This window comes from Hermetia illucens, chromosome 1 (assembly GCF_905115235.1).
Source record: "Hermetia illucens chromosome 1, iHerIll2.2.curated.20191125, whole genome shotgun sequence".
In the NCBI taxonomy this organism is placed as follows: domain Eukaryota; kingdom Metazoa; phylum Arthropoda; class Insecta; order Diptera; family Stratiomyidae; genus Hermetia; species Hermetia illucens.
In genome coordinates this window covers 57,671,602-57,959,959 of record NC_051849.1, presented here as the reverse complement: position 1 = coordinate 57,959,959, position 288,358 = coordinate 57,671,602, and the positions used below count along the sequence as shown (strand labels likewise).

The following is a 288,358-nucleotide window of genomic DNA, read 5'->3' as shown; positions in this document are numbered from 1 at the left end:
ACATGTGGTCTTAATAAAAAGCAGAAGCGAACATTTTGAGCGACTGCGTAAGGAAGCTGACACGGACCACTGGGGTGGCGCCTATAAGACAGAGAGAGATTGAAAGTCAAAAGCAGAGGTGACGCACCAATCGTTTGCCCTACTATGCTTAATGGGATAGTAATGGATATTTTTCCGCAGAATGTGAGCACCGCTAACCTATTGAGAAAAACACCGCCGAAATTCCCATGGTAAGTGAAAAGGAGGTGCTCAAAGCTGCGGAAAAAATAGTTGGAAATAAAGCACCTGGCTTGGATAGCATCCCCAATAAAGTTCTCAAGGCAGCAGTGAAAATAGCTCCAAATATGTTTGCCCTATGACTCCACCGTCCCGACACGCAGCATCGGTTGTCTACACTCCCAGGGATCTTGAAACGTGCAACTAGGATGGATGACTCTCGGAGGCCGCTGCAACCACTAGACGAGGGCCCCTTTAGAGTGCTAGAACGAGGTGAGCACTCGTTCAAGCTAGACGTTTGAGGCAGACCCAAGTGGGTCTCCCCATCAAGGTTGAAGTGCTTCGTCGAACCGGCGACCGTTGTGAAAAAATTCTCCCGGTGACTCCTATTGGCGGGATCACGCGGATGGCTTGCTTCGCTGAAACCGCGCGGTTTCAGCTGGGGGCGAAGTGATGCCGTGGGGCATCGGAACCTGGACGCCATTGTGGATTCGCCTCCACCGCTGCATCCAATGGCCGCGGAAAACAGCTGACGCCCTGGCATAGACAGGAGGAGCGAAGTCAGAACCCTCTCAAAGTAATAAAAAAAACTATGTTTTTGATTTTGTAGTTTTGTATTATTATTATCACTAATGGTGTATTTAAATTGAATAAAATACAATGCATAGCGAATTAACAGTTTTTTTTAGGATCATAATATCATGTTGGTTAGATCGATCCCGACGAAATTAATAAGGCTCACTAGGCTGACCCTGACCAATGTGCGAGGCCAGATAAAAGCAGCAGGATCACTCTCAAGACCATTCGACATCAACAACAGTCTACAACAAGGGAATGCCCTATCATACGATATCGACATCATGGGAAGAATGACCCGAGACGTACAAACGGCCTTCATCCATATCAAGCGGGCGGCGCGAGATCTTGGGCTGCACATCAATGAAGGCAGGACGAAATATATGGTGGCAACGTCAGCACCGAAAATGAACCAACCAACAACATCAAACCGCACTGGTCAAATAAGAAAAATAACGATAGGAGAATACAAGTTTTAGACCGTTGATAATTTTTCCTATCTAGGATCGAAAATCACAACCGGTAACAGCTACAATGATGAAATTCGCGGACGGTTGTTGTCAGCCAACAGAGCTTATTTCAGCTTACAAAAACTGTTCCACTCGAAACGTCTCACCATAGGATCCAAGCTCTTACTGTACAAGACTACGATCTTGCCAGTCCTTGGGTTCTTAGCAAGAAAAATTGCGAACTCTTGACCGCGTTCGAGAGAAGAATCCTCCGAAGAATTTTTGGCCCCCTACATGAGGATGGACGATTCTGTAGCCTACATAACGACGAAATCTATGAGCGATACCATGACCGTCCGGTTGTGGATAAAATCCGGCTAAATAGGTTACGGTGGGCGGATCACTTAATCCGTATGGATGAGGATGATCTCACCCGGAAAGTCTATAAGGGCAATATTTATGGTTGAAAAAGAAGACGAGGCAGACCCTACCTAAGATGGAGCGATGGCGTAGGTCAGGACGCCAGACAGCTTTTAGGTATATCGAATTGGTGGATCTTGGCGCAAAATCGGGATGCCTGGAGTTCCTTATTAAGGCAGGCTTAGACCGGATACCGGTTGTTGCACCGTTGATGATTATGATGATAGATCGATTTTATCTCTCCTTTTCATGGAATCTGCTTTGTTTACAACGATACGATTTTTTCTATTTTGGCGACTCCTTTGAATTTTCGACACCAGACTTTGTACACTATCCTTCGAGCTTCTCTCCCTCCAAAAGCAGCAACCACGAATTTCGTCCCTTTACCAAGAATTTCGTTTAGCTACAGAGATGCGTGGAGTTTCGGTTTTCAATTTTTTTAATTTTTGGAGTTTTTTCGATTTTTTCGGTCTTTTTGTTCAGACACCCTATATCTTACATTTTGGTCCTTTTTCCTAAAACCAGTGGTAACCGATTTAGCTCCTTTTCGAATTTGGTTTATTCAGTTCTTTTATATGATTTGCGAAACTTTCGTAATTTCTTTCGATCTTACGTTGGCTTCGTGAAATCATTGATTACTAATTTTGCTCCATCTTTCTAAAACCAACTTGTTTATGGCCACTTTTTATCCAAAATTTTTCACATAAATTTTGGACTGTTGCCACCATGCTCCCCATACCCCACAGCGTTTAAAGTTATTTCAAATTATTTCCAAAATTTTCCTACTTTTTCCACACAATATTTATATTTTTTCTGCTCTACGGCTATCTATAATTTTTAGAATTGTCCAAGCTTTTTTCCATATACGATGTCGATTTTTAACCCTGTTTCCTTCCATTTAAATTTCTAAATCCTAAAAAATTTTCCACCACTACTGTTTGAGGGAATGAGACAATGCAAATACTTGTAATTTGAAAGTTATTCTCAAAAGGAGTTATATCTATACTCATCTTCCTTCTGGAAAAGCGCCTTGGAAAAAAATAGGAAGGAGAGGCGCAGTTTTGAAGAATGAACTCAGGGTGGATATGGGAGTGGCTTCAGCGAAACATGAACTTCCGACAAAATAGTGTTTTATGTCGGTCGGACATGAGTAGAAGCTGGACAAAAGTGGACGTTCAACCAGAAACGATTCTAATATAGAGCAGTAGCTTGACACAGCAGTGTCAGTTAAGTTTTCAATATAGAATCATAAATTTTGAGTTCATGCAAATGCAAACTTTAAAAATATTTCATAAGATCGGGTCCACTGCAATTTGTATTAATCATCACTTTAACTTTGAGCGGTTACATTCCAATGATCTATTTTGACCAAGAGTGTAAAAGTGCATACATCACTATCGAGCACCCTACATGACCGCATACTTTATTCAACAATGCGAATAATATCACATCGCTTCATTCCCATGAAAATTTCTTGAAAACCCATTAAAAATTGCGTAGAGGTGTGCCTTGATAACTCGTATATCGATTACTACATCGAATCAGCTGAATTGAATAAGGACCAACGCATCATAATCTATTTTCAAGCTAGGCACTGAACTGAACCTAATGATACGTCGATGACCGAATTGTTTTGATTTAATTGTAGGTTTTGTAAGACTTATCAGTTATAACCAAAATTTCCGAATACCTTTAAGATATTTAGTAACAAAGCAGTATCTTCCATTTCCAGAAAGAAAGAGTTTCGGTGATTGTAGGTTCAATGACTTGCAGAGCGCTGGTGATATAGTTTGCAATCTCCAATACAATTAGTGAGTTAATTAACATTGCATCATGGGCGGAATGCATGGGAAAAGATAATTGCAGATGGTTCAATGCTGTGGATAATTTATTGTTGCCGTACATGAAGTTTTTGGTCTGGTTTTTCTTATAAGTAAGTAATCCAATTCAATGGATTTGGTTGTACAACTAAAGAAAATGACATAAGACAAGGAAGTTGTGAAGAATTCGTTTCAGAGCAAACTTTGTTAGTTCCGTGGCCCTCTTCGAAGTTTTCAGGTAAATATCTATATTTAACTGGGTTAAAGTTGGAAGTTTGAGTAAAAGTGAGTAACTATTGAATAACATTTTTTCACGCCTAAATTTTTCAGATCCGAAGTTTTTGACAAAGAAACGTATTGAAATTAAACTTTCCAGCAAAGCCTATTCTCAGTGTAGATAGGAAATCAACGACAAACCATTTCGAAAGAGGCAACCGCAGACAATCATCTGATTCTCTTTTTAACGTCACGGTTTTCTCAATATCATAACGCTTTTTGAGTAAGATAGGACATTTGCATGAATTAGGTGATCTTTGCCTTTAAATGTTGAACAATATATGCAATGCTTAATTTATGCTTTCTGTGCATAGCTGACTGATCTTCTTCGTGTGTTTCTTCTAAAATTATCCATTGAGGAGCCTGTTTGACGACCACGGGAAAACACGTCAGCAAATTTGAGACTATACGCTGAAAATTACAGAGTCTAATACTCAATACTTCTGTAGATACCAAGCCAAAAGTAGTTTAATGAGCTTATGAAAATAGGAGGATCAGACGATCATCCTAAGTAGCTGAAACGACCTAGAGGGCAGAGTTTTTCCAGAAACCTAAAAAAAGTTAGCGAAATTGACCGTGAAGATCCGCCAGCAGGTTCTTGCACGCCTCTGTGGTACCCAGGGGGGGTCCTTTAAGCGCTTTGATCCCACACCTGTCATTATTACAAAATTAATGTATCTTTTCCGATGCGTGGATTTCAAAAAGACAATAAATGAAGGAATTCGCCACGGCCTAACAAATAAAAAGCAGAACGCGACCTAAAATTGAAAAATAAAAAAAACGGCTCGACCGCGTGATTGGAGCCGTAAGTCTCTGGACCCGAGCGCCGCGATCAAGAGGGAGGATCCACGACGGATCGCAATCCCGATCATCGTTTCCTTTGCCTCAGATCGTGATTGAGGCACGGCCCCCATGGTTCCCTCCCTTCCTTGGCATCCTCAGGCCATTATTTCAGAGGATGTCCCTAATAAACGTTTTGCGGGATCAAGGAGGAAGAGAGAGGGAGGAAGTCCTTTAATCAATCAAAATTATTTAAAAGAAATTCATTGTATATTATTCACCCCAAAAATAACCAAATATAAAAAAAATAGAAGACTAATTGAAAAGAATAATATATACCAACTACCAAATGAAATAAAAAAAAAAATTAATGAAAATAAAAAAAAAATAGAAGGAAAAGAAATTAACTTTAAAGAAAAGCAAAATTAAAACTTACACTTGAATCACTCCGAGCTCGGCGTGTTCTGTGGATTTGATGCTGTTGATTTTGGTTAGTGGCTAAAAGAAAATTTATCCAACATTACTATGGGAATTGCAAAAATTTACAATTTACAATTTTAGTTTTCCTTTTTCAATAAAAAAAAACTGTTTTTGAGTTCGCGGTTGTGAAAACGACCTTTTTGATTTGCATTGTGATATCACCGGAATAACAACGGTCTTCACATCAACTTAATATGGATCTGAAATTAATTTTCGAGGAAGGACAATATCCATAATTGAAACACCGGAGAGACGACGAGGATAATTCTTTCCTTTGGATTTTAGAATTTCTGTGGCAATTGATACACATGAGTTCACAATATTTGTAATAACTACGAATAAAGTCTTTGAACAATTGTCCACAATGGCAGAAGTCAAAACTATGCGTATCTCCGAAAGCGTAAAATATGAATAAATCCATTAAAAACAATAACGAATGGCTTTCATTAGTCTGGGGTTTATCGTCCGAAAAGCAGAATTAGCACCAACCGCTCGACCAATCGATGGTTTGGGGTTTCAATTAACACCAACTTCTGGACGAGAGTGACAACCTCCAAAAAAAACGCCAAAAATCACAAGCTCGGAAGGCATCCAGGAAACAAGGATATTCACGAGATGTTATATCACTGAGAAACTTCCCTTTTTATCACCTCTGAAAACCGCATCCACCTTCGAAGAATTCAATAAAAACCGGACTCACGCTAATTCTTAGAAAGTTCAACACGTGAATTTCTTCACAGTTGGTGGAAGTATTTCACAAGTACTCGAGAAATCGCACTAATTCGCACTGCACGCTGCTCCCGTCTTGGTTTCCTCCTTCAACTCCGCTTTCTTCCAAGGTCAGAACGATCTCGTCTTCTTTGTCCTCCGTCAGTCCAGCTGTTCTTTCTCCTCCCAGTTCCAAAGAAACTTTCTCCTCTCGACCTCCGTCGGTCCAGCAGTTCCTCTCGCCACCGTACAGCTGCCGCCCATGCCGCTACTTTCGCCTTGAACTCTTTTGAGGTAACGAATGTTAAACACAGTAGGAAAGTTTGACTATTATATAGATTGGGAATAGCTGATTAACGAATAACCCCTGAAAGTTCGAAAAACGATAGTTTTTCCTATCGAACGTTTTGAAGCTCGTTTTTGAGACTTTTGATTTTCGTGAATGACGGGTGTAATTGGAAAAAAAACGAATAAGCACTGTGGCATAGATTGTAGCTTATTGTCTTGAGTAGTAAAATATTTTCTATTTAACCTAAACCAATTGTTGAAAAAAAAAATATTTTACCATTTCTTTTCCAACTCTAAGTACATTTTTTTCTAAAAACAGCATGTTTCCTTTCATACCTCCAAAAAGTTAAAATTTTTGGATTTTTTCTGGTTTTTCTAGTTCACGCAGAAGAAAAAACATGTGATAACGAAAAATCTACTCCTTTTTTTCGTTTCACAGTAAAATTGCGAGCCGCACGCTTCACGCCACTAGGAAAGTACAGCGAGGCGATTTTCTACCAATTTCCATGCCAACAAACTGTTATGAGCTATTTTAACTAACAAAAAAAAAACAAATAGATATGGTATATGGTAAAACACAAAAAAAAAAAATTGCTGAGCTTAATTAATTTTGTTCCTCCGAATGACCCATCTCCTTAAAGTTAGCGAAGAAAATGTTTTTCAATCAAGTTTCTGGCTTGAATCTTTTGTTTGTTCAAAGGAAATCTACCAATTGGCTTGATACGCAAGTCTATGATTTGAAAAGCTCTCAACTGCAGCTGCGACCAAGAGGAATGACGAACTACATGCAGATAAGCAGACTTTGCTTTCGAACGGGGCAAAGAATAAAAATTAAGAAAATTATATGTCCAGTAGCAATCAAATAATAAATATCAAATATTCAACATTCAACATTCAACATGAAAAACAAAAGCTTATATACTCTTCAGCTTAATTTGAATCATTACCAGGCAACACAGGACCTTATTTCTCAAAGTGTCCTCGAAAATAAAATTGATGTTGTTGATATACATATGTGAACATTACAAAGATTTCTGTTGTGCTCTTGAGGTATCAAATAAAAGGAGCAAAGTGGCAATATGAACCTGCGGAAACCGAGCCATCGAAAACACAATCAACACTCCACCTGCTATTTTGTGCTGAGTTTTGCACTAGCATTTACGGTAGAAAACTAGTTTCCGGAACAAGTCACCCAATGATAATAGCTGACGACTTCAACGCTTGGGCTGAAGATTGGAGAGATTGGAAACTCCCCACCCCCGTATTTTAGTTTCACTATCGTAATACTTAAGGCTGGCGCTCAATCATCTCGACAACTGCACCCATGAAATGTTAAATGGCATCGGTGAACTATTGGAGCCAGCCATCTATACTATCGGCTTATCCCGAACGTAAAAAAGAAGTTGGTCTTTCCGATGTGAAGTTCGGATTCCAAAAGTCGGCAGTACTCTAGCGAAAACTCCAGAGATAGCAATAATGAACAATAAATCTTGTGGAGTGATTACTTCTGATATGATGATTTCCTTCGATTTCACCAGATGAAGTAAAATAGCCAAATTAAGAACTCTTTGCACAATTTCTTCTGAAGAGACTGTACTGATACGAAAGGGGTCACCGTTATTGGTTTTACAGAGGAGATCCTCATAAACGAAGAAGTTTGAGAAAGTATAAAACTGAAATAGATTTAACTCTATACCCGCCCCTCTTAATCCCGTCCCTCGGGCACTTAGTGTCCCCGATGTTTTTTACATGGAAAATCACAATTTTCACCCCTTTTCTGGTAATTATTACTTAATCCCGTCCTTCGGGCACTCAGGGCTCTTATGAGTTTTTGTGCATATAGCATTTTTAAGGTTTTTGTTCAAAACAAAACCTTATTCAAATCGGTTGACTGTCTGTCTGTTTGTCCGTCTATCTGTCTGTAACACGCTTTTCCCTCGTAGATGGCTATTGCGACTGAAATTTGATGAGAACTGGGAAATTCGCATACTGTGAGTTACAACCTTCCACGTCGAATTTAAGGCGATGGGCTCCCTATACATGAAAGACGGGCTGTGAGTTTTGTTTTAACCAAATATAATGATGTGGGCTGTCAAATGAAAGGTCTCGGTTACTAATTTCCAAAACCGGTCAAAGTTTTAATATTTGATGGAAAGGTGGGGCGTGTGGAGGGTTAAAATTGCTAATTTCTTTAACGGACCCATTCTCACCCACTCTACCCAACCTAAAAATCTGAAAAGAAATCAACAGGCTGACCCTAAATGGTACCTAGGCTCCGAAATGCTCTCTATACCGACACCTGTTCAAATAAAGTTAATTATAGAATATAACTATACTTTTGGTTATAAAACCTCCCTTAAGTTCATCCTAGAGCCACAAAATTTTGCAGCATAGGTAGAGCATAGTCCTATCAAGTTTAGTGGAAATCGCACTACTGTTAGCAAGATCATAATAGGTCAAATCTTTCGTTTCTTAGCAAGTTCAAGACTTTGAAAGTCAATGTCACGTTAAAGTGGATATTCACACACAATATATACATATATTACGTGCTAGGTGCTAATAAAACAAATGCACACTCAAGTGTTTTTAGAAAAAAAATACACACTTCCGGTTCCCCGACTTGTTATTTACAGCCTTTGAGGAACGTGTAGTGGCCGCAGCTTCGTGACGGGAGCAGCATTTTCTTTGCCTTTTTCGGGATTAGTTTGATCAAATAATGTATTCTATAGTGTGCAATTCCCCTTAATTCTGCCGCATATTGCACATTATTGAATGCATTCGGGCGAATTGATCGTGACAGAGCGGAATAATCTGCCGCATCTGTCAACGCTGCTGCGTATGTTGCTCGCAAAATAAAGTTGAGAAATTCAATGCCAAATTTAGCGAGACCGGCTAATCTTGAGAAACCTAAAACAAAATAATTCTTTGCGACTCCGTTCATATGAACTAACTTCGTTGTGGTATTCACGAATTGATATGAAATGATGATGTCATACAGGTTGTAGAATGCACGAAATTCACAAAAAAATGGCAAAGTTTCACCCTCTATAGCTTTAATAATAGTTGGATTTTCTTTAAACTTGACCAAATTATGCACTATGTTACCCCTTACACCCCTGTACTTCCGGGGTGGACATAAGGTTGTTCTAAATTGTGGAAATACGCTGCTATTAACTTTATTTGTGCAGATATCGCAACCGAATGTATTTTCAGGTCTAGATTTTGTAGAGATACACCACTGTGATTTTTTTCAGATTTTTCGGTTGGATAGGTTCGGAGAACGAGACCTGTCACACTTTTTGATGGTCATATTTTGAGCCCTCACCCCCCTGTGTTTCACCCGATATCAAATATTCCAATTTCGAAAAGTACTCATTGAGCCCTTTCGTTTGATACCCCGCATGGCTACATTTTAGGATTTTGCACCCTCTATTCACATGTATGGGGTTTTCTTTCACACGAAACCTTAAAAATGGCTGCCACTAGCAAACATATTTAAAACCCTAAGAAAATTAGACGTTATGATACAGTGTTGGGAGCCCCACCCTTGCTCACACCACTGTACCTAACTAATCATGAGATGCCCGTTGGTAGATGGCGAAGGATTGATTACACAAAATCGCTCACGAGGTTCCAAAAGAGATTAAGTTATTTTCAAAATGTGCTTAGTAATTAACGTAAGTTCCTCGATGTCCACTATTTCATTTGAGAAGATGAATGCAGATAATTTAGTGCTAAGTAGATACGCAATAATCCTAACGTATTCCTGTGAATGAAGGTCTGACTGAGGAAGAGGAATAGTAAAACCCATGTTCGGATGAATAGAGGAGAAGAGAAAAGAGGACGATTGAGCCAACTTCCTAAAAAGCAGAGTAAGTACAAGTACTTTGTTATACCGAAAATTCAATCTGAAAATTTAGTAGAAAATAGTTACAGGGAGCAGGACAAATTGGGAATGCAGACCTGAGAACGTATGTATAGCTCAGAAAATTCATTCATTCATTCAACAAAATAGTAGTAAAGAAGATACATAATAATTTCCGCACATCTTGTAATATGACGTTTATGGATAAAAACTGTGTTGAATAGGACGCGTGATATTTACCACTATAACAACCATTCAATCATATTAATCATGAATATACATACTTGAATCCGTTACGTTGTTCACTTACCAAATATTTGAGCAGCTTACATCCAATGAAAGAAAAGAACAAAAAATACTAAACTAGTAAACACACAAAAAGCCGTTAAAGGTTAATTTTCAATAATGATCCATTACAAGCGATTTTTCTCATTCCCATCAACAATAGAACTTACATAACACCAAAACAAGATACTTAACTATAATAGTATCTTATTTGTTCTTATTGATCGATTATTAACTATTCAATACCGTAAAATACCTACATAGATAATGGTACCTTATTGACCCAGCGACCATTAGAAGCGTTGCCCTTGCAACCTTCCACTAGAAGATTGAAAGCAAATGTAGGTGGCACACTAGAAATGTGCAGCAAAAATCTATAATGAAGCAAATTTCCTGATATCATAGATCAATGAATTCAGCGTCCGCAAAATGTTAAGTGCTTGACCATAGAGGTAAGCAGGAATGGACGATGCAAGGTAACTATTGCACGTTATCTATTTTCGTGTTCCACTATCTGCTCCAAGTGGAGGAGTATCCACACTTGATAATGTATGTATATACAAGAGTTACGTTTCTGCCAATAGAAAAGGAACATATTTGCAAGTTTAAATTAGTAATACAAATCTCACCTATCATCGATTCTCGCAAGAAACTGGTCATTCCTGGAAATTATTATTTTCATATAAACATTGGAACTATTTTACTTTGTCGGCACGTGTACGGAGTTAAGTAATTTTCTTACGGTGATCAGTTACTAGCACTTTATTAGGTCAATTGGTCAAAAATGTTAACCATTGTTGAGTTCGTTTTGTAGATGTTCGTTTTTTGCATTTGGTGGGATTTTTTTGTAAGATCTCAGTGATAGAAATAAAATTCATATTTCTTACTCACACGTTCCCTGAAACTACCGCAATTTCTGTGAATATACAATAAATTAAAAGTCATGCTTGCTGTATCCGAATTAGACTCATTTAAGTGATGATAACTAATTACAAATGCGTATCTTCCGTCAATGATTGAGAATGAAGATACACTCGATGCTCCATATGAAGCAGGACATAATTTACCCATGCCCCTCTTCCACATCACGTTTGAACGCTAAACTTCTTTATATTGAAACTGATTTAATATTTGTCTGGGTATCATCATTAACTTGTTTTGACTTACTGACATGAAAATAATTGCGTATGTTAAAAGGTTCGACGCTTATATAGGTTTTGTGTTTGTGTTTCCAAATCCAAATTTCGAACTTCTTCAATTTCAGATTTTTTCAAGTCACTTTTAGAATACTCCATTTCAAATTCAGACTTTTCCATTTCAAAGTCAGAATTTTCCATTTCAAATTCAGAATTCTTTCACTGCTCTACTATAAGGTTTTATATCAACATTTGATCACTGGATAAAGATGGAGATTCTAGGAGAGAGGTCTTCACAGCTCATAATTTTTTCATATCATAATTTTTTTTTAAATAGATAAATATATTTATTTAAATTTGCCTTCAAGCTTACATTTTATGATACATATTTGAAATAAAAATTTAACTTCACTAACTGAAGTTATTCCTTATCTACTTACAAAAAAAATAAAAATTATAGGCTGTGCAGACTCTCTCTAATCTCCGTTCTTATCCAGTGATAAAATATTGGTATGAAACCTTACAATGGAACATTGAAAAAATTCTGAATTTGAAGTGGAAAAATCTGATTTTGAAATAGAAAATTCTGAATTTGAAATGAAAAATTCTGAAATCTGAAATTGTTTGGAAAATTCGGAATTTGATTTGGAAAATTCTAACCAGATTTCCAAAACGTATATAAAATTTAGACCTCACAATGCCTCCATTCCGACATCTAGTCAAAAAGATCATAATAATATTTTTGATATTCAACGCCCTCTTAGCTTCATCCTAGAGTTGTGCAACCATACATAATGCATACACATATGTCGCGGTACTGGAAATTTGGTGCACATAAAACTATTGCTAACAATGTTGCAGTAGACCAAATTCATCCTTCTATGAATTGCCTACGGACGCCGTATATACTACGGGCTGAAATTTTCGTCTCAGACGTTGACTCCGTATATGCTACGGCGCATACTCGGTGTATTCCCATGCACTTCTTGGTGGATAAAGAACGCCTACTTCACAATGGACATTTGCATTTTTGCTATAACATGGTAGGATTGCTGACCACATTGCCTCCTAGTGTACCGTAACGGTCTTGAATGAAGTGCTCTAACACACTTCAAGGCCCCGATCCAACATGGATTGTAGCGCCAACGATTATTATTATTATGGTAGGATTTTGCAAAATTACAAAGCAGCTAACAAATTAGAATTTCGAAACTAGTCGTTCCCTTCGTTAATGAAGGAAAAGTCATTTCTACGAAATGACGCCAGCTTGGACCAAAACTTCGCCGTGCTATTAACATTGTATGCTGGTCCCAAACCCAGGTAAAGGAGGAGGGTACTTTGTACTATCCTTCGTAAAACAAAAATAAAATAGAGTATAGTTGGAGTTATTCTACTATGCTAAATTCTACCTGATCTCTCGTGGTGACAGATCCCTCGACAAGCCGACCAAGAAAATGCATACAAGGTCGTTACAAACATGATGATTGGATTGAGCCACAAGCCTCGGACGAGCCGACCCCGCTTGTGAAAGGAACAAAGGCTGAAGAAAAAGAAGAAGACGCCAGCTTGGACCAAGAAAGAAAAAATTCTTCAGGGAAATGTTTGGTCAAATTGCTCCGGCATAATGGAATTGAAACAAGTCGGGAAACCAGAAGCTGGACACTTCAGGAATAAAAGGTTTTGTGTATTTCTCATACAAATATATTTGAATGAACATTTGTCCCATCTGTGCCTAGTTCATAATGAATATGCATATATTATGTCAGACAATTCATTTTAGCGTGAAGTCTGAGATCGTTGTAAATTTGCACAAAAGCGACAAAATTGAACTATTATAAGGATTGCTTCAAGTGACACTATGATGAGGCAGATTCCGACTCAGGCAAAAGTACATACAAGCCAGTTATGTCGACTATAAAAGGTAAAAGGTCCCCTCGTATTACGCGCCCTAGTTTGCTGGGTCAGACATGTGTAGTTTCGGCATTGTTTCCCAAACATCCTGAAGCTACCTTCCCAACCGCAGACGAAGTTACCGACGCAGTTATAATAGTCCGGGATAACGCAGCCCCCAGTACTGATGGAATTCCCAACAAGGTGCTGAAACTGTAATGAGAATGGTACCAAACGTATTCGCTCAGACTGCCTAGAGGAAGGGTCCTTCCTCGTAGAATATAGATAGCCAATAGGTCAACCAACACTTAGTATACCTATCTGTCTTCGGTATACTACAGGTTAGGTTCCCGAGCGGATAATCTATAACCGGCTATACCTAATAATTGATAGAGGCGGTTATTTATCAGACAGGCAGGCTTCCGGAAGGCTCAGCCAGTAGTTAATGATAGTAAAGTGGTTATTAAGCTAGCTATTAAAGCGTTCAGTTCTACCAGATAGAACCGTACCATCGAAGCGCTCATCGCGACACAAACGCCAAAATATATATTATGTATAATTTTCGACTGCTTCCGGCTGTGCAAATTACTTAAGGGGGGCGGTATAACGGCACCAATTTCACAGGGGTCTCTTCTGGGTTCTCTGCTATGGAACATTATGAATGAGGACGTTCCATGGCTCCCAATACCAAAGCAAGCCGTTGCCGTCGGATTTGCAAATGCCGTCGGAGTGGCCACAACATCCAATAGGCCCGGCGAAGTAGAAATCTATGCGCGATTATTTAGATGATAAAGTCTTGGCTTGAAAATTTCGGGCTGAAGCTTACCGAACAGAAGACGGTTTTTTACAAGGCGGCACAAACAAAAACTGTTCAGATTTGCATCGGGTCACATATGTTTTGCTCTCAGCTATCACTGAAATGCTTGGGTATAAGTTTCGACTCCAAACTGCGCTTTCAACCCCATTTAAAGCTTGCTGGGCAGAGAAAATCGACCATCAGCTCAGCATTAGAAAGGGTGCTTCTAAATATAGGCGCACCATCAACGATGAAAATCGCAGACAACTTCAATCTGTATACCAGCTATGAGCTCTCCGAACATGTTGCACTTATCGGACAACATCTTATGAGGCAGCTTGCATAATTGCTGTGATGATCCCAGTGGGTATTTTAACCAATGAGAGAAGTCGTACGAGAAGCAGGGTGCGAACCTAAGCGAGCAAACTGAGCGAATGAGATCATTAGTTGGATGGCAAGCAGTAAGAGACCAGGCGAAGAATGGCTGCTGAACAGGCAGTTTTATCTCAAGCAAAAGTATATGGAAAACGCGAAACATCGGTGAGACAAGTCATGATTTAGCTCAATTGTTAACCCGACATGTTGGGTACAGGAAGTTCGGTGCCAATGAATCGCCCGATTGTCCTACGTGTAAAGGTGCAGCCGAGGATACACGTTTTCTACCAGAACATTGATCCCGAGGGTAAAGTATGGAGAAAATATGGGAGGTTTCCGCCGGTAAGAGTCCTGCATGCACGTCCTCGATTTCAGGTGCGTATCCATGATATATTACTGCGTTTCATGATTCTAGGATTAACTTAAGGGAGGTTTTGCAGTCAATTGCTAAGGATTATAGTAGTATACAATTATTAACTTTGTTTGAACAGATGACGGGAGAAGGAAGAGGTATTTCGGAGCCTAGGCACATTATAGTAGCGGCTTCGTGATTTTTTTTCAGATTTTTCGGTTGCATAAGTTCTGAGAATGAGTCCGTGAAAAAAATGACCACTTTACAGCACCCGCACGCATCAGAACTGAGACTAGCTTCGAAAAGCGCTAATCGAAACTTCCATTTGATACCCTACATGACCATTTTCAGTGGAGAAGTATTTTGCAACCTCTTTTGCATGTATTCCAAGTAGACCGGTGTAACTCATTGCATGTGTGGGCGTTCAATGTTCCCACCTTTCTATGAAATTTGGTGTCAATTAGTATAATCTTTTTTGAGAAAAATGCCTGTGACAGACAGACAGACGTGGAGACACACAGTAAACCGATTTTAATGAGATTTTGTTTTACATAAAAGCTTAATAAGTGTTGCTGCCTCACCTCTGCCATGAATGTGACGGCGAGATTATAGGGGCTAGAAGAAGCAATTCCAAAAGGAAACTACTAAAGGTGGAAGTTCGCCAGATATTATATGTATGAATCAAAATCATGGTAGAGTACCGCGTTCACCTCTTCAGCTGCTCATCATCGTGAATATGAAGTCTACCTTTGACGTCTCTCATCGGATTACCGAAAAGCTTACACTCGATCCTTCTGTTAATAAATGTAACAGCGACAGGCAACCGGAGGTAAACGACCCCCAGATGATGGTTCTTCTCGAGGCCAATGCGAGAACCCTTTTTGCTACGCACATTCATAAGACAACTCGAAAATCGCTGATCTCGATATGGTTGACCTGATCGGATGTTCGTTTTCAACTGACTTTCTAGGAAGTCCTGTTTTCGAACAGTGTTCCACCGATGACGCGACGGTGAAAGCTGCAGAAATTTCCACTTCTATTATCGTTTTGGCTATTGTTATCTAGATTATGTTTCCCCATAGCATGTCCGAATAAGGTGCTGTCACAGTCTACTCAAGCTTTCAGATTATCCAAAATGATCACAATGTCACCTTTAAGAGGTTTCTCCTAACCAACGTTATTTGCAATGCTCTTTAACCCGAACCGCAATCTCGCAATCAGGATCCTGTGAGCGACCGGCACTCAAGTTAAGAGAGCGCACCTCGCTTAGCCTTCCATAAGTTTGATATTGGGTTCACGTCTGGCTTTCCAAAGAACAAAAGGGGAGTGTTGTAATAGGAAGAATATTCTCAAGAGTCTCATTATCTCATTTCGAAATCTATATCGCCAGACTTCTCAAACAAGCTGGAGTTCTTCGATACCGTTGTCGCAGACGCCTTCGAGGGGTTGTTGATGTTTCGGTTGCAAGGAAATTTCCGAATTTGTGGCTGCTACCTTCCAAGTTTCTATCGTTTTAATGGCAAATAAGGAGTACATTCATAAATGCTCGCTTAATGGCCTCAACCCAATAAATTAAATCTATTTTGAGGAAAAGACTGGCTTTATTCCTTCCAGACTGCCTTACATGAAGGTACTAGAAAGTTTTCGTACGTGAAGTTAGACTATTAGAGTTATAGATTGCAGGAGTTCAAAGCTCAGAAAGCTTACAATCTGAAACAAGTACCTACATCAAAAAGTGAATAACATTCTCTATTGGGTTGTACCGAATGTAATATGTTTGCTTCCACTTCAGGATGGTTACAAAATTACAATGTATTAACAAGCCGGAAATAATTTAATTTTACAGTTTTGGAAATCGATGAATTATAGTTTGCATCCTACTTTACAGTTTAAACGATAATTATAATAGATAATTGTGTGTATCTTCTTATTCCAAATTTAAATAACTTTTTGAGTATCGCAATGATAATGTAATCCATACATTTGGTGATATGGCTAATGCAGGATGGATCAATCTGTAATGATTGTTGAGAAATGGAGGCATACGCCTCGTAAACTCAGTGATCATATTTGGGGCACAAGCGGAAGTAATTATATATCTTTCTTAATCAGTTGAACGAGGTAGTATCTCTTCGGCCACTTAAAAATCGGGACAATTTCCTCTTCATCCTCAGATAATTCAAATCGAAAATGGTCAAATTAAAAAGATAATTGCACCTTTGGCCGCAGATACATCCAGAATTTAAATACCTGAATTTTGGTTTACACCAAAAAGAGAATTAGAAGCCACATAATTCGAACTTTCTCGATTTCAATATTTCCCTTATAATTTTGCATTTTGTAGCTTTTCAGAAGATTCAGTGAATTGCATATTTTTATTCACCGACAGAATTACAAGAAATCATTCAAATTAACCGACGAAGCATTGAATAGAAGCAGGCCATATTGTTCGTCAGCATTAGCCGCACTTGCAAATCATTTCCATCATCGATACCCAAATCGTCTAGAAATACTTTAATCCTCTGTTGTGGCCTTTGCAGAAATTCATATGAATCTTTACACTAGGGAAACTACCTAGAAATTGAGTGAAGCTAAATATTTTTACTAATGTTTAAAAATGCAGTAAAATGTAGTAAAATGCAGAAAGTTCAGAGTGAAAAGAAAGTGAAGACCAAGAAAAGTAGATGCATTGCCTACGAGATTTGGAGGAAATTTAATTCGATACGATCAAATTTAAAGTCTGAAACATGTTGAATTTTTATATCTCGACCTGCTTTCCTTTGTGAAAAGTTATTTTCATTTCAAAGTTACATGAATCTTTCAAGGAATTCTTTGTATATCTTTACGTCATTTGGATTCTCTTGTGTTTCCAATATCGGCTCTATTTATTCTTACTTATCTCGCAATCCAAGTGCTTCCAAGAATTATCTGTTATTTCAAGGAGATGCTATGATGAACGTCTCTCAACACATCTTCGATGCGTTGTACTATTAAAAAATCGTCAGGTCATTCACAAAGTTGATTACCGATTTTCTAACAGAAAGAATTTATTATGTTCTTCAAATACGTTTCAGTTACGAAACCTTTAGGAATTCCTGGAATAGCAATAAATTGCCTTGGGCCTTCATACGCCCCATTTCCAATATCTACATCCGAGAGATCAACAATTTTCTTTTGTTTGGGGATAGAGCGGTCCATCACCCTGGCGTCCTGACCTATGCCATCGCCCCATCTCAGGCAGTGTCTGCCCCGTCTTCTTTTTCTACCATAGATATTGCCCTTATAGATTTTTCGGGCTTGATCATCATCGTCCATACGAATTAAGTGACCCGCCCACCGTAACCTATTGAGCCGGATTTTATCCACAACCGGACGGTCATGGTATTGCTCATAGATTTCGTCGTTATGAAGGCTACGGGCCAAAAATCCTCGGAGGATTCTTCTCTCGAACGCAGCCTAGAGTTCGCAATTTTTCTTGCTAAGAGCCCAAGTCTCCGAGAAATAAATGAGGACTGGCAAGGTCACAGTCTTGTAGAGTAACAGCTTTGACCTTATGGTGAGACGTTTCGAGTGGAACAGTTTTTGTAAGCTGAAATAGGCGCTGTTGGCAGCCAACAACCGTGCGCGGATTTCATCGTCGTAGCTATTGTCGATTGTGATTTTCGCCCCTATATAGGAGAAATTATCAACGCTCTCAAAGTTGAAGTCTCCTATCCTTATTCTTCCTGTTTGACCAGTGCGGTTTGATGTTGTCCGTTGCTTGGTTTTTGGTGCTGACGTTGTCACCATATATTTTGTCTTGCCTTAATTGATGTGTAGCCCAAGATCTCGCGCCGCCTGCTCGATCTCGTCAGCATAGGCCAGTAGTTGGGTTAATTTAAAGAGGATCGTACCTCTTGCATTAACATCAGGATCACGGATCATTTTCTCGAGGGCCAGGTTAAAGAGGACGCATGATAGGGATCCCCTTCTCGTAGACCGTTGTTGATGTCGAATGGTCTTGAGAGTGATCCTGCTGCTTTTATCTGGCCTCGTACATTGGTCAGGGTCAACCTAATCAGTCTTATCAATTTCGTCAGGATACCGCATTCTCTCATGGCCGTGTACAGTTTTACCCTGGCTATGCTATCATAGGCGGCTTTAAAGTCGGTGAACAGATGGTGTAACTGTTGTCCATATTCCAACAGTTTTTCCATCGCTTGCCGCAGAGAGAAAATCTGATCTGTTGCTGATTTGCTTAGAGTGAAGCCTCTTTGGTATGGGCCAATGATGTTCTGGACATATGGGGCTATCCGGCCTAGCAAAATAGAGGAGAATATCTTATAGATGGTACTCAGCAATGTGATACCTCTATAATTGCTGCACTGTGTGATATCTCCCTTTTTATGTATGAGACAGATAATGCCTCGTTGCCAATCGTCAGGCATTGATTCGCTGTTCCATACCTTGAACACAAGTTGATGAACCACTTGGTGTATTTGGTTGCCTCTATATTTAACCAATTTGGCTGTGACTCCATCGGCTCCTGGCGACTTATGATTTTTAAGCTGATGAATTGCACGGACTGCTTCTTCTGTACTTGGTGGTGGCAGTATTTGTCCGTTGTCTTCAGTTGGCGGGACATGGGAGCGATCCATAGTTCGCCCTTATTTACTCCACACTACTTTGGATGAATGCCCAAAAAGAACTAGACATTGCTTTGTTTGATGGGTACCTTTCAGATAACAGAGCTAAGCAACTAAACTACTTTAATTCAGTATCAATTGGCTGAAATAAAAAAATGTTGTCATTCATCATTACTGCGCAACACTCTGCAGAGGCACATATCCCAAGCTAGATCCAGGACCCTTTGTAAGGGATCTGCGGTTTTAAGGATTTCGGTAGTAAAAGTAAATTTTATGTCATTAGGCGCAATCGTTTCTGAGAGTAAGCCGTGTGACTGAGAGACAAACGGATAGACAGACAAATGAGCACAAAAAGTTTTAAAAATAACAAAAAATCATCATATCTTAAATGTATAATAAAAAATTCTATAGCCTCATCAACGTCCACAAGTCCAGTAACCATTTATTTTTATTTTAAATTGAAGAAAAAAATTCTCCTCTTTAAACGACAGTCTTTCACAGAAAACCCCTAGGTTTCAGCTGGGGGCGGAGTGATGTGGTGGAGCGATATCGAGTGCAAACTGCCACGAGGCCGATTAGAAGCAGGCCTTGCCGGCTCAGTTGACAATTTTGGAAATTGAAAACAAGTCGGGAGACCGAAAGCTGGACGAAATCTACGAAATGTTTTGTGTATTTCTTCTATAAAAATATTTGTCTGTGCATTTGTCCCATTAGTACGTAGCACGTAATATGTGCATATATTATGTGAGAGTATCCACTTTCGGGTGATATTGACATTCATAGTCTTCGATTTGTAAAGAAGGGACAACTTTGACCTATTATAACTTTGTTAGTAATACTGCGATTTCCACCCAACTTGGTAAGATCATGCTCTATGTTGTAGCCTACATCATCTTTGTGGGTGCTAAGATGCCAATTTTTTTGCAGTCAATTATTAAAAATTTTGGATAATAATATTATTAACTTTATTTGAACAGATATCGGTATGGAAGGTATTTCGGAGTCTAAGCACCATTTAGTGGCAACCTTGTGATTTTTTCAGATTTTACGGTTGGGTCGTTTCTGAGAATTGGTTCGTTAAAGAAATGAAGAAAAAATCACTTTCGACACCCCGCACTCCCGCACACGCCAAATGTCAAAACTAAGACCGGCTTCGGAAAGCGCTAATCAATACTTTTCAATACCCCACATGACTATATTTAGTGAAAAAAAAATGTACACCCCGCTTTTGCATGTATGGGGACCTCCCCTTAAATTCGGCATAAAAGGATGCAACTCACTGTATGGGTGAGCATTCACAGTTCAAACCTTTCCACCAAATTTGGTGTTAATCACTACAACAGTGGGTCAAGCAGTGTACTGCAGGATAGACTGATGCGGAACATAGCTCCCTGAGGCCAACCTATCTTTCTCTAAGGATGAGTTGTCTCTCCTCTGGGACGGTGTGTGCCTTTTCAGGGGCCAAGCCTCTCGTCTACCAAGACCGTTAGTGAGTGGTGATAGCCACACCCTGTACGAGGTGACCCTACTATTAACAAAACGCTACGGATCTAGACTGGGGAGTCGAAAAACACCTCCCCCAATCCAGGGTGTCATGCGAACCGTGCCCATTGGATAGTTTGCAGTCGGGGGTAACTGACTGTATTCGAACGGAGCCTCACTGATACCTGGTCGCCTCAGTGAGTAAGTTAGATCTTACCGTGCTACGGGGGGCTATGGCACGGCGGACCTCTTAACCCCCATACTCGTGGGAATCAAATGAGTACTAAATTGGAAAAAAAAAACAAAAACCAAAAAAGCGGGGCCCCGTACCGCACCAAAACTGGTTAATCAGGTGGAGGCACGTCTCCGAATTACTGAAAGCCAGGTGACTACACCCAAGAAGGGAGAAGTTGGGACGTCAAGCAGTGGATCCAAGGTGAGCATTGGTATACTGCATGGACTACAGCCAACAAACACCACTGCTCAAAGAGCAGGGACCAGCAAAAGCACGTCTGAGATAAATATAACAGACGTCAGGAAGGAGACAGGTCTCAGTGGCGCCGGGGTTAAATGGTACCTGCGCTATCTGAAGGAAGGCCTGAAACCAGAAGAGGCCCTTAAGAAGGCTCAGGACAGACCTAAGCCATCTCTACCGGAGCCGAGAAAGCGGGGAGCAGCAGAGATCAGCCCGCATGAAGGGAATGCCCCCAAAAAACCCAGACCTGAACCCACGGGAGGAGAAAACCCGGGCAGGTCAGGAGTGAAGGCAGGACCCAGGAAGCCCGGCATTAGCTATACTAGTGCGGTCAAGGGCATTCGACTGGCCATACTGCCAAAAAGGTTTCCCGAGCAAATACTCACTCGGGAGGAACAGGAAACCATTGAAGAACTTGTCGTCAAGCAGATGATCAAGGGATGGACGTCGAAACTGGTGTTCACCGGGATACGCTTTCGACCAGGCCTTATACTGGTGGACTGCGCGACGGAAGGTACTGCAGAATGGGTCAGAACCATAATTCCTAGATTGCCAGGCTGGGAAGGGGTGGAACTGTCAACATGTGCTGGAGATGATATACCAGGAGCCCACATGGTGACAGTTTTTCTCCCAAAGGCCGCGGCAATAGTAACAGAAGACCTCATGAGACTCCTAATTGCTCAGAACGAAGATCTCCATACTCGACTATGGAGAGTCTTCAGAAGCAAGGTGGAGGGCAAGGGTAAACTCCTCACGATCGGGGTAGATGACCGATCCCTGGAGGCAATTGAACGTCGGAGTTGTCATATCAACTACCGATTTGGCAACATACCCGTGCATGTGCATAAGGAAAAGCCAAGGAAAGAGACCTCGGAGGAGGCATCGGGTGAAAAACTTACCGAGGTCCCTGAAGAAGTCGCGGAAGCCATTGAGGCGGAAAGAACTGGATCAACCAGGGAAATAGACCTGCTGCCCAGTGAAGAGCAGAAGCTGGACGACCTAAACCTAGAACTCCTAGGGCTCGGAGTGGACAGCGACGCGCAGGAAAACGCCATGTCGGAGGAGGAGGGTGACATTCCGACAGTGGAGAAGAGCTCCGAACAATAACGGAGCCAATGGCCAGCACTAAGATAGCCCAGATAAACCTCCACCATGCGAGAGCTGCATCTGCAGTGATTGCAAGGGCAAATTCCAAGGAGAACATTGGAATAGTGCTGGCTCAGGAGCCCTGGGTATACCGGGGACAAATTCGCGGTCTGCAAGGAGGAAGCATGCAGGTAATTTGGGACTCCTCTTGTGAAAAACCAAGAGCTTGCATAATTCTCAAACGTAATTTAAAATACATATGTCTTTCAGAGTTCTTAACCGGGGTCCTTCTGGCTATCCAAGTCTCATTGGAAGCCGGGAGAAGCACTCGAGAGGCAGTTGTAGCATCGGGATACTTCCCAGGAGACGAGAGCCGGGCTCCACCGGAACAAGTCGCAAAGCTGACGAAGTATTGCGAGGAGAGGGTGTTACCACTTCTTCCCGGATGCAATGCCAACGCCCACCACGAAGTCTGGGGAAGCAGTAGAGGTGCGTACCTCCTCGAATTTATTCTTAGCGATAAGTTAGAAATATACAACGTAGGGAACACTCCAACATTTGTGACCAGCACCAGACAAGAGGTACTAGATATAACTCTAGGAAATACCCTAATGAACGGGATGGTCAGGAATTGGAGGGTGTCGGATGAACCCTCAATGTCTGATCACAGGATAATCAGATTCGACATTGAGGGTAACTCCGAAATAAAAAGAATAATAAGGAATCCCAAGAGAACGGATTGGGAATCCTACACAATGCACCTGAGCAACAACATTGCCCACCTTCAAGGGAGCGGGGACATCAGGAGCGAATTAGAATTAGAAACGGTGGTGGAAGACCTCAACACAATCGTCATTGACGCATATGAGGCCAGCTGTCCGGCCAAGACAGTCAAGTCATCAAGGGATGTACCATGGTGGAACAGAAACTTAGCCAGAATGAGAACGGAGGTACGAAAACTCTTTAACCGGGCAAAACGAACCGGGGACTGGCGGAGGTATAAAAATGCACTGACTGCGTATAGCAACGCGATCAGGGAAGCGAAACGGAACAGCTTTAGGGAATTCTGTGAAGGGATTGAACAGATCACAGAAGCAACCAGGCTGTACAAGGCTGTAGCCAAAGACGGGAGAATATCCTCTGTCTGCTTGAAAAAGGAAGATGGGACATTCACCGAGAATGAGGAGGACAGGGTACACCTGCTTCTCAGAACTCATTTCCCGGGGTCCTACCCCTCGGTGGCAGGCGACAATAATCTGCCTGACACCCCCACAACGAATAAAAGGGGAAGGAAAGAGAGCTGGAAACTAGCAAAAGAGGTATGCTCAGAAGCTAGGCTAAGATGGGCAGTGGGAACCTTTCAACCAATGAAATCTCCCGGAGCAGATGGCATTTTCCCTGCACTTATCCAGAGAGGCCTAGGAATTATCCTAGAGTCTCTTCTGAGGGTGGTAAGGGGGAGCATAGCACTGGGTTACATACCAAGGGCATGGAGACGGGCAAAAGTGGTCTTTATTCCGAAGGCGGGTAAAAAGGATCCTTTTCACCCTAAATCTTTCAGACCAATCTGCCTAACATCGTTCGTACTCAAAACGGTGGAGAAGGTCATAGACAACTATATTAGAACTAACGTTCTAAAGCGTAATCCCTTACATCACTGTCAACACGCTTACCTGGCAGGAAGGTCAACTGAAACTGCTCTGTATCAGCTGACAGAGGTACTACGGGACGCCATTGAAACAAAAGAAATTGCACTGTGCGCGTTTTTGGATATCGAAGGAGCATTCGACAACACATCGCACACAGGGATACAGGATGCCCTGAGCCGCAAAGGAGTGGGAAACACCCTGGCACTCTGGATGGGCAAAATGCTAGAAAGCAGACAAATAGAGGTACAAACAGGTACAAATTCTATTATCATGAACACCACTCAAGGCTGTCCACAGGGCGGAGTACTATCGCCGCTGATGTGGAGTATGGTAGTGGATGAACTCCTGGACGTATTAACTAATACTGGAATACAAGTCCAGGGCTACGCGGACGACATTGTTCTAATCTTTAGGGGCAAATATGAAGATACCCTATGCGATAGAATCCAAACTGGATTAAGGGTTACTAGTGCCTGGTGCAGGAAGGTGGGACTGCGGATCAACCCAACCAAAACCACCATAGTACCATTCACTAGGAAGCGTAAGCTGGATCACCTGAAAGCCATAACATTACATGATATGGAGGTGAAACGAGAAACCGAGGTCAAATACTTGGGAATCACGCTAGACCAAAAATTACTCTGGAAGACACATGTCGGAAACACTTGTCGGAAAGCCACGAGGGCTCTGATGACTTGCAGATCCATAGCAGGAAAAAAATGGGGGTGTAACCCGAAGATACTACTTTGGATATATACTGCAATAGTAAGACCAATGATTACCTATGGAGCGGTAATCTGGGCAGAAAGAACCCAACTCAGCACACAAGCCAGGGAATTACATAAGCTCCAAAGGCTGGCTTGCGTGTGTATCAGTGGGGCAATGAGGACATGCCCAACGGCATCCCTGGAGGTCCTTCTGGGATTAACCCCTCTCCATCTGCACATACAGATGCAGGCAAGGAGATCAATATTCAGGATGGCCGGTAGCATGAGTGAGGCGGGGAGCTGCCTAAATCGAAGGAAGATTGATATCCTTTCTAGGCGGTATCCCGAATTACTGATACCGAGGGACAACATGACAACGAGGTTTCACTTCGATAAGAAGTTTGAAACACGTTGGAGTAACAAGACAAACTGGGAAAGCGTGGCTGCGACATACGGCTTAAACCAGCAACTGATTACTTGGTACACTGACGGATCCCTCACAGCAGAGGGAGCGGGTGCCGGTGTCATTGGTCCAAGGAAAATGTACTTTGAGCCAATGGGCAGGTACACTAGCATATTCCAGGCGGAAATTTACGCCATAGACAAATGTGCCTCCTTTAATCTGCAAAGGAACTACAGGGGGCAGAACATAGCTATTCTCACCGATAGCCAAGCAGCGATCAAGGCACTTAGGTCCAACCAGGTGAACTCTAAACTGGTATGGGAATGCCTTGAGAGACTGAATACACTCGGCTCGTCCAACAAGGTCTGGATACTTTGGGTTCCAGGCCATGCTGGGCTGGAAGGCAATGAGGCAGCGGATGAACTAGCCAAGAAGGGAGCAGGGATGCCTTTATACGGGCCAGAACCCTTCTGTGGAATCGGAAACGGTTTCATGGCTATGAATCTAAGAAACGAAGAAAAACGGTTGAGGGAACTATATTGGGCGGGCCTACCAGGGATGGAGCAGTCCAGGGTGCTTATTGGGGGATACGAACCCATGCGCACAAAGGATTGCTTAAACCTCACCAAAAAGAACCTCCGAATCATAGTGGGAATTCTCACTGGTCATTGTCGGCTGAACTACCACCTAGGGAAGCTAGGGATATCTACGGACACTGCCTGCAGGTTCTGTGAGGAGGAGGACGAAACCTCTATGCACGTCCTGGGACAGTGTCCAGCACTTGTGCAAAGTAGGTCGATACATCTGGGAGAACACTTAATACCAGATGCAAAGCTGAAACTTCTGGAAGTGGGGAACATACTAAAGTTCCTAACGGCTACTGGCCTGCTTGAGATACTATGATCAACAGGTACACTATAACCAGTAAAAGGGGCACAATAGTTCTTCAAGGACGCGGTGCGACTTTCCCTTAACAAAATAATAATAATACTGCAGTTTCCGAGGAAAATGCGTGTGACGGGCAATCAGACAGACAGCAGACTGACCAGACAGACAGTAAACCGATTTTAATAAGGTTTTGTTTTACACAAAACCTTAAAAAAAGGAATTTTTAGCTTGTCATTCGAGGAATGTAGACTCCTCCCTCTTAAATCGCTTTTAATAAAATTTTCTTTTCACTGATTTGACATGTTTCCAAAAAAGGTTTTTCATTTGTTAAGAACAATGATAATAAATAAGTTATCATAAAACAAAATAACAAAACAAAAACCATCACCAGCGCCTCCTTTAGTTTTTACGTAGGTAGGATCTGCCGAGCCTAAATGCTTGGCACTTCGTGCTAGTCTTCTTCTTTTTCTTTAGCTTTTGTCCCGTTCACAAGCTAGTATTAGGTAAAATCCGGCATCTGCTGAGATTGTGACAACAAATAAAAGCTAATTAAGTTTTACTATTTTCAAGCTGTTTTTGTTATTGTTTTCGCCATTAACCTGATCATGCTACATATTGTTAAATGCATTTCTAGCGTTTGTTTCGGACTAAAGCGAGAAGTTATGCAATTTGTATTTGGAAACAGGCCGATTTGATGAAGGACAATTCATTTCACAATATAAAAAAAATCAAAATAGCTTTTTTGTTGTGATTAATGATTGATTTTTGATTCATTGTCTGGACCGAAAATTTACCGGAGCATTGGGCAGCTGTGCGAGGTTGTACCGATAAGTCAGTTGATCGGAATTCTTGATTTGTGTCTATTGCTGGAGTAGCCTTGTCTTTATGATTGCTCGGTTTTTACAGTCTTCAACGAAAGTAGATTAAGTGGTTTTGGTCTGAAATTTGCTTTGAAATGAATTTGGAATAGACTAAAATCCTAGCGATCCTAGTGGTCCTAGATCTATGGCATTTCTCAAGAATTTGTTACTTTGGAATCAACACGCTACCTGGCTTGGTTGAAGTCGACGAAATGAAAGATCCTGCATTCAGTTTAACTGAAAGTATGTGGTGCTTTTTCCGTTCGTTCCGGAGCCTAAATTTTTTAGGAATGCATCATTGTAACTTCTTTCGGATTTTTTGATTGGGTAGATTTGAGAGAACAAAACCTGTTCCACTTTCGGAGCACACATTTTGAACCCTCACTCCCCTTTGTTTCACTCAATATCAGAAACGTCATTTTCAAAAAGAGCTAATCGAGCCTTTTCATTTGACACCTCACAAAAAATGTAACACCCCCCTTTCGCATGTATGGGGAGCCCCCCTCAAACTCAACACAAATGCGCCAATATGTCAAAGAAATTCCAGACCAGCCCTTCTCATCAAATCAAATCAAAAATCAAATCGAGTGTAACAAACAGACATTGAATCGATTTTAGTGAGATTTTGTTTCACATAAAACCTTAAAAACTCAGCTTTTCTTTCAAAAAATATCAGGAGCCTAGTTTAATTATTAGTAGGCGCATTTTAATAATAATAATAATGTCAGAGCACTTCATTTATGACCTAAACGTAAATTACAGTACACTATTTAACTCTCAAGTACTGGTCAACAAATCCCTCTGTCATCAGTGAGATTTGAACCACGACTTTCCCGCTGCATGCTACAAATTAAAATAGACCGAAATCATGTGTACTCAAAAGTGCGCAGGTGTCGGCGATTTTCAGCGGAATTCGTTGATTTTCTGAAAAAAGAAGAAAGCAGTGAAGCCACATCTTCTATTTTTGAGCCCTGAGGATTTCAAGGCAGTGCAGTGTGTTCCTCCGTGTTGGTGGTGAGAAGACAGAGTGGCAATAAGCTTTTCCAGAAGGCGAAGGCATGTTACCTGATGCGATTACGACCCTGTAGGCCCCTCCACAAGAGTTTAAATCGGCATGACCTAGTTCTTTTTATTCCTCAAAATGGCATCTTGTAAGCAACCCCGCAGATGTCTGCACATCTCCTTTCAATCGTCGCTACTGGGTTCTCCTCTTAGCTTTCAGTAAAGCTTTCTTAAACCCCCCCCCCCCCCCAAATGCAATTTCATTGTTTCATCAGAAGTCTTATCTTCTGAGAAACAATTGTCTCAGGGCCATAGTAGCATTGTATATTTCATAAGACCTATTAGGTAATCGGGGTGTCGTTTTCTCTGACCGTACCATCCGGACTTGAACGCTGTCGAAAACCTGTCCTTCGACCCAAATGTCAGCACTGTGATTTCGATATGACTCACTAATTACAGCCACTTCGATGTATCCTTACCCTTTTCCGTTCCACAATAAGCAATTTGGGTCAGTTCCACGACACAAAACCCAGGTTATTCTTACTCCCACTGCTATCTCTGTAAGCTTATGATGCGGTTTCTGTTTCACCGAAAACCAGTGCTTTCATCACTGACACCTGTAGTCCGAAAGGATCAAACTCTTTTTCCAAGACCTCACGAATCCCCTTGTTAATGGTGATCTCATATATATCCTTGCAGACTGAAATGATCCCCAATCTGATAGCCCTTATGTCGGCTCCCCTCAGGACTTTCCAGTTTGCCTGAAAAATTTATCTGCGGTTATATCCTTGGATTTCTTGAGCTTCAACATAATGTCTCCTTTTTGGGACCGCCTAATGCTGCTAACACTATCTCCCAAATTTATGAGTCTGGGGTCTCTCTTTAGTCTCCTGAGAATCTAAGCGGATGACCCTACAGTTTCGAGATGACGAGATCCCCTGGCTTTGCCTTAATCCGATCTCTCCTTTTCCAAAGTACAATCTTTCCTCAGACTTCTACATCCTCCTTGTGAGGTCAACTATCTTTTCCCCGAATTGTAGTAACATGAGTTTCTCCAGCAGTTTCAATGGCCTTCCTCCTTTCTCTGCTTCTTTGTGAGTTTGTTGACCTGTTAATTCGGTCGAGAGTTAACGGACTCTTTTCCGAAAATTCTCTCTTGTGTGTTGAATGAGCGTCACTTATGTCGCTCGGATGACTTTTTCCACAACGCCTTTCACTCCTCTTTCATCCATTGTTGGCCAATGTGATAATGGCGGCTCCTGTTTGGTCTCTGCATCTTACTTCCCTCGGGTAGTCTGGAGTCAAAGCTTCTTCCGTCACATGTCTTCCCGCTGCATACTCCCCACTGAAGTATCGCTTTCAATCGTGAGAGCTTGCCGTATGAAAAATCGAGCATATTCTTAACGGGTCCGTAGGTAGAACCAGTCCTAGTCCCTCTCATTCACTGGTAATATTAAATGCCACAGTGGCCATGGTTCCCACTACTGGGTACTTCGGGCGTTGAATATTGACGGCCGACTTTTTCCTCTCAAAAACCGCCGATACTTAATTTCCGAAACTCTTCACTGTTGTTTTATTTTTCCTCTGTTGATCCATGTGTGGTCTTATTTCTGGGTATACGCTGAGCATTTCTTTATCCGCACGAAAGGACGCGCCTAGTGGGAGATTTGGCAACTCCATACAGAACTCAGTAATATCTACAAATCCATTGATTACTAGTTTTGTTAATGCAACGTAAATTCTATAACTTCACTTGGCATTAACAAATAATTTTTCTTAAGTTATTTTCTTCGAATGCGGAGTAAATTACAATTTTTCTTATCGATCCGCTCAAGATTTCGTTGACAATTTTCTTTTACTATTATTTACACTGCGAATGCAATACACACGCAAGGTCTATCACAAGTATTTCCATTAACACATAATTATTGAATCTACCTTAGGAATTAACATTTACATTTTCATTGACTATATTAAAATCGGGTTTCTCGCTTAAATCTTTTGTTCTAGGGAAATGATTGGACGAAAAGGAATCAGCATTACGGGTAGAGAAATAGTATTTAATTCAAGTGAACTAAAAATAGCGAAAGCAATTTACGCTTAAGAATAATGGATACCAATTTATTGCAGTATGGTAAGTGCTTCGCAATTTGAGAAAAGCCTCAAACGAAGCACGCGAAACATTTTCAACTGTGCTTAGGACATATAAAATATGTACGTAGGCAACCAAAAATGTTCAACAATGCCATCTTAATATTATGAAGTTCCACCTTTGAAACGTCTAAAGTAAGTCGGGTTGGGAAGTACAAAAAAATCGTTTTAGTATTCGTAATAATTTCTTCCCTTATGAGGTAATGCCTATGATTCGCTAATATCATAAATGTTGTTAAACCATTGAAACGTCGGAGCATGAAATCGCCAAATCTCGACCATCTTCTTGTCGCAACTTTTCAACACCCACTGGAAATTGCATTCAATTGTTTCAATTTCCTAATGTCCACCATGAACAATAGTTATTCTGTTTAAAATTCGGTTCATCACCTTGTTATGACATTTTATGTGAACTAACTTCCATGTACCCAACCCATTTCGTTGTTACATAACGGAATGTTTAGGCACTCGAATATTAAATTCAATTTAGTGTTTATCCTCAAATAATTTTCGAGATAGCATCAAAAGCAAAAAGTAAAAGTGAATCGCAATTGAATGCTTGTACCTGACCCAAGCGTAGGACCAGAGGAAATATTCGCTTTCCAATTGAAAGAATCTTTTTTACAACGTTGCGAAAGTGAATTTAATGTGAGAACTTTGATCTTATTAAATTTTCAAAGCATTCCGTGCCACCAAAAGCGTGCTACGGTGAGAATTTTATGCTGCTCCATCCCATCATCGCCATCACTTTGCAGGAAATGAATGGTCAAATTAAAAATTCACTTTTACCCAAAAATAATTTTGGACCAGAGACGAAATTTATTATGATGAAATGCTCATAATTGGACCTAATCATGAATCTACTTTATTGCCGCCATTTGCACGAGTTCCTTTATTACAGTTTGACATCGTGTTAAGTTTTATTTGATTACAAACAAATGCTCAGTCGCGGGTTTGTGCCACTCGGGCAAGAGGTGTTGCTTATTCCACGTATAAATGTAAAACATCAAATTAAAGTCAGCGTATATCATTCGCAAGATTAAGCTTAGATTTTCACGCAATAGTGATTGCGATAATTTTAAAAATTTCTCTGGACTTTGAGGATTGTTAATTAATTTTCAGAGCGGGGTTAATGAGTTTTTGTCTTTTATCTTTTCAGAGAGATTACTATTTAGGTGGGCTGAAATGTAATAAACAAAATTATAATGGAACTAAGTCTTATTACAAAATTGTGGGAGGATATGTCAGTCTGTGGGAACATTGAGATTGCATTTGTTGATCTTTCAAAATACCTAGGAAATTTAAATTCAATATTCATTGCAGGCAAGACAATACTTGCGCTGGCTAATGAAACAAGTGTCCCTCATAATTATTTTAGCAACAACTTCTGAATTGCCTTGATACCATAGACGTCTTCTTAAAAACTTATTTTTTGAAATTTGTTTTTACGCACGTGGCGTTTGCTTTTGAATATTTACAGAACTAACTGACAGAATAATTTTACTTGCTTTGCTTTCTTGAATGGAAAAATATCTGTATCTATTTTACCTGACCAGGATTCGTTCATACGATTCTCTGAGCGCTTCGATCCCTCACATGTCATTGTATAAAATTGACATATCTATAAATGAAAATAGTCAACCATACAGGAGGAGTCGCGCAAGCCTAACGAGACAAAGCAATACGCGAGCTAAAACCTGAAAATAAAAGTAAAAAGACTGCTCAGCCACGCAGGTGAACCCGTGAATCTACGGAGCCTACGGATCCACGACACACCACAGTCTTAATCCTTGTTTCTTCTGCCTCGGATGTTAGGTGAAGCGCGGCCCCTGAGGTTCCCACATCTTGAAATTCCTAGGCCATTATTTCGGAGGGTGTCCCTAATTTTGTTTGAGTTTTGGAGGGTTAAGAAGGAGTAGAAAAGAAGGAAGTCCTTAAATCGACGAGAGAGTTAATTCATAATAACAGTTGTATTCATGAGAAACAAATTAACAAAAATGAACAATCATGCAAATTAAGTAGCAAATCAACTATGTAAAAGAACCAGGAAGGGTACATCCAAATATAAACAGCTTACTTGGCGAATTTTTCGGAGTCCCTTCGCCGTACCCATTTCAAGTGACTGAACGGTGCCCGGCAGACAAATTCCCAAAAGCGCCAATTTGTCTCTATTTGCATCAAATTGACCTACAAATTGTTGCTCTCAACTGAATTTCACTTCTGGCATTGAGTCGCTGCCTCCGCCAGCCCGTTTGCCAGAGGCGACACTTTTATATTCTCGATTTTCACTTCAAGTTCCCTTCGTTGGCGAAAATCCAATAGCAGCGAACAAGGCACCTTTTCATCTGTGTCGACTGGATACCAATTGTGTCAAAAAAGTGAAGCGATGGCGGCTTAACGGTTTCTTACCAGGGCAGAGGCAAATCGTCAGACGCTGTCTCTGCCCTGGTAAGAAACCGTAAAGCCGCCATCGCTTCACTTTTTTGAAAAGTTTGGGTGCAAGCCCTAAGCGAGGGGTCCGTGGACCAGGAAAGAGGGAGTAAGTTGCTTCCCATTTGGTCCGGTCCAGCATTAAGTTGATGCGGACTTAGGACCCCATCATTCTCAAGACCAATTGTGTATTTGTTTCCTTCTAAGTCTTAAATTCGTACATACTCCGCAATATTCGAAACTTTTGATGCAAGAATCTCTATTGTTCCGTTTTTGCCAGACTAGGTGATTGTGTTCCTTGTTTTCGGAAAACTGTTTACAGCTGGTTCACCTCAAGCCGTTACTCACGGGGATCTTTCCACTTTTGCTATTTTTCCTCGTTTATAGCAGAAAAAAGTTATTCTGTATCCTTGAAGTGTGTTAGAGCACTTCATTCAAGACCGTAACGGTACACTAGGAGGCAATGTGGTCAGCATTGCGCTCGACCGAGATTATTACCCTGATTTGGCTCAAGTACTCATTCACAGCTGAGTCGACTGGTATCCGACGTCAAATCGCGATACAAATTCCACTGCCACCAGCTAGACTTGAACCGCGACCTTCCGTACGATAGCCTTGTGCTCTAACCACTCAGCTATCCGGACAGCTATCCGGATAAAAGACGGCGAATGAAATGCCGCTCTAATCATTGAGCCGCCGCCACTACAAATTCATAACAAAAATGTCACCCAAAAGTAATTAGATCATTTTATATAGTACAAACCAATAGTTCTGTGGCGCGGCAGGATCTGCAGCATTCGAAATTTATTTCGAATGTTGCGGATGCGGACGGGTAGATGGCGCGAGATAGCTGTTTTAACGGCCAGCGTGGCCGAGATGCGGGCGACGTTGGACGCTCAGCGTTCGAGTGCCAGATCGCGAGCTCGCTCACGATCTGCCACACGAAAAGGGCGTTCGGGTAGCAGGTCGTCAAGACAGCCTGCGGACAAAGGTATTTGCTGGTACCATCTGAGATTCGGAGATAAAGCGACAAGATGTACGCTACCTTGTAAATTCGCGTCTACCGCAAAAAACTAGGCCCGCGGGGGGTCTTGGCGACGGCCACCCAGAGCGCAGCGCCACGTCGCCTAACTATTTTCGACCCCCTCAGCAGGCACAACTACCTCGTCGACACGGGTGCGGAGGTTTCGGTTCTTCCCCCCCTCAAACTGGCGGCAGCAAATTCCTCCCGCATCAATACATACGGGTACAGGCAAGTGGACGTGAGTCTTGGCTTGCGTAGGACGTTTTCGTGGCGTTTCATCCTGGCGGATGTCAGCTTCCCCATATTAGGCGCAGACTTCTTGTGTCACTATGGGTTGCTGGTGGACTTGCAAAATAAGTCCCTTATAGACCCCACAACCAACCTTAATTCGTCGGGCCAAATGGTATCTCACGCTGACAATAACCTTTCCGTTCTTTTGGAAGACATCACTGACTCTCGTGTTCGGACACTCCTCCAAAAGTTCAGCCAGATTACTACCGAGTGTAGTCTCTCGAAACCAGTGAAGCACAATGTGCAGCACCACATTAATACTACTGGTTCCCCGATTTTCTCGAAGGTGCGTCCTCTACCACCCAGAAACTGGCTATTGCGCGGAAAGAATTTGAACAACTTGTTCAACAGGGTATCTGCAGGCCCTCAAACAGCTGTTGGTCCTCCCCATTGCATATGGTCCCTAAGCCAAATGGCGAATGGCGTCCCTGTGGGGATTACAGAAGGCTAAACGCACAGACTGTTCCTGACCGATATCCGATTCCACTCATCCACGACTTTGCGCATCACCTCGCGAATTGCCGCATCTTTTCGCCCTTGGACTTAGCCAAGGCATACCACCAAATCCCAGTAGCTCCTGAAGACATTCCAAAGACGGCAATATGCACACCCTTTGGACTATTCGAGTTCACCCGAATGACTTTCGGATTGTACAATGCGGCGCAAACCTTTCAAAGGTTCACTCACTCAGTCCTGCGAAACCTCGATTTCTGTTTCGTCTATTTGGATGATGTTTTGGTCGCTTCTTCCACTGAGTCTGAGCACTTGCATTTTTCAACGTCTCCTTGAGGCCGGTTTAGTCCTAAACGTTGAGAAATGCAAATTTCTTCAACAACAGGTGAGATTCCTCGGCCACTCCATTTCCTCTGAAGGAATACAGCCCGACCCAGACAAGGTGCAAGCAATTACAAGCTTCCCGCGTCCGAAAACAGTGAGGGAGTTGAGGAGGTTCTTGGGCATGCTAAACTTCTACCGTCGTTTCCTGCCCAAGGCCGCCCATCACCAGTCCGTTTTGAACGCGTACTTGTCTGGCCCCAAAACAAAAGACACACGAGAGATTGTGTGGTCTGAAGAGGCTGTCCGCGCGTTCGATAAATCCCGACAGCAACTGGCTGATGCTACACTCTTGGCATTTCCTCTACAAGATGCACCCCTAGCCGTTTTTGTTGATGCCTCTGACATCGCAGTAGGTGCTGCCCTTCACCATAAGGTGGATCAAGTTTGGCAGCCGTTGAGCTTCTTCTCGAAACAGTTGAATCCCGCTCAACGGAACTACAGTACTTACGATCGCGAACTGCTCGTCGCGTACTTGAGCATCAAATACTTCCGTTTCTCCCTAGAAGGCAGGCCGTTCACAGTGTTCACGGACCATAAGCCTCTCACGTATGCTTTGAAACAAAAGCCCGACAAAGCGTCCCCTCGTCAGCTTCGACACCTGAGCTTCATAAGCCAGTTTACGTCAGACATCCAGCACGTGTCCGGCAAGGACAACATAGTTGTTGACGCTTTGTCTCGTGTCTCCGAGGTTTACATCCCCGCCTCACTCGTTTTCTCGGCTATTGCCAAGGCGCAGGAGGATGACGCAGCACTTCAGAGCCTCAAGTCCAACCCCAAATACAAATTTCGGGAGTTGCCAATCTTCGGCCCAAACCTCTCGCTCTGCTGCGAAGACTCGGAAAAGGGACCTCGGCCATACATTCCGGCCACATTTCGCAAGGAAGTGTTCCACACAGTTCACGACTTGGCGCATCCCGGCATCAGGACAACAAACCGGTTAGTCACCGGAAAATACTTCTGGCCCTCCATGAACAAGGATATCAATTCCTGGACCAGAGAGTGCATCGCATGCCAGAAGTGTAAAGTCTCCAGGCATGTAAGGAAAGAAGTGGGCTCATTCCCCCGCACTACCAAGCGTTTCCACACGATACACCTCGACATAATAGGGCCTTTGCGAGACTCGCACGGCTACAAGTATTGCCTCACAATCATCGACAGGTTCACGCGGTGGCCTGAGGCAATACCTCTGAAAGACATTACGGCGCAATCTTGTGCCGAAGCCCTCTGCCAAGAGTGGATACCTCGCTTTGGCGTCCCTGCAGTGGTCATCACTGACCAGGGAATGCAATTTGAATCCACCCTTTTCTCGGAGTTAGGCAAACTCCTGGGTTTTAAACGCCAGCGGACTACTGCATACCACCCGCAATCCAATGGGATGCTGGAACGTTGGCACCGGACGCTGAAAGCCGCCATTATGGCATGCGACGACCCGTCCTGGACTCAAGTCTTGCCTCTCGTCCTACTCGGCCTACGTACAACCCGCCGAGAGGAATTTGCTGCCAGCCCCGCGGAGCTGGTTTACGGGGAGAACCCAAGACTCCCAAGCGATCCGGTCTTCGACAAGAGATCGGGTCTCACGGAGTCGGGGTTGGTGCGTCTGCTGAGGGACAATCTCCGACGCTTCAAAGCGCCACCACCCACTCGACACTCGCCCATACCTGCTTGTTCGCCCAAGGAACTGGACACATGCACGCACGTGCCGACCAGGACGGATGCCGTCCGGAAGCCGCTGCAGCCTCCATATGAGGGCCCGTACCGCGTTCTCGAGAGGGGAGAACATTTCTTCCAGCTCGAGATCGGTGGACACAGGAAGGCGGTCTCTTTGTCCAGGCTGAAACCCCTGTGCGCCCCGAAGCAGCGTCGTGTCCGCTTTGTGGATTAACGGGGAACGAAGTTCCGGGATCCGTCGCCGAAACCCCCTAGGTTTCGTCTGGGGGCGGAGTGATGTGGCGCGGCAGGATCTGCAGCTTTCGAAATTTATTTCGAATGTTGCGGATGCGGACGGGTAGATGGCGCGGAACTCTCCAGAGCGCACCAAGGGAGTGGAGAATTAGTGGTGGAAAAATGCCGTTGGTTGGGACAGTAAGGACCGCATGGAAATAAGCCGGTCTCTGGAGTTTCCAACCGCGGTGGTGAACACAACAATTTGAAACGTTTTATTATTATTATATTTGCTTTATTTGGCAATTTGACTTTTCATCGAGATTAAGAGTTTTTCGTGCTAATTGATAAGCGGATAATTATTCATATAAAATTGTACAAAAACTAAACATATAAATATTTGCAATGTATAATAATCGTTGGCGCAACAATCCATATTGGATCAGGGCCTTGAAGTGTGTTAGAGCACTTCATTCAAGACCGTAACGGTACACTGCAGGAGGAAATGTGGTGAGCATTGCGCTCGCCCGAGATTATTACCCTGATTTGACTTAGGTACTCATTCACAGCTGAGTCGACTGGTATCCGACGTCAAATCACGATGCAAATTCCACTGCCACCAGTGAGATTTGAACCGCGACCTTCCGTATGACAGCCTGGTGCTCTAACCACTGAGCTATCCGGACATGCAATGTATAGTTTCTTTTTAATTATGTTCGTAAGTTGATAAAGATTTGCGAGTTGTGTTAAAGTTCTTCGCCGACGCAGTGCAACTTTCCTTAACAGGATTTTTTTTATTTATGCATATATACTATAATTCACTAAAAACACCCCCAAGAAAAATAAGCTTATTTTTGAGGCTAAAGGACAGAAAAATTCCAAACCTTCGCAGTACAAACAAGAAGGGAAAAAGAGGCAATCAAATTAAAAAAAAAACGGAAAAAAAGATTTCAAAAGTAAGGTCGAATGGGCGCCATTTCATTCTGTTTCCCTTGTGACGAGTCCTTTTCTCCTACTTACATTCCTTCAACACTAGCTAGCTTTCAATTTCCTATCTCCCATTTCAACATCCACTTATTTTAAAATATTAACTGTAAAATGATAATTTTTATTTTCACTTCCCACTTTCTCACCTTTTAATTTCACACAAAAGCCTAAAATTCCTTGAAATATTTCAAGGTTAGTACTAAACATTTTAAAAGCATTCATTAACCTTTTTTGTTGTTGTTTGCACATAAATTTTATCATACTACATATTACGAAACGCACTACTAATGCTTGCTTCTGGCTAAAGCGAACGCTGGGATCTAGCAGGATCGCTTTTGGGTAGATGTCGGCTCGAGGAAGAACGATTGAGCCGGTGCTGGGCATTTAAGTACGAAAAGTTGCATCGTTAGTGCGAATTGGTCGCACTTTATCCAGTTTTCTTTGCGAGAACTTTTGGTGCTAGACATGTATTTACGTCATCTTTAGGAAAATTGAATTAATATATTATACTTCCAGTGTTCGCCATGCGTGCGCTCTACGGTTTATTTTGCTTGAGTATTCACCGTTTTAATCGTGAAATTCCGCCTGCCGAGGAATTTATTGCTGCAACCCTGAGTGGTTCCAAACAGATTGCATGGTCCCGCAAGTGGGAGTTTCGAGTCAAACACAGGCCAGGGTAGAAAAGGGTTTATGCGGGGCGATTCCCCTAATCATCTTCGATGATACGAACCACCCGAGTGTTACGAGCCCTAAAGATTGGCCGGAACTGTTTCGTTATTGTCGAAGGCAGTGGTTAAAGTAATTTTCGCCCGGCGGTTTTCCTGAATTTGAAATTTGGTGTTCTAACTAGGCGTTGTAGCCTACTTCGGTTTTTGAACGCTCCTCGTAGAACCTCGTAGAATTTAAACACATTTAATATAAAAAAATTCGCTCTTTTGTAATAATCGGACCCCCCAAATTTTAGCACAGAACCGATTAATCAAATAGTTTTTCATAAACCTTGGACAGGGACAGCACTTAACTGTAGAAAAAAAACAATTCGCTACTGTTTGTGTGACCCTCCTTTCAGAGCTCTAAAGAAGGCAGCGGCATTTTATTTGTGTATTTTTTTTAAATTCATTTTTCCATATTGGTGATTTTTAAATTTTTAATTTAATTTTTAGTCTGACGATTACTTATCTTCTCATCTTACTTTTATTTTTAATTTATTTTTATTTAGTTAATTACTTTTTCCTTTTATTTATTATTTATTTCCTTCTGTTATGTTGCCTCCGACTAAATTATTAGATTATAGATTTAGGCAGGTGAATTAGGTTTTTCTTTTATTTGAGGATTCCCTCTTCTATTCCTTCTCTCTAACCCGCAAAGCTCAAAGTAACAGAAAGGGCACCATCCACAATAATGGCCCGAGTATGCCAAGGCAGGGTGGAAACCATAAAGTGGATCTTCTCAATCGCGGCACTCGGATCCTCAGTTTTACGATTCCACCGACGCGGTCGAGAGGCTACTTTTTATGTTATTAAAATTGGCTTATTGTCTATCTGTCTGTCACACCTATTTCCTTAGAAAGGATTACTACCATTGATACGAAAGTTGTTTCGAGGTTCGTTCTATGTTGAGTTCAAAGGGGGATCCTCATACATGTAAAAAGGGGATGCAAACATTTTTTCCCAATATGGCCATGTGGGGTATCAAATGAAAGGTCGCGATTAGTAATTTTCGAAGTATTTGACATTGGTTGCAAAAGGGAAAGAGTGTAGTGTTCGAAAAGGGTCATTTATTTGAAAAACTCATTTTCTGAAACTACCCAAACTAAAAATCTAAAAGAAAATCATTGTTGTCCATGCAGATAATATCTAATATATAATATAATATCTTCAGTCACGGTACTGGCCCACGGATCGGTTTAAGGACACGTAAAGTTTTGTAAAATGATACGTGAAGGACTGCAGTTTCCCACATTCGACCATTCTGAACTTCACCCGTCTCGGATAGAGAATGCTCATCCTCATATTCAGCACAGTCTGAAGTTCCTTATTGACGCAGGCCTAGACTGGATACCAGTTGTAGTGCCGTTGATGATGATGATGATAGTCAGCATAACGGCGCCACTTCACATGGTCAGAATTAGTATTTGTTACTCTGGGACCTTCTTCATGGGCACTGGCTTTTACAGCATCATATCACCCATTTTCCTTCACTTTTGTCACCCAGAAACTAACTAGCTAACTTTCTACCTGCAAAGAATTGGGCTCTCCTTATAGCGAGATTACTCACCTCTTAGAAGCTTTCCATCTTTCGTCACTTGTTATACCGCAAATTTCTTTTTCTGAAATTTCTGCATATGTTTCCTTCCTTGGCTCCGTCTCTGGCCTCTCTCCTATTAAAACGTTGGACGCGAAGTTCTTCCAACAACTAGCAAATGTTGGAGTTGCCCCTCTGGCGCACACCAAAGAGTATCTCGAACGGCGTTGTTAATGGCTCGCTGAAAACTGACTGAAAACGATTGAAATTGCAAGTAGAAGAAGGAGCTGCCTCAGACTTCAGCGGATTGCTCAGCGTGCAAAAGGCCAAGATGAGAGAAACCTTAGACTCGCAGAAGACAAAGGAGCGACATCAACAGGTAAAAAGCACACTGCTGGCAAGAGCTAATCAGCGATGATAGAAGCGAGTACAAGAAACAAAAAACTCGGTGGCTATGGACCCAGATGGAAGAGGAAGGAAATTTGCGGACTAGCAATTTGCAAATTTTTAAACTTTATTGCTGCCAAAATGCCAACAACGCTTCGGATAGAGACTCACCTCATACCAAAGACCTTTGGCTTGACTTTGGTGGGTTTCTGGAGTGTGCGCACGCCCCACGACAATGGTAGCAGGGGTCCTACGAATGTTCGCTTTCCTCAACTTGAGTGGGGATTCCAACGATATAAACTGGACACGCCTAAGTGATGTCAGACGATAAGAATCTGGATAGTACCCGTCTCTCGCAAACCTGGTGTCTTGCTGCTTCTGACAGCTACAGCAAGGCGTGCACTCTTAACCAAGGGAATCGATTTCTGACAGACCTCTAACTGCAACATTCCGGTCTAGGTTAAGAAGCATCATAATTGTACAATCCTACGCACCAACGAAGACTTACGATAAAATGGAAAAGGATACTTTCTACGAGCAATTAAACGCATTTCAGAAGAGGTAACATGGTAACATTGTGATAGTGATGGGTGATCTCAATGCCAAGGTGGGATCTGACAACACCTTGCTTCGACATGTGATGGGGAAATTTGTATATTTCTGCAACTTTCACCGCCTCATCATTGGTGGTATATTGTCTGAGCACAGAGCCTGCCAAAAGGTCAGTTGGGTTTCAACTGGTCGAAGCCGTATGGGCCGTCAGATTTACCATTTCGCGATCAGGAGTAGATTTAAGAGTTGTCTTCTACATGTGCGGCCTCGAAAGAGATCACCATCTGATGGTCGCTTATGTGTTGCGTCCGTCGCAGGGTTGGGGAGCTGCGATCCCCTTAGTTCAACTTCAATCGCTTGTACGACCCAGTTGTCGCTCCACGTGGGAGAGCTGTCTTGCTGATCGAGCGTCAGATCTACTGAGTAACGCGCCTGACAATATCGATGAGAATTGGGCTGCCATCAAAAATGCGTCGGCCACATCCCGAATAGACGTCACAAAATATCACTGCGGAATCTTGGAAGCGGATCAATGAATGGAGGGGATGGGATGGTCTATTGATCGGTGCGAGTGACTGCGGACGTGAGGGGCCCGAAGTCCAATACCGAGCAAAATTGCGAGAAGTTACGCATAGTGTATGCCGTGATAAGAGAGAATTCGCTATTGTGCTGGTCAGGAAAGCGGGAGATGCTGCAGATCGCAGTGATTTCAGAAATGTTTACCCCTCACCAAAGAGCTCGCATATTTTGGCAAATCTTCCGATGATCCTGGGATGGACGTTAACGGTCGACTTCTTATCCACGATGATGAACAACTGATGGAAAGAATACTTCACCATGGTAACCGGTAATTGATAACTGTATCACAGCGGTGAAGTTCTTCCTCGTGTGGATGAAATGACTAGTCACTGTAACATGCGAATGCGGATTGCTCCGCTAGGCAGAAGAGAAATCATTTCGGCCATCAATACACTAAAAACGGAGTAGAGTCGTCGGGCTTGACCGTCTCGCCGCAGAGTTATTTATCGCTGCAACTATAATTACTGCAGATTTGAAGCTTCCATTCATCTTGGAAATCCGGGGCCTTCCAAAGAAGGCGAGGAGGAGGAGTATCTGCGTACTCCCTTCCGTCGCAAAGATAATAACCAAAATAATCCTGGAGTGCATTGAATAATATCTCGAAAGCTTGATCAACAGAGAGCACGCTCATTTCCGTGCCAGATCCTCCTGCATTGACCACATCAACCCTTCGGATCATTTTGAAACAGCGTGGAGTTTAGATCTTCGCGGCACCTGCTCTTCATCGATGCCGAGAAAGCTTTCGATAGCGTCAACAAAGAGTGTATCTGACGTGCAGACGAGAGGCATTTCGGAGAAAAAATATCTATTATCATTATTAAATTATTATATGGCGGCGCAAAATGTCACGTGCTGTACCGAGAAAAAATCTCGGAGGATTTTGAGGTCCAAAGTGGAGTCCGCCAGAGTTGCATCCTGTCTCGGATATTATTTCTTCTTGTTATCGATGACGTTCTTATGATAATTCTACTCTATCTGGAGAATGTAGAAGAATTCAATAGGCGATGACATCTTTCTTCAAACACCTCGATCACGCTGATGACATCTGTTTGCTCTTTTACCGGATCATGGACGTTGGCCCAATGTCTCTGGATTTGAAAAGAGAGGCAAGTAGATTTCGACTGAAGATAAACATCAACAAACCTCACGGTCTCGGTCTGACTGGTCATCAGTTAATGGGCGAGCAGATTTTGCTGCCCTGTCTAATATCTGTAAATGTAGTTATCTCAACACCAAGATCGAGTTGCAAATGGTCTGGGCTAGCGTTCTCCTTTTAGGTCTGGTACTGGCACGCGATGTGATCGGAAGACAGAAGTGGCGGTGGATAGGTCACACATTAAGGATGGGCGACACTTGGCGCAGAGGACGAGTGCGGGCGTCTCGAGAAGTGGCGGGAGGAACTGAAGTGTATTTCAAGTAATCGCGAACAATGGCGCCTTGGTGTGGTTGAAACACTATACTTCACCTAGAAGTGAGGAAAGAAATAAGGCTTGTGCTGATAAGCAAGAGCAAAGGCGACCCCGAGGCACCGCTAGTGTACCGTTCTCTCAGTATGCCGAGCATAGCGAGGAAGCTGCTGGAGAAACAAAACTGACAGTCGAAATACATACTACAGGAGACTATTCACCAAAACAATAGGGTCGGCCAATACAGAATTATTGCGATCGAATGAGCGGTTCAAGTGTTGAGACTGGCTGAGGCACACTGCGGCATTGTCGACGAATGGTGCTTCTTGTGGCATTAGATGCCACATGCTACAGCCATTGGAAAATTGTTTCCATATTCCAGGCTACATTTTGCTTATATTGAAGAACTATTTAAAAAACCGCGTCCTGCTTTATGAGACTCAGGCAGGACTACGCAAAATTAAGGTCATATCGGGGCGTCTTAGGCATCTATACTGCGTTAAAACCTTTCGAACGCCTTAAACGACTGTCTGCTACTACTTTAGATTGCTGGTGATTCACTTCTAATCGGATACGCGGATGATGTTGTGGCAGTGGTTACCGCAATGACGACTCAACAAGACAAAGGTCCTGTGGGATTGGTGATTTGACGATTCAGCAAATGGTTGAATGAGCATGGATTTTCCTTTCAATCGGAAGCACGCTGGGGTGGACTTTATCTAACCATTCTTTTCTGCGCGCAATTGGGAAATCATGGTTGAATGAGCATGGATTTTCCTTTCAATCGGAAGCACGCTGGGGTGGACTTTATCTAACCATTCTTTTCTGCGCGCAATTGGGAAATCACAGTCACCCGACTGCATTTGCTGAAAGGAATGCCTGCCACACCTTTTTCTTTCGCAGAAGGTGAGAGCGTCATCGCTTATCGACGGAAGGGTGTCACATGTCTCCAGGTACCTTAATTGAGGCCATGCTGCAGCGAGAACATGTGGAATAGAGTGACATGTTACACTCAAGGCATTCTTGAGGCGGAAAAAAGGCAGATTGATAGGAAAGACGGCAGAGTAAATAAGGTCTCCTACACTGATTAAGTCTGACAGGATGTACCGTGTCGACCTTTCTCAATTTAGTATCCCACGCAACAGAAAGCGTTTTAGCCGATAGTCTGGCCTTATAACCCTCAAATATTTATTCTCGGACGGAAGTTTAACATTTTATAAAATTAGTGGGTGACTCCACCTTGCGTGTGACATTAAACATCTAGTTACCTTAATACAGCATCCTCACTTGATACCCTTTCTATTTTTCATATAATTGAAGTCTAAACTAAGAGCTGCGATTTCAAGACGGCGATCTACTATGTAAACCTGAAAAGTCTAAAGTTTCATGGTTTTGTAGTGTCTGTTCTCTCTATTCGAATGTCCACGCTTAACACCCCAAACTCATTGGTTTATTACATGTGTAGGTGAGAACATGAACCCCTTTTAAAGACAGTTAGAGTTTAGGATAAAAAATCATCTTACTTGCTTGATCTATGCTAGATCAGATATTAGGACGGGGTTAATTTTAAGGGACTAAGCCCATCTCTATCATTTCCATGATACTCTCTAAGTCTTGAGCTATTTGATTGAAGAGGAGGAGAGTATTGAACCCTTTCCACTTCCACTTAATCAACATTATCTACTATACTACTACCTAGGGTACAGTTTTTTTCATCCTCAAGAGCTACATAGCTAAAAAGAATGTTTCCGATTCCCACCGCTCCTTGCAAATGCCAACTTGTGACTTTTATGAGTAGAAAATAAAAACCCAGAGGCATTATACCGGACCTCGCGAAACCTAAGTCGGTTTCCAGGCAGTCACTGCTACCAATCCATTACGTATAACCAAACTAATCGATCAACCAAAAATATTTTTAGCTAATGATGTCTTCCAGCTTCAGAAACGAACTTTGTTGGTTTTGAAAAAATACGAAAGCGCGGACAGAGCGATGAAAAGGTATTGACGCTCTCCTGGAAGAAATTGAATGAGTGATATGTTACTTTTGCATGGTCTGACTCTTCACATATTTCTTCAATTTTCAACAAGTCCATTGTTGAACCATTCAAACGTTGAACCGAAGCAACCGAACCTAAACCTATATGATTTATAATTTGAAAAGATTTTACGTTCGTTTTTACAATCGCGCTCAAGTTCCCATACTCTTACAATAGTACGAGGTGCATGCTAATAAGCTAATAAGCTCAAGAGATTATCTAACTTTGCAGTCCATTATGTTCCATTTGTTTGGTTTTCCGACGTTGCGAAAAGCGCTCGCCCGGAGACTGCAAAGTAGCCAGCTAAGTAAATCGAGGAGCATCATTCATCTTATTCAAAAGACAACGAGCCCAGACAGCAAGAAACCACATTAAATTGCGCTGAGGATGATCTTTCCAGTAAACTTGGGAACTTCAGAGTCATTTGAACTCTTGTGCTTGAAGAGGATGTTTTGAGTATGGAAATAGCGTATGTTTCGCCAAGTGGGTAGAAGGTTGCTCTTTTCACTTTCACTTGAACTCATTATCAAATTAGCCACACACAGTCCCATATTTTCACAATGCGGTAAGGGAAAAGTTCTTGATGGGTGAATGTTGGATAAACAGCGAATTATTTATGAAGTCATGCTATTTGGTTGCATAATCAGCTGCGATTATGATGTCTGAGATAATTCCGAAGCACTTAAATCTCAAATATAATGACCACCAATTTCAGTACTCCATTCAACTTCGGCAGGGATTGATAGATTCAAATGTTTCGATTATTGTTATCGGTGTTAACACTTTCTAAAAGTTGATGGCAAAATTGATTTATTTGTGCCTCAAAACAATATTGAAAGAATTATGGCTGCTAGGCGTGTAATTGTTGTTCGGCGAATGGAAGGTTTCGTTAGGGAGCCCCGTAAGACCGTAAATGAGTCTTCATGTTATTAACCGATAATGACAACTTCGCAATAAAACCATTCAGATTTTAATTAAAAAAATATATTATCTAATCTATTATTTAATCCAGTTTTCTCACAAGAAGACGTTTTCAATTATTTACTACTGAAAATGAAATTGGAGAGTGTCTCAAACGCAAATACTTTCTATAATACTTGATATCTGATGATTCCAAATCAAGGAACGAAATGAAATATCTACCAGTTTCTTTGTTTCGAGAAAGTAATCGAGTAGGGATTATTATTGATGTAGTCGATTGCAATCAAAAAGCGTAATTCATTATTAATTCGATCCTTACACATGTGCCATACAAATGCATGGATTGATTTCAATCTCATAATTTTTTCCCATCGACACCGCAATGATCTACGATCTGGAGTTGGAATATTTTACCAGAAAATCAGATTGATGTTGCAAATTCTTAGCTACATTTGAGCCACTGCTTTATGTCACCCATATTTTCCAAATTGATTTTTTCCCCAGCAGGAGGTCCAAACTTGGTCCCAGCGTACGGTCTGGTGCTTTTTCAAGCTTGTTTTCCTCAACAGACGTGAAAGTAGGTACTGCTAGTTTCATGATTCTAAGCACTTTCTTTCCAGATTCTCCTTTTTTTACATTCTGCTCTTTTGCTTCCTTTCCTGTTGCGATCACCTTCTACCCGCTCTTTCATAATTCGGAGTTACCGGGGGATCCTTTGACCTCCACTTTTTGCCTCTTTTGTCATTGGGATGGATCAAAGTGTTATGGCGTTTTTCCTAAACGAGTCTGCCCGAACTCCTACTACATTTCCCATTCTGGGGCGATTATTGTTACCTCAACATACCATCATCATCAACGGCGCAACAACCGGTATCCGGTCTAAGCCCGCCTTATTAAGGAACTCCAGACATCTCGGTTTTGCGCCGAGGTCCACCAATTCGATATCCCCAAAAGCTGCCTGGCGTCCTACTTACGCCATATCTCCATCTCAGGCAGGGTCTGCTTCGTGTTCTTTTTCTACCATAGATATTGCCCTTACAGACGTTTCGGACTGAATCATCCTCATACTCGCCCACCGCAACCTATTTAGCCGGATTTCATCAATAATCTGGCGGTCATGGTATCGCTCATAGATTTCGTCGTTATGTAGGCTACGGAATCGTCCATCCTCAAGTAGGGGGCCAAAAATTCTTTGGAGGATTCTTCTCTCGAACGCGGCCAAGAGTTCGCAATTTTTCTTGCTAAGAACCCAAGTCTCCGAGGAATACATGAGGACTGGCAAGATCATTGTCTTGTACAGTAAGAACTTTGACCCTATGGTGAGACGTTTCGAGCGGAACAGTTTTTGTAAGCTGAAATAGGTTATGTTGGCTGACAACAACCGTGCGCGGATTTCATCATCGTAGCTGTTATCGGTTGTGATTTTTGACCCTAGATAGGAGATTTTATCAACGGTCTCAAAGTTGTAGTCTACTAGCTTCATTCTTCCCGTTTGATCAGTGCGGTTTTATGTTGTTCATTGGTTAGTTTTTGGTGCTGAGGTTGCCACCATATATCTTGTCTTGCCTTAATTGATATGCAGTCCAAGATCTCGCGCCGCCTGCTCGATCTGGATGAAGGCCGTTTGTAAGTCTGAGGTCGTTCTTTTCATGATGTCGATATCGTCAGCATAGCATTAGTTGGCGGGACCCCCAGAACATCGGCGAGTTCTGGTTGTTCAGTAGTTCATCAAAGTACTCAACCCATCGCTCCAATATGCCCATTCTGTCGAAAATCAGATTTCCCTCTTTGTCTCGGCAGGATGTGGATCGAGGTGTATAAGGCTTCATCCTGCTAACTTGTTGGTAAAACTTGCGCGCCTGGTGTGGTTGCTGTACTTTTCTAGTTCACAGACTTGTTGGTTCTCGCGGGCTCCCTTTTTCCATCCGTTAAGTCGCTTCTCCGCTCGACGGAGTTCGAGATAAGCCTCCGCGCGTGCCCGCGTTCTTCGAGAATACAACATTACTCGATATGCGGCATTCTTCCGTTCCGTTGCTAGCTTACATTCATTTTCAAACCGGCCGTTTCAACTCCTTTTGTGGGTGGGGCCAAATATGTTTGTAGCCGTATTTTTGATAACGTTCTTCAGGTGATTATGAAGATCATTTGTTGATGCTTCATCTCCAGGTCCTCTGTTGACTGCGGTTCCCTGTTATAGGCCGCGGAGGGCTGTATTGTGGATGGCGTCAGTGTTAACCAGGTATTTCCAACAACCATTTTGTGTGACACTGCTAATTGAATAATCCGCAGTCCCTTATCGTTTGTATTTTGATGTAAGCTATGGGGGTCAACGTATCACCTGAATACGGGTTCCTTGCCTACTTGGCTGTTAGAATCCCCAAGTATGATTTTGACATCATACCTGAGGCAGGCTTCGAGGGTCCGCTCAACTGCCTCGTAAAAGGTATCCATTTCCGACTCTGAAGTCATCTCTAGGAGCGTGAACGTTAATGAGGCTTATATTTCTAAATTTACCTCGCAAGCGCAGAGTGCATAGCCGTTCGCTTATGTTTTCAAAGCCGATAACAGCAGGTTTAATTTTTTGGCTGACTAAGAAACCTATCCCGAGTACATGGTTTACTGGTCACTGTATTATATGGTGTAATCATTCTTCTCCAGGAGACCGGTCCCTGTCCAACGCACCTCCTGCAACGCTCAGCCCCATACTGGAGCAGGGTATCGTCTAGCTGCTTGACAACTCCATTTCTGTATAGGGAGCGCATGTTCCATGAAAAAATGCGCAAATCGTTATTCCGTTGTCGTTGCCGGGTTCGTCGTTGTAACATCCAGCCATTCCGAGGCTCCTGCTGTGGCTTCGTAACATGTTCTTTTCCATGTATGGTTCTCAGCCTCACCCAACGCCCAACCTGGAGGACCAGTTAGTACAATTTGTTCCGTTTTTAGGCGCGGGAGGCTCGCCTTCATCCTTCTCCGTCAGCAGCTTTTCGTTAAAAACGAGCTTCCAGCGATCACCACGTGGAGGTGGAGAAAGAGTTTAGTAGTGGAGCTGTTGGTGTTCTTTCAGCAGGCGTTTCCCAGGTTTTATGCTCTATCGTGGGTACCAATCCACATTTCGCCCTGGGACCTATACTACCCTTTGGCCACCGACCGAAGTATTGATACCAAAGGATAACATGAAAACGAGGTTTCATTTCGATAAGAAGTTTGAAACTCGGAGTAACAGGGCCAATTTGGAGAGCGTGGCTGTGACATATGGCTTAAACCAGCAACTAATTACTTGGTACACTGACTGATCCCTCACTGCAGAAGAAACGGGATCCGGGGTCGTTGATGCAAGGAAAATGGACTTAGAACAAAATGGTAAGCACACTATCATATTCCAGGTGGAAATATACGCTATAGACAGATGTGCCTCCTTTAATCTAAAAAGGAACTATAGGAGCAGTACGTTGTTGTTCTGACTGCCAGCTAAGGGGTGATCAAGGTACTTAGGTCCAAGTAGGTGAACTTTAAACTGATATGCATTGAGAGACTGAATACGCTCGGCTTGCACAATACGGTCTGGATACTCTGGGTTCCAGGCCATGTTGGGTAGGAAGGCAATGAGACAGCGGACGAACTGGCCAAGAAAGGAGCAGGGACGTCCTTCTGTGCAATCGAAACGAATTCGTAGCTATGACATTGAAAAATGAAGAGGAACGTCTGAGGGAACTATACTGGGCGAGTCTACCAGAAATGAAGCCGTCCAGGGTGCTTATTGGGAGATACGAACCCAAGCGCACAAATAACTGTTTAATCCAAGAAGAACTTCAGAATCATAGTTCTGACTGGAAGCTATGGGCACTGCCTGCAGGCTCTGGGACAGTGTACGGTACTTGTGCGAAGTAGGTCGAGGTACTAGGAGAAGGAGGATATGAAGTTGAAAGATTTGGAAGTGGGAAATATACCAAAATTCCTGGCGGTTATAGGCTTGCTTGACATACTATAGGTACACTGTAACCAGTAAAAGGAGCACAATAGTTCTGTAAGGACGCAATGCAATTTTCCCTAACAGAATAATAAAAAAAATTATCAGATAATTTTGCCCAAGCAAACTCACCCCAACAACTACTTGGCTTTAATTTTATGGTCCATTTTATCGAACATACTTTCTAATCATACCATTTTTTCCCCCGGTACATTTTTAAATTTTTATTGTAAGGTATGACATTACTTCTTTGTTTTAACAGCAAAGCTTCGAATTGAAGTTGGCAGCCACTTACATTGAACATGAGCTACATCCCATCGCATATAATTTGCAATAAAAAGTTCAACACAAAAAGATGTTTGCCGAAGAGAAATTAACGTTTGGAACCAAAGTACAAGTACCTGAGTACTTCTAATATTAAATTTTCAAGGCTTTTCCGCTTGTGAATGAGTGGAATCTAATATTTCCGGAAGAAACCTGGTAGCTTATATTTGACAATGTATGTAACTTGTCTATAGGCGCAACATTGCGTGGGCGATAAAAGGAACTAATTAAACATATTTTTGTTGTACTATTTTGCGCATTTCCGAACATAAAAAGTGTGCTTATCGTAGAGTGTTATATGAATGAATGTAATTGACCGAAAACATGCATGTATACGGAAACATGTTCATAAATTTTCCTACTGAGGTGGTATATACATATATACATGTAACCATAGATTGATGGAATGCGAATCTGCGAAGCATGAATTTCTTTTAGAGGCCTCCAAAGGCACATTGCAAGTTGATTTCGAATAGAACAATATCCTTGGCATACGAATCAGGAAATATCATTTGTAAGACAACGAATAGAATTATATTTATGCATATTAAGGTAAAATTAGTTTCGTTTCAAAAAAATTTCAAAAATTTCCTAGGTTGTTATTACAGTACCCTGCATGGGAGCAAGACTTTTGCACTTTGAGCCAATTAGTTATGCAAATTTGACTAACAATAAAATGGCTTAATTTTAGTTATTCACAAATAAGATAAGATTTAGTTATTTACCAAATTCCCTAGAGCCAAGTTAGAAATCTGAAAAGTACAATAAAAACCATCTAAAATGTTGTGGCCGACGGCAAACATAAAAGTTGTAACGGATGATGACTCCTCAAAAGCTAATATCATCAAGTCGACCCAATGTTTGCACCTTAGCGTCACCTTATGAAATTTCCGTCTTAATAGCTGGCATCAATTTCCTCAAGCGCAAGATATGATAAAAGTCAAAGTGGTGTCATTAGGTCTCACCCTAGACAAAAATTCTCTCCAATTTAACTTTCACTGGGTCACCGCCAGCAACAGTATTGTATCATTTCTACCTGTCGCAATAACCGACTAACAATGCTGAACAAATTTGTTTTTACCAAATGCCAAGTGTCGGAGGTGAAAGTGGTAATTATTGAATTTGTTCTTTGTCCAAATATTTACTTTCAGAATGACGCTAAAAGTTCTCCGTTTGCTTTGCCACAATAGTCAAGTAAGTCAATTTTATGTTTACTTTCTTTGCCACACTGTAAAAGACGTTGGAACCCACAAAGATAGTAGCTGAAGACACATATGCGCTTATTCGATGGTTTAATAGATATTACCTAAAGGAAAATTCGTGAAAGTTGTGTATCATTCGCGAGAGCTAGAGTATTGTTTATTAGTTTTCCATTGCTTTGGTATGAAGGCATGAATCATATTGTTGTTGTTTATGTTTGAAGATGACTGGATTGTGGGAACATACGAACACGATTTGAGTATCATAAGTTAAATGAGTCCAGCATTTCTTGGAAAACAATTAAAACAACTAATGCCACCTAACACGCTGACTAACCCTGAAGTGAATCTCTGAACGCCATCGTTCAAAAAGTGCCTTTTCAGGCTTCCAGATGAACATGATAGCACTGAGGCTCTAGAACAACTTGGAGGCCAGAGTAGCCTCAACACCTTCACCTCATTGTGGCTAGGCAGCTAATAAGAACCGGATATTAAGGAGGTTTGGGAAGAAACGGGCTGGCGGCTCTACTATGGCTTGGGACCATCGCGTTACAAGTGTCAGCTCCTAAGACTAGTACAGGGGTATCTTCGTCTAAAGCGTAGAAGAAGTGTAATATTTTTCAAATAAATTTTACGTTAATGCCCATCACTTCGCTTAGGGAGTTCTGACATCAACACGAGAGAATAGAGACTACTAGAATATCTAGTAGGAATCAAACAGCAGATTCTCTCCTTGGATTGTAAACCAACTTCCTTCAATGCCTTCAGGCTCTCGCCTGTCATCGGCCTCACGGTGCCATTCCCTGACATGATGGCTTTTGTCAGAGAGTGATAAATAGCAAACGATATCACGCTCTCAGACCACAATTCCATTGATTTAGAAATAGGCTTGTTTTCACTTCCAACTACTCCATTTCAGAATCCGCGGCAAATGATTTGGCCGTCATACAGAACAGAATTGAGCACCCGAACTATGACCCCTGCAAGATGCGTCAAAACAATTGCTGTACAGAGCAAGTGATGAGAAAGCCACTCACATCATCACAATTAGCATGAGAGAAGTTTTTGAAGAGAGCTGTATACTCAACACGAAAAAGAAAGATAAAACACATGGATGAACTCGGATTTGGCAAAACAGAGGAAAAAGATAAGAGCACTCCTCAACCGAGCCCTAAAATCTGGTTCAGCCATTGGCTGGAATTGTTACAAAGAGGTTCAGAAATAATAAATGCATAATAATAATAACTGTTGCATGCAACAATCCATCTTGGATCAGGGCCTTGAAGTGCGTTAGAGCACTTCATTCAAGACCGTAACGGTACACTACAGTAGACTGTAGGAGGCATTGTGGTCAGCATTGCGCTCGCCCGAGATTTTTACCCTACTTTAACTCAGGTACTCAGTCACAGCTGAGTCGATTGTTTTTAGGACTTAAAACTCAACACCGTCTCCGTCGTTAATAGCAACTTTTTATTCGTCAGAGACGGTGTTGAGGTTCAGAAAGCTCTTAAAAAAAACCATCCAAAATTTCAGTTCAGAACCCACAGATGCATACAGCCCTCAATCGAGAGATTAGATTGTTGGAAGAAAAGTAGTATCACTTGAGCGAGTAAAATGGACATTGAACTCGTTCCATAGATAAAAGCCTGTTGCTCGGATGGCATCATCTCTGCTTTATTAATAGGGAGAATGGATGTGCTCGGTCTACATATTCGGAATATATACCGTGCATGGTTGGGACATGCTTCTAGTCCAGTCATGTTGCAAAAGGCTTCCGACTAACCAGTGTAACTACCAAAAGAACTGGAAAGAATAGTAGATGGGTTGATAAGGTGGCCACTTCACAACACGCCTACCAGAAAGGCAAATCAGCGGAATAGAATGGGATCACGGTATAAAGTGACATCCGAAAAGGAATATGCCTTAGAAGCATTCCCGCACATCGAAAGTGCCTTCAATCATGCCTCACTCGAGGCAATTTGTGACGCGACAAGGCGTCTGTTAACGCAGGATGTTTTAGAGCTGACCACAGGGAGGAATTATAACTCTTGTGTTTAAGCTCTTGATAATGGACACCTTGCTATAGCTCAAATCAAAGTTCTTCACGCAACCATTATAAAGCAATAATAATTATCGGCAAGTTTGCGGACACAGAATTGAGGGGTTCACCTAGACTCGAAGATAGCGTGGAAGCACCACATGCACCAACAATATCAGAAATCTTGCAAATTGCTCTGGTGCTGTAGAGCTGCGATAGGTAAAACCTGGGGACTTTCAACACATCGGATTCATTTCGTCGTTTGAATGCATCGTTTGGTGGTGGTGAAAGAATCTAAACTTGCTAAACTTTGCGCAGATTCAAAGGTGGGGTTACCTGAGTATTACTAGAGCAATGAGTACTACGCCGCCCGCGGCACTCGAAGCTATCCTAAATTTACCTCACCCATATCGAAGTGAATAGAAAGAAATATTGGCGTGTGGGAAAGCTACCAATCATACGGCCATGAGTCCATCTGAAATCCCTTCTATTCCGACATCTGGGCAGCGTTCATTGAATAACAACAATATATCAAGCCAATTGGGGTGTAGTTTTCCATCAGTTGGCCGTTTGAAAGAAGCATTCCATGGATGCCAGAAGGAGATGGTTCTACACGTCATATGCAACTTTTCGGCCTCTGAGGAGGCTCAATACTTCAATACTCTCTGCTTCTGGCAAGTTGGCGCAGGCCGTAAGCCGGAGACCATTGTATAGGCGATTTTAGAGGTTGCATAATGGGCTTAACATTGGGTCTGACTGATGCAAATATTATTTCAACAATTTTCCAAGTGAGTACCGAGAGAGAAAATCTGATCTGCTGATAATCGGTGGGAAATCAGACTTCCTCCTTTGGCAGTATTTTTCCACCCTCTTCAGTCGGCGGGTAATCGAACGCCGATGCTCTAAATGTCCAAATATGCTAGTACGGTCGGAAATCTAATTCTTTTTTTGCGTCTGCAGAAAACTTCCATGCCTGTTGAAACTGCTCCCCATAATTATCGAATTCACAAACTTATTGATTTTAGCAGGGTTCTGCCTATCAGATTGTTTCTTTTGCACAACGGAGTTTGAGATACGTCTCTGTGCATGTTCACATTCCTTGAAATTGCTGCTTTGCCAGCAGCAATCATCATTATGTTCCGACTTTTTTGGCCGCATCAATAATAAATTCCCTCAGAACGTTGTGAAGACCACTTGTTATCGCTTCGTCTCCAGGGCATAGAATAATTGCGATTATTGCGATTATGATTGTCAGAGGGGATTTTTTATAGTCTCGTCATTCGGGGTAGAAGCCATCCAGAGAGTGATCCGATCCTGCACTGGCCCCCTATATGGTCTAATATTCATCGATTTAAAAGCCGTCAATTTGGTTTAAAGTGTTCCCATCTGAAGAGACCCAGTTTTGTTATTCGACCTTTTTACCCAAATCAGATACTTCCAAAGACCATTTACTGTGATACCGCTAATTGGATTTTCCCCAGACCGATATAACTGATACCATAAAAGGTGCTGAAATGACCATAAACCTAATGGCCAAAGCCAAAGTGGAACAACTTAAGCTGAACACTACGTGGACAAAGGAGCTCTTGGTCTTTAATACTCCGCATATCCTAGGCATTTTCAGTTTCACTACAAATTAATCAGACCGATGAAAGAGATTGGCAGTCAAAGGGTAGTATAGGTCCCAAGGCGAAACATGGATTAGTACCCACGATGAAACATAAAACCTGGGAAACGCCTGCTGAACCAACACCAACAGCTCTACTACCAAACCCCATCTCCATCTCCACGTGGTGATCGGTGGGAGTTCTTTCGTCATGAAAAACTGCAGACGGAGAAAGATGAAGGCGAGTCTCCCGCACCTAAAACCGGGACCAAATGCACCAACTGGTCCTCCGGGTTGGGGGTTCTGTAGAACTGACAACCCTACACGGAAAACCGATGTTACGAAACCACAACAGGAGCGTCAGACAGAATGGATTTCAAAACCACGAACTCGGCAACGATAATGGATTAACGATTTGCGCATTTTTTCATGGAACGTGCGCTCCCTGTGCAGACCGAATACTGCTGAGCAGCCAGCCGATACCCTGTCCCAATATAAGACTGATGTAACAGTGTGACAGGAGATGCGTTGGACAGGGATTGGTTTCCTGGAGAAGAGCCGGAGAAGCCTTTCACAATAAAGCCCTGCGCAACACCTATAAGGGCGAAATGAATGCCGCAATAACCGCAGTCAACTGAGATCCTGGAGATGAAGCATCAACAAATGATTTTCACAATCACCTGAAGAATGTTATCATTGATACGGTCACAAAGATACTTGGCCCCAGTCGCAAGAAAAGTCGGAACGGCTGGTTTGACGACAAATGTAAGCTAGGAACGGAACGGATGAATGCTGCATAGCCAGTAATGCTGCATTCTCAAAGAACGCGGGCACGCGCAACTTCAGAGACGAATAAAGGAAACCTGGGAGAACCAATAAGTCTGTGAACTAGAAAAGGACAGGGAGCAACCGCACCAGGTGCGCAAGTTTTACCAACAAGTCATCAGGGTGAAGCCTTATACACCTTGTTGCTCATCCAGCCGAGACAAAGAGGGAGATCTGATTTCCAACAGAATGGGTATGTTGAAGCGATGGGTTGAGTGTTTTGATGAACTTGTCAGCAACCAAAATATCGGCGAGTTGGAGGTCCCGCCAACTAAAGACCACGGACAAAGGGACCACCAAGCATAAAAGAAACAGTCAGTACAATTCATCGGCTTAAAAGCCATAAGCGCCGGGATCCGATAGGATTACAGCCGAATTAGTTAAATATGTAGGCGACAAATTACACCAAGCGGTTCATCAACTGATGCTCAAAGTATGGGACAGCGTTCTGTGAAGCAGTCAAGGCACTTCTGGGAGAAAAAGCTTTGGTTTCCAGTCTGGAACCCACGTATTCTCTGGAAATCTGAGACCTTGACTGCCTCACAGAAAAGAACGAGGTAGAAAAAGCCATCAAATGCGAATGTCCGGAGGTAATCAATGCCCGCATTGGTATCACCTCTCCGAACTCCCGGGGCAAAAAAATCGCTGTGGTGGAGGTTGCTGAGCAATACGCAAGGAAGCTTCTAAACAGCAGGAAAATAAAAATTGGTTGGGTAGTGTGTAGGAAACGAATCCGGGCCGCCCCAACCAAATGTTACAGATGTTTGGATTATAGGTAGACATCTGCAACCTGTCGGGGACCTGACAGAAGGGCAACATGCCGTAAATGCGATCAGGCAGGCCATAAAACGAACACCTGCAATGAAAAGGAAATCTGCGTCCTATGGACCGTGGAGCGGCTGATGAGAACGTTGCGCACATTGCGGGCGAGGGGTGGTGTCCAATCTTCAGAGTAGAATTGGAAAGAGCTAGGGCGCGGTCAACTTGATTCGGATCCTACAAATTAATATGCATCGGAGTGCAACCGCTCACGAGTTGCTAGCGCAGTTCGCTGCGGAAACCAAAGCTGATTTAGTACTCATCAGTGAGCAGTACCAAAAAAAGGACCCAGTTTTATGGCACCCTGATATATCAGGTACCGCTGCCATCTGGGTTTGGGACGGCACCCTCCTTAGAGTTCTTACCCAAGGCCAAGGAGACGGCTCTTTCTGGATTCGGTGTTCACAACGATCTATTGCAAGTGTATTAAATGTTTTCCTTCATTAGTATGGGTTTGCAGTAACCGTATAATGTTGAATACCAATTTTTCTAACCACTCTTCTACCCAAAGAATCCTTATAAAAAGGTATAAGTGTACATATTAAAATAATATCAAGATTTGCAGATAGAATATTGAAATTTTATACAAGTATCGTGGGGAAATGTTGTTCTAGATTTGGATATTAAGGTCTCCTGTGCAACATATAACACCAGATATATATCGTTGTGTTTCAATCGATCAATATTAAGAAATAAATCAATTAAACACGTTTCCTTCACTAATATGATATTTTTTGGCACAATTGTGAATATATTGGGACCCTTCCTTAGAACAGCACGTCCTCGTTACAATGAAATTGTAACAACTATGTCCGAGCTATAAGTTCCATCTAAATTATAACCGTTTTGATTCTGTTTGTGAAATGAACTTCTAATTCTAGCGAACTCGTGTGTTACACGTAGATAGTACTTAGTCCAAATAAGCTGATTCAAAATCGAGTTTCTGGCTTAAATCTTTTGTTTCGCTTGTTAATTCGATAATTGATGAAAATTGGAATAAAATTTATGTAGTAAGCTTAGTTTTTATTTTACCCAATTAATAAACAGTGAAAAAGTAATGAAGAAGAAACTACTAAATTACCTAATTAAGTTGTAAGAATATGCAGCAAATATTGATGGACAACTGACTAGAAAATGCTCATTCATGAAAATAAGATATATTTATCTAATCTAATCTTCTATCCGCGAACATTGTGGATACAAACAATTTTTGTAGGCCGTAGTTCGTACAGAATTTATTCAATTTAATTCCGAAACAAAATTAATCTAAAAATACTAACTACACGCCGGTTTTCATTGTATTGGCCTATCCAATCCCTTGAAAATTAATTTTACCTGGTTTCAAAAAATTGAAATAAATTAAAAGAAAGCGAATCGTAGAACATATTGGTATTGAAATTTTATCTGCTTAATTTACATTGACACCATTACGTGGCCGTTTTAGTGCTTCCAAATACCTCCGCTGAAACGTACCAGGTACTTCCACTTGCTCATATTGTTCTCATTAATTTTATATAGCTCGTTAGAGAATCATTATACGTTTAAAGTGAGAGCTCCATTACATATTCAATTATCTGGAACAATGTGAACAATTTGGAAGAAGAAAGGTTCGAACGGCGCGTTGGAATTCATTACCGCGAAGAATTCATTCATCGACATCATAAGCGAAGCCTTTTTCCTCACATTTTAATTTTAACACCTTAACTGCCTAGAGAAACATGTTTACGATTGATATGAAAAAGATTAATAAATAAATATAAATGAATAAGGAATAGAAAAAAGCCTAGCAGAAGGTGATGAGATTTTCGTAGGGTCAGAATACTCGTACATCAATAGCTGCTTCCTGATATGATATTATACAAAACACCCGATTTCCAGTGGCTGCTCAAGTTTTAAAAATTCGCTGGTTTATCTAAAATATTTAACGCTGCAAGTCGAAGGGCAATTTAGAAATCCATGTCATATATTTACAACACTTTAACATGAACATTTGTGTCATTATTCTATTAGTCAAGCATTGGATGAAGAAGAGCTCTCAGTCACAGCAAAGCGAAAAAGCCAGAAGGTATCATGATCCATCCATGCCACTCAAGTCAGTTAAGGAAACCATTTCAGACGGTAATTTGCCAACAAATTACGAAGAAAGTAAAGTCTTTGAAGATAATGGTACAATGATATGTACTCGCATATGTGAAAATATTCAACTTGAAGGCACATACCTATATGAAACATGAATGCACTTCTCTAATTCTCATATGTCATATGATGGAAATACAGATGTATGTGCATAGATGAATCTTATAGTTTGTTAGTTAAATAAATAAGCGAAGAACTATAACTTTTTAATTTTCCGCTCTATTCCCCGAATTATAGCGTGTGTCATTCGATATGGCAGGGTTGAAAAAAATAAGTGAAAATTACAGTGATTGCCATTTGTTCCATTTAGTTAATACAAATAAACTGAGGTAATCAGAGTAGAATAATTCAGAATAATAAATGCAAAATTAAAAGCACTCATGCTATAATTTTTATGACACCTCTATATCCCGAGTGCTTCGAGATGAATTAAAACGGAAAGATACGCTTAAGAATCTTGTCAATATTTGTAATTATGGGCTTCGAAAAAAATGACCACCCATCCTACGTGTTAGTTTTCGGCGAATTTACGCTCTCCAAATTCAACTAAAATTGTAAACCAATAATTTAAGTGTCGACATTTTAATTTTCTCCCTTCTCATTTTTTTTGTAGTTTCTTTCAATTATTAATCAAGAATTATTGGTATTATCTTATTACTCCAATCTGAACAAATAAGGGAAATTGCGTTTACGCTTTCATCTTCAGCATCGAGTTTAAACCGATCCTTAGTTGATACACTGTCAGATGCATACTATGGGTGGTTAATAATGATATCAGATCTAATACCACGGATATCATTAGCTAATATTGTAGGTGCGGACGAACTTGACATTTCAGCGCCATCGTCATCATCATCAACGGCGCAACAATCAATCGGATTTCATCGTCCTAGCTGTTACCGGTTGTGATTTTCGGCCCTAAATAGGAAAAATTATCAACGGTCTCAAAGTTGTATTCTCCTATCTTTATTCTTCTCGTTTGACCAGTGCGGTTTGATGCTGTTGGTTGGCTGATTTTCGGTGCTGACGTTGCCACCATATATTTTGCCGTGTCTTCATTGATATGCAGCCCAAGATCTGGGTGAAGGCAGTTTGTTCGTCTCGGGCCGTTCTTCCTATGATGTCCATATCGTGGACTTAAAGAGGAGCGTACCTCTTGCATTTACCTCAGCATCACGGACCACTTTCTTGAGGGCCAGGTTAAAGAGGACGCATGATATGGCATCCCCTTTTCGTAGACCGTATTAGTATTATATGTATTAGTTTTCGTCTACTTCTATTATATGTATTAGTTTTCGTCTACAATCCTTTAATCTCTAAGAAAGACAACTTCCGTATAAATCCCTTCTTCTTTTTCTTCAGCCCGTTCTTCCCGTTCACAAACGGGGTCGGCTCATCGCGATCAGTTTCGCCATTTGCCTCTATTGAATGCCTGATCTGAGTGCAATCTCGAGGCTTCTAAATCTCTATCCAGCGTATCAAGCCACCGTTGTTTCGGCCTGCCTTTTGGTCGTTTACCATGGACTTCGATGTGCAGACCAATCTTGGCAAGTGAATTCTCGTTAGCACAAATTGCGTAACCATACCATCGAAGACGTCTCTCTCGCAATTTTTCCACGATCGGTTCAACCCCATAACGATCGCGAATATCCTCATTCCGGATGTGATCAAAACGTGTCAAGCCACTAGTCCAACGCAATATCTTCGTCTTCGTTAACGCAAGACCCCGTTAATTGTCTTTTATAGTCGGCCAACATTCAGAACTATAGAGGGCAACAGGACGGACTACATTGCGGTAAATTTTAGATTTGCGACGTTCGTTGATACGTCGATCGTAAAGAACATCAGTTGTGGAACGCCACTTCATCCAGATTGCGTTAATGCGTGAAGCAATTTCATGGGGATCGGTCGTCAAAAATTCAGTTTTGTTTAGATTCAATCTGAGACCGTGTTGCATGAGGCGATCATTCCATTTTTGGACAAGTTGCTCGTGGTAATTTTTGCTATCTGATGCTAGGAAAACATCATCTGCATAAAGCAGTGTGTAGGGCGTTGGACGTTCGATACCCCGTCTGACGGTGTCAATAACAAGAACTAAGAGGAGTGGTGAGAGGGCGGTTCCTTGATGAACACCAACGAAAGGATGAAAACCAAGAAGCAATTTTGATACACCCGCCGTATTTCAAACTTTACTTTTCGGATCGTGGTAAAGCAATTGAACCCAGCGAGTTCTTTTGGCACTAAGTGTTGTCGTAAAGCATACCGGATGAGTTCGTGTGGCACACGGTCAAACGCTTTCTGTAGATCCAGAAATTCAATGTAAAGAGGGCGATGCTTCTCACGGTATTTATCCATCAGTAACTGCGCAACACGTATTGCGTCAGTAGTTCCGCAGTTTTTGACAAATCCGGTTTGATTTACGGTTATTTTAACGATTTCGCGAATACGGTTGTTAAGAATCCGTTCAAAAATCTTCAGGGTATGGGAAAGTAACCAGATCAGACGGTAATTTGAACATTCTGCTGGACGACTACCTTTCTTTTTCCATATTTTAAAGTGGTACTTTCTTGACAGTCAGATGGTGTTTTTCCTGAATTCACTGAGCCACAGTGTTGGGTCCCAGCTGTTCGCTTTCCAGAGCTCAGATGCGATGTCGTCAGGTCCCGTGGCTTTCCCCGATTTCATTCGTTTTATTTCCTCCTCGACTTCAGTTGCGCTGGCAGTTAAGTCCTTGAAGGTTTTACGTGAGCACCTGTCTTGCAACTTAATCCCACGGTCTTCTTAAGACACGGATTGATTTTGTGACCACAATCAGAGCCCCGCTGAGACAAGCAGCAACGGTACCAATCTATACCAAGTGCATGGCTTAGCATTCATACTAGTGGATGCAAGAATTACCTAAATCTCTACCGAACTAAGGAGTACGGCACCCGTGTTGAAACGCAACACCACGCCGAGGCCCGAAGGTCTCTTCTCGCTTGAGCACAACCACAACCACCATGAAACTCCCACTAGGGGGCCTACCGCAAATAACCGAGCTGTAGCCACATACAGCGGGAGTTCACCCGAAGTATGAGAGTCCAGGAGCTATGCCGGTTCCCATGGTATCAGTATACCCCTGGTAAGGTTTCGTGGCCGAAGCCACTTCAGATGAGTCCCCGTGCAGACTCGGGTCTGATCGCCCTTATTAAGCCTTGGAGCATTCGCTTACTGCATCACGGCCGGCAAGCCAATGCGATGCAGCGTTTCCCGGTGCCACCACGTGGAGCTTCTCCTCGGCCACTTGGTTTTGGTTCAGCCGGCAGGGTTGCTGCCCCGCCTTCCTCCCCCCACCTTAGAGCACCTGTTGCGCTGACATGAGAGTTCTGGGGGGTTTAACGTGAGTACCTGCCGTTAAGGCTTAATCCCACGGTCCTCTTCGGACGCGGATTGATTTTGTGACCACAATCAGAGCCCCGCCATGCAAGCACAGCGGTCCTGGTTTATACTGAGTGCAGACTCAGCATTCATACCAGTGGATGCGAGGCCTATCTAACACCTCTGCCGCAACTAAGGGGTGCGGCGCCCAAGTTGTACAGCGCAACTCCACGCTTGAGCTCCGAGGAGCTCTGCCCGCGATGTAGGCATAACCACAACCACCATGAAACTCCCACTAGGGGGCCAACCGCAAATAACCGGGCCAGGAACACATCCTCCAGAAATTCTCCCGGAGCATATGCTCTCAGAGTGCCATCGCGGTTCCCATGATACCAGATAACCTCCGGTGAGGCTTCGTGGCAGAGCCACTTCAGATGAGTTCCTTGCAGATTCGGGTCTGATCACCCTCCTCGAGTACGTGGGTGTTGCGCTGACAGGTGAAACTGGTCCAAATGTTCGCAGAGATTGTGGAAGTAAAGGATGGGCAGATTCTTCAGTAGAAATTTGTTGGAAGTATTCTCGCCATCTATCCGTTGCGGGACGACGGTTGGTAAACAAAGTACTGTTCTTGTCAATTATGCAATAGAATCTTGTGATATCTTGTGTACGTTACCGCTTTTAGCAAGTTGATACAAATCTCTCTTGCCATCCCAAGTGTCCAGTTTATCGTAAAGATTTTAGTAATGGGCCACTCGGGTGGCAGCGATCGCTTTCTTGGCTTCCCGTTTGGCATTCTTATAAATTTGCCAATCGGCCAGCGTTTTATCATCGAGAAACTTGTGATAGAGGCGTTTCTTTTCACGGACCTTCATTTCATCGTCATTCCAAAACCAAGTATCTCGGTTGATGTACCGCTTACATGGCTTAGCGACCTCGAGGGTTGCAGAGGTCGTTTTGTGGATCGTGTCTTTCATTTGGTTACACGATTCTTTCACATTCGTAATGGTCGGTATTCGTGTGAGTGAGATCATTTCTTCTTGCTTGTTCCTCACGCTGTTTTATCGGTGGCTTAATTCTCAGGACGGTAATCAATGGCCGATGTTGAGGTGCCATGGTCACATAGGGAACGGTTTTGCAATCAGTGACAGTGGTAAAATGTTGGCGTCTTATGAGAATATAGTCGATTTGCGTTTTACTGTTCCCACTATAAAATGTAGGAAGATGAGACAATCGTTTGATGAACCATGTATTCATTAGTACAAGGTCATGGGTGTCCGCAAAATCGATTATACGCTGTTCACCTCTCATTGTGCGCTCCGAACCCCTTTCCCCCGTGGCACCTGTTACCGTCTACCTTCTCACCCACATGACCATTAAGGTCGCCGGCCATGAGTGTTAGCCCATGGACCAGAAAAGTAGGAGAGGGAGTCTCTCCAATTATTCTAGTTCACCATCTAGTGGATAGCGGATCCAGGAAAGTAGCTGTAGCTTTAACTTGCCGATGCACAATAGAATCTTTAGCGCAGCCCTTAAGTTTTTACGTAAGAAAATCGCAAACCACTAACCTTCCTAAACTACCCAGCAGGCAATCGTGTCACGAGTGGTGGTTTGTTGGAGCTTCTGGTAAGTGCTGGCACTTACGAACGGCTAAATTCCTCATTTTTTCCATTAGTTAGATAACTTTGCTAGCTCAGCCTCTTGTTTGCCAATAGTCAACTTGGATGTACATTCTCTGCATTCACTACTTAATAGATCATTCATTATAGGGATTATTTTTCTAACAAAAGTATTCATATCTACTTAGAGGCCAGAGTAATAATCTTGTGGTTGTCTTTCGATTTACCATCGACTTTTATAACCAGATGTGTATAGACTGAATAACTTCAAGCAGTGACACTAATGGATGGTACATATGAGCACCATTTCCGCCACTAGTGTTTTCAGATATATTAATATTGTCTTTATTATTATCTACGATTCCCAACCGAAATGCCACAACTATTATTGCATAAGTTATAACACATCTGCCAGACAACCCAGATAAGTTTAACCGTAAAAGTAAAGTGAATGCAATGCCGATTATCGTTACAAGTATTACACTTCCGAGATCAGTATCTCAAAATTTCGGCAATTTCAAGTTGTTTTCGGAGAAAAATTATAAATTGCGATTGTACGAACACGAGTACGAGTACATTATTGATTCTTTCACTTTCAACCGCATATTACCGCGCTCTCCGCCATGACAAATTCGTTTGATGCTGCATGCAATCCTCAAAAACTCATTACTCGGAAGATTTCACTTTTACCCAAACACAAGACATCTGGCCACCTCAAATTGGGATCTATGTTTCCTGACTTGTTTTTAAATATTTTTTTGCAGGAGCTTGATTGCCATTCTCATGCATCCACGTTTATCTGATGAAGTGTTTTTATCTCCCTCAAATTTTAGTCATTTTCGGTTGCTAATGAGCGTACGATTACACGCCTAATTTTGATTTTATTAAGATTACTCGGCAAGAGAAGGCAATTTCTAATCAAAGTTTACAGGTTTTTCGGGGGCCAGGTCTCATTTCTTTTCCCATGAAGCGGATCAATGCCCACGTAAATCTGCTGCCGCGCCTGATTTTCACACACCGCAGTCATACAGTTATTCATAACAGAAACGTAGTAATGCAAAACCCGCAAACGAAAGTGACAACAACCGACAACTAATTTATTTTTCTGCGAACAATGGCTTCGAGTAAAAGTGTGCTAGGGTTTCGCTTGCTCTGAGAAAAACATAAATAAGTAGAAGAATTGGCTATTGCCAGCCGATGAAGCACAAGAAGCAGAACTGCCGGTAATTGGAAGTTAACAAGTTAATTATTCGCAAAGTATTCGTGTCGCCGCAGTTTGCTCTCGTGGAATGCCGGAGGCATTTCAAACAGCTTCTTGCTGGCACTTTTTGGGTTGGTCTCAATGGTATTCCGTTCTTTTTGTTTAGCCCGCTATTGATCGCGGCATTTTCAGGATTGTCAGGTCGAATTATGTGAGCTTTCTTCGGTTCAGACGATGTATATTGTCTGATATTTGTTTGGCTTTGCATGTGTAATAAGCAAAAAAGAAAGAATGGAAATGGAATTTTGAAAAGGAAATCCCTCGGAAGGCCATAAATAGTGTATCAGATTAACTTTCCCCGGACCTTACTTTTAGTCAATTTGGAAAGAAAATCTTTAAACTAACCTACCTTGAACTTGCAGTGGTCTAAAACTGCCAACGACAGGACTATAAGGGACTTTGTTCTCAAAAACGCCGATCCTGTTCATCTCGTTTCAAAGACCACGTTTTCCAATTCCATATATCTTCGAACTATGCACAGTCAGCACAGACTCAGCCCCACCGTCACTTCCAAGGTTTTTCAATCCTTTGGGAAACACTAAATGTTACTTCGTGATTTGTATCAGATTTTTCGTTTGTCTAGTTTCTGAAATTCGTTAATAATAATATTGTCTTAAAATAACTATTGTGCTTCTTTACTGGTTGTAGTATACCAATAAACCAATAGCCGACAGAAACTTTATTATGTTTCCTACTTCAAAGTGTTTCAACCTTTCATTGGTATCAAATATTCTCCCAGGTGTCTGAACCTACTTTACAGAACTGCCGAACACTGTCCCATTACATGTTTGGTAGTTTCATCCTTCTCCTCCTCACAGAATCTACAGACAGTGTCCGTAGATATCCCTATCTTCCTCAGGTGATAGCTAAGCCTACAGTGACCACTGGGTATTCCGGAAGCTCTTCTTAGTGAGATTTAAACATTCTTTCGAACGTTTGAGTTCGTACCCCCATGTGTACCCTGTTCTGTTCCTGGTAATTTCACCCAGTAGAGTTTCCTCAGTCGCTCCTATACCTCGTTCATTTCCGACTCCACAAAATAGCTCTGGTCCGAATAGCGGCATCGCTGCTCCTTTCTTGGCCAGTTCGTCCACTGCCTCATTGCCTTCTAACCCAATGTGGCTTGGAACTCAGAGAATCCAGACTTTATTGAACGAGCCGAGCATGTTCAGTTTGTTAAGGCATTCCCATACCAGTTTGGAATTTACCTGGTAGGAGCTAAGTGACTGAATAACCTTTCCTTTCGATGTTGAAGGAAGCACATCTGTCTATGGCGTATATTTCTGCCTAAAATATGCTAATGTGCTCACCCAATGGTTCAAAGTGCGTTTTCTGAACCAATGATGCCGGCACCTGCTCCCTCTGCTGTAAGTTGTTGGTTTAAGCCGTACGTAAATGCCACGCTATCTATCCCATTCCATGTTATCCCTTGGTATCAGTAATTCGTGACACCGCCTAGAAACAATATCAATTTTCTTTCGATTGAGCCAATTCTCCGCCTCATTGGTACTCCCGGCCATTCGGCCTTGCCTGCCTTGACCTCTAGGAGCGCCGTTGGGCAAGTTCTCATTGCCTCACTGATACACATACAAACCAGTCTTTAAAGTATGTGTAACTCTCTGACTGTTGTGCTGAATTTCTTTCTGTCTACCCATATTACCACCCCATAGTTAATCATTGCACCCCCATTTTTTCTCTGCTATGAACCTGCAAGTCATTAGAACCCTTGTAACTTTTCAACATATGTTTTCAACATGTGTCTTTCAGAGTAGATACATTACACATAGCTGCACTAATTCAACCCATCCCCCTCCCATTCTTCTCTCCATCGAAACTGTGGCCGGCATTTTAAAGTAATAATCAAGGCCGTTTATATGATACCCCCCTACTATATTTGGTGGAAAAAAAGAAACACCTCCTTGAAACTCAAAGTAGTGTGATGCCTCTTATACGTAACTTCCAGAATTTTTATCTAATTTCGTGTCAGGAGGTGCAATTATTTTTGAATAAAATGGCAGTCAGACGGACAGACAAACAGATGGACGGATTTGTGCGGGGTTATCAGATCTCAGGCATGTTCCTTTGTGCGGATAAGGGAATGATATGCGAATGCGTATGAATACGCACTTTTTCTTTTTCAAAACTGTAACTTTTTTGTATTGAAGGTACAATTAATCACGATTTCTTCAAATTTTAATAAATTTAATTGCGGAGCTCAGAGATCTGGGTTTTCTTCTCCACCTTTCCCTTGACTTTCTAATTGTCAAAATTATTTTTTCTTTTTTAGAAGTCATGGCTCTCTCCCACTGCCACAACAGTCCATTCCCTGCAGAAATCAAAAGAGTTTCAGCGGGGAACCAAACGGATGGCCTCCTCAGCCCGCTTATTGCAAGTTAAAATGAACCCATCGCGCGTTCCTCCTACCGACTGCATTTTTTCCCAGGAAGAAAGGTTTTATCCTAGCAAGGGAGGACCTCTTGAGTATGCCTCCAAGGTTGAGGCTAAAATGGTGTGGGCGTCGCTCGAGGACCACAAACGGTCCCTCGTAAGATGGCTGCAGCTGCCTCCGGGGGTTTTTGACGTGGTTGGCGGGTGACTTCAGTCTCTGCACTTGAGCGGCCGTCAAATTCTGTTGCTGTTAAGGCCCGACCTAATGCCGCGTAAAGGGTCGCTGGGAAGTCAGTCTCAGGTTCTCCGCGTATGCCAACTCCGCGGGACAACAAATTCTTCGCGATTGACTGTCCGGAGGCCAAGTAGAAGGATTGGCACGCCTTCAGCGTACTGCGCTATTTTTCAAGTATCCCAAGTATGAGAATAAGGAGAACTCGAAATATAGTGCCGGTGGGCGATGATAATCGCGCCGCACCGAATCCGCACACGACACAAGATTGTGAAGAAGTATCTTTCGAATGTCTGACTTCAGACCACCTCGTGATTGTGAGACAATTCCTGAAACTGTACGAGTCTCGCAACGGGCCAATTAAGTCGAGATAGATTGTGTGGGAGCACTTGGAGGAGCAAGAAAACACACCTACCTTTTTTCTCACGTTTTCAGTAGTTTTGCACTTCTGGTACGCGATACGTTTGGCCCAAAAGTTAATGTCCTTGTTCATGGACCGCCAAAAACACTTTGCGGTGACTAACCGATTCATTGTCCGGATGCTGATTGCGCTAGATCGTGAACGGCGTGAAATACGTCATTATGGAAATCGGCCTGAATATATGGCATTGATCCTTTGTCTTAGATTTCACAGTATATACTTGACCGTTGACCGAAATAGGAAACTCCTTAAATATATATTTGTAGTTGGTCGTAGTTGCTGTCGTTCTGGTGGGCGGGCTACAGTTGCTTGGACAAGACTCAACAGCTGCCGGATGTCACCTTTTGGAGGAGGGCAGCACCTACAGCAATGTTTGAAGTATCGACGAATAAAACTAGGGGTGCATCTTGAAGAGAGAAGGCAAGAAGTCTGGTTTTCACCAGGTGGTGGTCTCAAACACCTAGACAGCCTTTGGGGGTCACGCAATCAGGCGGAAGTCTTTGGTTTTCGACTCAAACGATCAATTTATGTTAGGCGCCTTAATGAACTCGAAGAGTATAAAAGGTGTTTATAATGCTGTTTTCTGAATATCTTCGAAAGCAACAGAGTTTTAGAAATTTGCAAAGTCGTAGATTAGTGGACTGGAGCATCGGTCTGGAATCGTCTAGACATTTAAACGCTTGTAATCGCCACAAGGTCTCCATTGCCATTGAGTTTAGGGACCACGTGAAGTAACAAAGACCAACAGTTGTCTGAAAGTCTGGAAATATTCTGCCTAAGAAGTACTTAGATCTGTTGAGCAGACCAATAATAAACCATAGTGATGCAGGTCGTTTGGGCCTACCATATACGTTATAATAAAGCACCAAGAAAACGCTCATAGAAGTCCTAGACTGGTGTCTACCTGCCTGTAGCCATGCGTGCTTATGACCAAGGAATTCACCGCTACAAGTTTGCGGTGTTAGTCTATGCTCCTGTATTGATGAGATAGTGGCCAAGCCCAGGAAGTTTAATTTGAAAAGCATAGAGGCTGGTGGCGGCTGAAGAGGTGGAGGGAACATTTCTCTACGATTCAACCGTACCAAATCCGATGAAGTCCCGCCTTTTGTGGATGAAATGGCTAGTTAGCGTAACATACGGATGTGGACTGTTCCTACCAGTAGAAGAGAAATTATCTCAGTTTCCCCGCAAAGTTATTCATTTTACGAACCCTGGGAATCGGAAACCTTTCCTAAAAATTGAAAGAAGGGGTGATTTCAAAAAGGACTCCCATCTTGAGTGCGACAATTAGGTGATATTTGTGTGCCTTCCGCCTAAAATAATCCTGGAATACAATAAGAAACATCTCGAAAGATTTATCGTCAGGGAAGAGTTGCGCTCTGCTTCCTCCTGAATGGACCACATTAACATACTTCGGATCTGATTGGAACAGTTCATTTCGTTTGCTCTCCATCGATTTCGAGAAGGCCTTCATCAGCGTTAGTAGGGATGTGTATCTGGAGTACTCTACGCGAGAGAAGCATTCAGGAGAAACTAATAGCTATTATCAGAACTACATATGATGACGCAAAATGTCCGGTGTTGCACCGAGGTAAAATTTAAGAGGATTTCCAGATCCAAAGCAGAGTCCACCAGGGTTACTGATATTATTTTTTCTTGTCATCACTGACACTCTTCATGCCGCCTTGTTCGTCGGACGCATAGAAATTCAATAAAACATGACATCTTTCCTCAAACACCTCGACTACGTTGATCATATCTGCTTCTCCTTCACCGGGTCATGGACCTTGGCCAAATGGCTCTGGATTTGGAATGAGAGCCAGGTAGAGTTGAACTAATGATAAAACCCAACAAAATCAAGGTTGTAGTCTAATGAGTCGTCGCACGCTCCCTAGCTGCATTAATGGCAGAGCATTGAAGGCGTCGATCAATTTGTGTGTCTAGGAAGCATTATTTTTGCCGACGAATTGGATGTCGCCCAGTATTCACTGTTTTGTCTAAAATAAAAAAACACGATTATCTCAACCCCAAGATGAAGCTGACACTATTCTATGCTGCATGCATTTGAAGGCATGCGTGCATGGGCATGTTTATGTGCAGATCTGGCAGGTGGGAAGAAAAAATATGAGAAGGGCACTTCCAAAAACAAATCAACATGGGAGAAAAAGGATATTGAAACCTACAATATAGGGGCTCTGAACCCATCCAGCCCGAAATGCTAGTGCCTAGTTACATTTAACACTGCAGGTAGTCTGGAGGAATAGGAGCCTCCAAGAAGTACATCACTCCAGAGAACACCCTTGCAAGGACACGCGAAAACTTCCCACGGCTAGGCATTCGTCAGCTCATAGTAGAGAAACTGTTTCTTATCGGGAGATATCTCATGAACGAATTCTGAGCCAATTCAGGAGAAACTCCACGATTCTGCGATCTTCTTCAGCGCTAAAGCCAGTAAAAGGTGAAAATCAAGGAGGATTTTGGAGAGGTATAAAATACAGAGATGCCCAAATAGAAAACAAAGCAGAAAAGGAGTATACAAATAGAGGTAAGTTATATTTCGCTCTGCTCAGAAAGGAAATAATAGAGTTGTCCGAATTCATAAAAGAAAAATACAATTTGCATTAGATAAGAAATAGGAGGTGTAACAGTATCACGATCGGAAAAATGCTATGAAAAAAAACAACCGTCAGTCAATAGCCACAGGTGAAGCCCCCTAAACAACCAAAGAGCGGAAAGTTCGAGAAGAGGGGTAGAGAGGGAACAAAGTATTCTTTTGGAAATGCCTTTCAATGAAAAAGAGAAAACCGAACGAAATTGTCAAAATCATGGAGGCAACACCGAATGCTAGCCGATACCCTGTCCCAATATAAGGCTGATGTAACAACGTTCAAGAGATGCGCTGTACAGAGACCGGTTTTCTGGAGAATATATTATAGCGGTCTTCCAGTAAACCCTCTGCTCGGAGTAGTCAGGTGAAAAACGCAACAGGCTGTTATCGGCTTTGAAGGCATAAGCAAAATGTTAAGAACTCTGCTTTTGCGATGCAAATTTCGAAATATAAGCCTGATTAACGTTCATGTCCTTACAGAGAAGACTGCAGAATCAGAGAAAGATACCTTCTACGAGGCAGTAGACAGAAATCGTAGTTGAAGAATTTGACAGCCAAGTAGGGAGGGAGCCCGTATTCAGACGATACGTCGGCTCCCATAGCTTACATGAACGTGAACACCAATGATAGACTGCGTATTTTCCAGTTAGCAGTATTGCACGAAATGGTTGTCGGAAGTACGTGGTATGCGCAGAAACCGGCCCACAAACAAACGTGGGCCTCGCCAGACCACTTTCAACCAAATTGACTATGTGCTAATCGAACGCCGCCCCCTCTCAGTCCTAATGGATTTGAGAACATATAGAGGTTTTAACATAAACTTGGGTCACTATCTCGTTGGAATAGTGCTCCGGGCTTAAATTACAAAATCGCCTAGAATCCACTCTAACAATCAGGTGAGAGTAAAAACTGAAACAAAAAAAAACTCCATAACACCTATAAGGGGATATATTATAGATACCGCAATCCTAGAAATGAAGCAACGACAAATGATCTTCCCAACCGCCTGAAGAACATCATCATTAATACGGTGACAGACATACTTGGTCCCAGTCGCAAACAAAGTTGGAATGACTACACTCTCAAAGAGCGCGTGCACGCGCAGAGGCCTATCACGAACTCTATGAACTCGAGAAGTACAGGTAGAAACCGCATCAGGCGCAGTAGTTTTACCAATAAGTCAGCAGCACCGCGATGCTCATCCTGGATCTTATTTCCGACCGAATGGGAGCAATTATAGAGGTATCACGTTGCTGAGTACCACCTACAATATATTCCCCGCTATCTTGCTAGGTCGGATAGCCCGATACGCCCAGAACATCATATGCCCATACCAAAAACGCTTCACTACAGGCAAATCAGCAACCAATTATATTTTCTCTTCACGGCAAACGATTGAAAAACTGCTGGAATATGGACATCAGTTGCACCATCTTTTTATCGACTTCAAAGCCGCCTATGATAGCATAGCCAGGATAAAACTGTACGCGGCCTTAAGAGAATTCAGTATACCGTCGAAATTGGCAAGGCTAACTAGGCTGACCCTGTCCAATATGCGAGGCCAGATAAAAGCAGCTGGGTCGTTCTCGAGACCATTCAATATCAACAACGGTCTAAGACAAGGAAATGCCCTATCATTCATCCTTTTTAACCTGATCCTGCAAAAAGTGATCCGTGATGTTGAGGTCAATGCGACAGGCACAATCCTCTTTGAGTCCACCCAGCTGCTGACCTATGCTGCTGATAATGACATCATGGGAAAAACAATGCGAGACACAAACTGCCTTCATCCGGATCGAGTAAACGGCGCGAGATCTTGGGCTGCACATCAATAAAGGCAAGGCGAAATATATGCTGGTAAGTCAGCACCAAACACCAAAGAACTAATAACATCAAATCGCACTGGTCAAACGAGAACAATAAAGAAGAATACACCTTTGAAACCGTTGACATTATGTATGCCCTATCTAGGATCGAAAATCACAACCAATAACAGTTATGACCACGAAATCCGTGCACGGTTATTGTCTGCCAACAGAGCCTATTTCAGCTTACAAAAACTAGGCCGCTCGAAACGTCTCATCTTAGGATCAAAGCTCTTACTGTACAGGGCAATGATCTCGCTTTGGGTTTTTAGCAAGAAAAATTGCGAATCCTTGGCCGCGTTCGAGAGAAGAATCATCCGAAATTTTTTTAGCCCCCTACATGAGGATGGACGATTCCGTAGCATACATAGCGACGACGTCTGGTTGTGGATAAAACCCGGCTCTAAAGGTTGCGATGAACGGGTCACTTAATCCGTATGGATAAGGACGATCCAGCCCGGAAAGTCTATGAGCGCAATACCTATGGTAGAAAAAAAACGAGCTGGATCGATGGCATAGGCCAGGACGCCAGACAGTTTTTAAGGGTAACGAATTTGTGGACGTCGGCGCAAAACCGGGAGGTCTGGAGTTCCTTACTAAGGCAGGTCAGCACCGGATACAATACAGTACAGTACAATATTAGCAAGCAGAATGGTGTGGTGAGCACTATACCAGTGACGATTAAGCAATTTTCCGCCAGATCAAAAATGAACCAAACGGCCGATACGATACGATACGTACTCACGAAAGCGGAGCTGGAAATCATGGTTGGTCCATGAGTTCATTTATATCGATGCTACTGGGATGATATGATCTCGTTGGTGCAACACATATAACTGGACGCATAACGAGAATATGCCATGCTGCTACGCCGAGGTGGAGAAGTCGTCAAACTATTGGTGGAGCAATAAAATCCGGGAGGTTGCGCGGTTTTAAACAGTAAGACTCTGCCAGCAATTCAGGGAGGCCTGGACTTCCGCGAGTAACAGGAAACCTAGATGTAAGCTGAAGCGGGCTATACGTACTAGCAAGCTGGAATACTTTAAACTTATTTTTTCAGAGGCAGACGTCAACTCCTGGGAAACAGCGTACCGGTTTGATATGAGGACGTTGTAGAGGCGAACATGAAACTTACCTTCCCGCATTTTCTCTTGGAAATGGTGACAGCTAAAAGTAGAAACAAATGCTGGAAGTGTTCAGCATACCAGCATTAACTGAGGAGGAACCTTTGGAGATATGTCGGATTATCTCCAATAGAGCCCTTAAGCTCGCTGTTAAGACCAGATTCGGCCCAGATTTGACAGAAACTAATTTTGCTACCGAAGGCTAATAACCAATCGAGAGACCCATCATTATCCCGCCCGACTTGCTTTATAGACCCCATAGGCAAGATGCTTGAAAGTTTTGTTTGGTTTTGAAGCTGGCTCGCGAAAAGACCGTACATCTTTAGAGCTAGGCTCAGTGCAGAGCCTTCGCCTGTGGAACGTAATTTACAATGCGTTCCTTTCTATGCCAAGGGCTAATTGAATTTGCCAGTGGTTTTCTTTGCGAAACAACCTAGGAAGCATATCATGTTTTACTTAGAGAGACAGGCGCTTGAATGACTCGCTGAAAGTCAACCTAGGCTTGCTAAATATTATCAGGAAAATGCTGAAGTCAGAGGAAAACTGGAGCACAGTGAATAATCGTGCTGAATGTAGTGGGCTCCGTAAACTAAAATAAGCTTAAGCTTTGGATTTTTCCATGTAATTTGATTACATAAGCCATTTATTCTTCCAGCAAACTCTAATTCCGCATGATTCACTTCAAAACACCATTACATGATCTCAACGTCCACATGTGGGTCATAATTGCGATCGCAGGCTTCTTGAAAAACCGAAACACCAATTTCTTTTCCATGTAAACTCTCCATTTCAATGACTCAGTTGAAGTGGAATGCAGGTGAAATTTCGCCAAGTAGGTGTCAATTGATCATTTGCGAAGAATCGCAAACACTCATTCCAGAGTGTCATCTTCTCGCCTCCCCTGACTTCAATGGCCTCACATTGTTTTTGTTTACCATTTGCATTGCCGGAACAAGTATGGGTCTATCTTGATACTTTGTTGCGGCTGCTTTTCATGATAAATCGGAAAGAGTTCAAAAGTAATACATTCCCTTTCTGTGTGACAGCATCGGAAGACGCTGAGTTGTAGATTCAATGATCAAGCACTCCCCGATTCCAAAGTTGTGTGGTGAATTTATGTGAGTCAATTTGCATCCAATTAAAGATACTTTACAGCATGTTGATTCGAGCTTGCGGTTCAATGTCTGCAAGATATTCAAAACAAAACTAAAGTCGAAAGAGAATCGAAAGCATTGCATCCAGTCCACAATTTTTCATTTCTGTCACGGAAATGCTCCTAATAGCTGGTCAAATGTGGATCAATGGGTAAGGTAACAGACACACGGAGCGAAGAATTTAACCCACGTACTAACCTGAATTCAAATTCGGAATCGATTCGTACGTAATTGGCCAACGCCTGGTAAAACGAGCCAACAAATCCATACAAGTATTTTTAATTAGCACAAATTCTCTTTATTATTCGGTTGTTAGCTGTAAGTTATCTGGTCACCATGCCGCCGGCCGTATTAAAGGTGGCCTCATGTAGCAAGTGCATTTTTCAAGGTGAAACTTTCACAACCCAAAAGATTACGATTACGTTTGTTGTATTTTAATTTCGAACCGATGTTCTGAGTGTAACGAAATCAGCGCGAGGTTTCGCTTGATTCCCAGTTAACCGTTTGAAAGCAATGAGGGATTGTACGAAATATGGGAGCGCATTCATAAAATGTTTTGATTCAGGAACATTTAGTTGAATATTTATTGGAAACACCTCCCTCCACGCCTGATTTATGTCATTATTTTTTACTGTTTTAACATTAAAATATTATTACTGTTGCACAGGTTTAATGAAGTTACTGGCTTGAATCTTTCGTTTCGTGATAAGTGAGGTTGAGAAATTCCTTTCTAGAAATGCGTACGACCAGCTTCACTAATGTTTCTGTCGACAATTTCCTGCCATTGAAGAAAATATAATGGAAGTATCTAAGAAGCTGTTGGAAATGGCTCTAGCCATTGGAGACAGAAATGAGAGACTAAATTCCTGCAGAGTTGCAGCGGACGGTTGGACTCTAAATAAACGGAAAAATGTGGGGAAGGTGCTCAAGGAACTGAAATTCAAAGTTCTAGCAAAATATGAAACCATAATAATCCGTATTAAATGCGCCAAATGATTCATCGAAAAAAGTGATAAGAATTTGAAAAAAAACCGAATGTCATAACCCTTGAATTTAAAGGTACGATGAACTGTATCTATCTACTATAACCAACGGGAATTTTAGGATATCTCTACTACTCGGTATTTCTGCCTTACGTCTGGTATTAAGTGTATTATCATGCTTTACACAGGTGCCAGACATTTTCTCAGCATATGTGTGGAGGTTTCATCATTCTGCCAATAGGATATGTAAGCAGATATCCTCAGCTTCCCCAGGAGATAGTTTAGCCTTCCACGATCATAAAACTCTTCCTACTGGCGTTGGTTCTTATTTCTCGATAAGCACCCGGGACTGTTCTACTTCTGCTAAGTTGGCCCAATATAGTTCTCTTAACCGCTCCTTTTTCTTTCCTTATTGCCATGGCCATAAACTCTCTCCCCATTCCTTATTGTCATTGTGTCTGGAAAGCTGCGTGGTTAGAGCGCAAGGTTCTAGTATGGAAGGTTGCGGTTCGAATCTCACTGGTGGCAGTGGGATTTGTATCGTGATTTCACATCAGATGCCAGTCGACTCAACTGTGAATGAACACCTGAGTCAAATCAGGGTAATAATCTCGGGCGAGCGCAATGCTCACCACATTTCCTCCTGCAGTGTACTGTAGTGTACCGTTACGGTCTTGAATGAAGTGCTCTAACATACTTCAAGACCCTGATCCAATTGGTTTGTTGCGCCATTGATTATTATTTTCCGAGTTATCACAATCTCGGCAAATGCCGGATTTTAACTAATACTAACACTAAGGGCCAAGCCTTTAGGCTCGGACGATCTTATCTACTTAAAAACTTAAGGGGCGCTGGTGGTAGTGGCCGGTGGTAGGTAGATGGGAGAATCCGTCGAGTACTCCCCGCAACATCGAAAACATATGCAGAATGGTGCACTTCTGCATGGTTTGAACCAGACTGTGCGAAAGTCTCAGGACATCAAGGGAAGCCGTGAGGGATTTAGGTACAATACCTATAACTGACAATATTATGAGAACTACAACCACCCGCTCGAGATGCAAATTTCTTTGATTTCCCGAGCCACATATTCCACATATTTACATTCAATGTAGCTATTATGGGGGATAGCAACATCAGCAGAGCGACCCGTATTGTCAACTAACAGTACGACAAGTACGTGTTCGACAAATGCAAATCGATAAATAGCTGCCAAAGACAATTCACATGTTTACTATGCATTGGCATCGATCTGCTCTTCGTCCGACTTCACCTCACTCAGAGGATTGAAAGATCGATCCTTGAAGTTAAGTAGAGTCAGCCCACAATCTGCCTTACAGACAGTTGCATGCAATGAACTTGCCTGCTCTTTGCTGTAAAAATAAGTGCACAGCGAGTCGACTTGGCGATGATGTTGTCCCGCCACGTCAACCACGCCCCTACCCCCGATGTCACGAGGCAGGTTCATCCACTCCATGGCAGATTGTGGATGATGCTTTAAACATGTCTATTATTCGCAACAGACTCCTAAGTTGGTCGTCAGTCCCAGCATGCAGCTTGATGTCATCTAAGTACAGTTCGCACTTAGCTCGTAGGCCATACTTTATTGCAAAACCATACCCTCTAGCATCATTCAGTTGCCATGAAAGGGGGTTCAGTGCCATACAAAACCAAAGAGGACTCAATGAGTCCCCCTGCAAGATGTCCCTAGGTATACGGATGGGCTCTGAGGTATTAGCACCCGCAGATGTACGCACTGATAAGGTGGTATGCCACCCTTCCATGGCTGTCGCCAAAAACTTTATTAGTTTCGTATCAATGCGATACAGATATAGGATATCGATTCGCCAGGTATGCGGGACGCTATCAAAAGCCTTGGCATAATCGATATAGTAACTAAAGAGGTTTCCTTTGCCTCTAGTTGCTTGTCCTACAACTACCGAGTCGATAATGAGTTGCTTTTTGCAACCCCTTGACCGAACTCGGCAGCCCTTCTGCTCCTCGAAAAGAATGTTGTTGGTCTCGAGGTGCGCATTGATCCTTCCATTAATAATGGACGTGATGAATTTGTAGAGGGTTGGTCAGCAAGTAATCGGTCTTGTGTCTGTGTGGTCCTGCACGGTGTCCTTTTTAGGGATAAGGTAGCTAATCCCGGCAATCAGGAAGGGTGGAAATTCTTCCGGCCGACTCATGGCCCCATTTATACTGTGGGCCAACCAACTGTGTGCGCTGGTAAATTTCTTATACCAGAAATTCTGCACCCGATCCAGATCTGGGCCCCTCCAGTTCTTCGAGCTGTCTATCGCTCGTCGAACTTCCTCTTCGGTAACATCCGCAAAATTCATGCTAGGCGTAATGGCATGACGGGTGCCTTCAGCGGTGATCCACTCAGCATGCTGGGCGGGTAACCCCCAAAGTCTACCCCAATACTCTTTCGCTTCCGTTACCGAAAACTGCACTATCTGGACGCTCTGTTGGGATTCGTTGAGAGATCTGAAAAAGCTCTGCTGGTTCCTCTCGTATGTTGCATTCTGGACACGTCTAGAACGACTTTCGTCATACCGTCGTAACCGACTGCATATGACAGAAAGTTTCTGCTTTAGTGTGTCCAGAATTTCAACTACGGGTTTCTCACTGGGGATGGCATAGTTCCGGTAAACTCTCTGCACTTTATTTCTCACCCGTCGGCTGGCATTGCCAGTGCTGATCTGAATCAGTCTAGCAATGTCCTGCCTTAGTGATTCTCGCCGACGTTCCAGACGAATTTTCCATGGTAGATCACTTTGGTCACTCAAACCAATAACACGAAAGCGAATCTTCTGACCGTGCAATCTGAAAGCTTCAACTGCATCACAATACACGAGTGATTGTAATTGCAGCAGCGACATATCAGCACTCAGCCGAGATGCAATCTCGTCATTGATTTAAGATAGAATCCCCGGAGTTGCTGGAGATGCATAGAGCCTGGGAATACCTGGTCTTTGCAAAGGATCCATATCCGAGAATTCTAAACACGCTCTTTGGAATTCGGTGGAGAAGAGTGCTTTGCCGAGTACTGAAATTATCGCCTGCAGTGCGGCATGGTGTGGTTGATGCCACCGCCTCTGCCCCCATCGACTCTCGGTCACCAGTTTCCCCGATGACCTGAAGTCGAATACGCTGGTGGCCGGGATTGTGTCGCTGCGAGTGATAAAGCGGTACTGGTCTGCGATTCGTTGCACAGTCACGTGCGAGAATTGCGGTAAATGCTCGACGATTCTCGGATGCAACAAGGGGTGATAAGATGTTTTACCCTCCCCCGCCGTTATTTCGTAGTAGGAGCGGATGATGAAGAGGTTTATTTCTTCAGTCCATTTCATCCGCTGCCTACGCGAACCTGCTGAAGTGGTCGCCACAGATTGTGACGAAACAGCTGCAACAGGCGGAGCTATGCTCCTGGTCGTCGTAGCGCCTAGACGTCGAACCGCTCCACGACTAGCAGTTTCGACGCCGTGCTGTCCATTACGAGAGCCCAACCCAGTCACCAGGTCAGATGACTCCCCCCGGTTATCCGTACCTTATTGTTATTGTCATTGGTGTGGACTGAGAATGAAGGGAAGCAATACTTCTTTAGTTTGTAGAGCTGAGCTTTTAAAATCATTTTAAGTAGCCAGCGCCTCTCTCGTTAACTGCTTTGTGCACCTAGGGAGCACGAACGAGAATGTGAAGGTAGGTACACTGATTTTGTACCGTTTGGGCTCCCATTCCCATACCAAGCGCATAAAAATCATATATAAATTATATAAATAAATATTTATATGTATATGAAATGTATGTGAAAAATAAATGATTTTGTGAATAAGTAATTAAACAAAATAGGTTTAGTGTGGTAACTGGTTCCTATTGAAATTCTTTAAAAGCCAACAACATACCTAATAACACTATACTATAGAACAAAACAAATAAACAATATAAAAGGATAGTGTTTCAATTCAATTAATAATTTTGGAAGACTAGAAAATCAGATTTTTAAAACAAATATTACGATTTGTACTGTTATTCAATTGTTCATTTTTCATCGATAATAACACCAAACCATTGTCTTGAAGACATCATTGAAATATTTTTCAAAACACTTTGCCTTTTAAGTTTTCATCGAAAAAAACGCAGATTTGAGTTTAGTGAAATAATATCAAATCTGGATATGTTTCCGGAAGACGGCAAGAAAATTGAAAATTTTGACTTGCACTTTTTAAACTGTGAAAAATTAAGAACCGTATAGATCCAAATCTGTTTAAAGATGAAAATCGTGATATAGTTTCTTCATTAAGCGTATCAATAATTTCGGTTTTAGCAGTTAGCTCGACATTTACGAAACTAATGCGCTTGCATGGTGGTTTTCAGTCAGACAAAGAAAAAGTTTTGTTCCAAATGACTGAAAGACTGAAGATTCCAATGAAGCTTGAAGTTTGCTCTGAAATTCTACGATTTTTCCAGTTCAAAAACTTACGTCACTTTCTGTTGACTTACGAATCTATCTGATATTCTTCATGTCAATTTCTGGAAATATTTGTGAAAACAATTGAGAACAAGTCACGACACCGGAAGCTCGCCGCTTCAGATATGAAAGGTTTTGTTTGTTTCTTACGTGAGTATATTTGAATGCAGAACTATCCCATTTGTACGTAGCCCGTAATGTATATGCATTTAGCACTTCAAACTCCGCCATGCTATTAACATATTATGCTAGTCCCAAGCCCAGGTAAAGAGGAGGGGGCAACGTATTTTGTACTATCCTCAGCAAAATAAAAATAAAATGCTGAGATCAGATTCCACTGTGCTAAATCCTTCCTGATCTCTCTTGGTGACAGGTCAGCGGACAGGCCAACCAAGAAAATGCATCCAATGTCGTTAGAAACAAGATGATCGGGTCGAGTAATAAACCTCGGAAAATGCTAAAGCATCCACCTCAATTGCCGCGGCGGGACGGGCCCCGGTCCTGTCGAGAAATGGGCAAAGGTTTTTGACGCATGGATGGCGTCAGGACGTAAGTAAGCTCCAAACAAAACAAATACGTGTCTGCACGCTAAATGTTGACACCCTAACTGGAAAGACCGAGGAACTCGAAAGAGCTTTTCGGAAAAGGCGAATTAATTTCTGCGCTCTGCAAAAAACCCGATAGTCTGGTGCCAAAAGCTGCGACATTGAATACGAAAGGGGTAAAAATGAATATAAACTTCTCTATTTCGGTATCCCACATACTCAATATGGTGTTGGCATTGCCGTCTCAGAGGGTTTTGTGATTAAATTAAAGAAGTCGAACGATTCGATGATCAGCCGATGCAGCTCACCATTATATCAACTGATAGCACTATTCACTCCTTCACCGCGTATGCACCACAGACAGGTCAACCTGATGCCCAGAAAGATGCCTTCTGGCAACTTCTCGATGAAAAGACTTGCCACGTGCCTGTTGATGAATATATCATCATTGCCGGCGACCTTAATGGTTATGTGGGTAAAAAACAGATGGCAACAGATGCCATGGGGGAAAAGGGTTTGGAGCGCGCAGTAAGGGTGACAAGCGTATAATCGATTTTGTTGACACCCATGACCTTGTACTTATGAATACATGGTTCATCAGACAATTGTCTCATCTTCCTACATTTTATAGTGGGAACAGTAAAACGAAATTCGACTAAATTCTGATAAAACACCGACAGTTTACCACTGCCATTGATTACAAGGCGTTCCCTCTGAGACTATCGCACCTCAACATCGGCTATTGATTTCCGTCCTGCGAATTAAGCCACCGATAGAACAGCGTGAGGACCGCAGTGGCCCGCCGCGTATTAAATGGTGGCGATTTCGTGAGTGGTTTAAAAGTTCCCACCGCCCACCTTAGCCTAGTTTCTGGACATACCTCTTTTACTAGTTACCAGTTCTCCTTTCTTCCCCTTTTATTCGTTGTAGGGGTGTCAGGCAGAATGTTGCCGCCTGCCGCCGTGAAGTAGGACCCCAGGAAATGAGTTCTAAGAGGCAGGTGTACTGGGTGTACTCTGTTCTCCTCATTCTCGGTAAATTTCCCATCTTCCTTCTTCAAACAGACAAAGGATATTGCCCCGTCTTTGACTACAGCCTTGTATAGCCTGGTTGCTTTTGTGATCTGTTCGACCCCTTCACAGAATTCCCTGAAGCTGTTCCGTTTTGCTTCGCTTATGGCATTGCTATACGCGCTTATCGCATTTTTATGCCTCTGTCAGTCCCCGCTTTGTTTTGCCCGGTTGTAGAGTTTTCGTATTTCTGTCCTCATTCTGGCCAGGTTCTTGTTCCACCATGGTATATCCTTTGATGAATTAACTGTGTTAGCCGGACAGCTGGCCTCATATGCGTCAATGACGACTGTGTTGAGGCTTTCCACCACCGTTTCTAGTTACAGTTTGTTCCTGATGTCACCGCCCCCTTGAAGGTAGGCGATATTGTTGCCCAGGTGCGTTGCATGGGATTCCCAATCCGTTCTCCTGGGATTCCTTATTATTCTTTTTATTTCGGAGTTACCCTCAATGTCGAATCTGATTATTCTGTGATCAGGCATAGAGGACTCATTCGACACCCTCCAATTCCTGACCAGCCCGTTCATTAGAGTATTTCCTAGAGTTATGTTTAGTACCTCCTGTCTAGTGCTGGTCACAAATGTTGGAGTGTTCCCTAAGTTTTACATTTCTAACTTATTGCTAAGAATAAATTCAAGCATGTACTCACCTCTTCGATTGGTATCGCTGCTTCCCCAGGTTTCGTGATGGGCGTTGGCATTGCAGCCGAGGAGAAGTGGTAATGCCCTCTTTTCACAGTACTTCACCAGTTTAGCGACTTATTCCGGTGGAACCCAAATGTCTTCTCTTGGGAAATATTCCGATGCCACGACTGCCTCCCGATTGTTTCTCCCGGCTTCCATTGAGATTTGGTTAGCCAGAAGGCCCCCGGTACCTGCTAGTTTCCTCCTTGCAGATCGCGAATCTGCTCCCGGTACACTCACGGCTCCTGAGCTAGCACTATTCCAATGTTCACCTTGGTGGAGGTTTATCTGGGTTATCTTAGTGCTAGCCGTTGGCTCCGTTATTGTTTGAAGCTCTTCTCCATAGTCGGAGTATCGCCGTCCTCTCCCAAAATGGCGCTTTCCTGCGCGTCATTGTCCACCCTGAGCTCTAGGAGTCCTAGGACTAGGTCGACCAGCTTCTGCTCTTCACTGGGCAACAGGTCTTCTTCCCTGGTTGATCTAGTCCTTTTCGTCTCTATAGCTTTCGAGACTTCTTCGGGGACTTCGGTATGCTTTTCACCCGGTGTCTCCTTCGAGATGTTCTGTGCATGTGCACAGGTATGTTGCCAAATCAATAGATCAATGATGTGGTAACTCCAACGTTTGGCTGCCTCCAGGGATCAGTCATCTACCCCGATCGTGAGGAGTCTACCCTTGTCCTTCTGTTTCTGCTTGCTTCTGAAAACTCCCCATAATCGCGTATGAAGATCCTCATTCTGGGCAATTAGGAGCTCCATGAGATCTCGGGTCTCTATTGTTGCAGCTTATTGCGAAATTATTTTTTTGGTGGATGCCCTGCCCACGGAGAGAAGGGATGTGGTACGGCTAGGTAACGGTGCATTTGCGGTTTCACTAGCCATGAATCAGCTCCACGGGAAGCAAAATGAAAATGGTCGTTCTTGCATTACAGTTAGGCGTATGAAGCTCCGACCGTAAATATGATTAAATTATGAATTAAACTTCGTGGTGACGACTGTCTAAAAACATCAAAGCTTGAAAACAATGATAAAAGAGAAAAGCACATTTAAACGCACGAGATCATCGACTATAGGTAAATTTTACAAAGAATTTTAAACTGCATTCATTTACGATACGTTAAATAGAAGAAGAAAGGCATTTGCTCAAGAAATGCTTGATCGATTTCCCAAGTTTTTCGGATTTTCATTTCATTTCGATCCAAATGGCTTCGTATGCTATTAAATCTGGGAGATTGAAGCAAAGAAGACTCGAAAGTATCAAAAATCGATGAATAGTTCTAATGTGGCGATATGGGCCGCAATCCTAACCCGGGGAATGATGGGCACTTGTTTAAGATTCACGTTGGGAATATTACTATCAATGCGGACCGTTTAACTACAATATTAGAAATACGGAAGCATTAGTGCTGCTCTTCATTAGGCAGCAAGTCAACTTCCCTCGCTGATCCAGTCCTTTTCGCTTCTTTGGCTTCCGGGGACCTCGGTATTTTTACAACCCATGGAACAAAAATATTCTTATCGCCGACAATAGAAAAATAGACGAAATAAAGGGATTGAAAAGAAAGTCAGTTTTGTTCTTTCCTTATCAACTACCAGTTTATTGATATGACATTCGAACGTCATGTTCACTACCGTTTATATGCAAATTATATTGACATCTCTTAAAATATTTTAAATAGGCGAAGCGTTAAATATCAGTAAATTATGTCTCGTGTCTACTTAAAATGAGAATAACACACAACCATTCTTAAGCAAATTCAGAGGAAAAATATTAACACCCTTCAACGTAAACTGATGAATACTGTCAATATTCTATAATACTTGCCCCAAAGTAGTACTGGGGGCAAAATTCTAACGTATCGTAATATAAATATCATCGCGGTGTCATCTATAACAAACAAGTGAGAAGTTGTTCGATGAACAAAGGAGACCAAAAAAGGAAAACCATTTTCTCAACTTATAAACTGCACATCGATTTTCTAAAAAAATATAAATTTTATCTTACAATTTTTCCAAGATCTCACTGGTTTTGAAATGATCTTACGACCCTCCCTTCTCTTCTGCCCATCACATTCAACTTATTTATATAATTAAAGATTATTTCCAAATAACAGTCACATTCGTATCAGAATCAATATCCCTCTCAATATTTGCTGCTGACAATCCGGTCTTGCAGCAAATTTCATCGAAATTATATGTTCCTGTGTACAACCGCTGCCGACCGTTGGGCATTGATCCGATGAACACTGGATACTTCGAGATACAGCGAATAAGATCGTGTTGCAACCCGAATATCACCAACTTCCTTTCGTCTATATTATGATTTTGTGGACTCAAGCGTTGACAAATAGTTCGAAGTGTTATCCCATGCGTCATGGATGCATAGAATTGGAACACCTTTGCCAAGCTCGGGGACGGCCGATCCGGGTTCAGTGAAACATATTTTCGACAGGCAGTGTACAGCATATTGTCTTTTGTAAGATTTTGTAAACTCCGAGTGCACATGTAAACGTTACTGTACTTCAGAATAGGCAGGAGTTTAACAACGCCATAATAGGCCAAATTCTGGATGCAAGCTTTCACCAATGTTACCTCGACATCTGCTTCAGCTGCTATTCGGGCGATGTGGTTGATACCATTGATGTAGGGCAGGATCTAAAACACAGTTTGATTAGGCCTGGATTTAAGGTTGCACTAACAATACCTGTTGACTAGTCAAATCCCAACTTTCAAGAGGAATCGATTTATATTCGGACATTAAAAGAGGAACCATATGATCGAGAACAGTAGGCGGGTCGGGTAGATGCGTGACAATTTTCAAATAAATTGTATTTTCTCCTTCTGTAATGACGAAAAATATTTGAGTTTCAATATAGAAATAGCATAAGAAAAATTATATTAACTTCTAAAAACAAAAAGAGAGTCGTGGTGAATAGAACTATATAATAACATGTTTTAAAAATGTTGTCTTATTAGAGAGAACTCATTAAACGATCTTTTTGCATTCGACGACAGCCCGAACTCGTTACATTGATTTTTAGCGGAAAAGTAAATTATCATATTTTATTAATGTCAGAGAAACTAGTGCTAGGTTGAATTGTTCAACCGCGAACCGAAGAGTCAAGTTCAAAATGCGGCAGGAATATGAAAATCGCTTTGTGTCTCTGTCGAGGAAGTGTTGAGGAAGCTCGCTCTAAGCACACCTTCTTGATCTTGTTATGGACACTGTCAAATCGGATATCCAAAGTCTAGCGCTCCATATACTGCTCTATGTAGACCCGTAGGACACCCAGCAGTGACAAGCCTTCTACGTATTGGTGGACGGCGGGAATTGTCGGCCTGCGGAACGAATGTTATAAGCTCTGCCTTTTGCCACAACTTTTAAACACCCTAGAGGAGACATGCAACACAATGGCAGCGCAGATCTCGAAGGCCGCCCCTCTTGTCGAGGATCAAGTCGCCAGGGAATCGAAGGTTTGCCCCGTACATAGCTCTGCAAGGCTGGCCGCAAACTCTTCGCGAACGGCTATACGGACGCCAAGCAGAACGAAAGGCAAGACCTGTGACCCGGACGGATCGTCGTGCGCCATAATGGCTGCCTTCAGCGTCCGATGCCAATGTTCTAGCATCCCATTGGACTACGGGTGGTCCGCTGTTTAGATTCAAATTGCATTCCCTGGTCTGTGATGATTACGAGGGAGCACAAAAGTGCGGAATCCACTCATGACAGGGACCCTAAGCACATGACTGTGCTGTTATGTCCTTCAGAGGTATTTCCTCAGACCACTGCGTAAACAGATTACTGATGTGAGGCAATACGTGTAGCTGTGCGAGTCTCGCAAAGGGCCTATAATATCGAGGTGTATACGGTGGACGCGCATTGTCGACTTAGAGAATAAACCTACTTCCTTCCTAGCATACCTAATGATTTTACACTTTTGGTATGCGATGCATTCTCAGGCACAAGAATTCACGTCTTTGTTCACGACGGCCAGAAATATTTGCCGGAGACTAGCCGGCTTGCTGTCCAAATGCCAGGATGCGCAAGATCGTGCGCCGAGCAAAACACTTCCTTACAAAGTGCGGCCAGAATACATGGTCTAGGTTCCTTTTTAGAGATCTCGCAGTAGATAGAGGAATGTGAGTCAAAGATAGGGAACTCCTTGAACTTATATTTGGAATCCGACTGTAGGCTCTGAAGAACGGCGTCCTCCTTCTGGGCCACAGCCATTGCCGAAACATCAACTATGGCTCTCGGAAATCCGGGGCAAAGCGTCGGCGATTAAGTTGTCTTTACCAGACACATGTTGAATGTCCGATGTGAACTGGCTGATGTAGGCTAAGTGCCGAAGTTGGCAAGATGACACTCTATCAAGCTTTTGCCGTAAGGCGAAAATCAGAGACCTGTGGATCGTGAACAAGCTGCCTTCAAGGGAATATTAGAAGTGGTTGATACTCAAATATACGGCTAGTAATTCACAATCATAAGCGCTGTAATTCCATTGAGCGGGATTACACTGTTTTAAAAAGAAACGCAACGACTGCAAACTTTCATCAATTGGTGAAGAGTAGTGCCTACTGCAGTGTCTGATAAATCGAAGAACACGGCTAGAGATGCATTGTGTTAAGCAAATTCCAAAAGTGTACCGTCTATCAACTGTTACTTCGTGCTTTCAAACGCTTGGACGGCTTCTGGAGAACACACAATCTCCCGCGAATGTTTGGCGGAGAGAAAGACCCGACAGAAAGGCGTTAAGTAATGCCTGGTGGTGAGCAGCTTTGAGCAGGAAATGACGGTAGAAGTTAACCAGGTCCAAGAACTTTCTAAGGTCTTTGACAGTGGAAAGCTTACGAACTAATGCATCAGGAATGATGGAATGGTCTAGAAACTTCATCTACTGCTGGAGAAATTTGCATATGTCAGCGTTGAAAATTAGGCGATTCTCTAGGAGGCGTTGAAAAATGCATTCGAGCAGTGCCAAATGCTCGAACTGTTTGGAAGAAGGGATCAGAATGTCATTCAAGTAGAGGAAACAGAAGTCCAAGTTTCGTAGTACAGAGTGGATCTATTGAAGGTTTGCGCCGCATTGCACAGATCAGAAGTCATCTGTATGAACTCGAAGAGTCCAAAAGGTGTGCAAACTGCTGCCTTTGGAATATCTTCGGAAGCTACAGGGATTTAGTGGTAGGCCTTGACAAGAGCCAAGGTCGAGAAAACACGACCGTTTGCTAAATAATGTGCAAAGTCTTGGATGAGTGGAATGGGATATCGATCCGGAATCGTCTGGGTATTTAGGCGTCTCCTCCTTTTCCTCTCTCCACAAGGTTGCCATTTGGCTTAGGGATCAGATGAAGTGTAGATGACCAAGGTTTGCATATACCCTGCTTAAGGAACTGCTCAAACTCTTTCCGCGCAACAATGAGCTTCTGTGGTGGTAGAGGACGCATCTTCGAGAAGATTGGGAAACCAGTCGTGTTGATGTGGTGCTGGACATCATGCTTAAGTTCTTGAGAGAGACTACATTTCGTAGTAAGTTTGTGATATTTATCTTCAAAATAATAGAAAAGGTGTTGCTGTTTCAGTAGGTTGAAATTTTCCCCGACGATCGAAGAGCGATTGTGGGGTCTATCAAGGGCCCATGCTGCATATCCACCAGGACCCATGGTCACACAGGAAGTGTGCGTCTAATATGGGGACATGTCAGCCAAAATGAAGAGCCACGGAAAGTTTCGACATAGGCTAAGACCCACGTCTACTTGCCTGTAGCCGCAAGTTACGATGGGCGTGTAGTTGGCTGCCGCTAATTTTAGCTGCTGAGGAAATAGCTGATTGGGTCTGGAAATGGGGCGGATCGAGACTTCCGCGCCTGTCTACCAGATAATTGCACCCGCTAAGAGGGTCGCACACTGCAGGGCGACATGTTCCTGAAATTCAGATAGACATCGCCGTGCTCCTCAGTGAATCCAGTTTTAGGCATCGAGAAAAATGCATGAGCTTGTACATTTCGTGGTTTATTCTCCAAACATACCGTGGTACCAGTACACGCCGGAATTCGTTGCGGACCGCGGCGCGCGGCTTCCCGAACGTCAATTTATAGAGGTGCCCATCGAACGAATTTGCGACCGCTCTATCAAATGCAAAGCATTCACAACCGTCGTCCGAGTGGCCACATTTGCCGTAAATGCGGCCAAGTACCTCCACAGTTCCGCCATGTCAACGAACTCGTGAGGCAATTGCGCGACCACGGGGCGTGAGTGTACCTCGTGCATCTTATCCGCAGTCGTGGCCAACACTTCCAGAGAACTGCTAGCCTTTGTGCCCTCCGGCAGTCGTTGAAGCCACAAGGACCGTAGCAGCTCCGCGCCAACCTTCATTTCCCGAAACAGTTGGTTGACTGTGCAGTCCCCAAGCGTTAGATCCGTAAGTAAGTGATTCGGCTTGGCTGTCTCACTTACCGACAGGTGCCTGATAAGCTGGTCCTTCAGCCGGGCGTAGGAGCATTCGTTCAGCACATCGGCGACGAGTGCAACGGATTCCTCATCCAAGCCAACCAACGCGTGGTTGAATGTAATGGCACCTGTCATAACTCCCTCCAGCGAGATTTGCCGCTCAAATCGGAGGAACCACGAGGCTGCGAAACGCACTCCAAACATGAACACTTCTGCGCGTGAAAACGTTCTTCTTTGAACTTATAAAACTTTCGGAGGTACCACTTTGTAGTAATTTTTTCATTAACTATATAATGTTATTGATTTTTCAGTAATTTGTAAATTATTTTCTTTTAAAAAATAAAATTATATCATTCTCAGAAAAACTTGTTTCCTCTGTCTCTGTAGTCGCGCCGGTCGCGCTGTGCCTGGTATCGCTCCGTCCCAAAAGAGTACAGATTAGCTAAATGGAGACTCCGTAGCGTGATAAACAAAAGCAAAGCTCGCTGCTGACAGGACCTAGTTGATGAGTTGAATGGGAATTTGGTTATAAACTTACAACACGGAAAATCGAGACTATGGAATCCTGTTCACTTAATGCCTTCAATTCTGTAAGATGGGATATTAAGGGATTTTTTGAGACACCGCTCCGTGCTTCACGAGACGCTAGGAGACCTTAGGAGCAGATGGATCAATCTTACGGTCAGACTTCTGGAAAGCTTTTTACGATAGTCTGCTAAAGCTCGACATGCTAGAAGGGATGCCCCTATTCGATTTTTTTTTTATATTGTGTCAAAACAACTTACCGACAATCGTTGTAACTTTATGTTCATTCAAATCCGATAAAATCCGACCCAGCAGCGTTTGCAATTGTATTTTATCATCTTCGTCTTTGGACAGAAAACCAGTTTCCTCTTCCATCATAGTCTGAAATTATAAATTTTAACTTATAGAAACGATAATAGGAAAATGTTTATGGGCTTTTGAGGTCTGCTTACAAATTATTTCATGGATGTCATTATGGTCACCAAGGCCATGCCCCACTATAGCATATCAGAGCAAGCTGTTGTCAAAGCCCACCTAACCAATTTTCGTGGTTGTTCGAAATGGTCGATCGGATACTCGAAGTTCGAGAACTACTTACTATTTCGGCAATCGCTTCTTCGACAGTATCAATAAACAGAGTCAACTTCATATTAAAGGCAACTTTTCACAAATTAATTTTTTGCTAGACACTGGGCCGGAGGTGTCAGTTACTCATCGCAACGTAAAGCATAACTCGCAATCTCACGGAACTAAGTTTGTCGCAGCAAACGGGTCTGTGGGTGAAATCTTTGGACAACAAAGTTCATCTGTTAGTCTTGGCCTTCGTTGCGAAATCATTTGGAAAGCTAAAGCTGATTTTATCAAGCACTTTAGTCTTGTCATAGATATGAAGAACAAACAAATTATCTATTTGCACGTCTTGCCTAAGAAGGATGGATCTATGTGTATTTCCGTCGCCTCAACGCCGTAATAAGATCGGATCGATATCTAGTGCTGCATCTGCATGGTTTTATTTCAAATTCAACCAACAAAATGTACGTGTGTGTTTGAGGTGGGGAGAGGCAAAGCCCTTGGCCGCGCACCATAAATCGACTCTTAACACGTTCTTGTCTGGGCCAAAAACCAAAGACTCCCGCCTGATTGTGCGGTTCCCAGAGACTGCCCAGCCGTTTAAGACCAGCTAGTAACAGTTGGTGGATGCTACACTTCCCTCAGCAAGACATTGCCGTAGGTGCTGCTCTTCACCAAAAAGTGAATCAAATCTGGCAGTCGTTGAGCTTCTTCTCCAAACAGCTCAATCCAGCACCTATGATCGTGAGTTACTCGCCGCGTATCTTCCAATTCACTTTATTCACACTTTCATAAGCCACTCACATTTGTTTTGAAACAAAAGTTCGACAAAGCGTCCCTTCGTCAACTTCGAGAGATACTGCGAGATCGCAGGCAAGGGACCAAGGCCATATATTCCGACCAATTTCCGAAAGGAAGTGTTTCACGCTGTTCACGTTCTGGCGCACCCAGGCATTCGGACAACGAATCGGTTCCTTTGGTCTACCAAACGTTTCGACACAATCCACCTCGATATCATTGGCCCTTTGCAAGACTCGTCCGGTTTCAGGTATTCCCTTACAATCATCGATAGATTCACGGTGGCCTGAGGCAATACCTATGAACGACATTACTACACAGTTTTGTGCAGAAGTCCTCTGAGAGACTCCTCAGTGACCCGGTTCTTGACGTCAGGTCGGGGCTCAACACTACCAATCTGTGGTTTCTGCTCAAGGACGCAATGCCAAAACTGAAGCCACCACCACCCGACAACCACGCGAAAACCGTGAGTGATGTGCCCAGAGATCCCGAATATGCACGTTCTAATTAGAACGGTAGCTCCTCGGAAGCGCGAACTGCGCCTCCGGTTCTCGGAACGAAGCCTCAAGGTTACGTCGCCAAAACGATGGCACTCGCACCGCCACTGCGACCACGGGGTGTGCGAAGGTGCCGGAGGCGTTTGCCGCGCGGTCATCAAACGAAATTTGCGTAAATAGATTACTCGGGGAAAACGAAGAGTCGTCCGATCCCCACAAAGAAAGCAAAACGTAAACTCACCTCCGGAGCGGAAACACTCGAGAACCACCGTCGACAGCAGAATTAAAATCAACAACAGGAGGCACAATCTGCCCAACTTTGTTTAGTTTAATATTAATTTAATCAAAATTTCATATGAAAAATAAAGTTAAAGTGTTTTACTATCGGATCGTTGCAGTGCTATTTAGCCCGCGGCGGAGCAAGATTACCACTGGAAAACGAACCGCGTCCAATTGCTGGATACCCTGAATATTCTGCAGCAACTTCACCTTGTCGTTTAGTGTTGACAGACACCTGCTGTGAAGTTGAGTTGATGTTGCGGAAAAGCCGATGCAAGCCGTATCGTGTATCTTCGTCGGCTTCCTTTCAATTGCAACAAGGCTTCACAATGTCAAGGTAAAAGTTGTTTGGACAATATGTGAGGTGGAACATTTTGCATCCAAATAAGATGCAGCCTCTGATACGATGCGTTCAAGTCTGCAGTACAAATTTTCCTTGAATTACACTTACCGTTTCTTTTTGCTCTGCTATTCTCTATTGCTTTTCACGGAATTCAGGACCTCAGCTTCCATTGCTACCAACTGTTCGTTGGCATCCTAATCCCCTTTGGACGGTAGCGCTTTGTCTTAGTACTGTTTGCTTTTTTTACGGGGCCACTTTGGATTAACTTTTACATTTAACAACAATCATTAAAATTTAAAATCTTTTATATTTAATAACAATCATAAAATTCGCGATTCTCTTTTTCCTTGTCACCGCAGGTTCCTAGGTTGCTTAGCGGGCCCCGTGGCCGTCAATCCGCTATCAACAGGTAGGCGAACCACTCAGAGAAATGAGTTTCGCGTCGTGGTGAACTACTCCGCACTTGTGTGGCGCTCAGAACCTCCGCTAAACGACTCGACACTGCAGCGCCTCCACACTTCTATAACTTTGTTTGTAACAGTTGGATTTCCTTCAAACTTTTCAGAATTGTGTCTTATATTATCACTTATACTACTATCATATTGTGATGGGGTGTATTTTGAGGCTTAGATTTTGTAGCGATGCATTACTGTGATTTTTTTCACATTCTTCGGTTGGATAAGTTCTGAGGACGATAATTGTTTCACTTTTTAGGGCACACATTTTGTGTCCTTGCACCCTGTGCTTCATCCATTATAAAAAAAATACTCATTGATACACATGACTATATTCTGTAAGAAAAATTTGCTTAGTGCGTCAGCTTTTATCAGAAATGATCACCAGCGATAAAAACGCCAATAAAATTCTCATTCGCATCCTAAAACAAGTCAGGAAACCGGAAGCTTGACGCTTCAGGTATAAAAGGTTTTGTGTTTCCCTATGTGAGGAGCAATGAGTGCATGGCAGTTCCATGTGCACATCCATTGCCCCTTCACACTCAAAGTTTAATACTATTAGCAAATGTGAAGAACTTAACCTACAACAGATACAAACAAGTCGGGGAACCGGAAGCTGCGCTCTTCAGATATGAAAGGTTTTGTTTGCTTCTTCTGTGAGTATATTTGAGGGCAGAACTATCCCATTTCTACGTAGCCCATTATGTATATGCATTTAGCATGTCAGACTACTCACTTTAGTGTGATGTTGATAGTAAATTTACACGGTAAAGTCAATTTTGAGCCACTGTAACTTTGTTAGCAATAATATGATTTTGATCAAACTTGGGGATAACATGTTTCATACTATATTCTATACTACTACGAACTTTTATAACTCTAGGATAAACTTTGCTCAATTTCCCCAAAAATATGGTAATATACTATTCTTAACTTAATTTGTGCAGATATCGATATGACGAATATTTTGAGGCCTGGACACTATATAGAGGCAGCTTCATAATTTTTTTCAGATTTGTTGGTTGGGTAGTTTCTCAGAATGGGTCCGTTAAAGAAATCATCACTTTCCATTCCTCCCACTCCGCGCCTTTCTAACAAATGTCAAAACTAAACTTTGGCTTCGAAAAGTACTAATCGAACCCTTAATTTGATATCCAACATGACTATATTCGATGAAAAACAATTTAACACCCCCCCTTTTGCATGTATGGGGACCCCCTTAATCTCAGCATAGAAGGATATCACTCACTACATGTCTGGGCGTTCATAGTTCCCACCTTCTCACCAAATTTCGTGTCAATCGGTATAGCCGTTTCTGAGAAAAGTGCGTATGACAGACACCCAGCCAGAGAGACAGGCAGACAGATAGACATTCCTGTGAGGAGTAGCCAGATCTCCCATCAGGCGCGACTCCAGCTGGCAGATGGGGGCATACCTATTTATGTGTAAATATGTATTCATTCACTTTTCTTTCCTGACTGTGCATGGGCTAGTGTTTGCTCATCTCTGGTGCGCGGATCAAAATGGCTATGGGAAGGATACCCAGAATATAAAACCACTATGGAAGACGTGAGAAGGAGGAAACTTACGGTGCCGTGGCTCGAAACCCCAGTACCGGCGGCTTTTGGGAGTGAGCAAGCGGGCTCCCGGTCGTCGATATCCCTCAACTGGGGTGCCTCGGTGGTGAACAACTTGACCAATCGAAATCGAAGAAGGATGAATTGAAAGCAGATCGCTGGACGCCAAAAGTATCAACAGTACCAACCGCACATATTCAAGAAGAGCAACAGCAGGGGGTACCCCAGGACCAGGAAAAGGACCCGTTCAGAAGAAGTTCATCAACTCTGAGATTTTCGCCAATGCCAAACATCTAAAAAGATAAAACGGAGGGAGGGTTAATGAATCCCAACTGTGAAGGACTATTTAAAAGTAGTAATCTGTCCGGATAGCTAAGTGGTTAGAGCACAAGGCTGTCGTATGGAAGGTCGCGGTTCAAATCTCGCTGGTAGCAAAAGGATTTGTATCGTGATTTGACGTCGGATACCAGTCGACTCAGCTGTGAATGAGTACCTGACTCAAATCAGGGTAATAATCTCGGGCGAGCGCAATGCTGACCACATTGTCTCCTACAGTCTATTGAGGGTACCCTTACGGTCTTAAATGAAGTGCTCTAATACACTTCAAGGCCCTGATCCAATATGGATTGTTGCGCCAACGGTTATTATTATTATTAATATGATTAGGAATCATGGAGAACAGAGCCCTGAAGCAGAGGAATTACCCTTCACACAGTTTGGTACAAAAATAGTGGAGCTGTCTGAGTTCATCAAGGCACAACGTGCACCAAGCGATAAAAAATATGGTGAGAGCTATTAAAGTGCTCTACAACATATCGCAGCAGGAGGAACGAAATTCCAAGGGCAAGTCGAAATATGTTGCCCCAACGGTGTCACAGGCGACCCAATTGACACCTAATCGTATTGCAATCAATCTGCCACCTAACAAGAGAGTGCGGGAAAGAGATGTGGATCCTCTAGGAAATCAGCAGACTCCTAAGAGGAAAAAGGAAATACAAATAGTTTCGAAAAACGAAACTAAAAGCACCGAAGAGAGAAAGCAGGTCCTCCAAGTGCGACCTCCGACAATCGACTCGACAAAATCCAAAGAGAACGAAAACGGTGGATGGACCAAGATAGTTAAGAAAAAGGCAAAAGTGAGAATTCGCCCAGAAGCGATTGAAATCTCCACCAATCGAAGTTTGCCCTACGCGAAGATACTGAAAAATGTCAAAGCTGACCCCGACCTAAAAGATCTAGGCGGAAATGTCAGCAAGATTCGAAGGAGCCAAAAGGGTGACCTCATGTTTGAGCTGAAAAAAAAACAGCTTGGTGAAAACTGATGGCTTCCGAACTCAGGATAAGAACTCACTTGGGGAGAATGTCACAATACGGACCCAAAAACAAAAGGTTTATGTACAGTGCAAGGATCTCGACGAAGTGTCATCCAAAAGAGAAATTTGCACTGCCTTGATGGAACAGTTCACGTTGGAGCAGCTTTCCGAAGAGTCTATCGTAAGTTTGCGGAAAGCCTATGACAATACTCAAACGGCTACATTGCGATTACCAGTGGACGCAGCGCAGAAGTTATTGGCAGCCGGGAAGGTTCGAATCGGATGGGTTGTTTGCCGTTTGATAGAGCAGATTTCTCTAAAGAGGTGCTTCAAGTGCCTCGCATTTGGTCATTTCGCGAAGGCATGGACCAGCGGCATTGATCGGTCCGATCGATGCAGAAGGTGTGGGCAGAAAGGTCATATTGCCAAAGCGTGCAATACGAACCCCAAATGCTTATTGTGCGCAGGAAGTAAGGGACGGGATTACCGGCATATTGCCGGAAGTGGTAAATGCCTGGAATTTAGGAATTTCATTGAAGTTAGCGCTTCAATGAAAAAATGAGGTTTATTCAAATAAACCTCAATCGTTGTAGGGTCGCTCAAGATTTACTCGAACAGACCATCTACGAATCGGAGGTGGAATTGCGAAGATTCCATGGCACGTGTATGAAAGACATTGTTCTCTATGCTGTTGCAAAACTTGGTATTTCTAGGATGCATTTAAGGGGGGTTTTCAGTCAATTTCTAAAAGTTGGTAATATGCTATTAATAAGTTTATTTGAGCAGATATCGGAATGGGACATATTTTGAGCCCTAAGTTGCCTCTTAGCGCATCACCTTGATTTTTTTCAGATTTTTGGGTTGGGTAGTTTCCAAAAATGAGTCCTGTCTCACTTTAAGTGTGTACATTTTGACTCCTTACTCACGCACTTTGCAATTCACGCCAAAAGTAATGTCATGTAATGGATACAGTACCAATCGAAACCTTTCATTTGATATCCTACACGACTATATCCCATCTGTCCACCAAATTTCGTTCGGTTCGGTTTAGCCGTTTTGCGCGTGACAGACAGGCAGACAGTGCGTCGATTTCAATAAGGTTTTGGTTTACACAAAACCTTAAAAAAGCAAGAAATCCTCGTCCACAGCCTAAACAAGCGTGTCTGGTCGTTTGGCCGAATCATTTTCCACTCGATCCCCGGGGACTTGAAGAGCCCAAACCGACCGCGCAGTTCTTCCCATCCACGTTACGGCCGCCGGTCAAATGCGGACTATTGAAGCTAACTTACAGGCCGAATTGTGGATGACTTGCCAGGGCCCCGCCGAACAGAACAAATTGAACAATAACAATCTGACCAGGATATGAGTTGCGAGCGACATGTTTTTGGTCGTTTGAATCTTAACACAATCTCTTCTTCTTCAGGCTGGAATAACAAAATCGAATTGATTCCACTTACCAAGTATTCCGACAACTTTTTCACCACCGGCTCATACTGAACGGAGCGGGCCCAGAAGTCACAGACGAAGCACAAATTGAAATAAAACGCGTTCCTGGCGTACCGTTGACTGTCAATCTTCACTGGGTAGCCGACAATCTTGGTCTTCATCACATTCACAGTCAAAATGCACCTCTGCAGCTGCGGTTTCGGAATGATGTACACGTTCACTGCGTCGAACACATCCTTGGTCACGTACCCCTCAGGCACCTGAAGGGAAACATTCTTTTAAAAGTCCACTTCCGGCAAAACCCTCCCTTTCCTACCTGACAACTGATTTTCGACCCTGCCACCGGATGAAACTCGCTCAGGAATATGCACCGGATCAATCCCTCGCGGCCGCAGCCCTCGTAGAATTGTTGCTGATTGTTAGTCATCGGAACTTCTGTGGAAATTTGTATCGCATTAAAATGAGGGGAGCGAATTCGCGTGCGTTCATGGACAGGTTCAAAGCAAGGTGGTGTTACCTTTTGGATGTACTTATTACGTTTAACTTGCGGCGGTTAGGTGCACACCAACATGTCGTGGTTTTGTTTATTTACTTTAAATTTGCCGAAATTCGAGATCTTGTTTGGTAAACAAACTCTTCCAATTGGCACGGTTGAGGTTAGGGTGGCAGTGCGTGTCAAAATGACAATGGGACAGTGTGAAATGTTGCCAGACAGCAGGAGTTATTGAAGCATGACAAAAATGTGCATTTTGGAACCGGGCTTTGAAGATTGTCTGTTTTTATCTCGCTAAATAAAAAGGATTATGCGTTTGGGAGAAAACATTCGATTTGTTGTCACTGATGGTAGATGCTCCTAGGAAATTATGTTCTCAGAGAACGATATTTATATTTTTTTTGGGTAAATTATCAGTTACTCAAACCACACTTATTCAAATCTACTCAGACTGGAATGTTTTCACAGCGGTTGGCTGTCAAATTACTTCCACTCGGCGGCTCAACCAGTTGCATCGCCGTCAGTTTATTGCCGAGCGCTGTTTGTGGCGGTTGTGGAGGTTACTTTCGTTCTGTAGATTCGAGTGAATTCCGTACATGTCAGAAGCTGGATCGAACTGAGGTGATTCATTCAGGTGCGGTGAAGATATTTAGCGCATAGCGCGGTAGTCCGGTCGCATTTCGTCGGTTTCAAATGCTCCGTGCTTAGTAAACAACGAAATGCCCCAATTAGTCTTCGAGTGAACCGAACCGACTGCGGTGACCGAGAACCAATAGGCGCCACGAATTGTGCCCCAATTAGGAAAGTGCAACGCGGAGTGCATGGAATTTGACGCGAAATCCAAACAAAGGGTTCGAATAGATTCACGCTGCGACCGCGAAGTGCTGAGTGCGAGTTTTCGGTTGCGCAAAGTGGAAATGTAAGCAAGCGAGTGGCCAAGTGCAATGCTTGCAGTTTGAGTGGCTCCGGAGCGAGAAGTGCATCAAAGCTTTGTGTGGATTAGCAGTGTTTCCGTCCTTGATCCGAGGTAAGTCTAATTGCCAAGCGCTTACTCATTTCAGACCCCAGGCCCGACGGCTAACCGTGTCGCAATCAAAACAATCTGCGGTGGTGGGCACAGCCCGGTAGCCGTCTATTATCAGCTGCTCGAGCCTTCTGCGCAGATGAAGAGATTACTGCCGGAACGATAACAAAACAACTCATCGAATCTTGCGAAATGGCTCGCCAACGGGCAGAAATGCCTCGTATTCCCCCGACCACTCGTTGCGAACTTTCTCTTCTCGCTTTGACCTATTGCCAGCATTCCGTGTGCGGAGCTCCGCATTCTTAGTATCAGATTTAGCCACTTCAATGGATCCGTTCGAAAGAAAACACTTTAAAATTGTTTTCATTTAGCGCTCACTCGAATACTGAGAAGGTCCACGACCTTTGAACCGACACAAAACTGAGTTGCGTCCGGATCAAAGCAAATCAGTGAAGTGGTTGCAGGAGTAGTGGAAGACCGCGCTTACCAGAGACGAAAAGACAAAACATAAAGGGAAAGAAGCCCACAGAGAAGGTGGTTGGCCTTGACTCTCTCCAACAGAAGTCAATTGCCGGCTCAATAGCGGCTCTGATAACTGCGCGGCTACTAATTAAGCGGAAACAGCGCGATTCCAGCGGTCTGAGCTCTGACTTTGCGCGGTGTTGATCGATCTTCAACAAGTTGCGACGCAAATCGCTTGATGTTGACAATAAAAACTCAAATTGGGGACCGCTAACCCAGCCAATTGTGATAATTTGCGGCTCCATCGCAGTCCAATTTGTTTTTCGTTGGTTCCCGCATCTGTGTTTTTCCAGGTTGAGGAACATTTGGAAGCGCCATTCATCGCGAAAAACCCCAGATTCTAAATGAATTGAAAAGCAATGGCTAATCCTTACGTTAATCAAGCTCGTGCTTGGGAATAAAAATCATGATTAAAGCACTCTTTTCGGAAGTTCCGTCCATAGGGGTATCATAGAGCTCTGAAAAGCTATTATTCATGAAATTTGACTAGATGACTTCCTTGGAAGTTATCATGTTCTTCTCATGTCCGACAATGATTAGTTGAGTTTTATTCTATCGAAATTTATTCATCCCTCGCCCACCCACCAACGACGTTAATAGCAATTATAATGGTATTAACTGTTAACTATAGCATGTTGTATTCTCCTAGTTACCTTCACTTATTATATACAGGAGCTGGACAGTGTCCAGTAATGTGTATGGAGGTTTCATTACTCCCCTCACAAAATCTGCCAACAACGTCCACAGATATCCCTAACTTCCCCAGGTTGTAATTTAGACTGCAGTGAGCTAATGAGTGCTCCCACTTTGATCCTAAGGATATTCTTGATCAGATTTTAGCAATCCTACAAACGTTTGAGTTTATATTCCTTCATGACCACCCTAGACTATTCTACTCCTCGTAGGTCCGCCCAATATAGTTCCTTCAACCCATCTCCATTCCTCAGCGTCATGCCCATGAACCCCTTCATTGCTTTCTAACTCAATATGGCCTAGAACCCAGGGTATTCAATTTATTGAAGCATTCTCATATTGGTTTAGAATTCACTTGGTTGATCCTAAGTGCCTTGATAACCGCCTGGGTCTCGGCGCAACAACCGGTATCTAGTCTAGACCTGTCTTAATAGGGAACTCCAGACATCCCGGTTTTGCCCCGAGGTTCACCAATTTGATGGTGTGTCCTGGCCTACGCCATCGTTCCATCTCTTCTTTTTCTACCATAAATATTGCCCTTATAGACTTTTCGGGTGGGATCATCCTCATCCATAGGGATTAAGTGACCCCCACCGCAACCTATTGAGCGGGATTCTATCCACAACCTGACGGTCATGATATTTCATCGTTATGTAGGCTACGGATTTGTCCATCCTCATGAACTATAGAGGACAAAATTCTTCGAAAGATTCTTCTCTCGAACGCGTCCAAGAGTTCGCAATTTTTCTCGCTAAGAACCCAAGTCTCCGAGGAATACATAAGGATTCGCAAGATCATTGTCTTGTACAGTAAGAGCTTTGACCCTATGATGAGAAGTTCCGAGCGGAACAGTTTTTGTAAGCAGAAATAGGCTCTGTTCGCTGCCAACAACGGTACGCGGATTTCACCGTAGCTGTTATCGGTTGTGATTTTCGACCTTAGATAGGAGATATTTTCATCGGTCTCAAAGTTGTAGTCTCCTATCTTTATTGTTTTCGTTTGACCAGTCCGATTCGATGTTGTTCGTTCTTTGGTTTTGGGCGCTGACGTTGCCACCATCTAGCAGCTTTTGCCTACCGTCTTCAGTTGACGCGCGTGCCCGCGCAGCATTGCCTGGTATGCAACATTCTTCCGTTCCGTTGCTAGCTAATATTCATCGCCGAACCAGCCGTTCTGACGTTTTTTGCCGCTGGGGCCAATATCAATAATTCCGTATCAATGATAACGTTCTGGTAATTGTGAAGATAATTTCTTAATGCTTCATCTCCGGGACATCATTATATGTTGTGACATTCCTCAAGGTTGAGAAGTGGCGGTGTCAACACGTGGTTAACTTGGTTGAAAGTGGTCGCGTCTGTAGAGACCCATGTATGTTTGTGGATCAAATCAGGTACTTCCAGCAACCATTCCCTGTGATACCGCTGAATATTCCGTTATTAGTGATATCCTTATGTACATAAAATCTTCATCTTCATACCTGGGACAGGCTTCGAGGGTTCACTCAACTGCCTCGTAGAAGGTATCCTTCTCAGACTCTGCAATCTCCCCTGTGTAAGGGCATGAACGTTGATGAGGCTTATATTTCTAAATTTGGCTCGCAAATGCAAAGTGCATAGCCTTTCGCTTATATTTAAAGCCGATAACAGCAGGTTCCGTTTTGTGACTGACTAAGAAATCTACTCCGAACATATGGTTTACTGGATGGCCGCTATAATATATGCTGTAGTGGCTCTTCTCCAGGAAACCGTAACAGGGGACATGGTTTCGGCTAGCTGCTGAGCAGCATTCGTTTTGTACAGGGAGCGCACATTCCATGAGAAAATGCGCAAATCGTCATTCCGTTTTCATTGGAGCATATCCTCTAACCACTCAGATTGTACTCAACACAACGACGTTAATAATAATAAAATCGATTATGCCAAGATTTCTCGTAGCATTCCGCATACTGGGCATCGCATTGAACCCAGATTAATAAAGCTTTGGTGACATTCATAGAAGGTTGGCCCACCTCCTTGCCAAGGCGCTCATCTCATGGCTATTAAATGATCTTAGAGCGATCAAATATGGCCTACGTCCTAAGTGCAATCTGGCACGCATACTGACAAATTAGCGTTTTGGGTGTGCTTGCTATCCGCTATGGACGAAGATCGATCTGGGATGCTCCAACGGTGCATACGGACTAAATGTCCGAATTTCGGAAGCAGGGGCTTGGTTGACATTGCAGTACAACGTTATCGCCAGTCAACTGGTTACGCGCTTTTTTTTACAAGAAGGAGCAGGCGAGTCCCTTTCAAGCAGCGGTTTCTTAGGCAGATTTCGGGTTAACTCCGCTCAACTTGAAAGAATGCTATTTCAATCCTACGAGTAGAGTAAAATCAGCCCAAGATTGGATCGATGAGTGGAAGACAAAGACAATACACGGTAAAAATGTGATTTGCCTTCATCAGCCGTTTCTCTATCTCTATTTGAAGCACAGATGGCTGTGAGCTGCGAAGTTCTTTGTTGAAAGGGAGAGTCTGCGCGATCCGGCGCGACGTGGTCGCCACCTGTGCTTATAAAAAGCTCATAATGAAATAGAGGGTAGAAAACGATTAGTGCAGAATGTGTGGTTTCTAACACCGAACTGAAGTTGGACATTGTGACAGCGCTAATGCAATACACGAAGAGGCGTAATGCTCTATGTAAGGTAATTCACGAGAAACTTGCATGAATGCATGGCCTGATCAAATGAAGTTGATAGATTCTGTAGGCGTCTATTGGGATCCGCAATTTTTAACTGATTGTCACATTCCACACAAGAAGCCTGATGTTCTTTGAGTTGGTAAGGCGGGTTGCTATGCGTATATTATTGATGATACTAACCTGCATAATAGCGACATTGTGGAAACACGCGGAGAAGAAGGTGAACTACAAGTATACTTGTACGAGAAAATAAAAGAATTTTACGTCTTAAGGCGGTAGTTGTAATTCTCATAATATTGTCAGCTACAGTTATTGTACCTAAATTCCTCACGGCTTCCTTGGATGTTTTGATACTGTCACTTCGGTTCAAACCATGCAGAAATACACCATTCTGCATACGTGTTTGATGTTGCGGGGAATTCTCGACGGATTCTCTCACAAACTGCTCAATGCTTCGGGGATTCTCGATGGATTTTTCCATTCATCTACTATTGGTCACCACCACCAAAAACCCTTCCATTATTTTTAAGTAAATAGGATTTTCCGAGCATAATTGCTTGGCACTTAGTGCTAGTGTAAGATACAATCGGACATCTACCAACAACAACAACCAACCAATAGTGTTAAGGGAAGTTGCACTATGTCCTAAAAGAACTAATATGCCCTTTTAATGGGTTAGGGTAACTATTAACTATAGTATGTCATTCAAGCGTATAACCGACAGAAATTGTGAGATTTTTTCTAGGTTTTTCAGCTCAGCAGTATTAAGTATTCTCCCTAGTGCCTTAACCTCCTTGCTGAACATTGCTTCCCCACTGAACTTCCTCCTCATCTCTAACTTTTTCAAGTGGAAATTTAGTCTGCAGTAACCCGTGAGTATTCGCGCTATGATTCTAAGGATCTTTTTGGCAAAATGACATGCAAACGTTTTGGTTCATATCCCATGAGCGTCCTGGATTGTTCCATTCCTGGTAATTTCGCTCAGTATAGTTGCGTCAATCGTTCCTCTTCATTTCTTAGTATCGTGGCCTTGAGCCCCTTCCCAATTTCACTAAAGGGTTCTAGTCGGTGTAGCGACTTTTCTGCTCCTTTCCGGGCCAGCTCATTTGCTGCCTCATTACCACAATTGTAATATTCTGCATCCTTTAGTTATATTTGAGGTTAAAGTACGGACTCTTACCTAACGTACCTGAAATATTCTGCTTTGCTTACCCATTGGATAGTAGTTCAGGAATGATCCCTGCATCCGCTCCCTCTGCTGTGAGAGACCCATCAGTGCACCAGATAATCAGTTGCTGATTAAAGTCGTACGTCACGGCGAAGCTCTGTTGCCCCATTGCTTCAAATTTCTTATGGAAGTGAAATTTGGTATCAGTTATTCGGGATAACAGCTAGAAAGAATGTTAACAGTTGGATTTAGGTAGCTTTCCTCTTCGTTGATACCTACAGATAATTTAAAGATTGCCTGCATTTGTATGTAGTGATGAAATGGATTCAATTCCAGAAGGATCTTTAAGGATGCCGTTGGGCATGTCCTCATTATCCCAGTGATATCCACACAAGGCAGTCTTTGCAGTTTGCGAAGCTCCCTGACTGTTGCATCGAGATTATAGCACCATAGATAATAATTTTCAGTGGAGTGTTTTCGGGATGCATCCCCTTTTCTTTCCTGCCATGAACCTGCAAATCATTAAAACGCTCGTAAATTTCCGACCTATGTTCCTGACGTGCGATTTCTAGCGTAATGTTTGCACTTGCGTATAATTTCTAAGTCATGCAGCCTAATGGCTTTCAAGTGATCAAGCTGCGCTTGCCTGAGATGCATTGGTGCTCAGCCCTGCCCTCCTGCACCAGGTAGTTGTAATTCTCAATCCAACTTGAATTCTGTCATATAAAGTCCGCATTGCAATATTTCTATTTCTGTATTGTCAGAAGCTCCTTTCACATCCACAGAGCTACTTTCTTGTTTTTTTGCACTGCATCTCATAATACATCCAGCCTGTGATAGAGCTTAGTTTCCGTTGATCGTCCTTCTCAGCAAACATGTTGGCGGGAAGGTAAGGCGCATTACGCTTTAGAGCGATACTAATGGGTTCAAGTTTTTTTTCCATTGTTGTAAGTAATGATGTCACACAAGTTGATATGAAAGATTTGGGGTGAAAAGGATTAACTTTCCTATGAAACACTATGAAAACCTCATTTGCACAGAACAGTCATTAGAGCGCTGGAATGAATTCTTCTGGTATTAGGTGTTGCCGCAGAGCATACCAGATGAGTTCATGCGGAATACGGTCTAACGCCATCTCTTCTATTCCAGAAATGCACTGTAAAGAGGGCGATGCTTCAGTGCTGGTCTTCAGTGTTGGTCCATAGTAGTTCCGCACTTGTTGCCGTCTGCTATTTCATTCACACGAGCATTAATGTCGCCCGCAATGATATACATATGTCATTGTCAAATTGGACTTGGAGTTTGAAAATGTCATATATCAAGGAATATTTTGTATTGGAGATATATGCGAATGGGAAAACGTGAACAGGAAATTCCTCACACAAGTTGAATACAAAACCTTTATACCAGAAGCGTGCAGCTTCCGGTATTCCGAGTTGTTTATTTTTATTTTCAGGCTTAGCTCACGTGTTGGTATTTCGCTGGGTGCACGCGCAGCTTTCGGCACCACACCATTGAGTTGCTTGTAGAGAACAAATATCAATAGGCCTTTTCCAAAAGTCTCTTACAAGTTCCTCCGTCTTTCCAGTCAGGCTACCAATATTTAGCGTGCAGGTACGTATTTGTTTTATTCGGACTAATTTACCTCCTAACGCCGTTCATGTGTCAAGACCTTTTGTCCATTTCTCGAGAGGACCGGGGTCCGTCCTGCCGCGTCGGCTGAGGTGAATGCCCTAACATTTTTCGGAGGGTTATAACTCAACACGATCGTTTTGTTTTTAACGACAGTGGATGCATTTGCTTCGGCCTGAATGTCTGAAACAGACATTTATCTGACGCACACGTTTGTCTGTCTAATGTCTGAAACATGCACAGACGTTTGCCTGCCTGTTGTTTGAGGTAGCCGGAGACATTTTTCTACGCCAAACATAAGTTAATAATAGTGTTTTCATATACACTAGACAATACTCTCTCGTGTCGTGTCGATTCCAGTGGGCATTAGCAAAACTGGCTTATCGTTCGCAATGGGCGTTGTCAAACGCTTGTTTCGCATATTTTCGTTCACAGTGGGCGCGCTCCGCAAAAGGGGCGCAATATAGAACCTTGCGAAACTCCAGAGAAAGGAAACAAGGTAGGAAACCAGAAGCTGGACGCTTCAGGTATGAAAGGTTTTGTGTATTTCTTATATAAATATATTTGAGTGGACATTTATCCCATTAATAGCTAGCATATATTTTGTCAGGAAATTCATTTTCGAGTGCTACAATCTTGCCCTACTATAACTTTGTTCACAATAGTGCGATGTCCACCATGTGACGATGTGAGCTTAAACAAAAAGAAACAACTTTAAAACTTGAAACACGATTATTTCAGAATCGTTTTCAAAGGATTAAGAAATAACCCTTTTCAAGACTCGTATTGAAGATTATGCTCGGAAGAAGAAGACATTTGCGCTCTAAAGGAGCCTAGAAGCTTATCAAGTATCGCGTAGGTTTGCCGCGGAACAGATGCTTAATTGCAATAAGAATCCGGCAGTGACCGACCTAGCGTATTTCAGTCAGCTCAAAATAATGGTGTATTCTTCGAGGAGGTCAAAGACACGGAATCGGGAAAATTGGAGGCACACCATCCTAGAGAGCCAAGTGTTGATTTGTTCTGCCGAGCTTTCGAAGAAAAAGAATCAGTAAAGTTAATGTTGATAAGTTCAAGGGCGACAGTCGTTCGTAACGCAGGCACAATTTTAATAGACAGGTCGTTTTGTATTAGAGTAATCGGTTATATAGGTAGACGGAGTAGGCGAACTGCTACCAAATTTACCGCCATTTGCTGCATTGGTAAGGCTGGATGAACACATTTTGTGGCCCGAAAGAAGAATTGGGGATGGAATCTTCTTTGTAGGGGTATACCATTTTCAAGGAAGCTATGATGTGACGTAGTTGTTATCCACATCACCCAAGAGGGGTAAAGGTAAACCGTGCCTATTCTTGATAACTCCAGAACCTCATCCGTGGAGGTAGCGTATGATAATCTGGAGGCAAAGAGATGTTTTGGCGTAAAGGCAATTTTCAACTATGGGCTATTGATGAGGCAGGGAAAATATCTGGAATAGGGAAAATAACTTATGTACATTTTAGGGAATGCATATGAAGCCGATGGTAATTTTTAGAGCAATTACTGATTACTCTAATCCCCCCCCAACAACACTGCCTTCACTCTCTCTTTTCTGCACAAATAACTCTTTCCAGGAAAGTCGACGACTAATTGAAATAATTTTACCGTGAAATTATAAAAACATTTAAAACCTCTCTCCAAACAAAGGGATAGAAGAATTCGTACGTGCCGTGTGGTTCAGTTAAATGGAACGCGTCTATTTTTGTTCATTACTCATCATTTTACATATTTACCGGGGATGTTTGCATCGAGATACGAAGCGAACGGAAATATATATTAAGTGCTACTTGAGGTTTAATTGTCCATCATGTTTAGAAGTGGCTTTAAATTAGTTTGCATATGATCGAAGATAGTAATGTAAAAAGATTCAGTTCAAGACAATGTTCCTACTTGCATAGAAATACGTATTTTTCGCATCGATATGTGTGCATTGTTCCTGGGAATTCGTTACAATTTTGCTTTGTTATTATTCAGTGATATTTTGCATTTTCTGTCGCTTATAATTCTACGATAATCAGAAAATCACTCCATTTATAGAAAACGATTGGCTAAAGAATTATAGCAAAATCAAGTTTTATAACAAAAAATAGTGTAATCTCGCCGTGTTTCTAGCGATTAAATTATTTGAAATAATTAAGACTTGCCTTTTCTATTCGGTATTTGCAAGCTTAATAAATATCACTAGCGAATATAAAAGGCAAGTCTTCATTATTTCAAAATATATTAATATAAGTAAAAGAATGATTCAGTTGTGAAAATAGTCAACTTCAATCATACGAGGTCTTGCTGATGGTAATCATTTTCGCTTGATGTAGTTGTTATTGATAACTCATAAAGGATCGCTGCAATACTATTCGTTATATCTCATGCTAGTTTTGATAGTATCTTCTTTTTCTTCAGCCTTTGTCCCCTTCGCAATCGAGGTCAGCTCGTCGTGATCGATTTCGCCATTTTATTTTATCAAATGCATGATCTAGATGCAATCCCGATGCTTTTAAATCCCCATCCAGCGTATCAAGCTACCGTTGTTTCGGCCGGTCTTTTGGTTATTTACCATCGACTTCGATGTTCAGACCAATCTTGGCAAGTTAGCGCAAATTGTGTGACCATATCATTGAAGACACCTCTCCCTCAGTTTTTCCACGATCGGTGCAACCTTATATTGATCGCGAATATCCACATTTCGGATGTGATCGAAACGTATCACGCCAATAGTCCAACGCAACATCTTCGTCTCCATTACCGTAAAACGCCGTTTCTAACGACATTAGATGCATTTTCTTGGTGGGCCTGTCGCGGGACTTGTCACCAAGAGAGATCAGATAGAATTTATGATAGTGGAATAACACCAACTTTACTTGATCTCTTCTTTCCCTGATCTCAGCATTCTATTTTTGTTTTACTGAGGATAGTACAAAGTGGGATCAGCATACTATGTTAATAGTATGGCGGAGTTCCATGTTTTCACAATATATAAAGAGCAATTGGGTAAAAGTGAATCGTCCTTGTTTGTAGCGCTGGATAACGTAACTCCAGTTTTTCCTGCGCGAAACTGAAAATCCCCCAAATGTTGTGGATCAATAGAATTACTGATTGACGTACTCATGAACATGAAACCGTATATACTATCGGGGAACATTAAATTTGGAATTACAGATAGAGATAGTTACTCCTAAGAAACCTTTAAAACGATAAAAAAAATTTGATATGATTAAAAAATTGGACACTATCGCTTTTAGTTCGCCGAAATATGATTCAGCTCTCTCCAGGTTTTCTTAAGGGGGAACTGGTGTGGTCTGTAAGGTTGAAAAAACACTTTTTCAAACATCTTTTAGAAAATACGGGCAATGAATATTACAATATTATAGAATAACATGTTAAGAATTGAAAGAAGGACGAAGACGGCTACGGTTTCTTACCAGGGTAGAGGCAACTCTTCAGACGCTGCCTCACCTCTGCCCTGGGAGCAGCGTGACCGAAGCGGCTCGAAGATGTTATGCATTCCCTTTTATAATTCGCAAAACATCACAACGGTGCGAATTATGTTCTACGTATATCCGCCTACATCCGGCATCAAGTCGATGCGGACTTAGGACTCTCAATTACCCAAAAAAAAAGAAAATGTTAAGAATATTTGCTGAAAATTTGAGCGAAAAATATTAAAACGTAAGCCGTTGGCACAAATTTCCTGAGACGTCTCCAAAAAAAAACATCGTTTTGCGATGACAGCTGTAACGCATGACTTGATCATCTGGAGCAAAAAAAAAACCAGAGAGATTCTATTAATATATGAGTTTCCTCAGGTAATGCTCTCTAGTTTTTCTTTTTGTAATGGTTTTTCGATTTTTGGTTACACTGGAAAGTCAAAAAACGCGATTTTCGTTTAAAATATCATCATATTTGCTAGTGTAAAATGAAAAGTAACAACAAACTTATAAAAAGTGTTACGTCGTAAATTATACAGCTAAACTGTGTACCAACTTTCAAAAGGATCAGTGCCGGAGCGCCCGAGGATCCACGACAGATCACATCCTGGATCAATGTTCCTTCTGCTTCAAATGAATGGTGAGGCGCGGCCTTCGAGGTTCCTTCCTTGCCTTGGCATCCTCAGGCCGTTATATTAGAGGATGCCCCTGAATAAAGAGAGTTTTATAATAATCGTTGGCGCAACAATCCATATTGGATCTAGGCCTTGAAATGTGTTAGAGCACTTCATTCATAACCATTACGGTACACTACAGTACACTGTAGGAGGCAATGTGATCAGCATTACGAGATTATTACCCTGATTTGACTCAAGTACTCTTTCACAGCTGAGTCAACTGGTATCCGACGTCAAATCACGATACAAATTCCACTGCCACCAGTGAGATTTGAACCGCGACCTTCCGTACAACAGCCTTGTGCTTTAAAATCACTGACTTGACACTCCGCACGCAAGCCACAGTTGATATGATGTTGTAGCAGCAAGGTCCCTTCGTAAATGAGAAGAAATTCGTAAGTTCGGTTTTTAGAGCGCCTTCGTTAAACAATGTCATTCCTTACAAATAATTTTCCAAAGAAAGGAACAAGTAAAAACCTAAAAGGCAAGCGCATTGAAGTACGGATGTTAGACAAACTGCCGCTAACCTAATCTCGCCATTTTTTTCTGAGTGAATGCCGCAGTGTGAGACCTAGCGTTGTCGTGGTGAAATACGACGTTACCTTTACTCATTAGAAATTGATGTCCCCCCCCCACCGAAACACTGCCTCGAGACCTCTACCTAGCGACAATGTGCTTTCGGTGTTAGAATTCAGTTGCACGATAACAGCACATAGTAAATAATCCCTCGAATATCCCACTAAAGACCATAAGACTTTGCAGGGATAAAATCTTGCTCTTAATTTTGATGGCAGTATCTTGGTCTTCTTGCAAATCGCTCTGCAGAGTACACAATTTTTGCAAGGAACCCCCTTCTCATCCTTAGTGACCAAATGGGAACAAAAACCTTCCGGGTTTTGTCTATTCTGGTGTCAAAACGTAATTTTTCAGACGGCCTCCTTGTTCCTGAGGGATCTCTCGTGGAGAACTCAGGAAATTGACAGCATAACCTAGGGATCGGATTTGACGACGATTATTACTTCATTTATTTGTTTTATCACCAAAAATATTTATGTTAGTTTCTCTGTTGTTTTTTCCTAACGTGACACTTACTCACTTGATGGCGGCCCATCGAAAGCAATGAGCTCGTGGATTTTGCCCGTTTGTAGCACGTCGAGTTTCAGATCCTTCCCATATTTCTTTGGCGTTTTATCTAAAGAACAACTTGCCCAATAGTTCTCCCCGCCAAGTTGATAAGGCCGTGAAATACCTTTGCGATATCGATGCCCTTCCCTGGGTTTGAATCCCGATTACGTCATGGATATTTCTTTTTCTTTTGTAATAGAAATGTCTCCGTGCCTGACTCGCTGTATATGCTCATCACTTGATCACCATTAAGTGCTATGATACTGAAAATTATGCACAATCTCATTCAACACGAAACAGTAAAAAAAATAAAAAGGAAGAAAAGACGGTATGGATGCCTTATGCTCTGTATTTCTGACTGTTTGTAATATTTGCATCGTAAGTGCCGTCCTTGCTGACGCATCACATGCAACCTTTAACTTTGTACTACTGCTATTTGGTTTAAGTATCCGGTAATACGGGTGAGGTTGATTTCCTTTATGTGGCCGAGATCGCAATACTCCTTCGTAAATTTGGTGTATTAAAATTGATAGATCAGTAGCTTACTCTAAACTACAATTTTATTTTACTACTGAAGTAGCTTTGTGCTGATGAAGCGGGCAAGTTGCTCCCGAAATATATATACACTATAAAATAAAATTGTAGTTTGGAGTAAGCTACTGGTCTATCAATTTTAGGCTCAACTACAAATAGAAGACAATATCTAACCTCTTGGTGTATCCTATTTCAGGTTCTTTTTGTTCACTGGCTAATACCCATCGGGAGGTATTCACCATTGCAAATACAGTTACTACACATCTGCTATTTACGAAAATCTTTCACAGAGAGTGGAAGAGTGCTTCCTGTCGTCCCAAACATAATAGCTGAAATAGTCATAGATCGCATCAAAGGTCATTTCGAAAGCTTGATCGACAGAGAGCAGACAGGTTTCCGCTCCGGATCCTCCACCATTGACCAAATCAACACCCTATGGATCATTTGCAACAGTGCGCGGAGCTTAGATTTCGGGAAAACTAATAGCTATTACCATGGCGACATATGATGTCGCGCAATATCACGTGCTACACAAAGTTAAAAATTAGAGCAATTTGAAATCCATAGCGGAGTCCGGAAGGATTGCATCTTGTCACCGATGTTATTTCTTTTTGGTATCGGTAACATTCTTCGTGTTGCCTTATCCGGAGGACATGGAGGAGTTCAAAGGACCATGACATCTTTCCTCCAACACTTTGTTCTCTTACCGGGTCATAGACCTTGACCAAAATGGTTTTGGATTTGGCAAGAGAAACAAGTAAAGCTGGACTGAATATAACAAAATCAAGGTTCTTAGTCCGACGAGTCATCGCACTATTCCAATCTGCATTAATGGACAGAGCATCGAAGGTGACGATCATATTGTGTATCTAGGAAGCATGGTTTCTGCCGACGGTGTCACTGAACTGGATATTATAATAATAATCGTTGGCGCAACAATCCATGTTGGATCAGCGCCTTGAAGTGTGTTAGAGCACTTCATTCAAGACCGTAACGGTACACTAGGAGGCAATGTGGTCAGCATTGCGCTCGCCCGAGATTATTACCCTGATTTGACTCAGGTACTGATTCACGGCTGAGTCGACTGGTATCCGATGTCAAATCACGATACAAATTCCACTACCACCAGTGGGATTGGAACCGCGACCTTCCGTACGACAGCCTTGCGCTCTAACCACTCAGCTATCCGGAACTGGATATTGCCCGACACGTTAACAGTGCTAGATGCGCTTCACTGCCTCGTCTCAATTCTGGAAATGTAGTTATCTCAACAACAAGATAAAATTGAGGCTGTTCTGCCCTAGTGTTCTTTCTGTATTACTATATGAGAGTAGCAAATGGAAAGTCACCCCCAATAGCAGCAATTATTCGGAAGCATCTCGGAAAAAAGTATAATTGACGTGTCTCTTATACTTCGGTGTTGGATCATCTGAAATCAAAGTTTTTTCATTAGAGGATCGTTTTCACTAAGTCAGACTGGGAGGGTTTTCCGAAATTTCAATTTCCCACTTTGAAGAGAAAAACGCGGGTATTGCATTAATAAATTTAAAAAAAAACGAATAGAAATAGTGTTCAAAGGTTCAAAAGAATCGGTGCAGTAAACGTAAGTTCTGGGGAAAACACTTTGAAGTTTTGAACACAAAGATGCATCAGCAGCTTTTTGACATTCGAACCACGAGTACGCACTGCGTCATGTATGAGGCGTGTCTGCTTAAACCGCTGTATCCTTAGTTTTGTTCCGATTCGTCTAAAATGTTCACATAATATTCTTGGAAGGTTCTCCATTCGGAAAATCAAATAAAAAATGCAAAAATTAGAAAGGGTAGCGCATCCCATGTTTTTCTAGCCGTAGATCCGATTCTTGTTTCAAACTCGGGTGAAGATTCTCTGATAAAAAGTTTTGGTAATTGTTCCCGGCTTGAATTCTTGATATTTTTAAATCAAGCTTTCTAACCGAAGGGTTTTTATCTAAACCTCATTGGCAAGAGCAATAGTCGGCGCATAGGAAAAAATGAACGTCTCCTAAGACTTGGCTCTCGCCCGCCACAGCTAATATTCCGTACCCTATATGTTTTTCAAAGTCTGTGCGACTTCCTCGGGCATTGAAGTAATTTTCTGCACTAATTCCTCTTCCTATTAAAGATACATTCAATTTCTTCTTTACCCATTACTCTTATTTATCAATTCTTCGTTTCTATGGGCTGGAAATAAGTAGCGGGCCCACATCGACTTGAGTGCAACCCGGATTTTGCTAGACAATAGCATTCTTCTTAACTTGCATCTAAATGGATTCATGTAAACAAACAAAGGCACATATATGTATGACCACAGGGAACTTTAAAGGGAGTTTAATGAACCATGAACGCTGTTCGTATGAAATAATTAGATTATAACGACTTTCGTGTTTATCATTGAACAATTTAACATCACCATTTACAACTCCGCAACATGAAACCTCGCCTTCTAATTGACGTAAAACAATTGGAGTTTCCATGCAATGAGATAGTGGCATTGACCTGGATGAGGGTTATGCCCAGATTTGTTGGATATCTTTTTTAGCGCAGGGCATTATGAATGTAGTTCCAATCACTTCAACAGGAATTCATGAATTCTGAGTATGTGATGCGTAGAAATAAATATTATATACGCTATGTATATATTTAATTTTTATGCATGTCATTCAACATTTTGACAAAAACAACGGAAAAATGCTAAAGGTAGCCATCGCGAATCATTGGTGTGCATCGAAATGGCCTTGAAAATAAGCAACCTATAATTGACCAATTATTTACGATTCGAGAGGCGTTGAAATGTATTGGGCAATAAATAAAACTTTTATCGAACCTGTGCACCCTGTATATAATCAAACTTCGAATATAACGTGCATTTTTAAAGGTTTTGTGTAAAACAAACCGAGAGACTTATTATTAATATCGCACTAAAGTGAGAAGTCGGATATGCTAAATACCAATACATCTCGACTACAAACAAATGGCATAATTCTGCACGCAAGGTATACTTACACAAGAAATACACAAAACCTTTCATAACTGAAGCAACGAGCTTCCAATTTCCAACTTGTTTTATATTTACGTTTTTTAGCACACTTATTGAATTAGATGAAAAAAATATTATTTTTTGAATCTAATATGACGGTAATATAGCTGCTTCAGAAAATCACTTTTTTAACTGGTTGACACAATATCTCAGAGAAATGCGCGGTTAGAAGTTTGTAATATACATACGCTCTAAAAATGAGAGTTACACAAACTCCTCCTTTAATAGCCGAGTAACCCCTTGGGCGAGAAGGCGCTGAGGTCGCACCCACTAAATGAAAACCAACATGCTTACCAACGCGGAAAGTCCTGTGAGTTTGCTCTTCATTCTTTGGTTTCAAAGATAGAGGATGCAACTCTGAAGGGTGAGTACGCAAAGTGAGTGTCGTGGACATTGAAGGGGCTTTTAACTGTCCGCTCTTCCAAAAGCTCTATGATGCGACCAGAAAGAAGAAATTCTAATAAAGTGGATCTACGCTATGCTAACACAGAGATTGTTGTGTACTGAAGTGGATGTTGATCGCTACCTAACAACGGAAACGACAAAAGGCTGTTCTCACGGAGGTGTGCTGTCGCAACTTCTGTGGAGTATGGTGATCAACTCACTACTATGCGAACTGTAAAATCTGCCAATACACGTTTAAGCTTATGCGGATGACGTGGCTGTGCTGTGCTGTTGGTCGAGATCTCGGAATGGTGTATAGAAATACACAACGCGCCGTTGATTTGATTGACATTTGGTGTCTGAAGCATGGACTTTCAGTAAATCCAAATAAAACCACAATGGTATTATTTACAAAAACGAGAGAACTGAATGGTCTTTGCCTTCCAGAGGTGAGGGATAGAACCCTCGACTCTCCGAAGAAGTGAAATATCTGGGAGTTATCCTAGACAAGAAGCTTCTTTGAAACAAACATGTAGAGGTAAAGATAAAACGAGTTCCCACAGCTTATGGGCTATGTAGGCGAACTTTTGCCTCGACATGGAGACTTAGACCTCAGGTAGTAATATGGATATATGTTGCTTTCATTAGGCCGATGTGGTGTGGTGGGTTAAGGTGAAACAAAAGAATTTTCACTGTAAACTCGCCACACTGCAAAAAACTGTGTGTCTGTGTATCACCGGTGCCATGAGCACCACATCCAACACAGCTCTAAATGCATTACTCAATTTCCAGCCGTCGGATTTGTTTATTCTGAGCACTGAATTTGGTTTTCGCAATTCCTTCCGATTCTCAGGTCCCCATACATATGTTTGAGAAACGGAGAGGAAACTGGGACGAACCAGAAGAATGCGTATCAGGATATACTGACGTCTTCTACACCGATGGCTCAAAGACAGAAAATGATTCTGGAGCATGAGTCTACCTCTCGAATAAAAACGAGAAGTGGGCTTTTCCTTTGGGACAATACAAAACGGTCTTTCAGGCTGAAGTGTATGCGACCCTAAGGGCGACAACCTGGAGCGGTTGAAGGGCAGGCGCATCGCAATCTGTAGCGATAGTCAAGCTGCATTGAGGGTGTTGAGTAGTACTTTGATCACTTCAAAAATCGTGCGGGAATGTAGAAACCGATTGAATTCTGTTTCTAGATTCAATACGATGAATTTGCTCTGGGTACCTGGTCATCGTGGTGTAGAGTGAAATGAAATCTCGGATGCCTTAGCGAAAGAGGCTTCAAGAACCAGCAATTGGGGTGTCGGTAGCATTGGCTGATGCTGCTATCAAAAATTGGGAACAAGCTTCGCATAATGACAATTGGTGAAGCTTTAATGCTGGTAGACCCCAAACAAACATACTGCAAAGTTTATCCTGTCGAAAAGCAGAAAGTCTTGCAGAAGTATTGTGGGCATTCTGAGTGGCCATAATTCAATAGCTGGGCATATGTTCAGATATGTTCAGTAGATTATACGTGTCCATCCTGTCTGTAATGAGGGAACAGATTCCATGGAACATTTTCTATGATAGCGTGCCGCCTATGGACGCATCAGACGTCATATTTTTGGTGCTGATGTGCTCCAACTGCAGTGCACATCTACTAACGGAAATCCTGCGATACATAAACGAACCCGGGATATTCCATTAGACGGGGGAATCGAGTACAATGGACCACTAAGGTCTGAATGCTCAGAGGCTTTGCCTCTCTCCACCTCAAACACACACATACAACCCCTTGTCTGAGCTTTCAAGATATTCTAACTCTTCTGACTGAGTCCTCTAATTTGAATATTCAAGCAACAATTGACGGTTGTCCTTTATGGAATTCTCTCATTACTTTCGTGGCCTTCCTATTTATCAGACAAGCCATTATACACTGCCGCTGCTTGAGTATATTTAAGTTTTTTTCTTGCTGATATATTCTGAAGCCAGCTTGGAGAGTACGTGGGAGAATTTTTCCCCATTCTAAACCTTTTTTGTTTTCAAGCTCTTCGTCTATTGAAATCGCCCAGGGTTTCTTTGGTTTCCCCCTTGGTCTGTCCTTCGGGGTTTCGGTTGACTACCTTTTTGGGTACATCAGTATTGTGCATGCGTTAGACATGGCCAGCATCTTGATAATCGTGGAACATCTATCACACTTTGCAACGAAAATTCTTCTCAGTATTGTCCTTTCAAATTTATACAGATATTTGCCTGAGGGTCTATGTTCCATATCTAAAGCATAATGCAGATATTACAACTGATTTGTAGAGATAAGGTTATCTGTATATGCAGCTGGTTTTGAAAATTACCTTGACGGAATACTTTATTTATGAGCTGAATTCGTCTTCTAATCTATGCTGTGCAAGTGATAAACTAACAGCGAGACAAACACACGACGAACAGAAGCATCCATGACGGCTGCGATTCGAACCCAAAGGCAACGAGATTGAGAGGCTAGCGCTCCATTTCCTCAACCACTGCGCTCTTAGGTCGCTAACTCATAAATTTCTATCCCTGATGTTGCTACTTGTCAAATTGTTGTAGACTTTCCACAGTTCATCGTCAAAATATTTCGTTTTGCTTTAATACTTTATTTGCTGCTCATCTGAGGTTTTCGGTAATTTGCTTGATATGCTTTGTAGTATCAGAGCCACTCGTTCCTCTAGCCGGGCTCTGTACTCCTTGTCTTGCGATTATCAGACTTTGTATTTGGAATTTGCAGAGTGTGCTGGCTTTTCTTTCATATGTTCGCGACATATAACACCCGTATGTGTTATTTAATCAAGTAGTGTGGCAGTTGCAGTTTACTCGATGCATCATGGAGTTGGTGGTCATAGGTTGTTCTTTCTCCTACACTAGTTCTATTAAATTATTCAACATTCCAAGATCCAAGAGCATAGTGTTTCGTTTTTGCGGTCGTTTTCGTAGTATCAATCCACTCCGTGGTTCTTCATTATGTTCCTGGACATTATGTCGAGTTCCCCGGAACCCCCAACTTGGAGGACCAGTCCTATTATTGCTTCGCCTACATTAACCAGTTTGCTGTCTTGAAGACTTTTATTTTCGGCTTCCTTGGGAGTTGATGATCCTTTAAATCCACATTCTTTAATTTTTCTTCTACAGTGCGCGTCCTCCGAAAGAGATTTTATAATTTTTTAATAACAAATCTGTTGGGAGACTAGCTTTAAGGTAACTATGCTGCTACATATAATACATATTTTGAAAATGTTCATTATCAGATGATTTTTAAGGTTTTATATGAAACAAAACATTATTAAAATCAATTCAGTGCCTACGCGTTCGTCTATCTGTCTGTCTATGCGTCTGTTTGTCAGTCACAGTTGGTTTTAGTGGGTAAAATTCCCACACTCTGGCGTGCCCAGGCCAGAGTCTTTTGAGGATTTCCACCTCCTTAAAAAAAAAGTCACAGTTGATTTACTCGGAAAAGGCTAAACATATTGTCACGAAATTTAGTGAGAACATATGGTCTGTGTGTCCACGCAACGAATGTCAACATTTTGCGTTGGGATTAAGGTGGAGCTTCCCATATACGCGAAATGGAGGTGTAAATTTCTTTTTCACAGAATATGTGGGGCATCAAATGAACAAATGAATGAGTACTTTTGCAAACTGATCTTATATTTAATAGTAAGTGAAACACAAGCGAATGAGGATTCAAAACGTGCGCCCCGAAAAGTGAAAACAAACAACAAACTTATCCAACAGAAAAATCTGAAAAAAATCATAATGGTATATCTATGTTTGCACAAATAAAGTTAGTAATAGGATATTACCATAATTTACACAAAAATCTGTTTCAAATTCATCCTTGGCGGCATCATTTGGCGTGAGTACAAGTGATATAAGACAATTCTGAAAAGTTTGAAGACAATCTAGCTATTATTAATCCAGTTAAAGAAGGTCCAAGTTTTATATTCCACATGTGCAGATGTATATGTTGATAAAGTTTGCTGGTAGGGTTCCATCTAGATGAATATGTGTATATCTACGTTAATATCAGCGGTTCAACTTTTAACATTTTTGTACTTGTATGTACATATGTTTGCTTTGCCTCATGGAACAAAGTGTAAATATTTCGAGGTTTGGTATCAATTTGAATGGGTTTGTATATATGTATGATATATACATATAATATATACACATCAGTATGCGTTAATATGCAATGTTTCTTTGTTTAGGATGAATATAAAACACATTGAAGCCATTAATGTGTACACACATATATATATATATATATATATATATCTGAAAGCTAACACACAGATGGTGCTACTAGTATTAAATCCATATGATTTTTATTTAACCCTAACCTTCAAAAGACACAAGTACAAATTTGATACCTCTCGGACCATTAGTTTGTGGGATAGGGTCTTTTGAGTCAAGCAACTTTTGTTAGTTTGGAAAAAAATGGATAAAAAGGAATTTCGTGTGTTAATAAAGCATTGCTTTTTGGCCAAAAAAAAGCTTGGCTTAATAAAAATTACTCAGACTTTGTACCAGGAAAATCAACGGTCGAAAAGTGGTTTGCTAAGTTTAAACGAAGCGAAATGAACAGCAGGAACGATGCAGGCGGTGGATTCCCCAAAGAGACTGTTACCAGCGAAAACATCAAAAAAGTCCATAGAATAATTTTGGTTGGCGCAAAGTGAAGTTGATCGAGATAGCTGGGGCTCTAAAGACATCAAAGGAACGTGTTGGACATATCGTGCATGAATTGCATTCAAAGTGGATGCCACACGAGTTCACAATCTACTAAAAATAACAAGTAGACGATTCTGTGCAGTGTTTGAAGTTCTTCCTTTATAAAAAGCATGAACGATGACGATATGTGGCACTGGACGAAATATGGCTCCATTATTTCACACCAAAATCAAAACGATCGTCATCTGAGTGGACTATTGGTGAACTGACCCCAAATCGTTCAAAGACGCAGACAGTCAGCTGGCAAGGCTATGGCATCAATATTTTGGCATGCGTATGGTATAATATTCATCGTCTATCTTGAGAAAGGAAAAACCATCAACAGCGACTATTATATAGCGCTATTGGAGCGTTTGAAGGATGAAATCGCGGGAAACTGGCCCCATCTGAAGAAAAACGATGACAAAATTGCACGAGTTCGTTTCGAATTGCTTCCGCATTCACCGTATTATCCAGATCTGGCCCCGGCGACTTTTTCCTGTTCTCAGACTTCAAAAAAATGCCCGCTGGAAAGAAACTTAGCGCCGATGAAGTGATAATCGTCGAAAGTCAGGCTTATTTTGAGGCTAAAGATAAATCGTACTATAAAAATGGTATCGAAAAAATATATGACCGCTGTATTGCCCTCAAAGTTAACTATATTGAACAATCAAATCAAATTTTTTTTTATATTTTAGCCTACAAACTGTTCAACAGTTCAAATCGAAGCCCCCAGCTTCTCGACGTGTTTAAATTATTTTTATGAAACACCTTCCTGCCCTTGGTGTGAAAACTGGCTTTCCTTTGCATTTGCTCTTCCTTTTTGGCGTCAATTCTTGACCAAAGTCAATATATTTTTGGCGACGAATGGAGGGGTGGCACCATTCGAATCTGTTCTGACAATCGAGCGACATTATCAGCAATAAATGGCAACAACATATCAAGCCAGTTGGTGCTGCTGAAACTTGGCCGACTGAACGAAACATTCCTGATGTGGGTGCCGGCGCACTCTAACATCGCCGGTAATGAGGAGGCTGATAGACTGGCTCGCCGAGGGTCTGGATCCACAATGGTGGGGCCAGAACCAGCTCTTGGAATCCGACCATCTAGTGTCAAGTTTACTCTGAAGGATGAAATTGCAAGGATTCACGCAACCGAGTGGAGAAATTTGGACTCTTGCCGGCAAGCGAAAATCCTTGTGAAAGATCCTAGGGCCACTAGCGCGGCATTTTTGTTGTCCCTTAAAAAGTGGGACATGAAAACCCTAATAGGGCTTTTGACGGGACACTGCCCCTTAAACTACAATATGGAAAAGATTGGGGTAGGGGTTTCAGCTATGTGCGGTCAATGTGAGCAGGAGGAGGAGACGGCCCTGCACTGCACAGATCTCAGACGAAGACACCTTGGCAAGATTTTCTTCAATGAAGAATCCGCACACTCTCTGCCTCTGGAGAATGTTCTAAGATTCGCTAAAGCCTGCGAACACCGTAGGCGGGAAGCCATTGAATAGGCAACTTACGGGGATAGTACAATGGGCCTAACAATGGCCTGAGTGCTCGGAGCTGCGGCTCCCCCAGTTAACTAAACTAAACTAAATTGCAGAATTTTGACGAAACTTGTATTATGTGAATTTAAGGACGGAGATTTAAGGCCTATACAAAGCGCATCATCATGAAATTTTTCAAACTTTTTGGTTGGGCAGTTTAATAAAGTGGGTCCTGTCTCACTTTAAGTTTGCAGTTTTTGACTTCTTACTCTCCTATTTTGTAACGAACGTGAAACAAAGAATTGGTTTTGAAAGTGCTAATTGAAACAATTCATTTGATATCCCACAGGCATACATTAGAAGAAGAAAAACTCGCGCACTCACTGTGTTGTATAAGGTTTTAATAGTTCCTAAATATCCATAATATTTCGGTTGAATCGATGTAGCCATTTTTGAGAAAAATGTGTATGATAGATTGTGGACCGATTTCAGTCAAGTTTGTATTGTATAATAACCTTAAAAATCAACTGGAACTACAGTTCGTTTTCCTTTGTAATTGATTGATTATTGATCACATAACGAAATCTTAGAGCCTGACGAGATAGCAATAATCACTTGACAATTGTCAATGCTGAGGAGCAGCAGCTGGACATGTCAAAATAATCATTGCAAATCATGATCGATACATAAATAAATCCTTACATTCGGAATGAAATCATACAAAAGTGAATTCTCTTACCTGTCTTATCAAAATTGCTAATCAATATCTCATTTGAATCATTCATTCTAATATTACCAATATGACGCCACAAATTTTTCAGCTGGCTGGTTATCTCTAGCGGAAATAAATAGAGGAAGCGAACGTTGTTGTATTGGATACAGAGTAGGTGTAAACGCTTCGCATGTTTGGCAATAAAATTTGGGTTTTGGGAGAGATAAACCAAAAAGCAAGCAAAATTCTATAGGAGTACTAGTATTTTAACGTTTGATTCATAAATTTTACACGGAATAATTACATTACTGCATGAGTTAAAAAGTCCAATGCCGGCACTTCTTCTTAACGTAACCTGGGAATCAGATTTACTTTTTTAATATTTATGTATTTTCCGTATATAATAACAGCCAGCTTGACACTGAATAGATGTCAAACCAGAATAGGTCTGCCTTTAAGTGGAAAAGTTTTCCTGCGTCTTGAATGTTAGCGAAACTATTTATTGGGTTTGCGTAGATATCCACATGAGGGAAAAATCTTACGACTGAGGTATTCCTCTCCTGTATTGACTGTGTCAAACAATAACAGTTTTTACTGAAATGCTTGTTTAATAATCGAGGGATTTCTAAGTCCGCAATCCACTTAATGGCGGATCAGACCAGTTGGAAAGCAACATGCTTTCTCAGTTGTGGTCCACGGTATCCTCATCCTTGGGCGAAGGTTTTGTATATATGAGCAAAAGAGGCCTATAAACAGTAAGCGCTGTAACGTACAAATACTAAGTGACTTCCATCGATTTCTTGATGAGACTTGATAGAAATTTGCGACTAATGACTTTTTTAAAGAGTTGGAGACAAATCTTTAATATTCTTCAAAGTAATCCTCTTGGGTTTGTATACATTTTTGCCAACACTGCCACGCATCCTGGAACGGTTACCAGGCAGAAGCAACCTTCTTCACTCGGATGACCCTCTTTCTTAGTATTTCCACTTTTTCTTCTTTCGGTTTCGGAGACTGCGCGGTGGGCCATTAGCGACTTTTGTCCTTGGTCTCTGGGTACTCGACCAGCCAAGTTTCATTCATTTGTTGGTTAAGCGTCATTTTCCTGATCTAATTGCTCGCAATTCGAATTCTGGTCGTCACGAATTTTTGTGATCGCTTTGTGCTATAAGTTTATCACTTGCACAGCATTAAGTGTGATGGTAACTAAACTGATGAAAGTTCGAAAAGCCCAGTGGCTCTTACCGTCGTCAAACAGATTAGAAGCCGATTTGGCGCACACTTTTCTCATGCTTGAATTATTGATTACCAAATCATACACGATTAATTTTGGAAGATTGAGGCGAGACCATTCAGAGCGGCTTCTTCTCGGTCGTTCTTAAGGGGGTCATCCCGTGTGTCGGGTTGGAGAAATCGATTTTTTTTTTGCATGAATTGTATCTATATATAGTGGAGAATATGTGGGCAAACGGATTTTCCGATATTCCGAGTCTTTCAGAAATTACAGGGTTAAACAAGTAAGGAGTTTGCAGCCGCGGCTAGAGTACTCGATGAGAAAAAGCATCCAATCTTTTTTTACATGTTAGTTTTTTATCTGAGCCTTATAAATTTGAACACAGGTATAAATATAAAAAGATGAAAAACCAATCAATTGTCTAAACTTATTTGTTGTTTGGAATCAAAAGGATAATCCAGTCTAGAGTGAGCACTGAAAGGCGTTCAAGTTATACTCAGTTATATTTTGTTGAAAGTATTGTGCTATTTGTGTGTTCAGTGATTTTTTTAAATGGATCGTACGAAGGGAGATCGCTTTAACGTTCAACGTCATGTTCGCACTAAAAAACGAGTATTTCATGGGAATCGATAGTTATCAGAGAAGAAAAAGGACTTCGCATCAACATCAGCAAAGAAACTTTTAGCAAGCAATTGCGACAAGTTTTGTATATTGTATATTGGATTTTGCTGGAGTTTTCTCCGGTATTTCTGCAAATAATAAAATATACGTAGTAGTAAAAAAGGAATGGGTAGGACATGTTGAGAAAAGAATGAGAACGCGGCTTAGAAATGCAAAGAAGAATCACAAAGGCATTGGTGGAAAAGGGGCTGGAAAACTTACTGATAACGACCTCACTACATTTTCTGGGCTAGCTATTTGTCGACACGCAAATTCGATAGAACGAATGAAGCAAGAAATTTGGGAAACTTCCTTCCATAAATGTTCTACAGACGAAAATCCTCAGCACCAAAATTGTCCAGCAGGCAAGGACAGTTGGTGCAAATGGCGCAAAGCGGAAGCTAAAGGAGAACTGGATAGTTTTCACCAAGAGAAGGCACCTTTGACTGAAGAAGTTCAAACAGTTATCAAACAAATCTACGAAGATTTGTCACGAGATGATCTATTGAACAGATGTTTAGGAGTAGAGACCCAGAATAACAATGAGTCGTTAAATGCAATGATCTGAACTTTCGCTCCTAAACACCTTCATTCTGGGGCCAAGGTCGTAGAAATAGCCACTTTTCTGGCTGTAATTATTTTCAATGAAGGATTCAATGGCATTCTCAAAATCCTAGTGACAATAGGATGTCAAGTTGGTCACATATGTCAGGTTTATGCCGACCGCCGTAATGAAGCGCGAATTTGGCGGTCCGAACGACGATCGACTGACCTCGCTAAAAGAGCCACAATTGACACCAGAGAGCAACAATCGGCCTTAGAAGACTTTTTTGAAGAAACGGAGGGTGCTCTCTATGGACCAGGTATAGCAGATTAATTGTGAGTTAAAATTTTACTGTTGATAATCACATTTAAATTTTCAAATGCGTTTTTCTCGAAACCGCATCTTGAAAATCGGCTGCCACCATAGCTCAAAATCTATCCAACCAAATTCTTTGAAATTTTCACAGCTTCTTTAATACATATTTCTACGGTCCGCAAACTAGGATAATTGCAATCGGATGGGTCGTTTTTTTTTTTTATTCATAAAGAAAGCCGTAAAAAAACACCAAAATCCAAAAAATTAAGTTTAAAAGCCCACCAAAAATTTACCTTTTAATATTTTCTAATTATCCTAGTTTGCGGACTGTGGAATATTGTCCACATTAAAATGCCATTTAGTTTTTTTCCCTCAGATGAACACAGCGCCCTCCAGCGTGGCAGCAGAAAAAACCCCTTTTTTTGGAGATGGGTGCATAAATTAACACCTATTCCGAAAATTAGCTACTAAATCAAGCTGAAAAATTTATCACATATACTAAAGATATCAATAAACATATGGTGAAAAAATCACGTTTCTATCTTTATCCAGTCCTTCAAAATAATTTTTCAAAAAGGCAAAAAAAACAGCCTTCACACGGGATGACCCCCTTAAATATCTGCAATCACATCAAAGTAGAGTGGGTGAGGAGCAAAGCCTCTGAGCACTCAGAGCCCAGTGGCCCATTCCACTCGATTCTCCCGTCTCACGGAATATCCCGGATTCGTTTATGTATCGCAGGATTTCCGTTAATTGATGTGATCCTACCCGCTGTAGTTGGAGCATATCAGCATCAAAGGTCAGATGTCGGTTGCGTCCATAGGCGGGTCACTCATATAGAAAATGTGGAACCCGCTTCCTCGTTACAGGATGGGCACGTATCATTTGGGAGAATTCATTTTCTGAACATATGCCCACCTAGTGAATCATGGCCAATTAGAATGCCCATAATATTTCTGCAGTTTTGCCTACTTTTCGACAGGATAAATTGTGCCGTATGTTTGTTTATTTGTGACAGGAAAAGGTTGGTATGTGTAACGCCATTAAGGCTCTGCCACATGACCTTTATGGAAAGCTTGTTCTCAGTTTTTGATAGTATGATTAGCCAATGATACTGACACCCCAATTACTAGTTCCGGTCTGGGTATGGGGAAAATTGAGCCCTCTTTTGCTGAAGCATCCGAGATTTCATTTCCTTCTACACCACAATGACTGGGTAGCTAGAGTAGTTCCAGTAGTTGAATTTTGAAACGTAGTTCAATCGGTTTTCTACATTCCTGGACGATTGTTGAAGTAATCCAAGGGTCAACCCCTCGCCAATCATCTAGATTGCCTCCCTTAGGATCACATACACTTGAATTTGAAAGACCGTTGCATACTGCCGCAAAAGATAAACTCAGTTCTCCTTTTATTTGAGAAGTAGACTGCTGCTCCAGAACACCCCCATCGGTGTAGGAGATGTCAATATATGCTGGCACGCATTCTTTTGATTCATCCCAGTTTTCTCTTCGTTTCAAGATAACTTCATATCTACTACCAAACAGATGCATGCGGATTTAAGAATCAGAAGGCATTGCCAAAACTGGATTCAGTTGTCCCAATAACTCTTCCAATGCTCTGTGCCCCCAGGTCCAGCAAAGTTTAAGTAACACAATGAAAAGTGTCCGAAAAGTTGCCTATTTCGCTAGTATCAGCAGGATTTTTGTTACTGCTCGGAGGCCGGAGCATCCCTGTAAAGCTTAATTCTTACGATATATCGTCTCGAGTTGTCCAATTTTCCAGCTTGATGGTAGAGTACTACCATTGTTGTATATAGCTAAGCCGTTGCATAGCACTGTAAACAGAGTCATCTTATTGCTTCTTATCAACGGCGCTACTGTTTATCTTATGCTCTCATTTGATAGTATTCAACTTTTAGGATACTGATAAAAACGGTTTATATTTGCATCTTGAAAAATTTTTATTTTAATATTTTCACATTAAAAACGTGACCCATATATGTATGCACTTTTTGTGGATTTCTGTGTGATGGCTCAGACATCATTTTCGTCATTTTGTTATATGTTATCCATGGTCAAGTTTATGACATTGAATAAGTTCTCGTCGTTTTGCGGTAGAGAAGTAGTTATTATGGTTAAATGAGAAATTTGGGAATAGGATAACGCAACTATGAGATACGCAAATATTTAATTCAAAAGCCGAAACGCACAGGATGCCCATGAAAAATGAATACACTATGGGTAAGCAAGTCATGGCATAACCGCAACCATTTCGATTATCATTTAACGATATGGAATAAAAGTTAATTGTTAAATTAAAGGAAAAACGATCACTATATGAGGTGTGGCACGATAAAGCGACTGTATATGTCCCACTTCAAAAGTTATTTGGAAAGGCTTAGTCATATACAGAATTCAACGAAGAGAGTGAATTTTGATATGCAAGATAGCGTCACTTAACAGAATGCATTTAATTCGTTCCACAGATACAAATCTGCTAGCACAAGTAGCATTCCTGACATTCCTGCTGTAGTGGTAGGGGGAGTGGATGTCGCTCATGCTCGGCACATGCTTATATTGCAGTAACCTGGCGGGATTTACACGTGATATTTATCTCTAAACCAGGCAAACCTACTTACATCGACACAAAAAGTTTCCGGTCGACCAGTCTAACTTTCTTCCTACTAAAAGAGCTAGATAGATTGGTAGATTGGTAGATAGGTTCATAAAGAATATACGTTTATAGATGACCACTTCACTACAGGGAAAATGCCTACTAACTCACTGTATGAACTCGCGGCAGAAATTGATTAGGAATATGCCTTGGTAGTCAGTTGTTAATGAGTTGAATTCTTCACATGCTGATATGTTAAAGGATCCACATATTGGTTGCACAGAAGTCTATTGCGGCAAAATGTTATGAGGTCTGTCTACCGAGAGGTTCTTTCTCCTTTATCACAACTCCTGGTGATGGACACATTCGTTGGCTCCTGGTGGATACAAAAGGCTCTTCACAAGCATTTGTGGATGATTCAGTCATAATAATTGTTGGGAAATTTACGGACACTTTATATGACCCAGTTGATACCTCCGTAAAGAACTCATGTTGAACGCTAGCAAGACTAGTTATGTTCACTGGAAACGTTAGGTGGGACAGCTATACGCCATTCGTCTTATCAGGATTGGAAATCCAGTGGTCTGTCAAATATTTAGGAGTACATTTCGACCAAAAACTAACGTCAAAGCATCACATCCAAAAAGAATCTCAGAAATCTTGCAGCTCGCATCCGGTAGCACTGTGGGGACTTTCACCTCAACAGATTCAGTCGATGTATACATCCCTTAATAAAGTCCATTTTGATGTATATATGTATGGTCTGGTGGCCAAGGTGAACTTTCCTAACAACAGGAAACACCAAAAGAGAAGAATGGTTGATAAATAGCTACAAGACTTGGAATTACAGATTCAATGGTGTACACTGTGGGGCAATTATAGACTACGGACTACATTTAGTTGAATTCTTGGAAAACCTGCTACTTTATTCGTATTCGTATGCGTATTCGGCAAGAATGGCCGAGTCGCACCATTCGAGTCTGTACCGCCAGGCATTTCAAGCCAATGTCAAATGTGCTCTGAAAGGTGAAGTTGCGGTTTAAGGAAGTCTGCTCCTTAAGGGAGAACCATAACCTTGCAGGTCTATAAGAAACACTTTTTTGAGATTTTTTTAAAGAGACTAATGAAGTTGCCTTATTGGAGTTTTCTGGAGATATTTGTACAATATTTTAAAAAGCGTTTTGAATTTGCGTAAAAAAATGATATTCATCCCAGTTCAAGTGAAATTATGGACGTCATGACAAAAAGGCGTTGCGCGGTGTCTACGATTACTCGATACTACCTCTACTAAGCCACGGATGGCTTAAAAAAAATGTGCTGTTGTCGTTTATGTGTTCTAAAATTATGTTCAACATGAAAGTGATCTGTCCAAACATTTCAAAAAAGTCGTTTCGGTAAAAAAGCTTTTAAAATTTTAAACTATTGTCTCGATTGCTCATTGGGTGGAGTTCACAGCTTTATATCTTGTTGGGTTTTACTCTAAATAATCTGAGGTTTTGGGAAAATATTTTTAAGTAAACCACTTAACTTATACGAAATATTTTTAAAAACCCTATTTTTTTAAACTGCTTGGAAAAAGGTGAGGAGGTGGTCTCGGCTATATGTAGTCAGTGTGGAGCTACCCGGTTTCCGACTTCGAACAAAGATATCTCGGCAAGGTTTTTCTTCAACGAGGAATCTAAGCACCCCGCTGCCTCTGGAAGATGTTCTCAGATTCCCATAATCTTGCGGATGCCCCATCTGGCACGCAGTTTTATCGGATACTACAATGGACTTAACGAAAGAAGTTGCGGCACGCCCGCCAAAGTAAGCTAAATATTGAGAAAGGCTTAGATGGGAAATCCTACCTCGCCAGACGTAAATTCTCCCGATTATCGTTTGTTCCGATGGGTAAGCGTCAGCTGCTTAAAGTTGTCTGGCCTCTTAGAAAGCCTCAAAAGATGCAATATTTTTCTACGATGGAATGTAATACTGTCAGAAATATAAAACAAGTCGGAGTACCGCAAACTGGCCGCTTCGAGTATAAAGGTTTTGTGTTCATCTTATATGAAGAACTCTCTACGCACGTTTTGCCCTTCCTCCATAGCTAAGAATGCAAAATATTCCGTCATATATTGCCAAACTCCAAGATAGGACATACATATTGAAGATATAAATACTGTGCTCATCCTAAACAAACATTGCATGCATGATTCGTAATGTGGTACCACCCGCTGCATATAACACATTTTTTCACAAAGTTTCATGACAATCGGATCAGCCGTTTCCGAGTAAATCGGTTGTGACAGACATCGCATGCCAGAAGTGTAAAGTCACCAGACATGTAAGAAAAGAAGTGGGCTCATTTCCCCCTCGCTTTGGCGTCCCTGCAATGATCATCACTGGGCAGGGAATGCAATTTCAATCCACCCTTTTCTCGGAGTGAAGCAAACTCGTGGGATTCAAACACCAGCGGACTACATCATACCACCCGCAATCCAATGGGATGCTAGAACGTTGGCACCGGACGCTGGAAGCCGCCATTATGGCCCGCGACGATCCGTCCTGGACTCAAGTCTTCCCTCTCGTCCTATTTGGCCTCGGAACAACCCACCGAGAGAAATTTGCTGCCAGCCCCGCGGAGCTGGTATACGGGCAGAACCCAAGGCTCCCAAGTGATCCGGTCTTCGACAAGAGATCGAGTCTTAGAGACTCAGGATTGCCGCGCCTGCTGAAAGACAACTTTTACCACATGAAAATCACACTCCCACCCGACACTCCGCATCTGCCTGCGCTCCCAAGGAGCTGGATACTCGTACGCACGTCCTGGTCAGGACCGATGCTGTCCGGAAGCCGCTGCAGCCTCCATAAGAAGGCCGGTATCGTATTCTCGAGCGGGGCAAGCATTTTTTTTCCAGCTCGAGATCAGAGTACACAAAAAGGCTGCCTCCTTATCCAGGCTGAAGCCCGTGTGATCAACGTCGCGTTCGCTTCGCAGGATGATAGCGCACGCAGTTCTGGGTTCAGTCACTAATGAGCCAATCGGAAATAGCTCCCAAATTCACTCCGGTTACTATGCTGCTATCGAAAGAAAACTACACATTATCCGAAAGAATCATATTTAGTATCATTCTGGAATCCAAATATAGAAACAACGGTCGGTAGCATATTTTGCTTGTTTTCGTGCAGAATTATACTCAAATTGTAGCAGCTATTGTTCGATTGCTAAAGTCAGTAGTTGCCAAATTTTTGGAGTTCAGGCAAGGTTTCACCAATCTAATGCATCTTATTGGGTTGGGGGAAAAGAAATGTCGTATTTGTGATCGAAATTTAACGCTTTATTTAACATACTTAGAATTATCCTATTTAAGTCAAATATGCGCCGTTTTGTTCGCAAACTTGTTGCCATTTAGAAGGCAACTTCATTATCCGCCCCCCCCCCCCCCCCCCCCCCTCCTTATTTACAAAAAACTCAGATATCCAGTTTTCACAATCCTCTTTTGAGGCCAACTTAGTAGCACCAAGAGCATTTTGCATGGACCGGAAGAGATGGTAATCACTTGGTGCCAGGTCCGGACTATACGGTGGGTGCGATAGGACATCCCATTCGAGCTCCCGTAGCTTCTGGCGGGTCATCAAAGATGTATGAGGCCGTGCGTTGTTCTGGTGGAACACAACATCATTCCCATTACCCAAGCCTGGCCGCTTCTGGTCAATCGCCTGCTTCAAACGGTCGAGTTGCCGCGCTTCGACCACGATCTTTTTCACTTGAGGTTGTCCTATGTGATCCACTTTTCATCACCAGTCACCATCCGCTTCACAAATGGGTCGAATTCGTTCCGTTTCAGCAGTGCATCGCAGGCGTTGATTCGGTCCAAGAGATTTATTTGCGTCAACTCATGTGGCATCCAAACATCCAGCTTTTTTTTAGAATCCAATCTTCTGCATCCTGGCCAATCGAGTGAATGCTTACATGCCGGACTACTTGGATGATTTCGATGATTTTATCGGTTTCTACAACGATTGGTCAGTACGGGATGTATCTTCGACATCCACTACACCAGAACGAAATCAATCAAACCAACGCTGTGCTGTGCGAATCGTTACAGTATCGAGCCCATAAACTTCACAATTTTTTTCGGAAGTCTTCGTTACAATTGGAAGATTTTTCCCTTGCGATTTAGATTTTGGGAAACATTTGATCACTTCTTGAGTGTAAGATTTTACATATCATTATCAAATGGTTCCCGAAATGCCGTGTATGTATCTGAATTAAATATCTGAAATGTATAAAAACAGAAGAATGTCCCACTTATTATTCTAATTCAAAAGATTAACTAACAAATATACTCCGAGCACAACAATGAAGATCGATGTTTTCCAATGTTTCTTAATCGTAAATCCACCAATAGTAATGATATTAAAAGTAAGGCAAATGATATGCAAATATTTATTTGTACTAGCTTATTAAAGATACAAAAAGTTGCGATTTAACATTTTCAGCAGTCACCATTGCATAAATACAACCATCAAAAGCTTTTCAAATACTGACGCCGATTCTTCGCCTTTTTTGTAAACGAAAAGCGACTTACAGCATTACAAAATCTGGGACCAAAATAAAATTCCAATTTGTTCCAAAAATAAAGTGACATGATATTTCCATATAAAATTTAGTCACATCTTCTATTGCTTAATTTCTAGAAATTTATTTATTTCTGTCTCGGCAATGGAATTCACGTAGATTCCTTTTGGTTAAGATTCGAAGGAAAAATGAAAACAAACTAAATTTTCTTCCCAGTCGCTCACAACAATCTTATCGACGCATCACATTCTGAAAGATATTTTTATTCCTTCTACCAAAAATATATCTTTTTCTGCCGCGTACAACAAATTAGTTAATTAAATTGCACTTCAACGGTTTCTGTTTAATTCCGATGACCTCAAATTCTACATAAAACTTTCGCGGTGCTATCTTATCATCAACATTATCTCACATTTGCGTGTACATTTTATTCAGGTGCGTACCTGATGAGCGAGTAATAGGTAATAACTTGATTGTTTCCGACATGTTAAATACGGACGACAGGGAGTTCTCTTCGTTCTATAATTATATTCCGAAAATATTCATGTTGAGGCTTCTAATTATGCTACTGTTTTGAAATTTGTGAGATTTATGGACCCATAGCTCACTTTCATAGGAAAAGCTACGTTTGCCCAATTTTTTTCAGTCCATTGCTCTATTAGTTATCTGAAATCACTTAAACGATTTTTGTTACTCTCAAGTGCTATGATAAATATCTCGATAAGTTAATAGTATTAGAACCAGAAAATGTGTATCTTTATTGAAAAGGCTATTTACTCAAATGTTTAGTTAACGTTGACTATAAAAAACCATTACAGAATGAGTCACTCCGTGAATCAATGACGTAGATTGTTTGACGGGAAATGTAATGCAGAAAACTTACAAGTGTGATATGTGACTCGAGACGGTTGTAGGCACAGTAGTAACCTGTGACGAACAACGAGACAAACTGGGTGATATCGCTTACTCTTATCCACAGATAATAAACTTAGGTAAATAATTTAATAGAAAAGATATTATCAGGCGGTATATGTAAATAAATAGTAAAGGAATGGTAAAACTAGCTCATATTCGAACAAAATATAAGATCCTGTATGCTCTCTTTCCTTAAGCTCTGCGTGAAATTATGCCATTCATTAAATATTCAGGGTTTCATAAACTCCGTTCGCTTCATAACTCCTTAGTTAGTTATTCAGAAATTCTGTACCGATAGAATAAGAAAATTGTTGGTTGATTTTTCCAATTTTTTAGTATGTTATAAGTTTTGTCATCTTGTTCACAAGCAAACTTCCCCCGATTGACTTCGACGAAGGGCCCTCAGTCGATCGTTTACATCCTACTTCAAGAACTTCCTTACCAATAATAGCATTTATGAAAGTAAGAAGATTACATTTCTATTTTTTTATTTCTGTACTGATATTTTAAATCATTCTTTAGCCGCATCTTTTTCATTCATGTATAGATTTTATTTTCAAGAGATTACCTGCGAAGGCCATGTACTAAGAATTACTATTACTTTTATTACTAAAATATCAATTCAAAGTTGAATTATCATAAGAGGTAACTTTATTGCATTTTTTATCAAGTGCTTCTATAGTGGCGTTAGATATGTAATCCAATATCTTCCGTTATTGATAATTAGCCGACATTTAAGCTAATAATTTTCTACTCATTTTTACAGATATTCTGGTGTAACTGCCATATCCTTTCCCGCCGAATAGTGAGCTGATTTATTCTTTTTGTAGCTGTTTGTATTTCTCATTAAGACCGTTTGTGTTTCTCATTAATGACCGAAAACTTTCTATTGGATTGGCGTCCTAGTGGATGAGCCCATTTTGTTCCAGTTTTTGGGATCATTGCCTTCTTGACGAGCCCAATCTTCAGTGATATTGTCGTAGCTGTTCAGCAGACTTCACCCTACGAGGTCTGATCAAAAAATGCCAGGACTTTCTCAATAACTCTTTCTTACAAATATTTACAATTGTTCTAATTTATGCCCTTCGAAATACTACCCTTGGAAGCAAATGCACTTCCCCCACCGCTGTTTCGACTGTTTCATGCATCTGTAAAATTCTGTTTTATGGTTGCTGTTCAGCTGCTCCACCGTTATTTCTAGTTCTCCTCTATCGTTTGAAACCGGTGTCCTTTCATTAGATGCTTAAGTTTTTGGAATAGCCAGAAGTCACACGGAGCCAGGTCAGGAGAATAGGAAAGGTGGGGAAGGGTTTTTGGCGAAACAAATTACCGACGAGGAACACGGTGTGACCAAGCGCATTGTTGCAGTAGAAAAACCACTAGTCTATTACTCGCAATTCTGGCCTCTTCCGATGAATCCTTTGGCGTAAAGTTCTCAATGTTTGGAGGTGTCGATAACGATTAATTGTCTCATCTTGTGGGAGGAATTCATGGTGGTTGACACCCTTAGAATCGAAGAAAACAATTACCATCACTCTAACGGTTGATCTCACATGGCGAGCTTTTTTTTGGTCTCGGTGGATTTTTGACTTCCAATGGGGGACTGCACCTTGGTTTCCACGTCGTAGCCACAAATCGAAAAAACTCGTCAATTGAGGTTGAAGACCTTCCTGAACGAGAGTCATCTTCTGTTGATGTACTGCCTTCCTTAAACTATTTAAACCACTCGTGACACCGTGAATGACTCATCAGTTTATCATCAAACGCTTGCTGCAGCACTTGAAAAGTTTCCGCGAACGATTTGCCCAGTTTAACGCAAAATTTCATTCAAGCATGTTGCCCCTCCTTCACGTCCATAACAAAGAACGCGGTACACGAAAAAACAGACTCAGCAAAAAGAGCTGAACCATCGATTTGGAGAAGAGTAGAGCAACAAAACATTACCCGGGAAGATTCCCGCTAAAAATGAGCCCCGAAGTTAACGTGAATGCGCGCATTTTGGAAAGTCCTGGAACTTTTTGATCAGACTTTATACTGTATCATGGTATATGAATTCAACGGCCAAAAGTTGGTGTTTTACGATACGTTGGCGGAATCTTTCCCGCCATTAGACTATACACATTCCACCGCTGCAACTCATCTGTGGGGATAAGATTGAACACGTCTTTGCATTTCGTTTCAATGTTACTTTCGCTGTCTTCCTTTCTTTTTTTTTGTAAAACCCTTTAGTAGACACAACGCATCTCTCAGTAACTCTTTTTTATGTTTCCTTGTGTCGTGTTCCAGTGTACTCGAAAATGCCTACGAAGGAAGTTCAGTACTTAAAAAAATCTGGATTAGATTTGTGAAGAGTGTGTTAGCCATTGTAAGGAAATATGGAATAAACTCAGTATTAGAAAAGTTAAACAAGGAACACATGGGAATGAGGAAAGAGAGGAAAATATTTTTCCTAGATCTAAATATAATTATCCAAAGATAGTATGATCGCCTTCTATAATACGGTCTCAGATTGAATCTGAATAGAACGGAGTTTTTGACGACCGATTCCAGTGAAACAGGCATCATTACTGTCAGAGACAGTAATCTGCCTAGAATTGAGTAATTTAAACATCTCGGATCACTGCTATCAGCTAATGGAGAACTGTGTTATAAAATTGTTTCATGCATTAATGCCATCTAGATGAAGTAGTGTTCCACAACTGGGCCACAAAGGTCCACGTATCAACGAACATCTCAAATTCAAAATTTAACGTGGTGTCGTCCCGGACCAGTTGGGAAGCAGTTTACTCTCCATTCTCTGTCGTCCACGGACTCCTCAGTCTTGGGAAAGCACCCAAGTTGCGAAATTATGTTACTTGTGGTTTCATCCTGGGTAGAAGCAATTCATCAGTCGCTGTCTCATCTAGACGAAACCGCAAGTTACATACTTCCGTCCAATAGTGATGGATCCGTGGAGCACAAACAGTGGAAGTAAGCTATTTTCTAACTGGTCCGATCTACCATTGAGTGGATGACTTAGAACTCCATCAATTTCTTAAACAAGATCCATGAATTTATGTAAGGAAGCAAATGTCAAATTGTAGCCGCTTTGGTCACGTTGCTCCCAAGGCAGCGTTTGATGAGTTGCTTCTGCCCTGGACGAAAAACCAATTTGCACCAATAAAAATACCTCGAATGTCTGACTGTAAATGTGTTGATAACTGGGGCGTTTCATTAATTTCTCTTCTAATTTGTATTATGAGAATTGAATTTCCATATCGGATAAGAAAGAAATGGAAAATTAATTTGTCTCACTGAATATGTTACGTTAACGTGACATTCCACTCGGCCAGATGTCGCAACTGATATGCTTCATGATTGATTTCCACCCAAAGTGCACTTTCAATTTAATATTAACGTTTTCAGTTCAATTGAATGCAGGATCTTTCGTTTCGTCGATTTCATCCTGGTTGCAAAGGAACATTCTCTTAAATCCTTAAAAATACCACTAACATCGTACGGTTATTTCAACTTCATTTCAAAATTAATTTCAGACCGAAACCATTGCACTGGGGGGACTTAAAAATCGGAAGAAGGGTAATGGCGAAATTAAGGGGTAATTAATAGGAAAATGCTGTATATTAGCAAATAAATATCTCGTCAGCACTACTGCGAAGCCGCGGACATTACAACAACTCTGCTTCTTTGATGACATTTGCTTATCTGCTTGCTCTCTCACCGAGTCATGGCTCTTGCCCAAATGACTCTGAATTAGGAAAAATAGCAACCATAGTCGGGCTGAAGATAAACCCCAATAAAATCTAGGCTTTCTGTCTGACTGGTCATCGAATTCTTTTGGAAATGCAATATCAAATTAAAGCTGTTCTTCGCCAATCCTCTTTCTGTGCTGCTATGTAGGAGCAACACATGGGAAGTGAAAGCCATCATCAAGTAATGTTTGTGACGGCTCATCGAAGTATTCTGGCCTGTATCAATAAACATAGAAGATGCCCGTGGACGTGTTGATGAGACGGCGAAAATTGCAATGGATAGGACACACATTGGGAAGAAACAGTATTTCCATTGCGGATTATTTCATACGCTATCCACTAACCCAGGATGACCGGCGAGTGGATCGTTCTTAAACTAGTTGGCGTAGAACAGTGGGGGAATAATGCAAGCTTCTCGGAACCTCATTGCCAAAACGACGATGTAGGCGTGGTTGATGCATTTTGTTCTTTATAGGAATTTATGGCAACCATATAGAAATACTTGTTCCTGATATGCTCTGATCACCGAAACCTTTTTTGTAGTGTGGATGCAAATTTCCAAAACGAGAAAAAATTCCGAAATTTCTTTCCGGATATGTATACTACGAAATTCGCGATTAGATTTCCCCTCGAAATTTAAATGGGCGTCTTGCTATTTTTGGTACATAGTAGTATACTATGTACTATTATTCTACAAAAAATGTAATTTTGAAGTTCTTGCAAATAACCCCTACTTTGGAAAATCTGGTCATCCTCATCTTCGATTGAAGATTATATTTAACCTGTCGCTTTTTTCAAGAACATTGCAGATATTAGATTTGTAAGCTGGAATCATCCAGTATTTAAGTTCAATTATAGTTAGATCATTTAGAATGACCATTCAATCGTCTAGGGCACATTATTATTTCATAATCATTTCATACATTCAATTGTCCAGTATAATTGACCTACAAATCCTGCTTTGTACTACGTACTTCAAGATTTGTGTTAATTGACTGTTAAACTCTGAATGGATGCAACTGAAAACAAGTTGCATTCAGTAAACAACTATTTTCCAGACCTATTGCAGATGATGCAGGTATATATTTTTAGTTTACTCATTTGATATGCGAGCACGTTACGCGATATCAAATTGACATCGTTACTTTGTTCAATAGATGTATTTGGCAGCTCACATCTACCACATACGAAACTTTTAGGGAAATCACTTACTATTGAAAGTTTTAAAGTTATAGCCTAAAGTCTACGATATTTACTCGTCAACGATATTTACTCGCTACAACCGTCTCTGTCAATAATTGGCAGGCAGGCCAATGTGAAGGAAGCTATCCTTTGCGAGTGAGTCTTGGCATCATCCTGATACAATATAATACTTGAATTTTTTGTGCCAGTTTCTCCAGAGATTTAATAGCTTTTGATTCGAACCATTGTACCGTATTCTAGAAATACAGGATTGGGATATAATATTGCTATGTTCCTACTACTATCGTATATGTACTACGTTGGCATTGAGATTGCGCCAGTAAGTAGAAAGTAGTCTTCTCGATCTCATGACCCAAATTTGGAGGATTGGTTTGGTCATGAGTGTTTTGTGAGTCGCCTAATTGTTCCTCTTTTGTACATTCTACATGTATCATTCGCAAAATAGTAGCTGTAGAGGTGGTTGACCTGGAGCACAATCAACAACCAATGATAACAAAAAAGATGTTTATGTGTATAAATATCAACATCTTTCGCAGAATTCATGAACATATATTAGGTGTCATTTATGTACCGCACAGTGTCTGCACACAGATTAACATAAGCCGGTCCTACCATTTCCATTGAGTGTGTAACATGAATCACCAAAGTAGAGTGTGTTTCATTACACGATTATAGAGAATCGCGCTTCTCTGGTTGAAATCATATTACTTTGTTACAAAAATACTCTCTACTTCTCATGAATCATGAATTTTTTGTGGAACTTAGTTGCAAATGCAAATACCTACATAGGTAATTAAGGATACGCAATTTAATGAATTATGATAATTTAGTAATATAAAAAGTTTACAGAAGCGAATTTTGAAAATGTTAAGTTGATAAGCAATAAAGTTTTTTGTGATCAGTTTGGGGAGAAAATTCTAATCTAGCCAAAATTAGTACATAGATATTCTGAGGCGATAAGCCCATCAAGGAAAAAAAATTCCCCATCCGTTGTTTTTTACATAAAGTGTCGAATATATAGAAGAACACTTCGACAAAATTATTGGCAAAAATTCTAACATTTTGCCCATCCAGGAGGCCAGGGTGTTTCCCACTCCCTTGCGGATTAGGGCATCTCGTATCTTTGTGTGCGATGTATTATCGAATCCTCCTTCGATGTACAACAACGCATTCATGGCATGGCATTCTGTGGCATCTCATATTACATCCGTCAGCTGATACAAAGCAGTTTCGGTTGATCATCCTGCCCGGTAAGCGTGCTGATATGGATGTAGGGGATTGCGTATCAAAACTTTTTGAAAAGCAGATGTATCCTGCCCTCTTCACTTCTCGATAAATGTCCCATTTTCCTTCTTCAAACAGAGGTTGAGATTCCCTTGTCTTTGGCTATAGCTTTATATAGCGTGGTTCATTCTATTTCTTGACAGAATTTCCTGAAGCTCTTTTGTTTTGCTTCCCTGATCACTTCACTTGAAGAGTTTTCGCACCTCCTTTTTGATTCTGACTCGGTTTCTGTTCCATCAGGGTGGTGATTTGACTTTCTTTGCCGAACAGGTGGCCTCATATGCGTCAATAACGAATGTGTTGAGGCCATCCACCGCTGTTTCTAGCTCCATTTTGCCCCTGATGCCACCACTCGTCTTTTGTAGGAGTCCCTGGCATTCCTCATTATTCTATTTATAATACTAACGAGTTGCGCTCAATGTTGGGGGTAGGTAGGTAGGTATCAGCGGCCGCTCCGAGGAGCCCAATTAGCGCTTTGGTGCGCCGTTTTGATGCCATAAACTCCTAAGACCGCGACTATTGTTATGGGAGCAGGGAGGCAAAATCCAGCCGGCTCGGATCTTCACAGCCAGCCTGTAGCATTCCCGAAAGAAAGCAGCTCTCCCACCCTGCTAGGTAGTGAGAATAGACTCGACCTCCAACAGCCGCCAGCAGAACACCGACTGTATTCGCCGAAGGACTGCCAAGAGCTGAGCCTTGCCTGGTCAATCCGTCAGCCCACTCATTTCCCTCTATGTTCCTATGCCCGGGAACCCAGAGGAAAGTAACCTTGAACGTGCCGCCCAGACGGTCCAGCGCGTCTCTGTACTGCCCCACCAGCCTCGAAGATGTCGTCGCTGAGTATAAGGTCTTGATGGCCGCTGGCTGTCGGTCAGAATGGCTATGTTACGTTTGGGGCTCGAATCTCGCTCCAGCCATCGACAGACTTCCAATATCATCAGTACTTCCGCCTGGAATACACTGGCGAAACCTGGTAGACCATACGACTTGGATACACTGTGTATATTTGGGAAAACCCCCGCGCCGACTCCATAGGCCATCTTTGATCCGTCCGTAAAGAATACTGTGTCATAACCTTGCAACACGCCGCCGGTCTTCCACTCTGCCCTGGTTGGAAAGTCCACCATACAAAGAGCCGTACGTTAGGATCGGACGCACTACAGCGGTGTACATCCAGAGAACCATCCTCGGCCGGAGACCCCATTTCTTTGCAAAAGTTCTTTTGCAGGCATAGAAGGCTATACAGTCCTTCTTAACCGCCAGTTCTATGTTCAGATACTTTAGATTAGAGGAAAGAACTAATATTTTTTCATGCAGCCGTGGTAGATGAAATTCAGGCATCCTTGTCTTGGTGGTGAATAGCATCAGTTGCGTTTTGATTGGGTTTATGCTGAGTCCGCATCTTGCGGCCCACAGGCACACCTTTCGCAACGCTCCTTCCATGATGTCGCTCATAATGGACAGAAACATCCCTGATACTAATATCACCAAGTCGTCGGCAGACACCACCACCTTCACCCCGCTGTTGTCCAATGTACGTGAAATTTTTTCCATGATTATCAATCAGAGCACCGGTGAGATGGCGCCACCCTAGGGTGTGCCTCTGTTCACAGCTCTGGTCAAGTGGTTGCCTCCCAGATCCAACTGCATTATCCTGGTACTTAGCATGGATGTAATCCAATGTGTGAAATACGCCTCCAATCCAATACCGGTCAAGGCTTCCTTGATGGCGTTGGTACTAACGTTGTTAAAAGCTCCCACTATATCGAAGAAGGCAGCTAGGATATACTACTTGTACTGCAGCGACCGCTTGCCTCTTGGAGGGCGGTTTCGGTGGATTTTGCTTTGAGGTAGGCATGCTGGGACTTAGAGAAAGGCGTTCTCTCCATAATCGTCCTTAAGTGAATGCCCAGGACGCGCTCTAGGGTCTTCAGCATGAAAGAGGTCAGGTTGATTGGTCGAAAGTCCTTCGCGGACTGATGACCGCGCCTGCTCGCTTTCGGTATGAAAACCACTCGTGCGCGCCTCCAGGACTGTGGTACGTATCCTAAAGAGATGCAGCTCCGGTAAATCTCAACATGCCACGCACAACCCTTTCCTGCTGCTTCTCTAGCATGACTGACATTATGCCATCTGGGCCTGGAGATTTGTATACGGAGAAGCTCAATGTTGAATCTGATTATTTTGGGATCCGACATAGAAGACTCATCCTACAGCCTCCAATTCTCGACCAAGCGGCTCATCGGAGGGTTCTCTAGAGTTATGTCTAGTACCTCTTGTCTGGTGCTGGTCACGAGTGTTGTTGCATTTCTAACTTCAATTGATGTCGCTGCTTCCCCAGACCTCGTGGTGGGGGTTGGCATCGCAACCGAGAAAAAGTGGTACCGCCTTTCTCTCTCAGAACTGAAGAATGATGCAAGCTCTTGGTTTTTCACAGTAGGAATCCCAAATTACCTCCGTATCTCCTCCTTGTAGACCGCGAACTTGCCCTTGCAATTACTACAGGTACAGCTTTTATATGGTGGAGGTTTATCTGGACTTTTTTAGTGCTGGCTATCGGCTATATGGTCGTCCAGCTTCTTTTCTTCTGTGGACAGTAGGTCCACTTCCCTGCTCGATCCTGCCCTTTCAACCTCTATGGCTTTCGCAATTTCTTCCTTACCAAACCTGTAATTAATGAGGCAGTTAATAATAATAATAATCGTTGGCACAACAATCCATATTGGATCAGGGCCTTGAAGTGTGTTAGAGCACTTCATTCAAGACCGTAACGGTACACTACAGTAGACTGTAGGAGGCAATGTGGTCAGCATTGCGCTCGCCCGAGATTATTACCCTGATTTGACTCAGGTACTCATTCACAGCTGAGTCGACTGGTATCCGACATCAAATCACGATACAAATCCCACTGCCGCCAGCGAGATTTGAACCGCGACCTTCCGTACGACAGCCTTGTGCTCTAACCAGTCAGCTATCCGGACACAATGACAATAAGGGATGGGGAAAGAATTTATGCCCATGACAATGAGGAAAAAAAGGAGCGGTTGAAAGAAGTATATTGGGCCAACTTGCCGGGAGTAGAACAGTCCCGGGCTGAAGGCTAAACCGAGGCAGTTACGACGTTTAATTGCCTCTATGGATAGGTCGTCAACCCCGATCGTGAGGAGTTTGCTTTTGCCCTTCTTCTTGCTTCTAAAAACTTTCCATGATCATGTCTGGAGACCCATGTTTTGAGTGATGAGGAGGCGTAGAAGCTTCCCCATCTCAATCGCTGCGGAAGGCAGACCGTCATCATGTGTGCCTCTGGTATATCATCCCCAGCACATGTCGATAGCTCCACTCCCATCCATCCTGGCAGTTTATTGAGTATATTACTAAGCCAGTCCAACGTGTCTTCCTTCACACTAGCTAAGGCCAGTATAAGACCTGGTCAAGAGTGTATACCGATGACGATGAGGTTTTCAATTATTTCCTGCTCCGTTTTATTGTAATACTCATATAATTCCCACGAGTATGGAGGTTAGAAAGGTCCGCCATGCCATAGTCCGCGGAAAGAAAGTAAGAATTATCAAAAAGGAGCAGCTTGCTTCATTAAAAGGAAAAGTTACCAAAAGAGAAAAAAGCTATAAAACAAATAGTACATATCATAGAGTGCTCCAGTTACAAGCTTTTTAAAGCACCTCACAAGATTTCCAAGCCAATATAAGGGGAAGAAACCAAGGGAGCGCCTACAGGCTCGATCTGTTGTTGTGTCACGTATTCAAAAACAGATGGAAATGCTAATAAAGTGAGAGTCCACGCTCAACAATGAACCAGAGAATTCAGGAAAAGTGCTGAAAGTTTGGCTGAAGTCAGGAAAAGTACCACTCTCCCCAGCTTCCAGACCTTAACCTCATTCAACACTTGTAGGGCTCGTTGAAAAAATTAGTGGGACCTCATAAAAATAAGGGTGTAAAAGGGGAAAAGTGCAAGAATCATTATACAGTATTCCTAATGAAGGTTTTGTTTAATTTGTCGATTCGATTGTCGCAGCTCCTTTTATTTTAAGCATCTCTTGACATTTTGTTCGCCTAAAGTATGAGCGGATTTGCACTCATTACAATTCAATATGCGAATTATATAAAGGAGCATTTAACATCTACGAACCGAACCCAGGACAAAGGTGAGGCAACATCTGACGAGTTGCCTCTAACCTGGCAAGAAACGATAAAGCCGTCTTCGCCTACTATTTGTTGTTGCTGTTGACATCTTCTAGATTAAAAATTGCTTAAAGTAAAAGGAGTTGCGACTAATACTAATAATTTATACTCATTATATATTTAATGTCCGGATAGCTGAGTGTCGTACGGAAGGTCGGGATTTGCTAGTGGTCATCGTGTATCGTGATTTGACGTCGGATACCAGTCGACTCAGCTGTGAATGAATACCTGAGTCAAATCAGGGTAATAATCTCGGGCGAGCGCAATGCTCACCACATTTCCTCCTGCAGTGTACCGTTACGGTCTTGAATGAAGTGCTCTAACACACTTCAAAGCCCTGATCCAAAATGGATTGTTGCGCCAACGATTATTATTATTATTATATTATATATTCAAAGTAATGAAAACTAGATAAATAATAAACGCAGAATACTGAGTAAAATTTACTTCTTTCTATTATTTTTCACCACTGTATATTGTACGCAAAACGAACATTAAAATAAATATAACAAATATATAAAACGCTAAATATTTTTTGTTCTTGTAATTTTGACAGAACGTGGGAATTATGTACGAACAGCTGCTGGACAATCTAGCAATTGTTCCTTGTTTTCTTGTCAGATAATTTCTCTTTCAGTGCCTTCAGTTTTTTGTTCAGACCCCTACGTCTTTTCAGTTTCTCACAAATGAAAGGACTGTTGATTTTGGTCATTGCCTTCTTTATTTTTTGGGGTGAAGTCAGCCAAGCGTAAATACGGATTTTGACAGGTAGTTACGAGGACTAATAAAATCTTTCTAGGACTTTCTTTATATAAATTTTGGGTGGAAACATACATACTTTTCTCAGCGCCGCTTCTATTGAATGATCTTCAGATTTTGCAGCGTTTTCTTAATGGCCTCACTATCGCCAACGCTTTTCATTTCGTTAGCCATTTTATTTTTTAGAACAAATCTGCTGAGACCAGATCTAGTGAATACAGTAGCTCGATAACGGGGAAAATTAACTATCTCATCTCCAGAAAGAAATTCGTAATATACAATGCCGTCAATGCAGTCAAATTAGATCGCAAGCAATGGATTTAAATTGGCAGGCTTTCTTCGCGAAAAGGTGCGCATCTTCGCCAGGTTCGTTAATAATAATATTTTTCAAGAAATTTTCATTGGCAGTGAAAAAAGTTCACAAACCTTATCTCTGCATTGCTTTTAATCCTCGTTAACCAACCTCGGAATTAACTTTAGCGCCACGCGATGCATGTCCATGTCCTGAATCAGGATCGTTAGCACTTTGACCGTTTTAAACATTCATTCTCAAAAGCTATTGGGAACATGTGAAGAGTTTCGGTAAACGTTTCTCACACACAAAATTTGAATCAAAAGTGTTATTCTTTTTTCCTTTCCTTCAAGAACAAACTATCAGACCGTCCTATCAACTATTGAGAAAGCCGGTTATACTCTATGTCCCGCGGGAGTTACTATCCAAAAAATTCTGGAACTTTTTGATCTAACTTCGAATCAGGTAAGTTTTTATTTTTTTTCACTTTTAAAGAACATAAAAAGCATTATGGACAATTCAGGACAATCGAATCCTTATTGATCACCATTCAAACCGTGAAACCTGCGGAAAAATAATAATAATCGTTGGTGCAACAATCCAATTGGATCAGGGCCTTCAAGTGTGTTAGAGCACTTCATTCAAGAACGTAACGGTACACTACAGGATTATAGTGCCCTATAGGAGGCAATGAGGTCAGCATTACCCTCGCCCGAGATTATTACCCTGATTTGACTCAGGTACTCATTCCCAGCTAAGTCGACTGGTATCCGACGTCAAATCACGAAACCAATTTCACTGCCACCAGCGAGATTTGAACCGCGACCTTCCGTACGACAGCCTTGTGCTCTAACCACTTAGTTATCTGCCCATTAAACCGCTAATATTGTCTCATCAGAGGATTTCAAAACTTTCGCATTCGAATTTCTGGGCCAAACTTAGCATCTTAAAAAATCGGGAATACGCCACCTAAATTCAATTTCTTGGATTGGGCTTGCCACTAGGCCATCGGAATTCAGATTCTTTGATTTTTTCTCGCTCTTGGCTCCCTTCATTTTTATATCGGTAGTGATAACTACAAACCAGTTTTCCACCGAATTAAGCAATTTCCTTCAACCATATGCATGGATTCTCAAGGCACACAAGTTCCGACATCTACAATCCGTTCAACTTCATCTTATCGTCGATCTGATGCAAAGGAAAATTAGTTGTGTTCTCTTGTGGTATTGCATCTAGAAGAATTGGGAGAATCATCCAATTAAAAATGATGCAGACTTTGTCTATAACAAAACTCTGCGCCCTATGAAAAACTGCGTGAAGTGGTAGTTGATTTCGCGTATGGATGGTATTATTATTATTATTCTGTTAAGGGAAAGTCACACCGCGTCCTTGAAGAACTATTGTGCCCCTTTACTGGTTATAGTGTACCTATTGATCATAGTATCTTAAGCAGGCCTGTAACCGTTAAGAACTTTAGTATGTTCCCCACTTCCAAATGTTTCAGCTTTGCATCTGGTATTAAGTGTTCTCCTAGATGTCTCGACCTACTTTGCACAAGTGCCGGACACTATCCCAGGACGTGTATAGAGGTTTCGCCCTCCTCCTCACCAGACCTGCAGGCAGTGTCTGTAGATATCTCTAGCTTCCCTAGGTGATAGTTCAGCCGACAATGACCAGTGAGAATTCCCACTATGATTCGGAGGTTCTGTTTGATGAGGTCTAAGCAATCCTTTGTACGCATGGGTTCGTATCCCCCAATAAGCACCCTGGACTGCCCCATCCCTGGTAGGCCCACCCAATACTATGGATGGTAAACCGAAGTTATGTTAGCTCTACGGGTTTATCAGCATCACCACGCATATGCATAGTAGTATTCATCGAAATACTCTAGCAACAAGCTATCTCCAGCTTTATTCTGACCCAGCAACATCCAATATTATTGTTGCAAGTGCCGTGGTCGCTTTCCAACATCACCCCCAAATATTTCTTAGTGAGTTTCGAAATGTTCATCGACTTTCCCCCCGCTAGTGTTACTTTTGTTGCGTTCCCTTGTCATAGCGGCTTCCCCTTTCTCCTCCGCCAGGTTTTAAACCTTTTACTATTTCCGTTGTGCATCCTTCAAATGTCTTGTTGTGTCAATCATGACTAAGTCTTTTGCGAAGTTAATAATCGCGATCTCTTCTGGTCAGGATGCAGAAGAACTATTAAAAATCACATTCAACTAGCACCGAGCTTTCTAGTAACTTCAATCTGACCATGTATTCGATAGCGAATACTAAGGTAAAGAATCGGTAGGTGCACTCATTCAGTCGAATGGATTACAGGCGGAATATTCTGGAAGCCCACGTCCTAGATAAGATATAGTAGAACAAGCGAAATAGGTTTTCACAACAAAAAATCCATGCCCGTTGTTTTTTTTTTTTAGACTTTTCGAAACATCTTATAATTCAGCTTTCCTGGCTCTAGTGATGAAAGAAGCTTAAATTGCCAAAAGCAGTGAATGATAAACCACTGACCCCTTCAGTGAAATCGATTTCATTGGTGATCATACATATGCACATGTGCATGATTTATTTACAAACAGAACTTCTAAACAACAACTGGTTATATCACTTGCCCAAGTGCTAGCATTTTAATTAAATTAATAATTGACTACACACAATGTACCAAATATGAATCATCATTTCGATTGCAGTCAAATTGGTAGAAGTAATAAAACGGAATGTTTTGAGCCCCCTCAACAAAAGCGAAAGCTCGAATTACGCTGGACTGGACACTGAGCTCCATGGAGAGTGTTTAACCTTAACACGGCCAAACGAATCACATAAATCGCTGACCAGTAAGAGTTCCAATTTCGACTTCCATTCAGTCACGCACATGTCATTCAGCCAGAGATGATTCATGCAACAAAAAACCATCATTTCAAAACAATTTATTCCGTGCCTATCGGATACTTTATGTATGTAAGTCGGAGGTCTCTAATTTCGCATATTCCAGCATAAATGTAGTGTCGACTGTTAGTTAGCTTTAATGGAATTCCATATCAGAAACTGTGATTGGATGTTAGGCTTTCCAGGAAAACGTGATTCAACTTTGAAATTTGAATATTTTGCTGGAAGGTTTCATGGTAGTTGGTGTGTTGGCACAGTTGCATTTTTCCATTTATAAAGAAACCAACATAACATGGTAATTTTTAATGTCAGCTCCTTAATTTAAATTTCTTACCTTATCGTTTATTTACCGATTTCTTTTATTTGCGTTTTAGATAAAAATGGACGAAACCGCGGAAGCTCCACGACCAGTGCCACGACCAAGACGCAATATTCCAAACCTCACATTAAGTCAATACGAAAACGTAACAATCGACTCGATTAACAAGAATATTTTAATTAATGATCAAAATTTACAAAGCGAAACACAATCAAAAGTGCCGAACAACAAAGCTTTCCCTTCAACAACTGAAGACAAAGATAACAACAAATGCATTCTCACGGAGACAAACAATCTGGCAAATTCAGATAAGAATCAAAATGTTCAAAGTGTTGAAGTTCGACCTATCCCAGCGCCAAGGCGTCCTCCGCCAAACAACAACACCGAGCAAATTTATGAGAATGCCCAACAGTTGAGTCCAAAGTCAACGGGTGCCATTAGTAAAACACAAAATGTAGTTGTAAGGAAAGCTCCAGAGGTCCCGAAATCGGTGAATACAGAACCTGAAGTTCGGGAAAAACCAGCGAGAACATCCCCTAGACCTGTACCAACACCTGAGTATCCACTAGAATTTAGTGAATCCAGAGCTAAACTTAAGAAGTCCGTTTCGAATAGTACACTAGACTCATCAATAAGTTCCACGTCTAGCACTAGTGATAGCCAGAAATACAAAAATCCATCGCCAGGGTGAGTTTTTATCATTTTATTATCGCTTCCAAGAAAATGAGTATGATTTCGAAGTTTCCGGACACTGGCCATAAGTGATATAATTTTTCCCTGGATTTTCATTTTCGCTATGCTTTTATCAAATTTCCCGAGATAGGAATGCGTTTAAAATGTGTAGCTTTTTTTGACACCAATAGAAAATTGGGAAAAAACCGTCGATTTCCAATACACTGTTATATGTATGTTATGCCACCCGTAACACCCGTAATAGGAACAAACATTGTTGTGAATGACGGCGTCCTGAAGAAGCTGTTATGTAATATTTGTTTGCTTGATTTACAGCCAATCCAAGATGCCCAGTATATAGAGTCTTGAAGATTAAAAACTATTCCCTATCTCTGTCAGAGAGGTCGATATATTGTGAATAGAAGATTCCACTTTGCTTGACTAAAGAGAAGAAAGTCTCAGGAAAGAGAAAGTATGACTTAAAATATCAGCAGGGCGTACTGACAGAGTCAAGTTAACATAATAAGCGCTTGCACGATAGGTGATATTGTAAACTTCCTATTTCTAGTCTGCTAAGTGCAAGAAAAGCAAAAATAGGTTAATTCTAGAAACAGGTAAGACAATATGATTCTCGGTACCAAAAGAGACAGAGAATCATATTGTCTTACCTGATGAATCTGCTAGGAATATTACGTTATCTAAATTTATTGTGAAAATAGCCCCAAAAAGCAGAGGATCTCCAGCTCATTTATTAAAAGTCGGTTAAGTTAAGGAAACCGTAGATGCCGTAGGTATAAGCACTCAACTCTATTGGCTGCTTATCTGTGATGCTCCGAAATATCTTCGTCTGGGGTTTGAACAAGTCATCGTTGTATATGAAATACAGAACCGTTCCTTTGACCTCTTCACATCATCTGCAGACAGTCGAACACACCGCTTCAATTGTCTATAGATGAACACTATTGACCAGTATCCCTTAAAAGTCCTACTACTAGTGGAGTCACTGGGGAATTAAAAAAGTACAAACATCAGAATACTAATAGAATCGTCAGAATTTTGGATTTTACAAATTAATGATTATACATGGAATATGTAGAAAAAATGTGGCCCTTTTATGTATGATTAAAAAAAAATTATTTTATTATTTCCATGCTTCATATTGGTTTTAGGGCGGAGTGAATTGACACAAGAAGCACGGTAGTTCGACTTTGTTAATTGTAGTAGGATTTATACGAAACTTTCCAGTATCGCGGCGTATATTATGGCATGTATTTCTGTTCTATGTTGTACCTTCAACGTAGACTTAAGGGGGTCATCTCGTGTGAAGGCCGTTTTTTTTGCTTTTTTTTGAAAAATTATTTTGAAGGACTGGATAAAGATAGAAACATGATTTTTTCACCATATATTTATTGATATCTCTAGTATATGTGATAAATTTTTCAGCTTGATTTCGTAGCTAATTTTCGAAATACGTGTTAATTTATGCATCCATCTCCAAAAAAAGGTGTTTTTCTGCTGCCACGCTGGAGGGTGCGTGCGAGGAAAAAAAAATAAACGGCATTTTAATGTAGACAATATTCCACGGTCCGCAAACTAGGATAATTAGAAAATATTAAAAGGTAAATTTTTGGTGGGTTTTTAAAGTTAATTTTTGGAATTTTGGTGTTTTTTTACGGCTTTTTTTATGAATAAAAAAAAAACTACCCGTCCGATTGTAATTATCCTAGTTTGCGGACCGTAGAAATATGTATTAAAGAAGTCGTGAAAATTTCAAAGAATTTGGTTGGATAGATTTTGAACTATGGTGGCAGCCGATTTTCAAGATGCAGTTTCGAGAAAAACGCATTTGAAAATTTAAATGTGATTATCAACAGTAAAATTTTAACTCACTATTAATCTGCTATACCTGGTCCATAGAGAGCACCCTCCATTTCTTCAAAAAAGTCTTGTAAGCCCGATTGTTGCTCTCTGGTGTCAATTGTGGCTCTTTTAGCGAGGTCAGTCGATCGTCGTTCGGACCGCCAAATTCGCGCTTCATTACAGCGGTCGACATAAACCTGACATATGTGACCAACTTGACATCCTATTGTCACTAGGATTTTGAGAATGCCATTGAATACTTCACTGAAAATAATTACAGCTAGAAAAGTGGCTATTTCTACGACCTTGGCCCCATAATAAAGGTGTTTAGGAGCGAAAGTGCAGATCAATGCATTTAACGACTCATTGTTATTCCGGGTCTCTGCTCCTAAACATCTGTTCAAGAGATCATCTCGTGACAAATCTTCGTAGATTGGTTTGATGACTGTTTGAACTTCTTCAGTCAAAGGTGCCTTCTCGTGGTGGAAACTATCCAGTTCTCCTTTAGCTTCCACTTTACGCCATTTGCACCAACTGTCCTCGCCTGCTGGACAATTTTGATGCTAAGGATTTTCATCTGTAGAACATTTATGGAAGAAAGTTGCCCAAATTTCTTGCTTTATTCCTTCTATGGAATTTGCGCGTCAACGAATAGCTAGCCCAAAAAATGTAGTGAGGTCGTTAATAATCTCATCAGTAAGTTTTCCAGCCCTTTTTCCACCAATGCTTTTGTGATTCCTCTTTGCATTTCCAAGCCGCGTTCCCATTCTTTTCTCGACATGTCCTACGCATTCCTTTTTTACTACCACGTATATTTTATTATTTGCAGAAATTCGCACAAATACCGAAGAAAACTCCAGCAAAATCCAATATACAATATACAAAACTTATCGCAATTGGAACATCCATGTTCATGCTTGCTAAAAGTTTCTTTGCTGACGTTGATGCGTAGTCCTTTTTCTTTTTTGATAACTATCGATTCCCTTGAAATACTCGTTGTTTAGTGCGAGCATGGCGTTGAACGTTAAAGGGATCTCCCTTCCTACGATCCATTTAGAAAAATCACTGAACACACAAACAGCACAATACTTACAACAAAATATAACTGAGTATAGCTTGAAAGCCTTTTAGTGCTTACTCTAGACTGGATTATCCTTTTTATTCTAAACAGCAAATAAGTTTAGACAATTGATTGGTTTTTCACCTTTTTATATTTATACCTGTGTGCGAATTTATAAGGCTCAGGTAAAAAACTAATAGGTAAAAAAAGATTCGATGTTCTTTATCATCGAGTATTCTAGCCGCGGCTGTAAACTCGTTACCTGTTTAACCCTGTAATTTCTGAACGACTCGGAATTTTGGAAAATCCCTTTGCCCACATATTCTCCACTATATATAGATACAATTCATGCAAAAAAAATCGATTTCTCCAACCCGACACACGGGATGACCCCCTTAAGGGAGAAGGTTTGTAATGAATTTGAAATGTAAACCGTTCACTTTTACAAAACACTTTTCAACTTAATCCTCATCAACACTTATGCACTTGTTCCAACGGATTAACCACTTTTTTCTACCTGCCACTAACAACTTTTTTCTTTCTACATAACGCCTTCCAGCCCATTTTGTTGATAGTTTCAAGGGTTAGTTGAATAGTGTAAGGACGTGCCCCGTTTTGTTAGAGAATTATACCTCTCCTCTAAGATGCATGTCCGGATAGCTCAGTGGTTAGAGCACTAGGCTGTCATACGGAAGGTCGCGGTTCAAATCTCACTGGTGGCAGTGGAATTTGCATCGTGATTTGACGTCGGATACCAGTCGACTCAGCTGTGAATGAGTACCTGAGTCAAATCAGGGTAATAATCTCGGGCGAGCGCAATGCTGACCACATTGCCTCCTAGTGTACCGTTACGGTCTTGAATGAAGTGCTCTAACACACTTCAAGGCCCTGATCCAATATCGATTGTTGCGCCAACGATTATTATTATTATTATATTTGGGCTTTTTGTTGTAAGCTGTTCTGTAAGGTAATCACAAAAGTTCACACTTTCATCGTCCCAAAATACTGTCAACAAGAGATCCTGCTGATGCTTGGGTTTTGAATTTTTTCTTAACAGGCGAACTGGTGTGCTCGCTTTTTGGATTCCTGGGCATAATAGTTAACCCACGTTTCATCACCTTCTCATCCATTATGTTTCTTCAATCGTGTGTCCTTGTGTAACCGCCTCAACTCCCTCGGGTTCCACCGTGCACGGATAATGTCATGAACTATATCAATACTAATTTGAATCTTTTCTGCAATCATTTCTACAGTGACAAAGCGGTCGACACCATTAATTTCATCAATTCGACTTTTAAGTAAGGTAGTTGAAACTTCAACTACTATGCTTAGCAGTCACTGAGTTTGAACCTTTTTCGAAATTTTCTATTTCTATTTTCTAGAATTATTAAAAGGCAAAGTTTCCAGTTTAACTATAGGTTTTATTTAAGGATAGCAGACACGTGTTTCGGACACAACATGTGTCCTTCAGTGCGTCCGGCAACATTCAGTTCGGTGCCACGGTGAACAAAAACCACGTTTTTTGGATGCATAAATTAACGGTTTCGATGCTCCACCCATTAATACAGATAGGAAGACTCGTCAGACTGAGAACCTTGGTTTTGTTAGTATTATTTCCAACCCTACCTGCGTCCCTTTCGAAATCCAGAGCCATTGCTCCAAGGTTCATGAACCGGTGAGGGAACAAAAAGATATCAAGGTGTTTGAGGAAAGATGCCATAGTCCATTGAACTTCTCCACGACAAGGCAGAATGAAGAACGTCAAAGATAACAAGAAGAAATAATATCGGTGACAAGATGCAAAATCCTCTGAGATTTTACCTCGGTGTAGCACGTGACATTTCGGGCAATCATATTTCGCTCTGATAATAACTCCAAATACACTCCCTGTTCACATTATTGAAATCGATGAGAAGCATGTCAAGCGAAAATCTAAACTCCGCGAACTGTTCCAAAATTCCACGATCAATGGAGAAGGATCCGGAGCGGAAACGAGCATGCTCTTTGTCGATCAAGCTTTCGATATATTCCTTGATGTGTTGCAATATTATTTAGCTATTATCATTGAGGCGGCTGGAAATGCCCTGATACCTCTAAAATGATCACGCTCAAAACGAGTGCCCTTCTTTGGAATCTTAATGACCTTCACGGGAAAGATCTCTAATACCAAGATCCGTACGAATGGAAGTAGCAGATCTGCTAGGGGCTTTACTCAGTATGAGTGTATTGATGGCCGAGCAAATTTCTCTTCTGTTTGGAGGAGCAGGCCGCATTCGTATATTTCGGCGACTTACGGAATTTGACATGGTTAAAACTGTGGTGAAGTTTTCCATCTATCTCTTCAGGTGCTCGCCACCGTGGGTGAGGAGTTGATCGATATCACAGGACCATTGAGAAATTTGCAACCGCATACGATCTCTTTCGTGATGTGGTATACAGTTCTGAAATCATTGTGATCTGTTGATCTGCCTTGACCAGCGAAATAAGAAATTCTCTTTTGTGACGGCGCACGATACGTTGAACTCCACGGGTACTGTATCGGGGCTCTCCCGCTGTCGAGCGAGAGCTCGATCATATAAGCGGTCGATGTTGAACTTTGGGAGTTGCAGCTCTCCAACCCTGCGAAATGTTGCGGACGCAACATGAAAGCAAGGGTAAGCGACCATCAGATTGTGGTCCTTTTCGAGATCGATGTCACCTCCTCTCTTGTTACACACATGCAGAAGACAACTACTGATGATTGCAAAATGGTCAAGCCTATACTGTAGCCTTACACTAATAACATATGAACTGATAAAATGAGTAGCGCATAACCTGTTTCAAATGCAGATAATTTGCAGAAGTGAACCGTCTCCACAAACTTGCCGATAAGTACAAAACCTTGATCGTCCACAAATGTTTGCGCAAAGATTCTCGTCCTCCTCAGTCCATAGCAAAGTGTCCATCTTCAGAGTCTCCCTCGACTCCAGCAAGTGGAAAATCTAATTGATTACCAGCGCGTCGATTCTATGCTGTCTCGCTTTGAATAAGTTTTATTGAGGGCATCTTTGATCACCATGAATGCATCCAAAGCGCATTCTTTTACCACTTTTTAAATCTTTGCTATAAGCTCGTGAAGGGAAGTGATCACTAGGAATTGTTGCCTGCAATGAATTATAATAGAATTGAAATACACATATTCCTTATGAGCCGATCTATTAGTTTTTCAAATCCTTTAATCCTTTAATGACAGGCGATGGCCTAGTTTTTTGAGTGTCAGATTTGTACGCTCCCGCTACTATAAGCTTATCACTTGTACAGCGTGCAATGATAATGAAACTGAAGCATAGTCTCATTGAATAACCAAATATGTGAAAAAAATAGTACAAAAAAGAGATTGTATGGATGCTCTATACTCCACAAAAAGTGAATAAGAGACATATATAGGCTTGATTTGGGTGTAGTCGGAACTTTTCTGCGCACTTGAAAATGATTCCTAGAACAGGAATGCCTTTATGTGGCTCAACAAACTGGTATCTACTAAGTTAAATGTCCATTTAAATTTCCTTGTCAGAGATCAATCTCTAGGTTAAGGACAGCGCATGATTATCAGTTGAGAATCTTTTAATTCCAACGATCCCTAGGAAATGCATTTTATGCAAATGATCTGCCGTTTCCTCAATGCATTCCGTGCATCTTCCTTTCTGTGAACGTATGTTCACCAGTTGCCGAGTATGTTCATAAACGAAAATCCGATTTAACTCTGACATTACCTTGAGCGAATTGGTTTCTTCGCGCAAACGTGATAATTTAGCTCATCTTCAGAGCTCTCTAAATCTTTTTATGCCGATTTTAATCGTCACTTGACTCAGTCTTCAGAGCTTACTTGCCCGCTATTTTTCTAAATCCTCTTCACTTGACGTCCTGTAAAAGTAGCGTTCTTCGAAGGTGACTCTTGCTGATGGCGATCTTTATTCCGAGAGTGCGATATCCATCATTTCTGAACGAGAGCAGCTACATCAGAAAATGCGACTGTGTGTCATTTGTACACATGGACAAATGTGGGTTTAAGTTCGACTTAAGGATTTGCAATCTCGCTCTATGCAGATGATGTTTTTCAAGCATCTCACAATAAAGCTGATCTCGAACAACTTGCCCAAAAGCGGAATGATCGTCTCATGTAGCACGCTCTGAAACGGAATGTAAACAAAATAGAATTTTTGACGACCGGCCTCGATGGTACAGACACTATCACTGTCAGTGGCAGCGACATGACGCGAACTGAACAATTTAAATATCTAGGATCAATATATGGTGTATGGTGGACTGCGCTATAAAATTGATTCACCCAAAAGCCCAATTTGGTTGACGTTGCATTCCACAACTGGTTCTCTTTGTAATCGAACGTTTGAAATCGAAGTTCTACGGCAGTGGTGTCCATCCTCTATGGTTCTAAGTGTTGGCACCGACCATGGATAAATTGAGTGGGAGGTGACTTCGATCGTATCTATTTCACGCCAACGAAAACTTACTGGCTACTGATCTGCACCCAGACTAACTCTATGGCCACCAAAAATCGGCCAAGATAAGCCGACGAAGACAAATCGAATCTCCTGATAGAACACGAATTTTTTCTACTTGCTTGCAGTTATGAACAATATTTGTATCTGTTCATATTTGTATCTTATACACAGATCAGTTAAAAATTGCAGTGACCATTGGGAAGCCATCAATGCACGGCAATAAAAAACTGCAATTGTTGTTCTGACGAAATGAAGCAATGCTAAGACCTGCTGGGGAATTAAATCATCTTGGTGAAATGCTGCTAGATGTCCTACAGACGTAATCCGTCATAATTTGCGGCGCTGATTAGATTTCGCTCGATAATCATCAGTCCTTTCGGTGGTGCAGATACCGGCCAAAACTATGACTTAGAGTGGAAGATGTCTTCTACTGGCCATTGTAAAAGAACTCGCGATTATTCCAATGATTGCACTGATTGCATTGCGTTTACGCAACCAGTTGATATTTGTTGAAATTTCGGTATCGTTCCCCTTAGCTGTATCGGCAAGAAAATGTGCATAACTGCAATTACGAAGTTATAGTTTCCTTCGGACTATACTAAGGATGACTTCTTATTTCAACTAGCGGATTTAGGCTATTTTCAATATCAAAACCCCTAAATTTCGGCGAATATTTGTGGATAATCTTCTCGTCACTAACAGAATTCGGAAATACTTTGGTTACTCTGAATATGGACATCAAATGTAATCCTTTTAGTAATATTGATATTCAAGATTCTCGGTAAAAATACTATATCTGAACGCAGCAGTTTGCCACATCCATCTATTGATTCGTTCAACTAACTCTACACTCTGATATCACAAGATAACGTCAGACATAGCCTTATGCAATATAAATATGTTCACCAACATTTGGTCGTGCCTGAATCCTTTCATTCACATATCATCTTGAAAAAGCGTCTAAAATATTCACTACTTGTATTGAAGGATACATTTTCTCGAGGCAAACGAAATAGATACAGCAGGCACCGTTTATGCACTTATCAAAGGCTTACTCATTCAACTTCCAAGTACTCGCGTAATTTCCGTATGAATATTGTCTGCAGTGGTCTGATTTTTCTCTATGAAAAAAAAGTTCACCATTATTAGTCAGATGATGTTTCCCATTGAAAGCCTCCCAAGCGCTATTGTTGATGTGATCATAACATTATCATTTCCTTTTACCATCAAACGTTTGTTGTTTTTTCTGATGCTCGCCTCTTATCATAAATGCTTCACATTTTTGTGGTCAACAGACTGTTGCGATAAGAGTTATTGCTTCAGTCGCAAACTTTCAAGGTTGAATTCATCTCATTGTGGAGAATCATCAAGAATGGTATCTTAGCATTTCCTCAAACAATTCTCAATTAATTCATTCTTGTATAATTGGAGCTCAATTTGTTGATTTCAATCAATATTCGCTTTCAAAAGAGGATATTTTTAGATCATTTTGGAATTGGATTGTAGTCCATAAAATAAAGCTATTCAATTTACAACAAATAAAGATCCTGCTGGAATAATCTTTCTATTGGCATTGATTCCTAGGAGTTGGCTACAAAGAGTATATATGAATCATGAATTTTCTCAGTATCAATGCCTTTGAAAAAACTGATATTGTTGGCCCGCACTCAATGAGAAATTTATGTTCTGATTTACTCTCTTAATCAAATTGTCATCCGTGACTTGCATTGTCGGTAGCGAAGTCAAATTTATGGCGACTTTAGGCTTACGGGCTTGTTAGTCGCGCTTAAGTTCTATGTATCTAATTTTTTGGGAGCCATTGGGCCACCGTCTCGGGCTAGTTTGTGTAGTTATTTCTTCAGGTTTTTGATTTCTCGTTTGAATTCTGCCTTCGAATTCTATGCCTCATTCAGAGAGTGTCTGAAGCCAACTGCTTCTCCTTCAGTGTTGCTAGTAAGATTGAAGGCTTGCATCATTAGCGTTGAGAAGTCAATTTCACCGTTGATGTCCATCAGTGTATGCAGGGGATTTTTCCAAGAATAGTGCGCATAAAATGTCATCATTAACGGGGCTTCTGTCGTGTCTGTGTTCCGCAGTAGAAAGGCTTATCAAGTTCGGAACCCCATCTCTCCATCTTAGGCAGGGTCTGCCTCGTCTTCTTTTTCTACCATAGCTATTGCCCTTATAGACTTTCCGGGTGGGATCATCCTCATCCATACGGATTAAGTGACCCGCCCACCGTAACCTATTGAGCGGGATTTTATCCACAACCGGACGGTCATGGTATCGCTCATAGATTTCGTCATTGTGTAGGCTACGGAATCGTCCATCCTCATGTAGGGGGCCAAAAATTCTTCGGAGGATTCTTCTCTCGAACGCGACCAATTTTTCTTGCTAAGAACCCAAGTTTCCGAGGAATACATGAGGACTGGCAAGATCATAGTCTTGTACAGTAAGAGCTTTGACCCTATGGTGAGACGTTTGGAGCGGAGCAGTCTTTGTAAGCTGAAATAGGCTCTGTTGGCTAACAACAACCGTGCGCGGAATTCATCATCGTAGCTGTTATCGGTTGTGATTTTCGATCGTAGATAGGAGAAATTGTCAACGGTCTCAAAGTTGTATTCTCCTATCCTTATTCTTCTTCGTGTTTGACCAGTGCGTTTTGATGTTGTTGGTTGATTCGTCTTCGGTGCTGACGTTGCCACCATATATTTTGTTTTGCCTTCATTGATGTGCAGCCCAAGATCTCGCGCCAATCAGCGCCTGCTCAATCTGGATGAAGGCAGTTTGTACGTCTCAGGTGGTTCTTCCCATGATGTCGATATCGTCAGCATAGACCAGTAGTTGGGTGGACTTGAAGAGGATCGTACCTCTTGCATTTACCTCAGCATCACGGATCACTTTCTCGAGGGCCAGGTTAAAGAGGACGCATGATAGCGCATCCCCTTGTCGTAGACCGTTGTTGATGTCGAATGGTGTTGAGAGTGATCCTGCTGCTTTTATCTGGCCTCGCACATTGGTCAGGGTCAGCCTAGTCAGTCTTATTAATTTCGTCGGGATACCGAATTCTCTCATGGCCGTGTACAGTTTTACCCTGGCTATGCTATCATAGGCGGCTTTAAAGTCGATTAACAGATGGTGTAACTGTTGTCCATATTCCAACAGTTTTTCCATCGCTTGCCGCAGAGAGAAAATCTGATCTGTTGCTGATTTGCCTGGAGTGAAGCCTCTTTGGTATGGGCCAATGATGTTCTGGGCGTATGAGGCTATCCGGCCTAGCAAGATAGCGGAGAATATCTTATAGACGGTACTCAACAACGTGATACCTCTATAATTGCTGCACTGTGTGATATCTCCCTTTTTATGTATGAGACAGATAATGCCTCTTCGCCAGTCGTCAGGCATTAATTCGCTGTTCCATACTTTGGGCACAAGTTGATGAACCACTTGGTGTAACTGGGCGCCTCCATATTTAACCAATTCGGCCGTAATTCCATCGGCTCCTGGCGACTTATGATTTTTCAGCCGATATCAATTATTCTCGTTAATTATGACGTCAGAATCTTATTTGTATGGCCTAGAATGCAGCAAATAGAAATTAATAAGTTTGAACTGCTATAACTTTGACACTAATAATCATAGTTCCAAAAGATGTGACATGTGTATGCACGATACAGTCCTCTATGTCGGTGCAAAATTTGATTCTCCTAGGATGAACTTAAGGGGGTTTTTCAGTCAATTTCTAAAAGTTAGTAATGTACTATTAGTAAGTTTATTTGAGCAGATATCGGAATGGGGGTCTTTCGAGGCTTAAATTTTACACAAAACCTTAAAAAGGGCTAGGTAGAAGTAGATTCTTCATAAATGCGAATCTAATATTTCACGAGATTCTCAATTATTCTCATTAATTATGACGTCAGCATCATATTTGCATGGCTTTAGAAGCAGTAAGTTCGGGCGAAACTGCTAAGTGTGAACTGCTTTAACTTAATGACCAGATTTTCATGGCTTCATGGCTGGTGCAAAATTTTGTAGTGCTGGAAAGGGGGGTTTTCAGTAACTTTTTAAAAGTTGGTAATATACTATTAGTAAGTTTATTTGAGCAGATATCGGAATGGGACATATTTTGAGGCCTAGATTTCATCTAAGCGCATAATTCTGATTTTTTTTGGGTTGGGTAATTTCAGAAAATAAGTCCTGTCTCACTTGTAAGTGCGTACATTCTGACTCCTTTCTCGCGCACTTTGCAATTCATGCCAAATGCTAATGCTAATGTCAGTTTCGAAAGTACTAATCGAGACCTTTCATTTGATACCCTACACGACTATATCCGGTGAATTTTTTTTAAATTCCCCATTTCCATGTATGGGGGGATTCCTTTTAAACTCCACCTGCATTTATGTCACGCGCTGTATGCGTGAGATTTCATAGTTCCCATCTATCCACCAAATTTCGTTCGGATCGCTTCAGCCGCTTTGGAGAAAACTGCGTGTGACAGACAGACAGTGAATCGATTTTAATAAGGTTTTGTTTTACACAAAACCTTAAAAACAACGTAATGCGCAATACTACTCCGTCTGCCTGCGCTCCTCAGCATCTCTCTGACAATGTTGTTTGGAGAGAGCCTGCCTGTGTCTCCATAAAGCTACTGACGAAAGCCGGCTCCACAAGACAAAAAGGTGTGTCCAGCGTCGTCTGCCATTCTGTTGCATACCACACAGGTAATGCTGAAAACTTCCATGCCCACTAAGAAGTTGGAAAAGGAAATAGTCAATCTCAGCATGTTTTCGGTTCAGCCACGGATTTAAATTGCCGATGAGCTGCGCAGTCCATTTGCCTCTTGGCTCATTGCCAAGAAATTTGCCATTCGGTGATGGGCGTTGACTTCCTTGACGGGCAACCAATTTTCTCAATTCTTCTTCGCTTTCGGTATTAGCCCGTACCTCTGCGCCGTTGAGCAAAATAGATTGCGTTGCTTCCATAAGAAGGTGGTAGTAACATTCGCCATTAGCTGACTCAAGACCGGGACTTCAGCTGCAGCCCTGTCCACTGTTGCTTTAATTGGCTTTAAGGAGCTCGTCTTCGAATTGAACACTAAACCAAGGTAATTAACCGCTGTTGTTGACTCTATTGTCAATTCGCCGGTATGGGACGCAGAGTCGGGATTTTCGTTCTGGTCAAAATGACTACTTTGGTAAGGCTGAAGTTATAAGCAGTCATTCTCCGCTTGCCCGTCTCATCAATATGGCATCAACTGCCACAACGTTGTCTGAGTATTCGCTTGCCGCGAAATTCAGGTTTGGGGATAATAAACTGGCCCTCAACGTACTTGGAAAAATCAGTGCCACAAATGTAAGTTCAGAGCAAACTCGTATTGTTGACAACCAATTGATTAATGGAAACCAAAGGATTATATTTTCTCATGTTCTGTTTTTACTTAAAGTTTTTGGGCACCTGGGTGAAAAGTTAACGCTTAATAGATCGATCGTAATCGTCTAGTGGCTATTGCAAAAAATGAAAAAAATCGTAATAAATTGATAATAAAACTATTTTTAAGAAAGGAATTGATATTTACAAATGCAAACTTCTCTTTTTAGACCATGTCGGAAATTTAGTTGGCAATCTATTCACTAAGCCAGGGTCGTACTTTCGTGATCAATTTGATCCGAAGGAGTCGCTGGGAGCGCATAAAGCTCGCGATTTCCAGATAAGGAGTATAGGTTTTCAAAGCTTCCAAATGAGCTTGGAAATGATAATGTACCTTGTAATTAGTCATCAAGAAGTGTCCGCCTGAACCTTGCTGCATATTAACCTGAAATATCTGGATAATCTCTTGAATAAAGAATAATTCAATATTTTATCAGCAGTTCCAAAGTGGGTTCACGATCGCAGTGAATCATGGAATCTATTTAAGGGGGTCATCCCGTATGTCGTATCCGCGAAATCGAATTTTTTTTCGGCATCAATTATATCTAGATATAGTGTAGAATATACGGGCAAAGTGATTTTTTGATATTCGGAGTTGTTCGGAAATTATAGTGTTATACACGTGATAAGTCACATGCCAGATTTATGTCGATCGCCGTAATAAAGCTCGTATTTATCGGTCCGTATGATGTTGGAATGACTTCGCTAAACAGACAAAACTTGAATCCAAGGCTGTATATGTGCTTCTTGACAAAAACCTAAGGTTTATGGATTAGATATAGCAGGTTAATGGCCAATTAAGGTTTTATGGCTAAAAATCGCATTCTACTTTTCAAATGCGTTTTTCTCGAAACTGCATGTTGAAAATCGGCTGCCATCATAGCCCAAAATCTATCAAACGAAATTCTTTGAAATTTTCACGACTTATTCAGAACATATTTCTATGGTCCGCAAACTAGGATAATTGCGGTTGATTCAGTAATTTTTTTTATTCATTGAAGAAGTCGTAAAAAAAACAAAATTCAAAAAAAAAGTTTAACAGGGCACCAAAAATTTAGTTTTTAATATTTTTTAATAATCCTAGTTTGCGGTCTGTAATTAAGTTTGTACGTTAAAATGCCGTTTACTTTTTTCCTTTAACATGACCACAACGCCCTCTAGCGTGGCAACAGAAAAACATCTTTTTTGGGAGATGGGTGTATAAAGTGCTCAGTGTTTCAATAACGAACTATGCAATCGGGCTGAAAAAATTACTATGAATGATCGAGATATTAATAAATCGATGGTCCATATTTCGTATTTGTATCTTTATCCAGTTCTTCACAAAAAATTTCTAAAAGAAACCAAAAAAAAACGACGTTCACACGGGATGACCCCCTTAATCCACAAATAAAGCAGACAAAATAAAGACCCTGTTCAGTATGGTATCTACATATACATCAAACTATCTCCTGATTAGCAGTTACAATACTGTGTTGATTACTAACAGACCTCGACTCAGCAACCACTTCAGACAGTTTGAACGGCAAGTGAACCTTGAAATGCGAAGGACTTTCAAATAACTACGAAGCAAAAGTTATCTTCAGCTACCAAAATTGAAATTGGTTCGACCATGGACTATCATTTTCATTTCATTCTTAATGGAAGTATGTTTGATATTGATTTTCTTGCCCACCATCCCCCTGGTCTGATTAGCCCCTTCGTGCACCTACTCCATTACCTTAAAAGTTTATGAGAAAAAGGGTTTCGTGAATGTTTCATGGAATTGTTTTAGCAAGGTTCTCAAAAGTTAGTCGACTTATTTGCTCATCATCTGACACGATGTGACAGTTACACACAATTATGCTCAAATTTTCACATAGTAAATGAAGAAAGCCCATTCCATAGTTATCAAATAGCTCAATCGAAATCAATTCATTAGATGATTAGCAGACATTCGATAATAGAGAAATAATTTTTATATCTGAAGAGATATCACCTCTATTCATAATTAGCTATTTCAGTATAAATGGATGAATCATGTTTGCAGTGAAAGCGTAAGTACAAACAAGTATATCGCAATCAGACGATCTGCCGCGAACGTTTATTCAATATGACAGGTACATATAGCTCCACTCGATGTTATCAATTCCATTTATGATAATTTTCATGGATGTAACAGATGTGTAACATACCTATGAAATGTGGAAAAGAAATTAAAGCACAAGTTAAAGGACTAGTCGAGTAGAAACATGTGGGTTTGAAAATAATTTTTATTTCATATTAAGGTTGGTTAATGCGCATCAATTTTTTCATATGGAAGAGAATATAATACAAAGTAAAGCATAAATTGGGTGCTCTTCCGATTAGAAGGTGTGAGCCCTCCAAATGGAAAAGTTTTACTAATGGTAAGTATAGTATGCGGATTGTATAAATACATATCGCTTTACTCGACTCGGCTTGGGAAAAATGATGTGCTACTCTAATATAACAACACAGAGAAAATACAAGGGCAAAATAGTCTCAACTTGATTTTGATATTAACATAATTACATTTCCAGATTTTGGACAAGGCAGTGAAAGCGCGTCTAGCCCTAATAATGTGTGGAGCAACATCCAGTTCGGTGCCATTGTCAGCACAAACCACACTTCCCAGATATAAAAATTGATCGACGCCTTCAATGCTTTACCCAATAATACAGATAGGAAAAGTCGGATGACCTGTCAGACTGAAAACCTTGGTTTTGTTGGTATTTATCTTCAGTCCAACTCTACTTGCCTCTCCTTCCAAATCCAGAGCCATTTGGCCAAAATCCATGACCCGGGGAGAGAGAGAACAGATGTCATCAGCGTAGTCGAGTAATAACGAAGTGAATAATTAGTGAATTTTGATAAAATAATCTAAAATGTCGGTTCCGTCTTGCACCACGGCTACACCTCCCCGTTCTTTTATTTAAAATTCATTAAAACTTGTGATTCTCCTTTTACTAGGTACGGAAAAAAAATGTTTTTCTTTGAGTAAATTTTCATGGTCACCAAATCCTTATACAAGGACATACCACGAACAAATTTTAGGAGCCTAAAAAGGTACCTTGGTACTATAAACTGACAAACTTTTCAGGATGTGGTGTCAAATTACATACATGAAGTTACATACAAATTTTCATACATGAAGTTACATACAAAAAACGTGAGTTTTCCCAAAACTTTGTGCGGTAGAATCCCGTGCCGCCAGAAACCACATACATTTTCAGACCTGTGACTCAAAAATTACCGTTAGACAAAATGCCAATGTTATATGTCTGGCCCGCTAATCCGAAGGACATCCCATAAATTAACTGACGCTTTCGTCCAGGGCAAAGGGAATTCATCAGACGCTGCCTCACCTCTGCCCTGGGAGCAGCGTGACCGCGTTCGAGAGAAAAATTCTCCGTCGAATTTTTTTACCCCTACATGAGGATGGAGCCTACTTATCGATGAAATCTATGAACAATACCGCGACCGCCAAGTTATGGATGAAATTTGGCTCATTAGGTTGCGGTTGGCGGGTATGGTTGAAAATGATTCAGTCCGAAAAGTCTGTAAGAGCAATATCTATGGTAGAAAAAGAAGACGAGGCAGACCTTGCCTGAGATGGAACGATGGCGGACAACAAGATGCCAGGCAGGTTTCAGGGATATCGAATTGGCGAACCTCGGCACAAAACCGAGATGCCTGGAGTTCCTTATTAAGGCAGGCCTACACCGGATACCGCGCCGATGATGATGATGTAGTGTAGTGGTCTGTTGTTACTTTTAGTTCTTGAAATATTTGCAGTCCATGCACTATGTATTCCTTTTTTCCTTAATCTTAACAGGTTATGATAATGAAAATATTTGCATAATCATTCTAACTACTGCTAGGTGTAGGATTGGTAGGTATCAATGACCACTCTGTGCTGTCCAATTACCCCTATGTTGCACCTTCTTGATGCCACAAATTCCGAAGACCATGATTGCTGTGGTAAGAGTAGGAAGCCGAGTCCAGTCGGCTAAGATCTTCAGAGCCAGCCCGCAGCATTCACGAAAGAAGAAGCTTTCCCACCTTATAACTAAAGACCTCCCTCTTCAAAAAATACTTTACCTCATATCCGTGGCCTGGCTCTACCTAGAGCTTGGCAATCGCAAAGGAAGTGTGTATGGGTCTCTACCCATTCTCCGCAGCTTCGGTAATATGAGTTGTATGGTATGCCGAGTCCGGCGGCATGGTCAACTATAGATCTGTTCCCCCAGCAAACCACCGTAATCCCGATGAATTTGCACGCGTCTGACATAAGAGCTCTCGGGTCGTTCGATGGTTTTTATTTGTGGAAATCCCTTGGATTATTAGCAAATATTTTGGTTGTATTTTCACGCGCCTCGCCCTTCAAATGCTTTGACGCCGGCATTTTCTCTGATTATTGATGTCTGGTAGAGATGTACAAACTGCCTTCATCCAGATCGAGCAGGTGGCGCGAGCTCTTGGACTGCACATTAATGAAGGCAAGACGAAGTACATGGTGTCAACGTCAGGACTAAAGAAAAAAGAAGTGACAACAATCGCCCTATTCAAATAAGAACAATAAAGATAGGAGATTAGAACTTTGAGTCCGTTGATAATTTCTCCTATCTATCTCTACCTATTCTTGCCTTATCAAAACTTAAACACTGAAGAAGGCGACAGATAGTCGCTGAAATATGAGTAGCAAAGATCCACTGCTACACGAAAGCCGGATGGCGGAAAAGGGTCACATTGATCTTGGGTAGTGGACATTTTGCTCTTCGGCGCCCATATGAACTAAATTTACTGCTGATCGCAATGTGATCGATCTCATTTGATGTTCGCCGCCGGTCAATTGAAATTCATGCCTTATAGCATAAGCTGTGTTCAAAAAATGCATCATCAACAGCAGGCAGTGCAAGTGAGAGAAATCAACCAATCTCTGATCATTATTATTACGGTCATCGTATGCCTGAGCAATGTATGGTCAGAACCACCTCTGTCTTTCAGATTTCCCATCAAGTCACTATGTCACATGTAGGCAGCGTCTTCTGGACTACGTGTACTTTCACACTCTCTCCTTTCTATATCGTCTCCGGTGGTACATAGGATTGCGCAATTGATGATGATGATTAATCTGTACCGGAATTTTACATTGAAGGTTCTGTCAAAAATCGGTGTCAGCACTAGTCCGTCACACGATTAGCGCCTACTGCTACTAGAAAAGAGTAGAAAACTACAGGGTCGTAAGAGGAAGGTACTCTCTAGAGGCCTACCATCTCATTTCCCTTCTCCCCAGAACATCCATCCGGATGTGGAAACAGTGAACATTCTGAAGACCTTCAGTACCGTAGTCAAGGAACGTGCCACCATTTTAGAAACCAATTAAAAACCGTTTTCGTGTATGTGAAGACATTCGCTATCCGAGACGTAACAGGCTTGAATGTATTCTAAAATCCCCTGCTAAGTACTATTTTCGTATTATTTGCCCATCGATCCCGCATTTTTGTCAAAAGTGGTTTTTTGTACGCTGATTGAAGCCTCTCTTCAATATTCGTTAAACTGGTTTGAATATCATTGATACCTCTCGGCGTATTCAGTCATGCTTTCTTATGTTCTTTTACGCATCCAACTTCCGAATTCGACTAAATTCAGTTTTTCTCTGTAAAAGATAAAATCTTTTGCAATTGCCTCATATTTGCTGTGGTTTTGTTCTTTCTAATAATACAAGAAGCTTTGGGTCTAAATCCAATTAACTTTGAACCAGACCATATCAACGATAACAGACAGAGTGATAATTCTCATTTATTTTTATTTATTTCTCAACTAAAAATCTGGCTTTGTCATTTTATATTTTATTTTCCTCTCCTTCTGTATTTGTCCTGTTTTCTAATCTGATTTTTTCCCTTTCAGTCAACTACTCAAATCAATCGGCAGCACATCAAAGTTATTAACTGAAGCAATAACAGAAAGGGTAACACACAAGGCCAAAAATATCCTCGATAAAAACTTCAAAACGTCTCAAGAGAAAATATCAACATGGGGATCGCAAACAACATCTCGATTGAAGAACGTTCGACAGAAAATAAACAATCTTAATATAAATAATCTCTCACTTTCACGGAATGAAAAACGCGATCCTGATTTCGACCTAGATCGCCCACAAACTCTTCCTCCAAACGATCAAGTTTTCCAATCCATTAGCTTCAACAGTCCATTGAACAAAGCAAGTAATCTGTCAAACCTTGCTACAATTGAATCGTCTTATGAGATTCCAAGAAGTATGCGATCCCCGGGAAGCTATCCAATAGACGGAGCTGGTCCTCCCTCTTACGATGACTCTATAAGAGGATTGAGTTATTCACTGACAGATCCGGACCAATCAATTGATCATTCGTTCGAGAGAAACACAAGTATGACTCAATCACTGAACATTCACCACCCTATTGAAAAGCCACTAAGGGCTAACCGTTCCCCCGTTGCCATGAACAGAAGCGTTCCTGATATCCCGAATTTAGTAATTAAAGAAGAACAATCAGAGGATACTCACAGTTCAAGTGAAGGTCTACCAATGCCGAATTATCCACCGCCAGTGCTGAAACATGAGAATATATACGGGAAAATTAATTTGATAGAACCTCCAGCTCGAACAAAACGAAAGAAGATTTACGAAACTATAGAAATTCGAAAGCCTCACGTGGAAGCATCTTCCAATCGTGCTACAATTGATTCAATCGAAATTCGTGAAACAATAGACGATTCATCTCGGGACGTGTCGAGAGAACTGAACGAACTCATAACAGCTAATGAAAAAATTCTTCCCAAACCAGATCGTAGTGAATCGTGGACATATCATGAGAATAACGATGATGAGTGCAGTTCTCCTGAACCCATCTATGCTAATCAGGAATCAACTTACGGAAGGCTTTGTGAAATGGAATCCGATGACGTGGACGTTCCACTTACCCCAAAGCCAGATGATGTTCAAAGAGCTACGCCTACTGAAGATGTCCTGACACCACTTGCTTCGACACCCAAGTCGCCTTCTCCTAAAGAAATACTATATGAATTCGATCCTCTTTTGAAAAACAGAGGAAACACTATTGGCAAAGGTATGAATAAAAGCAATCAATTATTATTGCTGGAGAATCTATTAGAAGAGGACACTTATGGAACTGTAAACCAAGAGACATCTGCAGTTGACGACCAAAGCATCGACTCCTCGGATGACGATAATGGTATCGCTTCATCAATACCCCCACCTCCAAAACGAATGGATTCATTGGCCGAGTCTACATCTACAAATCAGCCTGAAATTACAAGGAGTGATAATATGCAAATCGTTCATCAAAATCCCCATCTCCGGTCCGATAGTCTAGAAAATATAATAGAAGAACAAGATATGGATGCATATTTAGCCAGAACTGACAATAATCCTACAATTAATGAAGAAGTGGATCTTTCTCGCCCATCTCAACCGCGTAGTCAATGGTTCGTTGATGATGCTGCAAGCCAACCTCGAATAAATCCGTTTAATAAGCAAGTAGTCGAGAAAGGAATGCCAGATAAGTTGCCACCTGGAGTGCCGCCCCCGTCCTATTCCGAAGCAATGGCATCGGCAACTACGAAAAATTCAACGAAAAACACGGACAACAAATTCCCACCTATGCCTGCCTCTGCCGAATCGCAACCTAAGACATCTATGAAGTCAATGTTCTCCAATGTTTTCAACAAAATGGAATCGCTTAAACGTAAAACAAGCTTCCGAGGAACACGTTCATCCGATGTTCATATAATTTTGGAGATGGTACCTAAACCCACCTTGTCACAACGAATGGTCTTGCATGAAGGACATTTGATTCGTCTTCCTTCTGGGGGTGTTGAAGATATTCTAAAAGAAATGCAAAACCGTGTGGCATACCTTCGAGATCGGAAATTCGTGACGTTTGTCGATAAGGATATGAAAAATCAGAAGGAAACATTTTCGCTTGAGCACATTACCACTATTCAGTGCGTTAGTAATCATAAGTTTAGCAACAATTCCATGCAAATGTACTGTTTCGAAATAACAACAGCCATTCCGAAGAATCAGAGCTCACAGCAACAACTGTCTAATCCCAACATGGTAATGACAAATACGAACAGTGGAAACAAGAAATTGGTGCGGAGCTGCCATTTATATGGTGTCGCGAAGGAGTCGGAAAGGTAAGATCGTAGACTAGAATTTTGGAAGTAGCAGCGAAACTGTATTTTGCTTATTTTTCCCGTATTGGTCGCATGAAAAGAAAAAAGATTGCTATTAGCTCAGGTTCTTCCAGGTTTCAGAGAAAATAATTTTGCATCCAATACGAATACATGAAGGACAATTACATAGGTCTAACAATCGTTTCTTTTCCAATAATTGAATTTGAATCAGATGTAATGAGTAATCGTTTACAAATATCTGTATCCTATTAATTTCACATGCACTCAATTTGTGTTTGCGCTACAAATCTGATATTTCTAACATCTTTTCACCTAGTCTATAGGTCCATAAAGACATGATGGGGATCTAATCCAGTTTTACAATTTTTAGAAATAGCACGCAATTAACCATGCAATTCGTTGATTTTAGTAATCTAGACATAGTTGATATTCGAAACTTTGAAACTCAACAGATTAGGGATTCAATTTGTGCTGAGAATGTAAAGAGTTCAAAGAATGAAGAAATAATCTGCCCTGCCCTAATTGAAAAAAAGTTAGTACGTTTGTGCCAACAATTCTCGAGATTAGTCGCCACAGTTTGGTGGTCCACCATTCCAAAGGTTGTTTCACATTTTCCATTTCCATAACAAACCCACACTTTTTAAAGTAGTTATAAAGTACGGCAGATTCCCAGGTCAGGATGGAAAAAATAGTAACTCAAGATGATCTAATGGTGCGGGCTTGTTATGCAGGGCGAAGCGAAAAGCCTACGAGAGCATTTCTTCATCCACACTGATTGATTCATTTGAGCAAGCAAATTTAGTATCGGAAAATTCGCGCGTCTATTTCTTATTGTACTTAAGACACTTTCGGTAACACGAGTGTTAATTTTCAACAGAGTTTTACCACACCGAAAATTGATATACAACTTCAATAACTACAACTTTTTAGTCATTTGGAAGTCACTTGTTCCTTCTAGAGCTCATGGCGTTTCAGTTAAATAAACGCAGTATATATATGGTTGCTCTTCACCCCTTGGTGGGTATAGCGCGTCAACCACACGTACGCGCCATCGCTCGCGGTTACCTGAAATGTCCTTCAGCTCCCCATACGACTTGCCGAGACGCTCGCTTCCATCCTCTACTGTTCTGCTCCAAGTGCTTTGGAGCCACCCACTCGTCGTCCATCTTGACAGATTGGATTCCACTGCATGGCGTAGCCAGCAATGCAAATGTCGCCCCTCCTTAATGTGTGACCTATCCCTGCCACTTTCGTCTTCCGATCACAATATGTATGAATGCTAGACCTGTGCCCCAACCAAGTTTTTCGTTTGAAATAGTGTCAGGCCAGCGTACTTCGATGATACGGCGCAGACGGGTGTTGCCGAAAACTTGGAGCGTTTGGGTAACAGTGGAGTTCACTTTCCATGTGCTATTCCCATATAACAACACAGAAAGAACACTAGCACAGAACAATCTCAACTTGATCTTGTTGTTGAAATAACTGCATTTGCAGATTTTAGACAGGGTAGCGCAAGCGGGTCCAGCGCTACTAATGCGTCGGACGACATCTAGTTCGGTGCCACCGTCAGCAGAAATCACGCTTCCCATGTAGATATACAAATTGATCGACGCCTTCGATGCTCTACCTCTTACGAAGAGTGCAATGACCCGTCAGACTGAGAATCCTGGTTTTGTTGGTGTTTATCTTCAGTCCAATTCGATTTGCCTCTTTTCAAAACCAGAGCCATGTGATTAGTGCAGTCGAGGTATTTGAAGAAAACTGCCATCGTCCATTGAACTTCTCCAAGTCCCCCGGACAAGGCAGCTTGAGAAACGTCACCGATAACAAGAAGAAATAATATCGGTGACAAGATGCAACCCAGGCGGACTCAGCTTTGGACCTCAAATTCTTCCGAGATTTTACCTCGGTGCAGCACGTGACATTTTACGCCATTGAATGTAGCTCTGATAATAGCTATTAGTTTCTCTGGAATGACCCTCCTGCTTAAGGCACTTTAGATACAATCTGTGTTGAAGAGATGTCGGTAGAGAGAACTTGAAGCTATAGAGTGTTTGGAAGGAGTGTAATTTGGAATCAGGTTGTAGAAGGGTTCTGAGGAGAAAGTGGTTAGCTAGCTTGAGTCGCGAGCAGTTTAACTCCGACATATGCGAAACAGAAAAATACGCCTTTTTTTAAATTTTATCTTGACGACTTTCCTTATTTAATTCTTTTCTCTTATTTGTGGCAGTAACGGTGGGCGATCCAATAGTAACACAAGTGCCCATTAAAATATTTTTAAAAACGTGTGTACCTACCCCTCTAACGATTTTAGTTATATAGGCTTGTCATAAACCCCTATGTGGGGTGCAATACATATACCGCAACGATGCGCCTTTATTGTCAATTCCTGGCAATGTCGTTCAGATTCTCCTACCTGCATCATGATATTCCGGGAAGACTGTATCCTTCCTGACAGTGCAATGGTTGAATTGGCTTTCTCTACGTGTGACTTATCTACCGCAGTTACCACCCGAATCTTCTGTTCAGCACATCCACGGGTATCTGGCTCGTATTCTAACGAAGTTTTCCTTTTGATATTTTCTCAAACAAGAATAGGCCGATGGTATGTCGCGGGCATTAACTGATGAAAACTTGAAGCTTTCAGGTAACAATGCATCACTTTTCATGTACTATTCACTGCACGGAGGCCGAATAGCTTCAACTTTCAACTGTTAGTGTTGAGGTAATTGCACTTCTAAATTTTAGACAAAACTGTAAAAGCGGAGTTAATGCGTAGAGCGACATCAAGTTCGGTACGGTAGAAATAACGCATCCTGGATACGTAAACTGTCCTAGATTCTCAATATTTTGTCGATTAATGCAAAGAGGAAAAGGCCAGTCAGATAGTATTTGTTGTCAAATCCGCTTTGTTTCACTCATCCTTTCAATCCGGATACATTTGGTCAAGATTCGTGATTCGGCGAAAGAATAAGGAAGTGTCATTAACGTACTAGATTCTTGAGGAAAGATGACGTGGTCCATTGAGCCTCTATCAAGGCAGCACGATGAGCGTCACCCATAAGTAGAAAAACATATCGGTGACAAAATTCAACTCGTGTGGACTCCGATTTGAACGTCAAATTCCTTTCAGATTTTACCTCGATGCATCACTCTGATAATTAATTTATCCGGAATGCCCCCCCCCCCTCTCTCTCTCTTTTGATCCGGTCGACAGTCTTCAATTTTCTATTTAATACATCACCAATCTTCAATGGTGCAACAATCAGTATCCGATCTAGGTCTGCTTAGGAAGGAAATCCTGACTTTCCAGTTTTACCCCGACCAATTTGATATCTCTAAAAGCTGTCTGGCGTCCTGGCCTATCCCACCGCTCCATCTCAGGCAGGGTCTGCCATGCTTACTTTTTCTTTTTCTACCATAGATATTGTCCTTATAGACTTTCCGGGTTGGATCATCCTCATCCATACGGATTAAGTGATCCGCCCATCGCAATCTATTGAGCCGAATTTGATCCACAACCAGACGGTCATCTCATAAATTTCGTCATCATATAATCTACGGAAGCATCCGTCGTCATACAAGAATTATAGGGTATATCATACAAGGATAGGATAATTTATCAACGGCCTCAAAGTTGTATTGTCCCATTTTTATTGTTCTTATTTGACTAGTGCCATTTCATGCTGTTGGTTCTTTAGTTTTTGATGCTGACGTTACCACCATGTACTTCATCTTGCTTTCATTAATGGGCAACTTAAGGTCTCACGCCGAATGCCGCCTAATCGATCTGGCTGAAGGTAGATTGTACATCTCGAGCTGTTCTTCCCATGATGTTAATATCGTCAGCATAGGCCAGTAGTTGGGTGAACTTAAAAAGGATGGGGCCTTTCGCATTTACATCAGCATCGCGGATCATTTTTCCTAGAACCAGGTTAAAAAGGATGCATGGCCATTTCCTTATCTTAGATCGATGATGATGGTGAATGCCCTCGAAAGGATCCTACTGCTTTTGTCTAGTCAGCCTATTCAGTTTTATTAATTTGGTCGGGAAATTAAACTCGCTCATGGTTGTGCAGTTTTACCCTGGCTATGCTATCATAACCGCCCTTGAAATCGATGAAAACATGATGCAACTGATGGCCATATTCTAATAGTTTTTCCATTGCTTGCTACACAGAAAAAATCTGATTGGTTACTGATTTGTCTGGAGTGAAGCCTCTTTGGTATAGACCGATGATGTTCTGGGCGCATGGCCTAGTAAGATAGCAGAGAATATCTTATAGGTACTCAGCACTAGATTGGGTAATATCTCCATTTTTATGTATGGAAGAGATAATCCTCCCTTACCAGTCGTCAGCATTAATTAACCAATTGTTCTGTAATTCCATTGATTCCTGGCGACTTATGGTTTTTATGCGAATCAATTGCACGGATTGTTTCTTCCATGGGTGGCAGTGTTTGTCCGTTGTTTTAATTTCGCAAGGCCTTCAACTCCACGGTATTTTGCTTGATAAGCAGATCATCAAAGCACTCAACTCAGTCGCTCTTTGTCTCGGCAGGATGAACATCAAGGTGTGTAAGGCTTCATCCTGCTGACTTGTTGGTATAACCTTCGCGCCTGGTACGGTTGCTCCTTGTACTTCTCAAGTTCACAGATATGTTTGTTCACCCCCCCCCCCCCCCCCCCCCAGGCTTCTTTTTTCCGTCTGTAAAGTTGCTTCGTCACTCGACGGGGTTCGTGATAGGTCTTTACGCGTGTCCGCGTTCTTTGAGAGTGCAGCATTACTCAGTATGCCGCGTTCTTCCGCTCCACTGCTAGCTTACATTCATCGTCGAACTTGAGCTAAGTATGATTGTGGCCGTATTCATTATAAAGTTCTTCATGTGATTGTGGGAATCATTTGTCGGTGCTTCGCCTTCCATTTCCGCCTTATATGTGTTACGGAGGGCTTTGTTGCGGATGGCTTCAGTGCTAAGTCTCACCTGGTTGTAAAGGGGATTCTAGTTGGTGTTTTAATTCGACCCTGGAGCACTATGCCAACGAGATAGTGATCCGATATTCTGATGTTCATCAAGGCTGAGAGGTGACGGCATCGAATCAATACGTGGCCAATTTGTTCAAGTGGTCGGGTCTGGAGAGGCCTACAATTATTTAGGTACTTTCAACAACCGCCTCATGCGATACTGCTAACTGAATAATCCGCAGTCCGTTATCATTCATGTTGTTATGTAAACTATAGAAACGGATGTATCGTCTAAATACGGGCTTTGCTATTAAAATCTCCAAGTATGCTCTTGATGTTATACCTGGGACAGGTTTCGAGGGTCGGCTTTTCTGCTTTGTAGAAGGTATGCTTCTCCGACTCTGTAGTCTCTTCTATAGGGGCGTGAATGTTAATGAGGCTTATATTTCGAAATTTGTCTCGCAGGCGCTTATGTTTTCAAAGCCAATAACAGCAGATTTCATTTTTTGGCTGACTTGGGAACCTAATTCAAACACATGGGATGGCTGCTATAATATATGGTGTAGTGGCTCTTCTCTAGGAAATCGACCCCCGTCCAGCGCATCTCTTGTAAGATTGTTATATCAGCATTATATTGGAGCAAGGTATCGTCTAGCTTTTTTGTACAGAGAGTGCACGTTGCGTGAGAAAATGCGCAAAATTTTCAGCCGTTTTCGTTGTCGGGTCCGTCATTGTGGAATCCGTCTCGTCCGAGGCTCCTTTCGCGACTTCATAACTTCGGTTTTTCGTATAAGGTTGTCAGTCATGCTCATCTTCCAACGTTTTTCGGTGCTTGAGACTTGCCTTCATCCTTCTTCGTCTGCAGTTTTTCATTTAGATTCCCACGTGAAGATGGAAATAGGGTTTGGTGGTAGAGTTGTTGGTGTTGTGTCGTGGAAATATCTTCAGGAAATTGAAAAAAGTCAGAATATAACCAATCAGAAAAAGGTTACTTGTTTCAAATTACTCAAAGAGGCAAACATCTGGTTGAATGCTCGTCTGCAATGATATGTTAATATGTTAACTATCAGTAAGCCTGGGCATCTGAAAATCGAATTCATATCGGTCAATTCTCTCAAGATGTCCTGCTATTCCATGCCACGAGCATGGTAAAGATATAATTTACTGCGGTACCTAGACATTGTTTGCCATGATCTTCGCAGTCAGTCAGTCTGTTTACTAAATTTTTGTAGCAAACATTCCCGTCGACATGCCATTCCGATTATGGCAGATAAAATTAAGCTCACAAATTAAACTCTCTATAACTGTAAATGGATGTGTTTTTCACGGCAAAATTGAAATTACGGCACGGGGCATGTTGGGGATATCCGTTCCTGGTCATTTGAAAGTTTGAACTTATAATAAACGCAAAATCGGGCTCACCTCCACGTCTTTTTTCAGGTGCCGTGGGTGAGGTTCAAGGGGGCTAAAAATTTGAGTATTAATTTGATGAATAAATCCGTTCATATGTTAGCTTTTCATGAATGAGGCAAATAAGATTCCAGCCTAGAAAATAGGCACGTACACATGTGCTATTTTGACAGGGAATGTAATATAGGGATTTTTTGCAGTTCACCTAGGAAATAAGAAGTTATTTGCTAAGAAAGTTTTAAATTTTTCTGTTTTATTCAAATTCCTTCTCTTTCACTTTTGCAGAGATATATGGATGCATAAACTAATCGAAAGCCTTACAAATGTCTTCCCACGTAACTTAACATGTAAATATTATAGAGCAGGGTGGTGTTATTTGAAGGTACGTTTTATCTTTGTAAAAATGTATGCTTTGTTAATTGATAATAATTATCTTAAGAGTTCTATAACGGCCCAATGGAGTGGAGCCTGGTTGCTACTGCAAAAACGCAAGCGCCGACTAATTTACTATTGCGAATCAGATATGAACACGGAAAAGTTAGACTTGCGGAAAGCCCGATGGATAAGTAATTGAATTTTATCTTTTACCGTGTTATCTTAGTTTGATCATATATTTTCGCGCAGACTTGAAGGAAAGCGACGATTCAATTAAAAACCTTCACGTAGAATCTGGACCGATGCTAATGGTCGATTGCCCTCCATACAGTATCTATATGATCATGAGCTCATCAAGAGAAACCAAGATCTGGCGTCACATAATCCGTGAAGTGGCTCATAATAACGGACCAGCGCTACATGAACAACAACTCACAAAGTACAATGTACCCGTTCTAGTGGACAAGTGCATAAACTTCGTCTACATACACGGCTCAATGACAGAAGGAATCTATCGGAAATCTGGATCAACTGCAGCCATCCAGAAGTTGATGGGCCTATTTAGAACGGATGCTTTTAGCGTTGAAATGACTCGTAATGAGTACAGCGAACATGATGTATCCAACGTGCTTAAACGTTTCATGCGAAGTCTACCACAAACACTCCTAAGTAAACATGCTGCCAGCTTCATAAGCATTACCAAGCTCAATTCCAAAGTCGAACGAATAACTGCTTATAAAGAACTCTTAAATCGACTATCGGATATTGAATATCAAACGCTGAAGAAATTGATTGGTCATCTTGCTTTCATTCAGTCACAGAAATCGAAGAATAAGATGAGTGTCGACAATCTGGCGATGGTGTGGGGACCAACGCTATTCCAAAATTCTACAGTAAGTTTTTAAAGGTAATTGAGGTGCTTACGTGCGTAATTATATGTCATTTTATTTTTCCAGAGTGACGAGATGGGATATTCACAGAATGAAGCCGACGTTGTTAGTGATTTGATTACGCTGTATAAAAACTTGTATCAATTAACGCCAGATGAAGTTGTTAAAGAACAAGAAATGCTGGCCTGCTTGCAGAAATATTATGCCGCTGCTGAAAACCTTGCAGATTCTCTGAAACAATCAGGAGATCTAAAAGTTTGGATTACCCTAAATGCCAATCCGGAAAACACAAAAGAGGTGAGTGCCTTCAAATACTGATATATGCAAATCTGAATATCTGGAATAAGAATTGTAAGAAATTCTTGTGAGTAATCGATACGTTCACTGAATAACGGATAACACGGATAAATTCAAAATAGTTTTTGTGTTTTAACTTTTGCCTAGTAATAATAATAATCGGTGGCGCAACAATTCAATTTTGGATCTAGCGTTTATGATGTTAGAGCCCTTCATTTTGAGACCATAACTATACATCAATGGAGGAAGGGGTAGAGGGTGTTAATATGAAATTTTGCTCAACTATACTCAATTCAGAAAAAAAATAAGGAGACTATTCCATTTATAATGGTGTGCATTATCCCCAATTGACATTGACCTCTATAATTTTATATAAATGATCTGAAGGAAGACAATTCTATAATCCCATCTAATCGAAATCTTCTACATTCGTTTCAGGAAAAAACACAAATCAATGTAACATTAACTCCTACAAAAACCGCTTATGAAGTATGCAGAGAACTTGCCGCAAGAATGAAATTATCCGCTCATCAAATAACCCTTAATGAGGTCATTCTCAACGATAGTCTAGAACGACCCCTACATCATTCCGAGCGGGTTTTCGATATTGTCTTACGTTGGTCATATTGGCCTGAGGCTGATCGAAAAAACAATTATTTGGTAGTGAAGCCGATAAAAACGATCCACGAAATAAATCGTGCACTAAAGCATTTGCCGACAACCACCTTGAGTACTGAATTGAAATTTTCCGATAATAAAACTAAGTCGCTGAAGGTCTATCAACTCGAATTAAACGATGGAAAGATAACTGTTCTGAAAAGGGAGAAAGGTTTGCCAACTGTTGTTAAGGAAATATCGTTGAACGATGTTACCGCCTATATAGGTTGTGAGAAGAAACGAGACTGTCAATGTCGATGGGCCATTACATTAATTGAGAAGAGTAATAATAAGGTATTAAGGTGAGTAAATGTCTTATTTGTTCGTAAATTTATCTCATTTAGTTTGAAAAATTAAACGAAATACAACGATAGAAGTATTGTTCTGTTTCGACTTCAAATTACCAGATATTCGTATCTTACAATTTTTAATTAATTATTTTTGCATAAGAAACATTTTCGGATAACTGGAAAGACCCAGTTCATATACCCACCCCTAGAAATGTTTGTGCATCAACATCAAACTTTCGACAGCCTAATCACACTTTTTAACCGCATGAATTCGTTAAGCGAGTCTAGCATATCAGATGAAAAGCTTTCATACCGGACTTTTTCGATTAAATACTTCAATTATGGAAGAATTGTTGGCTTTCTGGGGAATTATTCCCCAGATGTTGTCAATCGGGGTGAAGTCTGGGCCGTTTGCGGACCAGGTTAAGGATTTCACCCCCAAATTGTCTTTGGAAGCCATCACCTATGAAAAGAAAATATTATATGAAGGGCTGAGTCGACCATGACATACGGAGAATCTTTTACGGTTGATAATAGTGCATTCCTCGCTATACTGCTCTTTCTTTCTCCGCCGAACTACCGCTACCCGATTTAATCCAGTCAAATTAAATTTGAGCTGTTCAGAAAAAAACTCTTTTCCACTCGTCCACACTCTAGTTTTGTCTCTCTTGCATTCAGTCGGGTCGCCTTTTCCTCATGATTTTTGTCGGAAGAGGCTATTTGGTAGCGTTTCGGGCACGAAGTGCAAGTGAATGAGCTGAGACGGTGTACCGTTCGCGCTCCCATCTTACATGATCTCGATTTCTCTAGCTCTCTTTTATTTTCTGGAACCGTTTCAAATCTCTTTCACAGGCTGCTCCGACTAATTTCCCTACAATCGCACCTTATTCTATTTTCTTCTCGGACTTCCTCCTTTTCTATTTAAGCTTCCTGTCTGTACATAAAGCTTAAGAAAACATCGCCCGGCCGATTCATTGCTTTTTAATCTACGAGCTATTAAAATTCTCGCCTTATCTTCTGCACCTAATTTTCCTTTCCGAAACGAATTACCCGAATCCCCCACATTTAATAAAGGAAATGTCAGATATCCTTTAAATAATAATTTGGTTTAATATTTTATATTTATAAAATAAAAAGGGAAATATCACGCGGTGCAGCTATTATAGAAGTATCACCTTTGTGAGTACCATCTACACGATATTCTCCGGTATCGTGCTAGGCCGGATAGCCCTATACGCCCAAAACACCATCGGTCAATACCAAAGAGGCTTCATTCGAGCCAAATCGGCAACAGATAAGATTTTCTCTTTGCGACAGGCGATGGAAAAACTGTTGGAATATGGACAACAGTTGCACCATCTATTCATCGACTTTAAAGCGGGCTATGATAGCATAGCCAGGGTAAAACTGTACATGCCCATGAGAGAATTCGGTATGCCGAAGAAATTGATAAGACTGATTATGCTGACCCTGACCAATGTGCGATGCCAAATAAAAGCAGCAGGATCACTTTCGAGACCATTCAAAATCAACAACGGTCTCAGACAAAGGGATGCCCTATCATATGCCCTTTTTAGCCTGGTCCTGGTCTACGAGGCAGATGTTAATGCAAGAGTCGCCATCCTCTTCAAATCCACCAACCCGAGATGCGCATCGCATCGCATCGCACTAGTCAAACGAGAACAATAAATATAGGGCTTTGAAACCGTTGAAAATTTGTCCTATTTAGAGTTGAAAATCAAAATCGAAGACAGCTATGAGGGTGAAATTCTCGCACAGTTGTTGGCTGAAGCTGTTCCGCTCGAAACGTCTCACCATGGGGTTAAAGCTCTTATTGTACAAGATAATGATTTTGCCAGTCCTTATGTATTCCTCGGAGGCCTGGGTTCTTAGCAAGAAATATTGTGAACTCTTGGCTACGTTCGTGAGAAGGATCCTCCGAAGAATTTTTGACCCCCTACATGAGGATGGATGATTCCGCAGCCTATATTACGATGAAATCTATGAGCGATACCACGACCGTCTGGTTGTGGATAAAATCCGGCTTAACAAGTTGCGGTGGGTAGGTCACTTAATCCGTATAGATGGGTGAGGATGATCCAGCCCGGAAAGTCGATAAGGGCAATATCTATGCTAGAAGAAGAAGAAGACAGCAGACCCTGCCTCAGATGGAACGTTGATGTAGGTCAGGACGCCAGACAGCTTTTAGGGATATCGAATTGGTGGACCTCGGCGCAAAACCAGGTGTCTGGAGTTCCTTACTAAGGCGGGCCTAGACCGGATACCGGTTTTTTGCGTCGTTAATAATGATGAATCATTTCGCTGGTTAGGCTTACCTGAAGTTGGCACACAAGAGTTGTACGAATTTTTTTGTCGGTGTGTGTATATAATAATCGATTTTATAGGATAAAACATAGTGTTATTGTATTCTCCTCATAGAACATCTACTTTCAAAGCTCTATTTAAATTTAGAGTACTTGTTACATGTTTACGATGATTTTAACATAGCTGAATTTGGTTTGAAGTATATCTTATTAAGATTGATACTCTTTGTCCCATTTCAACGAATCTGTTCTCTTTGGATCTTAATCAAGTGGCTTAAGAGATTGAAAAATCATCATAAATTTAATTTCGATCATTTTTGAGAGCACAAACAACCAAAATGTCTTGTCTATATGAATAGTCATCATTTACCCCTTGGTGGAGTATAGTGCGTCAAACACACCTAGGCGCAATCGTTCGCAATTACTTGAAATGGTCTTCAACTCCCTCCATGACTTTCCGAAACGCCCGCACTCCCCGTCTGCTGTTCTGCGCCAAATGGCCTGGACGATCCACTCATCAGCCATCTTGGGGGGAGTCCACTGCATGGTATTGTCCGCAATGCAATTTTCGCCCCTCCTTGATGTGTGACCTATCCACTGTCACTTCCGGTCACAGTGCGTACGAGTCCTAGGCTTGTGCATCGACCAAGTTATTCATTTGAGATAATGTGTGCCGGCGCACTTCGATGATACGATGCGTTTTGACGAAGGCTTGTAACATTTGAGTAATAGTGGCGGTCATATTTCATGTAATACTCCCATCTAGTAACACAGAAAGAAAATTAGCATATAACAGTCTCAACTTGATCTTGGTGTTGAGGTAATTGTATTTTCGGATCTAGTGCTATTAATGCGTCGGGCAAAATCCGATGCCCCCATCCGCAGAAACAACGCTTCCTAGATATATAAATTTATCGACGCCATACTCTGCTCATTAAAGCAGTAGGGAAAGTGCGATTACCCGTCAGACTGAGAACCTTGGTTTAGCTGGTGTTTATCTTCATTCATTCATTCTTGCCTCTCTTTCCAAATCCAGAGCTATTTTCGAAGGTCAATGATGTCATAGGCATCATGAAGGACGTCACCGACGTCACAAGAAGAAATAACATCGGTGGCAAGATGCAACCCTGGCGTACTCCGCTTTGGACCTCAAAACCCTTCGAGATTCTATGTTGGTGCAGTACGTGACATAATAGCTATTAGTTTCTCCGGAATGCCCCTCGTGCCTAGAGCACTTCACCCATTTCGGGAAAGCTTTCGATCGCGTGAACAGGCAGTGTACCTGGAATGCAAAGTAATAGGTATGGGCGCCTTTGTTCTCAAACAAGCTTGATTTTTGAATAGTTTTTTGTTATCCCTCAGCAATTAAATCAGTTTTCAACATAAATATACTATAATACATCGTCATAAAAAAAAAGGTTTTACAAACTCTAAAGAAGACCTGAAAATTTGGTTGCCTCCGTGGTTCACTGTTTTGTTTTAACTCCTTTTAAAGACTGAACGAATAAACAAGTCGCAATATTAACCTAAAAATAGTGTTATTGCATGCATCCAACTATTTCATCTGAAAACAGTGATACATGCTAGCGAATCGATTTTGTTTCATACATACATAATTTTTCTCTACATTTTACAAATTATGAGATACACACCTATTATGTTGTCCAGGTGTGTATATATCCTGGTGCATAATATAACGCTTTACCAGTGCGTATAAAAAAGAGGACGGATCTTTTCAGTCCCGTCAGCTCACATACGTAGTTTCTCTTTCTTCTCTATTTGGAAATACTAGAAAGTCTGTCTTGTCGCATTGTGTTCGCGATAGATAAGTTAATCCAACCACAATTCAAATCAAACGGAATGAAATCGCCGGGCTTGAGGGTCTCCCTGACTTTTCTGTACAGCCCCTGTAGTGTCTGCAAAGTTGTTACTTCCACTTATTTGTAAATGCTGGGAATTGTTCAGATTCTGAAGAAGGACACCCGTCTTAAGTGCAACCACTGGAGAGGTATTTGCGAGCTCGCAGCTGTCCGGAGCAGTGTGCGGAGTTTAGATTACTCCTCCACCTGCTCTTCATTATTTTCGAGAAAGGTTTTGTAGCTTGAGCTGGCAGTGTATCTGGAATGCAGGAGAGTAATTTCGAGGAAAATAATAGATTAGAGTCACATGTTAAGACGCAAATGTCACGTTGAATCCTCATGACAGAGCACCAGGCTGTCGCGAGAGGATTTTGTATCGTGACTAGATGTCGGATACTATTTACTCAACGATGAATGAGTCCAAGTCTAACATACTTCAATCCAATTGGATTGTTGCGTCAACTATTATTATTATTATAAAATGTCACGTGTTGCATCGGTACTTTTTTTCTCATTATTGGTGACTATTTTCGTGCCAATTTGACGTGGAATGAACAATGGAGGCCATCAGAGCTGGACTGAAAATATGTATGCAGTGGATAGATCACACATTGTGAAAGGGCAAAAATTTCATTGGGGACCGACTATCCTAGAATGGCCGGTAAGTGAGGTCGTCCTTTAACTATATGACGTTGAACAGTGGAGGAAAAGCACAACCTTTTCGAAAAATCGTAAAGGAAGTTGCAACGGTTTTCCAAGAACCGAAATCGATGGCGCGTAGATATGGTTGACGTGCTATGCCCCATATAGAGATTTATGACAACCATAATTATGAGTGTTCGGATGGCTCAAGCGGTTAGAGTGCTGGGCTGTCGTAGCAGAAGATCGCGGTTCAAATTCCACTGGTGCCAGCGGGATTTGTTATCACGACTGGATGTTGGACTCAGCTGCGAATGAGTACCTGAGTCAAATCATGGTAATAATCTCAAGGGAGCGCAATGCTGACCACATAGCCTCCTACAGTGTACTGTAGTGTACCGTTATGGCCTTGAGTGAAATGCTCTAACACATTTCAAGGCCCTGATCCAATATAGATTTTTGTGCCAACGATTATTAATATCATAATTATGAAAGTCGATATGATGAAGAAATATCTAGCCTGTTCAAACAACAATGAGGCTTCCCTTAAGAAACAAAACTCTATCTTTTGTGGCTCGCTATCATAACAATTGGATCTAAATTATGACCGCTAATGCAACCATTTCTGGCCTTATACCATTTAAGCAGAGAAAACTACTCGCATTTAAGATATCCTATGCTGATATGTCACTTTTATTTGGAAATAGTGAAAGACAAGGCCTTCTAAATGAATAAAGAAAAAGGTAGTTATCAAAAGAAGAAGAAGAAAAGCAGCCATTTTGAATGCGTAACCGTTGGGAGGAAGGAAGGAAGAAAGCCAAAAAACACAGCGAAACATGTCAAAAATGACATCGAAGTCAGAGTAGCGTTTTTTTTCTCACTAATTTGAGTGTTAGTCATAATGTTAACTCGAGAAGTAGAAATCACACCAGGTGCGGGAGTCTTTCCAACAAATTAGCAGGATGAAAGCTATATATGTATGTAGACTTTGACGCTCATCTTGCAGAGACAAAGAGTTAACTTTGATATCGGATCCTATAGGAATATTGGAGCGGGATACGATTAGGTAACTTCGCATGTGCGGTTTTAAAAGCCATGAGTCAGTTCAACGGGAAGCGACACCAGATTTGCGTCCTTACGTTTTGTGAAAACGATCGTTCTTGTATTACATTTAGGCGACTTTTTTGCTCGCAATGTAGAAACTCATGAAGCTACGATTGTAAATATCATTAAAATATGAATTGAAAGTTCCAAAAAAATGCGTACAACATTTAAACCTCACGGTGAAGACGATCAATCAACTTCAGAGGAATATTGGCATTTGCTCATAAAATGCTTGATCGATTTCCCATTTTTTTTCCGAGTTTTATTTTATTCTCACCTAAATGGCTCCGTAAGTTATTAAATCCGGATTACCGGGGCAAAGGAAACTCGAAGCTAAAGTATCAAAACTCGCTGGATAGTTCTAATCAGTCTGTAGTGATTGTTAAGCAAATGTTCCTAGGCAGATTGATTTCAAGGAGAGCTCATATTCTCTGGCCTCCACGCTGTCCAAATTTTATGCCCTCGATTTTTTTTCTGAAGGTATCTCAAAGAAAAAGCGTACGGCGACAATTTGAAAAATATTGATCTGCTTGAAGAGAATAATCGGAATGAAATGGTTTATGCCGTTTTCAAAATCTAAGTTCACGTCGATTTCAGGGAGTACGTTTCGTAATTTATGGTATTAACCACAGTCAGTATAAAGATTTTTCGAAGGGGTAAATAACCAAACCGGAAGAGGACGTGATATGTTTGTGAAACTCAACTCACAAAAGTTTGCGTCTGGCGTTCTCCACTAATTTTCTGATATGCAGTTGGCCAATTAGGTAGCTGTCCGTTTGCACCTTCTGCTTTCATTTTTAAATAAGGCAGTATTAGTCCTGAAATATACAATGAAGCGCCAAGTATATTTTCCAGCCTTTCGTTAATGTTACATATCAAAACATGCTTTAAGCTGTTAATGTAGGTCAAATAATTTTCGGTCGGTTCTAGCACTAGTTACCAACGTCTTCTAAAATATATTCAATTGTATTTTTTCCCCAAACAAAACGCACACAACTCTAGTATAACTTTCTTTATTCATATTTGCAGATCTCGTGATTTGCCATACATTGGACACGTAATAGCTGGAACTGAATGTCACGACCAAATCATTTGGTTGTCTGCAATATGGGATAGTTTATACAGAGATGACATAATGCCGCCAGGTGAAATAATAATTCCATAGAATAAATTTGATCTTACCTTTTAAGAAATATATATTTTGTGATAGAAAATGTGTCTTACTCGTCTATGAATGATAATTAAGCAAAACCTATGAAAATTGTAAACATTTTTGTGTGTAATCCTGCCATTATAGCAGAATTTTACTATTCCTACAATAGGTGAATTTTATATACACAAATTGCAATTTAATACGTGTAATTCGCAATTCAGTATTTTTGACTCGCAATTTAGAATTTTAGTAAATGTTACCCTTACTTAACACTTTTTCAAAAGATTCATTTTTTTGAAAGTTATAATGATTCATGATGTCATGATTCATTTAATTAAAATCGTCAAATGTCCTTGCATAAATAATGAAAAAACTGGAAGAAAAGCATTTATTGTTAGAAATTTGCGACTTTCATAGATTCAAATTTTATTATATATATATATAAGTTTTACATAATTTTATGATATATTGTACATATTTGTATTTTTTAAACGAGTTTTTTTAAATAAAAATATCGCATAAATTGTAGAATTGTTATCAATAATAACCCTTCAATATTAAATGGCGCTTAGGAGTTCACGCCCCCTTTAATGCACTTATTTGTATTTTTCACTGAATACGTCGAAGTGTCTACTTTATTTTTCAAACATCTGGTAATGAATAGTCTATCGTTCGAGCTCTGGTTTCCCATAAACTTCATTCATTCACTGGAATTAACCATTCATTCGTCTTGGCGTTTTCTTGTTGTATTTCGGGGGGAAGTCAATTTCGGTGCTTCACGAAATCGAGTTTTTTTTATATTTTTATACTTAGAATATTGTGTCAAAGTTTCAAAAGCCAATTCTCAAAGTTATGAAAGATATGCCGTGCCAAGGAGCAACTCACGCCGAACCGGCTACGCGTGAGCGGTCTCTGCTGCGCGGGTGGTATGGTTTGAACTATATTGATAATGGTGACTCGAAAACTTTCGCGAATATTGTGAAGAACAATCCTTACGGTGATGATTATCCGGATATAAAAAACGACTGTGTCGGTCATGTCCAGAAGAGAATGGACACGCTACTGCAAAACATAAAAGGAAGAAAAACTGGTGGCAAAGGCCGATTAACTGACGGGTTCATCAAGAAATTGAGATTTTATTACCGCTTGGCGATAAGGAAGAATTTTAACTCGGTGGAGAACATGAGACACTAGACCACTACTGCTCCACAGACAAAAAGCCAAGACACGAAAATTACCCCGCATACTGGATAGAAAACCATTGATATTGTCGCCTACCTGGCTACCAAACTATTCAATGGGTCTAAGGAACAAAATTAATGCTATTGGGATCGCAGAACTTAACCATTGGACATCAGTGGAAGGCGCAGTGGACGATATCCGATTAGAGCGCGGACCGACGTCACAGTGATAGGACGAAGGAGGCTCGTAGTGGACATAGGGCGGTATAACTCATTAAAAATGAAGCCGAGGGTTTCCTCTACAAACCTGACATTTCAGTACGTTTACAAATACAAAATTCTGCATTGGTATAAAAGATAATGTAGGATACAACCTTGTCAAGACAAAATCTCACTGAGGAAGACAACTGGTCCTCTAAATACCGGTATATGAGATATAAAAACTCATTATTGGGTATTTAGAAAATAAAAATCATGACTTCTATATAGTTAATTTTCGAATTTCGCGAACATGCTAGTTTATCAACCAGAAAAAAACTTCTTGTTCAACAAAATACTTGGTTTTTCAGATATTAGCAATTCAATGAAATTCGTTAAAATCGTTCTCTTCCCTCTCTTCTGTTTTCGAATATCACTCCTAAAAAAATATATATTCTTAGATTCAGATTTCAGATTTTCTATACTAATGAGCCATTTCATTATTCAAATAACAATATTTGATAAAGAATTCAATACTTTTAATGACAAATCTGTTTTAAACTGAAGTATGACCGTTTTTCATTTTTCATCCCCAAAGTTTGAACCCTCCTACTGTAAAAAAATTACTGAGCTAACTTGGCTAGTGACTTGGAAAATTTGCCTATTTAATGTAGTTTTCGAAACTACCACCATTTTGTGAAGGCCATAACGAAGATTGCAATATCCATTTCTCCTTTTTTCACAACCAGGCTTGAAATTGGAGTTTGCCGAAATTCCAAATTATTATCTTAATATCTTTTTAATCTTAATATAAGTCCTAGCTTATTTCAATTAATTGAAGCTTAAGTGTTTTCATTCAGTTTAGTTTTTCATCTACCGTAGATTTTATGATGAATTTTGATACTTCCATCCCCGACAAGAGCCGAAGTGAGGAATAGCGCACTGCAATCTCTTCCCGATCAAAGAAAGCTCGAATGAGCAAAACAACAGTCAAATCAATGCTAATTTGTTTTCTTTTGTTTTTTTATAGAAAGAATTTTGTTTTTTTATAGAAAGAATTTGTTCCTCGAGGACAAACTGCCAACCAAGTTTTTTAAAGAACGGGGTCATTTGCGTGAGACCAAACATTGCAAACAAATGGATGCTCTCAGAGCAACGGAAGCTAGTCCTATAATTTTCTTTCACTTCTATGCTTAACCATTAAAGCTTTTAGTAATAAAATCATCCTTAAAACTGGGGAAGTAGCAACTTATTTCCGTGAAAAGTATTTCCTTAATTTATATGCAGCTCCGCGAGTTATCCTGTTGAGGTTAAATCGGCTACAACTCGCTTTATTTCTAACATCCTTGCGATCCTTGCTACCGCAGTACCGCCAACTAAACCTGCCATTATTCCAAGCTCTTCAGCAGACGCGCGGGTGGAGCGCTATTTTCTGAACCTCGTTGCTCTGGGTTCAAATCGCAGTTCTCATGTATCTCGCTGTTGTAAACTTATCCCTTGGACGGCATCAAGTGTGATGATAATGAGACTGAAGCACAACCCCACAGTTTGCAAATAAAGGGCAAAAACAAGAACAAGGAGAGCGTAAGATACCCCTCCAATCGAAACGTGATCAAGGCTTTCTTGATGGCGTTGGTACTTACACTGCTTCTACTGCAGTGACCACTTAACCGTGCCAATTACCTGGTGCTTTAAATTTTCTGGCAATAGTCTAACCTAAAACGCCTGCTGGCAGCCTTGATGGCCGACTTGTGCTTCTTCAGGCAATCCTTGTATGGCTGTCAATATTTATACCTGTAGCAGATATTGCAGACCCCCTTGATCAGTTTCCTGAAGCTGAACTGATTTTCATTCCACCACGGTAGCAGTGTCTTCGTACTTTATTTAGCAGGGCCCGATACCTTAAAAGCGGCTTCGAATGCCTTTTCTAGAAATCTGACCTTTAACTCCAGTTCCTCTGTCATGCCAATCTTACTAATTTTTGTTTGTTCTTGATAACTGGACTAAACTTCCTCCAGTCGATCCTCTTGGGGTCTCTGAAAGGTTTGGAAACTTCTGTGGCGAGGTCTAGACTGAAAAGTATCCAACTATCATATAAGATGGATCTTTGGTCTGACATTCTACAAGTCTTCTTCCTTAGAATCCCATTGTAGGGTGATATCAAGGACCTCCTACCAATCATCACAGTTCTCCGAGCTGGGAAAACACACCGATAGATTTGTATTGATAATAAAACCCAAGGATGACTCATATTGGTTACCGAGCTGCCCCAAAGCATACAAACCTTGCATTGGTGTCGCAGACCATCAACAGATTGGCCTTTTTTCCTGCTATGGAGGACGTCAAATGCTGTAGTTCTTCTGCGGAGCTGATTGGCCGTGAGCTATGTAAGCCATTTAGGCCACGACTAGGTCACTGGAACTCAGGTCCAGACACAGGAAAGCATGCAGACATTTCTTCGTGAGGATACATGCTCTAAGTCTATCCCGATCAGCTTCTTTGGCGCTATGGCATAAATTATGATATTTCCTTTGGAACACTTCAATGGTTCGGTTGCCTATGATCCAGATCTACTTTACTAGTGCGACGCCGTTATGTTCCTGTAGAAGTAAGACAAGTGTTGACGAGTGCTGCAGATTTATCTGTGTTACCCTCAGCACGATCTCCTTACGTAAGGAGTTCGTCAATCACCATCGGATCGTCGATCCTCATCTCCTCCAACAGCTCGTTGGCGGCGTCAACTGGAAATGCGTCATCGTTCAGTTTTGCGAAGCGGAATACTTTCACCTATGCGTTCCTGACTCCAAAACGTACGCCTTCAGGCACACTCCGCTTATAAGGAGCAGGAAAGGTTAACCGTTCGACTGGGATTCATCCTTTTTGATAACTACCTAGTCGCCCATGGGTACCTTGGGGTTTTGAAGGCATAGGGATTGGACGAGCATGTCCTTATCCATGCGGATCTTCAGCAACTAGATGTGAGCGACCGGTTGCTTAGTGATCTCGTCGTAGGTGTTGACTTTGAACTTTACACCTTACCAGGCGTCGGTGATCTTAGCGAAGCACGAACCGAGAAGATCCTGAGAGAATTGCACCGATTATGCTTCCAGAATGTTTGGTTTCATATTGTGTTCCCCTTGTGACTTTGTCTGACCATCCTTACAACTCGTTCAGCACGTTAAAATCACCGGATTCTTCTTCTTCAAGAAAAACTTTTTCCATGTGAACTAGCCCAGTAGTCTCCACTCCATTAATCTCGCTAACCTAAAACAACATAGAACCTTTCCCGATATAAGTACATGTTTTACACTCTCTATTGGGCTTATTGGTTCCGCTTTTAACGACATCATCTACCAATCGGCGCGTAAGGCAGAAATTTGCCGAAGTGCCCTTCGGGGAGTTCGAACTTTATTTCCACTCCCCGATATCTCGAGTTTACCATACAATGTAGTTCGTTCTATTAGACTCCCCTCTTCCTACTATAGTTTCTTATGCTACTTTCTGCTCCTGGAGGCAATATTTAACGAAATTCAATTTATATATTCTTCTTCAAATAAATAAATAACATAACATAAAAACCATTAAAATTGGAGGGCAGGAAGGAGGGACGCTTCTGTAAATTATTACAATTACTTGCCACCATATTCTGACAGTTGACGAATATTGTCTTTCCGTATCCTGCTAAACAACACAAGCCTCTACGACATCTTCATCTTTAAAATGAGGGTGTTCAACATTCTAGGGACGATGAGTTAACACCTAACAAAAAATTCTTAAGCCCGCACTAGTACCCATGTCCCCCGTCCATGGTGATGACGTGACCTACGAGGGGAGAATTAACATGAATTTTCTGACGAAAATACCCTGTGTTTGAGCTACACCATTGTTTTATGAATATCAAATCTAAGTATCTAATACCGGCTTCGATGATCCCTTTCATTAATTATTTAAATGTCCTTTTAAACTGGAAGATGAGTACTAGGATTATGGATTATTTGGAGGACACCATATGGGAGATGAAATGAGAAATCAAATATAAAATATGTAAAAAAATAAAATGTTTATTTACATTTATCTACATAAATAAATAAAACTTTTTTAGTCATTATACCTATTATTGTTTTGTTTGTTTGTGTTTGGCTTATCTCGTCAAAAGACGTCCGTCCTCACCGAATTATAGATTTTTCTTTTGTCTTTCTTTTTGAAACATGAAAGCAACAAATAACATGACCCAATAAAAAATCCAAGAACGTTAAGTACAATTGAAGCCATAAGTAGATACCGCCATGCTCCATTTACTTCGTTACAGCTTAAATCTCTGAAAAGATACATTAGATTCAGTAAACACCGGTAGACGATGTGTAGTGTTCGGGCTAATAACTATCTTTTATGGATATTTTTGAGCATTAAAGATGTATTTAACGCAAACTCACTTATAATGAAACTCATAGCCGCCTGAAAAAAGCTCCTCCGCCCGATTAGCCGGTTCCGTTCCATTTGGAGGTGTGAAATTCGTATCTTTTGCCCCAAATATGCAAATGCACGATGCATTCGCTATGAAAATATTTGTTGATGCACATTTCGTTGTTGGCGAGAATAAATTGTTCAAATGTAATGAAGCGCACGTGAATGCCGCCAAGCAGAGTATACAAGCGATTATGGTAAGCATTAATGAATCCGCTTTGAGAAATGTAAAGCAATGTTCACGAACTTTCTGGCGTTTTATTCGCCTGAATTTAATAACAATCAAACCCAGTGTTCCAGCCAGAATAAGCTGAAATGAGGATGGAATGTTTATTTGACTTGGTCTGGTGGGAATTGATCCAGGCTGGGGTACTTACAGAAAGACCACTCCAATATGGATTATCTTGCATTCTTGTGTATGGTGCCCATAGTAGTATCCAGATGCCAATAGTGGTTATTATTAATCCCAGAATTAGTAATAGTATCAGCAATATTCTGGCCAATCGTGGGTGCCTCAAACCCAGTGGATTAATGGACTCTAATCCTGCAAAAAAATAAAAAAAAAAAGGTATTGAAAAGTATTTGAAATTAGTTACATGACCTAAATAAACGATTTAAGTATAACCCTACGATTCATTTGATGCGATCATAAGCTCCATCCGGGTGTTTCTAGAATTACCTCTCGTATTGAGCCATCGTTGTTTTGGCCAACTTTTGGATGGTTTCTCATCGACTCCGATGTCCATCTTAGCTAGTGAGTTCTCATCAGTGAGGGTACTGAAGCTATTTTACTTAGTGCAAAAGGGTTAGCGATCTACAGGTTAAAGCTGCATAATTCGGCAAGCCCACACCTCCTCGTGTGTTAGAGGAAACTGGATCTGGAAGGGGGATGAGCTGAAACAACAGCCCGGGGATCGTCCTTCCTGCACTGAAGAATTGGACACCAAACCGAGGTGGAACATCATACGGCGAGGGCTGCGTGCCAAATGGGAAACGTGGTTTTAGTCTGCGAACTCTGAATACCTTGGGCACCTTCAGTTTCAAATAAGACCGTGGTGCCCGGACCAGCAAGGGTGACCATTCTTCCCGGACTACTCATGGGATCAAGACATGGACTCAATTAATAAAAACAAGTCGGGAAGCCGGAAAACCGACGCTTCAGGTATGAAAGGTTTTCTGTATCTGTATCTTTTATAAAAACATTTCAGTGGACATTTGTACTACCTTAGTTAGTACCTAGCATGTAATATATGCATGTGAGAATATCTATTTTCGGATGATACTGGCATTCAAAGACTTGAATTTGCACAGAAGCGATAAATTTGACCTATTATAACTTTGGATGAACTCAAGGGAGGTTTTGCAGACAATTACTAAAAATTAGAGTAATATGCTATTATTAAATTTATTTGAACAGGTATCGGTATGGAGGGTATTTCGAAACCGAGGCGTTTGTGATTTTTTTCAGATTTTTTGTTTGGGTAGGTTCTGAAAATGGGTCCGTGAAAGAAATGAAGAATTTCGACTCCCCGGACTCCCCACCTTTCCAACAAATGTCAAAACTAAGACCGGCTTCGGAAAGTACTAACCGAGACTTTTCATTTGACACCCCACATGACTATATTTGGTGAAAAAAATGTATACCTTCCTTTTGCATGTAGGAGGACCCCCCTTAAATTCGACATAGAATAACATAACTCACTGTATGTGTGAGCGCCCGCAGTTCCCACTTTTCCACCATATTTGGTGTCAACCGCTATAACCGTTTCCGAGACAAATACGTGTGCTAGAGTATGAACAAAGATACCTCGAGTATAAATAGGACGCCAGAAGTTATTGCTTCGAGCGGCTCTGTGATGAGGCAGACTCCGATCCATGGGGAGGAGTATACAAGTCTGTTATGTCAGCAATAAAAGGCAAAAGGTCCCCTCCTATTATGTGCTCTAGATTATTGTGGGAGATAGTTTCAACACTGTTTCCCCAACATCCCGAAACAACTTTCCAATGATACCAATGAGCACCGGAAACATCCCTACGGCAAGCTACAGACGAAGTCTTGGACGCAGTAAAAAGGGTCCGGGATATGGCATTTATCGAATCCCTAACAAGGCGCTGGAACTGGCAATGAGAATGATACCAAGCATGTTCCCGTAGGTATTTACAGACTGCCTAAAAGAAGAATAGACCTATCTGAATTCTGAATACAATAGGCGAGATCCTCGAACTGGTAATCTATAACCGGTTATATCCACTTATTGATAGTGCCAGTTATTTATCAAAGAGGCAGTTTGGTTTGCATCGGAATGCTTAAGACGATTGACATTCGACTCGAAGCTGAGCTTTAAACCTCACTTAACCAGTGTGGGCGTCAGCGATAAAAATCGGAGAAAATCGCAGACAGCTTCAAGCTGCTCTCCGAACATGTTACGCCTACCGAACAACATCTTATGAGGCAACACAGACCACACAGGCTTATCCCAGACATAAGTATGTGGACTATGCGGAACCACGATGAAACGAGTTACGATCTGATTCAGTTCTGAACCGGACACGGTGGGTACAGGGAGTACCTCTATAGGTTCAGTCTCGATGAATCGCCCGATTGTCCTATGTGCGCAGAACACGGTTTTTCACCTGCCCAAGATTTAAAAGCTTAAGGCGAAATCTTGAAAAAGAACTAAAAACCCGTTTAACGGTGGAAAATCTGGTAAGGTACATGGTGCAATCAAATACAACATGGGACGCGGTAGTTGAAGCACAGCGGAGGCATAGAAGGGAAACTACGCAATTAACGCAAAGCGATAGCAGCTCATGTAGAGTAAACAGCTAAGGCGTGAACCGGCTCGCGAAGCAATACTAGAGCGGTGTTCTCGCGAGGGTAGCGTGGAGAAAATATGGGAGGTTTTAATCGGTAAGAGCCCGGCATGATACCTATCCATGATTGATTTCCCCCAGTCAAAAAAAGACAGACAGACAGTAAATCGATTCTAAAAAGGTTTTGTTTTACACAAAACCTTAATAAAAGCGAACAAGAGAAGATGAGTTAGTGATGTCATGCGCATCATCGCGGGACGAGCTGCTGGAACCCAGCCAGAGACAGTAGCCGTCGAGAGTAGTACAATCGGTGCCAGCCGTAGCACTGCTATGCTGACACTAACCGCAGAGACCTTCCGGAGCGACGTGGCAATGGCAAACGGACTAGTATTTTCCAGCTTGAAATCTACTGGCGTCAAGCTGGGTGTAGCAGTTAGTGTTAGAGCACTTCATTTCAAGATCATAACGATACCCTAGGGGACGATGTGGATAACATTATGCTTGATCGGGATTGTTGTCCTAATTTGATTCAGGGTTCCATTTCAAGCCTAACGAGAGGGTATTTAGAGTTCAACCATTGAAGAAACGCTCAGGATTTTCATATCTAACTCACTAACAAAATGAACCCTATAGGAATCTATATGACAACAAACTCTCAGAATAGAGCCGGAATCACATGACACTTTTAAGCTGGCCAATGTGTGTAAATGGTGAGAAGAGCATCAGCTCATGTAATATAGCCGCTACAAAATATACAGCGGCAGCAGAAGGAGGGGAAAAGGGGGGTGATCTTCCACATATTCGGAATTTTATCGGAGGCCCAAAATATAGACGCACAAATAGCTAAAGGTAAGGAGTTAACAGAGAGGCCCTTGTAATATTCACCCCGAGCTTGGATTGTCTCTCTCCGGCCGTGGCCTATTCACAACTGATTTGAATGGGCTCCGACATCCAATCACGATATAAATCCCTCTGAAATAAGTAAAACTTGAACCGATTAAATAGAAACTAAAAATCACAGACATTTTTGGATTAGTAAGTTGTAAATTTTGAATCTTCTTGCCATCGAATTGTTAGCAAGTCATTGCATGAGAGTGGAGCTAGGATAACTACGATATTCGAGAACGTTATCTTCTGTGTAATTAGTCTTTATATGGGTAGAGTGATCACAGTTCCTTTCTGATATTGGTTACATTTAAGGCCTCAAAATTAAATCCCGTTTTCCTCATTACTACTGTCAAGTTTACATCCGCTATTGTCCATTTAAACAAATCGGACTAAAATTGTAGAAAATGCCAGAAGCTTACTAAATTCCCGTATAATATGACCCGCAAATATGACAAGACAGAGTGGCCAAAGTAGGTGTGGACACGCGTTATCAACGTTCCTTGTTTGATTTCTGAACCTAGTTAACATACACCTCCCAGTTGGAAGCCCTGGATAGTCACCAGCCAGCCTAGTGGTTAGCGATCATCATTGATAACGATGATGACCCAGCATGATGACACTTATGATTTGGTAAATGTTAAGAAGTAGGTTGCATATCAACTGACAGCTGTGGCATTCTTAGTACACCATAATGACATCCCGTGGAAATAGAATTCAACTTAAGATTACAGCTTTCTCCGTTCCATAACTAACCTTGTATGTACCTTCAAAGAGCTACGATATTATTAACTGGTGGTGCAGGCTCAGTTGAGATGGACTTCAAACTAGTGCCTGATCCTTGTTCTGAAAAGAAACAATCATAAGCGCTTTTATCTCAAGTCTGACTTCCCCAAAAAGGAGAGACGAAAAGTTGGTGAAATCTGAGTGGCATGACAAAAACACTGACAAAGTTGTAAATCAGTTGGCGGTTCAAGTGATGTTATTGGAACGGGTGAGCCTTATCCATACGACGATGGTAAAGGAAGGACAAGCGGCTCAACGCGTAGTGAATTCCTTTTCATCAAACCAAACGGTGGAATGTCTTTTAGGGGATTTCGAAAAATCCGCAATGGTGCGAAGCCAGAGGATTCTGGGGTAGATATCAGATCTATTCGGTAGACCCGAACCGGCAATATGCTAAGCGCAACTTGACAAAATCCATAGATTCCGCGAAGCAAAGTAGTTGCTTCCAACCAACGAGCAGAAAGTGTAGGAAGCGATCAAATGGACTTACTCAAGATCTAATCAATCTAAAGGTAAATTAGCCATTTTGAACGCCCCTGAGAAGTTAGTAGAGCAAGTTTTTGATGGCAAGCCAATAGAGATCGGTTGGATCATCTGCATCTGACGCATCTTATTGACCGGAAAATCAGTAGAATTCCGACATTCCAATAACCTGGTGGCGAAGGGATCACAACGTCGCAGCCAATAACGCAACGGTGTCGGCTATTGGTAAAGATATGGTAACCATGACTTTCACAGAGTGTAAAACCGCAAAGAAGGAGCTCCGTGAAGCAATTACTAGACAAAAACTAAGTTTCTGGGAGTGATATCGGCGAGGAATCATGTGTCGTGGAATAAAAATTGATCACCGCAAATTTCGGAGCCCATCGAACATTCTATTCCTTGCAAGTAGCTAAAATGCATCTAATCGTACAGGTGGTTTCTTTTATCTGAGACAACTTTATCAGCGGTGTCCCTTGTAGAAGCGTATCGTCAGTATATCGGGAACTGAAACTCTGCTCCAGAAGTTCAGAAAGCCAAGACTAGTTGACAGGACGTCTGTTACGGAAAATTTACCGCCAAAACAATAAGGTCGTAGAGCGGGCGATCCAGGTTTTATGCAATTCAGAAAGGGTGCTTAGTAGTCAGGCAAACTGAACCGCAAAGTTTTTACTGTTGACGAGTGGTGCTCCCTGTAATGCTGGATGTAAAAAATACCTTCAATTCTATGAGGTGAGTTGAAATGCTTGTACCAAATGGAAGTCATTTCCACATACCGGGCTACCTCTTACCGATATTAAGGGTCTGCGTAAGCGACCGTGCCCTACTCTACGGGACACAGATAGAATAAGAGTTATATCAAAGACACCTCAGGACTAATGACGGGGGAGAATGACTGAGCACGCATTCGTCCTAGCTAGTTGCTTCCTTTATGAGTGGGTAATACCAAGCTAGCCGTAAAATACCTCGACATTATAAAACAGTCGTAGATGAACTTCTTCGAGTAGATTTGGATCAACACAGATAAAGCTTTAACGAGGAGCTTTGTAAATAGAGTCCCTCTCGCCCGTATTAACTCGGAGCTAGCGATATTGATGATAGCAGGAGCAACAATCCTGGGAGGGCGAATCGAGGGATAATTGGATTAACAAACTTATCAGAGATGTATGACCGCGGTTCAAGCGAAGGCACGATGAGATTGATTATTACATAGCCCAGGTATTTTCGGCCTTACCTGCACAAAGGTAATACATTAGCGCCACCTTCCTCCCCCGCCCCCTTTTTCGACTCTCCATCAGAATGAGTCAAATGTTTTTGAATGCCTTAACTGGCGTCATCCTGTGAAATGAAAGACATTTTTAAGGCGAAAATTTTAGAGATATGAAGATCTGGCGACAGGGAAGCTGAGGCTCCTAAAACCACAGATTCTGCTCAACTAAACTGAAAATGTTTTCCTGGTGTAATGTGTCCAACGGGTCTAGGCTACTGTCTCCGAGACAACAAGAAAGTTTCGTGTTAAATACCACTGGACCGGGTTCCATGAATGAATTATGCAAAACTGCAATACAAACCACTTCGGAAGTGTTTGATGTAATTCATTTGTTAGAAAATAGGCTGCATCGAATTAACAAGCCATATCTAATTTTCAACGTGTTTTAATCAATTCAGTCTCTATTTCCTGATCTACCATTTTCTATTCTACACCTTTCCAACCTGGGATATTTTATCAACTGATTGACAAGTCTATTAATGCTATCCCACACGAATGTAAGCTTACAAAGCGCATTTCGTCATGTTTACATTTTTCTTTGAAAAAGAGTTAACTGTCCCGTGGGTGTGGAAAATTGATGACTGGCTATATCGTTCGCTATCTACGCATGTCCAGGTATGCTTTTGCTTACCTTGATAATTTTTATTGACCACAAGCATTCTGCTGTGTCGCAAGCTATTGCGTGTGGGTGTGTGGCGGCCAGCAATATTGGGGCTCTTTATATTCTGTGGGACGGTTGTTGACATGTAGATGACCTGAAATGCACAAAAGAGAAGAGCATTAAAATTCACGTTGACGAGACAAAACGTTAGATTGTTACTATTTAAAGATCCGTTAAAGATGAGGTTGGCTGTAACATTAACATTTTTCAAGCCTTTCTTTAAGTGCCCCTAAGATAGCTGATTCACAGATATGTATATTAAACCAGATAAACTAATGAATTGAGATAATAACCGGTTCAATTTAGGTTTGAAATATATGCCTAACACTTTCTAGTAAAAGTGCAGCTCCATGGTTCTACCGAATGTTGATAAACACTTCACGAAGAAATCTAATCTGGCATCTTAACACCTCCCAGTCTTAAAAGCAACCGTTTCATGTTGCCCCCATTTACTAAAAATTAGCATGACATTGGTATTTCGCACACGTTAATTAGCAGCACAAATACCTTATTCATGTCTGAAGCATCGAGTGCTTCGCACCACTCGACAACTGTATTGAGGGCGGCGGGGGCAATCGCTATTCAAAAAAACAAACAATTACACTCAATAATTTATTATATTCTGCAGCAGAATATGTAATGAGCATAATGTAGGGCTAATATAAACACGGCGAATAAATATTGCCTCGTTAAAACAAAACGCCTAACACAAAAAAATATAAATACAAACACCAAATCCTTATATTGAAAATATACTCATTGTATCATTGTCACAAGTGAAGTATGAACTCTAGCCTGCTTGAAAGGTATCACTTTGCAGCTACTGAGGAGTATGATTAGTCATACCCTTTCAATCTTCATCTCTGCCCTGAATAGTAATCCATTTTGAAGGCCTAGTAACTTAGGCTGGAACCAATGTATAGCTAATGCACTTTTATTACGGTCTAGGTTTTCTTTCTCCTATATCTTCTCCATTTCTACAAAAAAAAAGCATGTTGGAAGATTTTTGGCAACCTACAGGCCGGTAAGCGAAGCTCTGAATAAAACCAAAGTAAATTAGCCTGATTCAGAATTTTCCAAAGCAAATTCCGAATTTTCGAAACCATTTCAGTCAGTTTCAGAATTTTCTATTTCAAATTCAGACTTTTCCATTCCAAAGTCAGAATTTTCCATTTCCAATTCAGAATTTTTTCAATCTCCTACTATAATGTTTTATAATCATCATCAACGACGCAACAACTGGCATCCGGTCTAGGCCTGCCTTAATGAGGAACTCCAACCATCCCGGTTTTGCATCGAGTCCACCAATTCGATATCCCTAAAAGCTGTCTGGTGTCCTGACCTACGCCATCGCTCCATCTCAGGCAGGGTCTGCCTCGTCTTCTTTTTCTTCTTCTGCCATGGATATTGCCTTTATAGACTTTCCGGCCTGGATGATTCTCATCCATATGGATTAAGTGACCCGCCTACCGTAACCTATTGAGGCAGATTTTATCAACAACCTTACGGTCATGGTATCGGTCATAGATTTCGTCGTTATGTAGGCTACGGAATCGTCCATCCTCATGTAGGGGGCCAAAAATTCTTCGGAGGATTCTTTTCTCGAACGCGGCCAAGAGTTCGCAATTTTTCTTGCTAGGAACCCAAGTTTCCGAAGAATACATGAGGACTGGCAAGATCATAGTCTTGTACGGTAAGAGCTTTCACCCTATGGTGAGACGTTTCGAGAGGAACAGTTTTGTAAGCTGAAATAGGCTCTATTGGCAGCCAACAACCATGGGCGGATTTCATCATCGTAACTGTTATAGGTTGTGATTTTCGACCCCAGATAGGAGAAATTATCGACGGTCTCAAAGTTGTAGTCCCCTATCTTTATTCTTCCCGTTTGACCAGTGCGGTTTGATATTGTTGATTGGTTGGTTTTTGGTGCTGACGTTACCACCATATACTTTGTCTTGCCTTCATTAATGTGCAGCCCCAGATCCCACGCCGCCTGCTTGATCTGGATGAAGGCAGTTTGTACGCCTCGGGTGGTTCTTCCCATGATGTTGATATCGTCAGCATAGGCCAGTAGTTGGGTGGACGGTGCCTCTCGCATTTAAATCGGCATCGCGAATCACTTACTCGAGGGCCAGGTTAAAGAGGACGCATGATAGGGCATCCCCTTGTCGTAGACCGTTGTTGATGTCGAAGGGTCTTGAGAATGATCCTGCTGCTTTTATCTGGCCTCACACATTGGTCAGGGTCAGCCTAGTCAGTCTTATCAATTTCGTCGGGATACCGAATTGTTTCATAGCCGTGTACAGTTTTACCCTGGCTATGCTATCATAGGCGGCTTTAAAGTCGATGAAGAGATGGTGCAACTGATGTCCATATTCCAACAGTTTTTCCATCGTTTCCGCACAGAGAAAATTTGATCTGCTGCTGATTTGCCTGGAGTGAAGCCTCTTTGGTATGGGCCAATGATGTTCTGAGCATATGGGTCTATCCGGCGTTGATTGATTGATTGATTGATTCACTGTCCCATACCTTGAGCACAAGTTGATGAACCACTTGGTGTAACTGGTCGTCTCCATATTTAACCAATTCGGCTGTAATTCAATCGGCTCCTGGCGACTTATGATTTTTGAGCCGATGAGTTGCACGGACTGTTTCTCCTATACTCGGTGGTGGCAGTATTTGTCCGTCGTCTTCAGTTGGTGGGACCTCCAACTCGCCGATGTTCTGGTTGTTCAGTAGCTCACCAAAGTACTCCACCAATCGGTCCAATATGCCCATTCTGTCGGAAATCAGATTTCCCTCTTTGTCTCGGCAGGATGAGCATCGAGGTGTATAAGGCTTCATCGTGCTGATTTGTTGGTAAAACTTCCGCGCCTGGTACGGTTGCTCCCTGTACTTTTCTAGTTCACCGACTTGTTGGTTCTCCCAGGCTTCCTTTTTCCGTCTGTAAAGTCGCTTCTCCGCTCGACGGAGTTCGTGATAAGTCTCTGCGCGTGCCCGCGTTCTTTGAGAATGCAACATTACTCGGTATGCAGCATTCTTCCATTCCGTTGCTAGCTTACATTCATCGTCAAACCAGCCGTTCCGACTCCTTTTGCGGCTGGGCCAAGTATCTTTGTGGCCGTATCAATGATAACGTTCTTCAGGTGGTTGTGAAGATCATTTGTTGATGCTTCATCTCCAGGTCCTCTGTTGACTGCAGTTATTGCGGCATCCATTTCCCTCTTATAGGTGTCGCGGAGGGCTGTGTTATGGATGGCTTCAGTGTAAACTTTCACCTGATTGTCAGAGGGGATTCTAGGTAGTATTGTTATTCGAGCTCGGAGCACCATGCCAACGAGATAGTGATCCGAGTCTATATTGGCCCCCCTATATGTTCTGATATTCATCAAGACTGAGAGGTGGCGGCGTTCGATCAACACGTGGTCAATTTGGTTGAAAGTGGTCCCGTCTGGAGACCGCTTTCCGCGCAAACCAGGTACTTCTATCAACCATTTCGTGTAACCCTGCTAATTGAATAATCCGCAGTCCGTTATCATTTGTTTTTTCGTGTGAGCTATGGGAGCCAATATATAGTCTGAATACGGGCGTCCCGCCCCTATTTGGCTGTTAAAATCCCCAAGTATGATTTTGATATCATATCTGGAACAGGCTACAATGGTTCGTACTACTGCCTCGTAGAAGGTTTCCTTCTTCGACTCTGAAGTCTCCCCAGTACGGGCGTGAATGTTAGTGCAACCTCGCAAGCGCAAAGTGCATAGCCGTTCGCTAATGTTTCCAAAGCCGATAACAGCAGGTTTCAGTTTTTGGCTGACTAAGAAACCTATTCCGAGTACATGGTTTACTGGATGGCCGCTATAATATAATATATAGTAACTTTTGCCATTTGATAATGCTAGAAAATTCAGGCTCGTGGTTATACCTGACTCCTCATCGGTCTTCATAACGCTTCGCCCCGATAATTATTTTCAGAACTCGCCTTCTTAATACATTCAGCATTTTCCCAGATTTTTCTCCTTGCTTTACATTCGAAATGTAACACAGGTCTTACAGCTGATATTTCTCAACTGCCTTCAAAATTACCAGCACGAAATAGTACGTTTTATCAGCAGGCTGAACTTGTCTCCTAATTTCGTGAAACTGACCGAAATTTCCCGCCAGGCACATAACGGACTGAATTTTCTGAATTACATTTGTCGCCCTTTTTCTAGTCTGCAGGGCTGCTGCTTATAGACCTATGAGCATATCATGGGCCTAGATATGATATAATTTTTATCAGAGCTATGATGTCCGTTTGTCTAATCTTAGTGCAGGTGGGTCTTAAAGTTAATCCAGACACCATCACTCCAAAGTATAATATTTAATAGCTAGTTTTGAAGTGATGATGTGACTTCCTACTCCGTTTTATTGCTCGCAAGAGTGAGTCCAGCTGTAATGACTATGTGATTGGAGATGGTCAATGACCATTCTAAGTAGTCGGAGAGGACTTCTGCCTGCAAATATTGAAGCCTCATTTAAACCGATGCGTGGGTCTGGACCGGATCCTGAAAATTCACACGCACGGGACCTATTGTGCACCTATTGAATGAATCAAAACGCGCACTAAATTGGAAATGGAAAAAAAAAAAAAATCGACCGCGCACATCGAAACGAATGAGAAAAAAAAGAATTAAATTTGTTTCGAAGTCTAGGCGCTACGATGACCAGGAGCATGGCTCCTCCTGCTGCAGCTATTTCGCCACAATCTGTGGCGACCATTTCAGCAGGCTCGCGTAGGCAGCGGATGAAGTGAACTGAGGAAATGAGCCTCTTTATCATCTGGTCCTACTAAGAAATAACGGCGGGGGTGGGCACATCTTACCACCCCTTGTTGCTACAGAGATTCGTCGAGCTTTCCCACAATACGCGCACGTGACAATGCCGCGATTTGCAGACCAGTACCGCTTCATTGCTCGTAGCGACAGAATGCCGGTTATCATCAAGAAGCGTGTTCGACTTTAGGTCATCGCGGAAACTACAGATCAAGAGTCGACGGGGACAGATGCGGCGGTATAAATAACATCACGCTGCACTGAGGAGCACAAATTCAGTACTTGCCGAAGCATTATTCTTCACCGTCCGGTTGAAGTCTCTGTTGAAGTTCTAGGCGAATTCTAAAGAGCATGTCTAGAATTTTCGGAAATGGATCCTTTGCATAGATCAAGTATTCCCAGGCTCAATACATCTCCAGCAACTCCGGGAATTCTATCTCAAATTAATGATGAGATTGCATCTCCACTGTGTGGTAATATGTCGCTACTGCAACTACAATCACTTGTGTATTGTAGTACAGTTACACGGTCAGAAGATCCGCTTTAGGTTTATTAGTTTGAGTGACCGAAGGGATCCACCATGGAACATTCGTCTAGAACATCGGCGGGACTCATTACGGCAGGACATTGTTAGACTGACTCAAATCAGCACTGCAAATGACAACAGACAGGTGAAAAAGAAAGAGCGAAGTGTTTACCGGAACTATTGAAGTAAAAACTTTCTGTCGTATGCAGTCCGATACGACGGTATGGCGAAAGTCACTCCAGATGTGTTCAGAATGCAACGTAGGTGAGGAACCAGTGGACCTTTTTCAAATCTCTCAATGAATCCCAACAGAGCATCCAAGCAATGCAGTTTTCGGGAAGGGAAGCGAAATATTATTGGGGTGGACTTTGGGGGTTACCTGGGGACACCTGCTTTGCCACTTTGCGGTGATTACCTACCTTTTCCTTAAAAGGAACACGATGCAAAACCTTGCAGATGCAAGAACTTGCAGACGCAAGGCTGATAATTTGCTTCCCAGCATTCTACAAATCCATAACGTCCATTATTAGTGCAAGTGTCAATGCACATCTCGAGACCAATAACTTCCTGTCCGATCTAGCGGTTGTAAAGAGCAACCCATTATCGACTCGGTAGTTGTGAGACAAGCAGCTAGAGGCCTAAGTTGCTATATCAATTATGCCAAACCTTTCCACAGCATCCGTCACTCCTGGCTAATCGATGTTCTACATCTGTACCGCATTGACGTAAAGCTAATAAAGTTTTTGGCGACAGATGATGACGATAGAGGGCATGGTTTTGCAATCAAATATGCCAGCTGGCACATTTCATGTATTTAGATGGCACCAAATTGTATGCTGATACTGATACGCCCAAGAGCGGATTGAATTGCCTATGGCAGCTATCTCAAATTGATATGTACCAATCGGGACAGCGTGGTCGCCACCCGAGCTTATAAAAAGCTTATAATGAAAGAGCGGGGTGGAGAACGACCAGTGCAGAATGTGTTAGAGTCATTGGGTCGCCTCATTTCTGGCTACACTGTCATGGCACCGGTGCAATATACGAACAGGCATAATGATGTGCGCAGGGTGATTCACTAAAACCTTGCATACAAGCATGGGCTGATCACGGGAACAAGTCTGGTTTACCTTTATGAGCCCCAAGCAGTACTTGACAGTTCTGCTTACGGTATGTCAAGTTCCAACTAATCTCAACACACAGCCTGATGTACTGTTGGCTGACAAGACGCATCGCTCCGCATTGCTGTCCACATAATAGCATTGAAGGGAAATACGTGAAGAAGAAGGTGAACTATGAGCTACCGGTTCGGGAAATCAAAGAAATATGGCGTCTCGAGAAAATGTTGTTGTTCCCATAATCAGCTACAGGCACTTTCATCCCTTACGACTTCCCTTAAGACCTCACAGTCTGATTCTCTCACTTATCTACCACCGGCGACCACCACCAGCACCTCTTTATCTTTTAAGTAGGTAGGATCGTTCAGGTCTAAATGCTTAGCGCTTAGTGATAGTATTAGGTAAAATCGGGCATCTGCCGATATTGTGATAACTCGGGAAATAAATTAAAATCGATTGTGGGTGCTAGAGGATTGCGTTTCGAGACGGAAGCAGTGAGCTAGAAATGTGTCAATATTGCGCTCGTGCGGGATTATGACTTCTCAAGTTTGACTCACTTAAGGTATTCATTCACAAATAAGTCGACTGATCTCCGATTTGTGGTCTACGATGTAAATCCCTTCAAATTTCTTGTCCGCATTCAGAAATGCATTACTGCAATCAACCTAATCCTAGCCCAATGCACATAAGTGCATTAGGAAGTATAAACTACTGTTCATCCGCGCATGAATAATGTTTACAAGTTGACTGTGTTCTAGTTCCACCAACTCTAGTGAAAACTAAAAATAGAAATCGAATTCCCTATGGTGTTAGCTTATACTATCAATGTCGAACATAATTGAGTTATTGAATACCCTAAATTTTGATTACAATGACATATGTATATTATACAAATCAAAGAGCACATATGTATGCATGTCACGTAAAACAATAAGCTGAAAAATCTAAACTGAAACTGTTTTATTTACATTAATTGGCCACAATGAAAATTTTAAATGGAGAAAACTCGAAGCTGATTTATATCTTAATTCATCTATAATCCTATTTCCACCCATCTGTCGATCATTAGTTAATTTTTTATTCAAATTCCGGCATACGCCAGATGTTTACCAGAAAATAAAGCTGGACTTTAAGCTATAACAGTCAAAAATTTAGCCCATTTGAATTTGTATGGTTTGGAATCATGTCTTATTATATGAATGTACACAAAATGCCTTTTGGTTGGATTATTGAATTGGATGCTATTGCATACCTTGTATGGTTATCTACCAGTTTTGTATCTTACAATTTTTTAGAGGTTGAATGTTTGATAATTACAAAAGTAACCAACCGGCAAAATTAACAGGTCGGGAACCAGGAGCGGTATAAACGGTTTTGTGATTTTTTTGGGTTTAAAATGTTTGGGTGCACTATTATTCCATTTGCACGTCGCTAGAATTCCAATTGAGTACTAAAAAAAAATAATTAAAGAAATACGTTATCTGTGCACCTTTATCTCCTCTGGCCTTACTAAATCTAGAAAGTTAAAAAGTTTGAAATAAAATGTATTCATGTATAAATAAATAAATGCTATTTGCATTTTTTAGCCACCCTAATGGATTATTTGATAATCGTTTTCCATTTAGTATGAGTGGAATGTAATGAGGTCACCTTCTCTTACAGGCTAACTTTGTCCACTTTACAAAAAAAACTTTAATCTCTCAAAATAGGTGTTTATAAAAATCCTGACGAAAAGAGTTTTTCATACTTGAATAAACGTAAGGATTGAGAACATTTCTTGTTGTATATTAATAATTGCACGAAAAAAGGAGTGACCAATGCTATTCCATGATGACTCTATCGAGAACTAATCAGTGCATTCTGGTCCTAGCAACACTGACCGAACGACCAGTTCTTCAAGAAAGCTGAATGCTCCAACGCATTTCCCCTTCAATGTCCCACAGACGATAGGCGTCGCAGAATCGCAAGCTACACCTACCATCATCCCGGGCTCTTCTGCTATATGCTCCCTTTCTCTTATGGGTGTGTTGCTTTACATATTTTTCTGCCCATCGCAGGTCTATTCGTTACTTCTTGTGTTCTGTAAACAGAATTTTTCGATGGATAATGGGATATCTTAACTCCCTCATTGTTTATAGTGACTTTAATCGATGTCCACCTGTCCTAACATTCCTGGTTCAACTACTGAATAACTGCTATGAACCTTTTTTTTCTTTCCTCGCTTTTGCTCCTCTTTACGTTGTCCAATGTCGAAATGCTGAAGCTTCAAGTTCTTCTGGTCTGGTCATCAAGTTTGCAGACTTTTCTTCACAATTATTATGTAGCTTACTTTCTGATTGCTTTTATTGGATATATAACTCCTCTCTTTCTTCGTCAAATACCTCGTTGATAATCTTGACGCCAATATTGAACCCGGTCCAGACTTTCTTTGTTTTTAAAAAACGCCCCCCAGGTGGTCATATTCCTAGTCTATAGAAAGATGGTCTCTTTATCCTCGCACACAAAATTTGATCATACATACGTCGAGAATTGTCGTCCTATTTACTTCCTCCTTACGAGTTCTAAAATCTTTGCGAGCTATGTCAGCGACTAATTGACGGCTCACTTTCGTCAACTTATCACTAGAAGAATATCACGGCTTTCTGAAATGTCGGTCCTCTGATACCAACGGATTGTACGCTAATAAGTCATTAATGTTTCGGAAATATAGAAAATTCAGAATGGGTGTCTGCTGCTGATGAAAGACCCGTCTTGATCGGCTGCGCCATTTTTCTCGATTAAAGGACTGATCTGAATGGAGTGGCAAAGGATTCAGATCACCATTCGGCGGGTCCAGTTTCGACCGGCCTTTTAGTCATTTTGCGTCGATTTCGATGTTTAGATGAATTTTCGTGGGTTCTCGCCAGCGCGAATTACATGTCCATACATCGAAAATACTTCTCTTGCAATTTTTCTAAGGGAGTCCTTTGAGCGAAAGGTACGGCGGTAAATTTTGGATTGCACATATTCTTTGATGCGTCGATCACAAAGAAAGTCTGTTCCAATACCCCACCTCATCCAATTTACACCGATGCGTGAAGCAATCTCATAACGCAGTTCACCATTGGCTGATAGCGTTGATCCAAGATATTTAAATAGCTCAGTTCTCGGCAAGTCGTTGCCACTGACAGTGATACTGCCTATTTCATTGGGGTCGGTCGTCAAAATTTCCTCAGACCAGCCTCACTTAGAACTTTACTTTTCGGATCACGGTAGAGTAATTCAATCCAGTGCTTTATTTCCTTTGGCTCTCGGTGTTACCGCACAGCAAACCAGATGAGTTGGTGAAGCACATGGTCAAGGTCTTTTCTATATCTAAAAATGCAGTGCAGAGAGGCCAATATTTATCATGGAATTTTCCACCCAGACTCGGTTCACTTATTCAACGAAGTCATCATTTGTCAAGAAGTGTTCAAAAATCTTCGTCGGATGGGACACCAATCGGGTGTGACGATAATTTGAACACCCTGGTGGACTGCCTTTCTTTTTCTATATTGGAACTGTGGTGCTTTTTTGCCAATCAGAAGGTGGTCTATCCCCATCAACAGCACGCTTTGCCGAGCCACAGTATCGGCTCCCAGTTTTTCGCTGCCATGTCGTTAGGTCTTGTTACATTTCCCGATTTCATTTGTTTGATTGCTTCCTCGACGTCGGTGATACTGACAATTGGAAATGCTCCAAATGTTGGCAATGCTTTTGGAAGTGGAGACTCGTCGATTGCTAGGCAAAGTACTGTTCTTGCCATTAACGTAACAGTAGCGTTTGATATATGGTGTACGTTGGTGTCGGCTTTTGACAAGTCGATACAGAACTCTCTCGCCATCCCGAGTGTACAGTTTACCGTAAAGATCTTTGTAATGGACCGGCCGTATAACAGCGACAACTTTCTTTGGGTTGGTATTCTTAGTCTATAGAAAGATAAATTCGCAAATTGGCCAGTGTTTTATCAACGAAAAACTTATGATAGAAAGGTTTCTTCTCACGGACCTTTGTTTGGAGGCCGTCATTCCAAAGCCAGTTGTCATGCTTGGCGATCCTGCGGTTACATAAGCCACTTTTTGAATCGTGTTTTTAACCTGATACCAGGATTCTTCGACATTTGTAATAGTTGGCAATCGTGTTAGATCATTTATTTTCTTTTCTCACCAAATCGCCACCGTTTAATTCGCGGTGGGACAGTGGTTTTGTGTAAAACAAAACCTTATTAAAATCGGTTTACTGCCTGTCTGTCCATCACACGCATTTTTCTCGGAGACCGTAGCAGCGATTGACACCAAATTTGGTGGAACTGTGGGAACTGTGAACGCTCACGCATACAGTGAGTTACGTCCTTTTACGTTGAACTTCAGGAGAGGTCCCCATACATGCAAAAGGGGCTGTACATTATTTTTCCCCCCAAATATAGTGATGTGGGGTATCAAATGAAAGGTCTCGGTCAGTATTTTCCAAAGCTGGCCTTAGTTTTGACATTGTTTGGAAATATGGGGAGTTCGGGGGGTCGAAAGTGATCATTTATTTAACGGGGCCATCTTCAGAAACAGCCCAACCGAAAAATCTGAAAAACATCAAAAGGCTGCCACTATGTGGTGGCTGGGCTCCAAAATACCTTTCATACCGATATCCCTTCAAATAAAATTAATAATAGTATATTACTATAATTTTCAGTAATTGGCTGCAGAAGCCCCCTTAAGTTCATCCTAGCACCACGAAAACGTATTCCGAGGCCTAAATTTCGTTTAAATACATTACTTTCTGGTTAAATAGGGTTTGAGAACGAGACCGGTTACACTTTTTGATGGTTAGATTTTGAGCTCTCACTCCCCTACGTTTCACCCGATATCAAATATGGATCGGTTTCGAAAAGTACTAATTGAGCGCTTTCATTTGATATCCCACATAGTCACATTCTGTTAACCAAAAATTGCACCCATATTTCCCATTATGAGGAGCCCCTCCTTAAACTCAACACAAAATGACGCCGCTTGATGGATGTGAAAGGATCCACACGTTCTTACGAAATTTCGGAGCAATCGGTCCAGCCGTTTCCGAATAAATCGGGTGTGACAGACAGTCAGACAATTTCTTACCCTAATCTGCTTAATGGAATAGTAACGGATCTTTTCCCACAGGATGTGAATACCGCTAACCTTCCCACTGTCGAGATAGACACCGCCGAAGTTCCCATGATAAGTGGAAAGGAGGTCCTCGAGCTGCAGCAAAAATAGTTGGAAATGAAGTACCGGGCTTGTATAGCATCCCCAATAAAGCTCTCAAGGCAGCAGTCAAAATAGTGCTAAATATGTTTGCCGAGGCATTCACCACATGCCTTAAAGAAGGAGCATTTCCTACACAATAGAAGAAGTAGATACTATTGCTGGCCCCCAAGCCAAATAAACCTTTGAGTGAAGCTTCGTCCTACAGGCAGATATGCATTCCAAATGATACTGGCAAACTATTCGATCTATAACACTCTACTTCCAATTGCCGAAAAGGACGGCGATCTCAGTTCGATTTTAGAAAGGGGAGGTCTACAACGGATGCAGTTGGCTTGGTGGCTAACACAGCTAAGACTGTACTTGACGAGGACAAATGTTGTGCACTGATCACACTCGATGTAAAGGACGCCTTCAATTCCGCGAGATGTACCTGGTGCGTATCGTTCCCGACTTCCTAATCGATAGACGTCTGTGCTGCAAATCAGATGAAGGAATGAAATTATACCAAACGTCATGCAGAGTTCCACAAGCTTCCGACATAGGGCTACTCTTGTAGATTACTATGGATAACGGTGTGCCTTCCATTGGTTTCCTGAACGACATTGGTGTAACGGTTGTTGCACGCCTCCCCAAAGAAGTCGAGCTTTATACAAGCGAAGCAGTTTATGACATTAAATCCTGGTAAGAAAATGCTGTTCTACAGCTCGCAGAACATAAGGCGGAAGTAGTATATATTACCAAGCACAGAAAGTCCACGTCCATGAAGATGGAACACAAGCAAATCATTCCGAGCCTGCGCTCAAGTACTTAAGGATAATAATTGACCAGAGGCTAAACTTCAGATCGCATGTGTAGGGTGCAGCACCCAAGGCATATAACATCGAAGCGCTGATTGCGAGAATGCTACCGAATATAGATGGCCCAGCGCCGAGTCGTTGATTCCTTATTTCGAGGGTAGTCAGTTCGATCCTACTGTATGCAGCCCCAGTATGGGCAGCTCCGTTGAAAAATGCAACAATTTAGAGAAAGATTGGAGCTGCCTATCGCGTAAGTGCGCTTCGAACATGTTGCGCTTATCAAACAATATCCGATGAAGCAGCCTGCATGGTAGCACAACAACAACGACTTTACGATCGAGCATATCTCACCGGAGAATCTCCTGCCCGTCGTCGACAGTTCGAATGAACTCAAACTATTGCGCAATGGCAGAAATGGGACTAGTCAGCAAAAGGCCCTGGACTCATAGAATTATATAGGATATCCGGAAATGGATCGACCGACCCCACCGGCCCAGAGGGCTGCATTGATAGCTACAACCGGGGAGCACCCGAAAATATAATGCAACATATGGTAAAAGCAAAGGCGTATGGATCGAAGTCGAAAAGGTGATTGCAACCATCGCTAAGAAGCTTAAGCAGGAAGAAGTCAGCTGGAAGTATGAACGCGAGAGAAGCCCGAATGTTAACACAAGCGCAGGAGAAATTCTGATCCAGCCCCGCGACGTAATACTATATGGGAGTCCCGCGGGGAAAGTGGAAGGAGAAGGAGGTTTTAGTGGGTAAGAGTCCCACATAACCGTATGTGAGCCAGCGGTAGCTTTTGAAGCTTTCCACTTTCCATCGGCAAAAAAAATGACAGACAGACATCGACTCGATCCTAATAAGGCTTTATTTCACACAATACCTAGGACTAGGACTTTTTTCATACCCTTGCACAATATTGACTTGTTCTATTATCAGATTTGCGATTGGGTAATTTCTTAGAATGGGTATTTAAGTTTGAACTTTTGAACATCTTACTGTTCAGCCTTTACAACAAACGCAAAATTTAATCCTGTATCGCAAAGGACTAATGGTTGCCTTTTATTTGATACCACATATATTCAAGGAAAAACAATGTACACACTTCTTCAACATGATTAAAGAGACCCCCTTACACTTGGTGTAGTTGGCACAGAAATATAATTTGCGTGTGATAGACAAAAAGGTAGACAGACAGACAGACAGACAAACAATAAACCGACTTTATTTTACACCAAACCTCAAACATAATCAATTTTTCCCCTTAATTGTACATTGAAGTTTATTTCACTCACTTGCGGTTGAATAAAAAAATAGAATTCCATTCGCAAAGCCAATTTCTCATGTTCGCCTCAAAAAATAAACAAGTAGAGGAGAAACAAACAATTAAATGAAATGAAAGAAAAATGTGTAGTAATAATAGTTCATGACCCACCGTTTGTCTTTCATCTAATATCCGTGATAATTACCATGCATTATTATTATCAAATATGCGAGCAAGCCCGTTATTTATTGTTGCTCAGGTTGACATTCTGCTAAGGTGGCCGTTTTAAAGGTGATTTTCACAAGCATGAAAAACACAAGCACATCATTAAAATACTTCTTCAGTCGTAATTACATCAATTACAGTGGGTAATGTGCTACATTTTCCAAAGATCGCGTGATAAGATAATGTGGTATGACTAGTACAATTATTGCTCTGCACCACTTACTTCTTCAACTGTACTTCCCGTCTTCGTGCCGCTTCTTCACAACCAATATGAGTTCCAAGACGAGCGGAAAAGTAATTACATTTATTTCCGACAAAAATAGAAGGAAATTAGCCGAATATTCGTGGGAATATATTATAGTACACGGCTACTAAAAAACCGTAAATCCGTGAAAGAGGACCCCACGCTCATTTGAAAAAAAGCGGAATAAAAAGGCTCGTTCCTTCAAGGCTGGGAATATTAAAAAATACAGACCCATGGTCATCGAGAAGAAATCCGGACCCGGGATGAAAATTCTGCGGAGAAGCTGGGCCCGAAGTAAAAATTATCTTTCTTTCATTCAAATTTTCGTTCAGGATTCCCGAGAAAACTCTGGTCTTCGAGAATCCCTTCGTTTCCAGCCCCTCCCCAAAAATCTACTGAGAAATCACAGACAGGCAGTTTTAGGTGAATCGAACTTACCCAAACGGTCAAAGGGTGGTCAAAGGGTAGTACAGGGTGGTACCCACGATGGAACATAAAACCTGGGAAATGCCTATTGAACCAACACCAACAGCTCTACTACCAAACCCTATCTCCACCTCCACGTGGTGACAGCTGGGAGCTCTTTCTTAACGGAAAGCTGCAGACGGAGAAGGATCAAGGCGAGTCTCCCGCGCCTAAAAACGAGACAAATGGTACCAACTGGTCTTCCAGGTTGGGGGTTGGTTAGGGCTGACAACCCTACACGGAAAACCGAAGTTACGAACCACAACAGGAGCCTCGGACTGGACGGATTTTACAACGACAAACCCGGCAACGATAACGGAATAATGATTTGCGCATTTTCTCATGGAACGTGCGCTCCTTGTACAGAGATGAAGCTGATAAGGAGCTAGCCGATACCCTGTCCCAATATTTCTGTTACATCAGACCGTACAGCAATTACAGGAGATGGGTTGGACAGGGACTGGTTTCCTGGAGAAGAGCCGCTACACCATATATTATAGTGGTCATCCAGTAAACCATGTGCTCAGGCAGCCAAAAAATGAAACCTGCTGTTGTCGGCATGGAAAACATAAGCGAACGGCAATGCACTCTGCGGTTGCGAGGCAAGTTTAGAAATATAAGCCTCATTAACGTTCACGCCCCAACAGAGGAGACTGCAGAGTCGAAGAAGGATACCTTCTACAAGGCAGTAGAACGAACCCTCGAAGCTTGCCCCAGATATGATATTAAAATCATACTTGGGGATTTTAACAGCCAAGTAGAGAAGGAGCCCGTATTCAGGCGATACGTTGCCTCCCATAGCTTACACCAAAATGCAAATGATAACGGACTGCGGATTATTCAATTAGCAGGGTCACACGAAATGGTTGTTGGGAGTACCTGGTTTGCGCGGTAAGCGGTTCACAAACATACATGGGCCTCTCCAGACGGGACCACTTTCAACCAAATTGACGCCGCCAGATCTCAGCCTTGATGAATGACAGAACATATAGGGGACTTAGATCACTATCTCGTTGGCATGGTGCTCCGAGCTCGAATAAAAATACCACCTAGAATCCCCTCTGACAATCAAGTGAGAGGTGAACACTGAAGCCATCCACAACACAACCCTCCGCGACAGCTATAAGAGGGAAATGGATGCCGCAATAACTGCAGTCAACAAAGGACCTGGAGATGAAGCATCAACAAATGATCTTCACAATCACCTGAAGAACGTTATCATTGATACGGCCACAAACATACTTGGCCCCAGCCGCAAAAGGAGTCGGAACGGCTGGTTTGACGATGAATGTAAACTAGCAACGGAAAGAAAGAACGCCGCATACCGAGTAATGTTGCATTCTCAAAAAACGCGGACACGCGCAGAGACTTACCACGAACTTCGTCGAGCGGAGAAGCGACTTCACAGACGGAAAAAGGAAGCCTGGGAGAACCAACAAGTCTGTGTACTAGAAAAGTACAGGGAGCAAGCGCCCCAGGCGCGGAAATTTTACCAACAAGTCAGCCGGTTCAAGCCTTATACAGCTCGATGCTCATCCTGCCGAGACAAAGAGGGAAATCTTATTCCCGACAGAATGGGCATATTGGAGCGATGGGTTGAGTACTTTGATGAGCTACTGAACAACCAGAACATTGGCGAGTTGGGGGTCCCGCCAACTGAAGACGACGGACAAATATTGCCACCAAGTTTAGGAGAAACAGTCGGTGCAATTTATCGGGTAAAAAATCATAAGTCCCTAGGAGCCGATTGAATTACAGCCGAATTGATTAAATATGGAGGCGACCAGTTACACCAAGTGGTTCATCAACTTATGCTCAAGGTATGAAACAGCGAATCAATGCCTGATGATTGGCACCGAGGCATTATCTGTCTCATACATAAAAAGGGAGATATTACACAGTGCAGCAATTATAAAGGTATCACGTTGCTGAGTACCATCTATAAGATATTCTCCACTATCTTGCTAGGCCGGATAGCCCCATACGCGCAGAACATCATTGGCCCATACCAAAGAGGCTTCACTCCAGGCAAATCAGCAACAGATCAGATTTCCTCTCTGCGGCAAGCGATGGAAAACTGTTGAAATATGGACAACAGTTGCACCATTTATTCGTCGACTTTAAAGCCGCCTATGATAGTATAGCCAGGGTCAAACTGTACACGGTCATGAGAGAATTCGGTATCCCGACGAAACTGATAAGACTGACTAGGCTGACCCTGACCAATGTGCGAGGCCAGATAAAAGCAGCAGGGTCACTCTCAAGACCATTCGACATCAACAATGGTCTACGACAAGGGGATGACCTATCATGCGTCCTCTTTAACCTGGCTGTCAAGAAAGTGATCCGTGATGCCGAGGTAAATGCAAGAGGTACGATCCTCTTTGATTTCACCCAACTACTGGCCTATGCTGACGATATCGACATCATGGGAAGAACCAGCCGAGACATACAAACTGCCTTCATCCAGATCGAGCAGGCGCTGATTGGCGCGAGATCTTGGGCTGCACATTAATGAAGGCAAGACAAAATATATGGTGGCAACGTCAGCACCGAAAACCAACCAACCAACAATATCAAACCGCACTGGTCAAACGGGAAGAATAAAGATAGGAGAATACAACTTTGAGACCGTTGATAATTTCTCCTATCTAGGGTCGAAAATCACAACCGACAACAGCTACGATGATGAAATCCGCACACGGTTGTTGTCAGCCAACAGAGCCTATTTGAGTTTACAAAAACTGTTCTGCTCGAAACGTCTCACCATAAGGTCAAAGCTCTTACTATACAAGACAATGATCTTCCCAGTCCTCATGTATTCCTCGGAAACTTGGGTTCTTAGCAAGAAAAATTGCGAACTTTGGGCGCGTTCGAGAGAAGAATCCTCCGATAAATTTTTGACCACTACATGAGAATGTTCGATTCCGGGGCCTACATAACGACGAAACCTATGAGCGATACCATGACCGTCTGGTTGTGGATAAAATCCGGCTCAATAGGTTGTGGTGGGTGGGTCCGTATGGATGAGGATGCTCCAGCCCGAAAAGTCTATAAGGGCAATATCTATGGTAGAAAAAGAAGATGAGGCAGACCCTGCCTAAGATGGAGCGATGGCGTAGATCAGGACGCCAGACAGCTTTTGGGGATATCGAATTGTTGGACCTCGGCGCAAAACCGGAATGTCTGGAGTTCCTTATTAAGGCAGGCCTATACCGGATACTGATTGTTGTGCCGTTGATGATGATGAAAACCACTCATGGTACGGTATATTGACAAAAATTGGGTAAATGATCAGTTTTAATTTCAATTTTTTTAATAGAGAGAAAGAATTGAAACACTTTCCATGGTAGTAAAACAGTACAGTTTAAGAATGAAAAAGTCGGACTCAAGCTCCTTTCTACATAGATAACCTGCTGAAATCCGACGGAATTCCCGTATGTAGTACGGCAAGGTTTCAAACAGTAAAATACTCAATAACATATTATTAAGTAATCATATGAAAGCTTAAAGTAATCAGCATAGCTCTCATTTGGGCTTAGCATCAATTTGTGCCAATACATGTAAAGCTCCCCATGCTTTCCAAACTTGAAGCATTCTACGTATGATAGTGAAAGTGAAAACCTTTTAAAAATTGAAAATTAAAGTAATTTAACGATCGTTATTTAATTACTTTGCTTTAATGGAATGTTACTTTGTTACTTTGCTCTAATCAAGATGCAGTTTCTAAAAATTCGCAAAGCAAAAAATATTTTTTCTTGAACTTTACTGGGGATTTCGCATAAACGTCCACTTATGTGCCCGTAACCACAATATGAGTCATAATCAACCTCAAACTATGTAGTCATAAAACCATCAATAGCAACAAAGTTGCAGTCGTTGCTAGATGTAAAAATTTCGCATAATGGAAAAGCTATGAGGTTTCTCAACGGTTTTCCATCATGCCTCAGAGACAACAATGGAAAATGGACTACGTACTCGTAAAGCAGTTTACAATTACGAGTATATTACCATGTGTGATTGCGCGGGCCCTCATTAAAATGTGATTTAATGAGTTTCCTTCTAACTCTCCTGATTAGCACGTTTCAATACCTTCTGTTGATATAACTTAAGTTGCCTAACCGGTAAAAGTCTTTTGAATATGATTGAAAGAAGCTGGAGTGGTCTCAAAATGCAGGCAGGCATAGCGGCGTCCATAAAGAAAAGGTCATAAATTCAATTTTATTTCCACCCCAAAACGTGTGCGCATATTTTGCACCTTTCTCGAAATAATCGATTAAAAGCGAAGCAAGGAAGCTGCATGCCTTCAGCTAATAGAATTCGCACTTATTTGCATACATATGTATGTAAATATCATATTCACAAAACAATCAACCATATTTGCATGTAAGAATACGTGACGAACATAAAAAAATAATTAACGTGAGGTAGCCCAGGTAACACAGGGGTCTTGCGAATATAAACAAACAAATTCGGTGCGAATATTGGAACTGTCGCTTGAGTGTAAGTGAATATTTGCATATCTAGAGAAACCGGCCCCTTTTTTGTCCACATAACAATAAAGAGTTCAATGTATTTTTTATGGCAAGTATACTTGCTTTCTGCTTCGGGTGCAGCTTTTAGTTTCTATTATTGCATTACATGTGTTATAGAAAGAATCATTGACTGCCTTTATAATATCTACGAACATTTTTATAGAACTTTCTATATTTCATAAATATGTAGTTGCATCGAAACTACTCCAATATATTTGCACGGTGGGTTTACCTATTTACATATATTCGAAAAGAAATATCCGGGGTTAAGATGATTCATTAGCTTATGGGGCGAAAATTAAGAAATCAAATTTTCATGGTTAGGAAGAGGATATAATAAGAGAAAAGAATTTCGATAACTTCCACCCTAAGGGGTGTAACTCCCCAATCGACTTTTCTTTTTTGACCTCCTTCCGCTCCTTCAGTAAGACAAGTACAAAGTCGCGCATAAACACTCATGACGACCGAGACTCGACCAAGGGAAACCTTTCCAACCCAACCAACCCAACAATCCCGCTGTCGGATGAACAGGAAATAGGAAAGGACAAATGTTCATCAGCATCTTCCCAGGTGGAACCAGCAGTCTTTATGAAGCTTATCTATATATGGTGCTGTCCTTGCTTTCTTTGGGAACAGGTTGGAAGAAAGCATAACTTCTTGTGGAACTCAAAAAACTCTCTGTGCGAATTGGGATATTAACCAGCACAAAACTCTCCCCACAAGCACGTAACCCCTGACATCTGGGTTGAAACGTGACTTTTGAAAGATTTTGCTTTCAGAAGGCCGGCCCCCGCTATCAGATTAAACCTCTGCTAGAGCACCACTTGAAGTACGCCAATCAAGAAGAGGAAGTCTACTGAATTCTCCAGGGAGTTTTGAATAAACTTGGGAACCTAATTCGTATATAACCTGTCTACCAGTATTACTAAGGTATCTTAATTATTTTTTTTAAAATAGAAGTTAAATTTTCTACACAGATCATTTACAAGAACAGTTTTTAAGGTTTTGTTTTAAGGGGGTCATCCCGTGTGAAGGCCGTTTTTTTTGCCTTTTTTTGAAAAATTATTTTGAAGGACTGGATAAAGATAGAAACGTGATTTTTTCACCATATGTTTATTGATATCTCTAGTATATGTGATAAATTTTTTAGCTTGATTTCGTAGCTAATTTTTGGAATAGGTGTTAATTTATGCACCCATCTCCAAAAAAAGGTGTTTTTCTGCTGCCACGCTGGAGGGCGCTGTGTTCATGTGAGGAAAAAAAACTAAACGGCATTTTAATGTGGACAATATTCCACGGTCCGCAAACTAGGATAATTGGAAAATATTAAAAGGTAAATTTTTGGTGGGCTTTTAAACTTAATTTTTTGGATTTTGGTGTTTTTTTACGCCTTTTTTTATGAATAAAAAAAAAACTACCCGTCCGATTGCAATTATCCTAGTTTGCGGACCGTAGAAATATGTACTAAAGAAGCCGTGAAAATTTCAAAGAATTTGGTTGGATAGATTTTGAGCTATGGTGGCAGCCGATTTTCAAGATGCAGTTTCGAGAAAAACGCATTTGAAAATTTATATATGATTATCAACAGTAAAATTTTAGCCCACCATTAATCTGCTATACCTAGTCGATAGAGAGCACCCTCCGTTTCTTCAAAAAAGTCTTGTAAGGTCGATTGTTGCTCTCTGGTGTCAATTGTGGCTCTTTTAGCGAGGTCAGTCGATGGTCGTTCGGACCGCCAAATTCGCGCTTCATTACGGCGGTCGGCATAAACCTGACATATGTGACCAACTTGACATCCCATTGTCACTAGGATTTTGAGAATGCCATTGAATCCTTCATTGAAAATAATTACAGCCAGAAAAGTGGCTATTTTTACGACCTTGGCCCCAGAATGAAGGTCCTTAAGAGCAAAAATCCAGGTCAATGCATTTAACGACTCATTGTTATTCTGGGTCTCTGCTCCTAAACATCTGTTCAAGAGATCATCTCGTGACAAATCTTCATAGATTGGTTTGATGACTGTTTGAAGTCCTTCAGTCAAAGGTGCCCTCTCGTGGTGAAAACTATCCAGTTTTCCTTCAGCATCCGCTTTGCGCCGTTTTCACCAACTGTCCTCGCCTGCTGGACAATTTTGATGCTGAGGACTTTAGTCTGTAGAACATTTATGGAAGAAAGTTTCCCAAATTTCTTGCTTCATTCCTTCTATCGAATTTGCATGTCGACGAATAGCTAGCCCAGAAAATGTAGTTAGGTCCTTATCAGTAAGTTTTCAAGCCCCTTTTCCACCAATGCCTTTGTGATTCTTCTTTGCATTTCTAAGCCGCGTTCCCATTCTTTTCTCGACATGTCCTACGTATTCCTTTTTTACTACTACGTATATTTTATTATTTGCAGAAATTTGCAGAAATACCGGAGAAAGCTCCAGCAAAATCCAATATACAATATACAAAACTTGTCGCAATTGGAACATCCATGTTCATGCTTGCTCTTTGCTGATGTTGATGCGAAGTCCTTTTTCTTCTCTGATAACTATCGATTCCCATGAAATACTCGTTTTTTAGTGCGAGCATGACGTTGAACGTTAAAGCGATCTCCCTTCGTACGATCGATTTGAAAAAATCACTGAACACACAAACAGCACAATACTTACAACAAAATATAACTGAGTATAACTTGAACGCCTTTCAGTGCTCACTCTAGACTGGATTATCCTTTTTATTCTAAACAGCAAATAAGTTTAGACAATTGATTGGTTTTCCATCTTTTTATATTTATACCTGTGTTCGAATTTATAAGGCTCAAGTAAAAAAACTAACAGGTAAAAAAAGATTCGACGCTCTTTCTCATCGAGTACTCTAGCCGCGGCTGCGAACTCCTTACCTGTTTAACCCTGTAATTTCTGAAGGACTCGGAATATCGGAAAATCCCTTTGCCCACATATTCTCCACTATATATAGATACAATTCATGCAAAAAAAAAAAATCGATTTCTCCAACCCGACACACGGGATGACCCCCTTAAAGTCGGTTTACTGTGTGTCGTACCCATCGAATAACATCGTTCTACGTTAAGCTTAAAGGGAGGGGGGCTCCCTATACATGAAAAAGGGGGCCACAAAATTGTTATCACCAAATATAGTCATGTGCGCTCTTTATTAGTGCTTTCCAAAGCTGGCCCCTCAGGGTTCGGCAACGATCTTTAACGAGCCGCTTACGATACGAGAAGTGGTGTACCCGAGGTGCCCGAGCAAGTAGTCCTGACCGGCTAGCTGGTATAATACCTGCGTCCTAGGTGCCTCGAGAAAGTTTCTTAGTGAAAGGCGAACTGCCAATGACCGATACACACCGAGGAACACTGGAAGTCCTCGGAGCCGCCGACAACTGCTTGTCGATATCGATGCGTTGATATGAGCCCAGCTCTGCCAAGGTGGTAGTTGAGCCTAGCTCTGCCAAAGTGTTAGACACAGCAAATACATACGGACCTGGAGAGTAAGAGGAAAACCCTGGAAAGCAGAAATAACCGCGCCTCTCGATTAGAATACCGCGAGCGCTAATCTGATTGTAGATAGTCCGTTGGAGAGCGAACTGGGGAAAAACGAAAGGAGGAAGGCACATCTGAAGGAGACTTCACTCAGATATTCTCCAGGGCCCAAAAGAAGATGGCGAAGGGGGACAAGACGTAACAACATGCCACGTCGTCGGAAAAATCTCTGCTTAAAATTACGGCGGACAGGAAGGATGGAGCACAAAAAAAGGTGGGGAGACGAAGGAGGACTAGACCGCCAGCTCTGCTTATTAAGCCGATGAACAGCACGATCATTGCAGAAGTCTTCAATGAAATCCGTTACAAAATCAAGCCCGAAGAAAGCGGAGCAGAAGTGCCTTTAATACAAAAATCGAAGGGTGGTGGAATCCTAGTCGAATAAGGCTCGAGGACAAGAAATAAAGGCACATTCTGTAAAGCAGTTAAGTGGCTTCTGAGAGAGAAAGCTTTGGTTTCTAGCCTGAAGCCCACTTGATCTCTAGAAATCCGAGACCTTGATTGCCTCACAGAAACGAACGAAATAAAAGAGGTGAACACCCAAGGTCAAAAACTCGCAGTGGTGGAAATTGCCGAGCAATATGCGAGGAAGTTCTAAACAGCGGGAAGATTGGATTTTTAATGTGTAGGATACGAATACTACAGATTTTTGGGCTATGGACACACGTCTGCAACTTGTCGGGGACCCAACAGAAGGGCAACATGCCGCAAATGCGGTAAGGTAGGCTATAAGGCGAACACCTGCAACGAAAAGAGAGTTGCATGGACCGTGGGGCGTCTGATGAGAACGTTGCGTACACTGCGGGCTCGGGGCGGCGTCCAGTCTTCAGAACAGAACTGGAAAGAACTAGGACGCCGTTAATATGATTCGTATTGTACAAATCAATATGCACCGGAGTGCAACCGCTGACGAATTGCTGGCTCAGTTCGCTGCGAAGACCAAAGCTAATTCAGTGCTCATCAGTGAGCAATACTGAAACAAGACCCAGTTTCATGGCACCCTGATATATGAAGTACCGCCGCCATTTGGGTTCAGGACGGCACCCACGTTAGGGCTCTTGCCGAAGGTCGAGGAGATGGCTTTATCTGGATTCAGTGTTACCGTGAGGTAACGTTTTGCAGTGCCTATCACCGAATGAAACAATGCCGAAATTTCGACCACCGCTCCACCTCAACATTCCGGGGCCCAGGCTGCGAGGGAACGCATTCCAGATGTAAGCTTCGCGTTGAAGTCACTGGTGTCACTGGTGGATGGGAAGTCGTTGACACAAACTCTCAGTGTGCGCCACCCCGGCACACTTACTGTGCATGGAACGTCACTAAGATGAACACCGGAAGGTTTGTCGAAACTCTTAGAACAGGTGGGGCCGCGCTGGAGAGTGTTCCTGAGGGTGGTAGCGCTGCAGTTGACACTATCGTAAATTCAGTTATGAACCTGATAACGACGGCCAGCGGAGCTTTCATTTCCAGGAGGGCATAGAGGCTTGGCAAACCTTCTATGTATTGATGGACGGCGGACATTGCAGAGCTTCGGAAGGAGTGTCACAGACTCCGCCGCTTAACACAACGCATAAACGACCGGAAGGAAGCATAATAACAGACTACAGATCAGTCAAAAGAAGACTCCGCAGCGCAATAAATAGGAGCAAAGCTCGCTGTTGGCAGGATCTGGTCGTCGAGCTGAATGGGGGGGGATTCGGAACCCGAAAAATTGGAGCGCTGCGAAAACCCTGTTCACTTAAGACCAAACAGATGGATCGCATTGTACATTTTGCGACATTTAGAGCAGGGAGGTCAACAGTTGATGCTGTCATGCGAGTTGTGGATGTCGTTCGTCAAGCGGAGGCACATAGCCGCCGAGCTCGACAGGTAGCGGTTCTCGTAACGCTTCACGTCGGAAACGTCTTTAATTCCGTAAGATGGAAAGGCATTCTAGGTACACTAGACAATACACTCCACATGCCGAACTATCTCTTACGGATATTGAGGGACTGTCTGTAGAATGTATACTCTATGAAGCACTAGAGGGAGAATGGAGGTCGCGTCGAAATAACGCAGGGATCCATCCTAGGGCCGGACCTCTGGAATGCTTCCTATGATAGTCTTTTTAACCTCGACATGTCAGAATAGTCGCGCCTGGTCGGTTATGTAGATGATGTCGTGGCGCTTGTTGCTGGACGCACTGTCGAATAGGCGCAAAGCAGACTTGGCATATTGATGCGACGGGTAAGCGGATAGATGACTGCTCATAGTTTCAACCTTGCACTGGAAACAACCGAAGTAGTCATCCCATATCGTTCGGCGAGTCGATAATCGAGTCAAACCCAAAGGTAAAGTACATTGAACATTAGGTGCGTGGCTGAATGGGATGCATGGTGAGACTGGTTATTTCCTTACACAGTCCTTAAGTGGGCATGAAAGTTTTCAGTCTTACCTATACAAGATTGGAAAGGCACGTTCTCCAGATTATGTGTTTTACAGTGGAGTTATAGATGACGCCCATCACACCTTTTCTTCTTGTGGAAGCTGGCATGGGATTCGTCAGCAGCTCAGGGGATCTCTCTCCATACACCATTGTGGAGAAGATGCTGAGGAGCGCTAACACCTAACCGTGTTGTGGATTGCGTTCGGGTTCTTCTCGTTACAAAGAAAATTGAAATCGACCGGTGGAGGAGCCGGATAACAAGGGGTTCCTTGAACTGGCAGTTCCCTTCATCCTCTTCCCTTCTGTTAGTGAAAGGAATTCTCTGATTTGAAGTCTCCGCAAGGCGGGAGAGTTCTGAGGTTAGCCCAAAGTAATGTGACAAGCGGTTCCAGGCTAGCTCTCTGATGATGGGGCGGTGTTTAATTGGTATTCCGACGACGTACCGCTGCAAGAGTCCAACACTCTGTGCGTAAATGCATTCACCTGTCCTACTTGAAAAAAATTTGGATTTTCGACTATTCCTTTACTATTTAACGCTACATGACTTTAGGACGACGTACTCGCCACGGGGAACAGAGGGACCTTTTTCCTCCCTCGCTTTCACAATGTATCCACTCCAGATACACTCTTGTTGGTGCTTCTGATAATTCTCTCAAAATCGGTGAAGAACAAGGGAAGCGGGATCTAAACTCTGCACGTTGTTTCATAATAATCCAAATCATGTTAACATTGTCGGTATAGGAGGATTGAGAGCCCACCCTGCTTTGAAGTATTTCACGATGATCATCCTTTCACTCATTGGATTTCAAATTCTAAGCATTTACGAATGAACGGAAGTAGTAACTCCACGAAAACTGCAGGGGCTGCAATGGTAATTCCCGGGGGACACCGGCAAAGTTGACAGCTAATCTTGAGGGCGTTAGTGGCAAAGATCATACCACTTTTGTTTGGAGGGTACGGTGACTGGAACTGGAACTTCACTGAACGTTAAACGGTTGAGAATTGTGGTAAACGCTTTATCCACTTCTTTAGCTGCTCATCATCATGGAATCGAAATGCTTTCGACCACATGCAAACAATTTCGTTTGCTGCTACCACCAACGAACTCCTTTTCTCCCTGCCTACTTTACGAATCCACGACGGATCGTGTCCTCGGTCGACGTTTCCCCTGGTTCAGATGTATTTTGAAGCGTAAACTTTGAGGTTCCTACCCTGTCTTGTCATTCTCAGGCTATTATATTAGAAAATGCCCCTACCTCTCCTACTAATACGTCGTTGTCGTTGCAAACAAGATAGTCCCCGTTGTAAAGTTCTGTTTATATTGTTGTGGCACATCCTCCGGTCAATATTTCAAGTTTGTTCCTCAAATCCGCAACGCTTACGGCCTTTGGGAACTTCCTCTCGAAAACAACACTATCCGTTTTGGAGTTAATTATATTCACTTTAACAAAATCCGAAGCACTCCATTCAATTTGATCATCCAGGTTTCGATACAAAATTCAGACTCCAGCGAGGACCCACCGGCAAACTGTCCATATACTTTCCAGGCACCCGTTCCCTCAGGGAATAAAGGAGCATCTGGACCGGAAATCTGAATTTCGCCATTCTTCAGGGTCTTAACGGCCACCTTCTTTTTCCACTCTCTAATAAAGACCGCAAATTCTTTGGACTTTCAAATCCAGAACGGTAGGAACAAAACGGAAAGGTATCGTAACGAGGTCATCAAGTTCAGCAATTGATTGAGGTCATTTCACTTCAATTTGAAGGGACAGTTTACATGCTCGTCAAACCGGGATTAGTCATTTTATCCACAAGAGGTGAATCTTTATCGGATGGTATACGATTGACAGTTGCGGTGAAACTCTCCTTCTAAGAACTGATCTTTATCGTTGGGGAGCTTGAACCGAACTGGAAAGCCATGTTCCTTCATTATATGGTTTACAGTCTTGAAATCATCTCGCTACACTGCAAGTTCATCGTCCCTCACAGCGATTAATGGAGCCTGCAGTTCTTTACATTCATTGTGTTTCCGCCAGCCCAGTCTTATGGCGCCTCTTGAAAAGCGCATAAAAAGCGATGATGGTGGTCCAACCCTTATCGGTATTCTCTAGTAGACTGTTCAAGATGGCTGCAAGGTGGTTCCTCCACTGTCCAACGACAATTGTAAGCGGTCGGCATTAAAGCGAGTAGATCAAAGTTCTCTAATCCTCAATGAATTAAATTTATAATATGAAATGGAATATGCACTCCACAAATTAATCAGTACATTTATTCCTTTCGGCGTCTCATTCGCTTTTCATCATTTTTAAACTCATTCCCATTAGAGCGATTAGTTAGTTCATAAGCACTAACCTTCCTTCTTCCTTGCGACTTACCCCTTTCATCAGCACATAGCTACCCTTGTTTGGGGGAAGATACCACTTTTCTATCAATTTTAGACTAGACTATAAATAGCAGACAAAAATCTATTATTTTCAATGTTGCATTCCCCCACTCCGGCAGGAGGTTACCTTAGTGGAGCACAACAGAAAAGAGTTAACTGTAAACCGAAGCGCTTTGTTACTACAATAGTATTAGCTTTATGTGGTCATTATGAGTAATAGGGGGAGTTTTCTTATTGGTTGGGTGGAGCATTTAGATAAAAATCGCTGCATCAATAAAACGAAATCCATAAGAATTCTAAATTTACTGCTCTGACAGATACTTAAAAACAGTCACAAGAACTCAGGTAAATTTTTTATTATACATACGAATATGCACATACCGATGAGATCATCAGATACAAGATTTTCTATCTTTTATGTGTGTTAACTAGAAATTCAATCAAAATTGGTCAGGATGGTGCGATAGCACCTTAATTTATTTTGATAGTTAATTTAATTTCTAATTTTCCTGTTCAGTATGTCCGGGTACTGACAAATTTTCGATACGAAAAAATGGAGACATTCAAGGAGGCAGTTTCCTTATTTGCTATATAGGAAGCTGCAAAACTTACACAATCATTTTGCGAGATTGACAATAGAAGGACTAATTAGAAACCTTAGTCTGACACAATGCAAGGCTTTTCATTGCCACTAATTAATGGGTAGTCATGTATCTCAGTTACACATATCGAACTTGGAATTCTCCAGTATTCGAACGCCATGCATTTATTCATAGAGCGTGATCGCAGGTATGCGACAAAAGTCACAATACAATAATCGACCGGCGCACCATAAAAATGAATATTTCCACATTTAGTCAAGGTGCAAATAATCAATAGAAAGAGCGTCTCCGAATCCAGCAAAACGACTAAAAACACTAATTTGAACGAGTGGCTGTCCCGTGACTCACGACTTGCGGCAATTCGGTAACTTTAGGCGCTTACATACCTGTGAAGGTTGTTGGTTGTAATTAAGATCCGTATCGGCATGAAAACTGTTGGTATTTCGTCGGCGATTACTTTGCAGGTCGTCTGAGTTAAGTCTTGATTTTTCCGACAGATCATCATTGTTTTCCGCAGGCGATAAATCTGTCGTGACGATAGTTGGCGTCGTTGATGGTGCAGACACTGGTTGCGGCGACATGGCGATCGCATCGATCACGTCGTTCGCGTTATTCGCGGCTGGATCATTCAGCTTGCGGAAAATTGCACTATTTGGAGGAATGTTCTGATACTTGTGTTCCGACGCGGCTGTATCTAAAACTGGTGGACTGATCTTCACTTGCTGATGGCCGTAACTATCGTCCAAAAGCGGCACCGAAACACTTTCACTCCGATCTTCACTGGACGTGTTTCGATCACTACTGGGATCGCGAGTATCTGTTAGTCCGAAAAACCGGGATTTCGCATCGCTTATAACTGGCTTAAAATGAGAGGTGCCAGTAGCGGAACCTTGGTCACCACCTCGCGCAAAGTCCGACATTATTGTACTCTTGTCGATCGCCACTGATCGCGACGGCGATTTACTGGTTAGTGGTGCAACATTATTTGTGGGACTTACTGTCGTCGCGGCTAATCGTTGACTAGTCTTACTGACATCAACATTATTACAATTAACCCCAGGTGCAGCGTTCGCACTAATTAGCGGCTTCGCAGGTGAGTTTCTACTGACACTATTTGCTGTTCTGATCACTGGGGGCGACTGGTGATCTGGTACTTTGCTGCCCGGGTACGGCGTGCCTCCGTTGCTGGTTAGTCCATTATCATCGAACTTAAATGTTATATTCTTTAATGGATCACCGTTTGTGATCGTGGTCGGTTTCGGGTACTCTTTGCTGACCCCGTTGGGTGTCTGATTTGATGTTAGATTGTCATAGACACTCAGAGGTCGATCGTTCAGATCATTGTTTAGTGGGAAACTTGGCGAAGTGGACATTGTTGTAATTGTGTGTAGAATCGTCTGTTAGCTCATCGTAGGAATTATCTCTGTAATTGGAAGCAGAAAAAAAGTGAATTTTTATTGCGGCCCGGAAAATTGTTTGTTATTAAAATGTTATCTGAAACCTTCACATTCTAATTGTGGATTATTTACTATGAGTTCCGCCTTCACAAGGTTCACGTTTCAAATTATGTAAATTCCTTCAATTTTCCCAGGTGTTTTACTCATCACAATAATAACAACCGAACTATTAAAATCAAATAAAAGTAGAAATAATAAGCAGAATGCCTTCTTAATGTTTGACTATTACATGCTCGCAATTGAAGGTAATGAGAGAACCTGCTTCACGCGCGAGTATCAATGTCGTCATTACACTAAAATTAATTGTTATAACACAAAATGCAAAATAGTAAACATGGTAATAAGCTTCAAATTAGAGTCTTTACAAAGAAACCAGCTACATATTTCTGTAATTGTTTGAATATTTTTTCAAGGATGATCTGAGTTTTAGGGGACAAGGGAGCAGAATGAACCAGCGAGTTTTAATCGTAAGGAAAATTCAATAAGTTTTTTCCTGAAATCATGGCTGGACACCCCCCCCCCCCCCTACATTATTTCCCATTTTTCATAATTTATTCAATTACGCTATCCGAGGTACTGCCGCATAACTTAAAAAACTTCGTTAGACAGACTTACACCCTGAAATGAGGCTTCCCTATTGTCCCTACACGGAGATGTTAAAATCTTGGAAATATGCAACTACTCCAGCTTAGTCGCCTGAGCGTTGGGTTCAGGGTATGTGTGTGTGAGATTTATGCCTACTAAAAACTACTCTCCAGTCCTTCGGAACCTCTATTTTAGTATTACTTCGTGGGATGTGTTTACCTTAAGGACCTCGTGCTTCTACTTCTTTCGGTTTTCCTTCTCCTTTTCCCCTTCAGCAATTCGTTTTGTATTTCTATAATTGTGGAGACAACCGCAAGTCAATTCTCCTTGGACTTGACACTTTCCTCAATTACGCTCTTCGAGCCCACCCTTGTCTTCAGTGATTCGTTCAGGTTCCTTCCTTCTTTCACTCTTAAATTTCGGGGAGTGAACATCACATGCTCTGCATTTCCTGGTATACTACCGCATCTAAAAAGACTCAGGCTATTATCTAATCCAAAGTGATGGAGATATTGTCTGTAGCAACCACCGTATCCCGTGAGGAGCTGGATAATATGGTAGTCAGAGTCCTGTATTGCCGTATCTTCGCTTAAGCCATTCACTAATACTAGGAATGAACTTATGCCTTCAGCGACTCTTCAAATTGTCCTGTCTACGTTACAAGCATTAATGCGACTCTGACCATGTCGCATTCATAACACACATTCGAGGGAATATCGACCGGTATCATTACTTTTATCACAAACGCTGCCATATCCATGTGATTTTAAAAGGTTTGAGCGCCCTCAGAGCCATCAGATCAAATCACTTTAGCTATAAGCAATGCCCGACTGTATTCCGGCCCACCAACCTCCAGTAATAGTGTTGCAAAAATCTCCGTGACACCGGCTGTGTATTGACACATATACTCTGGGTACTCGAGGTATTGGGATAGTCGACCTAGAGACGACCGTATGTCCTACAGCTTCCACCTTGACAGTGTCTCTCTTCCTATACCTCATTATCAGGACCGGTTTAGTTTTCTCACCAGTCAAGGTCAGCCCAGTCCTTTCCAACCAGAATTTTACCGCTCTCACTGTCTCCGATACGTAAAACCCCACGCTGTAACAATCACAGTCAAATGATTTGTAACTCCCACAATCGTAGCATCTTCTGGGACGGAAAGCACAAGTACGAGGCTGAGATAGAAAGTTTCCAACCTAATTATGAACTTGCGCTAGGAGGTTTGATTTTTCATTGGTATTTTATAAGTCTATCCCTGACTAGGTCGATTATTCTGTTGGTATACGTTTGAAAGTTTATCGGAATAGACGCCCCAAACACGCTACCATTTAATACTTCTAATTGAAAGGCCAAACACCACTTTAAATTAAAGAAAAAATAGATTCCACACTGAAAGGCTTGTGATAGTAGGTTAAATTAAAACCATCACTGATAAATATTATGCAACGTTATCTCAGCGTTTGCACGACCCCTTGAGTGGGGTAAAATGGTGTGAGCCTCGCTCAAGGGCCTCGAAGGAGTCGCCGTAAGGGGGCTGCGAGATGAGTGCTGAGGCCAGAGAAATGGCTTGTTAGATTCACATTCACTAAAAACTACTCCCGATCTCTCTAGTCCCGCGGAACCTATTTTTAGATAATACTTCGTGGAGTGAGTTTACCTTTATGCCTGCGTACTTTTACTTATTTCAGGTTGCCTTCTCCTTTTCCCCTTCACCAATTCATTTTGTATTTATATAATTGCGGAGGCAACTGCAAGTTTCTCCTCCATGGACCTCTCCTCAATTATACTGTCTGAGTGTGCCTTCGTTTTCAGTGATTTGTTCAGGTTTCTTTTTTCACTTTTGAATTTCGGGCAGTGAAACATCACATCCTGTGGTTCTTCTGATATGCGGTAATACGCTATCCAAATGATTCAGGTATTACCTAATCCAAACTTGTGCAGATATTGGCTGAGGCTACGACCGCATCCCATGAAGACAGATTCGACGGTTATAATCACGGTCATGGTTAGAACGGAACAAGCGTCTCCAAGATGCAAATGAACATATTCTGCACCAACACACGCCTGAAAGAAACAAGGAAGACACTCCCAAGAAAAATCTTCCCAATACGGGAGTCGACGGTATTGACAATGTGCAGGATTCAAGTTCAAACTGGGCTTTAGTTAAATCAAAGTGGTTGGAAACCGAGAGAGAAACACAGAAGCAAAATCGTCCACAGATAATGATAATTGCAGCTAAAGAGGATAAATGCTATGTTAATATTCTCCTCAAGATCAACACAAATGCTGCTGTGTTTAGCCAAAATCTAAGGTAAATTAGACTAACATCGAAAGGTTTGCTGCTAAAACCACATTGCAATAAATGGGAACAAGGCAACCTACAAAATACATATCTCGAGGCAGCGCTAACGGGCAAGTTGTGTCCTTACAAGGTCCTAAATGGGATCACCACTAGGAAGGAAATCTGCATGGCTCTAAAGAAATAGAAGGGCCAACCGAAGTTATGCGGGGGAATGTCGACAACAGTTATGAATATGCATGTGGCCCTCTCAGTGGGTAGGATCTGCATCATATAAGTAGTATGTAGGTTACGTGAACAAATATTGATGAAAAGGTATTTCAAATGCATCGGATTCATATATATGGTGAACATTTCTTAGCATAGGTCGAAGCTGTGCTGAAGTTAGGGATTGCTTACTCTGTAAGGAAGTCAAGTACCATAATTGCAAGCATATTACAGGTCGTATTTGACCCTCACGATAGTCCTAAAAACGTTACGCAAATGACTCAGCCTTACCATTACAGACAATTGGCGGAAATAGAATGTATGTTGCTACCATCTGTGAACAATATCTTCAGTCTGGCATTTGGAAATAGATGTAGGAAGAAAAGTTACAGTAAAAAGCATCCTTTTCACCCTAAATCTTTCAGGACAATTTGCCTAACATCAGTCGTACATAGGCAACTATATTAGAACTAACGTTCTAAAGCGTAATCCTCTACATCAGTGTCAACACGCTTGCTGGGAATGAAGGTCAACCGAAAATGCTCTGTAGCTCTGCAGCTGACGGATGTTTTACGGAATGACATAGCAATAAAAGAAATAGCACTGTGTGCTTTTTTGGATATCGGAGCACACAGGGATACATGATGCCCTGATCCGCAAGGTGGTGGGAAACACCCTAGCTTTCTGGAGGGACAAAATGTTAGAGAGTAGGCAAATAGAAGTACCGATAGGTACAAATTCTATTGTTATGAATACTACTCGAGGTTGCCTACAAAGCGGGGTACTATCACCGCTTATGTGGATAAATACTGGAATAGAGGTCGAAAGTTACACTGACGACATTGTAATCTATAGGGGCAAATATGATGATACCCTTCGTGATAGAATCCAGACGGGGCTGCATATCAATCCAGCCAAAACGAATGCTTACAAGTCGAATGTAGGAACGGGAGATACTAAATAGGGTACACTAGGGAACTTCAACAGTTGATGTCCATCATTAGATTAAGAAGAACTTCGACGCAAAAGTGCTTGAGTTGTCAGAAAGTTGCTGATGACTCTTCTAAGAAGAACGTTCCTAAGGAGAACTGATGAGTCTGACTTGAGACCCTCCCTTCTTGTCACTTCTAGCAAACGTGTATCGAAGTGAAGACGACTCATCTCGTCTCAGGAAATGAAATGGAGAAATGTCCCGCACCGTATACAGACCTTGTCAGATGGGCAAAAACTCTAAAAGAAAGCCCCAGAAAATGGGAGTAAATAAAATTTATTCTATTTCAATACCTACACATACGAAAAGACCATATAATAAATTGTCGCCTACTATAATTCGTTATAGTAACTACAATAAATAAATATTCATGTGTAGTGCTTAGATTCAAAAGAAACATACGCAAGTTGATATTGCTGATTATAAACAATAACAAAAGTTGATATTTGCTTTATGACGAAGACTCATAATATTGGGTCAAGTTCATCAACAATATTTACGCGAAGCCTCCCTTATCGCATCAATTTCAAATTTGTCATGAAGTTTTTGGTGAACGAACTCTCATATGAGTAAATTTACGCCATAAATCGATAGTTTATCAATTTTTTGTGTAAATGATAAAACAAATTTTCGCTATTGGTGGAAAATATATTTATTTGTATATTTTCCACTGGAAGTTTGAAGCTTCGAATTAGAAGTAGTGCGCTTTGCTTTTAAGTTGCACGTGCTTTAGTAATACATACAAAAATTATGCTACAGAACAACGAAAAATCTTCAATCAGGTAATTTATATAAAGTAAAGCTAGGTGGCGTTCAATTTAAGGGGGGAATGCACAGGCTTACTGTCACGTACTTTTAAGGTTTTGGTTCTAAAACAAAACCTTATTAAAATCGGTTTGTCTGTCACACGCACTTTTCTCAGAAACGGCTATACCGGTTGACACGAAACTTGGTGAGAAGGTGGGAACTGTGAACCCTGAGACATGCAGTGTGTTTCATCTTTCTACGTTGAGTTTAAAGGAGGGGCGGGGGTCCTCATACATGCAAAAATAGGGTGTAAAATTTTTCAACGAATATAGTCATGTTGGATACCAAATGAAAGGTATTGATTAGTACTTTTTGATGCCAGTCTTAATTTTAACATTTGCCGGAAAGGCGGGCCGAAGGATCCGAAGTTATGATTTCTCTAACCGACCCATTCTCAGAAACTACCCAACCCGAATATCTGAAAAAAAAAATCATCAAGCTGCCTCTACACGATGTCGAGGCCTTAAAATATTCTCTATATCGATATGACTAGAACCCTCATAAATTTATCCTAGAGTTAGTTGCAGTAATATAGATTATAGCATGAAGCTTATTGTCCCCAATTTTCAAAATTATACCATTATTAAAAAAGTTACAGTAGCTCAAAATTGTCTTTACCGTGTAAATTTAGTGCATATACATTACGGGCTACGGACAAGCGGGATAGTTCTCCAATCAAATATACTCATACAAGAAACAGAATAAACGCTCCATACCTTAAGCGCCAAGTTTCCAGTTTCCCGACTTGTTTGCGATTATTGTTTAGCAAGGAGAATTAATTGGAGTTCTCTCAAATTTGGACATTATATCAGCCATATTTTGCACCACTTTCAAGATTGAATTTTTGAATCGTTTAAGCCAAAAATAATAAAATTACCCAGCATTAGTTCGCTGAAATTCGTAATTAGAGTTCTCTAATTGCGAGACGTGTTGCGACTCCAATGTTCATCAGAAACCAAAAGGGTTTTAATTTTACATTACCAACTTATTTTCTCACTGCAGATTCAATTCAATTTTCACCATTCTTGTTTACCAATTATGCAAACAAGTCGGAATACCGGAAGCTAAACATTTCGGGTATCTTGCATGAGAAACGCACGTTTTTCCGCTCGTCCAGAGCTAAAAATCCAAAATATTCCACATGTCACTAATTTCCATCTCCACGGTTCATATAAATTGACTTTATATGATGAGAACGTCACATACGTGCAATAAATTCGCATGAAATACAAAAATGTTGACCTTCTACGACTTTGATAATAATAGTTGGATTCACTTCAACTTTTCAAATTTATGCTAATATTTACCATTTATACTGATACCAAATGTACATCTACAATGGAATTAAGGGGGTTTTCGAGTAAATTTCTAAAATATAGTATAGCATATTGACTCTCAAGACCATTCGACATCAACAAAGGTCTACGACAAGAGGATGCCCTATTATGCGTCCTCTTTAACCTGGCCCTGGAGAAAATGATCCGTGATGCTGAAGTACGTGAGGCAAGATGTGCGATCCTCTTTAAGTTCACCCAACGACTGACCTATGCTGACGATATCGACATCATAGGAAGAACGACCCGAGACTTACAAACTGCCTTCATCCAGATTGAGCAGGCGGCGCGAGATCTTGCGCTGCACATTAATGAAGCCAAGACAAAGTATATGGTGGCAAGCGCCGAAGACCAAGCAACCAACAACATCAAACTGCACTGGTCAAACAGGAAGAATAAGGATAGGAGAATACAACTTTGAGACCGTTGATAATTTCTCCTATCTGGGGTCGAAAATCACAACCGATAACATCTACGATGATGAAATCCGCGCACGGTTGTTGTCAATCAACAGAGCATAGTTCAGCTTACAAAAACTGTTCCATAGGGTCAAAACTCTAACTGTACAAGAGAATGATCTTGCCAGTCCTCATGTATTCTTCGGAGACTTGGATTCTTAGCAAGAAGAATTGCGAACTCATGGCCGCGTTCGAGAGAAGAATCCTCCGAAGAATTTTTGGTCCCCTACATGAGGATGGACGATTCCGTAGCCTACACAATGACGAAATCTATGAGCGATACCATGACCCTCAGGTTGTGGATAAAATTCGGCTTAATAAGTTACGGTGGGCGGGTCACTTAATCCGTATGGATGAGGATGATCCAGCCCGGAAATTGTATAAGGCAATATCTATGGTAGAAAAAGAAGACGAGGCAGACCCTGCCTAAGATGGAGCGATGGCATAGGTCAGGACGTTAGACGGCCTTTAGGGATATCAAATTGGTTGACCTCGGCACAAAACCGAGATGTCTGGAGTTCCTTATTAAGGCAGGCCTAGACCGGATACCGGTTGTTGCGCCGTTGATGATGGCGATGATATTGACTTTATTTGAGCGGATATTGCAATCGGATGTACTTTGGAGCTCAGATTTTGAATAGATGCACCGCTGTGATTTTTTTCAGATTATTCGGTTGGGTAGGTTCGGAGAACGAGACTTGTTTCACTTTTTTAGAGCGCACATTTTAAATCCTCACTCCCCCGTATTTCACCCAATATTGGGAATTTTCATTTTTGCAAAGTACTGATCAAGCCTTTTCATTTGATACACGACATGATCACATTCTGTAAAAAAATGTTGCTACCCAATTCGCATATAAAGCGAGCCCCCCTTAAACCTAACCTAAAATGATGCAACTCGGTGCCTGTGTATCGATGCACAGACCATTTTTTGGTTAACACAAAACCTTAAAAACGAGGGGGGGGGGGGGAGGCGGGAAGCGGATAGCTGAGTGGTTAGAACAAAAGGCTGTCGTACAGAAGGTCGTGGTCAGTCAAATCAGGGTAATAATCTCGGGCGAGCGCAATGCTGACCATGTTGCCTCCTATAGGGTAGTGTACCGTTACGGTCTTGGATGAAGTGCTCTAACACACTTCAAGGCCATCATCCAATTGGATTGTTGCGCCACTTCTTCTAGGGGCTGAGGACCGTGACATTGTCGGTATTGGCTCCGAATGGCGAATGAAAACATATGCTTTAGGAAATGAGAGAATTGGATGGGAAGATTACTTTCAAGAATAATGTCAAAAGTCCTGTAGATTATTCTCGTGCTTGTGACAGTTAAATTCCGGAAGAAATACGCCAAGGGATAGCTAATGTCAAATAAAATAGAACTAAAATTGATTGGATTAAACTTAAAGGTGTTTTAAGATTTCATATAAAATTAACCAAATACGGCAAATATGTTTAAACTGGGACTTCATGTACGTATTGAATGGCCTTAGGATCACGGGGGATAATCCCTCATATATGCAAATGAAGGACTGGCAGATAAGATGGGCCCAAATATACTTTCTTCTGAATATAAGCTTACAAGGTATCAAATGAAAATGTAATCGTGATACTTAGACCAAACCCATCCGTTCGATAAACATTTGTAACATACAATAAACGTCCGAAGAACTTCAGGATTCGATCTAGCTAATCAAGAAATCACGAAGGAACTTCGATACTCAGTTTTTATTTAAGATGCACATTTAATCTCACGATTCGTTGGTGTTATTACCCAAGAGTCTGCAAATTATTGTGGCCAATGCAGGTGGATCCAGGGCGGAAACTAGCCTTCTCTTTGTTGATCAAGCGTTCGAGATGTTTCTTGATATACTTCAGGATGATTTTAGCTAATATCTTCGCGACAGTAGAAAGCACGCAAATACCCCTCAACTCAAAATGAGTTCCTTTCTTCTAAATTTTTGCGATCATGCCTTTCTACCACTCACTGAAAAGCATTTACCAATGAGTGGAAGTAACCACTCTGCAAAGGCTGCAGGAGTTTTGCAGTGAACCCGTCAAGAGCGGCGGTTTTACTTCATTTAAGTCCGTTGATGGCAAAGATAATTTCGCTTCAATTTGCAGGAGGAACCCTATTTGCATGGTATGGTTACTTCTATCAGCAACAGGTCGAATTTCAGCTAATGGTATACAAAATCAATCCTTCACAGACTGTAGAAAGGTTTACGATCACGAAGCAGATTTCGTGATGCGGGAAAAATTGTTACTATTTGCAGTAGTTTTCACTTCCCTGCACAACACACTCGTGGGATCCGATTTGTTGTACTTTTCGTTCCTTTCTCAGCTCTAAACGTTCATTAATCTGCCTTACCTTTCCGCACTCAGCCAGTTTTGGTGACGTCCTACTGGGATGTGGCCGATAACGCAGACCAATGTTAATCAATTTGTTTAGTGGGCTGTTCAGAATTTCTGTCGTTTGTTCTGGAATAAGGGGGATGATGATCTATTCCCCTGAGAGCAACCGAAAGAGCGACACACAAACGAAGCTAAATGACTACCAGATAATGATCCTTTTCGAGGTCGATATCAGCACCTTTGTCATACACCGGTTCCTATGCAGCAGCTGCCAGTAATAGTCCAATGCCGGGTTCCCGTCTGCTACCACTTGTCTTTTCAAAGTACAAAAGCACAGTGTTACAAGAGAGAGAAAGGGGGAAATCATTAGCAAATTTTTGGAAGAGAAGTACTCTCCAGCGTCCCACCATCTGACTTTGCTCAGAATGTTCAACCGATATTGCTGGGATTCTGGCGTCCAATCATGTCGTCATTCATGAACCTTCCTCGATTGCCAAAGTTTATACTCACGAGGTTAATTGCTGTCCAAGACGCTGCGGTTGACGTTTTAGCAGGAAAAAAAAACTCGAAATTCGCAGGTTGGCAGCTCACAAATTTATATCCCTTTTAGCGGGTTTTTACAAAAAGCAGGGAATATTTTCAATGTATTTTTAAACCTCAGCTCAATTAATTCTATAAACATTGCGTGATACCAATACATCAACTTGGTGTCAGTACGAAGCATAGTACAACTGAACAGGTTTACATGGTAGTAAAAGCAATGATAACTACTTTCGAGGATAATTAGTATAGTTTGACGATCGCGTACGCGATTGATAAGATGTTGTGTGCCAGTGGGGGGTAATTGCCCATAAACTGTTTATATCAACAAATAACTACTTTCACTCTTGTATCTTCTAGGGTGTAAATAACGAATGGATCTTAAAACGGCCATTCTTCCTCACCAATCGTACGTCTGCCATGATTTACTAGAACATCCAAGATAAACTTCCGGAGGAAGTCAATTTAAACTGAATTTTCAGTGGACACAACAATGCACGCATGACCATCGTCCACCATACACAATGGAACGGGAAGCGGATCGTTTTCTGTTCTTAATTAAATTTACTTTTCGTTTATCAATATTACACTCTCACATAGCCCTCCACACGGGGAAAATGTACAACAGAACAGATGGCGTTTAATCAATTAAAAATAAACACACAACGCTTTTTCGGCAATTCGCTTATACAATAATTTCGAATAGGAGCGAGGAAATCATGAACGTGACCTGAAAATGTGGGAATCATCATCAAAAATAGCAAATTCACTTTAAAACTCTGAATGCTGAGCAGATTTATGGTACTATGATAAAATATACAAGTACACATGGTCTGCATGAATGCCGACAATTAAATGGTGCTGTAATTAAAAATCTGCTTGTCTGCAAGGTTTTGACATGAAATAGTTCACTAATTGCTGCAAGGTTAACATGTTTATGGCAGAGGATTTCAGGAATCACATATTGTTTTCGCCATTGTTCTATATCAAATTATATTTAGTGTGGGTTCTTGGGAAAAAAGCCCATTGTGTGGATATAAAGATGTTCAAGTTGAGAAAAGAATTCTGGGGAGAATTCCTTTATTATACTGCATCTCGCTTAACATATCCAATCAAGACGATTACGAATCTAACAAGCGCCTGTAATTTAAATCTAAGCTGCTGGGTCACACATGTACACAGAAATAAATCGAAGAAGGATGCCAGCCTTCTGGACATATTTAGTGCTGACATTAGGCCGGGTGAATGTTTTCTGTGGTGAGGGTTCAGTCCAGGCTGATCGGTTCCCAAGATGATTTTCCTCTCTGCTTTGAAGCTCATATGTAGTGGGGAAAATCACCGCTGCCGGCCAGTATTTTTATTTAGTTATTACTGGACAGTAAACAGAGTAGTTACTTATTGCCCTCAGATGGAGGAAATAGCAAGAACCTTAACCTATGCTTAAAGCTACTGAAGAAAAGAAAATTTAAGGGACCAAGCTGGGACCAATAGATAAAAGCTTGGAATCGGGGAATGGAAATAGATCTTTAGCTGCATCAAAGTCACCCTGAAAATATTTGCGCTGAGCTAAGGAAATTTTGCGAAATATGCATAAATCCAGATTCTCCAGGAAGAGAGGCGTACACCAGAAAAGTTTTTTTTTTTAAAGAAGAGGGAACGGATGAATTACCTTGCACCTTTTTAAGGGCAAGAAAATCACAGTTACCGGAGGGTGCCAGATCACGGAGCAGTGCATGAGGATATTTCTCATGAGTTGAAGAGAGTTACGGAGGGTTGCATGGAGTCAAAATCAGAGGAGGGGCGAAGTATAAACCACAAGGCAGTGGGTGTAGAAGCGGAACTTATTGTCGGAAGTGGCTGAATCCTGAGTGTAGTTGATAAAGAACTTCTGTCAAGAGAGTAGCAAAAGGAAGTGTTTTAGCGTTAAACCATTAGCGAAGCACTGGCGGACCAACGTACCTAGATTTGATTGAGGGGAGACACAGTCCATAGGCGACGATATAGCGGAAAACAACTTGAGTTGGTCGGCATAGAGCTAAGAGGGACAAGTAAGTAGGGGGAAGGTTGTAGAAAAAGAATAAAAATAATAAAGACCTCAGAATCGAGCCCGAGGAGGGGGAAAAGGAACGGGATCAGCCATCAAAACTTATGATACAATTAATGTGGGAACGTTGAGAGAGGTGAGTTTGGACAAAAATATATTGTGATTTACAGTGTACAAGGCTTTAGCAATCATTGTAGATAGTGTGTACTATCTGCCGTGAATTCAGACATTTCGAAAGAAAGTTGGTGAAGTCGTTAATTTTTGGAGGCGGTAAACCCACGCTTAAGACAGCTGCGTTGCTCCTTCACTATGAGGTGGCCAAAGTGAGCAGTGGCATGCTTTTCCAAGATTTTGGAACAGGATGAGAGGGGCGAAATGGGACGGTAATTCTCAACATGAGTGCAATCACCAGTTTTGTGAATGGGGGAATGTGGAGCTTTACACCGGCTAGGAAAATGGTTCTCTTCGAGGCTCTTGTTGAAAATAATGGAGAGGGGAAATGGACTGACCAGTTTTAATCAAAAAGAGGTTGGGAAGACCGCCGTGACAGAGGCCAACAATAACGTCAGGCTGCATCCACTAGTGGGAGAAAAGAAGAGGGAAGACAGGGAACACAGACTGAGAAAAAGTAGGGACAGAGTAAACCACAATATAGCAAGAAGTAAGGAGCTGCGAAAATGGGACCAAAGTGGTTTGATAGTGCTCCAGTGAGTCTTCAACACTTGCCAAAGTTTCCTTTCTGGACCTAAGCGTATTAAAAACTTGAACCAGGAAAGTAGAGTTTTGGAAAAGTATGCAGACAGTATGATGATAGGAGCTTTTTCCTAACAGTAAATTTTTGACGAAATTTTTTGTGGTATACCAGCCTGGGATAATTCGAAGCGACTTACAGCATCGAAGGCTAATTAAGGAATTAAATTAGAAGGCGAGGACACGCGACAAGAAAGATCTGAGAGTATGGTATAGAAAGTCCTGCGTGCTTGGTTGGGGAGAGAGGGCGTTTTTCGAATTTCATCTTACGAAAGTTAAACTTGGGAGGCTTGTGCCTAACAGGGGAGTGAAGTTAAATGATCTGAGCATCAAATTCTAGAGCAGGGTGTCAGAAGTAACATAAAAAGGGCATGAGGGGATTTGAAAAACAACGTAAAGGAAAGTTAGAGAAGGCAAGTGTCAGAGGCAGTGTCATCAGATTAATGATCAGTTAAGATTTTATAGCTGGGTGCATATTGAAAATCTGCTGCTACCATAGCCCAAAATCTATCTAACGAAATTTTTTGAAACTTTCACGACTTATTCACAACATATTTCTACGGTGCGCAAACTAGGATAATTGCGATTTATTCAGTAGTTTTCTTATTCATTAAAGAAGCCTTAAAAAACGCCAAAAATCACAAAAAAAAGTTTAGCACGGACCCAAAAATTTAACTTTTAATATTTTTTAATAACCCTAGTTTGTGGACTGCAGTTAAGTCTGCATGTTAAAATGCCGTTTGATTTTTTCTTTAAGATGATCACCCTCTAGCGTGGCAGCAGAAAAACACCTTTTTTGGAGATGGGTATAAAAATTGCTCTGTATTTCTGATGCTTTATCGAAGAAATCTTAGTGCAGGAAAGGAGGCAGAGGCAAGAAGAATATATACAGGATATGATAAACGGGCATACGTTTAGCAAAATTACTTGTACGGTCACAGAATCGTAGGTTAAACCTCGTGTCCCTGCTCCATGTGTTTTGCTAGTACTGACATTTTAAGATGGTTTTTGTTATTTTTGGCCCATTCCCCTTCTCTTGTGTCCCGTAAATTGAGTGCAAATTAGCATCTTGATTTGCTTTATGTACATCATCCCACATTCCGGCCGCTTGATTTCGTGGATGCATGTGCACTTGTGTCCCTAAGTCAGCTGGTCATTTTACTCTGGAACATACGTTTTTAATGCTCTCGAAGTACCTGATCGCGATCCATTTAATCGGTTTCCTATTTCTTTATCCGAATTCCAAGGGAGTCTAGTCTTTGCTTTGTATGTTTCGTACCTTTTTTGTAAGGTTTTGTGTGAAGGTTTGGGGGTGGAAAATTTTCACCGAATATAAGCGTTTTGTGTATTAAATCCCATCTAAACAACAGCACCCCCGTCTTGTTGGAACTAGACATCCTTCAGATTCATTTCGTGAATTTCGGGAAGGAGAATTCTTCAATCATCTGAATGTAATGGTCAAAAGTAACTATAATTGCCTTGTCTTTTTCTTCAAAAAACCAGGGTCCAATAATACCAGCTTTCGATAATGTCACATTTTGTTAGCATGCAGGGGCTGCTCGTGAAGTTCTCGAGGGTTCATACTACTCCAATATCGCGCATTTTGTTTATTAACGCATCCTGACAGATGAAAATGTATCTCATCTCTGAATAACACAAGCGCGTCATAAGACAGGTTTTTGAGTGGCTTGGTTTTTTTACACACGCTGCCAGTATCCATAAACTTGTCCACCCACGATCAGGAACAGGACCTGCGGGCAAGATTTTAATCTTTTTTCTAAATGCACACTGAATTGCAATAGTCCAACGCACTGAACTCAGGATCAGGGCCTTGAAGTATGTTAGAAAACTTCATTCAAGACCGTAACGGTACACTGCAGGATTATTGTACTCTATATGAGGCAGTGCGCTCCTCCGAGATTGTTACCCTGATTTGACTCAGGTAGTCATTCAGATAAGTCGACTGATATCCGACGTCAAATCACGATACAAATCCCACTGCCACCAGCGAGATTTGAACCGCGACCTTCGAAAGCCTTGTGCTGCTAACCACTCAGCTATCCGGAAATGGGACAAACGTCCACTCAGAAATCCTTATAAAAGCAATACACAAAATCTTTGCCTTGCTTATTCTCTGCTTTTTGCGGGATCCAATTTTCGATGCCTTCTTTGTTCTTTTTGCCCTTGGTTATGGGTACTATCACCCTGATGGCACTAGCTGACATTTGCTGGTTGTGATCGTGGTTCGAGTTAAAAGGAATGGTCCGTTGCACATGTGTTGTTTTTCTGACGTTGTATTCGAATTTTCCGCCTTTCTTGATGATGTTGAGATCTATGAGTTTCCCTTTTTGCTCGATTTCTACGGTAAATGTTGTTTTGGTGTGCCTTGTTTAATCTGTCAAGTATTGTTCCCAAATCCTCTTCTTTTATTATCGGGAAAACATTGTCCACATGCCTCACCCAAAGTCTAGGAAATGTGCCCCCTCTTCAGGTTCTTTTTCCAACTTGTGCAGGAAGATTTTCCACAGAATTGATTTATAAAACCTCTGCCTGAACCGAAAGTATGACATGTTTATACATGATGTTGCCGATTTCTTGTAAAGTTTAATCATTCTCTTACTGGAATCTTCGAGAAAAGGGCTTTTAAGTTGAATGAGACCATTTTTTTCATCATCACATACGCAAAAGTTTGCGAAGTGGGCCATGAAGGACGTTTTAAAGCTTGGTCTATAAATAGGTGGGAGATCTGTCAATAACAGCCAAGATCAGATAGGACAAGAATCAAAGCAAATTGTTTGAGGACCAGGTTAAAAGCCTATCATTTAGTGCTAAAACGAATTATTTTGTGGAAAACACCATCAACAATTTTAAGGGACTACGACAAACTAGTTTCGTGATAAGAAAAATCACTCATTTTATGGAGGAAATGAGTTTCTCCATTTGGTCAGCTGCACGCCACTGAATGCTAGTCGATCGATCTGAATTGTGGTAGGTTTCAGGGCAAGTTTAATGGGGTTCTCCTATGTGAAACTTTCCAGAAATCGATTTTTTGTTTTACATTTATTTTGACCACAGTGCAGAATATAGTGCAGAAATTACATACCGAAATTCTAAATATTTAGCAAGTTACAACAAACAGAAGAGCACGCGCCATGTTGACGTGGATACAGAACGAAAAATGGCGGACAGCACTACTAAATTTCTGTGGAACGAATCGAGCTGAAATTTTTACACATTATTTTACACATCAATAGTTCTCGTCTGAATCACGGTTACGTATTTCTTGTAATCATTTCTTATTTTTATTGTGGATTTTCAATGAAAAATTGACGTGATTTTTGAAGATTGTGTTTTACAACTCAGCCATACTCATACATACATCAGCGAACTATAAAGGCAAGTATACAAACAAAGAAAGCGACTTTTCGGTACCAGATTAGTGCAAAAGGAGATGTGCTTTCCACCAGCAACTCACCTTTTTTTAAAGAAGCCCACTTCGACCGTAACAAAAAAACAGACGATTATCAAATTCATTAATTAACACCTTTTCATAATTCAAGATCTCAATAATAATATATATAAAGTTTGTAAAGGTTGCATTAATTTTAAAAAAAATCTAAAAAACGGTTGAAATATTGAGCGTCACATAGGAAAACGCCCTTAATAGAGGAATTTGTATCAAATGGGCATATATGGCACATTTTCCCTTTTGAAAGGAGTTCGGAGACATGGATAAAACCATATGATCTGTTTGTAGTTCCTCGATTATTCTTTGTATTTTTTTTGTGGACCATATTCGTCTTTTGTCGCTTTGAATGGAATCTAGGAACTTGAACAGAGAGGCAGAGAGAACGAAAAATATTGAACAAAAAGAAATGAACTCCATAAACCTCAACGATCTAGCCAAAACGAATATTCGTCAATGTAGTAGATAGGTAGATATTTGATAGTATTGATCTACTAATTGTGATCGATTCGATACACCATTTCAATGCCTTTAAAATACCATATACTAAAATTCAGGGCAACTGATTTTCTTAGGCGCTAACGACGTCCTTTCTACAATTTAACCAACATGAATTCAATATAACGTTGACTCCTTTAAAATATATGCATATGTGCCATTTATGGTATTTGCCCCGTGAATGCTGCGAACTGTTGATGTATGCATGCGAGAATACTGTTTCAACTACCAAATCTAAAGGATTATGTATCTAAATTTCCACATGATTCCTGGAAGTCTATCGATCAGAACTAAAGTCCATTGTATAGAATTCAGTATCGTTGTCCATTTTAGTATTTCTTGCACTCAATGACTAGACATATTTAAAATGTATGTATGCTAGGAAAAAAGTCAAAAACAAAAATTGATAAAAGTTCAATACCTAATATTATAGAACATTTATCAATAACTGGGGTACTTTTCAGTTATTAATCTCATATCATAAAATTGGTGAATCATTGCGCCGGCCCGGCTTAAACTGCATTAGTAAGGTAATCATGCATTTTGGATACCATATCAAATCGGGCACCTTATCTCTGTCAATTATCGCTCTTTATGTGAGGAATGACATCGTTTTTCATTGAATTTTTTTCCTTTATATTAGACATAGCTAGACATATAGAACATCAATCTAAAGAAAAAAAGATGATTGACGGAAGGTAGCCTCGATTGAATACACTGTGAGCCCTAGCGGCAGAGCCCATCCGTTTAGGTATTGTAGCATGTCTTTTGATAACAGTTGTCTTAAAAGGCTTTTTGAATTCTTTGAAATATTCATCTGAACCAATGGGGAGATGATAACTCGAAGATCTCAGTACTGTGCTCTGTTCTATTAAGGCATATTGTTAATGTGATCTACTGAGTTGACTAATTCAGTGCGAAACCCGAATGTTTTGACGAATGTTATAATAAAGTCAATAATTATATAAGTTACACTTTCAATGATACTCAAGTATTAACACTTTGTTCGATTGAAAACAACATTCCTGAACTTATTGTTTGACTTCTGAATAATTGTTTTGAGTTCAATTCCTTTGCCTTTAGCTTATTCGTCATGAAATGGAACTGCAACTATAGCATCTGATGAATGGTTGAGGAAAAAAACACCAAGGTCGAAACCGGTCCCCATATATCCCAATTGATGTATATGATTTTAAAAATCGCTTCAGACAGATCTTATTATTATTCTGCTAAGGGAAAGTCGCACCGCTTCCTTGAAGAACTATTGTGCCTTTTTACTGGTTATAGTGTACCTATTGATCATAGTATCTCAAGCAGGCCTATAACCGTTAGGAACTTTAGTGTGTTTCCTACTTCCAGATCTTTCAGCTTCGCATCTGGTATTAGGTGTTCTCCCAGATGCCTCGACCTAATTTGCACAAGTACCGGACACTGTCCCAGGACGTGTATAGAGGTTTCGTCATTCTCCTCACAAACCGTGCAGGCAGTGCCCGTAGATATCCCTAGCTTCCCTAGGTGATAGTTCAGCTGACAATAACCAGTGAGTATTCCCACTATGATTCGGAGGTTCTTTTTGGTGAGGTTTAAGCAATCCTTTGTGCGTATGGGTTCGTATCCCCCAATAAGCACCCTGGACTGCTCCATCCCTGGTAGGCCCGCCCAGTACAGTTCCTGCGACCGTTCCTCTTGATTTTTTAGATTTATAGCCATGAAACCGTTTCCGATTCCACAGAAGGGTTCTGGCCCCTGGAACCCAAAGTATCCAGACCTTGTTGGACGAGCCGAGTGTATTCAGTCTCTCAAGGCTGATGATAATGTAATTTTTGAGAGATACCTAATCCTCTAGCTGCTGCTTAAAAAGAGAAAACCGAGTAGTCCAAGGCAAAGTATTCAAGGGCTTCAGCTCAGATTCTCCCTCCCCCTCCTCCACAATTATCAGTGTGAGAAAATCTAATCTTTGCAGTGCTCAAAAGTGAACCAAAAAATCCAAGCACTGGAGATATTGATTGTAGCGTAACTTTGTCGCTATCCAAGATAATCTAGCGACTCATCAATGGCTTAATTATTTCATTTTGGAAGTGAGTCACTTTGAAAGAATGAAAATAAATTAGTGGGGCCTACGCACTAGGTATCTTGGCGTATTTCTACCTTAAACCAGTAAGATGGAAAATGCTAAAAGAATAGGTCAAGAGTTGTATATGATGTCATATTAAAAGTACGATTATGACACTTCCTCAAACAGATTCAGAAACTTCATTCTCACAAAGAAAACCCCCACGAGTTTTCATCGGCTTTGACACCGCTACATAGTTCTCACAGTTGAGCGAATTGACATGCTTAAAATGTGTATCCAAAAGTTCTTGGCCGACTGATTTTTCGACGTGGTAACATCCTCTGGCCTCCCTGGTTTTTTTTACTTATACCGGGTGAGTCTTTTTGTGGTAATACCTCAAAGACAGAGTGTACTGCGAAAAACTTAAGAACGCTGACCATTTGAAGATGGCTTTCATTATAGAAATCAATCGTGTTCCTTCCATTCAAACAAATTACCGCCATCTAGTCGTTGTCATGTTTCAAAGTTGAACACGTAATAAAAATTTATATTTTCATTAATTATTTAAGACCAATAAACATGTTGTATCTTTAGGTGATGGAATTATTATTTTTGAAATCAATCTTCATCTGTAAAGTGAACCCCCACATCATAACCACCCCCACTTGATAGTGGTTGTATGTACTTAGCGATGTACGGAAAATCTTCTTCAGAATATGTAGCAACATAGTTACCTTAAATTTTATCAAATAAGTTAACAATAAAGTCAAGGTTCCGGTTTCTGACTTGTTCAAACGAAATTGAAAATATCTTGCTCCATATGAAACTAATTCGTAGGAACCGCTAATTCTCGATCATTTGTTGGAGGTGCAGTTAAGTATTGCCCCAACAAATGAATGGAATTTGTTTGTAGTATTCCCGGAACACATACTTGAGTCTCACATTTACTTCCACTTAGCGATCGTACGATCTTATCTCCATATCTGATAGCACTGGCGTATCTAATTTCTATTTCCAAAAATCAATAGTTCTTGTCTATTAGAGCCGATCAAACACCAAGGACGCACGTGCTATTACATCAATTTATCAGACCATCTGAAATGTGTCGAACCCACAACGAATTTTGGATATTTCAACTCCCACTGATCAATTGGCTCAATTGGGTTTAATGTTCACGAGATGACGTTAAGTGTTTTGGGGTCTCCCTTGTAGGGCAGCAAACTTTCATTTGACCAAAAACACTCTCCACGCCCCACGCAATTCGATTTAGTGTTCAAGCAACACAACAAATCAAATTTAATTAGATTCGGTCGTAATGTTACGAATAAAATACTATGGGCACGATCTGGAACTATCGTGGGATTGAATGTGGGTTGAATTGTAGTAACGCATATACAGTGAACGAAAAAAGTAATCGTCCAGGTGGGAAAGAGAACGATTTTGAAGGCCAAGGTTTTCGGAGAAAATTTCCTGATTCTTAGGGACTTTTGGAGGAATGAAAGTAGAAACGAACGGAAGAAACCTTTTGTTATTATTATATTTCTAAGGGTTATTGAACTTACATAGCTTAGCTTGTTTCTTTTTTTTTGAAAAGTACGATATCATTTTTTGTTTAAGGATTAAGGAATCCTAAGTCCTCATCCACTTGATGTCAAACCGGACCAAATGGAGAGCCCTATCCTCGTTTCGGGTTTAACATCCAAGTTTTCAAAAATCAAAAGAGGAAGTAAGTTGCTCTCTATTTAGTTCGGTCGGACATCAAGTGGATGTGGATCCTAGTTTGAATCTTGGCTTTGAAGCTTGTCAGACTGCTAGAAGCCAAATGATCAACGTTGCGTTCACCCAAGATTATTTTCCTGCCTACATTCCAACAAAATTGACAGGCAGAGAGGAGTTTTTGGAGAATATATTAGGACCAGATGTGCTGGTACTTGAAGTGAGATTTACAAAACAAAACTTTTATTGTTCAGGTTTTCCTGCCTCTAAGGAGATGATAAAACCACTGGAATTAACAATTGATTAAAAGTATTGCATTCTATTCTCAATTTAGTATTGAATTTGCATGGATACACATCCGTGAATGGAGACTTAAAGGCTGGTACTATCACTGGTAAGACGAAGGAACTTGAATAGCTTTCCAAAATGAATGTATCGATATCAAGATTGGACAAGAAATTCGATAGTGGCGTGCCAAGCGCTACAACATAGAACGTGCCCCAGTAAAAATGGCTATGAGCCCTTCTATTTTAGTAGGTCATGCTTTCAATATTGGTATTGGCTTCACTCAATCGCCTCATAGATAGAACACCCTCCCAATTGATTCAGTATTGAAAAAGAATGCTAGTTCTGTCGAATGTTTCAATTACCATCCGATTTGTCACAATTGCATCGGAAGATAATTTGAATATTAATACATGCATTTCTATCATAGAGATCGTTCAAACCATGCATTTTTTAAAGCATGTTTGACGGCATTCGTGACATCGTTGGCGTTGCTGCGAACAGAGTCGGGATTATCAGGAACTGCTTAACTAATGATGCAATATATGCTGCGCGATTGCTTACGAAAAAATACCATGGGAAGCATCGCCCTCCCCACATTGTATTTTTGCATATAGAGAAGCCCTTTGACAGTTGACTCGCCCCAATAAAGCCAGCACTACCGCCTTCATTGACAGTGAGCCCAGAACTGAGTGATTTGGGTATCTTGGACCAGAGCTCTCAGCCAATGGTGATCTGCCCCATGAAGTTGCTTCCCGTAGCATTGCAATTTCAGTGAAACGGAGCTCCTTCACTACTGGCAACCTTTTCAATCGATGGATCAACGAATGTCTCAAATCCAATATGTACTGCAGCGTTATATCTCCTGATGTTGCGGAGGATGAGTGACACAAAGGTGTTGATATATTGGTTTTTTCCGTCGCGAAAGTCAAAGACAAATTAACTGAAGAGTTCATTTCATCTTTGTAAATGTAAAATACCACCCGAAACAATGTGGATCGTGCATCGGTTTGTATGCGACTATCTGGGCGGATAAAACCGCCACGAAAAACTTCCACGATCGATATGGTTTCGCATCTATTGTAGAAAACTTGTGAAAGAGGCGCTTTCGGTGGTGTAGTTAGTGCAATCCGCCGTGATAAGAACTCGCTAGTTAATATTAGCCTGGACATCCAAGTCGTTGGAAAACGATCCAAAGGCCGGTTGATTGCAAAGGCGTCGAATTTCGACCTAGTTTTCGAATAAAATAAAAATGTGGAAATCGTCTTCGGGAAGAGAATTAAAGAAAATGATGGGGTAAAGCGTAATTGGTGAAACTTGCGATTTTATCTGCAATATCAGGCCGTAGGCTGCCCTTCGTTTGGGGAGTTGTTTTTGGCGGGAAAGGAACACCAGAGAGGATATTCGTTTTGAGAATGAAGGGGGTCCTAAGTCCGCATCAACTTAATGCAGGACCGGACCAGGGGAGCAACTTACTCCCCCTTTCCTGGTCCACGGAAAGGAACACCAGAGAGGATGCTCCCGCTAGAGCACTCGTAAGGACCTGGGCTGGTTATGTTGGCGGATCTAATACTTGAGAAGGAGAGTCTATTTCACGAAATCCTTCATATAGCGTATATTTGACAATATCAAAATTCAAAATATGCAAAAAAATCGATTTCTTGAAACCTCGAAAGCAGACGCGTTAAGAGGTTCTCGACTACAACCGAGAGAAGTTGCGAAGCGGATCTAGGTGAGCCGAATGGGGCAAAGGCTGAACAAGAAAAGGCATCGTCGAAAGACCCTACAGGATGGACCTTGACATTTACAATAAATGAAATGTTAGATTGCTTCAATACGAGGAACTTACGAAACACTTGAAAATGAATGCCCTTTTTTGAAAATGGTATTTTTATTTATTTCGTAAGCTGTAGCATTTTATTATTATTATTCTTAAGGAAAGAGGCTTTCAGTGGCCTAATATTTGTAAGATAATAATGCATTTACATTCACTAACTGTCATAACAATGCATTTACTGAACCCCGCCTAGTGTCAAAGATTGCTACTTCACCGCTAGCAAAAGAGGCAGACCAGCATTTGTGGGAGCTTTAGCCTGATTAAAAGACAATTTCATGCAGCATAATCTAGTTTGAATGTCTTCACTTTTTGTTCAGACATCGTCCTCTTGTTTTGAACCAAAGCGATCAGCAAATTCGGAACATTTTAGCAAATTATGAAGAAAAAATTTCTTTTGTAAATAAATTGTCTAATTAAAAGCTCATAATGCAAAAAAAAGTACAAAAGGAAACTGAAAAAATTTTTACGGAGTTTGAGCACCACCATTAAAAAAGTTATCAGCTGGTATGGTGTGTAGGAAAAATTGTAACTAAATTTAGTTAAAGTTAATTATAATTGTAAAAACTAAACCCTAATATCTATCAGATAAATCTTTTGATCTTGCATTGGGATACTATTTTCAAAAAGGTTTTTTTCCCCATTCGAGCTAATTTTACACACAGAAGAAACGAATATTCACCACCCTTGAAAGATATCACTGTCCACTTTAGGATTCTTTTTTTGTGTTCTAAATAAAGCGTTTTAATTTGTTTATAATCATTCGAAATTACATTAAGTGATCTATGTATAGCACTATACATAGATTAGCAACTATGCAGCCTTTGCCTTGCGTTCTATTGGTCTTGTGCCAATTTAAAGGTTAATGAATCTCTTTCAATCTTTTATGTTCTAAACATTACTAGCAATTAAAATAAACTTTGTATCGTTTCTATCTCATTAATTGATTATAAATGAATTTTAAACTTGCTAGTGTTTATGAATCCTCGAGAAATTACACTAATGTCAATAGACAGGTATGGAGCGCTTAACTACTGTTACAAGTGTATAGAAAATTTCATTCTATTCTAATTCTATTTAAATATCAAACATTCAATAAAACTGATTATTTTATTCGAACATTTTCGTACTTCTCGAAATTTCGAAATCAGCTATTTACTGAAAATTTAATCTCAAAATTATGGTAAGTTGCGCTACCTCATATACAGTCAAAATCATAAAACGATTCAGAGCGAACTTCCTGATCAAATATCCAAAAGAAAAGTACTTTTACATAACAAAGGCTTTTGTCAGCAGATGGTTCACTAGATTTGAGGAAACATGTAATAAAGATGAAAAGGAAGGGAATAACGTCAAAAAGCCAGGGGAGGCTGATCAACAGTTGTTTTTTGAAAAATAATCTGATGAGACTGAGTCAAGCCAAAGATATTTTACCAGACCGTAGTATAAAATAAACATAAGTGGTCCGTAAAGGTACTGTGAAAAAATTTTGACTGTCAGAAAAATATCGATTACGATTAGGTCAAAGTACTTCATCGTCCTGGTTATTCACATCAGTGAAACGTGTATGATGTGAGGAAGTAAAAAGCTCTAATTCACGGTAAAACATCATGCAAAGGTACATGTTTATGGGTACCTCTCGGCGCAAGGCTTTGACCCGTCGTTTTGCTACACCAAATTTTGACCCCGACTTGCGACTTGAGGTCATCGCGGAAACTGGTGACCAAGGGTCGATGGGGCAGATGCGGCGGCAACAACAACACCACGCCGCACTGCAGGCAACAGTTTCAGTACTCGCCAAAGCATTGTTTTTCACCGTCCGGCTGAATTCTCCGCTGAGGTTCGGGACGAATTCCAAAGAGCGTGTATAGAATTCTCGGATATGGATCCTTTTCATAGACTAGGTATTTCCAGGCTCTATGCATTTCCATCCGAGACTGTGTACTGATATTCCGCTGCTGCAACTACAATCAATTGTGTATTCTGGTGAAGTTACGGCTGTCAGATTGCACGGTCAGAAGATTAGCACTATGGGAAATTCGTTTGCTGCCAAGCTGATTCTGGTAATGCCAGCAGAGGAGCGAAAAGCAAAATTCAGAGGGTTTCCCAGAACTTTGCCATTTCCAGTGGACACTGGACACTGGCTGAGGAGCAAAAAGGATGCCGAGTTGGGTGAAGGGCTCATTATCCACTCGATAGTTGTGGAACAAGCAACTAAAGATGAAAGAAACCTCTTTAGTTGCTATATCGTTTATGCGAAGGCGTTCGACAGCGTCCCGCACAAGTGGCTAATCAATGTTCTAGCTTTTGGCAACAGTCATGGAAGGATGGCACACCAAGTTGTCAGTGCGTTCATTTGAGGGTACCTACACCTCAGAGCCCATCCGAATATGGAGGGACAGGAGGATTCATCGTTCGTGGCGACTAAATGGTGGATAGATTTTGGATTAGATAAGCATTGAATTCAAACCATCCGTAAAGGTCATCACGAACCGTATACCGGATATACTGCTGGTGACCACCACATCCAAAGGCAGAGACAGACTTCCACAAATACCTAGTAATTCTGCAAGGAACCCATGCTCGAGTTGGTGATTTGAAGGATGCTGAGCGTACAGCAGCCACATGCGTGGGGGTTTACAGATCCCACCCTCCCACCAAATTTCGTGTCAATCGGTATAGTTGTTTCTGAGAAAAGTGCATAAGGCAGACAGACAGGCAGATGGGCATACAGGGAACCGATTTTAAAAAGGTTTTGTTTTTTGTTTTCAATAAAACCTTTGAAGCAGACGGCTAAGTACTCCACTAAAGTTAGCCTATGAGCTATTTCCGTAAAAACGCTTTAAAAATGAACATAATTTACATTGCTACCGATTAACAAGGATTAATATTAGTGAAAAATATATCAGATCAGAGTATCCAGCGAAATCAAAGGGCAAATTTGAAATCCTACTTTGGATTAGTCCTTCTAGTGGCCCGATGTAGTTGACTTCGCAATTCACAAGCAGGTAATGCCTGTGAATTACACATATACAACTGACATATTTAAGAGGTCCTGCTCCAGAAATAAGGAAAAACTTTCATCTTAATTGGTGCACCTGACATCACATAAATGCGTACTCAGTGGCTCTTCTCCATTTCAAAGGAAAAAGTGCGAAGACTCTAACAGTTAAGATTCTGCTGCATACAATTCGAAGGTATGATGTGATTCCAAATTAATAAAAGGCGAGTTACTCACATCTGGATCACGTTCCTCTGCTTGGTGCTGTTATGGACAAACCACCAGTTTTACTTTTTTGGGAAATTGTTTTTTGATTCTCGATTGAATTAAAGTTAGGAACAATTATGTAATCTTTTTTTGCTGAATTTATAAGATGCTATAGTATGGTAATTACTAAAAAAGCTAGGTAGTGACCATAAGAACGAGCAATGCGTCAAAAGTTAACTAAGGGAAGTGGTTCATCTCATCCACAGAAAAATGATTATTATAAGAATCTGGTTCAAATATAAAACTTAATGGGGTGTTTTTGTCGAAGAGGTACATTTTTATTATCTGTTTCTTATTATTTATTTTCCACAATATCTTGTTAAAATCGGTTCACTAAATGTTTGTTTTTCTTGGAAGTCTTCAAGAGACACTGAACTGAACATGCTAGTTTATGGGATTTTAACCAATAGGACTAGCCCCGTCCCGCCTTCATTAGATATTGCAACACAGGATGAAATCTGCTCCAACCTCTCCTTGATGATAGGAATTAGCCTGTACCTCCACCAGCCTTTTTTTAACGCTTTCAACGCTACTACCATCTATTTACAGATTTTTCTCTTTCGGCGTTCTTCGTCTGCGATAAAGGAGAGATGTCAGTCGGCGTCATTATCGAGATGACGAACACTGATCATCTAAAACGGTCCTAACGGCAAAACATGCCCTCAGAGCTTTCCTCCTAAAAATCGCACTCAGTTTACACCCATTGCATGATAGTCACAATGCTCTTCGCCTGCATAAAACCAGATCAAGTTCGCTAACCTGGCAATAAGTAGCCTACAATTCAGCATTCTCTAGATGCTTTGCGGCTACAACTAATGCTATCTTATCAGCGTTAAGCATCGCCTTGTAGTCCTCTGGAATCGGAAGATTTAATACATCATTGTACATGATGTACAACAGTGGAACCCAGTATGGAGCCCAATAGGATCTTTCTCTTTGAATGAAAAGCTAAAACAGTGAACTATTATACATACGAGTGCCATATATGTAGTGAATGACATCACTTTATTTGGAGATTAGGGGGTGGGGGCAAGACATATAAAAGCAGGGTACAAAATTGTTTTTCGCCGAATATAGATAAGTAGGGTATCAAATGAAAGGTGTGAATAAGTATTTTCCAAATCAGCTGTTAGTTTTGACATCGATTGCCAAAGGGAGGATTGACGGGGCCAGAAAAAGGGCACTCAAATTAAGTGGTCATTCTCAGAAAAAATCCAACCAAAAAATCCGAAGATCATAGTGATGAGTGTATATTTCATCTAAGCCGTAAAATATTACCCATTCTGATATCTGATTAAAGTTAATGATTGTATAAGTATTTTTTTTTTTTGAGGATTGAGAGATTCTTAGCCCGCATTCATTTGATGTCAGACCGGACCAAATGGAGAACAACTTACCCTCAACTTCTCAAACCAACGACGAGCCGGTGGACTGAAAAAGTGAGAAAGTTGGTTTGGAAAACGAAGTGAGAGCAGATATGACTACGATGTGGAATATCATATTGAAAAATTTGGTTGAAATCTTACAATTAGTAACAAAGTTATTATAGGTAAAAATTGTCTGTTTCCCGTAAATTTACCACACCCTAAGACATAAGATCATATGTACATAGAATGTCAGTAACATGTTCAAATGAATAGTTTGATGTTCTGATTACAACATATGCTACCGCATACAAACGAAACCGTCGTATTCTTATATAAAAAATCTGTAAAAGTTTTCGTATCTGGAACGTTGAGCTTCCGGTTTCCGAGTTGTTAAGGAATGTTAGTTAGTATATGCGGAATGTCTTTGTTAGCCTACAAGAATTAATTTTTGTGATATGTCAGGCTAAGTCTGCTATATTACGCATTACGCATCTACGAACTCCATGCGATATGATTGGTTTTATCAACTTTTCGATATGAAAGTTTTTGTGAGTAGTTAAGCAGCTTGAGATGCTAAGACGGTTTTCCAATAATCTTTTCCTCTTCTAGTTTTAACTAAAGTGGTATGTTGAGTTTTCAACAATATTCCAAGGTATTTTATATTATATTTTAGTTTAATTTGCAATTTAAGTTTCTACTTTTCTACTTGCCGGAACAATTTTTCGCTTGGATACACAGTAAGCGGAGTTTAAGTTATTTGCGAATGTGACGGTGTCGTCCGCAAATCGATGGAAATTGGGAGGGAAATTGAAGTTAGAAACTGAGGGAAGGAGAGTGTAAGCGCATATGAGGATTAACCAAATAAAACAGAAAGAGAGATGCAATGAATATGAATATTAAACAATTTTGGTCCTAAAAGAGAATCCTGCAAAACGGGACACTTTTGTCTCCATAATTGTCAGGCAGCGTTCATTGCCTTTGGTAGTCGGCCAAAACTTGGAACGGAGAGAATCAGGACAAAGGACGCTTCAGTAAAGTTTGGATTTGAGGCGTTTATTGGTGCATCCGTTGCAAAGGACGTCATTTTATCCTGCTTGCGCTCATGGCAACGACCTTTGGCTATCGAAAACGGACGATGATTGCTTTCTGGAATATGCGCACGTTTCTTGATAACGGTAGCGAGGGTAATCAGAATGATCGCTTTCTACAACTTGACCGGGAATTCCAACGATATGAGCTGGACATTTTGGGCCTAAACGAATTAAGATGGTGGGACTCTGGAGAGAACTCCTCTCCCTCTTGCGGCAATGTGCTTTGATAATCTGGAAATCCAAACGCAAGGAGACGCGAATCCGGTGTCGAGTTGCTTTTGACGCTACAACAACGCCACTTCTAACTACTAGATTTCGCTCTAGGTTGAGGAGCATCCCAATTGTATAATGCTATACGCCAACGGCAACTTCCGATATAGTGAAGAAGGAAACTTTCTATGAGCAATTAAACGCGGTTCAGGGAAGCTTCCTAAAGGTGACATTGTGATCGTGATGAGTAATCTAAATGCCAAGGTGGGATCTGACAACACCTTGCTCGAATATGTGATGGAGAAGCAAGGTCTTGGTAACCGTAACGGTAATGGTGGGAGGTTCTTCGAATTCTGCAACTTAAATCGCCTCGTCATTGATGGCACACCGTTCGAGCACAGAGTCTGCCATAAGCTCAGTTCGATCGATCACTTCGCGATTAGCAGTAGATTTAGGAATTGTCTTGATGTGCGTAACAAGACAGGCGCTAAAATCGGCCCCGAAAGGGATCAACATCTGATGGTCGCTTACGTTAGCTTTCGCCACTTCTCGCACGATTGCGGAGCTGCGACCTCCTAAGTTAAACATCGACCGCTTGTACGATCCAGCTTTGCTCGACAGTGGAATTACTGAGTGACGCTCCTAAGAATATCGATGAGCATTGGGCCGCCATAAAAAATGCTATTTTCTCGAGTGGCACACGGGTGGTCGGCCACGTCCCTAAAGGGCAAGTGATGAGGCGCTTAACGCACTCGAACTCCGATACCGAGCGAAATGACAAGAGAGAATTTGTTATTGCGTTGTTTGGAGCAGCGGAAGATGCCGCAGATCGCTATGATTTCAGAACTGTATCACGCAAATTTGTCGAAGTCAGGACGTGAACGGTTGACTTCCCATCCACGATGATGAACAACTTAAGAGGTGGAAAGAACACTTCACTAGGGTACTTAAACCTATTTCATCCGATGAGTCTCCTCCTCTTGTGGTTGAAATGGCTAGTCACTGTAACATATGGATACGAATTGCTCCTCCAAGCAGAAGACAAATCATTTCGACCATCAATGCACTCAAATGGAGTAAAGCGGCTGGGCTTCACGGTCTCCCCGCAGAGTTATTTATCGCTGCAGCTGTAGATCTGCTGCTTGCACTCGGAATTCGAGACCTTTCCCAGATAGTGAGAGAAGCGGATGATCAAGATTCCAAAAAAGAGCATCCATTTTGAGTGAGACAATTGGATGGGTATCTGCGTGCGCCCTGCCGTCGTAATCATCTCGCCATCAAACAACATCTCGAAAGCTTGATCGGCAGAGATTAGGCGGGTTTCCTCTTCGGATCCTCCTGCATTGAACACATCAACACCCTACGGATCATTTTGGAGCAGTGCGCGAAATTTAAATTTCGCTACACTTGCTTTGCATCAATTTCGAGAAACCTTTCGAGAGCGTGAATAAGGAGTGTATCTGGAGTGCTCTACGTAGGAGGGGCATTCTGGGGAAACTAATAGCTATTATCAGAGCGACATATGACGGCGTAAAACATCAATCTCGTAGGATTTTGAGGTCCAAAACAGAGTCCACCAGCGTTGCATCCTGTCACCGATATTATTTCTTCTTGTTATCGGTGACGTTCCTCATGCTGCCCAGTCCGGAGGAGGTGGAGGAATACAAGGGTCGATGACATCTTTCCTTAAAAACCTCGACTATGCATCTGTTTGCTCTCTCATCGGGTCATGGACCTTGGCCAAATGGCTCTCGATTTGGTAAGAGCGGTAAGTAGCGTTGGACTGAAGATAAACACGAACAAAACCAAGGTTTTCAATCTGATGGGTCATCGCACTTTCCCTATTTGCATTAATGGGCAAAGCATCGAAAGCGTAGATCATTTTTTTTATCTAGGAAACGTGGTTTCTGTCGATGGCGGCACCGAACTAGATGTTACCCGACGAATTAAAAGAGCTAGATTCGCTTTCGCTGCCCTGCTTAAAATTCGGAAAAGCAGTTATCTCGAAATTAAGATCAAATTGAGATTGTTCTCTGTTAGTGTTCTTTCCGTGTTGCTATATGGGAGTAGCACATGGAAAGTGAACTTAGCTATTAGTCAACAGCTCCAAGTTTGCGTCGTATCATCGGAGTACGCTAACCTGACACTATTTCAATGGAACAGCTTGGTCGGCGCACGGGCTTGGCACTGGTATGCGGTGTGATAGGAAGACGGAAGTGGCAGTAGATAGATCACACATTACGGGGGGGCAATAACATTGCTAGCTACGCTACGGAGTGGAATCCATTCTCTCAAGATGGCCGACGATTGGATCGCCGCAAGAACACTTAGCGCAGAACAGTAGAGGATGAGTGCGAGCGTATCGGGAAGTCATAGGGAGTTGAAATGCATTTCAGGTAACCGTGAGCGATGACGCGAAGGTTGACGCGCTAGGGTGAAAGGCAACCATATATTAAACCGTACTACTTACCATCGGGTTAGGATTGAAAATTCAACTTACAAAATTTAAATGTTTAGATTCCATTTAGACATTTCTAAAATCAATGAATCAATTTATCTCTCAAATCGATGAAAAATTGAAATCGATTTTTCCTGAGAAGGTCAATTTTCATTACGGTTCTCTGTATCTACAGAATGGTCAACTAGAAATTGCCCCCGCTGCATGCCGCATATTTTACAGCCACATGTGAGCGTTCTTCGTTTGTATTCAAAACACTGTTATCGCCGCGGACCTCAAGCAAGTTTGTTTTACTGCACCCACAACAATATTATTTATTGTTATTAATGTGCTTGTAGCAACTTTACGGGTCAATAAAGGGCGACAACCATGTGGGTTTGATTGAAACGGTGCCAGTCATTCAAATATGGTTCTGTAACAGAGCCCTTCACATCCATCGTCAGCTCTGGCTTAGAAACAAACATTTGTCACCTTTTTTGGAACAATCATGAGCAACATTTATTACCCGGAAGCATTGCCGCTAGTTTTTATTCGATAAATCATTTAAACTGAGTTTCTGGGTCCACGCCATATTTCTAAATTGTGGGACCCCCAAAATAAATTGCTCAATGTGAAGTTACTGATGTGAGCCGAGGGGACTCCAAAAAAAGCCAACTTGCATATGATTATATTCTTTCTGTGATATGAAGTCGAAATGCGGGGCGCCCACGCATGCCCAACTCTAAGAATAATTCTGTGATGATTTGGTCAAGGGTAACAAGGTAGAATTCATGGCCTTTTGTCTCCATGTTTGTTGCTTCTACGTGGGCTAAGTAAGACATTTATTTTCTTGGCGACGACTGAAAAGGCAATTCCAGGTAATTCATATGTTGAAAGATGATTAGAATGCTGTCGAAAAATTGGGGGTTTTCAAAGTTTAAGGAGGCACTTTTGGATCGAGTGCAATACTCGAGGGACCATTATGGTAATGTTGAATATGCATTCCTGTCTTCTCGAAGGCTTCCAATCAAAAACCAATAAACTATGGTTCAAAAATATTGAACTGTTGCTATGAAATCTCATGTTAATGGCTCTCACGCGAAAAAAATAATACCTTAAGAGAGCCGGGGTATGCAAAGTGGCAAACATCTTGTATCTTGAACAGTGTCCACGCCAGGTGCAATAACTCGAATGGAAAACTCAATTGACATTGCAGAAACTATTCCAATTAAAACAGCAACAACGTAAACAATGTGAAATCAATGCTGGAACTAATTGTTGATTGTTTGACTTATAAACGTATACTATATAGGTATGTACGAGAGTGTACGGATATCAGGTTTTTTGGCTTATACTCGTACGTTCGAAAAGAAACGACGAGATAACGACTTGCAGCTCAATAAGTTTAAAACTTATTTATTGGATAAATGTTAAAGAAATCTTCAATTATCCAGCATGGACTCTATAGCAATCAGTAATGACTGGGTGAAAACTTATTTTATGGAAAAACAGTTTCGAATTTTTATTTCTGTATTTCATTTCCAAATAATTGGAATAAATTGATTGCTAACAGACGCAGGTTTGTGCGTGCTCTGTGCATTCGAAATTATTCTCCGAACGCATAAGACAGCGTATTGAAAGCTTCCCCATCTGCTTCTCATTAATTTGAGTGAATTTTTATGTTTGTTAATCGTCTTGAAAACCTCGCTTAAGTATATTGATGAGAAATTCTCGGCCAATAAAAGCGCTATTGTTTCCGACCCAAACCACAACTGCGATGTTGGTTATGATGGAACGGCTATCCCAAAAACCTAAAAAATGGCGAAAGTTGATGGCGCGGATGTACAATTCCCATTTTGGACACTTCGGTCCCTCTCATGTCATTGACAAAGTGCTCACGTGCTCTTGATCTGATAATCTGGGACCGCACCAGAACTTCAACTACACGCGCATAGTGCTGGAAAATCCATGACCCGTGTACTCCAATTGAAAGGAGGATCCACGACAGATCACATCTAAACATCGAGTTACACGCCTTTTCCCCAAACTGATTTAGTTCGGGAGGGTCAGATGAAAGGGTTAGGACCACTTGCAGTGGAAAGGCTCTTAGACGAGAGTGTAATATCTAAATCGCAGCTTGGACGGAACGAAAGTGGGAAAAGTTAAAAGTGTGTCTGCCAGAGGAAGCTCTGTCGTGGACTTTGGGCTTAAGATAGGTTTACTCCTGACGGGGCATGGTAGCCTGAATGAGCTCTTCTTCTCGCGGAACTTGCCTCTAGTCAGGGGCTGTGTTCGTGTGAGGCAGACTCTGAGGACTGGTTTCATATTCTCTTTGTTTGTTCAGCGTACTGCGACATTCGTTATCTAGATGACACTTAGTAAACGGTATTTTTAATTTTAGCTAGTGTCTTGCTAGCAGTGACCCGCTTCGATGCGCTAATGCATTCGCGTGTGCTGCCTTCTGACGAATGGGGAAGTTCCTCGACGCTACTTCACCTGCAGTATGATGGGAGAATGACCATACTGGCCGTGGTGGACAGCCACCAGTCTCGCTTGTTTTGTGTTAGCGTTCTCTTGCGATGTCCTATGCGTTGTGTTGTACCCAGATCGGCAATAGACTGGCGGAAAGGTTTAGTTGCAGTTCTCCGCATTGAGCCGTTGGGGAGTACCGCCACTACATACTCGAGGAGGGCGATTAGACCCAATTCTGCAGGGACTCAAATAAAATGGCTCTTGCTACGAAGCCTCACCGGAGGTTATCTGGTATCATGGAAACCGGAATGGTCCTCTGACAGTATATGTTCCAATCGATTTACGGAGTACGTGCGCTTCGCCCAGTTATTTGCGGTGTTTCTGTGGGATGCCTCTTTGTGGGAGTTTGATGGTAGTTGTGGTTATGCCCACAACGCGGATAGAGCTCGTCTTGGGCCCAAGCGTGGAGTTGCGCTGTACAACTCAGACGTCGTGCTCCTTAGTTCCGCAGAAGTGTGAAATCCTCGCGTCCACGGGTATGAATGCTAAGTCGCTGTACCAGTCATGACGAGGCCCTGATTTTCGTCTTTATCATCATCCTACACGGCAAGCACTCATTTGAAACTAAGGAAATCTAAGGAAAATGGATAGGACAAATCCAATGAACTTCTTGCAACAAAGTGCAACGTCCTAGTCGATTAAGGATTCCTTGGGCGATAAAATATAAAAACTGTGAATGGCACACTTTTAGAGTGCTATGCAGAGGCTTGTCCTATTACCCGAGTTAAAAGCGGTAAAACGGTTGCCTGGTGGGCCCGAGAACTACAAAAACTGTGAGCCGTGCTTGTAAAACCAATAAGAACGGTTAAACTTCGGGAACTCACAGTGTGAATATAAAAGGCTTATAAAACCTTCGAAACAGAATACTATGAGAAACTCGAAAGCGAAACAGAACTTTGAAGCCTGTACAGAGTCCTTAAAAGGAATTAGTCGGTCAAGTTGGGCTCTCTTAGAAAACCGGATGGAATTTCCACGAACTTCAGATTCTGTCGACAGAGACTCTCTTGAAAGTACACCACCCGGGAGATCAGGTGACAGAAGCGGGAGGGAGAGAATTTTCGGTGTCTACAAACCTTTCAACACGAAAGTGTTGGTTACCAATGAAAAAATGAGAGAATACTAAGAAATATTTTTCTAGATTTCTTGTTCTGGGCTACGCGCCTACCTTTTGGCAGAACTTAAGGTATACTTAAGCCTCGGAAACAAGACTATTCAAATCCAAAAAATTTCAGACAGGTCAGCTTAAAGTCGAAATGTTTGGAGAAACTGGTTAAGCCTCACTCTCGCGAAAAGGAGTTAAGGTCGCACCCACTAGCTAAAAAACCAACATTATTACCAGCATGTAAAGTCTTGCGAGTCTTCTCTTGAATATTTGAATTCAAAAATAGGTGATACAACTCTGAAATGCGAGTACGCCAAGAATGTGTTTGGGGACATTGAAGGGGCCTTTGACTGTGCACCTTTCGAAAAACTTCGTGATACCGCTAGAGAGCATGGTGTCGATTATACTTCAGTTAAGTGGATCTATGCTATGGTATGCTAATCCGAAGATTGCTGTGAGCTGAAGTGGATGTCGGTAGTTACCTGACAACGGAGCAACAAAAAGCATCCCCCAAGGAAGTGTGTTATCGCCACTTCTCCCAGTATGTTGATCGACTCACTGCTACCTGAACTGCAAAATCTGCCAATACACGCCCAAGCTTACACGGATGGCATAGCTGTACTAGCTGTTGGTCGAGATCTTGAAACGGTGTTTAGAAATACACAACGCGTCGTTGATTTGATTGACAGTTGTTGCCTCAGGGATGCGTTTTCAGTAAATCCAAATAAAATCACAATGATATCATCCACAAAAAGGAGGAAACGGGTGCAGCCCTTCAACTCTCCGAAGAAGTGAAATATCTGGGAGTTATTCTAGATAGGAAGGGTATCTGGAATAAACAAAAATTATGGGCTAGGCAGGCGGACTTTTGCCTTGACATGGGACTAAGGCCTCATGTAGTAATGTGGATATACGTTACCATGATTAAGCCAATGTTCGCTTACGCATCCGTAGTATGGTACGTTAAGTTTAAGCTTTCATCGAACTAAATCAAAATTTTCCAATATTTTTTAACTTTTGGATGCTGATTTTGGGAGAAGTTATGAAATTATCCTGAAGTTGGGACGAACCAGAAGAATGTGTAGCGAGATCTACTGAGAGGGAGGACCTAGGAAGAATATGCAACAGCCTTACAGGCTGAAGTATATGCGATCTTAAGGACGGCAACTTGGATAATTGATGAACGGTTAAAGGGCGGGTGCATCGAAATCTGCAGCGATAGTCAAGATGCACTGAGGGCGTTAGGTAGTCGTTTGATCATCTCGGAAATTGTTCAGGAATACAGAAACCGATTAAACTCTATTTGTGGATTCAATACAGTAGAACTACTCTAGGTGCCTGGTGGCTGTGTTGTAGAAAGAAATGAAATCCCTAATGCCGAGGTCCACCAATTCGATATCCCTAAAAGCTGTCTGGCGTCCTGGCCTACGCCATCGCTCCATCTTAGGCAGGGTCTGCCTCGACTTCTTTTTCTACCATAGATATTGCCCTTATAGACTTTCCGGGTGGGATCATCCTCATCCCCCAACCCCAAATAACGCAAATATATTTTAGCTTGCTATTTTAATCTGCTTTAGCTTTACTTTCCTGGTTACCTTTTACAATAACCAGAAATGCATTAAGCTTGCTCATAGATGGTATGGAAAAATGTATTCAATAATTGAATTGAACGCGCCAGAAATTGTGGTGCACGTCCACAATGTAAGGGTGATGGAGTTGTCACGGCCACAATAAATAATTTTTCGACATGATGGCAACACTGCCATTTAGCCTCACCTTTAGAAAGAGAGCCCAATTCGAAGTTAGTATGTTGAAAACTCCTAATTCAGGATCATCTATTCCGAAAAATGTCGATCCGATTTTCCGCCAAGTGAGAAATCCGCGCAGTCATCCGCCACTTCTTTACGAAAGGTAAAACTCCAATTCAGACTTTGAATGAGGTCAAAACTGTTTATGAGGGTTAGACACTACACACTTGAAGCGTCAGAAACCAAAAATTTGAACAGTGGCGGCACACCTTTTTACCCTGCGCCAAAACAATTCAACACCATAATTTGAGCCGAAAAAAATGTTGGGATCCGTCTGCCGGACGACACCATCAACGCAGCTAGATACTGCAAGATTCTTAAAAAAATTTAAAAAGGCAATCCAAAATAATAGGCTTATAAAGGACGTCTGCATACTGTATGGCAATTCCAGACCTCAAAGCGCAACTTCTGGACTCTAATGGATGGGACGTTTTTAACCTTATATTATCCGTTTATTTCAGTAAAGTCGCTATTATGGCTGCCTGAGAAAATCCTGGGTCCTGGGGAAATCATCACCATACCCTCCCTACCTTATCACGCCCGACTCTCTCTTTAGGCTTAATGCCTGCCCACAAGATTTGCTAATTGCACGTCAGAAATTCCATATATAGCTTTTGTGCTACAGTAATAGTTACCGTGATTGTTGAAGTAGATCAACAAATATTGTTCTTACCTCTGCCGGGAAGAATAGATGAGGACTCCTCCAAGTTTTTAACGCTGTATCACTCTATCCGTAAATCTCATACATGACAGAGTGTCATTTAAACCCAAAATTTGTTTCTCTCGTTTGCAATCAGAGAACCAAGTTATGGTGCAGCATTGATGAAAATAAGCACAGCTATATCCAATTGCCTTCGTATTCCATCGAACTTTCACTTCAGCCGACGAAGGAAAAATAATGGCGAACACAGGTAGGGGTATCAGAATGCCCATAAAGCCAGATTTTTCTGGAAGGCAATTTCCTACGAGGCTATTAGTTTTAAAACGAACACCAGAAAATTACACGGTATGGTAACGTGGAAACAGGGAGGAAAACTCTACAAGCAGGGATAGGAATGGGACTTAGGAATACTTTGAAATAATAAAAAAACTTGTTATTTCTTTTTCTCTGATGTAGATATTTATTCTTGCAAATACCGATATTTCTGGAACCACTTATTCCCTTCATAAGTGGTTCCCGAAATATCGGTATTTGCGAAAAAGAAACAACAAGTTTTTTATTATTTTAAATAACTAATCGCTGGAAATACCGCATAATTACACTCAGATAGGAATACTTGTTTCACGGTGAAATCGCGTAACTCAAAATTTAGAAGACGAGGCCAAGTGAACATGAAGCCTAGCCGAGAAGAAAATTGAAAAACTTATGTATTTCGATCAGATTTGGGAATCAGGCTGTTCGGAAACTTAACAAACGGTGGGCCCTAAATTGGGTGCCATTTCTAATGAACGTAGATGCTGAGGTGATCAGATAAGTCATCCGAATTGGCTAGGTCCAATCACTTCAGTGCAGCTGCACTTAAGTACTGGCGGACCTATCTAGCCCCGGAGAAGGAAAACCATCATTTACAGAATGGAGCCCGTCTGATTGTAGGAATCCTGCATACAACTACTAGAGATTCATTCGTCCGCGTGATTCCTGGAGCCGCAAAGCAAATTTCTCAAATAGTAATCGAACCAAGGATTTGATACATAGGCCAGAAGCACAAGAAAAGTGTTCATCACTGGAGTTATGAGGAGAAATGATAGACACAGAAACCACAATGATTCTGCATATTCCTAACTAATATACCTTTAATCACTACTACCTAATCCAATTTTTAAACATTTTTAATCATTGCAGCCACTTCGATCGCATGAATGTAGATGATATGTAAATCATTCCCTCTGGCACTCACCTCAAATGTACACATATGTATGCATACCCTTCACTTTCTAAAATTCCACATGATCTGTTTACCTAGCAATTAGGGTCGAATGTTAAAGGAACTTAATACCATCAAATGAGGCCTGAATTAACATCGCTTTTCTTTATTTAGAACGCATAGAGCTTCAAATATTTCTTATCTGTTTGTCTGCGTCTTGCGTGCTGTATTATTTGTCTGCAGGAAATTTGTTTAATAAGGTATGAACAGAAGAATTAAGTATAATTTATCTCAGTTTTGTTAATAAGATAAGTTAAGCGTTCAGATAATGTGCAGTAAATACCCTACAGAGGTTATGCCCTTATTCGATCAATCGTTGAAACCGTTACCAACGAAACAATGTCTGCTCAAAGTCTGTAATTGATACGACCGCTAGGATAATTCTTCAAGCCAATTCAATCAATTCTGTTCGACTCCTCGCTACAACAAGGGGTCGTTGAGAACGTCATATAAATATTTTCGCTATAAGGTTCCGCAAAATCATTACTGGGCCTATTCATAGCCAGTAAAACAGTAGAGATACCAATAGACGCATTTTATTAGCCATTGTTGGGGCCAAAACGAGCTTTCAGCTAACTCGTTTCTTGTGCAACAAGTATCTAACGTACGTAGATACATTCTACATGTAATTGGTTGGTACCGTACATGCGTATACTCATAAATGCCTTACAGCAGGTCCGTGCATTATAAATATTATGCTCTCTCTTCGCAGTCAAAAACTTTCTATCATGTTTCAAACACCTTTCCACTCGATGCCAATCATGCTGCTACCAAACATTGAGCTGGTCATCACCGTACTATCGTAATTTATTACGTTTCCAACGAGAATTCCTAGACCGGTTGGATATTGGATTTTCTTTCAAGAAATATCAAATAATCGTCAGCATAAATCGTTGGATTACTCGTAAAAAATCACCTTTTGGGGCACCGTGATTTTCTGTGACTGGCAGAAATTTAGTGCAAGATAATTTCCATTATCTGCCGTCGGTTTGTGTACTTCTAATCTGGCGTTGGAAAATTAAACAAGTAATCTCTTGATAAATAAAGTGGCAGCGATTCCCAAAGTTGGTGCAAACTCGCTTAGTTAGGCACCGTCATTACGAAATTAGTAGACAATTTCGAGCTTATTGGAATTACATCCCAGACGTTGCACACGAATTATTTCGAAGACTATATGGAATTGCTTACTCATACTATAAGAACGGGGGTTTAAAAGAGAATTTCCAACTCATTGAAGTTGTATCTGAAGCTGTGATTTGTGATGTTGAGTTTACGGCTTAGAAGTTGGGAAAAGCCAGGCATTTACAAAGTCTTACTTTTTGATAAATAACAAATTAGGTTAAACAGAGCTCTGATCTGATATGGAGGGTTATTGAGCTTACTCACCCCCATGGCTTTCCAAAAGCTACTCAATACTGCTATCCATATTAATAAAGCAATGGCACAGAGAAAAGGTGTTTAGAAAGCAACTTTGCATTTCAAGCACAGGCTGAGCACACTGAAGCTAATCCCAATCTTAAAAACCTGGAGCGAAATATCATTCAAAAGAATTTCGTGGTATGCTCAAAAACATGAGATCTCCATTCAGGTAGGATCTAGACGAGGCCGCTTTCAAGGCGGGAGAACATATTCGCTTATTTGAGCAATTCAAACTGCAGGAGCTACAAATTGCGTCTATTACCAATCTTAGGAAGGTGCATAGTGGTATATAGAAAGTAGTCATACTACTACTAACGGAGGCAGCCTATAGGCTCCCCGGCATAGGTAAGTCCGTATTGAATGCGTTACCCGTGTCGTTAAAATGTATATCTTTTCGAAGAGATGGTTTCGAATTGCCAGAGTAAGCGAATTCCGTAAAAATTTTAGGTGTGCGGCAAGTAAGCCATACAAATGGCAAAATTTGTGGGGAAGTCTGCAGTTGGCTTTTTCTAGTCAAATATATATACATATGTATACATCAATGGCCGCTACTATCCTTCAAATCATACAATGGCGGATGTTTGAGAACATAATAAGAATGAGAAAGTTATTCCTGCGTTAACGCTCTTTGCTGGAAACTTTCGTGCAGTTATCTACTGGAAAGGAGGCTCTGATTGGATTATAGGCTCAACTTTTGATAATCCTTGACTAGCCTACGATATGCCTTGGCGCTTCAAAAATAAGGAAGGCGTCAGATTGGTTCCCGAAAACAGTATTCGAGCCACCATTTATAAGGAGAGGTTGGACCAGGATACCATACCAGATACTCCCCCAAAGAGGCACCTGCATATAACGGAGTGCATCGAAATGCAGTGCAACTCATGAATGCGGAGACGACAAGCATACCCTAATAGAAGACCCTACTGTTAGTAGAAAAATAAATTGCCTGGCGTTCGATCGGCGTGTTACCTTTCTAAGCTAGCACCTCAGAGAATAGTAGCTCGAATTGACCAGAAGGTAAAGACATACAACGAAACATGAAGATTTGCAACGTTGGGGACAACAAAGCGCGGGGCCTCGACGGAATATTAGATAAAGTTCTTAAACTGGTCATTTGGTGGAGGATGAACATATTTTTGGAGTTGTTCGTGGCTTGCTGTTGAATGGAAGCTTTTCTCCATCATTGAAACACCAGTATTGGTGATCCATCATTCACAGGTTTCTGTGTTCGGCTCACTATTGCAGAATATCATTTACGATTATATCTTTAACGTTCCGAGAAGGCCGCGATAGTGAATTACACCAACAATATAACAGTGATTGTGTTTGTACAATATCTTGCGAACGGAGTACTCGTTCAAAACAATCATCATTAAAGTCACTGTACAGTGAAAACTTCGACTGATACTATCAAGATATAACAAGGAAGCAGTAGTAGCCATAAAACGTCATAAGGAGACATTTGCTCGCATCAGAGTGCGAAAGTAAGTCCGATACTTTGAAATGATGATATATGCTCAACATTTGCAACATGCTTCCCCCAATGTATTTAATGGCTCTAGCAAGTATGGTGCCAAATATCGGAAGCTACGGTGCACTTATAGACATTTTAAAGTCAGAGTGATAAACTTCAGGCAACAACGCGGCGTCGACTTAGGAAGTTACACTTCAAATCATGGACAATACTCAAAAGGTGAACACGGTTTATAGAAGAACTGTCATAAAAGTATGTTGCACATTTAGGGCCCGAAGGATGCGGTTTAAGCTGTTGCTAGCTTGATGCCGATCGATTTTCTGGCCGATGAGATGGCACATATCTATAGTGGACCTAGTTTTTCTAATTGGCACGTGGAAGAGGAGTCGCCAATGAGGAGGCGAGATTGATATGAACGATCGAGAAAAAGTCGCTAAACATACGAACTGGTTACCAACATCAACGAAAAATAGAAGGAAAGTAGGGATCAACTCAACTATAATCCTACATAGGTTTAAATCTGCGACTCTTTATTCTTGAAAGAATTTAAACCGACGGTAGCACCGTAAAATCTAGTTGAGGAAACTTTTGTGCACTTAGCCTCACACACACGATATTGGTTGAAAATTGAAATCTCTTGAAAATTTTATCTCCTCTTGAGCCTTGTGCACTGGCCACATTAGCACCTTTCGGGTTATCATGGAGCTTTATGCGAAGTTTAGAAAACCACCTCAACTACTTGTCATCGACTTCGAGAAAATTTGCGATAACATGAGCTGGGAGTGTATATATGTGATGTACCCCATGCAGGAGAGGTATCCTCAAAAAAGTAATAGATTTTATTAAAGCGTCATACGATAACCAAAATATCACGTATTGTGTAAAAGTAAGACCTCGGGGAAATTTCTTGCTTATTAAGTTTGAAATTCAAAGTGAAATTGCACGGAATTGAATTAAATGTAACATTTTTTCTTCCCACAAACATCTGCCAAGTATCTTGAGCAAATAGCTCTGAATTTCCGGAGGGGATCGGACTGAAGATAAATACCAACAAAACCGTAGTTCTTAGTAGGTCAGTTCATCGCACTGTTCCTACCTATATCACTAGACAGAGCATGTAGTTACGAAAAATCGGTGTATCTAGGTAGTGGCGCTTCTGGCGACGGTGACATCGACCTTCATGTCGAGGTATTAACGAGTTAAATCCGCCTTCGCTGTTTTTTCCAAAATCTGAAAATTCAAGCACCAATATTAAAACTAAGACTTGTTTAATGAAGTAACAATCGAGAGTTTTTGTTTAAAACCATAAGTGGGAAATTTTGCATCGCCTAGTCAATGGGCTATGTCTAATCAGGAGGGAAAAACTATCGGAAAAACAGAAAAAATGGGGAAATTTGACCATGTCCGCCAGTATCAAAGGATAGCTTCACGTTCATTACCAATGTGGGCCCACCATTGGCTGGATTTCCAGAAAGTAAGGATAGCTTATTCCGGCTTCGTTTTAAGGTATTGGATGGAGATATAATAGTTATTCAACTTTGTTCTCTGTTAGGTATTATGTGTACTTCACTTCATCTTATAAATTACTACTACACGAAGAAAAGTTTCATTTCTAACCCACCTGTTAGAGTAGAGTCTCTGAGGAGCGCCCTTCCCTACCTGTATATAAACAACTGACAATCTATTTGTTTAATTAATTTTAAGAGTGTTTTACATTTCCATCTCCCTGTGTGCAACAATTTTTCTTGTGGATAGGTTGCCACCGTTGTGTCCCTCTGCAATTTTCTAAGCTCTCTGATTCCCTCTCCTCCGCACTGTTCTCTGCCAGAGTAATCCAACTGTCAGAAAGTTCGAGCCCTATCGACAAATTTCTTTTCTGGGGCGAAGTATTGAATTTTGTGCTCCTCATGAAGCACGCGCATATGTTGTCCATCAGAGACGCGAAGGGTAGGTGTTGGAAATATCAATAGTCTAACGTATAGGTTAGTTGACCGAGTCTGTGGGATGCTCTCAGGGAGCAATTTCCAGATCGGCTATCGGACATTGATCTCTGGAATCGAATCTGTATGCCGACAAAAACGAGCGTGACTCGGTTCTCAACTTTTTACAAAGCGCACATAAAATTGGTTACCATATTGTAACCTCTTGGTGGCGGAAACTTTGTAAAAGTGGTTATGACCAGAATGGGTGCAAGCCCTGTTTCTAGGACACATCAGCACGGTTAAAGAGCTCTCGAAATACGTATTTACTAACTATTAAAATATATTGTAGTAGGAGAAAGCTACCTTGTTTTATTTTTATTTAGAAGAACTACAAGCATCGGAACGATAACTACTTTTTCTACGAGCGATACCATGACTGTCAGGTTCTGGATAAAATCTGGCTCAATAGGTTACGGTGGGCGGGTCCCTTAACCCGTATGGATGAGGATGATCCCACCCGTGTATAAGGGCAATATCTATGGTAGAAAAAGAAGACGAGGCAGACCCTGCCTGAGATGGCGCGATGGCGTAGGTCAGGACGCCAGACAGCTTATAGAGATATCGAATTGGTGGACCTCGGCGCAAAACCGGGATGTCTGGAGTTCCTTATTAAGCCAGGCCTAGACCGGATACCGGTTGTTGCGCCGGTGATGATGATGACTGGGAATATTTAAAGGGGCGAAAGGTCGTCTGATACAGTTTTGTATCGCGCCTAATACCTTCTGTTCCAGAAGTCACCGGGCGAAACGGGAAAGCCACACACAATCAAAGATAGTTTACAGAAATGTGGCAAAGAAACTTCCGAAAAGGAAAAAAATATACGACAAACGGTTTCGTCGAGGGCAGAGGCAACTCGTCAGATGCTGCCTCACCTCTGCCCTGGGAGCAGCGTGACCGTAAGTGGCATCAGATGGAAAACGCTCCTTTTTATTTGGAAAACACGCCAAGAGTGCGAATTATATCCAATAGAAACCGCCAATAGTTTGAGCCTAAACTAGGCTAAAGCTAAATTTAATTGCTTAGGATAAGTGAGTGAGTGATACTCATGGCCACGCTACTCCCAGGGCAGAGGTGAGACAGCGTCTGACGAGTTGCCTTTGCCCTGGACGAAACCGTTTGTCCTATAATTTTTTAATGCTTGCATGCCATGCCTCAAACGAGGGATTCGTGGACCAAAGAGATGTGGGATTAAGTTGCTCTCCATTTGGTCCTGTGCAACAACAAGTGGTTGTGGACTTAGGATCCCTCCCTTACTCTAAACAATTCCGCAAAGGAATTTTTGGGCTAAATGGCATCGTTGAATCGTATAGTAGTAATCTTGTTTTCACGCAAAAATTTAGTGAAGAAGGAAGGATCTGTACAAGGTTCATTACTTTGGAACGCCATGTATGACCACTTGCTGTGTATTGAGGTCGCGGGAAGCCTCACTCACTGGCTATGCCCATGATCTTGGAGTCCCTAGAAATTTGGGATACGGTAAGGGGCATTATTACCCGTATTTAAGAAAAACTGCAATAAAATAGACACACAGGTAGACAGTCTGTAAAGGTTTTATTTTACACAGACCTTCGAAAAAGAAGGTGAGTCATTGCTAATATGATGATAACTATTACGATGTATACTTTTCTATGAATAAATCTTGTACTCCTTCTATGGTCAGATATTCATATTTGGCTTCATTTCACTCGTCGCCGAATGAATTCCGGGCATAGCCGGTTTTGTCTATTCCAAGATCCAGAGCAATAAACTTCTTCTCATACTGTTTTGGGAAGCCCTGGCCAAAAGAAAATCCATAATCCCAAAAACAATATTTGCAGTTGGCGGCATTAAAACTTTTCAGATACAAATGTATGTATGTATAAACACGACTATAAATAAATAGCAGACCGTATACGTTAATTTGAAAGCCAAAATAAATAACTGTTATCGCTAAATTTTAGCTTGATTACCGCATGTGAACTCAATATTTTCTGGTCCGATTAAAATGATGTAAACTAACTCGGAGATTTCCATTTACCAAGTCAAATTACGAAAAAAATGGTTTATTTTTTCCACATCAATCGGAAAATGGATCACGGATTTATACCTTGACAAGAAAAAATAACACGGAACAGTGGTCAATGGGAGTGAATAAACAAGAAAACCATTGAACCCGTTTCAGTTTTTCTTCTCATTTTCATTCCACCGCGTATGGGTCGCGATCCGCCAGTGTGTATGGGCACAAGAAAAAATAACAACAATTGAAATATTTCAGGAATTCCGGACGTGTTTGAACTAACCTTAAAAAGATTCAAGTTTCAGCGTTCTGCAGGTTCTACAGTGGCGCAACGTAGTGTGAAGACGTGGTCTGCAAGATCAGCTTTATTACCTCACTCCTCTTGGTAACGCGAGCTGCTAGCAGCAACACTTCACAGTCGCAAGGAAAGAACTCTATTAACACTCGCGGTAATGCGCAGGTGAAATTTGATAAGATCAAACACTTAATCCGGTCTAAGATCATATATCCCGTCCAGGTGAGGCTCTCCTAGCAAATTCGAAACCACTTGGCGCCCTCCGCACGCACCGTAAATGAGTTCACAAAAACAATGTTAAATTAAGTCACTAAAGTGATTATCTCAGGGAAATGAACACAGTTTGAATTAGGAATTAGTAGGGCACGCGACGCACGAATTAAATTGTTATTGATTAAGAAGCGAATTAGTTTCCACGTAAACGTGTCTAACTCGGAAAGCACGCTAACACTAACCAGTGCTCAGTAAAATCCACAACAAACCATGGGATCGTGTCGCTCACGGTGGCGGTGGTGGAAGCGATCGTACCTCTACCCATTAACCAAGTCCCAAAATCCAATATCTTTTATCTTTTTCCATGACCAGTTTGAATGCGGCATTCATGATCTTTCTTTTCTCTTAGATTCCTTTAAGACGGATGGACGATCTACACACTATACAACAATACCCCGCAGTTCCACGCTACATCAAACCGTGATCACGTTGTACAACATTCTTCATGGAGAGCACGGCCGCCGCTCGTACCTCTTTCAGATATAAGGGGCCGCAGCACTTCCAGTGATTTCGCGGAAAAGAAAATTCCAGTTTATCTATCGTCCACACGGAGCGCTCAGAACCAGTGCGTCTCTCAGACTGAGTGGTATCCGAGAACGAGGGGATCTAACCTATAGAACCAAAGTAGATTCGCTTCGTTGCTGACGTGATTAAAAACGGAAAACGCAAGCGCAACAGTGACTTCAAATAGTACGCGCTTCTTGGAGAGAATCGCGAAGAAAAGCTTGCTTGGGTAGCGCAAGCTATAGTCGCTTTTCCAACAATCTTATCTATAAAGTGTGGAGACTGTCCAAGCGGTTGGCCTCACCGTTTTAACCATATTTTTCATATACTTTTTAATCATCGAAATTAAATTCAAAGAGCATAAACTACAGAAATACTTCAGGTATAAAAGGGTTTGTATTCATAATAGTTCTTTTATGAAGGAAGCTGCCTCAGATCCTTTTGGATACTATGATGATCGCTTTTTCTGCCGGTAGCAGAGGGAACTTACTCGCTAATCTTGTATGAATGTATAATACCACTGTCTTTCGATTTTTTTGATTTCCTTCTAGATGTCCAGTAAGAATTTCCACAAAGGACTTTTCAACTATACAGGAAGGCAGGACTTTCTACTTCAAAATTAAACAAGTCGGGATACCGGACGCTTCATGTATAAAGATTTTGTGTTCATCTAATGTGAGCAACTCCCTAGGCACGTTTTTTCATCCGTATATATGTAACTAAGGATGCAAAATATTTCGTCATATGTTGCCAAACAAAATATGCGTATACAAATTAAAGACATAAATACTATATGGTGTACAAAATTGATCTTACACATATTTACGCATTTCCACTTTACTCTGTGGACGAAAGCACATATCCGTACAGGTCATCTTATTGAACACTACCCGCAAATTTAATTGGCATATACGTATACACATACATGTCTGTCTTAAGTAATAGATATTGATATTCAAATAACTAAAAAGAAAAGCGAAAGTGTCTCCATGGTCCTCGCCGTTTATACATATAATGATGACGTCATATACACCCTAGGACGCAAGAAATTCACGTGACATGCAATGCTGTGACTTTCAATAACTTTGCTAATAATAGTTAGATTGCGTTAAAACTTTCCAATTGCAAAGTGCGTGAGTAAGAACTCAAAATGTACGCACTTAAAGTGAGACAGGACTCATTTTCGGAAACTACCCAGCCTAAAAAACCGGAAAAAATCAGGGTGCTGCGCTTAGATGAAATTTAGGCGTCAAAATGTCCCATTCCGATATCTGCTCAAATAAACTTTCTAATAGTATATTACTACTTTTTAGAAATTTACTGAAAACTCCCCTTAAATTCATCCTAGGACTTTGTACCAGCATAGCGAAAAATACTTCATATACTGTGAGCGTCAAAAATAAGTAAACACCCATCTTTTTTGTATTTAAACTTTTATTGCACAATGTTTATTGATAGATATTAAAATGTTTTATCATAGCTTGAAAGGTTCATATAATGGAAGTTTATGTCAGCACAAACACTTAAACAAAACAAAACATTTTCAAAAATAATTCATCTTGTCTTAAAATACTCATGAATTTACGCGTCAAAAGAAAGTATACGGTGACAACACTTCTCGTTTTGTTTTTAATTATTTCCGGGAATCACACAAATTTCTTTGAAACTGTTTATAAGTGAAGTAAGCAAATATAGTGCACTAATATTTTTCGTAGATTTTCTTTGTTTTTGTTTGAATAAGTGCAAAAGTATAACATTTAAGATAATGGGTAAGCAAACCACAAACGAAACACGAAAAATAATTTTAGATTTACATAAAGAAAAGAAATCTTTGCGTGAAATTGGAAAAATCGTTAGAAGGAATTATTGTACGATAAAAAAAATTATAGATAAATATACGACCCGTCATACTATTGAAAATTTACCGTGGTCTGGGCGACCTAAGAAGCTTACTGACTCCGAAGTGCGGACAATTGTACGAGAAGTAAGGAATAATCCAGTTTCAAGTGCAGTAAACATATCAAAGAAAATAGCTGAGACTTCAGGCAAATCAGTGAGTGCAAGCACAATTCGAAGAGCGCTCCACAAAAATGGTCTACATGGCAGAGTGCCACGTAAGAAACCCTATATTTCTAAAGCGAATCAAAAGAAGCGTATAAAATTCGCCAGAAAGTACCAAAATGAGACTCCAAACTTTTGGGAAAACATTTTATACTCCGATGAGAGTAAATTTGAAATATTTGGGGCGAAAAAGCCACCAAAAATATGGCGAGCGAAAAATGAAGCATTTCTCGACAAGTGCGTTACAAGCACCATAAAGCACGGTGGAGGCTCAGTTATGGTCTGGGGATGTATGGCAGCATCCGGAGTTGGAAATCTAGTTTTCATCGAGTCTAAAATGACTAAAATAGACTATTTAAATATACTGAGGGACAATATCACTCCTAGTGCTGACAAATTGGGGCTGTCGGGAAACTGGATCTTTCAGCACGATAACGATCCGAAACATACGTCCCACATTGTTAAGGAATGGTTGTTATACCGAACGCCAAAAACCCTTGATCACCCACCGCAGTCCCCAGACCTTAATCCTATCGAGCATTTGTGGGAGCACCTTGACAGGAAAATCAGACAAAGAAGCATTTCCAACAAGGACGACCTAAAAAGGGATTTAATCGAAGAATGGAACAACATTTCTCCAGATATCTTGTCAAATCAATGCCTAAAAGACTGAATGCTGTTCTAAAGTCACATGGAAAACAAACTAAATATTAAAAATTATTTCTAATTAATTATTGGATATTATTTCTTAGAGAAGTAAATTCTATATACTTTCTTTTGACGCGTAAAATCAGCAGTATTTTGAAGCATTAATAATTTTTTGAAACGGTATTTTGTTTTGTTTAACTTTTTTTCAGATTTAAACTTCTATTATATAATACTTTTAACCGGTGATGAAGCATGTTAATTTTTATCAGTAACTGCTATGAAATTAAAGCTTAAATACGAAAAAATTAAGTGTTTACTTATTTTTGACGCTCACAGTATACCTGCTGAATTTCGTGGAAATCTGGCCATTAACGCCAGACTTATAGCAGTTCAAACTTAGCGATTTCGCGCGAATTTACTGCTTCCAAAGCCATGCAAATCAGATGCTGGCGTCATGATTAACCGGAATAATTGACATTCGCGTGAAATATTAAAGTCGCATTTATGAAGAATCTATTTATCTGCAGCCCTTTATAAGGTTTTGTGTTAAACACTGGTGAAATCTAATCTTCGAGAGATGTCCCACTCCGGTATCTGCTCAAATAAATTTACTAATAGTATATTATCAACTTTTAGAAATTGACTAGAAAACTCCCCTTAAGTTCATGCCAAGTGTACTAAATTTTGAACCGACATTAGGGAGCATACACATGTCAAGTTGCATGAAAATCCAACTATAAGTGTCAAAGTTATAGAAGTTCAAACTTATCAATTTCGTGCTGACTAACAGCCTCCTAAGCCATACAAATAAGATGCTGACGTCATAATTAACGAGAATAATTGACATTCGAGGGAAATATTAAAATTGAATTCAAGAAGAATCTAATTCTCCCTAGCCCTTTTTATATTTGATGGTTAAAATTGGCATTTGCTAATAACATTAAACTCAGAGTGTGAAGCTTGTGAGGTTGACTATTATCAATACAAGGCTTTCCATCAAATGATTTATTTAAATCGCTTTCTAGAAAATAGAGGGCAATGGGATTTTTAGTTATATTACACGGAGCTGTCGTGCACTCGTCGCTCCTCACATCTTTTTCTTTTTCTTCAGCCTTCAGTTCACAAGCAGGGTCGGCTCGTCGTGATCGGTTTCGTCATTTTATTTTATCAAATGCCTGATCAGGATGTAATCGCGAGACCTTTAAATCCCCATCCAGTATATCAAGCTACCATTGTTTTGGTCGGCTTTTTGGTTGCTTACCATTGACTTCGATGTTCTGACCAAAACTGGTTATTAAATTCTCGTTAGCGTGAATTACGTGACCACACCATCAAAAACACCTCTCTCGCAGTTTTTACACGATCGGTGCAAACCCATGTCGATCGCGGATATGCTCATTTCAGATGTGATCAAAACGTGTTACGCCACCAGTGCAATGCAACATCTTCGTCCCCATTATCGCAAAACGCCGTTCATTGTCCTTTATAGTCTGTCAACACTCAGAACAAAAGAGAGCGGCAGACGGACGACATTGCGGTAAATTTTAGATTTGGGACGTGCGCTGATACGTCGATCACAAAGAACATCAGTTGTGGAATGCCACTTCATCCAGGTTGCGTTAATGCGTGAAGCAATTTCATTATGCAGTTCTCCATTGGCTGATAGCATCGACTCGAGATATTTGAATCGCTGAGTTCTGGCAATGGCAGTACCCCAGAGCTGATTTAATTATCTCGGGTCAATGCTATCGGTCAATTGAGAACTACGTTATGCTCCTCACTTAGGAAAACACAAAATCTTTTATACCTGAAGCGTGAAGCTTCCGGCTTCCCGACTTGTTTAATATTTAAAGCAGTTCGGAAATTACAGTATTAAACAGGTAAACTGTCGTATGTTAAGGTTTATGTCGACCGCCGTAATGAAGTGCGAATTTACCTGTCCCAACGGTATATCTACGGTCCGCAAACTAGGATAATTGCGATCCATTCAGTAGTCGTTCCATTCATTAAAGAAGCCTTGAAAAACCCCCAACAATTTAAAAAAAAAAGGTTTAACAAGGCACCAAATATTCAGCTTTCAATATTTTTTTAATATTCCTAGTTTCTGTTCCTAGTCCGGACGTTAAAATGCCTTTTACATTTTTTCTTTAAAATGATCATCATCCGGCGTTGGAGGCGCAATTCGAGCTGGCCGGCGTCACAACGGACGCCGCTTAATTTAACCATGTTTGGTCAGCCTGGACGAGTCAGTTGCGCTCGTCGCCGACGTGATAAGCGGATGCTCCTACACCCCATTGAAGGATTAGTTCAGGCGTCTGTCAGTAAGTGTGACAGCTAAACTGAATCAGCAACCAGCCACTTCGAGAAATGAAGCAGCTGGGTGGGGCAAGTTTGGGTCTGAGCTTTTGAAGCCTTTGTGGTTCCAACGACTGCCGGACGGCATGTAGGCCATACTAGCATATGCCGAAGGCGGTTCCCTAGAAGTGTTGAGGGATCAATTGGGCGTTCTTACACACTGACGACGGAGATGAATGTTCTGCGTTCGAGGGATAGCGAACATGCTCTCTGGTCCCCCCCCCCCGCACACAGACCGAGCATTTGGCACATTTCGAGTGCATTTTCAACGTCTCCTTGACAATGGCCTTAACGTTGGAAAGTGCAGATTTCTCCAGTAGCAGGTGAATATTCTAGGTCATTTCATCACCCTTGACGGCTTACAACCCCACCCACATGAGGTGTAAACGATCGCGAGCTTTCCGCTATCAAAGACTTAGAAGGGTTTTGGGCACGGTAAACTACTACCGTCGTTTCCTACACAAAGCCGTTCCTCACCAGGCGTTACTTAACGCCTTCCGTCTAGTCGTAAGACTAGAGATTTACGGGAGTTTGTGTGGTCTCTAAAAACCGTCCACGCGTTTGCAATCACTAACCAGCAACTGGTAGACGCTACCCTCTTGGCACTCCCTTAACAGGATTCCCAGACATCGCAATAGGCGCCGGTCTTCACCAGAGGGTAGATCAAAGCTGGCAACTAATTGGGTTTCTTCTCAAAACAGTTGAATCCCGCTCGACGGAATTACAGTGCCTATGATCGTGAATTAGTAGCTGGGTATATGAGCATTAAGTGCTTTCATTGTATTCCTGGACGATCAGCCTTTAACTTTTGCCTTAAGGCAGAAGTGCGACAAAATGTTCCCGCGGCAATTTTGGCATTCAACATGTTTTTCGTAAAACCAACTTAGTCGCTGATGTTTTCTCCCGGATCTCTGAGATTAACATTCCAGCCGCAGTCGATTTTTCGCCAATCACAGTGGCCTAGAAGGATAACGCCGTTCTACAGAGCCTGCAGTCGGACTCGGAGCTTCTCATATTCGGCTTACTTTTCTCCATCTATTGCGAGATCTCTTTAAAGGGACCTAAGCTATATATTCCGGCCGCTTTCTGTAAGGAAGTGTTTCGTTCAGTCGTGTTCTGAGGTCCTCTGTCGAGAGTAAATTCCGCGCTTTGGTGTTCTTGCCGTAATCATCACAGACCAGGGAATGCAATTCGAATCCACCCTTTTTTCAGAGCTTGAAAAGCTCCTTGGATTCAAACACCAGCGGACAACCGCATACCACCCGCAGTGCAATGGGATGCTAGAACGTTGGCATCAGACGATTCCTGGTGCCAGATCTTGCCTTCGTTCTGCTGCTGTGCGGGAGTTTGCTGCCAAACCTGCTGATCTTGTGTACATGGAGAATGTAGGATTACCCGGCAACCTAGTCCTCGACAAGGGAGGCGGGTTTGGAGAGACCGAATTTTTGCGCATGCTACGGAAGGCGGTTCACAAATTGAAACCGAAACCTCCGCCATCCCAGTTAGCAAAAAAGTCAATACGGACTAATCGTCTCTTGAGGTCTTGCTAAATTGAGAAATTAGTTATTACAAATATTAAAAAAAAAACTGTATTTGTGCCTGAGTGGTTAGAACACAAGGTTGTCGTACGGAAGGTCGCGGTTCAAATCTCTGGCAGTGGAATTTGTATCGTGATTTGACGTTGAATACCAGTCGACTCAGCTGTGAATGAGTACCTGAGTCAAATCAGGGTAATAATCACGGGCGAGCGCAATGCTGACCACATTGCCTTCCATAGGGTACTGTAATCCTGTAGTGTACCATTACAGTTTTGAATGAAGTACTCTAACACACTTCAAGGCCCTGCTCCAATTGGATTGTTGTGCCAACGATCATTAAAAGTGTAAATACCTGCAGGCGAAGAAAGAGATACACAAGCCAGCTCTTAGTCTAGAGATTTTAGGAGTATATTAAATCTTTTTCTGAAAATTTGAATGAGAACGTTTTACTCAAACGTTGTTTGGGAAGGAACTTTGAAAATAATAACGAGTGTTATAACAAAACACTTTGGGCATAAAAGTTCTAATCGATAATGATCGAATCTGTCTTTGAAATGCAAATGGCATCAGTTAACACAAACTTGAGTTGTACAGAGTTTGAATCGACAATTCTATAGAGAATTTGCTGATCTCCGAAACGCATCTTACACAAAATAACCACTTCCAGATGCAAGTAAATACGTTCTACGACATCAAGGACCTAAACGACAGGACTCACAGTGGAACTGGTATTCAATTCAAATTGCGGCCTAGACACTTTACTCTGAACAGTTATTGCAAGGAATTTCTTCACGCTACATCTGTCCGCCTAATGGAAGCTAGAGACGAAATCACCTTGTCAGTCGTATATTGCCCTCAAAGTTTTAAAATTACTTCACAACAGTGTACTGATTTCTTCAACACTCTTGGAAAGGAATTGTTAGCGGCTGGGGACTATAATGCCATGCACACTCACTGGGGATAAAAAATAATCTCTCCGAAAGGTAGACATCTGTTCGACAGACAGACATAAGCAAGTCCAAAAAGTTTGGTGTTATTTCTTCAGGGCAGCCTACGTATTGGCCCACTGACCTGTGCAAAATACCTGATCTTATTGATTTTATAGTTACATGGAACATCCGCAGAGACCAGATTTACGTCACAGACAACTTTGACTTATCTTCGGATCACACCCCTGTTGTAATCACTAGCTAAGGAATAAACTTAAACAGGTTGAAGTACAAGAAATACATCAACACTCATCTCAGAGTTTCACTGAAAACTTGCCATGACATCGACAATGTTGTCGAGCAATTTAATCAATGCCTCGTCGCAGCAGCTCGACATTTTTCTCCACCGCTGAAGAGTAGTGGTTGGTTCAGGAAAATATCGTCATCAGAAACCCAACAGTTGGTAAGGAGTAAACGATCCGCGATCGATCCACAAGACTGAAGCAGGAGCTCTCAAAAGTCACCAAGAAGCTAAAAAATGCTACGAAGCAGAAACAGAAAGTGACTTCCAGCACTTCACGAGCAGTTTTAGAGGAACCCAAAATCGGTCTGTACAGACTGTGTCACCATTAAGGCTTACTAATGGAAACTTGGCGAGGAACGATGCCCATAAAGGGGTATTGTTTACGACTTATATGCAGTGTCATTTTTAACTAAATTCCTCGGACAGTAATCCACTTTTACCCAGATTACCCCCTGCTAGGCGAGTATAAGAACGAAAGACGTCCTCTATTGCGTACTGCAGAAAGTCAATCGGAAGGAGGCTCCTGAACTTGATAACATTACCGGCAAAATGATCAAAGAGTTACTACCTATGTATATCAAGTATCTCACTCAGTTATTCAATAGTAGTATAAAGCTCGGTTACTTCCCACGGAGAGATTTAACGCTAGCAATCTCATATCGGCCAATCAGTTTACTATTCGTAGTAGCAGAGCTTTTCGAGAGCCTCCTCCTGCAAAACTCGCACCTTTCCTTGCTGGCGGAAAATTATTCCCCAACATAAATTTGGCCTTCGCAGGAGGCATAGCACGATGGAGCAAATTCATAGAATTGTGGCGGAAATTAACGGAGCTTTTGAGGGGAGGAAGTATTGTTCTGCGGTGTTTCTGAACCTAGCACAGGCATTTGATAGTGTGGCACGAAGATCTGGTGTACAAAATTAAGAAACTGCTTCCAGCTAATTTTCACAAACATTCTTGAATCCAATCAACATCACTGCTGACGTATCGTAAGGAACCGTAATAGGACCTATGCTGTACCTTATCTATATATCAGATATGCCACCTAGCAGCAATATTGTCACATTTACGTTTACGGATGAATAGCATCTTCCGTCCTATAGCGGCATTTAAATCGAATCGAGGGATTGCCGAACACCTGGAAGATCAAAGTCAATGAGTCGAAATGTACTCATATAATATTCAGACTCCGTCGGGAAACCTGCCCTCCAATTGACTTAAATAGAACCCAAATTCCCCAATCTAGTGGTGCTAAATACCTGGGATTGTACTTGAACTGGCGGCTTACGTGGAAAAGGCATATTGAAGCCAAGAAGCAGCAGATGACCATTAAAGCAAGGAGTCTGCACTGGCCTTTAAATAAGCGGTTTATGTTTAAATTGGAGTACAAAGTCCTTGTGATCCAGTTATGGGGTTCTGCGAGAATATTAAATATCGAGCTATTGTAGTGCGCATAATTCAGAATTCTCATAGCTCTCAATAGCTCATCCCTATGGTTTAGCAAAAGATCTGTTGCGAAAGTTCAAATCTCGAATATTTAAAAGAAGGATCCAATAATATTAATATTTGAAGAAAACATAACGTTCTACTAGCTTCTAGCAATCATAGATATCTCGATCTTTGGATTACCCTGGTCTTAAGATTCGATTACTTAATGTGAGTTTCACTTTCCGTAAAGATTTGTTAAGAAAAGAAATTTAAAAAAAATGTTTTATTAGAGCAAAGTTGTTAGCTTTCATATTTGAAGTACTACGATTGCCATTTTTACTTTCCAGCATCACTAACGGCGATGTAGTATTTATCATTAATTCGGAATAACATTGAAATTTATTGGAAGATTCATGTAAACCAGAGAATCATCTAGAGTATTAAAAGACTTGAACAGACTTTCCGCCAAAGCTTTCTTCAATGGGAATCGAAATCTGACGTGCACGAGTACTTCCTCTCAATGGTAATACCAATGGAAACTTTTTAACTATACTGTGGAAAGATTTTCTGTTAAGAAGCACGAATGTGAAATACATCTTACTTTAGGCATTTTATGTAGTTATTGCAGACTTTCAGGCCAAAATGTTGGATAGTACACTTATAAAACCAATGGCATGAGTAAATCGTGGCAAAATTATGCGATTACCTATGAGAAGATGGTACTAAATCGTTTGTTTAACAACTTTATGTAGGCAAATCGTTTAAACCCACAGTCTTCCTGGGAGACTCTTCCATCTCAGATGGAAAACGTGAGACATATCGCGCAACATTTTGGTTTGTCTATTTTGTAAATGCGAAGTGGAGACGGAGAAAGCTTATAGAAATAAATACATAGGTTTGCATGCCTGATAAGAATCAGAATCTTGCGATCTTGTCTACTAGTGTTTACTAAGTTTAAGATTTCTTTGCGGCAAGGGGCGTCTTTATTTAGATGGATTTTGAGATGCACAGATAGGACAGAACACCCCCAACATTAGAAGGGGTATCAGACCTGCAGACCACATTTCGTCATGGATTTTTCCTCTTACCATCGTGTCATCGAAGCTAGCGGGTTTTTTGGCTGCTCAGGCGTTTATTAGTAGTTTTTTTCCTCTAATTTTCCCAGTTAGAATGGTCATCTAAAATCCAAAAAGACCAACTAATACTGGGAGATAGGTCCAGGGCTGTGAAGTAGTGTTCATCTGTTGCGGTAGGCACACATCTGCCACATACACCATTGCATTCAGTACAATCCCGTGAATCATCCAGCTCGAATGATGCAGATATTGCTTATAGTAACCACCGTGTCCTGTGAGGTACTGTGTAATTTGGTAGATGGTTTCACCTCATTTCCACTAGAGCCATGCCTCAATGAGTTTATGCGTTCACCGCCCCTTCGAAGATGTCCATCTGCGTTGTCAGAGATTATACAACTCTGACCTTGCCACACTCTTGCGTTCCGCGTAATATAGCACGCTCATTTCTTTCGCCAGAATGCGACTGGAATTATCCCCATCACTACCAGCCCTGTTTCATTTGATGTTGACAAACTCTCAGAGCCATCAGGTGGTAAACGACGGGAGGAAGAAACACTCCATTATACATGACATTCCACAACTGGGGGCCAGTTTGATGAGGTCTTTTTTGGAGCCCTCATCCTTTCCATAACAGAGAATGCCCCTGAAAGATAATTCTCGTCCACATTCGCCAAATTTCCGGGAATTCAATTAAATTTGAATTTTATATTAATCATATTTCTGAGAACTTTTTAGATTTTTTTAAAATAATTTAAATAAAAAAATAAAAAAGTTACGCTACTTTAGTTCGCTGAAGGTCGTAACGCGAGTTCTCCAACTGTGGTACGTGTAGCGACTCCAATCTCTATCTGAAACCAAAAAGGTTTTAATTTTACAGCTAAAAGTAGTCAAATTAAAATGTTTGCTGGTGAGTTTTCACATTTTTTTTAGAAATATGATATGATCATATTCTTCGTAATTTTGTTAAGAATTGTACTTCCAAATTTCATAAAGATCAGTTCATTGTTTTTGAGATAGAATTCAGCAGCGTATTCTGGCATAGCTAAATTAACGATCTATCATATACAATAACAAAAAAATTTATTCTGAAATCCCCCTTAATTCGGTTCCAGTTGGCAGAGTTGAATGAAATTTTAACCTACCGTGTCAACACAGCACAGCGTAAATTACAACCACGGTATAGCGAGCACGTCGAAAATCCTCTGCACTACATTGGCATTCCGACAAGTAATTGACGCTTCGGATGATGGGTAAGATAGCTTGTTGTAGCTGACTCACTCGACAATCTTCTCCCTTGTTACTAACAAGCATATCGCGCGATATGATACTGGATCTCCAGGTGGCTTCTAGGTTTTGGGAACAACACCAACTTTTCTTTTTTCCACTGGACAGAGAATATTCTTTCCTTTTAGTACGGCTCGAATGAGGTGCCGAAAAGGTCAGGCCTAGTCGTCACTGGCAGGTACCTCGTGTTCGTCTAACTGGGCCACTGTTTGTCTTTCCCTGGTTCGATGTTAAGGAAAAAGAGTGGTAATTATTTCTGTTAGAAGGCGTGGACAGGTCGCGTGGGGTATATTTTTGTAAGGGCCACCTCCAGGGGCTTATGTTAGCAGATCCTCTTGGATTTCCTTTTCAATGGACCCGCACCTACTTATGTCCTTGTCGATTGTCACTCCCGGGTTATCCCTGAACCTCTGATAAAGCCTCATTGTCCGAAATTGAGAATATATAATAGTGGCTTATTATAAAAGCTAGTAACTGGTTATCTGGTATACTAGCAGGTCTCTCATATCAGAGAGGGCGGAAGCAGGAATGAAGGAAAAATACTTTGAATCAATAGTTAAGCATACCAGTATATTTCAGGTGGAAATACACGCCATATATCGGTCTCCATAATGTAAATTCGTATGAAATAACAGAGCTCTTAAGCCACTCGGAAACAAGCAGGTGAACTTTAAGGAAAGGATAATATTACTTGAGAGAATTATAACCGCATTTGGTGTAGTTAATATTTGAGTTTGGTGGTCAAATGATAGTAAGGATCAAAGGTGACACGGTGATCTGGTGTATGGTTAGCCTAAATCTTGTGAGACGTTTCCTGTATTTTAACATCGCCATCTTAATATTGAATTCTACTTCGACCTGCACGCGGTAACCATCATCATCATCATCAACGGCGCAACAACCGGTATCCGGTCTAGGCCTGCCTTAATAAGGAACTCCAGACATCCCGGTTTTGCGCCGAGGTCCATCAATTCGATATCCCTAAAAGCTGGCCCACGCCATCGCTCCATCTTAGGCAGGGTCTGCCTCGTCTTTTTTTTCAACCATAGATATTGCTCTTATAGACTTTCCGGGTGGGATCATCTTCATCCATACGGATTAAGTGACTCGCCCACCGTAACCTATTGAGCCGGATTTTATCCACAACCGGGCGGTCATGGTATCGCTCATAGATTTCGTCATTGTGTAGGCTACGGAATCGTCCATCCTCATGTAGGGGGCCAAAAACTCTTGGGAGGATTCTTCTCTCGAACGCGGCCAAGACTTCGCAATTGTTGCCACCATATATTTTGTCTTGCCTTCATTAATGTGCAGCCCAAGATCTCGCGCCAATCAGCGCCTGCTCGATCTGGATGAAGGCAGTTTGTATGTCTCGGCTGGTTCTTCCCATGATGTCGATATCGTCAGCATAGGCCAGTAGTTGGGTGAAATCAAAGAGGATCGTACCTCTTGCATTTACCTCGGCATCACGGATCACTTTCTTGACAGCCAGGTTAAAGAGGACGCATGATAGGTCATCCCCTTGTCGTAGACCATTGTTGATGTCGAATGGTCTTGAGAGTGACCCTGCTGCTTTTATCTGGCCTCGCACATTGGTCAGGGTCAGCCTAGTCAGTCTTATCAGTTTCGTCGGGATACCGAATTCTCTCATGACCGTGTACAGTTTGACCCTGGCTATACTATCATAGGCGGCTTTAAAGTCGACGAATAAATGGTGCAACTGTTGTCCATATTTCAACAGTTTTCCATCGCTTGCCGCAGAGAGGAAATCTGATCTGTTGCTGATTTGCCTGGAGTGAAGCCTCTTTGGTATGGGCCAATGATGTTCTGGGCGTATGGGGCTATCCGGCCTAGCAAGATAGTGGAGAATATCTTATAGATGGTACCCAGCAACGTGATACCTCTATAATTGCTGCACTGTGTGATATCTCCCTTTTTATGTATGAGACAGATTATGCCTCGTTGCCAATCGTCAGGCATTGATTCGCTGCCCCATACTTTGAGCATCGGTTGATGACCCGCTTGATGTAACCAATTCGGCTGTAATTGCGTCGGCTCCTGGCGACTTATGGTTTTTAACGCGGTGGATTGCACGGTTTGTTCTTTCTATGCTTGGTGGTGACAGCATTTGCTCGTCGTCTTCAGTTGGCGGAACCTCCAACTCATGAATATTATGGTTGATGAGCAGTTCATCAAAATACTCAACCCATCGCTTCCCTCTTTGTCTCGGCAGGATGAGCATCGAGGTGTATAAGGCTTCATCCTGCTGACTTGTTGGTAAAACTTCCGCGCCTGGTGAGGTTGCTCCCTGTACTTTTCTAGTTCGCAGACTTGTTGGTTCTCCCAGGCTTCCTTTTTCCGTCTGTGAAGTCGCTTCTCCGCTCGACGGAGTTCGTGATAAGTCTCTGCGCGTGCCCGCGTTATTTGAGAATGCAACATTACTCGGTATGCGGCATTCTTCCGTTCCGTTGCTAGCTTACATTCATCGTCAAACCTGCCGTTCCGACTCCTTTTGCGGCTGGGGCCAAGTATATTTGTGGCCGTATCCATGATAACTTTCTTCAGGTGGTTGTGAAGATCATTTGTTGATGCTTTATCTCCAGGTCCTCTGTTGACTGCAGCTATTGCGGCATCCATTTCCCTCTTATAGGTGCCGCGGAGGGTTGTGTTGTGGATGGCTTCAGTGTTCACTCTCACCTGATTGTCAGAGGGGATTCTAGGTGGTATTGTTATTCGAGCTCGGAGCACCATGCCAACGAGATAGTGATCCGAGTCTATATTGGCCCCCCTATATGTTCTGACATTCATCAAGGCTGAGAGGTGGCGGCGTTCGATCGATCGTCTGGAGAGGCCCACGTATGTTTGTGGACCGCTTTCCGCGCAAACCAGGTACTTCCAACAACCATTTCGTGTGACCCTGCTAATTGAATAGTCCGCAGTCCGTTATCATTTGTTTTTTCGTGTAAGCTATGGGAGCCAACGTATCGCCTGAATACGGGCTCCTTCCCTACTTGGCTGTTAAAATCCCCAAGTATGATTTTGATATCATATCTGGGACAGGCTTCGAGGGTTCTTTCTACTGCTTCGTAGAAGGTATCCTTCTCCGACTCTGCAGTCTCCTCTGTAGGGGCGTGAACGTTTATGAGGCTTATATTTCTAAACTTGCCTCGCAAGCGCAGAGTGCATAGCCTTTCGCTTATGCTTTCAAAGCCGATAACAGCAGGTTTCATTTTTTGGCTGACTAAGAAACCTACTCCGAGCACATGGTTTACTGGATGACCGCTATAATATATGGTGTAGTGGCTCTTCTCCAGGAAACCGGTCCCTGTCCATCGCATCTCTTGCAACGCTGTTACATCAGCCCTATATTGGGACAGGGTATCGGCTAGCTGCTTATCAGCTTCATCTCTGTACAGGGAGCGCACGTTCCATGAGAAAATGCGCAAATCGTTGTTCCTTTGTCGTTGCCGGGTCCGTCGTTTTAAAATCCGTCCTATCCGAGGCTCCTGTTGTGGCTTCGTAACAGGTTGTTTTCCGTGTAGGATTGTCAGCCCTACCCAACCCCCAATCTGGAGGACCAGTTGGTAAAATTTGTCCCGTTTTTAGGCGCGGGAGACTCGCCTTCATCCTTCTCCGTCTGCAGCTTTTCGTCAAGAAAGAGCTCCCAGCGGTCACCACGTGGAGGTGGAGATAGGGTTTGGTAGTAGAGCTGTTAGTGTTGGTTCAGCAGGCATTTCCCAGGTTTTATGCTCCATCGTGGGTACCAATCCACGTTTCGCCCCGGGACCTATACTTCCCTTTGACCACCACGCGGTAACCATAAGGTGTTTTACCATCAATACAGTAGGCGGAAGAGGGTGAAGGCGAGCTTTCTGCACCTTGAAACGGAAAAAAAATTATCCAGACCGGCTCTCCCTTTCGAACGAGTACACTACGGGAGCTTCTTCAGAAAATATTCCGTAATAACATTAGCATCCTCGTGCTCCAAGAAACGGAATAGTTCGGAAGCGAAGTAAATGTTTGCGGACCCTACATAATATTTTTTGGCGGCAAAGAGCGAGGAAGCAGAGAATTCGAAGTCGCCTTTGACATAAACAACACATTCAGGCAGCTGGTAACCGATTCCAAACCGATTGATTAACGAATATGCTCAATCAGCTTCAATATATGGTAGATTAACTGCCATGTAGCAATGCTATATAGCCACAAGGGATAAAGATGATGTCATTAAAGACGAATTCTACTCCCAACTGGACAGAATTTTCGACGAGTT

The 288,358-nt window shown here is 41.4% G+C and overlaps 3 protein-coding genes and 1 long non-coding RNA gene across 4 annotated transcripts; 2 read left to right on the top strand and 2 right to left on the bottom strand.

The window, feature by feature from the left end:
* Positions 1-83,862: 83,862 nt before the first annotated feature.
* On the bottom strand, positions 83,863-97,231 carry LOC119646817 (GATOR complex protein NPRL2). Its single transcript, XM_038047431.1, has 6 exons — positions 97,080-97,231; positions 96,879-96,997; positions 96,574-96,822; positions 89,545-89,665; positions 85,014-85,150; positions 83,863-84,964 (listed from the first exon to the last, which is right to left on the bottom strand). The coding sequence occupies exons 2-6, from the start codon at positions 96,987-96,989 to the stop codon at positions 84,407-84,409; spliced, it is 1,176 nt and encodes a 391-aa protein (XP_037903359.1). The 5' UTR covers positions 96,990-96,997; positions 97,080-97,231; the 3' UTR covers positions 83,863-84,406.
* Positions 97,232-97,597: 366 nt separating this feature from the next.
* LOC119654252 lies at positions 97,598-184,687 on the top strand. The gene is made up of 9 exons (XM_038059502.1): positions 97,598-98,082; positions 146,543-147,174; positions 165,919-168,210; positions 174,873-174,969; positions 175,027-175,153; positions 175,212-175,855; positions 175,919-176,149; positions 176,588-177,108; positions 184,052-184,687. Exons 2-9 carry the CDS (start codon positions 146,549-146,551, stop codon positions 184,185-184,187), a joined length of 4,674 nt encoding a protein of 1,557 aa, XP_037915430.1. The 5' UTR covers positions 97,598-98,082; positions 146,543-146,548; the 3' UTR covers positions 184,188-184,687.
* Positions 184,688-189,590: 4,903 nt separating this feature from the next.
* LOC119652235 lies at positions 189,591-272,317 on the bottom strand. Its single transcript, XM_038056205.1, has 6 exons — positions 271,676-272,317; positions 225,494-226,530; positions 196,885-197,008; positions 190,396-190,562; positions 189,988-190,328; positions 189,591-189,872 (listed from the first exon to the last, which is right to left on the bottom strand). Exons 2-6 carry the CDS (start codon positions 226,478-226,480, stop codon positions 189,704-189,706), a joined length of 1,788 nt encoding a protein of 595 aa, XP_037912133.1. The 5' UTR covers positions 226,481-226,530; positions 271,676-272,317; the 3' UTR covers positions 189,591-189,703.
* On the top strand, positions 226,091-273,240 carry LOC119652247. Its single transcript, XR_005249523.1, has 3 exons — positions 226,091-226,200; positions 272,310-272,846; positions 273,016-273,240. It is a non-coding gene; the product is annotated as an uncharacterized LOC119652247 (long non-coding RNA).
* The last annotated feature ends 15,118 nt before the right edge of the window (positions 273,241-288,358 follow it).

Excerpts from the sequence above, each read along its gene's own strand:
- LOC119646817 (XM_038047431.1), bottom strand. The coding sequence starts at position 96,989 with ATGACTAACAATCAGCAACAATTCTACGAGGGCTGCGGCCGCGAGGGA. Across the intron at positions 96,823-96,878 it reads GGTCGAAAATCAGTTGTCAG|GTGCCTGAGGGGTACGTGAC; the intron begins GTAGGAAAGGGA and ends GTTTCCCTTCAG. Across the intron at positions 89,666-96,573 it reads AAAAGTTGTCGGAATACTTG|ACTATGATGGAAGAGGAAAC; the intron begins GTAAGTGGAATC and ends TTATAATTTCAG.
- LOC119654252 (XM_038059502.1), top strand. The coding sequence starts at position 146,549 with ATGGACGAAACCGCGGAAGCTCCACGACCAGTGCCACGACCAAGACGC. Across the intron at positions 174,970-175,026 it reads CAGGGTGGTGTTATTTGAAG|AGTTCTATAACGGCCCAATG; the intron begins GTACGTTTTATC and ends AATTATCTTAAG. Across the intron at positions 175,154-175,211 it reads GCGGAAAGCCCGATGGATAA|ACTTGAAGGAAAGCGACGAT; the intron begins GTAATTGAATTT and ends ATTTTCGCGCAG.
- LOC119652235 (XM_038056205.1), bottom strand. The coding sequence starts at position 226,480 with ATGTCCACTTCGCCAAGTTTCCCACTAAACAATGATCTGAACGATCGA. Across the intron at positions 197,009-225,493 it reads ACAACCAACAACCTTCACAG|GTCATCTACATGTCAACAAC; the intron begins GTATGTAAGCGC and ends TGTGCATTTCAG. Across the intron at positions 190,563-196,884 it reads GGTCAATAAAAATTATCAAG|GATTAGAGTCCATTAATCCA; the intron begins GTAAGCAAAAGC and ends ATTTTTTTGCAG.